The sequence below is a fragment of the Eurosta solidaginis genome, chromosome 3 (genome assembly GCF_040869045.1).
Source record: "Eurosta solidaginis isolate ZX-2024a chromosome 3, ASM4086904v1, whole genome shotgun sequence".
Classification (NCBI taxonomy): domain Eukaryota; kingdom Metazoa; phylum Arthropoda; class Insecta; order Diptera; family Tephritidae; genus Eurosta; species Eurosta solidaginis.
Window position 1 is genome coordinate 166699125 of NC_090321.1, and position 288358 is coordinate 166987482.

The 288358-nt window shown below is 37.6% G+C and overlaps 1 protein-coding gene and 1 pseudogene across 1 annotated transcript; one reads left to right on the plus strand and one right to left on the minus strand.

Moving 5' to 3' along the window:
• Window positions 1–60267: 60267 nt before the first annotated feature.
• Optix (optix) lies at window positions 60268–172305 on the minus strand. Its single transcript, XM_067773781.1, has 4 exons — window positions 171065–172305; window positions 140255–140373; window positions 138897–139146; window positions 60268–65140 (listed from the first exon to the last, which is right to left on the minus strand). The coding sequence occupies exons 1-4, from the start codon at window positions 171346–171348 to the stop codon at window positions 64417–64419; spliced, it is 1377 nt and encodes a 458-aa protein (XP_067629882.1). The 5' UTR covers window positions 171349–172305; the 3' UTR covers window positions 60268–64416.
• Window positions 104852–105903, plus strand: LOC137243470 (tRNA-dihydrouridine(20a/20b) synthase [NAD(P)+]-like; annotated as a pseudogene).
• Window positions 172306–288358: the final 116053 nt, after the last annotated feature.

The window sequence follows — 288358 nt, forward strand, 5'->3', positions numbered from 1 at the left end:
CGAATTTTGTAATTGAAATTTAAGTAACTTCCCGATAAGCTGCGAGCTTGAAACTTGGAATATAGTTCAGAACCCGATGACAATGAAATAATAAGAAAAGAAATCGCCGCTAGGTGGTGCAAGGATCGAGATATTCACAAAAATCGTATTTGTAGTCCGATTTGATTCATATTTGGAACACATAATACATACATGAATAGAAAGCGACCTATGATATCCGATTTGACTCATATTTGAAAAAAATATTACATACAGTCCGGTAGAAGTGACATCAAAATATTTTGGAGTTGGAGAAGGGACAAGCATACGTTGCGCAGAGTCGAGTAAAATCTTTGAAAGGATTATGTATTGAGGACTTAGATTGTAACAAATTGTCAGGAAAGAGTCCTTGTAATAATGAGTCACTAAATGAACTAAATAGAATGAGAAATAATAGGAATTAAATAAAGACGAAAAGCTATTGATAGTCATATATAAGACCAACTGAACCTTAATCAGGTTATGCTACGCCTCACACTCTTTAAACATTTCACGCGCCCAACGCTTTTATTTAATTGTCTGATCAACGCCTTAGATTGATGAGTAGTGTGATGATTAATACCTAGGCCCTACTTAATTATTTTCTAGCTTTTAATATTATTATTACTTCATGTAAGTATTGTTTTCAATAAAACCGTTTCAACTTAAACATTTTTTTTTAAATTATTTTTTTTCTCAACGGAATATCATAGAGAGTAAATGAGAGAGTAAATAGAGAGTAGATGTGCCCCAGACCATTTTTTTTTTGCACGGCTTTTGCAACAATTTTAAAAATAGAAATTTATTTCACAGAAATAAAAAATGTGCTCTTAAAAAGAGTTTTTAATTACAAGCAAATTGGTGTTTGAATTGTCGGTAAAGGTCTAGTTGAGGGGTCGACTGCTAATACGCTACCAAAAATATCGAGAGAGGTGTCAAAAGACGCGCGAGACACCCTTTTGTGTGCAAATTAAAGTGCCAAACTAAATCGCTGCCGAACATACACTGAATATTGACAAAAACACAAACCTATGAAGGTATCAGCTTTTGTCCATAATTTTTTGATCTACAAAATCTTGCGAAGATATGCAAATATTTTAATAACGAATGATAGGTACAAAATTTTCTTGCAAATGAAAACAATGTCAAAAAGTAATGATAACAAAGCGCGGCACTACGTTATTGCGCTAATGCTATTGGTAGTGCCAGTGGTGCTATGTAGGTCCCCCATACATGTTCAATATGTTTTGTATGGCAATTAGAAAAACTTCTTTCCACCTTGACTGGGCATCGAGCCCGCGGGATTCATGTTGCAGTCCATATAATGTTATGCCATCACTGCGATTGTTTATAGGTCGTTTTCCTACATGTTTATATTTGTGTTTCTGGCCAGTTTTCGAGATAGCAATCTTGTATGTAATCTTCCACTCAGATGTCGGAATAGATATTGAACAAATAAACCGAATTTGCTAAATCTATAATTTTTATATTAAAAATTTTTATATTTATTTCAGTTGCAGCTGCCATCATTCTCCTAATGCAGAAAAGGAATTAAGGCTTGCAATTCAAGCAGTAAAAAAACGGCACTTTAGACATGCTTGGAGCAACAAACAAAAAGTTAAGAATATAGATTTAAACGAATAAGCACTATATGTAGATATATGTATATAAAAATAGTTTTAAGTAAATGAAGTTATATTAAATTATCAAATGAATTGCGATACATATTTTTTGTTAACTTCGAAAATGAATTTATGTTTCTGATTTTAAATTTTGACGTTTAACCCAAAGAAAAAAAAAATAAAAAATGAAGAAAAAGAAATGAAATTTAAGGAATAAAAACTTTTTGTGCATATATGTGTATACAAGTAGTTTTAAGTAAATGAAATAATAATTATTTATCAAATGAATTGTGATAGTTACTCTTATTAGCTTCGAAAAAGCATTTATGTATTTTAAAGTTCGTCGTTTTACACAAAGAAAAAACAAAAAATATATATGAAATAAAGAAAAAATTAATTAATTTAGGCATAATTGAAAGTAATTGAAATTATATGAATTTACCAGATGAATTGTGATAATTATTCTTTATTAATTTCGAAAATGCATTTATGTTTTTGTTTTTAAACATCGTCGTTTTACACAAAAAAAAAAAAAAAATGAAATAAATTAAAAAGAATTAAATATAATCAAAAGAAACTTTTTGTGCCTAAATGTTTAAAAATAGTTGTAAGCAAATGAATTTATATTAATTTATTAATTAATTATTATTATATCTTTTTATGAGTATGCCCCAAAAAGTATGCAAAAAGGAAGAATAAATGGAATTATATCTAACTCAATAGGATCTTTATATAAATATATTTATAAAAACATAGTTTTAAGAAAATAGAAGTTTAATGAACTTTCAAATATTTGAACAATGAATATTATGTTTGAATAACTTTGTAAATGCATTTGGGTTTTATAATTCCAAATTTAGGATTTTGACATAATAAAAATATAAAGAGTCGCGTAATTTGTATGCAAAATAAAGGAAACAAATAAAAAAGCTAACATTTAAATGTAATATATGTCCATATGCAATAGAAAAAGCAAAAATAACATATTTATTTGTTTAATTGCCATTCTGAATGAGTTTGTGATATTGTTTTTAGTTTTAATAATTACAAGTCATGAGGAGAAAAACCCAAGCCAAATAAAAGTTATTAGTTAAATTTAGTATTCATATGTCGATAATAAATATTTGTTATTTACAATTTTAAATAACTTTATGACTGAATTTCTGATGTTAATTTTTAATTGAAGCATTTTATACAAATTACTTATAACAATATACACATACATGTAAATGAAGAGGGGCAATACAACTTTTATATTTTATACTACGAATATTCTTGTATTATTTAGCATTTGCGTGAATAAAAAAACTAATATGATTTTTTTTAATAAATTTTATGTTTTATTTTGGGTGGATTCTTCTCTAGCGATGGTTTTAAAAGTACTCTTCCATAACTACTCCAAGGAGTAATGCTTTCAGAGTACTTTCTTAAACATCTCCTGTAGGTACTCCATTAGGTAATCCATCGAGGGTGGTTTTACGAGTACTCTTTTGCTAGTATTCCAAGGAGTAATGTTTTGAGAGCAGTTTCACAAGTAATCTCTTTTAGGTACTCCATGGAGTAATATTTCAGGAGCAGTTTAGGGAATACTATTCCGCAGGTACTCCATAGAGTAGTTTTTCTGGAGTACTTTGGCATATGATCCTCTGTGGGTACTCCATGGAGTACTACAGTGAAAGTAATTTGGAATTTACTCTCACGTATGTACTCTATGGAATACTCACAAACAAAGCGAGAGTGGGATCACCTACTCCTCTCCTAGGACATCGCAATGTTAATTGGATCACATTTTTTGTATGAATACAGATTAGATTTGGAGCAGTTCTATACTCCCAAAGGAGTATTCCTTACAATATTTATAGAGTACTCGCGTTTTTTGAAGGGTAGTTGAAGCATTTTTGACAGATAGCGCTTATAAAATTGTGTCAAAAACGTTTGACTATGCCCCATAGTATTTGATCGGATGCTTATGGTTTTAGTTAAGTGATTTTCAATTTTAAAACAATTTTTTGTAGCCACAAAATATGTATGTATCTATGAAATCCTAGTTAGAGTACTGTTAATACTGCGTGGCCTCGCCGGGCCCCCAAAAACCTTCAGGGCCCCAGGGCAATTGCCCTGGCTGCCCCCCCCCCCCCCCCCTCTTTCCACGGCCGTGAAAGTATTTAAAAACAGAAATCGAAAGCTTACATTTTGGTATTATTAAGCGCTGTACACAGACCAAAACCAAACATTCAAGAAAAATTTTGCATTTTTCTTGAGCATGAAAATAGCAGTAGGCACATAATAAAACAAAATGTATGAAACTTTTTGATACCATCCCCCCTCCCCCCTCTCCACCCCCCAACAGCCAAGCTCACGATCTGCCAATGGCCACCAGTCAGCTACGAGTGGCGAGTAACTCTCTGGACATTTTTGAATTGTCTCCCATTTATCCATGCGGTGTAGGCACCTAATGCAAATGTGATTTTTGGAAAGAGAATTTATTAGTTAATTAAATACAGTCGGAAAAATAAACACAAATACCCCACGAAAATGTCTAGATGACATTTTATGCACATTTCGACCAAGATAAACCAGCGACTACCTCGAAGAAAACATCGAGCAAATGGCTACAAGTAACGAGTGACGCCTCTTATTATATTTATCCTCTTTGACAGTAGGTGATATGTAATATATGAATCAAAGAAAATCTGAAATACAATGACAGGGTAGCGTAGGGCTGGTGGTAAAACATTGCACCATCCCGGGATGTTATGTGGTACAAATATGTATGTACCAACCGTCTGGTAAAAAACACTAGTAGTTAACAACAACATACACAAGAATGTAAATATGACATATAGTTAACAGTATTTTATTGAATTTTGGAAAAAAAAGTTGGTAAAGCAGCAGTAAACCAGACAGGTGAAGTCAATATTACAAAATAGAGTCGCATTTGACATTATTCGCCCTCATAAATTCAAGTGTTGCTTCTTTACTCATCTGCAGCATTGATTTTTTCAGTATCATAATAAAAAATACTACATCAATGCCTTTCTGATATATTTTAAGCAGCTCCGGCTAACCCTGGAAACGTTTAGACAAACCTGAAATACTCCAAGTCGTATGATCAAAGCCATATCATCAAAGCTTATTGACCCTCCCCTCTGTATTTTATAGTTTACCACAATCGGCTCAGTCAATTTCCCTATCCCTTTCATTCTTCCGTAAATCTTCCCGCTTTTCCTCTTACTCTTCCCGCTCTAAGTCTAACTCTAATTATTACTCTTAATCTATTCTTTATTCTTAATCTTCCTATTAAGCCTTTTTACAACTTCGTCTCAACGTTCTTACATCTATTCTCACTCTCCATCTTCCTCTTCTTCTCTTTACTTATCCGACTTCCCTCTAACTTCCACTACTTTTTCTTCATATTTACTCTGTTTTCTCTTCTCTTTTCTATCTGTTTTTCTGCGCATTACATTACTAAGGCAGTAAAAAATAGCAAAATAGTGCCAAAAAATTTCTTTCCATACTATTTTAAAATTTATTACCGGATTATGAGGGCCGTCAAATTTTTGTTCTTGTACTACTGACTCACCTGTTTGGTTTTATTGTGTCATGGGGATAGATAAAATTTACGTATGAAATAGAGCAAAGCATTTTCCACAAAGTAGCACTTGATACACCTTACACTTTATCTTAGTAATAGTTTGAATTTTTGAGAAATGCAGTTGGTACAACGACGTCGTGTAGTACCTTCACCAGGGAGATAAATTGTCTTCCGTGATGAGGTTTGTGTGGTCGTCCAGGTTTAAGTGGTCGTAGAACGGATGTGGTTTCGTGGATCAATGCATCAGCTAAGGTAACTAAAAATAATTCGAATGTCATCTTGTTTTGATTGAAGTTGTTTTCAAACAACCCAAGCATTTACGGCTATCATCATTATCAAACGATAGAAAACCTCTTCCACCATTTATTCGATTTCCTATCGTATTCTTATAATGTCCAGACATTTGATCAGTTAAGCCGGCTCCTCGCATTATCTCCTCGATTATTAATATTTGGTTAGAATCAAATACAATACAAAATGGTTAAGCAACTTATTATTTTGGTACGCATGTGCCACTCCCTTTTAATTTTGCATTGAAGAGCTTGCTTATTTATACTATAATTGGGGCACAAAACAACCGATGCATATTGATCACCGAAATTATGAAATTGAAAATGTAACTTTTACACTTAGCTAAAAATTTTCACATTTGTTTCCATCCTTATAACAATTTAAACTAAAACTTGAAGTCTTGCAACAAAAAAATGTATGTACTATGTATGTATGTAGGTAGTCTTGCATTTACTTTCACACAATACTCGTCGCCACAGTAGCATTCGCTTCCGCGTCTCAACATCATCAACAACATTCGCATCATCGGCATCAATACTTCATCTCGTCATTCGAATGCACCAGCTTCTTGTTTGACCCGGTTTCCTCTTCACATTTTGTTAGCCGTTTTGCTTGTGGATTTAGGCAGATAATTGCTTGTCGGCTCAAGTGGTTGGCCCATCACCAAACATACCACTCGAAAGTGCGACTCACCTTGTAATTTGATTCGAATAATTTTCAGAAAATCATGAAGAAGGAAGCACTTATGTATAAGATGATGCATTGACATGCCTGCTATGTATGTACGTATGTTTGAATAAATGTGTTTGCATATGTTCACTAGGGTGTTCTATTTACTATTTGGCAAGTTGAGACTTTTTCAAATCTCTGATTTTTCGTATTCTGTTAAAATATTGGAAAATTCACTCCATCCTAATTAAGAAATACATCTCCATGATTGCACGAAGTACTTACGGCAGAATATTAATAATAAGTTGTTAAGTTGAATAATTTGAAAGATGGTTTGAGTGAGCAATGAATCGAGTGGAGGCGATATCCATGAAAGACTTGTACTAGAGCTTTTCCAGCGCAAGGGCTTCGCTTGTCATCTTTAAGCTGAGTTGCGTATAGGGTTGTCAAAGCTATGTGTAAGAAAGTGGCTGGAACCAATTGTGAGTGCAAAAGGACGCTAGGAAGTTAGTCATTCTAGCTGACCGTCTCCACCGACGGTGCTCTTTTTGTCGAGGAGACATTAAGTTAGAAAAAGAGGGGCTACTGTCCAGTTAAAGGACAGGTCATTTGGAAATTTTTTATGATGTGTTCCCATTCTATATAGGTAATACTGGCTTGCAATTATTAAGAATGTCACAGATAAAGTAACGATTAAAGGAGGCATCGGTCTGGGATATTTCTCAGGCGATACTTAGATATTTAGAGACTCAGCTGTCAAAAGCATAGATTGAGTAGCCAGCGCAGCCCCAAAGTGTCTATTGGCAGTCACGTTCTTTTGACAAATGCTAGCCAAGTGAAGAATGCTAGCCAGTGAGCTCAATCACTCCTTGACAGCCTTCAACCTCACTGTGGCAGAGGTTAGCGCTTTTGCAACTGCCCGACTATCTGAGCTGATATGTTAAAATCCAATGATGTAAGTAGCGCAACGGGTGACATCGAGATGCCGGTCAGAGTGCTGAAGTGCCCGAGATTCACAAGCTTTGGTCCCACCTCTCAAAGCCTAATAGCCTCTCCATCAACCTAGGCATTGCACGCAAACTCTGCTAGTTCCAAGCAGTGTCAATTTTTTCACCCTCATGGCCATGGTAGAAGTGCCCATTGAGGTCCACCAGACCAGAATTCCATAGAAGAGAATCGGCTTGACCACCATATCTTCCAGGCATTGGGCTTTCAAACCAGCTTCCTGCTAAGAATAATCCCAAGGTGCTTCTCCGTGTTGGACGGCACGAGAGTAAACAGCACGAGAGTAAGTCCACAGTTTCACAATCGATTTAAGCATAATAAAAACAGTTTTGATTAAGAGAAAATTACTCAAGCTAGGAAGTACTAATAAAACAAAGTAAACTTCGGTCATCTTAAATCCCAGTATAAAAGACGCGTACACCTAACCAAATTCGGCATAACGTATCCTATATTCGATTAGATTGATCGTAAATCCCACGACTCGAATATATATCCGGCCAGGAAGTGTCACTATAGCAGGACTGCTTAACTATTCTGGTAACCGTTTTGAAGTCCGAAGGACGTGAGCAAAAATTCCTCTTAGAACCTTTGCGATCACCCTATAACGCAAATACTTTCTACTTACAGAGGTGAACAAATATTTAAACATTCAAGTGATTGTATAGTTGTTGTAGAACTTTTACGCCAATATTCAAATATACAAATTCACGAAAGATCTGTGGCTGCATTTAAATTTCTGCAAATACCAGATGTAGTACAACAACTGTTACCTCCAATGCTTCCAAACGTCAAATATAATATCGCAGCAATCAGTATTGAATGCCTGAATGAATTTTAAGTTCCCAAGCGCAAGCAGCAGTTTTCGAGGCGTAAAAATAGAGGCGAATATCAACCAACTGACAGAGAATCGCCTCATCTCCCTATTTTGATCGCACCACCTCTATATAAATATATTTTACAGAGGTACATGGCTAAATAAATATGTATGTATGTATGTGGGTGAAAATATTAACAGTTTTGTTTGTATGAACATGGCATATTATTGACAATGACGCGTAATTTTTAGTACGCTTCTGAGCAAGCAACAACTGCACCAAGCGGCAACAAAAGTCGTCCGACGAAGATCTGATTCGAAGCGATATAATCGCAGCCAGGTTGTATATTTGAATATACGCACACATATACATACTTACATGTTTTCATACACATTTAAAGTGCATCTGCGCCTTTTTCATGATAGAATCATTCGTTTGCCTCTATTTTCATAAGACAGCTAAGTAAACCACTCAAGTGGGACATCAGTGTCATCATCAATGTTGGTGATGGCTGCCTGGCTGCTTCGGTGCTTATCTGGCTCAGTACTAGCAGATATGTAAGTATGTAGCGCATCGCATTTGTTTCGTGTTATTTAAGTTATCTTCAATTTGGTTTTCTAAATGGCAACCACAACGCCGGACGTGTCATCGTTGGCGCCAGTCACCAAACCCGCCAACCGGCTACAGGCACCTACCCGATTCGAAAGCCACAATTACCAGTCACTGTGCCAATAGCCATCATCGGCCATACCATAAATGCGGTATCTGGGTACTTGCACCATTAATTCTTTTGCGTAGCTCAACAAAATATAATTTCGGGAAAGCGGCACATGTGCTGGATATTGTAAAGTTGTGCGCATACAAACTCAGCTGTATTTGTCCCATCAAAAAATTATGTTAGAACATAGCTTTAAGCCCGGAATATAAAAATGATAATAAAGTTTTAGTATAGGCCTTAAAACTATTGAATAACAATAAATAAGAAACATAAGCGATATTCACACTATTGACGTAGCTAGGGGAAAGGTTATATTTCACTCAGCAACCAATTAATGATATTACACTGAGACTTGAGTCGATACATATCAAAACTGCATAAGTCCACATATGACATTTTTCGAGATTTTTATTGCGGTATATACTGACCGGACCAATCTCTATATTGAAATAAACAAATATGATCCATATTGATTAGACTAAAAAATGCACTCTAGTTTAGCCATTTTTTCAATGCTGACTAAGTCCTACCGTACCTGTAAATCAAAATTACTTAAGTCCATTTCAGCCAATCGTAGTGAGCTCTGTTATTGTATTTTGTGACATAATTTAAGAATTTTTTAGAGCTCAACGGTTAAAATTGAGTGTGTTTAAAGAAAAATGGCTGAAAATAGCGAGTGTATTCAAATTTTGCCATCGAATAAAGCAAAAAAAAATCCGCTATCTTTTAATTAATAATGCGCTTTTCAAAACTGGTTAAGTTTAGATCAATTTTCTTTCTCCAACTACGTCCATACGGTATACTTCGAACGCGCTTAAATCCAACGTTAAAACTGCTTTATTTCAAACATGGCTTAATTTGTCACTGTTTTTATTCGCTAAATGGTTTTAATATTTATCTAGTAAACATTTATACAATTTTGAAATAGATAAATTATATTACGCAGAAAGAAGGAACAGTCGTTTTCCAAAATTGGCTTATGATGGACTTGGTGTATATGGTAACGAATTTTGGGAAATTCCGCTTATTTGCAACCTTCTGCTAACGTTCGAATCACTAAACTGTTGAATAAATAACTCCACTGTTCAATAATATAAAATGGCCTTTATTAAAGTACTGCACAATAACACTTCTACTGCTCAACAGATAGCGTGCTTAAATCAAACCGATTACTGATTCTCAGCTTTAGCTCCTTTTATACTCTGTGATTTCCTCGTTCGCATACTTCTAGGCCTTTCTAGAATTTAAATTAGTTACCAGCTATAACTACAGATGCCAACCAAAACTGCGTAAAAAATTGGATAATGACTGAGTAAAAAAGTGGATAAAAGATGGATAATTTTGTATAGGCAGTGTGCGGATTTTATCCACTGTCCCCTTGAGCGAGTCGTGTACGTGTGATCGCGCATCCTTCTCACACTTATACCAAAGTGCCATAAGGAAAAATGCATAGTTGCTCCTCTCTAACTAAAAATTTCCCATAACACAGGGTTGTATTTTTGTAGGGATGCCATATCGAAAAATGCCCAAACTGTTTATCAAAATACCCAAAAAATACCCAAAAGAAGTCTAAAATACCCAAAAAACCTCCAAACTTTTTTTTATTTTTAATGAAAATGTTTATTTAATAATATAAAATATTCATTTACAATTGTTCTAAAGGCCGCTTTATTATAAAATGTTAAGAATACATCTCTTAAAAGGACTTTTTACATTAAATTTGTCTTCATCGCACATAAATTTTAAGATAAAACGGTCTTAAAGTTATTAAATAGCATAAATAATAATTATTTGTAATCACAATCTTTTTTTAAGTATTTACTAAACTATAAAATTTGTATATAAATTAAAAAAGAAATAAAAATAACATTGAAATAAAATAATATTGAATAACAGTGTAATATTCGGATTTTTAACATTAAAATGACATTTGTTTATTTATCAAAGTAATTAGTTCGATAATTGATAAAATATCAAAGCTGATTAGGTCGAGCTTCTAAAAGGGCAATTCCATTAAAAATCATTCAATCGATAAGCTAAATTCTTCAAATCAATTAAAACTAAGGATTATTGTGATAAGTATCTTTTTAATTCTATTATTTAATAAAAGAATTATTAGCTTTTTCATCACACGATTTAAGAAAATTTGATATTTGTCAGAGAGCCAGTCAGTTATTTTTAATAAAAAGCCAAAATGAATGAATAATGCTTGTATAACTTTGCAAACAAATTACTTACTACAGAGGTGTTTTTCCAAAATATACATAATTTTGGAAAAAACTTTTTGATTCGATTGACAGTACTATCAAAAGTACAATAATTTAATTATATTTCTTTTGGTATATGCTTAAACATGAAACTCATTTGCAAGGAGTAAAAAACATACAATTTTCTTACAACTTTACAAAATTTTACCAAGTTTTCCCTAGCTATATACATGTATCTCTTATTTTCCAAAAAATTTTAAAAATCATCAATCAATAATCAAATTACGTTTCTTTTGATATATACTAGCATTTATTACTCGTTTACAATGAGTGAAAAATAGTCAGTTTTGTTACAACTTTATAAAATTTCTTAACATTATTTCTAGCTATATAAATATAACTAATATGCAAAAAAAAAATATTTTCTCCGTTCCCAGCAGATCCATATCAGCGTGAGCGGTTGTCATGCTGTTCCTTATGCTCCAAAAGATATATTGCTACTGGAAAAATAGAAAAAATAAAAGACAAAATTAGTTATTGATTCAACATAACTTCATAGACGGGCTTTATTTACCTTTTCCAAAGTTCTGCTTACTGAAGCTATGGTTGCATCCTGTGAATAACGCAGGTTGAAGTATTTTATTTCTAAGAAGAAGAAAAGAAAAGTAAAAGTAAAAATTAGAAATCAATTCAACAAAATTGTCTGAAGTCTGAATCTTCCCTTTTTTAGAGTTCGGGTTAACGAAAGACACTAGTGCTGAGGTGAATATTTGCCTTGCTGAAATAAAATTAAAAGCCAAAATTAATTATTGATTCAAAACAATTTAAAAAAAAAATTCATCTTCCCTTTTTTTAGAGCTCGGGTTAAACAATAGCTTTTCGAATTTTGCCAGTCGATTGCTGAGAAAAAAGAAAAAGAAAATTCTAAGTTTGTAATAAAATTCAACATAATTTTTTAAGAAGACTTCATCTTCCCATTTTGAAAAGCAAAAACAAATTAAACAATTAATTTAGAAAATTTTAGTTCCAAAGTAGAACATACATATACATAATTTTACAAATAAATTAGAACTTTTTAAAATAACTATTATGTATATTTTTTTGTGAATTCATATAATATTTATTTTATTAAAAATATATTAATACTAATTCTATACAAAGAAATAAATAATAAAAACAATGCAGGTTATTATGTACAAAATGAAAAAGGAAACGGAAAGACTTAAATAGTAAAAGGAAATGGTGAAATATATCTACAAACTACTATTTACAACGCCAATCTTAACTATATATAACCTATGCAAATTTATAAAATAAATTATGTAATAACGGAATTAAAATAAATCTAGAGCCTACAGATATAGAATAATACTTAATGACTAAATTTTGTTTGTTTATTATATGTATATCCTCATATATAAGTTGAGTTACTAAAATACGTAATCCAGATGAGGACACAAGGGGCTTATAAAAACGTTTCCAACTTTTGTTAAAACTCGAACTACGAAACTATTTTCGTTTTGTTGGTTACTAATCTTTATAGAACCCAATGTTCTACTTAAGAAGAAACTGTCCTCATCCTTCTTAAAATTTATAATAAAATTATCATTTCTTCTATTCTCAAAAACAATTGCTGCAGTATCTTAGATGGATTGTGAATAACCCTACAAGAAACGCTGATAGTTTTACTAATACACTCACACTTGTAATTGACAATGCTGATCCTGCGATGACGTAAACATTGATACTCAAATTTATGTATGTTCCTTTTATCGCTCACGCATGTCCGCATGTTCCCAACGACAGCCTATAATCATGAAAAAGGACTCAAACTGGGAAAGCCTCGGACACCTGGTACAGAACAAAAGAACATACAGCAGATACCATTATGCATGTGAGACAGATACATAATTCTCAACGGAATTTTATGTATGCGAGAATAGTTTATGCGATTTAATCATGTTGCCACTACTGACTGTCATATGACAATCAAATGATTATCACGGTTGTTTTGTTATTTTTTAAATTCCGTCATTTTTAACCGACGAAAACCATATAAAAAATAAGTTTAACAAATGAAAAAGAGAGCATTTCAAAGCTCCATGCTAAAAGAAAAAAATCGAAAATAATATTAAAAAATACCAAAACTGTCGGAATGTATGGGGCGCACTCAAAAAATTTATACGCGAAAAATAATAGTGGTTAGTGGTGATTCATTGTTGAATGTGTTTCCGCATGAGGAAAGCGCTCTTCTGTTGTTTTGGTATTTTCTGAATTTAAATTGAACATTCTGAACTCGAATTCTTATAAAACTATTCATTTTAAACATATAAGAAACACGTATGCTTTTACCACGTACAAAATTAAAAACGTAATGAAATAAAGTAAATAAAAAGCAAAAAGCATTGTTTCATTTTTGGTGGAATATAACAATGGTCATTTATGATAGTATAACAGTCAAACCTGATATCTACAGTAAACTATCATTTATGACACGTTTTGATAGTTAGAGGGTCAGCACTGATCCAGGAAAAGGAATGAGAGTGAGCAGTACGGCTATATACTTAATCAGTAGGCGATGTTGGTGTATAAGAAGGAGACAAAAACTCACACGTACACAGATGTTTACATCACATTTGCGCAAGTCCCCTTAAGTTTGTGATAGAAAGTTTGTATGAGGTGCTGATCGTTAGGTTGACATTGCTGACAATCAGATGATAGTCATATGATAGTCAGTATTCTTGTAGGGAAGTTTTTTAATGTATTGCATATATATATTTTATGGTGACAACATAAAATCTTCCTGAACTTTGTCAGGGGCCTTGCACTGAACCCGTTTTGACATACATTATTATGGATATACATATGTACAGGCGCATGCATATATATATTTTATGATGGCACCATGAAATCTTCCTGAACGTTGTCAGGGTCTTAGCACTTCACTTGGTTTTGGTGTACACCGTAATATATAGGTGCATCAGCGCATATGCATCTCTATATTATGGTGACACCATAATATATTAATATTATTTTGGAATACTTAACAAATCCTGTGATGATGAAAACTTCGATGACCGCTTCCAGCTTTCGTTGTCACACTTCTTCGCAATTTAATTGCAGAACGTTCAATACTTTTTCACGAAAATTTACACTTTCACTTTTTCGCAATTTAATTGCTAAAACTTTAAATGTTTTTCCGAAAATTTATTGAATTTAAAAATTAGCAAACGTGCTCGTCATATAATTTTTCTTTATTTCCCTTGTTTTGGGATATTTGTAAGCAAGACACTCATGCGTATTCATTCGCACTCATTCTATTTATGGGAAATTTTTTCCACCCTGAAAAATAACCCAAAAAATTGAATTTTTTGACAACGAAATTTTTGATGGTGTTGGAATTTCATGGGAAAGTCGTTAAAAGTGGGTAGTCATGGTTGGCAGGGATGTAGCCTACTTTTGTGAGCATCTCAGATAAGATATATGCATGTGTTTATGCGTTTCTCTCCGCTGCGTGTACTTACATATGTGTAGACATAATGATTGATTCGTTTATGTAGATACAAGTGACTACTTGCTTTATTTTTGTTGTGGCTTTATTTACTTAGAACCAGATTAGTGATGTGAGTATCACTTAGTGTCACTAATATTCGTCACAATATGGATCGACTCACTTAATTTGATATGTCCCATAAACCAATTATAATAGGAATTCAAATTTTCCAGAAATTTATTGTTTTGCGGACCATTTAGCGCTCCTTGCGCTCGCAAATTGCTGAAAAATTTTAATTTTTATTATATTTGCTTTTTGTAAAATATCAGATTAAATGTCAGTGTAATATCATAAGTCGGCTATTGAGTGAAATTTCACCCTATTTCGACTGACATTACAAAAACGCCCTAACTCAAAATATTTTTCAAAAATGACCTAACTTACGTTAACATGAATCAAATCTATCAGATAGGGCATTCTTAAAACAATTTCTGAACTAGGGACTTTGTTTAGGCAGGATGCTTAACCTTTTCCGCATCTGTCTGCGATCCCCCCAATGCAACCCTGCGAATCGATACTCGATACTCGAATTAATTTGTAACCACCCACACCCTCACCGCCACATGCATGTGCATGCATGTACATGTACGTGTATGTGTGTTTTTTGTCAGCACTCATGCATATGCATGTCGGGGTTGATGTGTGGGTGCCTTCCCCTCCAAAACGGAGGATTTTGCGGGTCAACGGTTGTAGCTTGCTATACAACCGGCCTCTTTGATTTCAACAGCCGTACCATACGCATCTGCCGCCAGCGATCTCTGCCGTGTTCCAGCATATTCAGGTAATATTGTAACAAGTTTATTATCCCTCTACCCAATAAAGTGCATTTTTATAACGAGGAAACTCCTCCCGTGTTCTTCTTTCTTTTCTATTGAGTGAATCATCCATTGAGCGAGATCGACCCTTGTGCGCCTACCCACTGCCGGTTTACGACGCACTCAGGCCGAACATTTGGTCCATCTTCACCAGGAATTGAAAACAGCACCTAAATTACAGTCCACAACAAAGCATCATAGCTGACCGCACACACTTCAGAATTCCTAACATAAAAAGTTATACGGAAAAATATTTGCCCATCAACAGCTATACCACAAAATTTCGATAGTATATTATTTAATACCAGCGTGCAAAACACTGAGCAAGCGACAGCCAGATTAAGCCATCAGCAACACCACAAGTCATCTTGCCACATCACCACCAAAACATACAAATCACCAAAAAGCTCACAGTAAGTGCAATATTTCTTGCAACATTTTTTTTTGGTTAAAATAATAAATAAAAGTGCGAAAAATCGATCTAAAGTGCCATACGTGATCGTAGTTAACCGCGAAAAGTGTGAAAAAACTGTGTAGTGCCAAAAAGGAAAATAAGTGCAAACGCGTTGCATTAACGTCGTTTAAGATTCCTTGTGACTATCTGGTCTGTCCCCCCACCAGCGGTAAGGCTCTCCGGACACAGCACAAGGAAGAGGTACACATAACCTCACTTTCACATAAAATTTCACGCCATTCGATTTAAATTTTCTTTTTGCATCACATTTTTTTTTCACTAATTTCTCTAATTAATCTTGTTACACAGTTTTTTGTTCTTTGTTGCATAAGATCTATTTCACGGTTTCACACTTTTCGTCGAGTTTATATCAACGCGCGCACTTAGTATACAATACAATTTAACTTGGAAGTGGCGAGTGGCCCCCTTTATTTACACAAAACACGTTGGTGTTGCTTCCCCCTGCTCCCTGTTTTACGGCACAATAATCTGCAAAGTCAGACAAAAATAAACAAATTAAAAGTAATAATCAATTCTGCGTAATTTTAATAGTTGTTGGTTGGGTGTTTCGCTCAGGTTTTTTCAAGTTTATATCCCTTGGTTAATTCGCTCTCCACTTTTCAACCATGAACATGGACTCCTACATTAGATTGGCCGATCGAATAATCGAATTCGAGGCCGATTTTAATGATATCAATGCGGCTCTGCACACTATACACACTCTTGCAATACAGCAAAAAGAGTTGCAAGCTAAGTGGGACAAAGCAGAGAACGCCCTAGAGGAGTTGCTTGGCTCTGACACGCTCGACGCAAAGAAAATTGCAGCGGTCAAGATCAAGCATAAAGCGGCATATGCCGTATTCCTAAGATGCATGTCGAACATGGCTGAAATTCAAACTAAATTGAAGGAGGAAAAAGATAGGGCAGTCAAACCGGAAGGAGAACGCGCGCGCGAACATAGTATCCGCCTGCCAGCCTGTGATACTGAGGTGTTCAAGGGCGACTACCTATCTTGGCCAACGTTTCGTGACCTGTTCACGGCCATATACAAAAACAACAGTCGCCTAAGCCCGGTAGAAAAGTTATTCCACCTTAACCAAAAAACCCAAGGTGAGGCAAAGGACATTGTCAAGAAATGTCCTTTGACAAATGAAGGCTTCGAAACAGCCTGGAAGAACCTATGTGAGAGATACGAGAATAAACGGATTCTCGTAAACTCACAACTACAAATTTTGTTTAATTTAAAAAAGATAGATAGTGAGTGCGGCAGCTCCATCAAAACCTTACAGCGCGACATAAATAATTGTTTAGCATCCTTAAAGACACATCAGATTGACGTCTCAAATTGGGATGCGATTATTACTTATTTATGTTCGACAAAATTACCTGAGAATACGATGGCTCTATGGGAGCAGAGCATTGACCACAAGACGGACATATCCAAGTGGGAGGATATGGACAAATTCTTGTCAAATCGTTTCCAGACACTTGAAACCGTGTCTGGTTTTACAGGGAATGCCACTTCTAAAGTGCAAAAATCAAACACGTCGCGCCAGTCGACGGAAAACCCTACAAAAAGACTTGGTGCTTTTCAAACCAAAGTAACCAAGCAAACAACAAAATCAATATGTAAAATGTGCAAATCTACGGAGCACAGATTACGCAACTGTTCACGTTTTTGCGATTTAAATCCGGTAGAAAGGATTAAATTCGTCAAATCCACAAATGGTTGTCTGAATTGTTTATCCCCAGGACACACAGTGACGAGGTGCACCAGTTCATACAACTGTTCCAAATGCCACTCTCGTCACCACACGCTCCTGCATGCGGACACGCTTCAGCAACCGGTGGTGCGCAACCCGTTCAAAGATGCGGATAATACCCCATCAACTTCGGTACAGGCACGGAAAAGACAGGAATCGGGACAACCACCTTCTTCTACGAACCAGAATGTCAAATCCTGCCATGCCAATTCCAGCACAGGTGTGCTATTAGGAACTGCTCGCGTACACATTCACCATAATGGTACCGACTTCTCCGCGCGAGCATTAATTGATTCTGGGTCTGAATGTTCCTTTATAACTGAAAGACTGAAACGCAGAATCAATTTGCCAGCGAGGAAAATGCATGCCCATGTTTCAGGCATCACAAATGCGGTGTCAGCTCAGGTGAAAGAAGCATCCAACATCGAACTACGTTCACCAGTGGATCCCTGCTTCAGCCTGACTACACCCGTACTAGTTCTAACGAAACTCACTGGGAATCTTCCATCCTGCCATATCAACGCAATGACTATGCAGGCATTCCCAGACTTGGTTTTGGCAGACAAGAGGTTCTACGTCAACGAAGACGTAGACCTCATACTTGGCGGAGACATATATCCCCAAATTATAATGAGCGGTATAAAGAAGAATGTGCTAAACACACTCTTAGCCCAAGAGACAGTGTTCGGTTGGATACTAACCGGTCGTATGGAAGCACCGAATCCAACGAAGAGCATTATGTCTTTCTACAACGAGGTTGCGTTAGACAACCAACTCAAAGCTTTCTGGGAGGTAGAAAATGTACCCAAAAATAAAATATTAAATGAGGATGAAAGGTACTGCGAACAACTATTTAAAGAAACAACGCAGCGAAGTGAGAATGGAAGGTACACCGTGTCACTACCATTCCGGCAGGATTACCCTAACAATATTAACTTAGGACCATCCCTGAAGCGTGCATGCTCTCAATTCTTCCGGAATGAGGGACGGCTAATAAAAAACCCAGATTTAGGAAAAGAATATGTTCGAGTGTTGTCAGAATATGAAACGCTCGGACATATGAGAAAAATTGAAAAGAATATTCCATCCGACGATTCGGATAATTATTTCCTGCCCCACCACGCCGTTGTAAAAGCAGAAAGTACAACCACCAAGGTACGCGTAGTATTTAACGCCTCGAGCCCTACGGCCAACGGCAATAGCTTAAACGATATTCTCCTCCCAGGCCCAGTTCTACAAGCCGATCTACCCATACTTATCTTACGATGGAGACTATACCGCTTCGTATTCAATAGCGACATCGAAAAGATGTATCGACAAATTTGGGTGAACGAAAATCACACCAAATTTCAACGTATTGTGCATCGCACTTCCCCGAATGACCCTATTAGTCTTTACGAATTAAAGACGGTTACCTTCGGAGTGAATTGCGCTCCATATCTCGCGATAAGAACGCTCCTACAACTAGCAGACGACGTCTCAAACTCGCACCCTACAGCGGCTAGCATACTGCGAGAATACATGTATGTAGATGATGTGTTAGCGGGTGGACATACGATCACATCGACTATTAAAGCCAGAGATGAAATTCGTCAAGTCCTACAATCAGCGGGCTTTCCACTTCGCAAATGGACCTCCAACTCAGAGGACATTCTAAGGGACATCCCCAAAGCAGACCTGCTCAATGAAAACTTCCTGGCATTCGAAGATACCAGTTCAGTGAAAGCATTAGGTATTCGATGGAATGCCCTCTCCGACTTATTTTATTTTCAAGCAGGGACGCTGGACAACCCGGAAAATATTACGAAGAGAGCGATACTATCAGCAATCGCCAAACTTTTCGATCCCTTGGGATGGCTGGCACCAATGGTCATTGTGGCAAAAATACTCATGCAAAGTATTTGGTTGGAAGGCACCGCTTGGGACGAACCAGTATCTACCAGTACGCTGGAACGATGGAAAACCTTCACCGACCAGTACCATGAAATCGATAAAATCCGGATACCTAGATGGGTCAACTTTTCACCAGGAACCGACATCGATATCCATGGATTTTGTGACGCATCCGAGAAGGCTTATGCAGCAGCCATTTACATGCGCGTCAAAACGGATGATAATGTCTGCACGAACCTGCTCCTAGCCAAAACCCGAGTAGCCCCAGTGAAAACTCTTTCTCTTCCACGTTTGGAACTTTGCGGAGCCGTGCTGTTAGCGGAAATCACCGAATCAATTTTCAGGAACCTCAAGTTGGGACCAGTGAACGTGCACCTTTGGACGGATTCAACTATCGTCCTCGCATGGATAAGGAAACCGCCGTGTTCCTGGTCCACTTTCGTCGCACATCGGATCACCAAGATCATCGACATGGTCGGAAATAAGGACTGGTTGCATGTAAACTCAGAATCTAACCCAGCAGATTTAGGTAGCAGAGGATTACCTGCGTCTGAATTGGTCAACAATTCGTTGTGGTGGCAGGGACCTTCTTGGCTGCAAGAAGACACTTCCCAATGGCCAGCACAAGAAAGTGACTACATCACCTCCGTAGAGGAAAAGAGGGCGAAGACCTGCGCAACAACAACAGTAAATACTATCGATGTTCTTCAACGCTTTTCAGACCTACCTAGGGCTTTACGGGTGCTCTCATACGTAATGAGGTTCTACCGAAGAACTCACCCCAAAACAAAAAAATCATTTCAGGTCGAGTCACCTTTAATCTCTCCTGATGAGATCAAATCAGTAACCCAAATCTTAATTAAAATCTATCAGAAACAACATTATAGTTCCGAATATAATGATCTAAAGGCCGGAAAACCAATTGGAGGGAAAAGTGTAATACTCTCACTTAATCCCTACTTAGACCAAGATGGCATCATTCGGGTAGGAGGGCGACTCGGGGCGTCAAAGGACTTAGCTTTTACTGAACGCCACCCAATCCTCCTCCCATACAACTGTCGGTTATCCCGGCTGACAGTCCTAATGTTTCATCAACAAAGTTTGCATGGGGAGAACCAACTCATGTTGCGTCTGATACGCACCCAATACTGGATACCTAACATCAAAACTATGATTAGGGCTACAATTCACAATTGCAAAGTTTGCACTGTACACCGAAAGCGTGCTCAGACCCAACTTATGGGTATTCTCCCTCGCGAACGCACGACATTCAGCCGTGCATTCACGAATACTGGAGTCGACTTTGCCGGACCCTTCGACATTAAAAGTTACCGCGGCAGAGGGTGTCGACTATCCAAAGGCTATGTCTGCCTTTTCGTGTGTTTTTCCACACGAGCGATTCATCTGGAGGCCACTACTGACCTCAGCACCCCATCATTTCTTGCGGCTTTTGCCCGTTTTATATCTAGACGCGGATGTCCCAAAAACGTCTACTCCGACAACGGTACAAACTTTGTCGGAGCTTCACGATCCCTACGATCGGAATTCAAAACTTTCATGGCACAAGCCCGAGACAATGCTGTCTCGAAGTACAGCCACCAGTCACTCACTTGGCATTTCATCCCTGCGGGCGCTCCCCACATGGGAGGGCTGTGGGAGGCTGGAGTGAAAAGCTTCAAAAGCCACTTCAAAAAGATAGCCTCACCACACAAATTTACATTCGAGGAATTCCATACACTCTTGTGCCGCATCGAGGCATGCCTGAACTCGCGGCCGCTCAGCCCGGCATCCAATGACCCAACGGACCTTGAGCCGCTTACTCCAGGTCATTTCCTCACTGGCAGCCATCTACTGGCTCCGCCAGAGCCGGATGCTAGTGAGAGCCCTGCCTCGATGATCAATCGGTGGCAGAAACTCAAAGCCCTCCATCACACTTTCTGCAAGCGATGGAAAACCGAATATCTATCCGAACTTCAAAAAAGAGTGAAGTGGAAGCATCCCAAACAAAATATCAAAGTGGGAGATCTCGCTGTCCTCAAAGAGGACCACTTATCTCCCAACGAATGGAGGTTAGGTCGAGTTGTCAACGTACACCCCGGCGAAGATGACCGAGTACGCGTAGTCGACCTCAAAACCGAGAAGGGTCAAGTCAGACGACCTTTGGTCAAACTGATCCTTCTTCCAACGGAAGAGCCGGATTGCGAGAAGGCTAAGTGCTCCTCCTAACAATCCCTCCATTCCTCCATACCCCTCCCTTCACAAAAAAATCAAACCCAGCTCTCGTTCACCCGGAACGAGGCCAACCAACCATCCTAATCAGATCGCCCATCTGCCACAACACTATCTCCCCCGACTACCTACAACTAGAGGCCCACGGTTAGTGATAGCATAGAAAGCAAATTAAGGAACCCGCGTCTTCGTGTCTCTCTACCCCTAAGCCTGCGCTTCTCCCGAGCCATATATTATAATCAACCCCCCGGTCTCGTGATGGTGCGAGTCTACCGGAGGGGAACCCTAAAACGTACTACGCGATGGCAATGGGGAAAGGGAGCGCGGGACATGAAGACGCGTTTCAACCACGCGCCGTGATGCCCCGCTATCCCTAAGCTTGTGGCTATGCCCTAATCAACCCCCCGGTCTCGTGATGGTGCGAGTCTACCGGAGGGCGATCCTACATCTTCTCTTTTTTTTCTCTACCTCCGGTCTCGTTTCGAGTCTGCCGGAGGGACTCCTACACCTGAATACGGAGCGAGACGCACGAAGACACCGGGGGCCCCCTGAACAGAAAACCACCCCAAATTCACTCGCTCACCCAGAGCGAGGACACCAGAAAACACCCAAATTCACTCGCTCACCCAGAGCGAGGACACCAGAAAACACCCAAATTCACTCACTCCCCAGAGCGAGGACACCAGAAAATACACTCACTCCCCGGGGACGAGCCAGAGTGAGGACACCAGAAAACACCCAAATTCACTCACTCCCCAGAGCGAGGAGGCCAACAGGAATTTGTCAAAATTTCCCGGTTCAAGATTTGTCGCAAAACCGCCCCAGATTAGAGTTAGATTGAAGAGCGCTTCATCTCGGAATGTTTTTTTTTCATTAACCCGGTCTTACGACCAAATGCATTGCACTCATACTCATTATGGGAGGTTTGGCGACAGGTTTGAGATCGTGCATTTTGAATAAAATTCTAACGTATAGCATTCTTCAAACAAGTTCTGGAAGAATGACCAACCCGACATGACTTTTATCAATTTATGAAAGATTTAGCAGAAAATGAAGTATTGGCATTTACAAAAAATTCCTCGTTCAACGTCAAAACCCTCGACTAGTCAATGATTCGCGTAAAGCAAAAAGAATACATATCGTTGGTAACTAGTGGGGATACCATAACGAAATGCACTCATTGAGCATATTAAATGATTGTGCTGAACCTTCGTCTCTATTTAAGAATTTGGGGAAAAGGTTATATTTGAAAATTAACGGTTCACCTGGAACCCTCCCATGAAGACTTAAACGGACCTCCTTGTTTTGCAGGATTGCACAAAAGTTGGACTCTTCTGCCCAAGGTAAGGCCGGAATTTAGAGTTCTAAGGCAATAAGCCAATTTCCTTTATTTTTTGTCAGTTTATTGCGGCTGCTGCGTAGAGTATCGCCCTACCACAAAATATTTTTCAAAAAAAATTCCCATTGAATTCTTGTTCGTCCTGATGTCACGTTGTTTAAATTTTTCGCAAATTATTAAATAAATTATAAAATTAAAAAAAAATTGCTTGAAATAAATGTTCATACATTTAAAAGCAATACGGGCAATCCCCGATTAATTCACACTAAGAGACAAAATTTGGTTGATTCGTTGTAGTTCTGTACATAGAACAAAAACCGCAATAACAAACCACGTTTCTATGAAACCGCCTTATAAACAGCATAACTTAAACACATAAATACATACGAATTGTGTGATGGGTTTAGAAAATATATGCGCACAAAGGAAATGGGGAAAAACTTTACAACAACTAAGACATGACGTAGCTGAATGCGTTTACAACCATTGCAACTATCGTAGGGGTGCGGGTTCGACTCCCACTCCCGGGAGAAAAGGCTTTGAAGAGATTTACAAGGTGTAATCGAAACAGCTGTCCAAAGACGTCCTATTTCAGAACTGGGTTGGAGGAACGCCGTGCCTCGGAATGCCTTTCATTAACGCCTCTTACGCCAATATGCATTGAACTTATGCTGAGATAGGAAGTTTTCGAAGCAAATTTTGAGATAGTGTATTTTTGTACAAAATTCTAACGCACGGCGTTCTGCAAACAATTTCTGAAAGACTGACAAAACCAACATGACTTTATCAATTAACGAAATGTTTGGTAGAAAATGAATGCTTTCCTCAAAAACTTTTGGCACTTTCAAATTTATAAGCGGCAACCACTACACACTAATATTTACTCACCGTCATATTGTTCCAAAGTCCCCTCGAGACTTGGAGGGCGCCTCGCGTTTTGCTGGTGATTCTGTTGCCAGTTAACATGTCAACCTTAAGTGCACCCAATGAGCACCATTCAACTGCTTTTCATGACCATTGCCTGTTCGAATTTCTGGAGCCATGTATCACAGTACCTACAACCAGACCAAGTTGATATCAATATCTGTTGGTACATACTTAAATACTCAAAAGACATATGTTTACTTATATGTATATCGTTGCATACGAAAATATATGCGTTAAAAAAAAACGATTTGTTGCTCTATCGAGCGTCTTAACGTATATCATATTGGCATTAACAGTGCATGCATAATTTGACGGTAGTGTTTTGCTACTTCTTAGGGACCTAGTATATTTAAGAGCTTATTAATTTCAAACTCACCCGGTAAATCAAGACAACCCCATCCATTGTGCACAACTGCACCAGTAAAATCATGCGTTTTTCTTCATAACGAAATACACGGTTGTCCCAATCGCACCACTATTTCGCCACTTCCCAACTGATGACATGTATAACCTGAATCCCAATGATAATTAACGTAATCACCATTTAGTAGTGCATTACGAGTACGGCTCACACCGTAAACAACAATGGCGCTCATATCAGTACGTGCCACATTTGATGTTGGCACTACAATGCCGTTAATAACTTTTTGTATTGCAGCAGTATACATAGCGTCCAAGCCAACCACATGAAATACCTTATTAACCGTATTATGCGTGCCCACAAGTTTATATAACGTACTGGACGCGCTGTAAAATACAAAAAAAAAATTGCCACGAACGACAGTAATACTGGGTATAATCAATCACACGATCCCAATTCATAGAATTGGCTGAAATTTCTATAAAGTAGGAGTATGAACGACTACCACGATCCCAAAGCAACAGCTTCTTTAATGTATCCCCATCAGTTTCCGATCGTGTTAAACTGCACGAACGAAAAAAGAAAAAAAAAAAAAATTTGTATTACGCCAGCATAAATGTAATAACCTTTGAAACATTTCTATGTTAATACCTAATATTTCCATTTCTTTTGTTGATTCGCGCAATGGTCCATAGAACTGGACTAGCGGGGGCTACTAATGTGAAAAACGCAATACAGACCTTTGTCAGAACGCAAAGGTTGTTCGAAACGGCGACTAAATTGTGCGGCCATTGTAGCGCTATCCATCTGCCGAGGAGCTAAGTGTACTGATGTCCGGTGTGGCAGCTGGAGTACAGTTAGTTAGTTTTTTGATTTTATTTTTAGACAGTCAACTTCCTATAGCCAAAACTAACCTAGCGATGTAGGTTCAAATAGTGTTTCATTATTGTAACCCGTCCTCCGCGGCTGGTCGTCAAAATGCCATATTTGCGCAGGCCGATGCAAGCATCTTATACTCCGGAGCCAACTGAACACACTGTACGGGTCCGGGATGACCTCCGGTCAAGACGCATACCTCACAGCCTGTGTCAGCACCCCACATGACACCAGCCAGCTTTTCAACTGCTGCGGGAAAATGTTTTGGAAAAGTCCAAAAGTGAACCGAAAAACTCGAAGGGATTCGCGCACGAAAGTACACATTCACAACCGCAAATTATGTCTCACCCCATGCGAATCGTATACGCGGACCATTGGCTTCGAGACACGTATGCGCAAGGCAAACCCGCTGGCACACTGAGTACACCCATGTTTAATACATATGCTAGAGCAGATACGAACCCACTCCCTTTCGAGCGAATCCCACAACAATAAGCAAACAAATAAAAACATACCAGCCGCCTACAGAAATAAGGGTTAAACCATTGCCGCAGCTTAAATATGGCCCACGTTTGGCCGAGACTTCGACTAAACCTCAAAACACGATTTGCATTAGTGGCCTTAAATCTAAGCTCCGACCTCGGTCGGGCGTTCGCGACGGTACACGACAGAATCAGGACTAAACCTGGCTTCAATAGGAATGCCCTAGTGGTTGGGATAACCAGCGAATGTTTGTAAAGGAGCGCCATGAAATGCATCCACCAGTAATAAAATATTATTGGCTCGGCCAAGCAAATTCATCCCCTAATCGTAAAGTTTCATACAAGGATCCGGAGAGACAAGTATCCTCGACAGGCGAAATGCAAGGGATATTACTTTTAGATATGCCCAGGGGAGCATCATAAGTACTTATTAGCGTGAAGACTTAAATACCGCATGGTATCATCGACTTTGGTTGAGCTATGAATTGCAGTATTGCTGGCATGGGTCCATCGTATTAAATCAATGGGATACTTCTTTGAACTAACCGTTCGGACTGTGTCCCTTTCTCGCAATCGTAAATATCAATTGGATCATCCTCGCCGCATGAAATCAAATTGGCTCCATTCGGAGAAAAGTTACTCGCATTGATTTCATCGGTATTTTCACGAAAAACTTTCGCCACCTTAAAACCTTTTACAACCGAGGCAATAAGGTTCATTTTCGTTTTGGTTTATTAATTAATCTCTTGCAGTCAAACCAAAAACTACAATTAATGCCAATCAGGTCCGTTCGTTAGCTGAAAAGAAATAAAAGGGAAAATTATAAAAGCTATACAATCGCTGCAAAAACCGACTTACCCAGAACATACTTTCTTTGTAATGAAAATTCATTCAAAATTGTCTCTACACTCATTTCTATGAATGAATGACATTTTGAATGAACGAATTAAGGTTGCCACTCGATGACATTTGCTTTTGTCTTTTCTTACGCCGTAAACACATTGCGCGCGACCCCCTGGGATCACAAATCGGATCCGCGGGATCCAAAAAAAAAAAAAAAAAAAAAAAAAAAAAAAAAAAAAAAAAAGTAACTCACTTTCCATAGTGAAGCCTTCTTCTAAACTCCAACGTAGCTTAAGACGGTCTCCTAAACTACGAAGAAATAACTTTCGAAGGAGACCTTTCCGTAGAGGAAAAGCGTTGAAGAACATCGATAGTATTTACTGTTGTTGTTGCGCAGGTCTTCGCCCTCTTTTCCTCTACGGAGGTGATGTAGTCACTTTCTTGTGCTGGCCATTGGGAAGTGTCTTCTTGCAGCCAAGAAGGTCCCTGCCACCACAACGAATTGTTGACCAATTCAGACGCAGGTAATCCTCTGCTACCTAAATCTGCTGGGTTAGATTCTGAGTTTACATGCAACCAGTCCTTATTTCCGACCATGTCGATGATCTTGGTGATCCGATGTGCGACGAAAGTGGACCAGGAACACGGCGGTTTCCTTATCCATGCGAGGACGATAGTTGAATCCGTCCAAAGGTGCACGTTCACTGGTCCCAACTTGAGGTTCCTGAAAATTGATTCGGTGATTTCCGCTAACAGCACGGCTCCGCAAAGTTCCAAACGTGGAAGAGAAAGAGTTTTCACTGGGGCTACTCGGGTTTTGGCTAGGAGCAGGTTCGTGCAGACATTATCATCCGTTTTGACGCGCATGTAAATGGCTGCTGCATAAGCCTTCTCGGATGCGTCACAAAATCCATGGATATCGATGTCGGTTCCTGGTGAAAAGTTGACCCATCTAGGTATCCGGATTTTATCGATTTCATGGTACTGGTCGGTGAAGGTTTTCCATCGTTCCAGCGTACTGGTAGATACTGGTTCGTCCCAAGCGGTGCCTTCCAACCAAATACTTTGCATGAGTATTTTTGCCACAATGACCATTGGTGCCAGCCATCCCAAGGGATCGAAAAGTTTGGCGATTGCTGATAGTATCGCTCTCTTCGTAATATTTTCCGGGTTGTCCAGCGTCCCTGCTTGAAAATAAAATAAGTCGGAGAGGGCATTCCATCGAATACCTAATGATTTCACTGAACTGGTATCTTCGAATGCCAGGAAGTTTTCATTGAGCAGGTCTGCTTTGGGGATGTCCCTTAGAATGTCCTCTGAGTTGGAGGTCCATTTGCGAAGTGGAAAGCCCGCTGATTGTAGGACTTGACGAATTTCATCTCTGGCTTTAATAGTCGATGTGATCGTATGTCCACCCGCTAACACATCATCTACATACATGTATTCTCGCAGTATGCTAGCCGCTGTAGGGTGCGAGTTTGAGACGTCGTCTGCTAGTTGTAGGAGCGTTCTTATCGCGAGATATGGAGCGCAATTCACTCCGAAGGTAACCGTCTTTAATTCGTAAAGACTAATAGGGTCATTCGGGGAAGTGCGATGCACAATACGTTGAAATTTGGTGTGATTTTCGTTCACCCAAATTTGTCGATACATCTTTTCGATGTCGCTATTGAATACGAAGCGGTATAGTCTCCATCGTAAGATAAGTATGGGTAGATCGGCTTGTAGAACTGGGCCTGGGAGGAGAATATCGTTTAAGCTATTGCCGTTGGCCGTAGGGCTCGAGGCGTTAAATACTACGCGTACCTTGGTGGTTGTACTTTCTGCTTTTACAACGGCGTGTGGTCCTTCGAGCCGGAAGGAGTGGTGATATTTTTGACCTTGGTATTACGACAATCGTTCATTTCGTTTATAAGGACCACCCTAGGCTACTTATGTTTTAATCAATCAAATATATGCCGAGATCAATATTTCAATGTGCAATATTAAACCACACAGTGCTCCCAAACCTATAAATTGTGAATTCAGTATCGATACTGTGCGTTTAAATGGGGTTACACTTTCATTACATAGGTACATACCTAAAGTATTTACTGCTAGTAATATGTCCCCACATGACACCAACCATCTCTTCAATTGCAATGTGGAATCAACGCCTCTAACTCACTATGGTCCACCCTGAAAGGGAGTCCAACCGTTAGAGGACATTTATGACAATTTGTGATCGGTCGCGCCTATTGGATGGAGGGAAGCACTGCTGCAACAACAACATACTGTGCGTTTCGAGTATTTTTGATTCAATACGATCGTTTACCCGATACACGATGTCTCTAGTCAGAAAAATCAAATTTTTTTATCTACATTTGAAAAACCAAAAATATTTGAGCCTCTGCTGAAAATCTAAAACAAAAAATTTTGTTTAGAAAGAGTGTTGCAAGTCATAGATTCTTCTTCACAATATTTTGTTATACATATAAAGTGCTATGACATGTTTTGTTAGATATACATACGTATTTACAGACGTGATAGCTCTGTGAGTACAGTGCACGACTCTGGTCCAAGTGTAGATGATGTCTCAGTTTTAAAATTGAAACAAGGTTCTGCAGAGTTTTTTGCGCGAAAACCAGTATAATCTAAATTTTAAACCAAATTCGGTTTTTATACGTAGTACAAAAAACCTGTTAGTTCTTTATTGACCGGGCAGTTTAATGTAGGTTCATACTTTTTGTAACTGTGTATCACTTATGGAAAATATTTCTAATTGCTTTGGATAGATTTTATAATCAAAACAGAGTGTCCCGCTATGGAACGCTCGTAGCGTTGAAAATTCGCTATTGTGCACGCAGCTCTTTCGCAGGCTCCTCGCATGTGACCCAATAACGTGAGTTTACTGTCTAACCTCACTCCCAGATATTTCGTTAAAGAGAGTGTTTCTATTGACTGGTCCCCAACCGTCATTTTCCTGGTAGTGGGAATCCGCCTCTTTGTGAGGATGACGATCTCCGTTTTGGAGACCGTGATCAGCACGACCCTTAAAATTTCTAGCAAATATTGCCGTATATTGAAAGTGCTTTCTAGTACCTCAAGCATGTCCTCCCACCTGGATGAGTTAAAAGCATTTTTGACGTCCACCCTGACCAGCAACACTAGAGGCCTTGCTCTGTAGGACGCTTTCTCAGCATTCTTTACTGCTTCTATAAATTTTGCTATGGCATCGATTGTGGAATGCCACCTCGGGAAACCATGCTGTCTGTCTTCCAGTCACTAGTTAAATTCCTTACTACACCTTTTTTAGGTTTAGTTCAGAAAGTTGCAACTGAAGCTCAGAATTTTCCTTTTTAATTCAGAAAATTACAATAGAAGTTCAGAAAATTACAATTGAACTTCGGAAAATAATAATTGAAGTATAATTGAAAATTTTGAACTTCCATTGTAATCTTCTGAACTTCAATTGAACATTCTGAGCTTCAGTTGTAATTTCCTGAATTTCAGTTATATTTCGAGTTTTTTTTTTAAATACTTCTATGTACTTTGTTACTACCAAACCAATAATAATAATAATAATAATAAACCCAACGGATTAATACCCTCCAAAGCCCGCCCAACCGACACGAGGGGCGCATCCGCATGACGCACGGATTTGTTTTTGTTTTTGCCGAGTTGTTGATAGGCGGAGGTTTGTTAAGCGTCGAGATCTAAAACTGCTCAGCTACAGAATAAAAATCATCAGCTGAGTATTATATACATAACAGTAGAAAATTATACATATAGTAAATTGTTAAATAAGTTAAGGATTTAGCATATAAAGATTTTTATTTTTTATTTTTATTTTTATTTTGTTACGAGTTAAGATAGGATAGGACAGTTTTCCTTATAGTAAAAAGTGAATCCGTTATATCAAATGAATTCGAGTGAGAGTTAAAATCATAACACAAACACCGGAAAGGTTCATTTAATTCGAAGTTAGTTCTACACTGCCTCAAAAGAAGAGGTTTGTAATGTCTTGACGCTCGTGATGGGATATTGAAGTTTACTTCGTTCAAAAGAAAGGGGCTAGAAATTAGTCCATTCAGTAGTTTAGCCATAAATAATACTCCTAGCATTTCTCTACGGCTAGCGAGAGTTGGAAGATTGATAAGCCTTAACCGACTAGTATAAGGTGGAAGATTATATGCAGAGTCCCAATGAAAATTCCTTAAAGAAAAAAGTAAAAATTGCTTCTGTATTGACTCAAGCCTATCTGCATGAACTTGATATCGCGGATTCCAGACTACTGATCCGTATTCTAGTATCGGCCTAACCAATGTGGTAAAAAGGGCTTTGGTTACATAAGGGTCACTAAATTCTTTAGACCATCTCTTCACGAATGATAGAACACCTCTAGCCTTATTGGCAGTAGTCATAATATGAAGGTTGAAACTAAGTTTAGCATCCATCGTAACTCCCAAGTCAACAAAATAATTTACTGATGCAAGACAAAAATTATCAATTACGTAAGAGGCTGCTGGCAAAGATCTCCGAGAGAAGCACATGAACTTACATTTATTGATGTTCAGCGGCATTGAATTCGCGTTGCACCAAGCAACTAAGCAGTTTAAATCCGCTTGAAGCAATGGACGTTCTTCAATAGACTCATAAGACCTAAAAAGTTTTACATCATCAGCATACATTAAAATTTTGGAATATTTTATTATGGTACAAATATCATTAATAAATAGCAAGAACAGAATTGGACCGAGATGACTGCCCTGTGGGACGCCAGAAGGAACTTTAATGACCTCTGAAAGAGTATTTTTAAAAATTACTTGTTGCGTTCTACCGCAGAGATAAGAAGATATCCACTGAGTGAGACCTGGTTGGAAACCAAGTCGATCTAGCTTGTGGATAAGCAATGAATGGGAAACTTTGTCAAATGCTTTACTGAAATCAGTGTAAATAACATCGGTGTGAAGATCTCAATCTCAAAATGTTTTCGAAAAAATTTTAAATTCGAGAAAATTTTACGAACATTTTGAATGAACTTGTAGCCCAGTCAAGTAGAGTCTCACAAAGTACAAGTTATAAGTTTCTCAAAATTCGCATTGATTTTTGTCAATTTTTTTCCAAGGATGTTTTAGTTTTCCGTATGAAAAGTGTGAAGCACTTTTTCTATATGGACGAAAGTCTTAAACACCACTCGAAAATTTCAAAAATCAGAGCAAATTTTGAGAAACCTATAACTCTGCGGGACTAAACTTGGTTGGGCTCCAAATTTGTATGCTCAAAAAATACAGAGAACCCCAAATAAAAAAGTATGTACATATTACATATTTTTATAAAATTTTCTCGAATATTGAATTTTTTCGAAAAACGGGTTTGACACTGATTTGCATAGCTTTAGCTGCAAAATTCATGGAATTAGAAGGATTTAATTGACGAATTTTGATAAAATATCTAGTTTTTCTACGTTACTCATAAAGATTAAAATTATTTTAGAATACTGAAAATTGATTACTATTCTTTCAGAAATATATGTCAAAACGGTGTTTCGTTTTTTTAGCCTTAAAATTAAGCTAGGCTGCGACACAGAATCCTTATTATTATGGATTTTGAACGTCCAATGGCCTCATCAGAACGAATTTCTGCAGATGCTGACACTTTTAGTTTAGTTTACCTCCCTCGACTGTTATTTCCGAACCACAATGAACTTTTTTATATAGATGCGTTCAACGCAATCATATGCATGACAGTTACATAACCACAATCACGCAAGATTTCGCGTTTGTAAATATAAAGGAGCTTCAGACTTAGCAATATAAGATTATTTCGTCTTTCCCATTCACATACAAAATTTTGCGAAGCACTGTTAAAAACATTCTCACTATACAATAAAAATACTTGCTAAGACATTTTGTCTCGTATTTTTATACTCAGTTGAGCAGAGCTCACAGAGTATATTAACTTTGATTGGATAACGGTTGGTTGTACAGGTATAAAGGAATCGAGATAGATATAGACTTCCATATATCAAAATCATCAGTATCGAAAAAAAATTCGATTGAGCCATGTCCGTCCGTCCGTCCGTCCGTCTGTCCGTTAACACGATAACTTGAGTAAATTTTGAGGTATCTTGATGAAATTTGGTATGTAGGTTCCTGGGCACTCATTTCAGATCGTTATTTAAAATGAACGATATCGGACAATAACCACGCCCACTTTTTCGATATCGAAAATTTCGAAAAATCGAAAAAGTGCGATAATTCAATACCAAATACGGATTAAGCGATGAAACTTGGTAAGTTAGTTGAGCTTATGACGCAGAATAGAAAAATAGTAAAATTTTGGACAATGGGCGTGGCACCGCCCACTTTTAAAAGAAGGTAATTTAGAAGTTTTGCAAGCTGTTATTTGGCAGTTGTTGAAGATATCATGATGAAATTTGGCAGGAACGTTACCCTTACTACTATATGTCTGATTACTAAAAATTAGCAAAATAGGAGAACGACCATGCCCACTTTTTAAAAAAAAATTTTTTTAATTAAAATTTTAAAAGAAAAGTTAATATCTTTACAGTATATAAGTAAATTATCCCAACATTCAACTCCAGTAATGATATGGTGCCACAAAATACAAAAATAAAAGAAAATTTCAAAATGGGCGTGGCCCCGCCCTTTTTCATTTAATTTGTCTAGGATACTTTTAATGCCATAAATCGAACAAAAATCTACCAATCCTTGTGAAATTTCGTAAGGGCATAGCTTCTATGCCAGTAACTGTTTTCTGTGAAAATGGGCGAAATCGGTTGAAGCCACGCCCAGTTCTTATACACAGTCGACCGTCTGTCCTTCCGCTCGGCCGTTAACACGATAACTTGAGCAAAAATCGATATATCTTTACTAAACTCAGTTCACGTACTTATCTGTACTCACTTTGTATTGGTGTAAAAAATGGCCGAAATCCGAGTATGACCACGCCCACTTTTTCGATATCGAAAATTACGAAAAATGAAAAAAATGCCATAATTATATACCAAATATGAAAAAAGGGATGAAACGTGGTAATTGTATTGGTCTATTGACGCAAAATATAACTTGAGAAAAAAACTTGGTAAAATGGGTGTGACACCTACCATATTAAGTAGAAGAAAATGAAAAAGTTTTGCAGGGCGAAATCAAAAGCCCTTGGAATATTGGAAGGAATACTGTTCGTGGTATTACATATATAAATAAATTAGCGGTACCCGACTGATGAAGTTCTGGATCACCCTGGTCCACATTTTGGTCGATATCTCGAAAACGCCATCACATATACAACTAAGGGTCACTCCCTTTTAAAACCCTCATTAATACCTTTAATTTGATATCCATATCGTACAAACACATCCTAACGTCACCCCTGGTCCACGTTTATGGCGATATCTCGAAAAGGCATCCACATATAGAACTAAGGCCCACTCCTTTTTAAAATACTCATTAACACTTTTCATTTGATACCCATATCGTACAAAAAAATTCTAGATTCATCCCTGGCCCACCTTTATGGCGATATCTCGAAAAGGCATCCACCTATGGAACTAAGGCCCACTCCCTTTTAAAATACTCATTAACAACTTTCATTTGATACCCATATCGTACAAACAAATTCTAGAGTCACCCCTGGTCCACGTTTATGGCGATATCTCGAAAAGGCGTCCACATATAGAACTAGGGCCCACTCCTTTTTAAAATACTCATTAACACCTTTCATTTGATACCCATATTGTACAAAAAAAATTCTAGATTCACCCCTGGCCCATCTTTATGGCGATATCTCGAAAAGGCATCCACCTATGGAACTAAGGCCCACTCCCTTTTAAAATACTCATTAACACCTTTCATTTGATACCCATATCGTACAAACAAATTATAGATTCATCCCTGGCCCACCTTTATGGCGATATCTCGAAAAGACATCCACCTATGGAACTAAGGCCCACTCCCTTTTAAAATACTCATTAACACCTTTCATTTGATACCCATATCGTACAAACAAATTATAGAGTCACCCCTGGTCCACGTTTATGGCGATATCTCGAAAAGGCGTCCACATATAGAACTAGGGTCCACTCCTTTTTAAAATACTCATTAACACCTTTCATTTGATACCCATATTGTACAAAAAAATGCTAGATTCACCCCTGGCCCATCTTTATGGCGATATCTCGAAAAGGCATCGACCTATGGAACTAAGGCCCACTCCCTTTTAAAATACTCATTAACACCTTTCATTTGATACCCATATCGTACAAACAAATTCTAGAGTCACCCCTGGCCCACCTTTATGGCGATGTCTCGAAAAGGCGTCCACCTATAGAACTAAGGCCCTCTTTTAAAATACTCATTAACACCTTTCATTTGAAACCCATATCGTTCAAACGAATTCTAGAGTCACCCCTGGTCCACCTTTATGGCGATATCTCGAAAAGGCGTCCACCTATCGAACTAAGGCCACTCCCTTTTAAAATACCCATTAACACCTTTCATTTGATACCCATATAGTACAAACAAATTCTAGAGTCACCCCCGGTCCACCTTTATGGCGATATCTCCACATATAGAACTAAGGCCCTCGCCCTCTTAAAATACTCATTAATACTTTTCGTTTGACACCCATAGTGTACAAACGCATTCTAGAATCACCCCTGGTCCCCTTTATGGCGATATCACGAAACGGCGTCCACCTATGGAAATAAGGATCACTCCCTTTTAAAATACTCATTAACACCTTTCATTTGATACCCATATCGTACAAAAAAATTCTAGATTCACCCCTGGCCCACCTTTATGGCGATATCTCGAAAAGGCATCCACCTATGGAACTAAGGCCCACTCCCTTTTAAAATACTCATTAACACCTTTCATTTGATACCCATATATTACAAACAAATTCTAGAGTCACCCCTGGCCCACCTTTATGGCGATGTCTCGAAAAGGCGTCCACCTATAGAACTAAGGCACACGCTCTTTTAAAATACTCATTAACACCTTTCATTTGAAACCCATATCGTACAAACGAATTCTAGAGTCAACCCTGATCCACCTTTATGGCGATATCCCTAAATGGCGTCCACCTATATAACTATGGCCCACTCCCTCTTAAAATACCCATTAACACCTTTCATTTGATACCCATATAGTACAAACAAATTCTAGAGTCACCCCCGGTCCACCTTTATGGCGATATCTCCACATATAGAACTAAGGCCCTCGCCCTCTTAAAATACTCATTAATACTTTTCGTTTGACACCCATAGTGTACAAACGAATTCTAGAGTCAACCCTGATCCACCTTTATGGCGATATCCCTAAATGGCGTCCACCTATAGAACTATGGCCCACTCCCTCTTAAAATACTCTTTAATACCTTTCATTTGATACACATGTCATACAAACACATTCCAGGGTTACCCTCGGTTCATTTTCCTACATGGTTATTGTCCCTTATGTTGCCACCATAGCTCTCAACTGAGTATGTAATGTTCGGTTACACCCGAACTTAACCTTCCTTACTTGTTTATGTTAAAATGCAGTTTTTAACAGTGAAGAATGTTAGAAAAGTACCAATGAGAGAGAAAAATAATTTCACTTGCGAAGTGTGACAGCACCCTTAGCCAAAAGAAATGTTGAATTCTTCTTCTTATGCTTTACATATAGCAAAAGTTGAAGATTACAAACTTTTGTATGCCAGATGGCGCTGGCACCGCTCGATCTGCGGTTATTCATAAAAATACCTACAATAATGCTTAAGATTTCGTTAAACGAAAAAGTTGATTGTGACCCGTCCATAACGCAGTGGTGCTCTCGGGAGCTTCGCAGAGCTTCGTGTGAGCGCAGCGACAGAGATTCAGTAACGCAAGCAATCAGGTTTAGCTTGTACTTCAGCCAGTATATATCTCATGAATGAGTTCGATGCTCAAACACTCTCCATGTTATAGCATTTTCAGGTCAAATGAAACTTTTTTCATTTCAAATGAACCTTTTTTCATTTTAAATGAAACTTTTTTCATTTTAAATTAAACTTTTTTCAGGTCAAATGAAACCATACTACTAAGGTAATTGTCAATATATTTATATCGTACTTTATAACGCTAAGTATTTATCAAATTTTTCTTTAAGACAACTATTTCTAATTACCATATTGAAGGCAAAATTTTTGCTTAAATTTTCTTTGTGAATTTAAGCTGCAGTTAAGATCGGCTTAGTTTAACCTTGCCTTTTGATCGTTTCAATTTTTTAATAGATAAAGTAGCAGGGTTATACGCTAAGCAACTTATATACTACAGTTTAACCACCCACTGAAAATAAGCACCTATATTTTTTACTTGTATCTATTCTTATATGTATACCCTGTCCGACCCAAAAACTTCCGCTTAAAACGTCGGTATACATGAAAATTATACAATCAAATGAAAATTGTATAGTGTTCATAGTATTTAATGTGACAAAGTGTACCACAAATCGATGGTACCGATTTTCTATGTAATTAATGGTGCAACTTTTGTAAATTTTGTTTAGTTTTCATTTGTAATTTTGTCAACCGCCACATCTAAAAATATTACGCCCCTGATGATGCCAAGGAAATTTGGCGAAACGTTGGGCCGTAAGGTGGAATAAACTTTGTTTTTATTCGCACTACAACGAAATAGATCAGAATAGTTTAAAGGAAACTTAATCTCCGAAAATTTTTTTAGTAGGTCATGAAAGAAGTCTTAAAAATCAAAGCAAAAAAGTAAAAAAAAATTAAATTTCGCAGGCTCGAAAATTATTTGTTTGGGTATGCGTAGTGAAACTTTTTTTCCTGACCCAAAATCCTATCGAAAAATCGATGGCGCGATATCGGTTAATAAATCGACCTATTCTAATATATATATTCTAAGTATTACATTTAGATACAATATACAATGAAAAATAATGGAATAAAATCAAATATATATGTTTTCAAAGGCCCAAACGAGTGAAGTGAAATGTAACTACGCCATAGAGTAGAAAATATCACTTTTTACCGTTATGTTTTTCAGCATAGTTAAAAAAGATCTCTCCACAGTCCACATGCTCTACTATTTAGTTGGTAAAAGTAATGTTTCTCTCAATACCTTGCTATCGTTCTATGTTGTTTGGTAAGACGTTGGTCAAAGAGAAAAGCATAATACAGAGGATTCAACCGATGTGTAAGTTGGTGTCAGAGAGTGAATAGGAAATACGCTCACATCATGCTCTTTGGTTCCTTCTCTTTGTTCTCTACGTTGCTTTATTCCTACGTTATTAACGAAGTATATGTAAAAGAAGAATGTGCTTTATATATAAGAGGAGTAGATACAAGTAAAAAATATAGGTGCTTATTTTCAGTGGGTGGTTAAACTGTAGAATATAAGTTGCCTAGCGTATAACCCTGCTACTTTATCTATTAAAAATTGAAACGATCAAAAGGCAAGGCTAAACTAAGCCGACCTTGACTGCAGCTTAAATTCACAAAGAAAATTTAAGCAAAAATTTTGCCTTCAATGTGGCTAATTAGAAATAGTTGTCTTAAAGAAAAATTTGATAAATACTTAGCGTTATAAAGTACGATATAAATATATTGACAATTACCTTAGTAGTATGCTTTCATTTGACTTGAAAAAAGTTTCATTTGACCTGAAAATGCTATAATACCATATAATTCTACAAAAAAAAAAATTGCGTTTGTATTCGAAGCTCTGCCGGCGTTGTGCACCACTTGTCTAATGCTATGGTACCTTACAGTCGGGAGAAACAAAACTGTAAAATAGGTGCAAGGAAACTTTTACACAATTTATGTATATGAAAGTGTCAGCTTCTGCAGAAAAGAGTGCTTATAACATTTTTTGCTGGGAGCTATGATCTTCCATACAAATACATATACATATATGGGAGGATGTGAAATCACATTGCACATATCAATCCATATGAAGGAATAGTTTTGAGTGTGGGTTAGCTTCTGTTGTTATTGTTTACACAGAAATTGATATTTTATTTCAAAATAAAATAATACAAAATGGCAAATTACTGCCATACTTAAGTGCATAAAACGCATATGTATGTACATATGTACATATTAATTTATATATGAATGCATATTCTTCTCAATACACATTGACAGCTGAACGCTATTCACATATTTAAAGAGTAATCTGCCTACCAATTGAAATTTCTATTTATTTACGATTATTTGTATAAGAACATAAACCATTTGAGGTTCAGTTATTTAATGCTTTTGGAATCGTATTTCAGGAAAAACATTTTCTATTAGCGAGCCACTGTAACTCAAATTGTTTCACCAGTAAATTTTCATACAAAACCCCCTCGAGTAATCGTGTTACCGTTATTAATAGTTGTATTAGCTTTTTGTGTATTTTATATTTCGTCTTTTTCTGACTTGGGGGTTTTAATCTTTTGTCCAATGTGTCGACCTCTGCATAAAGTTCGTACAGCTCATCATTAAATTTTTTTTTAATTTGGATTTTCTTGACTTCCGAAAAATAGTGAGCAAAAAAATAATTTTGTTTTCTCAAAATTTAGTTAGTGCGTGATTCGATATCTGAAAATGTTACTCTTTCAGGAAAATATCAATTCACACTATAATATCCAACACTTGCTTCATAATATCATCGACATTTATCAAACAAACAAGTGGGTCGTCCCGGCATAAAATATATTTTAATATTTTAATTTTTGCAACACAAACGAAGATATTATAAAGGAAACCGCTATAAAAGTTTGCAACTTTTGACAAACACTTTAAAAACTTTGAGGTTTTTTTTCTCGAAAAAGAGGAGGAAACGATCGTGCCCTGCGTTGGCCAGGGTAAAACTCAAGCTTTGATTCCAGTGATAGAGTTATCAGATCTAGAAGCAGCTAGTAGCATAGGTCCTAGTACCATTGTATAAATTTTTTTGAAAAGCGGAGCAATAGCGTTATAAGTCTGCGCAATGATTTTTAATGCAATTTTTTATGTATATGTACGAGAATAGGCCTTTATCTCTAATCGGTCTGGAAATATCACCCCCATCCAACCAGTGAAAAAAGCAGTTTGGAAAAATGTGTTGGTTATAGCCTTTGCCAATTAAGGTGACCATATCAATGAAAGGTATTGATGAGGGTATCAATATGGGAGGGTTATTATTTCAAAAATTCAACTTAGGCTTGGGTGTATTGACCTAAATTTGGACCCTAGAACGCGTTAATGCAATATCGGTGTCAAACGAAAAGCACTGGCGAGGACATAAATATAGGGTGTTTTACTTTCAGTACCTCATTTTTCTTGGGAGATATATGAAATTGAGTGTGGTTTTCAATCCATTTGCTTACTTTTTGGCACGAATATGTGCAAATGTCACAATAAGTACGCTTACCATTACTAAATAAAATTTCTCTTTAAATTTTAAACGATTGCTATTTTCAATACCAATCTATTCTGGGTTCAAATAAGCCCGTATACCGAATTTGGTGAAGATATCTCAATATTTGCTCAAGTTATCGTGTTAACGGACGGGAAAACGGGCAGACATGGAATCTATCTCGACTCCTTTATACCTGTACAACCAACCGTTATCCAATACAAGTTATAATACGCTGTGTGCAAGTAGTACAAAAGAAATTATTCACGTTCACTATCGAAAAGAAGTGTATGGAGCGCCTTTTACGGCTTAGGCGTATATTCATTGGATTCGCTCAATCCACTACTCCTGAGGCACCTCAACGGGAACAATCGTGAGCCTGCTTGCAAGAAGATAAAACTTAACTTTCCGTGCGATCATTGTACAAACATAAATGTTCCAAATATCCCGTGGTTACTCTCTACCGACGGCGTCACTAGATTACAAAACTGATGTATGTTTATAGACGTGGAGAGAAAGCGCGGGACTGCAAATTGTCAGGGATCATGTGCAAGCCTTAAGATCTTAGGCAAACAAAGTTATAACTGTAAAGAGGGGAAGTTGGCTCATGATAGATATTCTCATTAGCAACTGCCTTCTTGCCTTGCTTGCTTGCAAATAAGGCCTCGTCAGTGATAGCTGTAGGAAGTGAGGACTATAGGAGCAAACCGTCAAGCAGGTTCTATGCACTCGCCAGGTTTAGGTTCCAGTTATTAGCAGTGACACAGCTATCAAGTCTAAAAGTGGCGAGTGGGATAGGTCCCAGAAAGTTTCTGGTGTTCGACAAGGGATGGAGTTATATCAAATACTCGGCACGATTTACCTACGTGGAGCTTAAGCAGACAAAATTTTTGTTCCAATTCGCGTCGTGCTCCTTTTAAATTGTTTCTAGAAATTGGCGGAACAGAGCCTAATATTTTATGCCGATTCCGACATTTGCAAGTTAGATGAATTTCGCTGAGAAGCTTTTCATGGCAGAAATACACTGTTGTTGTTGTAGCAATGCTCGCCCCACCTAATAGCCGCGATCGATCACAAATTGTCATCAATATCCTCTAACGGGAGTCCAAGGAAACTTGCCGTTTCAACAGGGGTGGACCATAAGGAAAGGGGTGTTAGAGGCGTTGGTTCCACATTACAATTGAAGAGATGGTTGGTGTCATGTGGGGACACGTTGCAAGCGGGGCATACATTTTGTATGTCGGGGTTGATTCTGGATAGGTAAGAGTTTAACCTGTTACAGTATCCAGAACGAAGTTGAGCAAGAGTGACACGCGTTTCCCTGGGGAGTATGCGTTCCTCTTCCGCAAGTTTTGGATAATTTTCGTTAAGCACTGGATTCACCGGGCAATTCCCGGCATAAAGGTCCGACGCCTGTTTATCGAGTTCACCAAGGACCTGCTTGTGTTTTTCACTTCATACGGCTGGGTTCTCAGGTGCCGTATTTCCTCAAAATGCTTACGGAGATGACTCCTTAAGCCCCTAGACGGTGCTGGCTCATCAATCAGATGTCTCTTGGGATGCCCAGGTTTCTGGGTATTCAACAGGAACTGTTTGGTCAACATCTCATTTCTCTCCCTGATGGGGAGTATTCTCGCCTCATTATGCAGATGGTGTTCTGGAGACATAAGAAGGCAGCCCGTGGCGATTCTGAGAGCAGTATTTTGGCAGGCCTGTAGTTTCTTCCAGTGGGTGATTTTTAGGCTTGGCGACCATATGGGTGACGCGTAGCACGTAATCGGCTGGTTAATTGCTTTGTATGTAGTCATGAGCGTTTCTTTATCTTTTCCCCAAGTACTGCCAGCGAGGGATTTGAGGATTTTGTTACGGCTCTGAATTCTCGGAACAATTGCGGCTGCGTGCTCACCAAAATTTAGACCCTGATCAAACGTCACACCCAAGATTTTGGGGTGTAGGACAGTCGGTAGCGTAGTGCCATCGACGTGGATGTTCAAAATGGTCGACATTTGGGGCGTCCATGTTGTAAATAAGGTCGCGGAAGATTTAGTCGATGATAATGCCACCTTTTAAGACATGGGGGAAGGATAGACCCTTCCAGGTCCTGCAGTAACGAGCCATGGTTGACCGTATCGAAAGCTTTTGATAGGTCTAGCGCTACGAGTACTGTTCTATGGTGGGGGTATTGATTTAAACCGCAATTTATCTGGGTGCTAATGACATTTAGCGCGCTGGTAGTGCTATGGAGTTCTCTGAAGCCATGCTGATGAGGGGCTAGCTGCAAATTTGCTTGGAAATAAGGGAGCAAAATGGCTTCAAGCGTCTTTGCCACTGGACATAGGAGAGATATCGGACGATACGACTCACCTATGTTAGCTGGTTTCCCAGGCTTTAGTAGCGGGACCACCTTGGCCATTTTCCATTTCTCAGGTATGACAAAGGTGGAAAGAGACAGGTTGCAGACATGCGCTAAATATTTGAAACCCTCTTTCCCTAGGCTTTTAAGCATCGGCATGGCTATGCCGTCTGGGTCCACTGCTTTGGATGGTTTAGCGCGACCAATGGCGTCCTCAACCTCTTTAGCGGTGATGGTGATTGGTGACGCGCTGAATTTGTTTATGTGCGTGTCTATTGGCTCTCTGTCTATCTTGGTCGACCGTAGGATGCATTATATATTGCCGGCAGAAAGCGCTCGCGCATTGTTTCGCATCCGACAGCACTTTGTCGCCAAAGGCGATGGAAACTTTGTCTTTGTGCTTAGTCGGATTCGATAAGGACTTTACGGTGGACCAAAGTTTACCCACACCGGTAGAGAGGTTACAACCTCTTAGGTGCTCCTCCCATTTCGCCCGCTTGTGTTCATCCACAAGCAATCTGATGCGTTGGTTTATATCCCTTATTTGGTGGTCGCCTGGATCAAGCTGTCTTATAAGGTCACGTTCTCTCGCTAAGTTTGCGGCCTCCGCCGGGAAGTGGGGCCGGATTTCGGGAATTCTCCCGGCGGGAATAAAATGTTCCTAGGCGGATTTAATGACCTTATGGAAGCACGCTCCCCTTGGCGGGCATCAGTCGGGATAGGGAGGGCAACAAAGCGGCTGTTTGTAAAGGATTTATATTCTTCCCACTTTCCTTTTTTGAATTTTATGAAAGTGTGTTTTTCAGTGACGATGAAGTCGGCGGTACGCTCAAGCGAAATAAGTATGGGCAGGTGGTCGGATGCCAATGTTACCATCGGCTGCCAGTTGACGCAGTTTACGAGTTCTGCGCTCACGATAGAGATATCTGGCGAGCTGTGACAGCTTCCTACCATACGTGTGGGGGCGTCTCCGTTTATTGTGCAGAACGTCGTTTCTTCTATTTGATCCGCCAACATCTCACCCCTACTGTCCGCCCGCAAGTTTGAATGCCATAGATCATGATGGGCATTGAAATCACCTGGGATAATGCGATTGTTGCCAGTGAGTAAGGCCCTGATATTAGGGCGGTATCCACTGGGGCAACAGGTGGCAGGAGGGATGTAGATGTTGATGATTTCTAGGTTTGCATCGCCTGACCGGACAGATAGGCCTTGACGTTCTAAGACATTGTCCCTGCGGTCGATGCCAGGATCAAATATATAATATTGCACAGAGTGGTGTATGATAAACGCGAGACCGCCTCCATTTCCGCTCTCGCGGTCTTTCCTGTGGACGTTATACCCAAAGCAGGTCTGCAATGCAGATGTTGCTGTGAGTTTAGTCTCTTGAATCGCAGCAATGGGGATGTTGTGCCGCTTCATGAAATTGACTATCTCCGTGATCTTCCCAGTTAGTCCATTACAGTTTAACTGCAGGATTCTGAAGTGCATAAGGGGAGACGTCGCCACTCTGGGGGTAAGTGACGGGTGACTACGCCTGGGTTGTGGAAGGCCAGGACGCAATTGCTGTTGTGGCCCTGGGACTGGGCGTCCTTGGGCAAGCATTGGGGTACCAGGATGATTTGGGTTTGCGACCTGGCAACATGGCGCGATGAAACCCGTCGGGGGGTTGCCGTCGCGGAGACCAGAACATCTGGGAAAGTGGCACCACCCAAGGCAGGAGCTGCATTGCGCGGATGTCGCAAACTTATATATTCTGTGCTGGCAGACGGTGCAGTCTGTTTCCCTGACCTGCACGATTGCTGCCGGAAAAGAGGGGGGGGAGGAGACGGGGGCAGGGGCTGATGCTCAGCATTGCTACCAACTCTACTACGAAGGTAGTAGTTATGAGTGGTATCAGCTGTTTGAGTTGTTGGCGCCGTGAGGCACGAGCAGCAGCGGGTACTTGTTGTGGCTTGCTGAGCAGCGGGGCTGCTGGAAGGTAGTGGGGGGGGGGGGGGGGGGGGGGGGGGGGATAAGGCGTAGACTACGGGACGCCCTTGGGCGTGAACAGCAAGGAGCCACAAAAGATTTATAAAAGTTACGTGGACGTCGGGTTTTGGGATCAAGCCCAGAACAACCTGTCCGATGCAACCATCCCTTGCACGAGACACACTGAACAGAGTATGACCGTCCTAAAAAGATTCTTTTCCGGCAGATGCAGCAAAACCATTTCTCAGGACCGGGGTCAGGAGACGGACCCGGATTGGGTTCGATGCCTTCCCGGAGTAAGAGAATATGGAGCAGTCCTGCTGCAAGGAGCTGCTGGGAGGATGACAATTTATGGGAGGGATGAAACAAATTAGATGGGGTCACACTAAAATGACAGTCCTTGGTCGGGAAAGAACCGACTGCCTTGGGAAGCGCAGAAATACACTCGGGAGTCCTTGCTTAACCACTGGTGAGAGGCGACTCGCTCGGAGAAATGTTTTTTTAATTGAACAATCCCTTTTATAAATTTTCGATACGGTTTCGCCCGAGCACCACGGCGGCCGTCATATTATTTTATAGAATTTTTCAGTTTGGCTGTTAGGAAAAATTTTGGTAACACTATGGGCACGTACGGGGGCTAAGACACTTGGCTTGGGTATCATAAGTGGTTTCAGGCTCTGGATCAGGGACTGATTTCAGTCTTAGACCGGCCATAGTGACGAATGTCACGCGTGATTAGTTTTCACGTCCTGCACGAGGTGCCCCTGCTTCTACTGATAATGGCGGATCTAGAGAGGACAACTCGATAAAACCCGCACCCCCTGAGTCATTGTGCCGAGATCAGGGGAGGGAGGACTCTTTAAGAGTCAAGATCGGTACACAACGGTGACGAACTGGACTGTTTTAGGACTTTGATTTGACATTAAATTTGGACTTGATGACTTTGGGCTGGTAGGTGCGGTATTCCGCCACTTTAGTAGGTCGGGGTGAAACCCTACCAAAATGGCTGGTAGGCTAATGCTGCACATGCCCACGTCCCGTTAAAACCGTGGCGGGCCTCAAAGTACGTTCCGGCTCCGTCGCCGTTAAGTTGGTGGTGTAGGTGCGGTTGAAGATTTTCCCGCTTCGCGTCCGGTCTGGCTCTGAACGCATTACTCATAAGGTAATGCGTCAACCCTCGCGTGGCCTCCCTGCGTAGCATAGATAACCACGAGACCGTTAAAGGGCGACTACACAATCGGCTCAGGATAGCGGCCTTGAGGGGGGACTTTTTTAGAATGGACAAGAATAATACGAATCCGCCAAGGATGGGGTGCGGAAGAAGAGCGCTTTTGATGGAAATCCGTCAAATCAATCTTCAGCACTCTAAGGCGGCTTCCGCAAATTTGTTGCTCTGCCTTGAAAAAGGCGGAGTGGATATAGTCCTTGTCCAGGAGCCGTGGCTGAGTAGTAACGGCAGTAAGATTTCTGGATTAAGGACTGGAAAATTCAACACCTTGGTGCATGGGGAGGCAAGTAGGCCTAGATCCTGTGTGCTTGTTAAAAAAGAGATTAAAGCTTTTATTCTCTCTAATTTCAGCAATGCTAACGTAACCACGGTCTGCCTCGAGCGAGGAAGTAATGAAATGTGGGTGGTCTCAGCGTACATGCCCCACGGGGACGTAGAGGGACCACCACCTGCGATACTGGGTGAAATCACCGCTGAAGTAAGGCGGAGAGGTGTTGGCGTGATCATCGGTGCCGATGATAATGCCCATCATAGCATTTGGGGAAGCTCGGATACCAACACTAGAGGTGATTCTTTATTTACTTTTATTGTAGATGAGGGACTTTGTATATGTAACAGGGGGAATGACCCGACTTTTATTACTGCGGTAAGGGACCTCACCCTGGTTAGTAGAGAACTGGAAGGTCGGATATCTGGATGGATGGTTCTCAACGAGCACTCCTTCTCTGATCACCGATATATTCAGTTCTCAGTGAACGAAGAACGTCCCGGTAAAATATCTTTTAGGAACCCTAAAAGTACTAACTGGGACTTGTATTGTAGGAAGCTGGGAGAGCTACTGCCTGCGGTGCCTATCATTAGTTCGGGCCTGTCCGAATCTGAGATAGACGTTCTGGTGGAAAACTTCACCTCGGCAAGCAATAGCGCCTTTCAGCTGTCCTGCCATTTGAAAACTTACAGGGGGAAGGGCGCGCCGCCCTGGTGGTCGGATTCTCTTGACGACCTAAGAGCGTCCAGTCGGCGGCTCTTCAACAGAGCCAGGAGGAGTAAATTACCCTCGGACTGGGAGCTATATAAGGTGAGTCTGGGGATTTATAAATATGAAATAAGGATAGCCAAGCGAGATGCATGACGAAGCTTCTGCCAAAACGTAGAAGGCTGCAATGAATCCGAGAGATTTAGAAAAATACTCTCTAGGAACCCCGCTCATCTGGGGTATCTAAGAGATGATGGTGGGGACTGGTCGATGAGTAGCGGGGAGTCCCTAAGGCTTTTACTGGACAATCATTTCCCCGATGTCCCAGTTGCGCAGGGATCTTCGCCTACATGGTCGGCGGTCGTTGGCCATGCAGAAGTGCCTGCCATTCCAATACGGGAAAGTCAAATAACCTGGGCTATAGGGTCGTTCAAGCCCTATAAGTCTCCGGGCTCGGATGGAATTATTCCTGCGCAGCTTCAAAGATCTTTGGGGATTTCCTGCCGCTGGTTGGCCATCATATATACTAACTGCCTCAGGCTTAACTATATCCCGAAGTCTTGGCACACGGTTAGGGTTATTTTCATTCCGAAGGCCGGCAGAAGCTCTCATGTATCACCTAAGGATTTCAGGCCAATCAGTCTCTCGTCGTTTCTTCTTAAGACGTTTGAGCGGTTGATTGACCTGTACCTACGGGAAAGGATACCTCGGGGGTTACTGTCGGCTTCACAGCATGCGTACTGCAAGGGCGATCGACGGAAAGGGCTCTCCATTCGATTGTAAAGCAAATAGAGGGGTCCCTAGAACACAAAGAGTATGCTCTGGGTGCCTTTCTAGACATCGAGGGAGCTTTTAACAATGTCTTACCGGGGGCAATCGAAAGAGCTCTGGTGGGTTTAGGAGTCGAGGCGGCTCTGGTTGAATTTATTAGCAAACTTCTAAGCGGTAGAATTGTCGCAGCGGAGTGGGGAGGGGCCATAATTAAGAGGAAGGTGTGCAGGGGCACGCCACAGGGGGGTGTCCTATCTCCTCTCCTCTGGGTTGTGGTAGTCAACGAGCTTCTTATGGAGCTGGAAGCCAATGGTTGTCGGGTGGTTGCCTATGCAGATGACCTCGCTATCCTAGTCAGAGGCAAATTTCTGGGCTAAATTTAAGCCGCAAGTTTAAGTTGGCTGATCACTGCAGTGTATTCCAAGCGGAAATTTATGCGATTAAGGATGCGGTGGATGGAATGCTCTCCAGTGCTACCACGGTTAGGGAATTTAACATCTACTCTGATAGCCAAGCGGCTATCAAGGCCTTGAGCTCAACTACAGTGCGAACGAGGGTGGTCTCGGAGTGTCTGACCTCGCTTGCGATTGCATCGAATTATTTTACAATTAAGATTATCTGGGTCCCGGGCCATAGTGATATCCCGGGTAACTGTCAAGCGGATCTCTTAGCCCGCATCGGTACAACTGAACCGGATGAAGATGGCTGTAGGGATTTCGGGATCCCGCTGGCCACCTGTGGATTGCTCCTCTATAGCTGGGCCTCGAATCAGCTCAGCAAACGTTGGGCGGATACCACGTCTTGCAGGGTAGCTAGATCTTTCTGGCCAAAAGTGGATGGCAGGAGGTCTGCTGAAATAATTGGGTTCACTAAGGCTCACCTATCAATGGTCATTGGGGTTTTGACAGGGCACTGTCCCATGGGTATCCATGCGGTACGTCTCAATATACTGGAAACTCCATCCTGCTGCAGCTGTATGGTGGATGATAAGGTGGAATCACCAAATCACTTTATGCTTGATTGTCCAGCTTTTGCCAGAACTAGGCGAAAGTACTTCGGTCGCGACTCACTTGGATCTCCCGAGAATATATCCAAATTTTAGATCGGTATCATTCGGAGCTTTATCGTTGCTACCCAACGATTCTCTAAGTAGCTAGATCTAAGTCACCGGTATTTTTGGTGTATGTGGTATCACAACGGACCTTCGTGTTGTCCAAGTGAGCTATCCTTATCAGGGCAGCTACCACCTAACCTATCCTATCCTATGGGCACGTACAGTCTATGTGATGGGCCAGCTCGTCCTAACCTAACCTATAGTACATGGTCAGAGGAGCTATATTTTATTAAAGCTGCATTTTTCACTTTCCTAAATATTAGTTATTTGATAGAAATAACATATACATGCCCACGATAAAATTAATGTGAAATCTCGTGCATAAAAAGAGGTTTTGTGAGATTTTTTAGTATAAAAAATACGCAGAACTGTAACTTGTTTGGGAAGAGGAGAGAGGGAGAGAACTACGTTTAGTACAAAGTTACCCTTTTTTATGTATTATGTAAACAATTTTGTTTCAATTCGTTTTGTTTAGTCGCTGTTTACACACAAATATTTTTGTTGCTGGAACTCGTTACTTGCAGAAGAGGGGTGACGGAGAAGTTTATTTGATATTTCTAATATTTCATAATAATATTTAAAACAAAAATATTAATTTGTTGTCTTCAAGGCCGGGTTTGTTATTTTTGTAAAATTTATATATTTACAAGTTTTTTATATTAAATTATTAAACAAAGAAAATGAGTAAATTAGAAAAAAAAACAAATTTCATAGACCGTATAGCCGACTATTTCAAAACCCATTACGGCTTATGATCAGCGAATCACACATTGAAGGCTTGACGTTTAGCGCATCAAGCCACAAATGCGCTTTGAAAGTTTCTTTTACCACCGTCAATTGAATGCGCAAGTCAGATGCTATTATCTCATTAGACGAGGATTTTTGTAACAGTCCATATGAGTTTTCTTTAAGCTCTTGCTTTCTTTATTAGAACACATTTCCGTAGACTGAAATGTGTCGATCGCTGATGACATACCGTCATAGGTTTTGAAATGGTCAGCTATGCGGTCTATGAACTTTGTTTTGTTAATTTTTCTAATTTACTCATTTTCTGTGTATAGTAATTTAATATAAAATAACTTGTGTATTAATGTATTATTTCCTTTTTTGAAAAGTAACAAACCCGGTCTTAAGGACAACGAATTAATATAATAATTAGTTATTTAGACTTATTATTAAGAATTCATGAGCTTAACACCGGCTTATAATAATTGAATGTTCAATTATTAAGTTTTTCTGAGAGAAACTGAAAAGAAAGGAAAAAAACATTTACTGGCATATTGCGATGGTACCATTTCGAAAACCGCCACGCATTTCCCATCAGGCAATTTCGTAATGTTATCAAAGGTTTCACCGAGATTCGAACCGCAAATCACACGGTGAAACTTGGAGTTGTCTTAACCATTAGGCTATCCTGCCTCTATAGAGGCAGAATGACTCAATTGTGTTGTTAGTGTAGAAATGAGATAAACTGAATTAAGCAGATAAACAAATACAAGCAGGATAGCCTAACATAGAGGTCCTTAAATCTTTAAAAGAACAATCCCAGAGTCGCTTTATCTGATGTTGTCATGGTCCATATAGCAGGACGGGTACGACCATATAGCAGGACGGATAAGATAAGTGACTTGTGGAGTATAATTTTCGTTGGCCTACCTAGTCCAAAGTAGCATTTATTGGGTCACACTAAAATGACAGTCCTTGGTCGGGAAAGAACCGACTGCCTTGGGAAGCGCAGAAATACACTCGGGAGTCCTTGCTTAACCACTGGTGAGAGGCGACTCGCTCGGAGAAATGTTTTTTTAATTGAACAATCCCTTTTATAAATTTTCGATACGGTTTCGCCCGAGCACCACGGCGGCCGTCATATTATTTTATAGAATTTTTCAGTTTGGCTGTTAGGAAAAATTTTGGTAACACTATGGGCACGTACGGGGGCTAAGACACTTGGCTTGGGTATCATAAGTGGTTTCAGGCTCTGGATCAGGGACTGATTTCAGTCTTAGACCGGCCATAGTGACGAATGTCACGCGTGATTAGTTTTCACGTCCTGCACGAGGTGCCCCTGCTTCTACTGATAATGGCGGATCTAGAGAGGACAACTCGATAAAACCCGCACCCCCTGAGTCATTGTGCCGAGATCAGGGGAGGGAGGACTCTTTAAGAGTCAAGATCGGTACACAACGGTGACGAACTGGACTGTTTTAGGACTTTGATTTGACATTAAATTTGGACTTGATGACTTTGGGCTGGTAGGTGCGGTATTCCGCCACTTTAGTAGGTCGGGGTGAAACCCTACCAAAATGGCTGGTAGGCTAATGCTGCACATGCCCACGTCCCGTTAAAACCGTGGCGGGCCTCAAAGTACGTTCCGGCTCCGTCGCCGTTAAGTTGGTGGTGTAGGTGCGGTTGAAGATTTTCCCGCTTCGCGTCCGGTCTGGCTCTGAACGCATTACTCATAAGGTAATGCGTCAACCCTCGCGTGGCCTCCCTGCGTAGCATAGATAACCACGAGACCGTTAAAGGGCGACTACACAATCGGCTCAGGATAGCGGCCTTGAGGGGGGACTTTTTTAGAATGGACAAGAATAATACGAATCCGCCAAGGATGGGGTGCGGAAGAAGAGCGCTTTTGATGGAAATCCGTCAAATCAATCTTCAGCACTCTAAGGCGGCTTCCGCAAATTTGTTGCTCTGCCTTGAAAAAGGCGGAGTGGATATAGTCCTTGTCCAGGAGCCGTGGCTGAGTAGTAACGGCAGTAAGATTTCTGGATTAAGGACTGGAAAATTCAACACCTTGGTGCATGGGGAGGCAAGTAGGCCTGGATCCTGTGTGCTTGTTAAAAAAGAGATTAAAGCTTTTATTCTCTCTAATTTCAGCAATGCTAACGTAACCACGGTCTGCCTCGAGCGAGGAAGTAATGAAATGTGGGTGGTCTCAGCGTACATGCCCCACGGGGACGTAGAGGGACCACCACCTGCGATACTGGGTGAAATCACCGCTGAAGCAAGGCGGAGAGGTGTTGGCGTGATCATCGGTGCCGATGATAATGCCCATCATAGCATTTGGGGAAGCTCGGATACCAACACTAGAGGTGATTCTTTATTTACTTTTATTGTAGATGAGGGACTTTGTATATGTAACAGGGGGAATGACCCGACTTTTATTACTGCGGTAAGGGACCTCACCCTGGTTAGTAGAGAACTGGAAGGTCGGATATCTGGATGGATGGTTCTCAACGAGCACTCCTTCTCTGATCACCGATATATTCAGTTCTCAGTGAACGAAGAACGTCCCGGTAAAATATCTTTTAGGAACCCTAAAAGTACTAACTGGGACTTGTATTGTAGGAAGCTGGGAGAGCTACTGCCTGCGGTGCCTATCATTAGTTCGGGCCTGTCCGAATCTGAGATAGACGTTCTGGTGGAAAACTTCACCTCGGCAAGCAATAGCGCCTTTCAGCTGTCCTGCCATTTGAAAACTTACAGGGGGAAGGGCGCGCCGCCCTGGTGGTCGGATTCTCTTGACGACCTAAGAGCGTCCAGTCGGCGGCTCTTCAACAGAGCCAGGAGGAGTAAATTACCCTCGGACTGGGAGCTATATAAGGTGAGTCTGGGGATTTATAAATATGAAATAAGGATAGCCAAGCGAGATGCATGACGAAGCTTCTGCCAAAACGTAGAAGGCTGCAATGAATCCGAGAGATTTAGAAAAATACTCTCTAGGAACCCCGCTCATCTGGGGTATCTAAGAGATGATGGTGGGGACTGGTCGATGAGTAGCGGGGAGTCCCTAAGGCTTTTACTGGACAATCATTTCCCCGATGTCCCAGTTGCGCAGGGATCTTCGCCTACATGGTCGGCGGTCGTTGGCCATGCAGAAGTGCCTGCCATTCCAATACGGGAAAGTCAAATAACCTGGGCTATAGGGTCGTTCAAGCCCTATAAGTCTCCGGGCTCGGATGGAATTATTCCTGCGCAGCTTCAAAGATCTTTGGGGATTTCCTGCCGCTGGTTGGCCATCATATATACTAACTGCCTCAGGCTTAACTATATCCCGAAGTCTTGGCACACGGTTAGGGTTATTTTCATTCCGAAGGCCGGCAGAAGCTCTCATGTATCACCTAAGGATTTCAGGCCAATCAGTCTCTCGTCGTTTCTTCTTAAGACGTTTGAGCGGTTGATTGACCTGTACCTACGGGAAAGGATACCTCGGGGGTTACTGTCGGCTTCACAGCATGCGTACTGCAAGGGCGATCGACGGAAAGGGCTCTCCATTCGATTGTAAAGCAAATAGAGGGGTCCCTAGAACACAAAGAGTATGCTCTGGGTGCCTTTCTAGACATCGAGGGAGCTTTTAACAATGTCTTACCGGGGGCAATCGAAAGAGCTCTGGTGGGTTTAGGAGTCGAGGCGGCTCTGGTTGAATTTATTAGCAAACTTCTAAGCGGTAGAATTGTCGCAGCGGAGTGGGGAGGGGCCATAATTAAGAGGAAGGTGTGCAGGGGCACGCCACAGGGGGGTGTCCTATCTCCTCTCCTCTGGGTTGTGGTAGTCAACGAGCTTCTTATGGAGCTGGAAGCCAATGGTTGTCGGGTGGTTGCCTATGCAGATGACCTCGCTATCCTAGTCAGAGGCAAATTTCTGGGCTAAATTTAAGCCGCAAGTTTAAGTTGGCTGATCACTGCAGTGTATTCCAAGCGGAAATTTATGCGATTAAGGATGCGGTGGATGGAATGCTCTCCAGTGCTACCACGGTTAGGGAATTTAACATCTACTCTGATAGCCAAGCGGCTATCAAGGCCTTGAGCTCAACTACAGTGCGAACGAGGGTGGTCTCGGAGTGTCTGACCTCGCTTGCGATTGCATCGAATTATTTTACAATTAAGATTATCTGGGTCCCGGGCCATAGTGATATCCCGGGTAACTGTCAAGCGGATCTCTTAGCCCGCATCGGTACAACTGAACCGGATGAAGATGGCTGTAGGGATTTCGGGATCCCGCTGGCCACCTGTGGATTGCTCCTCCATAGCTGGGCCTCGAATCAGCTCAGCAAACGTTGGGCGGATACCACGTCTTGCAGGGTAGCTAGATCTTTCTGGCCAAAAGTGGATGGCAGGAGGTCTGCTGAAATAATTGGGTTCACTAAGGCTCACCTATCAATGGTCATTGGGGTTTTGACAGGGCACTGTCCCATGGGTATCCATGCGGTACGTCTCAATATACTGGAAACTCCATCCTGCTGCAGCTGTATGGTGGATGATAAGGTGGAATCACCAAATCACTTTATGCTTGATTGTCCAGCTTTTGCCAGAACTAGGCGAAAGTACTTCGGTCGCGACTCACTTGGATCTCCCGAGAATATATCCAAATTTTAGATCGGTATCATTCGGAGCTTTATCGTTGCTACCCAACGATTCTCTGAGTAGCTAGATCTAAGTCACCGGTATTTTTGGTGTATGTGGTATCACAACGGACCTTCGTGTTGTCCAAGTGAGCTATCCTTATCAGGGCAGCTACCACCTAACCTATCCTATCCTATGGGCACGTACAGTCTATGTGATGGGCCAGCTCGTCCTAACCTAACCTATAGTACATGGTCAGAGGAGCTATATTTTATTAAAGCTGCATTTTTCACTTTCCTAAATATTAGTTATTTGATAGAAATAACATATACATGCCCACGATAAAATTAATGTGAAATCTCGTGCATAAAAAGAGGTTTTGTGAGATTTTTTAGTATAAAAAATACGCAGAACTGTAACTTGTTTGGGAAGAGGAGAGAGGGAGAGAACTACGTTTAGTACAAAGTTACCCTTTTTTATGTATTATGTAAACAATTTTGTTTCAATTCGTTTTGTTTAGTCGCTGTTTACACACAAATATTTTTGTTGCTGGAACTCGTTACTTGCAGAAGAGGGGTGACGGAGAAGTTTATTTGATATTTCTAATATTTCATAATAATATTTAAAACAAAAATATTAATTTGTTGTCTTCAAGGCCGGGTTTGTTATTTTTGTAAAATTTATATATTTACAAGTTTTTTATATTAAATTATTAAACAAAGAAAATGAGTAAATTAGAAAAAAAAACAAATTTCATAGACCGTATAGCCGACTATTTCAAAACCCATTACGGCTTATGATCAGCGAATCACACATTGAAGGCTTGACGTTTAGCGCATCAAGCCACAAATGCGCTTTGAAAGTTTCTTTTACCACCGTCAATTGAATGCGCAAGTCAGATGCTATTATCTCATTAGACGAGGATTTTTGTAACAGTCCATATGAGTTTTCTTTAAGCTCTTGCTTTCTTTATTAGAACACATTTCCGTAGACTGAAATGTGTCGATCGCTGATGACATACCGTCATAGGTTTTGAAATGGTCAGCTATGCGGTCTATGAACTTTGTTTTGTTAATTTTTCTAATTTACTCATTTTCTGTGTATAGTAATTTAATATAAAATAACTTGTGTATTAATGTATTATTTCCTTTTTTGAAAAGTAACAAACCCGGTCTTAAGGACAACGAATTAATATAATAATTAGTTATTTAGACTTATTATTAAGAATTCATGAGCTTAACACCGGCTTATAATAATTGAATGTTCAATTATTAAGTTTTTCTGAGAGAAACTGAAAAGAAAGGAAAAAAACATTTACTGGCATATTGCGATGGTACCATTTCGAAAACCGCCACGCATTTCCCATCAGGCAATTTCGTAATGTTATCAAAGGTTTCACCGAGATTCGAACCGCAAATCACACGGTGAAACTTGGAGTTGTCTTAACCATTAGGCTATCCTGCCTCTATAGAGGCAGAATGACTCAATTGTGTTGTTAGTGTAGAAATGAGATAAACTGAATTAAGCAGATAAACAAATACAAGCAGGATAGCCTAACATAGAGGTCCTTAAATCTTTAAAAGAACAATCCCAGAGTCGCTTTATCTGATGTTGTCATGGTCCATATAGCAGGACGGGTACGACCATATAGCAGGACGGATAAGATAAGTGACTTGTGGAGTATAATTTTCGTTGGCCTACCTAGTCCAAAGTAGCATTTATTGGCTAGAGTGATTCTTTGCTGGATTTCAGAGTTGATGTTGTTGCTACTGTTGATGCTGGTTCTCAAATAAACGAAGGCTTTTACTATTTCGAAATTATGGCTGCCAACAGTAGCGTGGTGGCCAAGGGGCATTTGCGCTGATTCTTTGCTCGATGACAGCAGGTACTTCGTTTTGACTTCATTCACCATCAAACCCATCTTTACTGCTTCTGTTTCCAGTTTGGAGTAAGCAGAACTAACGGCGCGGGTATTTAGGCCCATGATATCATAATAAGCAGGAGTATTAGTCATGGTTGAAAGAACTAGAATGTTGAATTTCATCACAATACATCTCTTTAAATGAAGGTTATAGCAAAAAAACATGTGATGATGACCCCTCGGACAAACAGGCTGACGGATAGACTGAGCAATGCTGACTTAAATTTTTTTCGGTTAACTCAAATATATATAAAAAAAAAAATACCGCTAGACGCCACCACCGATTAAATCGATAGTGTCTACCGAAAAAATCGGATATTTTTTCGTGAAGTTCTCCCTCCAAAGTGTCTCTCTGTAGGGAGCGTGTCATTATTCCGTATTACAAAATTCTGGGTGAGAAAATTCTGTAAATTGCAAAAAAATTCTGCTTGAACAAAATTCTCCTTTTTTAAAATTCTGCTTTTTCAAAATTTTGCATGTTTAATTCTGGAAGTCAAAATTCCGGAATCATGGCATGGCGTAGCCGGTTTTGGATCGACTAAGGGTTATTTTTTTAAAGTGCGGCCGAAGGCCGCCTACGCAGAAGGTTATACTACGCAGAAGGAAATCACGGTGGCGGTAGCCACGGTTATACCACACACCCGGACTTGGCATGGCGTAGCCCAGGGTTATTTTTTAAAAGCGCGGCCAAAGGCCGCCTATGCAGAAAGGTGTTCTACGCAGAATTACTGTGCATGGCGCACTTTTAATACAGAATTTTGTAATACAGAATTTTGAAAGCAGAATTTTAGAAAGCAGAATTTTAAGAAATCAGAATTTTAAAAAGCAGAATTTTGTTTTTAGAATTTTGTATAAACAGAATTTCGACACCAACCCTCTCTGTATCCGCCCCTGACTTCGCTTTATTCCGACCACATACATATGTACTATGAATACTTTTTTTGTGCCCTCCTTTTTTGGACTATAAATATATTGTAGGCGGAAGAGTAATAAAAAAACTCCCTTTTAGAACTTGCCAAGAAGTTTTTAATTTGCATTCCTCCCACGAAGGACAGGAGTATGTGAGGAGTCCCTGGAAAAATGTTCAAGGGAAATGTGACAGCTTTTATCAATACTCCACTTTCCTTTTGAGTGTAATATAAAGATGTTTGTGAAAAGCTTCCCTCATACCTACAAAGCCACTTAGTATATTCCTTCAGAGTAGGCAGACTTAAGGTCTCACCAGGGAGGAAATTTCGTAGGAAAAATATCGCACCAAATTATTATACTCTTATTTAAAATTAGTGGATAAGGTCAACGAACGATACATAAATACGGCTGTTTTGAGTCTTAATTGATTATCATATTTATATATGTAAAGGTATGCTTTTGACCGTGTTAAATTTTTATTGGACTTGTGGTTTTTTGGCTCTATTTTATTTTTTGCAACGCGCCGTTTTTTATAGATTTTTTTTTTTAAGTATTCGTATTTGGAAGGCTGGGTGGGGTATCACTTTATATCGGCTACCAATTCGGAAATGCCCTATCTCTGATAATTTTTCAAAAAGTCGTACCTCTGATTTGTTACAAACGCTCTATCTAACGTCACTTTTTATTGCATTTATACTCCGATAAAACGATTTTGAAACCAATTCTGAGATAGAGCGTTCTGGTTTAGGGCGTTATTAAAAAAAATTTCAAAAGTTCTCATACCACGTTTTCAAATTGACTTATGAGCAGCCGAGATAAATCACCGTACGATTTATAAGAACTAGGGTCGCCTTGCTGTAATAAATATTGTACTGTTTTTTTCTGCCAGGGGCGGGATTAACCCTCAACGGGGCCCTATGCAACCATCAATTTGCGTGCCCTTTTTTTTCACGTCCGTTCCCTTATTTTTCGATTAAAAAATACAAACTAATATCTTTCATAAACATTTTATTGTCACAATGTAATAATATCAATAAAATTACTATCTACATTTTTAACATGTCGTTTTCTACATTTGTTTTCGGCAAATTCATCAATTATATCATCAATATCGATTTTGTTCAATAAATCTGACAAAATGCAAAGTATACCTAACATCTCGAGTCGCTCTTGTCGCGTTGCAGCCCTTTCAGCTATGATTCTTTCTAATTGCGAGAAGGATCGTTCGGCAGAAAAATTTGTGATCATTAATGTTAAAAAAATCCGAAAAGCTTTTTCTGTGTTAGGAAATACAGCGGCTAATTGATCTTCCATTAGAATCTTATACAAATGACTATGGGTTTTTTGTGCATTAATGTATCTGGAGTTCACGTAACTTTGGAATTGTTTCATTTGACTGCAAAATTCTTCCAAATCTCTAGAATAAAAACGAACAAAGTTATTTATAGCTTTGTGGAGGTCTCCATCACTTAGAGAAAAGTTGATGAGAAATGCAAATCTTTCCGAAACTTCCATACACACTTTCGAACGTCGTTTGATTTCACTGTGAAGATTATCGATGATTTCGAGGAAACATTTTGTCCTAAAATCATCGCGAGGCTAAAATTCTACTTCTGGACTTCTGGAACATTTCCGTCATTAGGTTGTTTTTTCTACGACGAATACGTTTTACGATTTTTGTATAACCTACACCAGGTAATAATTGTTTTGTTTTTTCCTGGAAATCAACATGAACTTTTCACGAAATGAAACTGAACTCTCTTCTAACAATCCGTACAAAAAATCACACGTTTGAAAATCTGCTTTTTCACTTTGCAATGACTTACTCACTGAACGCATAGCAGTCAAAATAAACTTCCATAAAATCAACATGAAACCAAATTCGAATTTTTGCAATTTATTCGCGATACACGTCTCCTCATAAGGAGTATCAGTATTTTGTGATTCATCATCAGCAATGATTTCTAGAGCCTCTAATATGACATCAAATGAATCGTAAACTGCATTCGTCGCATTCGAATGTGCTTCCCAGCTTGTAGTTGACAATGCCTTCAAAGTTTTCTCATTTATTTCATTTTTTAATGCGCCCCAAAGATAGGTAGAAGCGGAAAAAAATTATATAATGTCTGCATAATGGCGAAAAAGATCTACTGCATAAAAACAGCACTTCACAGCATGCTCTCCAACCAAATTAAGAGAATGCGCGGAACAGGGAACATGGATCACATTCAAACTTAATATTCTTGCTTGCACACCTTTATACTTTCCGGATATGTTTACTGCGTTGTCATATGATTATCCTTACAATTTTCAATATCTAAACCACAGTCTTCAGTAAGAAACTTTAAAGTTTGATTCGCTAGACTTTCACCAGTATGACCTTCCAACCTAAGAAAAGTTATAAACCTTTCGACTGGTTGAAAATCGTTCGGAGAAACATATCTTAAAATAATAGACAATTGATCAACATGCGATGCATCAGGAGTCGAATCAACAGATAAGCTAAAATACCAAGCCGAAGTAACCTCTTTTAAAATATATGATCTGTTCGATTTAACCACGCTTTTGTGAAGTACGCGATATTGAAATATAATTTTACTAGTCCCAAAGTAGACTAAATAAAGATCATATTACAATACTGAATATTGGAATTATTTATTCGACAGTTCAGCGATACGAACGTTAGCAGAAGGTGCACAATATCAAGAAATCCCCAAATTCGTTACAATACATTCATTTATTTGTCATCCATCATTAAGCATTCACTCATTTATCATTCTAGTTGTAATTTCCGCTTGAGGGCTTCTACACCCTCTGTTCCAAAAAAAACCGAATTTTTTCAAAATAAAAACTACCAGTGTACATTTTGAGATAATTCTCCTTTCACTTCGATACACATTTTTGCATGCCTATACAATTTGTCAAATGAGTCGGAAATGCCCTTTTTAGGAACCTTGTTTATTTCGTCGGTCGTCGCTGTTTGAATGCGGTCTATTGAGTTTTATTTATTTGAGCAAAATTTATTTTTAGTTCTAATTATATTTTTCTTTCACTCTCCAGAATTTTATGTTTGTAAGAAAATCTTGGGAGTCTTTTTCATTTTTCCGGTGCCCCCTAAAATCGGGGGCCCCAGGCAACTGCCTATTCTGCCTACTTGTTAATCCGGCCCTGTCTTTTCCAAATGTTGTAAATTCGGCTCCCGGAACTCGAATCATCATAAACTGAAATGAGTTGATGGCAGTGTTATGGGGAGTGGCTTACTACAGGGCAAGTAATCCCAGTCACTCGATCACGTTTAACGCCGACTCTTTCGTCCTTGTTGATGCACTCTAGCAAACGTGATAAATCGAGGTGCAAAAACCAAGGTGCAAGATGTAGTTATCAAACCATGTGCCTTCTAAAGTCGCTGTGAAAAGAGAACGATCCCCATAAGCTAGTCGGATATTTTCTCGAACTCCTCAACCGGGTGACTGTACAGAATTTGTTATTATTGAGTCAGTCAGGTCTCTTTCAGTCCCATGCGCAGGTTTATGACCAATTTTTGTCAGCTCCTTTTTTAGCACTTAACTGAAGCCCCCTTCTTCTGGGCAAACATTAATTTTCTGAGGGATTAGTACCAACATTACTTACATTATTAATTTTTATATCGTCGAATAATGCTTTTCAGAACCGATTTTCTGCTCTCCATATTCAAATTAAAAAAGGTAAACATTTTTTGTGTCATATTATCTTAACTCATTTATTGCATTCTAATGATAAAATAGCAATACGTATAATATACATACATATTTTTATTTTTTTCTTCTTACAGTCTATTTACACTCATTCAAAATTAACATGCGGTTTTAATAGGTAATATATTTATTAATTTTAGTTGTTTTTTCATTTCAACTTATGGTATTTGCCGGTATTAATTACAAAAACAATTGATATTGTGCAAAATATTTGTAAAATACATTAATTAATTAATCATAGTACATATGTAGTCAAATTATCGAAAAACGAATGCAACATTTTTCAAATGAGTAGTAGCAGGGTATGTTGAAAATTAACTTTAATTATATGTCATTAATTTTTTTTACTGATTTGCGCAATGCTAACACTTCAATGTTTTAAAAATTTATTAAACTAATACGTTTATTAGGCTTCATATGTGATGTAGAATATGCCAGGTATGTGTGAATGTTTAATGGGTATGTGATATACTATATATATTTTGTATACATAAATATATACATACACATACATATCTATACCTTAGAATCATTAGATCATTCAATATAAGGTTCGCCATTTATTTCCACACACATACACCGCGGTTCATTCGGAGAGCTTCTACAATTTCACAGCTTTAAATTTGATTAGAATATATACATACATAATTTATAGGTGCAAATATTTTCGCTTTGGAATTTCTATTTAATTTTAGAGAAGAAACCCTCATAAGTCATCAGAATATAATCAAACGATTTAAATTGTAGTGAAATGCCAAATATTTGAAAATACATACTTGTCTTGAACAGAACCATAAATCTTCCGGAGAACTTTTCTCCTATCCATACATCAGAACAAGTTGGTGGACTTGTAGACCGTGATTTTTATTCGCCTATATGGACTTTGCTTCACAGAATAAGCACTAGTAGCGTCTTTTCATGCGATATCACGAAACTAGTGCGATTCGTTGAAGGGATGCTATAGTATGGCCCAGAGATTATTGCACCGTCTGCACAACATCGACGCGTTTGAATATTTTCAAAACTTTTCAAGAAATCTTAACACATTTGCTTTTGAACATAAATGTTCTAATGGCCATGATTTTCTTCAAGGTGTGGAAAAAAATTACGCACATAGATACAACCTTTGGTTGAATTTAACTAAGGCCCACTAGTTATCTTTTTAAAAAGGAGTTAATTTAAAAAATTTGTCAAAAATGCATGAGTTTAACCCCTCATGTTATATTAACTCTGAGTTAAAAATATAATATATATAAGTGTTTGTCTCAGTTTCGGTACTCAAGCAATCTTTCAAATCAGTAAAAAAAAAAGCTGCGGTAACTCAATATAAATACGTTCTGAACGCGGCAATACCTTTGAACCTATTCATATGAGCGGCAGTGTATATAAATTTTGAAAGCAAAATTTAGAGATTTAACAAACTAAAAAAAAGTTAAGCGTTGCTGTGTAATTGATTGGTTTTCCTCACAAGCTCAGAAAATCCTCACATGAATGTATGTATGTATGCACACATTAGCATATCATTAGTAATGAAATAAGCATTCTACAAATAAAATTATAATGTCATTAGTTTAAATAATTTAATTTTGATATTTATTCCTTTGCACCTGTGTAGGTACAAAAATAGTGATTTACATATTTCAAATTCTCTATTCATCTAAGTCAGCATTCTATATATACTATATTATATCTTTAGATTACGATCTTTGAAGTGCAGGATTTCGCCAGCTTTATTACTGAACATTTATTGATTTTGCACTATTTATTCGCAAAGCTTTTTTTCACTCTTATTACGTTCAAATTCGTTAAGTTTTAAGAAACGATAAGTTTGGCACATGCATTACAAGGAATCACCTAAAACTGTTCTAATCGTAAACATCGCCAAACAAAGAAAAGAGTTGTCAGATCTGACCCCCCACCCTACGCCATCGCTAAATATATCTAAAACAGTATCAAGTACACAGAAAAGTATGCAACATTTAGTACCATACGGTCATAAGGAATAACCGCCTAATTCTTATGTAAGAGTATTAGAGTTAGGGCTGTTATTCTTTGTAATCAAGGATACTAAATGATGACTACTTTTCTGCGCACTTATTATTGTTTTAGCAATTAAACGAACGGGCCGTGATTCGGCGCTAACCTTAAAATCGGAGAACACAAGCGATTGAGTGTATTAAAGCGTAGGGCAGAACCGGGATCCACAACGCCAAACCTCATAAGGGATTCGGACTCAATTCATCAAAATGCATCGGAAAACATGTACTGCATTTTTTTTGTTTTAGGGCGGGGAGTTTTATAGGTCTGGGACGTATACCTTGTAAAACCTTTTTCAATCATTTTCATCCCACACACCAGTTGAGAGAGGATTTCGATCACTCGGAAACCGAAAGTTATTTTTTTAAGAACCTTTTAGCAGCAAAGATTGAACAATAGGAGTATCACAAAATAAATTAAAACAAAAAATTAAAGGGACAACTGAAGTTAACTGTATACTACCGTCTATAGCCGTCTAGGCGCTACGCAGCTCTAAAGTAAACGCTGAAGAAATATTTTAACTTATTTCTTGTGCATGCAAAAGGGAGTAGTCAAGAATTTTTGACACTTGACGACGCATTTTGATTTGCGCACAATACACACAATATATTGAATTTTAATTGAAATTAATAAATGTTAAAACGAATTTCACACAGAAATTTAATGGAATCACAATTTCGTTTAATGAAATAATTATTTTTGCCTTTTCACACGGCGCCACTTGCCTCGTTAACGAACATCTAAATACTACAAATTTGCATTTTTCTGGTGTTTTTTTATTTTTTGTAACTTATTGAAAATAATTTATTTTTGATTGTTATTTGTAACATTGTCAATAAAATCCGAAACGCCAAGCAAAGCCGGCTATATTTTTTACTAATTAGGCATTCAATAAAGCAATAATGAGATAATTAAGAATTTGATTTTGTATGGAAGATTGAGTTCAACAAGGACTTTAATGTAGAAAACTTGACTAATTATTTCATTAGGCCTCTGTATGAAATTGGCATAGCTTTGTTAATTTGTTTGCCGCTAGAAATTTGACTTTTTCTTCAAGAACCAAGCACAATTAATTATTTCTTAGCAAACCCAGTGTGGCCGGATGAACTTGTTCCTGAAAATCTTTAGAAAATGGTAGTAGAAACTTTTCTAAAGTATGATTTTATATAGATTTTTTGGTTATCTTTAGAACTGTATACCGCTCTTAAAAAGTAAAATGGTAGAAAATTTAATTTTTATTTGGGAAATCTAAGATATTTCAAGTAAACATCAAAGTTAAAACTTTGTTTTATCATTTTGAATTTTAAATGAGTACTTGTTTAGTTAATGAGTAAATTGTAGGCGCAGAAACTGCGTTTTTGCTATGAACGACTGTAAAGAACATAGCAAAATTCGGAGCGCGGTATGCAATTTCAGCAGGTTGAATACCTTTGCCACCTCTGATCTTAATTCATTCCGAACTATATAGCGAGTTACAATTATGTATACTATTTCTCAAATTGTTTTAGAAATCTGGCAGAAAGTCCAAGACAAACCCACAAACCAAAAATTTATACAACGCAACTGAATCAATGGAAACAAGAAAGGAAATTCTTAAGAAAATAATAATTTCATAAGGGGGTATTCACTTCAGCTCGGTTTAAACTCATTTGCTGAAAAAATATTTGCTGTCAGTGTATTTTGTTCTTGTAAACTTTGTAAAAAATATTATCACATAAGCCGGTCACGAATACCCCTAAAGTTATTGGCTATAAAAACTGTTTGAAGAAGTTGCAAATATCTTAAAAATAATATTGCAGCTTTGAAATAAGCATTTTTTTCTGATTTACTGTTGTCAAAATTAAGAGCGAAGGAAATACAAATGCAGCGTAAGAACAGGGCAATTCGCGAACATAAAAGTTAATTATCTCGAGTATCAATTAGATGTGCTGGGGACAGCATATCAAATGCTTTAGTGTTCGAAAGTAAGCCTGAGAGTTTGTCGGCACAAGAAACCGTTAACACTTTCGATGGTCGCGAAAAAAAATTTGTAACAACACTTTTTGAATGGAGGCACGTAATAACGGTAAAAATAAACTGAGTTCTCAAATGTGCAACAATCATTTAACAATACGTATGTAAATATCTATACAATAGTAGAATACCCGAAGATACACATCTTTAACTAGCATAGCATATTATCGTTTATAAGGATGTCTACGACTGGCATATCATGTAATTTCCGGTGGTGCAGTATTATGGTTGTTGCGCGGTAATTCTGGTGATGTCGAGAATGGTCTATGTAACAACTGTGCGCTATGATGATGATGATGTTGATACGCTGAAGTATCTTGTAACGCCGCTACCGTACTTAGGGTCGCCGCTATGCTGTTGGCGGTTGAATTGAGCTTTTCTGGAGAATTGACGCGTATTTTTGGTGGTGTACAATCCACCGAGTAAGCAGGTGTCGTATAATTAATGGCGGCATGCAGGTGGCTACCATTCAAGGTGTGCGCCTGTGCAGCCAAATGTGGTTGTGGTCTAATGACGATCGGTTGTATTGGAAATTGTTGGGACATTTCTTTAAGATTACTGAAACTTTGTAAATAACAACCTGCATTAAAAAGGCTCGTGGCTGTATCCAATTTGAATGGTGGCAAGCAGGTGGATAATGGTGAATTGGCATACGTTGATGCTGCCATTAGATTACTGGCCGCTATGGAGGTGGCCAAATCGCGCGGCTTATCACCATCAATGCTGAGACTTTCATCGCGATCATTAGCACCATTCGAAGCGGAGCCGGGACTGTGCTGTAGATGTATACTACTAGGAACAGGTGAGTGGGTGCCCAAAGAAATGTCTGAATCGGATGTGTCTGATGCTATCGGGGAAGGAGCACCTTCCGGTCGACGACTGCGGCAAACAAGACCGGAATTGTTTTGATTATGTTGTATTCTGGAAAGATAAAAATGAAAAAAACTTAAGTAAATTTTTTAAATAACAATAAATAATGTGAAATAATATGACTTTTAATGTATATACCAGTTAATGAACCCCTTAGCTTATTCTGGGTAATATATGTAAATCATTTCCATATATGTATCGAAGATTTCCCTGCAAAAAATGCGACTAGTCTACGATGAATCCGGGGAGTATGCGACTATGGCTAGTTTTGATAATTTTAAATGGGTTGGAGTGGTCCCTTTTTGTTTGAGCACGTCTTATGGAGACACCAAATGTAACTGTTTATGCCTGAACGGGTAGTGCCAAACTGGTCCTTTTTATGCCCCTACGAGTACTGTCGGACTGATCCTTTTTGTAATGTTCGACACTTCCTCTTTGTACCCCTTTGGGTACTGTTCGACGCCCTCTCTTTTTACCCCTACGAGTACTGTCGGATGGATCTTTTCTGTACTGTTCGACACTTCCCCTTCGTATCCCTATGGGAAGTGCCCGACGGGCCCTCTTTGTATCCATACTGGTTGTGTCGGACATATTTTCTTCGTGCCTCTACAGCCAGAGCCACTCAAGTCCCTTTTGTTCACCTATGGGTACTGTCGGACAAGGCCTCTTTCTACCCGTACGGAATTTATTACGGATTTTATAATTTTTTAAACTCTAATACAATATTCTTAATATTTTTTTTCGTATTGTTGTTGTAGAATAATAAAAACAAAACATATATTACGATAATTGAACATATGGTCCTCGTATTTTAGGTTCGGTATAGAGCTCCGCATTTTTCTTAAATAATGCTATTCAATCACATTTAATCTTTTTATTTTATTAATTTCATTGCTATTTGTTTTTTATTGTTTTTTTCAATTGGCTACATAATTTTCAAACCGACTGATGCCAAATTACCCAAAAGGGACTATAGGGGATCAATTATACCTCAATGTGGACAAAAGAGATCAATCGCAGACCGCATGATCGCATGATTTTTTGCAGGGTTGCTTATAAGTTATCTATGTATAAGGAACCTATTGAGCTAACTGCTAAGAAAGATTTTTAAAGGGAAAATGTTTATGGCTATTTTTTATTTCGGTATTTTGTCCGGTGCTCGAGATAAAATTCTTTCGTATTCGTATTAAGCACTAAAATAAATTAAACCAATTCCTGCGGGGGTTACACATGCGTTCTGTCACCCAATAATGTCGTAGTAAGAATGACAATATCTCGGCTAAGAAATAATAAAATGCCGTGGAAATTACCAACTACCGTCCGAGCTGTTCAAACATGCAGGCAAATAATCTAAAAAATAAGAGCGGGCACCAAATCCGATTCAAAGTATGATCAGACGAGCGCATGCCTCCAGATTGTAATTTAAGTATGCTCTGCCCAGTTCACGAAAAAGGAATGAACCTACATAATATCGCATATAAGATTGAATATCTGCAGCCAAAAGTCTACGAACAGATTTGGGGACTATTACTGCGGGGAACACTTGTGATAAGAGAATTGATACGCACCTTACGCAAAGAATTGCTTGCATGCGAATATGTCTGCTACGCACTGGCCAAGAAAGCGCACCTGGTTAAGCTCCATCTAATGATGACCCGACTTGCCGTCAATAGTTAAGCCCCCTTTTTGATGTGTAAACATCTTTGCTCACGGTAGGAGGAATACAGAATGTAGGTGTAAGTGAAGTCACTAAACTGTAGCGTTGTGGAGTTGATATGGGCGAAAAAAGACATCAAATCAAGGAACGTAAAGCAAAGAAAAGGAAAGATAAGAAAACAGATCCGAAAGCGGACAGCGTGTTACCAACTTGTTATCGCGGTGATAACGCTTTGTTATCGATGAGCTATCAATTTCTTATCGACGAGTTATCGGTTTGCTATAGAAATGTAGGAGTGTTACCGACGAGGTATAGACGAATTTTAGATTTGCTACTGAGGTATTATGAATTCGCTATAAAATATATATTATTATAGCAAAGGTTATCGATGAGCTATACATTTTTTATCGTCGGGTTATCAGTTCTTTATCGAAAAGTTATTATTCTATTATTGAAAAGTTAATAATTAATCATGGAAAAATTAAAAAGAAGTTATTGATTATTTATCGATTTTTTCCGAAAATGCGTTTGTTTTCAAAAAGTTGTCGATTTGTTATCGATATTTATTGATTTTTTACCGAAAAGTTATCGATTTGTTATTGAAAAATTATGAATATGTTATCAAAACGTTTTCGATTTGGTATCATAAATTATAGGTTTTTTATGGGTATGTAACCAATCTGCTATAGGTCTGTTTGTTATGGACGAGTCTTCGGTTTCTTATGAGGCAAGTGCCGCTAAAACTTCAATACAAAGTCGATGAACCAATAACAAGACGATAAAAAACCAATAAGAAGCCGATGACAAGGCGATAACAAAACAATAACTCGACGATAATAAAATAACAACTTGTCAGTACCGATTGTTAAAGAAGCGGACACCTCTCAAAAATTCCGAAATTATTTGTTTCTGAAAATACTATCTCTGCTGTTGACGAGTACTTGGTTCTCTTTTTTTGTGTACCGATATAAATTATCACAAATCATTCGTAAGATAAAAAAATATATAAGACGCGATAGCGTAGCACCGCCCCTTTTATGACCAAGAAAATAATGGACGAGGTCGGCTAAGGTATATCATGGTATTTTACTTTCTAAATGAAATTATAACAAAAGGTTAGAAAATATTTAAATTTTTAAAAATGGGCGTGGCTTTGCCTCTTTTTTGGCTAAGCAATTTTCTTTGAAAAAAAGAAAAGAAAAAGTAACATAACGTAATAATTCAAATGGGAATACATTTTTTCTTTATAGCAGGAAATATTTTTAGCAAAAACGGAAGGGATCGGTTAAGGACCACGCCCACTTTTATGTGAAAAATGTTTTAAATGGTGGTAGACTAGAATAATAAGCAATATTTTAGCGAAAAATTGTTTTGTAACAATGATATATCACTTACCAAGTTTTATTGTAAAAGGAAATCGGGATACCTTTTTTTCAAATAGGCGGTGCTACGCCCATATTTCAATAAACATTACACAAGATTTCTAGAGCCCCAACAAAAATAAATCCCTTTTAACAGAATTCGATACAAATCTTTGGCTTATAAAAAGAAATATTTATAGTAAAAATGGCATATATGTAATTTCAATATTCTGGGTGTATTATTAACAGAATATTCAGGCTTTTTGTATTTTCCAAAGCGTTATATATATAAAAAGTGGGCGTGCTCATCATGCGATTTCGCTCATTTTAAATAGACATGGGAGAAGAGTGTCAAGGAACACATATACCAAATTTCAATAACATATCTCGATATTTACTCAAGGTATTGTGATCAAGGGCAGACGGACGGATATGGCCTAGATCAATTCCTTGTTTAATCCTGAGCATTTTGATATACATATATGAAAATTATATTTATCTCGATTCGCTTATGCCATTACGAGCAGCCGTTTTGTTACCAAAGCTCATAATATTGAAACATATCGAAAGCTTCAAGTTCATATTGTTTAAGGTGGAATTCTTAACATGTAGGTTCGAAACTTTGTAGGAAAAACCAAAAGGTAGCACGACGCAAATTGGAATTCCCCATGGGGTTGGGGGGCTTAGAATTTACCGGCGCCAGGTATGCCTGTGGTAAGAGGGAAGTAAAATACCCAAATGATCGAAGTGGTTGTGTAGCGCAACTCTGTCAAGGAGTTGCCAGCGCAATTTATAGCTTATCCAACCCAATTGTAAACGACCCCAAGCTCCTCATGGAACTAGGTGGCGGGATGACCTAGAAGGTTCAATGTGGTTATATTAAATCGTTCTCGAGATGGTCGGCTTGTACCTAAATTGTGCCTGTTACCGGAACGTGCCCTATCTATATCCGACAAAAGACCATCAACATCGATAGCACTCCTCAAAATCTTCGAGGAGTGTCTTTTTAGCTACAACAACAACGACGCAAATCGGAAAACAGCGAATTGAGTGTTCATTGCCAAGCTATTCGTCATCGGTTTTGTTTGCCTTCATTTTGCCACCTTTATTCAAACTTTTATAAGGCTTGATTAGAATATTGACTTCGTTTGATCAAAGTTAAAATGCCCATAAATCGTTTCAATATGGGGATAACATCTAATCAAAAAATAAAATTTGAAATAGGAAGGGAAACCAGTGCTTTTGTTGTCTTTACTAAAGCCCTACAATATAGCCTTGTTGGTTTTGAGGAGTAACCAGAAGTATCAATCTTCCCGAATATGAATTCAGTCATTTCTTTTTAAAAACACTAGCCCCATAGAGCACTAGAGGCGACCAAACTCCACAGATCTAGAGCGTACGGATTCATATCCGGCAAAGGCCTGACCACATTCGTTACACTCCCATACACCTTTGCCGAGTGTTTTCGAGGCAAGACATGCAACATAGCACGGTTTCCACTTTGGTTCATTTGGGCCAAAAATGGTCCCTTCTAACCCCGTTTGGTCAGCTGGTCGTTTTTGCCACTTTGGTCATTTTTAGGCAACTAGCCATGATTTTGATGTATATATTATCAGAGGTAAAAATGCAGAATGCGTCCCAAAACTTTCCTGATTAAGCAGCTTCTTAATTGCAATCGATTTCCCTCAACCCACATATAGTCTCCCATTTACTTAAATTGATTCCTTCCCACAATTTCTAGCTATATACATATGTATGTGTTGCACATATTCAAAAATCGTTCAATCATTATATTGTAGCAGAACAAAGGCAACCCCAGGAGCAAATAATTAAGGCAAACAAACATCAAAGAGTAATGTAGGAATTTTTTGTGAATGATCCGTTTGAAAGAAATTTTGATAGAGATTTTAGGCAGAGCTTCTCTTCCAATTTGCGTTGTGTTTAAGGTCGACCCTGAACGGCATCTGCAAGGCGGATAAGTATACACTGAGAAGCTGAATTTTTAAGGCTGTTTAACTCTGTAATCTTTTCTGTAATTTATTTTGCTTTTGGAAAAATTACCTATTTGAAAAGAGCTGGCTGAAAAATATTGGCATAACAGCTTAAGTTAAATCAAGAATGGAAAATCTTGGAAAATTTAGGCAGATGTGGCAATTTCGCGCGTCCGTTGAACGAAATATTGACAATCTGCTGATCATCGCTAGGAAATTAGCGACATTCCATCAACTAAGCAGCACTTTAGCAATACTACTGTTATTATTTGGCCGCTCAAACACACACATATTAATTGTGCATTAAATCTAAAATATACAAATACACCATAATAATTTACACGGCCAAAGCCATAATAATTTACCCTACTAAAAATTAAAAAAAAATTCATATTTAAATTAAATTTAAGAAAAAGGCTTTTCTAAGAACAAGCTTCTATTACTTGTTAATAAAACGAACTAAAAAGTAAAAAATAAAATTAAAGAAAAAAAAATTTTAAAAATAAGCTTTTATTATTTTGGTTAATAAAATTAACTAAAAAGGAAACAATAAATTGACTCTAAAACTATAACACTTTATAAGTTCATTGTAAGCTTAAACGATAATTAGGCTTTTTCGTCTGCGACAAAAAAATTCTATATTGTACATAATTATATATTTTTAACATTAAAACTTTACACCTAAATTATTAAAGCTTACAGTTTATATCACAGTCCTAATTGTTCTAATAAAAAACGTGTTAAATTTTGATGGTATAATTAAGAACATTTAGGATCTCATGGTCATATCAAGCACGAGGTTCATGCATAAAAAGATACATCGAGTTACATGGCTGTCTCCTGATCGAAATACTCGCAATCAGATCGTTCACGTTGTGATAGACGGACGGCATGCCTCCAGTGTTTTAGATGTGCGAACGATCCGAGGACCTAACATCGATTCGGACCATTATCTCGTTGCAGCCAAAATACGCACCCGCCTCAACGCGGCTAAAAACAAGGAACAAAAAACACAAGGAAAGCTAGACGTCGAAAAGCTTCAATCACAACAGACTGCCAATGATTTCGCAACTCGACTCTCACACCTGCTCTCTGAGGGCACAACTCATCCTGAAGGAATACAGGAGCAGTGGGAGCATATCTCCAAAGCACTTCATACTGCCGCCGAGGAAAAAATTGGTTACCGGCGGCCACGAAAAAACAACTGGTATGATGAAGAATGCCGCGTTGCAACCGAAAGAAAAGACGCTGCCTACAGGGCTACGTTAAAAGCGAGCGCGACAAGAGGAGTGTGTGAACGCTATCGTGAGTTGAAAAGGGAAGCGAGACGCCTTTTCAGGAAGAAAAAAGCAGAAGCAGAAAGGCGTGAGTGCGAGGAGCTTGAGCTGCTAGCCACCAGGAATAACGCCCGAAAATTCTACCAAAAAATACGGCGACAGACGGAAGGTTTTAAGACCGGGGCAAACTCCTGTAGGAATGAAAACGGCGACCTTGTAACTGATGTCCATAGAGTGCTTAGATTATGGAGGGAACACTTCTCTGCTCTCCTAAATGGAGGCAGCAATTCACCGCGCAGAGATGAAGAACCCGATCCCGCAATCGATGATGATGGAATATATGTCCCCCCGCCCGATTATGACGAAGTTAGAATAGCAATAACCAGATTGAAAAACAACAAGGCCGTGGGCGCTGATGGATTGCCTGCGGAGCTATTCAAGTTCGGCGGCGAGGAGTTGGTAAGGCGCATGCAGCAGCTTCTTAGCAAAATATGGGCGGACGAAAGCATGCCCGACGGTTGGAATCTAAGTGTTCTTTGCCCAGTCCACAAGAAGGGGGATACTGCAAAATGCACCAACTATCGTGGAATCAGCCTTCTTAATATCGCATATAAGCTCCTTTCAAGTGTATTGTGCGAAAGATTGAAGCCCACCGTGAACCGGCTGATTGGACCTTATCAGTGCGGCTTCAGACCTGGTAAATCTACCATCGACCAGATTTTCACAATGCGCCAAATCTTGGAAAAAACCCGTGAAAAGAGAATCGACACACATCACCTCTTCGTCGACTTTAAAGCCGCCTTCGACAGCACGAAAAGGAGCTGCCTATATGCCGCTATGTCTGAATTTGGTTTCCCCGCAAAACTTATACGGCTGTGCAAAATGACGTTAAGCAACACCATCAGCTCAGTCAGAATTGGGAAGGACCTCTCCGAGCCGTTCGAAACTAAACGAGGTTTCAGACAGGGTGACCCTCTATCGTGCGATTTCTTTAATTTGATGCTGGAGAAAATTATACTAGCTGCAGAACTTAACCGCACTGGAACAATATACTATAAAAGCGTGCAATTACTGGCATATGCTGATGACATTGATATCATCGGCCTAAACACCCGCGCTGTTAGTTCTGCTTACTCCAAGCTGGAAAAAGAAGCGGTAAAGATGGGTTTGATGGTGAATGAGGACAAAACGAAGTACCTGCTGTCATCGAGCAAAGAGTCAGCGCATATGCGCCTTGGCAACCACGCTAATGTTGGCAGCCATAATTTCGAAATAGTAAAAGACTTCGTTTATTTGGGAACCAGCATCAACATTAGCAACAACATCAGCACTGAAATCCAGCGAAGAATCAATCTTGCCCATAAATGCTACTTTGGACTAGGTAGGCAATTGAAAAGTAAAGTCCTCTCTCGGCGAACGAAAATCATACTCTACAAGTCACTTATCGTACCCGTCCTGCTATATGGGGCAGAAGCATGGACCATGACAACAGCAGATGAAGCGGCTTTGGGAGTGTTCGAGAGAAAAGTTCTTCGAAAGATTTATGGACCTCTACGCGTTGGCGATGGCGAGTACCGAAGAAGATTTAATGATGAGCTGTACGAGCTATACGCAGACATCAACATAGTCCAGCGAATTAAAACGCAGCGGCTGCGCTGGCTAGGCCATGTTATGCGAATGAAAGATGATGCTCCGGCCAAGAAAGTGTTTCTATCGGAACCCGCCTATGGAAGCAGAGGTAGAGGGCGGCCCCCACTCCGTTGGAAGGACCAGGTGGAAAACGATTTAAACTCCCTTGGTGTGACCAATTGGCGCCGGTTGGCGGAGCGAAGGAGCGACTGGCGCGCCTTGTTGGACGGCCATAACCGTTTAGACGGTTAAGCGCCAATTAAGTAAGTAAGTAAGTAAAGTTTTAATGTTAAAAATATATAATTATGTACGATATAGAATTTTTTTGTCGCAGACGAAAAAGCCTAATTATCGTTTAAGCTTACAATGAACTTATAAAGTGTTATAGTTCTTTAGAGTCAATTTATTGTTTACTTTTTAGTTAATTTTATTAACCAAAATAATAAAAGCTTATTTTTAAAAAAGTTTTTTTTCTTTAATTTTTTGATACAATTACTTGTATGCATCGTTATATAATATGCAACTACTTCCGCTTAGAAAATTCCCATGGACTAACCAAGCGATCGTCGCCGTGGGGGTAGCTTTATATGATAACTAAAACATGGTTGAATATATCTATGTAAGTATTATTACACATAACAGCATGTAAGCGTACATTTGTTTGGTTCGTATTTGAAGTGGGAAGAAAATTCAAGTAATTTGAACAATTTCACGGTTTTGAGTGTAGGTAATTTTTAAGACCAATGCCTTTTGGAAATGAAATAATTCTCACATTATTATCGATTATTAATGACGACTACGAATTCAGCTTCTATTTATTTGTTTGAAATCTTTACTAATTCTCTAAGGTGTGAATATTGAGTGCCACATTCTTTATCTCACACGTTGATTTCGGCAATCTTAAAACCTACATAAATTTCCCTAAGAATGCCTACCAAGATCTGAACAAGCAAAGAAAAGACTTTGTGCTATTAAATGATTAACACATTCTGTGCTTTGACATATGAAATGAAACATTTTCTACATCTCAATATGTAGTATATTCTGCTAATGCATTCATTCATTTGATTTTAATACGATTTCATATTTGTTGTCATTTCGTGAAGGTCAAAACGAAGGGGTAGCACAGAGGCAAACAGCAGGGGCACCACTGGAATAAGTTTCATGCTACATCCTTGTACGTGTGTTGGTTGTGAAACGTAGAGTATGTAGAAGAAAAAAATCATAAAACACTGATTTGCTGTTTTGTCGTATGCAAGACTTTCTGTGGTGGTCATGTTACCATTTCGACCTCTTCACTTCACTGACTATTATAAGATTGCTTGACATGAGCCGATTAAGAATTTCCAAGTTTTGAATTTCAACAGTTCGACTTGAAACGGTAAGACGTCAGCCTACCCGGCAGACAACCAGCAAGCCAGCCAACAATTCATCCAGCTATTCGGAGCAGCTCGCTGTGCAAAAAAAAGCCACCAGTCGACATCCGCCCGATTGCAAATTGAGCTGGGCAACCAATGGAATCATAATAATGATGTGTCGCTTAGGTAGGTGCCAGCGTATCGCATTTCACGAAATCCTTATTCTGATATGTCACACATACATCCATGCAAACATATATGTATGTATGTTAAGTCAATTGTGTGGAAAATATTGGTTTTATTCATTCAACTTTAAAATTGGGCTGGTAAATGTTGACGCTATACAACGTCTTAATTTTAATCAGAAGTTAGTATTAACTACGGCCAAATAACCTTGAAGCAACTTCTTTTGTCACTTACAATGCTTAGATTACGCCGATCTCGTGCCCAGAATGAGGCAAGAATTAAAGTTTATGTTTAAGCTTTGAGGACAGGTAGCGCTGGGCGGATGGCATCAAGTTGAATGAGTTTCTTAGCAGAATAAACACAAGAGAACTTAAGATGATTAGAAGGTACGATTCTAAAAACTTATTAATGATGCATTCAACATGGGTGTTTTGATTTAAAGATATTTGCATTAAAGTAGAGCGTTTTACGATGTATCGAGAAAATAAAGCCTCCTCCTATTTCGGCTGTCGATTCAAAGACGACCTTCATATTTATATTATAAATTGTTTGCGTTCTTCGAAGCCCGATCACGGAGTTTCTTTAAAAAATAGCATGTCTCAGAATTTTATCAAATAATGTCTTTTCTCGAAATTTGTTCCAAAAATACTTTAAAGCAGCATACGTTCAATAGATTTTAAACCGAGTTAGGACATTTTGTAAAAAATCTGAGATAGGATTTCCTTCAAATAAGTTCCGAGGTAAGGTGTTGTGGCAGCCGAGGTACGGTGATATTATACAGCGCCATGACATAAGCCCAAGTGGCATAGCCCCAAGTTTTTTACCCCCATTGCAGTGACATTGGCCCAAGTTTTTGCTCAGGGTTATGTCACTGCATATGAGGTTTCATAATTGGAATTAGGACAATGTCACTTATAAGTCTCAAAGAAGAAAATTTCCATAAACAACGCGAAGGCAGTCATCGTGGTCTTGTGAATAGTTTTTTTTTTTTTTTTTTCTCAAATACTTAAGTTGGAGAGTCTCGAGGATCCAGTAAGGCTTTAACGGTCAACAGGTACCTTGTGTAACCCATCATTTGATTTTCTGTCACGACAAATATTTGAAGTTATACTTCTATAGGCGCGTTTAAAAAATTACGAGAGTGAAACTTCAAGATGTAACACAAAAGTAACAGGTTGTAACACAAAAGTAACAGGTTGAAAATGCAGTTCGCATGGTTGGTCGCTGTGAACGGTACGAGAAAACTTGCTCTGAGTGGGTCATTCCCCACATTACATTATGCGTCACATACATACATGTTGAATTAGATAGAATGTTGAAAAAAGCCAGCATTCGCTTTATCTAACTTCTGGAGTACATTTGTAGATGTGTATGGATGTATGTATGTATGTATTTTCATTTCATATCATTTTGAGAATATATACACTCAGAGAAAAAATCGTTCTAAAACGAAAGAAACAAGTTCAAAATTAAGAACATTCGTTGACAAAAGTCTGTTAAGTACGCCTTTTCTTAACTCGTGACCGATGGGCTTGTTTTAAGAACAGTTTTTCCAAGCACACCGTTCGTATTTTATGACCACTTCGGTATTGATGTGTTAACCTTCAGTGCTCTTTTGAAGCACTACTTGGGCTTGATTTAAGAATTTTCGTTCTCACGCTTCGAGAACGATTTGTGGTCAATTTAACATTTTTCGGTCTCAATTCAAGAACGGTTTTTTCTTGATCATTTGGTGGAGGGTGGGGAATGCAGTGGGAAGGTGATTTCTCCAATTAGTACCCATTTATTTATTTATTTTTATTAATAATAATTTTTTTGTAATTAATAAAAAATATTAATAACAAAAAATCTATTATTAAAAAGATGAAAAAAAAACCCATAATATGCATTTTTTCATGTCTTTGTCTTATTGAGAAATTGTTTTTTTATTGATGCAATCTTAATATATACTTGAAACATTTCATAACAAGTTTGAGAATTAGCTGTACATATATGAGTGGAACTGAACGAAAAATAAGAGTTAAAAAAATAGAATATAAAAAAATTGTTTTAAAAAACTTCAGAGTTTGACGGTGATCGAACTCGCGCCACACGATCGCAACCGCAACATCGTAGCCGCGGGGACAACTGCTTGGTAGATGATGCCAAATGTTGTATTTAACATTTTAGTGCACACGAATTATACCGTTTCTTTTTTCTTGAAATTAATTTAATAACATTGTTCTCATTAATAGAACATTTGTTCGAATTTTAAGACCAGCCGTTCTCTTTTCAAGAAAGTCAGTTCAAGAACAAGGTTGTTGTTTTGAGAACAGGTCGTTCGTTTTTCAAGAACAAAAAAGTAAGAACATGAAAAGCTTGAGTTGAGTCCGGTGGTGCTGGATTTTAGAACGGCGTTTTTCTCTGATTGTATATATTTATAAGAGTTAAATTGTTAATATTGAAAAATACTATTTCGTTAAAATTTTTAAACGTGTCGTTAAAGTCCTTAAACAAAAGTTGTATTTTTTGGTTTGTATATTCATATTCATAGAAATAAATAAATAACTAAATCTGCATGTACATGTACTAATATTTGTGCACTAAGATGACTTGATCTATCTATATACATATATAAAGAAAGACATACATATATGTATATGTTGCGGCAAACAGCACTAGGACTATGAATTGAGGGTGTGAAATCAATAGCTGACTTCAAGTCTTCTTCCACCTCCCTCCCTCAACGCTGCTGCGGTGTCGGCTGAAAAGCTTTCTTGGTCGGAGCGTCTTCGTCCATCCGCATAACATGACATAGCCAGTGAAGATTTTCGGTTTTTATTCGCTGCATTATCTTCATATCTGCGTAAAACTCATCATTATACCTCGTATATAGAAACATCCCACGTTCCCTCGACCATGTCCATGATTCTTTCATGAATGGCAGCAAGTACTTCGTCTTGTCCTCATGCCTTTATATAGTTAGATGGACGAAATGCAGCTGAAAATGTGTTATTAAACACAGATTTGTTGTAAAGAGCTTATCAGACACAAAAATACAAAGGTAGAGCTCAATTAGTAAGATAGTAACATATTAAAGTTTATCTAGATTGGAAACTTCGCTGTGAATAAGATATTAAACGTCCATAAATTGGAATACATTTAATATTTCAGCCTTTAAATTGCTAAGAACATACATTAAAATCTCTCGAAAGAATTCAAGTCTGATATGAATTTTTTTTATTTTATTGACCAGTGCGACACCCAGCGGAATTATTTTATCTTTTCGTTTCATTGTCTTGGTCCTCAGAACTATGTGTGCAATTGCAAATTGGTAGCTCAACGGAAAGTTTCTTGAAACTGGATTGTCTCTCGTTTAATGCATTGGGCGCTTTCAGCGAACACAAATTTTATTGATACGTGGCAAACATTTTTTCGTCAATTGAGTGATAGAAATTTTGCTTTATAAACGACGAGCAAACCCAACTGCCAAATGAAGCAATTGATATTATACTTTAAGGAACATGGCTTCTTAAATGATTTTTCACACTTCATAATATTTACAGAAAAAACATGTAATCGTAACCAACACTTTAAAATGTCAAAAAACTGCCGCACAGTGCAATGAATGTAGCGAAAACAATTTTTGATCAAAAATTTGACGTAAAATCGTAACCATTGAGTGCCCAACAGTGCGATTTAATAACAGTTGTGTTTGCTGAAATCGCTCTTTGTCACCGGCTTCCCAACTACGTGTGAGGTTTTCAGTTTTTAACGCAATGGGAAGTGTCTCAAAAATAGTACGCAAGAGTCCATGCGATCCGTACGATTTTCTTTAATATCTACATACATATGTATATATGTATATCTGTGCGACCCCAAGCCAAACTTTTTGTCATGTGCCATGAACCATAATTAAAACTAGATTTCTCGCCGGGAAGTTACTTAAAACCTGAGCAAATGTATTTCATGGTTCCAAGTTTCTAGCTCAATGGAAATTTGGGACGACATCACTTTTCTTCATGTTGCGTTGTCAACGGGATCTGAAGTACCTATGTTCTAAGAAATATGAAATAAATAAATAATCTAGAGAAAGCAAAAACTTGAAGACTGATGTAAATTAGCTGCGTCTTCAACATTCGCCTTTCCTAAATCGTTAGGGATCAACCCAAAAATACAATATCCAAATACGCATGTATGTATGTATGTACACCGGTGCTTTACCAAACAACATCTCACCCATTAACTACCCTGTTCAGCTTAAATGGTTATGTCATAATCTCCCACTGAGCATCGCTTTTTCTATCATTTTGAAATTAATCCTTAGCTTCAATAATTAACACGCTCGTATGTGGCTCACAACTCAATTGCATTCACATTAAGGCGGCATTCCTCACAACGGTATTTACACTTTAGAAGTATGATAAAGAATTCACACTCAGAACTGACAACACAACAATTAGGCTAGAAGCGCCGTCACCGTCTGCAGCTACTCATGAGGATACACAGCAACAACGGAGAAGAAGGAGTCAAATGCGGCACGTTGAGAATTAAACAATTTAAAACTTCATTTGTGTCGGACGTAAATCAGACGTGTGAGACATCGGCGAGCTATAGGCGTATTATGGCAGTAGCTGCATCATAACAATGGTAATGGAGCGACGTTCAGATATGATGCCGAAAGTTTCTCCGTAGTATCTAGTTCGTAGATAGAAAGAATGCTCAAGAGTGAGTTGAAAAGGTGAAATTGTAAAGCCACATACGATTTGTGAAGCTATGAACTGTGGAGCTCAATCGCTCCTCAACCTCTTTCTCCCAGCCCAGCAGGCATCAACCAACAATATAAGTTATGTTATTATCATTAATCACTCAACACGAGCCGCTCATATGAACTTAAGACTACTCACTCTCTACTCACTGATCACACTAGCCAACACTCACACTCACAACTCAGCGCGGCTGAACTGATTATTAATGTTATGTAGGGTCAATGGAATGCGAATAAAATACGACTCTTATATTATAGCAAGCTGAACAGATAATTATGACAGAGCAGGAGAGTCAGCATGATTTTGATGATGAATTTCCAACATTAGGAACGATTTGCCCCTTTGCCACCAATTGTTCCAACGTCCGAACAGGCAGAAGTACTTTTTTACGCAAAAATGTAGCTTTGTATGATTTTTTTCTTTTAATCATATTTACTTCTTCCCATCAGTACAATCATACATGAATATGAAATCATTTTGTTTCAGGAGTGTCGATGTGCCTGTCGGACGCCTGATGACTGATTGGATTCGTGTTGAGTAAGACTCAGATTCATTGTTTCAACGTATTTTGTTCTGTTGCGGCTTCGTCGCATCTTTGCTAATAGAGTAATCTGTGCCCAATGCGCTGCGGGCTGCTGTTGAACATTTGGTGATGTGCACCGCACACCGGTTGTTGCGAGTACATAAATAAGTGGTTTGCCGTGTCTGGTGTATTGATTATTAAGCACCGTGCCGGGTACACAGTAGGCAGGAGATGTGAAAGAGGTATCATGTGTAATGATTGGAGTGAATGAATGTGGCTATTATTTTATTACACCTTTAAAAAGTTCCGACTTAACGATGTGTGAAAGACGTTAAACGATTGACGCAGCAGTGGCTAAAAACTTAACTGATCACAATCGCTATTATATTAGCCTCTAAGAATCGCTTCACATTTATAATTACAAGTGCTTACTATTTAAGTATTTCTCTTAAAATAGAAATGTTGAACGAAGTAAATATGTATATAATGTAGCACTTTATATATCATAAGAGCGTGAATTGAATATAATGAGCTCGAAAACGAACTAAAAATACTAGATAATATTTAGGCAAGCATTTTGGAGTTGGTGCAGCTCACATCAATCTTAAAATTTCTATTATTATTTTGATTGACAGATGTCGCTGAAAAATTAATCCTAGGTTCAACTGTCTAAAAGTTAAAAACTGCTCAGAACGACTGACCGTATTGGACCTAGACGTCTATGGCATTATGCTACCAACTGTCTTACACACAAAAATTCCGGGTGTGAAACTCGATCAGGACCTACATTGCCGCAATTGTACCTTAAATCCAGAGCCATAATAAAATCATCAAATTTCTTGAGGCATCACTTGGCGTAAAGATAAAGAGACGGTCATTACCACTTACAAAGCAATTGACAGGCCGTTTGCATGCCACGCGTCCCCGATATGGTTGCCGAGACTAAAGGCATCATCGCTCTCAGAACTGCTACATGCTGTCTTCTTATGTCCCCAGAGCATCACCACCACAGTGACGGGAGACTACTTCCCACTAATGAGAGAAATGAAATGCTGAAGAAACAGGTTCTGTTGAATACCCAGACACCTCGGCATCCGAACTGTAATCTGATTGAAGAGGATCCCCTTCCCAGGGACTTAAGAAGTGATTTCCACAAGTATTATGATGAAATACGGCACCTGAGATCTCAGCCGTATGTAGCAGAAGAACACACACAGGTCCTCAGTGATATCCACAAAAATGCGTTGGACTTTTATGCCAGGAATAGTTCGGCGAACCCCGCTCTTAAAGTTAAATACCCTGAGCTCGCAGAAGGGGAAAGCCATCTCCTTAGGGAGACGCGCGTCACTCCAGCAAAACTTCGATCTGGGTACTGTAACAGGTTAAACTCTTACCTATACAGAATCAACCCCGACATACATAAGGTATTTACTGCTTGCAACGTGTTTCCACATGACACCAACCATCTTTTCAATTTCAATGTGAAACCAACGCCTCTAACACCCCTTTCTCTCTGGTCCACCCCTGTGGAAGTTGCACGCGTCATTAGAGGATATTGATGACAATCCGAGAGTAGTCGCACCTATTGGATGGGGCGAAGCACTGCTGCAACAACGTCAGAGTATCAATAAAACGTACGGGATTGCTTTAAAGTTAAAAGTTTAGCTTCTGTTAACTTCTACATAAATTCCAAAGTTAATTTATCAAACGCAGAAATTCGTTATATAGACTAAAGTTTATGTTAGGTTGAACAGACAAAGACTGAATGAATCTATGTTATTATTGGAAGTTTGCTCAACGATTAAACTCAAAAACCAAGAATAGAACAAAAGGAAGGCGCAACATTTCAAGTACTTTCTTTATATATGTAAACAAAAAGAAAATGCAGTGGAAAATGTTTATTTAAAGACAGTCAAACTGTTGATTCTGATTATGAAACTTTAAAAATAGTTCTTCAAGGTTAACAGTTGCTCAGAAACAAAACTTTAAATGTAGAGCGCAACTACCGAACTTAGTTCAACAATTACTTAAAGTCCATCTAGACTAGAAACATCGCAATAAAGAAGATATTAAACGTCTATAACTTCAGTTCTTTCTTTATAGATTTCAAGTTTAAAGCTCAATGGCAAGTCGCTTAAAATGGATCGTAAGATAAGGCTCCCCCAGCGCCCCCTCCCCTCTATTGGAAATTGTTATATTTATTGCATTTTTTTGCCTCTGAAATATCCTTAAAATATCAAGTATTTCTACCTTACCGGGAAGCTACTTAAAAGTCTAATGCGGGATTCCAAGTCTGCTATGAATTTCGTCGTGCGCCACCCAGCGGACTAAGTTTATTTTTCCAATTTTTCGACCCTTTTACCACCTAGAATATCTCGATCCCTGTCCCATTTAGAATATTTTTTTTCCTAAATATTGTGTTTTAATGGGGTTCTAAGCGATGTATACTCAAAGCTTTAGGACTCTATCTTATCGGGAAGTTTCTGAAAACTCAACTGCCAAATTACCCAATTCGGGCTTGTTTTTTAAATATCCCGATGCCACCAGCCAACACATTTACCTGATTTACGAACAAAAAACCTTTAGACAGAGAGAATTAATTAACTTCTTTTTTTCTCAATTGTCACAGAATATCTAGTTCTGACTAGTAAGGGATTGGAAGTTAAAGTTTTGAAATTTAACAACAATATTACTAATTTACCATTCATACTTCGATTTTCTTCGTAAAAGGTAAATAAGTTACATTTTTGGACCATGAAGATTTATAAAGGGGAGTAGGAATGTAAGATTTTCAGGTTGGAGAGATATTAAAAATAAAACACCCTAATTGACATGAACTTGATAAGAATCGATTAAGAATGTATTAAACGAATTTTTCTTCTACCATAGGGATAAAAATCTGTTCACACAATCAATCTTATTCAATACCCGCTCTCGACTCAATGCACATACAAAAAGCGATGCCAAACAGCGTGAAAAACGAACAATTTATATGTATTACTTTATATCTTGCTATGTTCTTACTCCATACGCAGCTTATGCAGATTTCATATAAATAAAATAAAATAAATGTAAGGCGCGATAACCTCCGAAGAGATCTTAGGCCGAGCTTCTCTTCCAATCCATGCTCCTTTTAATTTTTCCTACAAATTGGCCGGACGGGACCTACACGTTTTATACCGACTCCGAACGGCATCTGCAAGGCAGATGAGTTTTCACTGAGAGCTTTTCATGGCAGAAATACACTCGGAGTGCTTGCCGAGGGGCGACCCCGCTTAGAAAAATCTTGTTTTAATTGAAAAAAATTGTTTCTAAGATTTTGATGTTGCTTTGCCCGGTGCGTGAACTCAGGATCGTCGGTGTGGTAGGCGGAGGACGCTACCATCACACCACGACGGCCGCCATTTCATATAAAAAATGCTTATAAATGTAGTGTGGTATAGTAGGTTGGTTAAAAATAGGTTATTCTTGGCCAGGTCGTTGCAAAAACTTTAAGTTGAGAGACATTCGAAAATTCAACAAAGCATCAAAGGATATCTCTCGCAACCTCTTAAACGCTCTTCATTTCACATGACGATACCTTTGACTCAAACAGTCGTACAAATCTAACAAGTGTTTAGATACATATCAAAGGTGCGTAAGTCCACATATGAAACTATAGTTCAAAACAAAAAAAATACCTAAATAATCCGATAAGACTAAAATCGCTGCATCAGAATAAACGGCTACCTCCCTGATCTCTCCAGTTTTTTCGCCTCGCGAAACCTGGCATTATCACCGACTAAATCTTCCGCGACCTTATTTACAACATGGACGTCCCAAATGTCGACCATTTTGATCATCCACGTCGATGGCACTACGCTACCGACTGTCCTACACCCCAAAATCTTGGGTGTGATGTTTGATCAGGATCTACATTTTGGTGAGCACGCAGCCGCAATTGTTCCGAAAATCCAGGGCCGTAATAAAATCCTCAAGCCCCTTACTGGCAGTACCTGGGGAAAAGATAAAGAAACGCTCATTACTATATACAAAGCAATTGACCAGCCGTTTACGTGCTACGAGTCACCCATATGGTCGCCAAGCCTAAAAATTACCCACTGGAAGAAGCTACAGGCCTGCCAAAATACTGCTCTCAGAATCGCCACGGGCTGTCTTCTTATGTTCCCAGAACACCATCTACATAATGAGGCGAGAATGCTCCCCATCAGGGAGAGAAATGAGATGCTAACCAAACAGTTCCTGTTGTATACCCAGAAACCTGGGCATCCAAACAGACATCTGATTGATGAGCCAACACCGCCTAGGGGCTTAAGGAGTCATCTCCGTAAGCATTTTGAGGAAATACGGCACCTGAGAACCCAGCCGTATGAAGCAAAAAACACAAGCAGGTCCTTGGTGAACTCCACAAACAGGCGTCGGACCTTTATGCCGGGAATTGCCCGGTGAATCCAGTACTCAAGGAAAAGTACCCAAAACTTGTGGAAGAGGAACGCATTCTCCCCAGGGAAACGCGAGTCACTCTAGCTCAACTTCGTGCTGGATACTGTAACAGGTTAAACTCTTACCTATCCAGAATCAACCCCGGCATACAAAATGTATGCCCCGCTTGCAATGTGTCCCCACATGACACCAACCATCTCTTTAATTGTAATGTGGAACCAATGCCTCTAACACCCCTTTCATTATGGTCCACCCCTGTTGAAACAGCAAGTTTCCTTGGACTCCCGTTAGAGGATATCGATGACAATTTGTGATCGGTCGCGGCTGTTGGGTGGGGCGAAGCACTGCTACAACAACAACAACAACAACTAAAACCGCTGATTACAGCAAATCGGATTGCGCTCTGCTACTGCATATTGTAAAAAGTTTTTTTTTTATAATTTCCAAAGTCGAAATGTCAACTGGAGCGATATTTGGCTGAAAAATCGGATACAATTTATCAAAACTAACTGAGTCCATATGATATCCTTATGATTTCTTTCTTAAGTGCCTAAGTACAGCATACTTTACTTTTCATTATTTAGTCGCTGAATTAGCATTATTATTATATAGAGCTTGCGATTTCTTCTCGAGCACAAGCGAGTACTCCGAGATTCGAGAATCTTGCGAGAAACTGAGTTCTCGAGTTTCAAAACACTCGCTTGTGTTCGCGAAAAATTGTAAGGTCTATTCAGGAGTATTTTATACTGCCCCGGTAAAGGTCATCCGATGTGATGAATTTGTTTTATTAAATTCGTGAAATAAAAAAAAAGTAAAACAAGTAAGGAAGGTTAAGTTCGGGTGTAACCGAACATTACATACTCAGTTGAGAGCTATGGTGACAACATAAGGGAAAATAACTATGTAGGAAAATGAACCTAGGGTAACCCTGGAATGTGTTGTTTGTACGATATGGGTATCAAATGAAAGGTGTTAATGAATATTTTAAAAGGGCGTGGGCCTTAGTTCTATAGGTGGACGCCATTTAGGGATATCGCCATAAAGGTGGACCAGGGGTGACTCTACAATGCGTTTGTACAATATGGGTAACAAAAGAAAGGTGTTAATGAGTATTTTAAAAGGGAGTAATCCTTAGTTCCATAGGTGGACGCCATTTCGAGATATCGCTATAAAGGTGGACCAGGGGTGACCCTAGAATTTGTTTGTACAATATGGGCATCAAACGAAAGGTGTTAATGAGTATTTTAAAAGGGAGTGGGCCTTAGTTCTATAGGTGGACGCCGTTTCGAAATATCGCCATAAAGGTGGACCAGGGGTGACTCTAGAATGTGTTTGTACGATATGGGTATCAAATTAAAGGTATTAATGAGGGTTTTAAAAGGGAGTGGTGGTTGTTGTATAGGTTGTCGCATTATCGAAATATCGCCATAAAGGTGGACCAGGGGTGACCCTAGAATTTGTTTGTACAATATGGGCATCAAACGAAAGGTGTTAATGAGTATTTTAAAAGGGAGTGGGCCTTAGTTCTATAGGTGGACGCCGTTTCGAAATATCGCCATAAAGGTGGACCAGGGGTGACCCTAGAATTTGTTTGTACAATATGGGCATCAAACGAAAGGAGTTAATGAGTATTTTAAAAGGGAGTTGGCCTTAGTTCTATAGGTGGACGCCTTTTCGAGATATCGCTATAAAGATGGACCAGGGGTGACTCTAGAATGAGTTTGTACGATATGGGTATCAAATTAAAGGTAGGTAGGTTGAACTGGCCGGTCCATGAGGACCTCACATAGACTGATTGAGTCCGTAGTGTTACCAGAAGTTTGTTTTAACGACCAAACTGAAAAACCCTATCAAAAACCAGGACCTATGTTATAAAATAACTCCGTCCTCTTGGCAAATACTAGAAGCTTCCTAGGACTTAAGCCACTTGCTGCTTCTAGATCTGACAGCTGTATCACTCCTAATAGCTGGAGTCTTAGCCTGGCAAGTGCAGGGCACGAGCACAGAACGTGCTCGATCGTTTCCTCATCCAACCCGCACTTCCTACACCTGCTATCACTGACCAAGCCTAATTTAAAGGCATGTGACGCCAGAAGGCAGTGTCCAGTCAGAATACCCGTCATGAGTCTACAGTCCTCTCTTTTTAATGATAGAAGCAACTGTGTTAGTCTAAGGTTGTAAGACCTACACATAATCTTCGACACTTTACAGCCCCGCGCTTGAACCCACGCCTTTTCTGCTTGGTCGATCATGTGCACCTCTCGCCTTCGCTTAATCTCGCCCAATCTAATTGGGACGTCTACGGAGCAAGCTTCAAGGGATGCGCCCTTTTTAGCTAATTCGTCCGCTTTTTCATTCCCATCTATTCCCATATGCCCTGGGACCCAATATAGATGTATGCTTCTCCCTGTCCCGATTCTCTCCAGAGACTGCTTACACTCTAACACGCATTTAGATGCTGTGCTATGCGAGATTATTGCCTTAATTGCTGCTTGACTGTCAATATAAAAGTTAACACGGTTGCAGCTTAAGCTATTCTCTTCCAGGGTTTCTACTGCTTTGGTTACGGCTAATATTTCCGCTTGGAAAACGCTACAGTAATCCGGCAGCCTGTAGGATCTGCTTAATTCCGGATCAGCGCAGTATACCGCAGACCCTACTCCTTCCACTATTTTGGAACCATCGGTGTACACATGTATCGCCTCGTCCGCCATTTGCGCACCCTTGCGCCAACCGTCCACCTCTATTGTGGCCTTAAGATCTCCCTCAAAGTGCAGGTAGGGAATCATGTAGTCTGTTCGTCTTGTGACTGAGGACGCTATACTACTATGGCCATATGGTCGGCGCTCAAGCTGCCCCGAAGCACCGAGCCTGGTTGCGGTCGTTAATGCTTTGTTCTTTGCTACCAGGTCTACAGGTGGAATGTGCAGAATGGCATACAGTGCAGCCGTCGGGGTTGTTTTCAGGGCTCCCGTAATGCAAAGCATCGATAGTCTGCATACCCCCTCTAATTTTTTGAGGTATGTTGTTTTTTGTGTGGCTTTCCACCAAACAAGAACTCCATAGTATAGAATAGGGCTTACAATCGCTGTAAAAACCCAATGAGAAAGAGAGGGCGATAGGCCCCACGTACACCCCAGCATTCTTTTACATGCATAGAGTGCCGTTGAGGCCTTCTTGACCCTCTCCTCCACGTTGAGCTTCCATGACAGCTTACTGTCTAGGATGATTCCTAGATATTTTGTGCAAGGTTTCTCCTGTAAGGTCACCGCTCCTAACTTAGGCCTGGTCCAATTTGGGACCTTGTACCTCTTTGTAAACAAGACCATATCCGTCTTCTCCGCATTGACTTTCAGCCCGACATTAGATGCCCAGGTATGAATATCCCGAAGCGCCCGATCCATCAAAGAACTAATCGTTGGAAGGCATTTTCCACTTATGACAATTGCAACGTCATCTGCGTAAGCCGTAAGTTTTACGGGTCCCTCATCGAATTGCCTGAGCAGTTGGTTGATGACCAGTGTCCACAGCAGAGGTGATAGCACCCCTCCCTGCGGCGTGCCCCTGTCCACTGATTTCGTGGCCTCGTACAATCCCCATTGTGATGTAATCTTTCTGCAATTTAACATGCAGCCGATCCATCTGATTAAGGCAGGATGTACTTTAATGTAATTAAGACCATCCATAATCGCCCATTTTGCAACATTATTGAAAGCCCCGGCAATGTCCAAGAAGACTCCTAGAGCATACTCCTTATATTCCAGGGATTTCTCTATGCTTATTACCACCCTATGCAATGCGGTGTCTACCGACTTGCCTTTGGTGTACGCATGCTGTGTTGTGGAGAGCAGCTTTTCATCCACGTTGGACTTTATGTACACATCTATCAGCCTCTCAAAGGTTTTGAGCAGAAATGATGTTAACCTAATGGGTCTATAGTCTTTGGGATACACGTGACCGATCTTCCCCGCCTTTGGTAGAAAAGCTACACGAGCAGTTCTCCAAGAGTGCGGTACATGATTCAGTCTTATGCACCCATCGAATATTATTTTAAGCCATTCCACGACCGCCCTACTTGATACTTGTAGCATGGCCGGGAATATACCATCTGGGCCCGGCGATTTAAACTTAGAAAACGTCTTCACTGCCCACTCGATCTTGGTATCGGTCACCAAGCCCGACACCACTAGCTCCGTGATCGAAGTGTGAGTGATGTCTGCTGGTTCTTCTAAACCGTCTCCCGATGGGAAATGTGTATCGAGAAGCACCTCAAGGGATTCCTCACTATCACGTGACCATTCCCCGTTCTCTTTCTTTATTAGTCCCTGGACTATGTTTCCCTTTGCTAGGACTTTTTTCAACCGTGCTGTTTCACTGGAGCACTCTATGTCCGTACAGAAACTTTTCCATGAGTTTCTCTTCGCCCTGGCAATTTCACGCTTGTAGATCCTCAGTAGATCCCTGTACTCGTCCCGACACGCTTCGATTTCCGCGGTCTTTGCGAGTTTAAACATTTCTTTTACCTGTCTTCTTAGAAGACTCAGCTCATTGCTCCACCATGGCGGCTTTGCTTTTCCTCTGAATCTTCTTAGAGGGCAAGCTTTGTTATACGCAGTCATAAGCGTCCTTGTTAGGAATTCATTCGACTCCTCCAGTTCCTCTACATTAGCAACCTCTTTGGGTTGTCCCAGTTTCGTTTCTACATGTTTCTGGAATTTAGTCCAATTCGTTGCCCTAGGGTTTCTAAAGGTTCCTCCCTTCTCTACCCTCTTTAGTGGGATGCTGAAGCTTATATACGCATGGTCGGAGAAGGATGGTCTATCGAGAACCATCCAATCATACCTTGATATATCACGCTCGGAGCTCAATGTAATATCCAGAACATTGCTGGATGTTGGACCAATGTATGTAGGAACATTTCCCCTATTGGCTATCTGCAAATTGGTTTGCAGGATGTAACAAAATAGAGATTCGCCTCTCTCGTTCGTATCTGCTCCTCCCCACGCATTGTGGTGCGCATTTGCATCTGCGCCTATGACCAACCGCCCTTTGCGCCCTTCCTCCTGTACTAGCCTTTTGCACTCCATCGGTGGAACCTCCGCAGCATGGGCCATGTAGCAGGACGCCAGGATAAATGCCTGCTTATTCTTTTGCTCAACGGCCACCGCTACGAGATCCTCGGTGGTGTAATTAGGCAGCATATATGAATGCAGCTGTTTCCTTACCATTACTACAGCTCGCACCCGTCCTTCCGTTTGTGCGTAGTAAACGCCAAACCCGCGCGCGCTAAGTCCAGAAACCTTTCCTCCCGATGAGAGCCACGGCTCCTGGATCAGCGCCACGTCAAACGAACCCTCCTCAAGGGTTAGGAGGAGTTCGCTCGACGCCACTTTACTGTGTTGGAGGTTTATCTGTAGGACTCGCAGCACCATTGGGCTGTTTGTCCCCCTCCAGCACCTTCGTCTTGACGTCGTCGTCCTCCTCTTGCCCTTTTGGTTTAGAATATTCGAGGCCCCCTTCAGCCCCTCGTGAATGTTGTGCCGTGTGTTCCTCTGTGCGAGTCACAGCACCATTTAGCGGTTGGTCCTCTTCTAGCACGTTCGTGGTGACGTCGGGGACCTCCACCTGTCTTTTTTCCCTTAGGCTTCTGAGGTCCTTTTCGACTTCGCCCACTTCCAGCGTGTTAGGATTTTTATCCTCGGGACTTCTTTTCCTGAGTCGCATGTAAATTTTGCCAGTGCCAAAGGACATTTTGCCAAGCTGCGTGTACAAAATATCCTCCGACTGCTTGTTTATTTGGAAGATGTAGAACTGACCATCCTCGGTAGGCCGAGATACAGTAAGTACCTTCCAATCCTGTGTCGGTATGTTCGGATTCTGATTCTGCAGAAGTCGCAGTGTATCCTCCGACTTCATCACGCATGGTATCCATACCTTAACTTTTGGTACCGTGGGGATTTGCGCTTTATCCACCACCTCAAACCGCGCGTTCGTGCCTTGCCTTTGGAGGTTTGGAACGACTTCCTCCAGCCACCGCAAGCTCGCGATGTTGTCGCACGCTATCATCTTCACACCATTATACCATCCCCCCGAATCAAAGGTTGGAAGGGGCTTACTTGGTTGTTCCCGCATCATCTTAAGCATTAAGCTAATAAGCTCCCTTTCCACAGATCTCCACCTTTCAGTAGTCATTTGTCCGAACGGACTGCTACGATCAACCAGCGCCACAGTCAGTGACTGCTTTGCCACATCACTCATCTTCTCGGGAAAAGCAGGAGTCTTAGTGTTATCTCCCTTTAGAACCTCCGAGAACACCGGAGTCTTCGCGTTAACTCCCTTTAGCGCCTCCGAGAAAGCCGGAGTCTTAGCGTTATCTCCCTTTGGCTTATCTCCTACTTCCGTAGTTGGAACTTCCCTCTGACTGGCAGCTTTCGAGGTAGTTGCTACCTCGCTATTGGAACCCATCTGTCTTACAGCTTTGGGCCTACTTGTCTTGTCTATGCGACTGCCCTGCCTCGCGGCTCTAGGACTGGGTCCTTTCTGCCTCTTGAAAGCAGGCTTGTCGCCTTCTGCCGAACGTTGCCTCTTCATTCTGCCATTCGACGCTTCTTCCTCCTCGTACCGGTTGCAGAACCGAGGGTTTCTCGCAGCAAACCTTTTGAACTGCCTTCGACCTACTTCTACCGCTTCATGGGCCCATTCCAAGCGCTCGATCTCCACTTCTGTTGGGTCGACCACTGCTCCCAAGCGTTGTACAATTCTTAGTGCTGCACGGTACTGCGAGAGAGCTCTTTTACTTCCTCTGCTCCGTACCCTTCTCCACTCTTCTACTCCGTTTTCATTTGTGTGCTTCTCCAACACGGAGTTCATTGAATCAGCACTACTCTCGCTCCCCGAGTCCGACGCATCGCTTAATTCGTATTTGTCGTCCTTGGATTGCGACTCAGTCCTCCTCTTTACATCCTCCTTATTACATTCAGGTAATGAGTTGTTCATCTTGGTCGTACGACCACCTGCCCGACAAGGCGGGCTCAGCGGTCCAGTATTATATACGGGGAAAGAACCGTCCGCCACAGCAGCGCCCCTTACTGCGGTAAGGCCATAAATACTTCCCGAGATGGCCCGGTATCGGGAAGGCTCCGTTCGAATACAGCCGAATTTATCCCCTGGCTGCAAATCGTCCAATAGGCACGGTCCGCATAACACCCTGGATTAGAGGGTTGGCAGTTCTTGGTCACCGACATCCCGCCGCCCTCCTATGAGGCGAAACGGCGTAGATGTCAGTCCTAAACAGCTCCGTCTCATAGTCGAGCGCTATGGAGTTCGGCTAAGCCCTCACACCAACGACAAGGTGCCTACCCTAGTGAGGGCAAATTAAAGGTATTAATGAGAGTTTTAAAAGGGAGTGGTGGTAGTTGTATATGTGAAGGCGTTTTCCAGATATCGACCAAAATGTGGACCAGGGTGACCCAGAACATCATCTGTTGGATACCGCTAATTTATTTATATATGTAATACCTGCCACGATTTTAAGGGTTTTTTATTTCGCCCTGCAGAACTTTTCATTTTCTTCTACTTAATATGGTAGGTGTCACACCCATTTTATAAAGTTTTTTCTAAAATCATATTTCGCTTCAATAAAACAATCCAATTACCTTACCATGTTTCATCCCTTTTTTCGTATTTCGTATAGAATTATGGCATTTTTTTCATTTTTCGTAATTTTCGATATCGAAAAAGTGGGCGTGGTGATAATCGGATTTCGTTCATTTTTCATACCAAGATAAAGTGAGTTCAATTAAGCACGTGAACTAAGTTCATTAAAGATATGTCGATTTTTGCTCAAGTTATCGTGTTAACGGCCATGCGGAAGGACAGACGGACGACTGTGTATAAAAACTGGGTGCGGCATCAACCGATTTCGCCCATTTTCACAGAAAAGAGTTAACGTCATAAAATCTATGTCCCTACCAAATTTCAAAAGGATTGGTTAATTTGAAATTTTCCTTTATTTTTGTATTTTGTTGCACTATATCATTACTGGAGTTGAATGTTGACATAATTAATTATATACTGTAAAGATATTAAATTTTTTGTTAAAATTTTACTTAAAAAAAATTTTTTTTTAAGTGGGCGTGGTCCTTCTCCGATTTTGCTAATTTTTATTAAGCGTACATATAGTAATAGGAGTAACGTTCCTGCCAAATTTCATCATGATATCTTCAACGACTGCCAAATTACAGCTTGCAAAATTTTAAATTACCTTCTTTTAAAAGTGGGCGGTGCCACGCCCATTGTCCAACGCTTTATCCCTCTTTTGTAATGAATTATCGCAATTTTTCGGTTTTTCGAAATTTTCGATATCGAAAAAGTGGGCGTGGTTATAGTCCGATATCGTTCATTTTAAATAGCTATCTAAGATGAGTGATCAGGAATCTACATACCAAATTTCATCAAGATACCTCAAAATTTACTCAAGTTATCGTGTTAACGGACGGACGGACGGACATGGCTCAATCAAATTTTTTTTCGATCCTGATTATTTTGATATATGGAAGTCTATATCTATGTCGATTCCTTTATATATATACAACCAACCGTTATCCAATCAAACTTAATATACTCTCTGAGCTCTGCTCAACTGAGTATAAAAAGCCATTAAGTACCTACCACGAAAATATTTGAAAATACAGAGATTTCTTCCGATGAATGTAAAAACTTCTCCAGTCTCATAAATGTCCATTTGAACAAAGTTACACTGTGCTACTGCTCACATATACCCGTATGTATGTATGTACTTAGTTTTCCTAAATTTCCTACATACACCGAATTAAAAAGTATTATTAGCGCATGTGGCCACCGATTGTCCCCCCAACCTACCTAGCAATGGCCTTCGTCCCGGCGCCATCAAGCGAATGTAAGGGCGTAAGTAGGTATATGTTTCAGTGGGTACTTCACTTATGAATATGTTTGTATTGTGTGTGTATGCATGTGTGTAGGCTGCGTTAATAAATGTGCGTGTTTGGTCAAATAAATTGCAATTCAAATCATTTTGTGTGTATCAAATGAAATGAAATTAAATTAAAGTGAATACAAATATACAAAGCTGCAAACAACAATAACTTTATTAACTTATACTCAATACGAGTGGCATTGAACGACGCAAAGCAATAAGATTTGCGATATAAATAAATCCCCACAAATTATTTATTTTGTATTTACAACAAAAATAACAGCTCTAACTGTACAATTTCTCATGTGGTCATTGTGTGTGTATGCCCGCATGTGTGGGTAATTGATGTAGGCGATCGATCAAAATACACTCTGATGATATAAAGTGGGAAGCTTCAGCGAGATATTAAGAAAAATTAGATAGATGAGTGTTGTCATTACAATGAAATATGCTGGTAATGATAATATAATTTGTAAATAAATTTAGAAAATGACAAATACATATATCGTACATTAATTTTGTGTACTTGTCACCAGTTAAGAGTATTATTAAGCCGTTGTAATGTCACTTTAGAGTTGCGGTTGTCAGTTTTGGTGTTTCCTAACGTGCTTGATTGTTTTAATGCGTTTGTAATTTTCCAACTTGATTTTCTGATGTTTTTTTATATTTGGGGTTTCCGCAAAAGTGTATCGATGTCAATCGAAAGCCGTTCTTTTTTTTGGCCAAGCTTCAAGAAATCGTCCATAATATTGTAATCAAGTTAGTGAAGTAACAAGGTTATCTATGTTCCTATAAACTCATAATAAAAACCGGGTTCAAATATCGCAATTTTTGCAAGATTTCTGACAGATTTTATATTTTACTTTTTACCAAAATCATTCTTAGTCATGGGCTTACGTTTCCAATTTTAAACGCCTAGTTATATATTCAGGCATCTTTTTGGTTCCATAATTTGTTTCTCAAACAGCATTAGCAGTCAAGATTGTGAGGATGCCAAAATTCGAAGCGCCCAAACGCTTGTTAAAATTATCGCTTATTTCCTAATAAATTTATTTGAAACATATTTTCTTATATCTGATAGATGAAGTTGAAAAATTTATTTAAAGAATTAATAAATTGCACTCCTCTACATACATATAATAAAATTATAACAGATAGATGTCTGTACATTGAAGATATTAATTTTTTCCAAACAATTTTTTAGGACGTACTTAATTGGGGCTTAACCGTTTAAACGGACTGTCGCATTACTCACTGTTGTTTTAGCCGAGATCAAACTTACGGTTGGGAATACATTTTTAACTCCCTCTCTTAGGGTCATGAGAACCAGTATATAGAACCGGGTATTTTTCGAATATGTTTGTACAATATGTATACCAAATGAAAGCCCCTTATGAAGGCTTTTACAGAAAAGAAATTTGTTTGCGATATCTCAACGCTTTTATGAGAATTTGGACTATAATATATTTTGAGACTATAGGCATTTAGTGAAAGATCAGGGTACTGGCTTGGTTCGTTCCAAAAGCGATGCCGCTATGTTACGACCGACAAAGAGCGGCCGGTATAATTCCCGTTTTCAGCGGCACCGCTTTGTTGGAAACTACGAACAGTTACGGCAGACATTTTTGCGTGTTCTTTTTATTTTTTTAAATGAACCTACAAGGCAAAAATCTAAGTTCAAAAAGTTTGTTTATTTTATAAATAATTTTAATTATTTAATTTGTAACACATAATACATACAAGAATAGAAAGCGACCTATGAAAAAAATTGCCGCTAGGTGGCGCTTGGATCGAGATATTCACAAAAATCGTATTTGTGGTCCGAGTTGGCTCATATTTGTAACACATAATATATACATGAATAGAAAGGGACCTATGAAAAAATTGCCGCCAGGTGGCCCAAGGATCGAGATATTCACAAAAATTGTATTTGTGGTCCGATTTGGCTCATATTTGGAAATCATATTTGAATTAGAGAAATAGAAACCGCTTTAGTAAAAAAAATTCACGCTAGGTGTCGCAAAAATTGAGATATTCAAAAAACTCGTACTTGTCTGTCCGATTTGGCTATTTGAACAAAATTATACACAGTCCGGTAGAAGTGACGTCAAAATACTTTGGAGCACGTATTTTCATTATTTTCGACTGTGAAAAATTATGAGAGATATTTCGAATTTAAAAATATTTTAACTTCTCTTAAAAATCTTAAAATAAATAAAGTTTTCGGAAAATAAGACCACATCTTCTTGTTTTATGATTTTATTTTTTTCAACAATTGCATCATATACAGAGGAAATATTGACTGCAATGAAATATATCAGGCATGCTTAACCAACGAACCGATATCATTTCGTTACGATAATTAACGTTAATAAACGAAACAAAGTCATTTCTTTTCGTTTATTAACGTTAAGAACGTCAAATTAACGAAATGATTTTATTTCGTTTTCTGCCATATCAAAAAGAAATCGAATCGTTTATGTTGATTATTAATTTCAAACTATGCTGGCAAAGCTGATTGATGGCGGAGTCATTAAAGGTGAAAGCATTAGCCAAGCTGATTGCAACTTTTCTCATGAATTTTGACAGTACGAACATTTCTCACAGTATTTTTGATATTACCACCAACGAATTACACAAACAAATTACATGGCGTTTGTGTGTGTATGTCCGCTCGCTGTTACCACCTTACGGCTTTACCATGGCTATAGCATTGCCAGCACAGTTCAAACATAAAGTATCACGTTTTTGTTAACGTTTTTAACGTTAACGAAGGCTTTTCGTTTCGGTTAAAAATGAGATACAATTTATCTTGATAATTTCTTTATCGATAATATTTCGAAGTGTTTCAACGGAAACGGTGGAAATTCTTTGATAAACGATTAGCTTAACGTTAAGGTGCATCCCTGAAATATATAATACTAATATACATAGTAGTTTCCTATCGCAAAACGGATTTTTACTAATTTTTAATTTTTCTTGCTTGGTCTACTATTTTACGTTATCACTATATATAATTAAAAAAAATGTCCCCCCCTAGAAGTGCTGCTGGAACCGCGCCTGCATAAGTGCAAATTTTGCTATTGATATTTCAGTATAAAAATTCTACTCCCGTTAGAAGAGACGTCAAAATACTTTGAAGCACATAAGTTCAAATTTTGTTAGTCAGTATAATAAAATAAATAAAAAATTTTTTAGTTAAACGGGTTTATTGAAAGCAGTACTTACATTAAGTAATAATAATACTAAAAGATAGAAAATTAAATAATAATTTAAAAAAATTTTATTGAAAACAATAATTACATTAAGTAGTAATAATACTACGGCGTTGATCCGACAATTAAATAAAAGCGTTGGGCGCGTGAAATTTCTAAAAATGTGAGGCGTAGCAAAACCTGATTAAGGTTCAGTTGGTCTTACTTATGACTATCAATAGAAATTTGACGCGTGATCAACGCCCTAGATTGATGAGGAGTGTGATAACTAGTACCTAGGACCTACCTAATTATTTTCTATCTTTTAGTATTATTACTACTTAATGTAAGCATTGTTTTCAATAAAACCGTTTAACTTAAACATTTTTTATATTATTTTATTGAAAAGTTACATTTTAGTTGGCCTCTAAATTTATTTTTGTTTAGCTTACGAACAAAACTTATGCGTCATCGAAAAGAGGATATTTTTGCAATTAAAGCGGTGTACAAAATATTAGTTTGCTTTTAGAAATGTCAGAGAATTCTTACAAAACATATCGAAAATTAAAATGTTTGCACAATTTTTTCAAATTGACATCAGTTGTCTTGACTATCTTCTTTGTTAGCATATACAAGTTGATACTCTGTGATAATCTACTATGACTTCCACTTTCAAAGATATAAATACTTTGAAGATTACTTAAGGTTTGGTATTTGTATTTAAGAATTTAATATGAAGTTACAGAAAAAGCAGTAGAAACTACCCTAATTTTTCTTTTGCTTCTATGAGATTGTGAAATAGTTCATTGCTGTACAAATATTTTTCGACTAGAAATGGTCAAAGTTGAATATCTGAGGCAAATTTCAATGAATTTATTATGTTTGTGAGTTTTTGGACACAAAATTATTAACGGCTTCTAAGTGAATATTCTTTTGTGCATATCGACAAGCAAAATAGTCGAAAAAGCGGTTACTCGAAATAAATGAAAGACTTTTGCGAAAATTCAAGATTACGGTCTATTTTGTACTATTTCTGAAATATTGCCGTTAATGACGGTAGGGTTTGGACATCGTTAAAAACAACAAAATTTGACATTTTCAATGGTTTAAAATTTGATTCCAAGAATAAACAGATGTAAAGTAATATACCAGTGTATGTCTGCGTCAATTAAAGAGGGGTTTTCGGCCTCTAACTTCAAATTTTGTTGGTGTTTTCGCAATTCCAAATATGCAGCTTTTGTATACCCGACTAGACCTACAACTCAAGATATGGCTCGCAAAGGATAAATTTTCAGTGCCACATAGTGTTATTCAGTGAGAAAAAAATTTCACGTCCGTTATATCACGTCCGTATATTGCTTTAACTTAAAATCGAACGTTTTAAAAGGATATTTAAGATTTCGTAAATCTACGAACAAAGAGTCTCCTTTGACCATCAGATTTCCATTAAAGGATTATTAGTTTGCCTCTAAGCTTCGCTAACTTTTGTATCCTTTCACAAGCATTAGAAAATTACTTCTATTACATGTCGCGTCAGAACCACATTATATATGGATATATATCAGAACTTAAATGTTTAATGTCGACAAAATCTTTATGGAATGAAGCATTCTGGTAGTGGTTTGCAAACATCATAATTTGCATTAAGTTCGCTGATTATGTTCCCTTTTATCCAGGTTTAAATTCATGCGAATTTCGCGTCCGTGACACAGGACATGCCCCATATATAGGAATTTTCAATGGTAAGTAAAGAGTCCTACATAATTAAACCAAAATTGAAGGCGTGTTTAAAGCAATCTTGAAAAAAAGTCAAACAAACATCTTTTCAATGGTTATTTAAAAACTACATTTTTAAGCCAACATAGGAAAATTTGCATACTGACTGCTGAAACAAAAACAAAGTCAGATTTGAATCAACTCTATTGCGAAGTTGAATAAAAAATGTGAATTTTTAAATCAACATTAATTTATTTTGAATTGAAAAGAAACAATCTTATAATTACAACACTATTTTTCAAGGTAAAAATTACTCTTCCATAGTTGATTTGACAAATTACAGCTTTGGTTAACTATCATAGCTGTTTAACGTAGAATTAGCCTCGTTATAGTAAGTTTTACCTTTGTTTTTTCCCTCAGTGTATGTGTTTCGGCTCATATATGTATGAACGATTTTCCAATTCTTCTACATTCCTCGATACATTATCATATCTTCTTCAAGAAGTGTGTATATATAAAATATCTTTCTTCTTTATTCAAGTGAGTTCTGAAACGTTAATATTATATGTATCCATCTATTTGTTCATAAGTATTTTGTATAGCTGCTACAAATGATGTTAGCGTAAGCCTTGTAGAACATAAAATAAAATTAATCGCTACCCAATAAACACCAGCACACAAATTCATAAAAGTTGAAGAAACAATGAATACTCAAATGAAGTTGTAGCATTTTGCATCTTATGAGATTAACGCCCGTAATCTGGTACTTGGTGACTGACACTTGTTATAGTTTTGTTTTCATTGAAACTTTACAGATTATAGGAACAGTTGGAGTCTTAAAAGCTCTTCTCAAATATTAATTTTCAACTAGTTTATAAAATTTCTTAATTTGGGTAAGGAACAAAAGCCCAATTCAAAACATTTCCCTTCAGTTTGAGTTTAAGATCGCCTACTATTTGGGATAAGATTGATATCTAACGTTTTAAGATTTGAGAATAAGGTCAGTTCAAAAGCAAATGCAAGTTTATATAGAACAAAAATGCTTATTGGGTGGTAAAGGCCTCGAACAACTTGACGTCAACTCAATCGACGTTGCAACAAGAAAGCCATTGATGAGAACAAAGCTGGCTAGATAAACATATACATACTTACAGAGATGTGAATATTTGTTTGTACGCGTAAAATTATTGAAGCTTCAGAATAACACTCCATCAAAGCTGGCAATAAATAAGTATTTAAGGAAAGGCTCTATATGTTCAATCATGTTTACCAACTACTGTAACGGAGGCTGGGAGTAAACAAAATTGTGAACATACAAAAACACATACCCCACTTACATACATACTTGCATTCATACGCGAATATGTTACACTGTAAATTGAACTAAAGAAAATTCATAGCACCGAAACCGGAAGCTGCACAGTTTCGAAAATGAGAAAGTAAATAAATACAAAGTCATTTCAAAGCTCGAAAACAAGGGAATTAAAGGTGCGCAATTTAGCACAAAATTTAAGGTGAATTCGCATATTTACAACGTTAAGTATATATTGTGAAGAATATTAGCAACGCTAAGAGATACTATCATCTCTAAGCCAATACTAAGCAGTGACTTGTATGAACATCAACAAATCAATCATTATGCCTATACATATGTCCATACAAGCAGCGGAGAGAAATGCACAAACACATGCATATATCTGAGATACTCCCAAAAGTAGGCAATCATCTGTGGAAGTATCACTCACATATACACGCGCATATGGCTATGCGAGAAGCTATAATAATCGTGCGTCTGTAGTTATAGCTGAGAAATTTATATCTGGTAAACGGAGAGTAAATTCTACAAATAGAAACGCCTAGAAGTATGCAAACGAGACATCACAGAGTATAAAAGGAGTTAAAGCTGAGTAAGCAGTTATCAGTTTGATTTAAGCACGCTATCTGTCGAGAAGTAGAAATGTTATTGTGAAAGTAGTCTAATAAAGACCATTTTGCAGTATTGAATTTTGGAGCTATTTATTCAACAGTTTAGCAGAAAATTGCAAAAAAGCGGTATTGCACCAAATTCGTTACAATATATATCCAAGATTTGATATATAAATAGGCAAGTTGAAATTTTCGCGCTCCTGTTGTGGCCAAACTATAATTCTAAAGAATAAACATTGATATACATATGTATCGATAGGTCTTCTCAAGCAGCAGTGCAGGCCCTTAGAATAATTTAAATTTAGTTAAATATAGCGCGAAAATATCAATTTAAAAGTGATACTAATACATAAGCCAACACAGACGCTATACGTGTGACTGCGTATGTAAAGCTGTATATGTACTCTAAAGAAATTGCTTTGTTGTCTATAGAAACAGATCATTTTTTCAGTAAGAAGTTAGTGTTTAGACCTGCAAAAAACACGAAGAGATGTATATATACCCTTACTCTTTTGTTGGAAATACAGAACCAGAGACAAGAAACAAATGCGTTATTTTCATTATTAATAAAAAACAAGTAAGGAAGTCTAAGTTCGGGTGAAACCGAAATTACATACCCAGCTGTACACTTGAAGTGCTGTTGTTGTTTGTTGTGTGTGCTTAATAGGTTACATACAAGGCTACACAATAATACATATGCATATGGTTCTATTCTGAACTAATTTTCGTTTAAAAGAAGCATAAAGGATACAGAGGCTAACACGAATGACCTTGAGCGGGTAATAATGCAGTTTTCCTTCAGATATGGGGATTTCCCTACTGTTTATTTTAAAGCAAAGATATAACAGTACAATAAACATAAACACACAAGTGCCATTGTACTAAAAAGCATTATTACAAAAAAAGGGCAGGGTTATTAACGAAATTTTCCAACCTTTAGTAGAAATAGCTTATTACCTACATCTACGCACTTTTACAAAATCTTTTATATAAAAGAAGGCGATTTAACCGATTTAGTCCATTTTTACTAGAAATATTTCCTGCTATAAGAAAAATATGTTTACCCAATTTTGTTACGATATGTAAATTTTTCTTGGAGTTATCGCTCCCGAAACATTGAAAATTGCTCAGACAAAAAAGGGGCGATGCCACACCCATTTTCAAAAATGTTAGTGTTTACAAAGCTCTTTTTCGCAAAGTACAGGTTATTATTTTCGTCTACGATCTTTTTAAAAATCTTTTATATAAAAGTGGGCGTGGTCCTTTACCGATTTCGTTAATTTTCCTTCAAAGCATTCCTTATAGTAAAGGCAACCCCTCTGCCGAATTTTGTTAGGATAGATTTAACGATTTTTGATTTATGATTAATAATATTTGTAAAATTGATTTTATCACAAATGGGCGGTGCCACGATTTTAAAAATTGTTTTCAAATTTTTATCAAGAGTCTCAATATCAGTTCACACGTCAAATTTCAATATTCTAGGTGTATTATTTACTAAATAATCAGGTTTTTTGAATTTTCCAAAATGTTATATATAAAAAAGTTATCGTGTTAACGGACAGACGGATGGACGGACATGGCTCAATCAAATTTTTTTCGGTACTGATCTGGGTATAGCAAAGCTATGATTAAGTATTTACTTTTATGTATTTAGGCTTTTGTTGGTTGTAACGTTTTTGGGGCATTTTATATAAAAAAATGTTATATTAAAAAGATAACTTAAATAAAATTAAAATAAAAAAATTGAAAAAAGTTAAACAAAATAACATAAAGTTAAAATGAAAGTAAGTACAATGAAATAAATATGTAAATATTTAAGTGAAATAAAAAAAAAAAACAAAATAGAAAAAAGAAAAATTAAATAAAATAAAATAAAATGAAGTAAAATAAAATAAAATGAAGTGAAATAAAATAAAATACGATACATTTGCTTATTGCATCAAAGCTATTTAGTATTTTCCAAAGCCACTTGTCGGAAGCTTTCGGCCGACGACAGAGTGGAAGGGAAAATCGTTGCTGCAATACAAAGATAGAAAGCTATGAAAATTATTTTAATTTTTTTTTTACTAAAAGATGTCAGAGTGCTAGAAACGTTTCAGGCTCCTAAAATATATAAAACTTGTCAGAATAAGGGAAAACGTCAACGGAATGAGAACACCTGAATACTCATTTCATCATGATTTTCATTACCAGCTTTTAAATTTTAGTGAACAAATTTTCAGCTTCACTAACACTACGGGTGAATATTTTTTTAGAAAATGTTTTCCTCATTTTAGGTAAGTGTTTTTTCTAAGGCATGCATTATTCTGAAGGGCTTTATCATACAAAGTAAACTCAACTAGATTATTTTTTTCAATAGATATTTTTGTCTAGTAGAGTATGTTACAAGTTCAATTTTAAATATCTGAAAAACAAAACGTATGTATGTATGCACCCAATACCAAAAAAATTCAAAATATTTGAGCTCAATTATAAAGAAAACCTGTGTAAACAATTTGCTAAATGTAAACCCCAGGGAGGGCGGATTTGTCACACAATGAGTAGTCACAGAGCCACAGCGTATGCTTTGGCGAAAGTTTTCTTTGAAATGAAGGGGCGGGTTGACGTGTGGCACATCCAATTAACACGTGTCGCTATTGCATTTCAAATTCAAATTTCAATTTCATTTGTCAAAATGTGTGTTAACATTGAAATTGTTCGAAAATCATTTACGTAAACAGATCGGCTTTTTGCTGTCACGTTGCGTCATTGATGTGTTAGTAAAATGTCAAAATGATTTTATTACAAATGTAAAAATTCTAAATGTATATTTATGTATGTGTTTGTATATTTGTTGAATGTCTCTTGCATAAGCTTATTAGGTTTCAAGGGACTTACTGATGCCTAAATATTTACATAATTTATAACTTTCGATTGGACAATTATCGCTGATTCCTTCTTAAACAGGCGCATTTTAAATTGAATGCAAATAAACTAAAAGACAGTACATTACTTATATATACAAACTTTTTGTTGTCTTAAAAAAAACGAAAAGGTATTTCAAATAAGCCATTTCTGAGGGTAGTAAAGTTATAAGCCCTTTCAATTCATTAAGCAAATAGCAGCTGTTATTTAAATTTGAATATCGATGCACTTTGTTCATCACTACTGTGCTTATATATATATATGAACATATATTAAAGGGGTGTTTTTTTTTTAATAAAAAAACCAATTTTTTCCAGTCTCATTACTTCAAATATCTCAAATAAGTTTTGGTCCCGCTATGTTAGGGTTAAGAAGTGTGGCACAGACGGGTGTCCAATGTCAGATAACCCCTTGAAAGCTCAACATGGTATGATCTGAACTAATCCACTGTGCGACCGTTTCCGTTAATCGTTTCCCAGATATAGTCTACTATAAGGGCTTTTCACGTCAAGTGTTCCCACTCGAAAATATGTAAAATTAAGTCAACCTATAGTTCTTTGGGCAGCTCTTAGTAGTTGATGGAACATATCTTCCTCCGGTCCGAAATTCGGTTAATGCAGCAGAAATTCTTTGAAAGTCGAGGGCTCGTACTTTATGAACAATGTGGAGAGTTGCTTAAATGTGGATAAACTTTTAGTATTTTTCAGCTAAGATAACTAATAAAAAAAAAAAAAATAGTCGGGAATTAGCCTAATTGACACATTTATAATGTTTCAAAACCTGTATAAGAGCTTTCAACGACCCGAACAAACGGAATAATAAGATATCCTTTCCAACAAGTTGCTCACAATAAGCGTAAATTGTTCATGAAACATAAACTTTTTCATCAAGATCAAAAAAATGAGGGTTTTCCTAAAACAAAGGAATTTAAGCTTGACTTATTGCTTTTGCTGGTTCAAGACTCTGGCGGCGCTGTGGTGTAGTCGTAGCGTACTTCGCCTACAACACTGAGGGTGCTGGGTTCAAGGCCCGCGCTGAAGCAACATCAAAATTTAAGAAAAAAGTTCATGAGCTTAACACCGGCTTATAATAATTGAATATTCAATTATTATGTTTTTCTAAGAGAAACTGAAAAGAAAGAAAGAAACATATACTGGCATATTGCGATGGTACCATTTCGAAAACCGCCACGAATTCATCGTCAGGCAATTTCGTAATGTTATCAAAGGTTTCACCGTGTGACTCGCGGTTCGGATTTGACATTTGTTTACAAGTTGCGCGTCGAAATAAAGAGCATAACCAAAATTGGAAAATGTAAATAAATGTTGTATGATTTTAATAATCGGGGATTGCCCATATTACTTTTTTAAATGTATGAAAACATTTATTTGAAGCATTTTTTTTAATTTTATAATTTATTTAATAATTTGGGAAAAATTTAAACAACGTGACATCAGGACGGACAAGGCGACAGCTGTTTCGATTATACCTTGTAAATCTCTTCAAAGCCTTTTCTCCCGGGAGTGGGAGTCGAACTCGCACTCCTACGATAGTTGAAATGGTTATAAACCCATTCAGCTACGTCATGCCTGTTGTAAAGTTTTTCCCAGTTGCCTTCTTTTTGCATATTTTAATCTTTTACACATTGCATACTTCGTATGCAATTATGTGTTAAAGCTATGCTTGGTACGGCGGTTTTCAAAGAAACTTTGGTTTTGTTGCTGTTTTCGTTCTATTTATAGAACTACAACGAATTAACCAATTTTGTCTGTTTGTATGATTTTAATAATCGGGGATTGCCCATATTAATTTTTTAAATGTATGAAAACATTTTTTTGAAGCAATTTTTTTAATTTTATAATTTTTATTATCTGCGAATTTAACTTGCAATAATATGAACAAAGGCCAAATATAGATATTTTAAATGTTTTTAACACTGAAAAGAATACATCACTTAGATTTACAAAGTCAGTGCGCCAATGGTGCGATATAGAAAATTGGCATTCAGACGGCTTCTTCGTCAACATGGTGTGAAATTGGCATTGACACCAATGATCATAGCTGATTCATTTATAAATAGTAAAAAGGCGCGTGATAATGAATTTACCACAAGTTTAGAGGACATTCCTTGTTAATATATCCGTATGTTGATGGCATGGATTTGAATTGTGGCTGTCCGCAATCATGGGCAATTTCTAAAGCATATGGCTGTGGTCTGCTGAGACATCCAGAACTGGTGAAAGATACTGTAGAAACTACAAGGCGTGTGCTACCAAACTTTAGCATATCGGTAAAATTACGCTGATTAAATGGCAGTGGAGAGCAGTCAGTACTGTCTACAGTGGAACTGCCACGTCAACTAGAAAAATGTGGTGCCACATTTTTGACATTACATGGACGAAACATGTGGCAGAAGGTATCAGATCCTCTTAATATTAACGCTATGTCTGAAGTAAAGAAATCGATCCAAAAACCAACTATTGTTAATGGCAATGTTCGCACCTGGCAAGATGCTAAAAATTTGTATGCACAAACACAGGCTGGTGTTGTAATGGCAGCACAAGGTTTACTTTCAAATCCTACACTTTTTAACGAACACTGCGGGGAAGGCGAAACATCGATGGAATGTGTGCAGCAAAGTTTGGAATTGCTGGTGATCGCATACATATTCAAATTTTCAGTACCATTTTGCATTTATGTGGAGCAGCCATTTGAAAAGAAAGCTGCGCTTGGAGTTCAACAATTTTACGAGCAATCAACAAATATTTAAATTTTTTGAGGAACGTTATGGCTTAAAGCCCCACACAGAATCGTATAGTAGTTCCTTGGAATATACTAAGTGCATATATCCTCAAGTAAAATATGACGGGGTGCAAGTTAATAAATCATCAGATGCGCTCCCTTGGAATGAGAATCGAATGACAAATTTTTCAATGAATTCATAGATAAGGTGTCGGCACCTAATGACGGAAATTATTTTGAATTAGAAGACAGCTTTTTCACACTACTTTACTGATAATTACTTAATGCATTGGGCGAATAAAAATATGTATAAAAGAGGTGCTAAACTTATGTAAATAATAAATATCGAGTAAAATGAGGTTTTTTACAGAACCTGTCTTAAATTTAAAGACTCACCATTAGGTTTGGTTTAGCTGATGGTCTCAATTGTGTTAAAAACGTTTGTTCTAATCTGAAAAATCCCCTTAAAAATTATGACCTATATTATTGACACCTAAAGAGTAGAAGGTTCAATGTGGTTGTTGTTGTTGTTGTAGCAGTACTTCGTGGTGTTCTGGGGATGTAGCGGTTCTGAGGGAAGTATTTTGGCAGGCCTGTATTTTCTTCCAGTGAGTAACCTTTAGGCTTGGCGACCATATCGGGGTCGCGTAGGATGCAATCTGCCTGCCAATTGCTTTGTAAGTGGTAATTAGCATTTCTTTGTCTTCACCCCAAGGGCTGCGGCCAAGAGATTAGAGAATTTTATTACGGCTCTGGATTTTAGGTACAATTGCGAGCTCGCCTAAATGCAGACTCTTATCGAACGTCACATCCAGTATTTTTGGTTGTAAGACAGTTGCGTAATGACATCGACGTGTATTTCCAATATCGTCGACATTTGCCGTGTCCATGTTGTAAATAAGGTCGCCGTTGATTTGGTGGGTGACGATGATAGGTTTCGCGCTGGCTATACAACTGAAGAGATCAGGGAGTTAGTTGATTATTTAATTACATAGCTCATTGATGGGTGAGCCAGGACCGGTGGCTATTATCGTGCAGCCATCGGCGTAGAATATTATGGTGACTCCTTCTGATGGTGAAGACATATAATTTGCGGTCCACCTTTTGAGACATGAAGGAAGGGAGGACCCTTCCAAGCGTTGAAGTAACGTGCCATGTTTGACTATATCAAAAGCTTTTCATAAGTCTAGCGCTATGATTACTGTTCTATTTTGGGGTTTTTGATTCAATCCGCAATTCATCTGCGTGTTGATGGCTTTTAGCGCGGTGTTTGTGATATGTAGTTTTCGAAAACCATGCTGATGATTGGCAAGACCCAAGTTTACAGAGAAATGGGGTTGGGGCAGAATGGCTTCAAGTGCCTCGGCTAATGGCGATACTAGAGATATCGGACGATAAGAATCTCCTATGTTAGGTGGTTTCCCAGGACGTATGCCGTCGGAGCCTACTTCTTTAGATGGTGTAGATGAACGGCATCTTCAACATCTTTCGCTGTGATGGTAATTGGGGACACCCTGGGTTTATGCTTGTGTGCGCGTCTGTTGTCTCGCCGTCTAACTTTGTCAACCATAGAATGCATTACTTATTGTCGTCAGAAAGCTCTCGCGCATTTTTTCGAAACTAACAGCACTTTATCGCCGAATGCGATGGATATTTTGTCATTGTGCTTAGTTGGGTTCAATAGGGGCCTTACGGGAGACCATAGCTCACCCACACCGGCAGAGAGGTTACAATTCTTTAGGTGCTCCTCCCATTTCGCCCGCTTGTGTTTATTCGCAAGCTGTTTGATGCGTTGGTTAATATCCCTTATTTGGGGGCCGCCAGGGTCGTGCTATCTTATAAGCCCACGTTCTCTCATTAGAGTTGCGGCATCCTCTGGATTCTTCCGGCGGGAATAAAACGAGTCAACGCGGATTCGATGACCTTTCGGAATGCACCCTCAGCTTGATGGGCATAAGTCGGGATTGGGAGGGCAGCGAAGCGATTGTCTGTGAAAGGTTTGTAATCTTCCCATTTTCCCCTTTTCCTTTTTGATGAAAGCGTATAATTTATATATAATGATAATATATACATATTAAGCCGGGTCGATTTGTGGGGAGGCAAAAAATCGCCCATTGCTCTGTGAAAATCGTATTCTAGGGATCAAAATAAGAAACTTTGCCGAAGGAACCATACCTCTAGAATGAATTCTGATGCCCCCCCCCCCCTTTGGGTCGTAGGGGCAAATTTTGAAAAATTCCACTTTGAAATGCCTATTTTTTTTCTTTTTGGAGTTTAGTTTTCTCTTTAGAAATTTATTTAGTCAGAACATATGTAAATGAAAAAATGAATTTAACTTAGTAATAGAAAAGAAATTTAAAAAAATTATTAGAAATTAGCGTTTTTACAACCCCCTTTTAAAACCAAGGCATCACTGTAGAATTGAAATTGCCCCTACCCAAAAGTTCGACCCAAAAGGGGGGACATCAGAATTCGTTTTAGAGGTATGGTTCCTTCGGCAAAGTTTCTTATTTTGATCCCTAGAATACGATTTTCGCAGAGCAATGAGCGATTTTTAAATCGACCCGCCCTAATACATATATATGTAAGAAGTATAATACTAAAAAGTAAGAAATTCATTATTTTGCCAAGAGAGATAAAATGAAAAGATTAAGAAAGTTAATTCAAAAATTACTCCATTGCGCGCAAGGGTTGTAAATATATTTTGTTGTATTCTAAAAAGCAGGTAAAGCCTTTACGGAGTATTTCGTTCTTTTGTGAAAATTGTTGCCTGCTCGCAACGCAAAAGCGTTACACTTTTGTAGATAAACAAATTTACACATTTGGCGAAAATAAACATCAGCTGACTTTTGTTTACAAATACGCCATCTTGCATCATTGATTGTGGCGCTGTTACTGTCACGCATAAGCTTGTGTTAAACGCATCTATATGAAAAATGTCATTGTGTCACGGCCTTTAAAATGCTGTGATAATTATTTCTTGGTGCTAAAAAATCTGATAACGTGTGTTAAGTGATCCTATTGCCCTGCTATGAAAAAAGGTTTCTCTACATAAAAATACCCAAAAAACTATGGTCATATTCACAATCAATGTTATGTAGGTAGGCTTTCTAAAACATTTGCTATGGACAATATCTCAAAAAAGCTGTAACCAAATTTGAAGTATAGGTAACTATATTTCGACTTTGAATACGCACCTTTATTTTTAAGTTATGCATCTCTTATAAATTCGAAAGGATATAATTTCTGAATCATATTTCTATAGATACTTCTTAAAATAATCAATTGCATTTTTAATTTTGATGTTTATGACAGGGTAAAATATTGAGCCCCAAAATAGTTCTAAAAATACTTGAAATAGTTTTCAAAGGAGCAAAATGTTCTAAAAAGAATGAAATCTCCGCAAAGCGACACAAGGGCAACACTGTATGTATGTACATATGTATTTCAAGGAATCTCTCTTTGATTGCCCGCAAACGTTCATGCAAAACCCCATCTAAATAGTCTTAAGTGTATATTTGGATTGTTGGTGTTATATATAATAATACATCTTCTATCTATATATATAAAAAGAAGTGTACATTTTGATTGTCACTCCATAACTCGAGAACGGATAGAAAGATTGCCATGCAATTTTTAGGAAAGATACAGGAAGGAGAGATGATGGCTAGTTGATTTTGAAATCCCAAATCAGTTTAGCCATTCTTGAGTTATGATTTTTTTTAGAAAAAATTCAAAATTTGAAAATTTGGTATATAAATTTGCCTATATTAGTATTTACGATGCTTTTTTCCGGGAAGTAGACCAGAGACGGACTGGGACTGGGATTAGAACTAGGACTGGGACTGAGACTGAGACTGAGATTGAGACTGAGACTGAGACTCGGAGTGGGACTGGGACTGAGACTCGGAATGGGACTAGAACAAAATACATACCACCCTCTGGGACTGGCAACAAGCAGTGTTGCCAGGTTAGCACTTTCGAGGCTAGATTTAGCCTTTTTTTTTTTGCCTTTAGTCTCGAAATTTTGTGTTTAGCTTCGTGACTTTTTTCTAGCCTTTTTTACTCCGAAATTATTTTTAAAAATTTCTAAAATAAAATAATTTCAATAGTTCCTGTGAACACCTAATACCTAATAATATGAGTTCTCTACAAAAGATTAATTCTTTTTCTGCTGAAAATTCGTTGAAAATTTCAAAGCCAGATGTATTTTCTTACTTTGAAAAAGAGAAGTATAGTTATTCTTCAAGTCAAATACCATTAATAGAGCTGCAGTGGAGAAAACTTATAACTATACAATGCAAAAATGTACACTCCGCCATGGAATTTTGGTCGGAAGTCCAAGAACATAAAAATGCATTAAACGAACCTCCTTTTTTAGAACTTGTCGAATTCATATTTAGTTTTTTAGTATTTAGTTAGTATTTAGTTTTTAGTAGCATGAAAATTCTGAAAACTAAATTAAGGAACAAACTAAAAATTAAAATGCTTAATGCGCTGCTTAATATTAGATGCTCGTTAAAACGCTTATCTAAATGTAATGACTTTGAAATTACCGATGATCTCATATCTATGGTAAATAGCCAAACTTTATACCCAGACATAAGCTCTTCTGATTCTTCAGACGGGGAATATTTTATATAAATAATTAGTTTGTAATATTTTTTTATGTATATACACACATGCAATCATTTAAAGTAATTCCATGTGCTAGTCAAAGAAAATGTGCCTGATATGTTTTGAAACAGGAAGTTATGCTTAAGTTATGTTTATAAGTTTTTATTTACAAATGTGTAAACTAAAATATAAAAAACATTTAATGAATTAACAAAAAATTTCTGGCCTTTTTTTAGCTTCTTTTTTTCTTAATTTAGCCTTTTCTAATCTTTTTTTTTTGCCAGTATAGCTTCTTTTTTTTGCATCACCTGGCAACACTGGCAACAAGATATGAAGAAGAATGAGAAAAACTTGAGAAAAGAGAAAAGAGAGAAGGAGACTGAGAAAGAGATAGAATGAGACGAAGATGGAGATAGATGAAGCGAAAAATACGGAAGGAGGAGTGAATACAAAGCTTAGGAAAAAGTGTAGAGGGGCGAGGGCAGATTTAGACGGAAAAAGCTTATTAAAATGTATGCAGATAGACCAAATTTAGGGCAGAACAACTTCTGCCGGTTCTGCTAGTATTTTTATAAAAATATCGAATATAACGAAGGTCGAAGCAAAACTTAGTAAAAACTGGAAAAATCTGAGTGATGATGACTTTTGTAGATGAGTGTAGATATGTATGTGTGTTTGTATGAAAAATTTTAAGGTCACATTGTCTTACTTAAAAAGTTGACTTAAATTGCCCCCTCCCAAATCGTGCTGGATCCGCCCCTGTCTGAAAGTTGAGTAATTACAACCCAACTAAGTTGAGTTGTTGTAAACCGTAATAAGCGCAAATGTTTGACACTGTGACACTTTGCGTTGCATTTACTCACGTTCACATTCACCATTCATTATAATATAATACTAAAAATTTCGAAAAGGCACCTTGGTTTCATGACACTCACTGAAATGAAAAATGAGTCATTGCGTTATACAGGATTTGCCTTTCAATCTCACTGCCACTATGGCCGTTAACATGAAATGTTACAGTTCGTCACAGTTAAAGCTGTCAAAGAGCAGGTTTAAGGTCTGGTCACTTTAACTCGCACCGAAAACCCGGGCCTAAGTTTACTTCTTGAACAGGTGTAATTACCCTTTCAGTTTGATTTTGAGATTTTAAGGACCTTATTTTATATCACACCGTGACATTTTGCTTCGCAAACGCTCACAGTCCCATTCCTCACTACAACAAATCAATTGAAAATATGTTGTCGATATTCTGCTCGTTTCGTGTCCTTTACAACCACGTGCACAAATCGCCCCGGTTCCATCAGTATCAAATGGAGTTAGCAGCTTTTACCGCGGCTTCGACGTTCCATTAACGATGAAAAGTGACCCAGTGTTGCATTATGCATAGTTTTTCCTCGAATTTCCACTAAAAATATTATTTCCCGTCCCTGGTTTTAATTTAATTCCATTACTTTTAGACCAGTACTAACGAATGAAGGAGTCACAAATCCATTATAGCATTTTAACCAAAACATACATATATACATATATATGCATACTCGTACAAATGAATACCACTTTTTCACAAAAGGGTTACTTTAACAACCAATTTGCTGACATGCAAGTATTTTTGCAAAAAAAAAAAAAAAGTAATCGGTTTCTCGTAAAACGTTGTTGAGGTCAACAGTATAGCAATGGACTTTTCTACTTCGGCGATGTTCGACAAACGCAAGGGCATTACGCTTCCATGGAAGTGTTGAAGAAGGAAGAACGGACTTCACTCACCGAACGGGCGCCTTCAATGTTCCGTTGAAGAAGCCAAAAGACGACAAGTTAAGCAGCAAACAAAACGTGAACATGTTAAGTGTGATGACCAAGCAAAAATGTAACCTGTGTAAGTGAGTAAGCCAGCAAACATTACTTTACGCACAAAGGTCTTACTTAAGTTTTTTGTAGGTATAGAAATTATTATAAATATGGCTTAGAGCTGCTGGTTTAGACTCTGCATGAATCGACCAAATTGGTCATGTTAAGGCCAATGGAAATAGTGTGATTATTTCGTTTTTGTTGTTGCCGTGTAAAAATGCAATATGCATACTTACATATGAATCTATGTAAAGTTATGAAGTTTGGCATTTAGCAAGAGTCTCATAAAAACTAAGATATATGACACATAAGATACATTCTTATATGCAAAACCAAACTCTATAACATCGGATAATCACAAACTCGATAACAAGGACCAACAACAATTACTTGACAAAAAATATTCTGTTAAGTTTGCGTTAAGAACATACAAATTTACATATTCATTCATTTATCACATATTAGGGTGATCGTCACTTGAACATTTTTTTTTTGTAATCAAGTACGTTAAATTAATATTCACCAAAAAAAGATCACATTTTTATACTCAGCTGAGCACAGCTCACAGAATATATTAATTTTGTTCACATAACGGTACCCTGTAACGGCATAAACTAATCGAGATAGATATATACTTCTATATATCAAAATGATCTGGGCGAAAAAAGAAATTCATTTAGCCTTGTGCGTCCGTCCGTGCGTCAGTCCGTAAACACGATAACTTGAGTAAATTTTGAGGTATCTTGATGAAATTTGGTATGTAAGTTCCTGAGCACTCATCTCAGATCGCTATTTAAAATGAACGAAATCGGACTATAAACAAGCCTATTTTTTCGATATCGAAAGAAACTTTGTAGGTGGGTTAACCTTATGACGCAGAATAGAAAATTAGCAAAATTTTGGACAATGGGCGTGGCAACTTTTAAAAGAATGTAATTTAAAAGTTGTGCAAGCTGTAATTTGGCAGTCGTTGAAGATATCATTATGAAATTTCGCAGGGACGTTACTCCTATTACTATATGTGTTCTAAATAAGAATTAGTAAAATCGGATGACGAACACGCCCACTATTTAAACTAAAGTTTTTAAATTTGTTCGGATTTTTACAGTATTTGTTTTTAATACTTCCGCTGTTACTATTATATCAATATGATCATATGTATTTAATCAGCGAGCTTTGCTCATATTGCTTTATACAATGGTTTTTGTAATTGATATTAGAGAAAAATTGTAAGTTTACAAACGGCGATGTTTACTAGGACATGTTTCTGAATTTCACTTCTTCATCAGCTAGCTTTTCGGGAGCTGAGCGTTGAAGTCGAATCTCCAACATTCATATCAGTGTAAGCCTTTAGCTGCTAAGCCATATGAATGTCCCGTTGTTCGCTGTACAAGCTGAAGAAGTGAAATTCAGAAACATGTCCTAGTAAACATCGCCGTTTGTAAACTTACAATTTTTCTCTAATATCAATTACAAAAACTATTGTATAAAGCAATATGAGCAAAGCTCGCTAATTAAATACATAAAGTTTTTAAAGTCGAATTTTAACAAAAATGTAATATCTTTACAGTATATAAGTAAATTATTACAACATTCAACTCCAGTAATGATATGGTGCAACAAAATACAAAAATAAAAGAAATTTTCAAAATGGGCGTGGCTCCGCCGTTTTTAATTTAATTTGTCTAGAATACTTTTAATGCCATAAGTCGAACACAAATTTACCAACCCTTGTGACCCCTTTACCAACCCTTGAACCCCAGTTTTGAGACACAGTTGACCGTCTGTCCTTCCGCTCGACCGTTAACACGATAACTTGACCAAAAATCGATATATCTTTACTAAATTGCAGGGCGAAATCAAAAGCCCTTGGAATCATGGCAAGAATATTGTTCGTGGTATTACATATTCCGGGTCACCTTGGTCCACATTTTGGTCTATATCTCGAAATGGCCTTCACATATACAACTGAGGGCCACTCCCTTTTAAAACCCTCATTAATACCTTTAATTTGATACCTATATCGTACAAACACATTATAGAGTCACCCTGGTCCACCTTTATGGCGATATCTTTAAAAGGCGTCCATCTATAGAAATAAGGCCCACTCCCTCTTAAAATACTCTTTAATACCTTCCATTTGATACCCATGTCATACAAACACATTTCAGGGATACCCTAGGTTCATTTTCCTAAATGGTGATTTTCCCTTATTATGTCTCCAAAGCTCTCAGCTGAGTATGTAATGTACGGTTACACCCGAACTTAGCCTTCCTTATTTGTTGATATACGTTTCTAAACACTTTTGAAGTGTTTGAATTCCATGATTTCTTTCTCAATCACAGCAAACATTCAGAGTAATAAAGGAATCAAAGAGGAGTATAAAATTGGAGCATTTACGCTCTATATGACCTCATTAAGACGTCCGATATAAATTTTATTCCTTCCTTTGGATGGTCGTCCGATATGAGCATATTTCCATATACGATATGACCCTGAATATGACTCATATATGACATATATTGGCGTTATACACAGCTCACATTCGGCACATATTGGACTCCGAACGGACTCCATTTTGAACTTTTCGGAGCCCTTTATGAGCCTTAAAAGTCTAGTTTATATATTGGCGCTTTTGTTTTTGAATTACATTTACATCCTCTTGACATTTGGATAAGGATATTGAAGGATACTAAAATAGGTAAGCATATTCAAAGCGTTTTTGGGAAAATCGCCTAAGGAGATAGTTTGGATGAAAGTCTTGGAATTAAAATAACGGCATTCATATGAATGGCATACCGAGGTATTGTCTCCTCGGTATGCCGTTCATATGAATGCCGTCATTTTAATATGCATTTTAATTTGCTTTGAAAATCCACCAGAAAATGTCTTGAGTACCTAAACTTCTGGGATCCAATGAATGGAGACGGTCAGCAACAATAAAATTAACCATATCAATGTGCAACAAAAAAAACAAAAAGGTTCAAACAAATGTACATAAATGAAAAACTTTCAATATTCAAATATGAATATTTGTTCAAAGTTGCTTTGTTAACTCTAACATGCCTAGCAAACGGATTATAATATTCATGATAACAGAGCCGTAAAAGATTCTTAAAGATACAACTGAAGCTCATATTTTTCACATTTTTCGGACTCATATCGGATTTCAAAAATATGAACGCTCCCATAATGTTTGAAGGGATCAGAGAAAGGTGCAAAAATACACACGCATACGATATGCATTTGAAAAAGTGTGCCTTATCTTCCTCCATATTCCCTCAACCTTCATCCTACTTTACGTCCTTTTTCCTGGTTCTCACTTCTTTCTCTTCTTCATTTGATTTTTCACTTCGCTTCCTCCTAATCTGCTTTTTCTTCCTCCCTCCTATTTTCCCTCTTAATCTTCTTCTTTTTATTGTTATTCCTCTAGTCCTCTTTTTATTCTTATTGATATTCCTATTGCTATATTCTTATTCCTATTTCATTTCATTTTTCGTTCTTATTCTATTTCCTCTCCTGCAACCTCTCCTGCAACCTCCACATCTTCTTCCACGCTTATATTATACTAGTCTTTACCCGCGGCCCCGTCCGCAAGGAGAAATTTAAATATATGGGCTATTCGCGTTAGCCTGCTTATTATCTGTATAAATTTTGTTTTCTGTCTAATGCATTTTATTTTTGTAATTGAGTAAAAAAAAGAACTAAATGAGCTTATAACCTGATAGGATCCCAAATGATCCCGAAATTATCCAGAAAAAGCTACGAAATGACCCCCACGCTATCGCGGACGGATCCCGAAAACCATCCAGAAATGCCCCGAAAGGGCTCCAAAAGTTCCCGAATAGTCCCAAAAAAACCCGAAACGACAGCGACACGATTCTAGACGTATCCAGAGAACCACATAGAAATGATCCCTGAAGGTATTCCAAAATGATCCCGAAAAGGTTCCGAAATGACCCTGACGGGCTCCCGTGCGGATCTCAAAAACCATCCAGAAAATATCCAGGAAGGGTTCCTAAATTATCCCGACATACTCCAGAAAAAGTTCCGAAATGGCTTCGAGGAGAACCACGACGGATCGCGAAAACCATACAGAAATGATTCCGGAAGGATCCCAAAATGATCCCGAAATAGTCCGGAAATGACTCAGATGGGATCCCGCACAGATCCAGAAATGATCCCGGAAGGGTGCAAAAACTATCCCGGAAAAGTAACAAAAAATCCCGAAATGGCTCCTACGGCATCCCGGACGGATCCAGAAATGATCTCGGAAGGGTCCCCAAATGATCTCAAAATGGTCCCGAAATGACCCTGATGGATCCGACAAACCATCAAGAAATTATGCCGGAAGGGTCCCCAAATGATCCCGAAATAAAACAGAAAAAGTCACGAAACGACCCCTAGAGGATCCCCAACTGATCCCGTATTAGCCCCGAAAAGGTCCCGAAATAACCACGACGGTATCCGGGACAAATCCCGAAAACCATCCAGAAATAATGCCGGAAGGGATCCCAAATGATTCCGAAAAAGTCCCGCAATGATTCCGACGGGATCCCGAACGGATACCGAAAATCATCCAGAAGTGATGCCGGAAAGGTCCTTAAATGATCACCTAATAGTCCCGAAATGACCCTTAAGGGATCCGGGACGGACCTCGTAAACCATCCAAAAATGATCGCGATATAGTCCCGAAGAAGTCCCGAAATGACTCTGACGGAATCTCGAACGAATCCCTAAATGACCCTGACGGGATCCCGGACAGATCCCGAAATCCATCCAGAAATGATCTTGGGAGGGACCCCAAATGATCCCGAAAAAGTCCCGCAATGATTCCGACGGGATCCTGAACGGATACGGAAAACCATCCAGAAGTGATGCCGGAAAGGTCCTCAAATGATCACCTAATAGTCCCAAAATGACCCTGACGGCATCCCGGACTGATCCCGAAATCCATCCAGAAATGCCGGAAAGGTCCTCAAATGATCACCTAATAGTCCCGAAATGACCCTTAAGGGAACCGGGACGGACCTCGTAAACCATCCAGAAATGATCGCGATATAGTCCCGAAATGACTCTGACGGGATCTCGAACGAATCCCTAAATGACCCTGACGGGATCCCGGACAGATCCCGAAATCCCTCCAGAAATTATCTTGGGAAGGTCCCAAAATGATCCCGAAATAGTCTGGGAAAAGTCCAGAAATTACTCTGACGGGTTCCCGGACGAATCCTGAAAGTCATCCTTAAATGATCCCGAAAAAGTCCCGAAATGACCCTGACGTGACCCCGAAAGGATCCCGAAAACTATCCAGAAATAATGCCGGAAAGGTCCTCAAATGATCTCCTAATATTTCCGAAAAGACCCTGACGGGATCTCGAACGGATCCCGACAACTATATAGAAATGATGCCGAAAGGGCCCGCAAATGATCCCGTATTAGTCGAGAAAAAGTCCCGAAATGACCCCGACGGGATGCCAAACGAATCCCAAAAACCATCCAGAAATGATGCCGGAAGGGACCCCAAATGATCCCGAAAAATTCCTGCAATTATTCCGACGGGATCCTGAACGGATACCGAAAACCATGCAGAAGTGATGCCGGAAAGGTCCTCAAATAATCACCTAATAGTCCCAAAATTATTCTGACGGCATCCCGGACAGATCCCGAAATCCATCCAGAAATGATCTTGGGAAGCTCCCAAAATGATCCCGAAATAGTCTCGGAAAAGTCCAGAAATTACCCTGACGGGATCCCGGACGAATCCTGAGAACCAATCTTAAATGTTGCCGAAAAAGTCTCGAAATGACCCTGATGGGACCCCGAAAGGATCCCGAAAACTATCCAGAAATGATGCCGGAAAGGTCCTCAAATGACCCCCTAATAGTTCCGAAAAGACCCTGACGTGATCCCGAACGGATCCCAACAACTATCCAGAAATGATACCGAAAGGGCCCGCAAATTATCCCGTATTATTCGAGAAAAAGTCCCAAAATGGCCCCGACGGGATGCCGGACGAATCCCAAAAAGCATCCAGAAATGATGCCGGAAGGGACCCCAATGATCCCGAAAAAGTCCCGCAATCATTCGGACGGGATCCTGAACGGATACCGAAAACCATCCAGAAGTGATGCCGGAAAGGTCCTCAAATGATCACCTAATAGTCCCAAAATGACCCTGACGGCATCCCGGACAAATCCCGAAATCCATCCAGAAATGATCTTGGGAAGGTCCCAAAATTATCCCGAAATAGTCTCGGAAAAGTCCAGAAATTACCCTGACGGGTTCCCGGACGAATCCTGAAAGCCATCCTTAAATGATCCCGAAAAAGCCCCGAAATGACCCTGACGCGATCCCGAAAGGATTCCAAAAACTATCCAGAAATGAAGCCGAAAAGGTCCTCAAATGATCCCCTAATAGTCCCGAAATTACCCTGATGGGATCCCGGACGGATCCCGAAAACCATCCAGAAATGATGCCGAAAGGGTCCGCAAATGATCCCGTATTAGTCGAGAAAAAGTCCCGAAATTACACCGACGGGATCCCGGACGAATCCCAAAAACCATCCAGAAATGATGCCGGTAGGTCTCCCAAATGATCCCGAAAAAGTCCCGCAATTTTTCCGACGGGATCCTGAACAGATACCGAAAACCATCCAGAAGTGATGCCGGAAAGGTCCTCAAATGATCACCTAATAGTCCCAAAATGACCCTAACGGCATCCCGGACAAATCCCGAAAATGATCCCGAGATAGTCTCGGAAAAGTCCAGAAATTACCCTAACGGGTTCCCGGACAAATCCTGAAAGCCATCCTGAAATTATCCAGAAAAAGTCCCGAAATGACACTGACGGGACCCCGAAAGGATCCCGAAAAATATCCCGAAATGATGTCGGAAAGGTCCTCAAATGATCTCCTAATAGTTCCGAAAAGACCCTGACGGGATCCCAAACGGATCCCGACAACTATCTAGAAATGATGCCGAAAGGGTCCGCAAATGATCCTGTATTAGTCGCGAAAAAGTCCCGAAATGACCCCGACGGGATTTCGGACGAATCCCAAAAACCATCCAGAAATGATGCCGGAAGGGACCCCAAATGATCCCGAAAAAGTCCCGCAATTATTCGGACGGGATCCTGAACGGATACCGAAAACCATGCAGAAGTGATGTCGGAAAGGTCCTCAAATGATCACCTAATAGTCCCAAAATGACCCTGACGGCATCCCGGGCAGATCCCGAAATCCATCCAGAAATGATCTTGGGAGGGTCCCAAAATGATCCCGAAAAAGTTTCGGAAAAGTCCAGAAATTACCCTCACGGGATCCCGGACGAATCCTGAAAGCAGTTCTTAAATTATCCCGAAAAAGTCCCGAAATGACCCTGACGGGATCCCGAAAGGATTCCGAAAACTATCCAGAAATGATCCACTAATAGTCCCGAAATGACCGTGACGGGATCCCGAACGGATCCCGACAACTATCCAGAAATGATGCCGAAAGGGTCCGCAAATGATACCGTATTAGTCGAGAAAAAGTCCCGAAATGACCTCGACGGGATCCCGGACGAATCCTAAAAACCATCCAGAAACGATGCCGGTAGGTATCCCAAATGATCCCGAAATGGTCCCGAAATGACCTCGTCGGCATCCCGGACGGATCCCGAAAATTATCCAGAAATGATGCCGCAAAGGTCCCCAAATGATCCCCTAATAGTCCCGAAATTACCCTGATGGGATCCCAGACGGATCCCGAAAACCATCCAGAAATGATGCCGAAAGGGTTCCCAAATGATCCCGTATTAGTCGCAAAAAAGTCCCGAAATGACCCAGACGGGATCCCGAACGGATACCGAAAACCATCCAGAAATGATGCAGGAAGAGCCCCCAAATGATCCCGAAAAAGTCACCAAATGACCCCGACGAGATCCCGGACGGATCCCGAAAACCATCCAGAAATGATGCCGAAAGGGTTCCCAAATGATCCCGTATTAGTCGCGAAAAAGTCCCGAAATGACCCCGACGGGATCCCGGACGGATCCCGAAAACCATCCAGAAATGATGCCGGAACAGCCCCCAAATGATCCCGAAAAAGTCCCCAAATGACCCCGACGAGATCCGGGACGGATCCCGAAAACCATCCAGAAATGATGCCGAAAGGGTTCCCAAATGATCCCGTATTAGTCGCGAAAAAGTCCCGAAATGACCCCGACGGGATCCCGGACGGATCCCGAAAACCATCCAGAAATGATGCCGGAAGAGCCGACAAATGATCCCAAAAAAGTCCACAAATGACCCCGACGAGATCCCGAACGGATCCCGAAAACCCTCCAGAAATGATGCCGGAAGAGCCCCCAAATGATCCCGAAAAAATCCCCAAATTACCCCGACGAGATTCCGGACGGATCCCGAAAACCATCCAGAAATGATGCCGAAAGGGTCCCCAAATGATCCCGTATTAGTCGCGAAAAAGTCCCGAAATGACCCCCACGGGATGCCGGACGAATCCCGAGGACCATCCAGAAATGATGCCTAAAGGGACCCAAAATAAACCCGAAAAAGTCCCGTAATGATCCCGGAAACCATCAAGAATTTAGCTCTCGAAGGTACGCAAATGATCCCGAAAGTACCCCGACGGGATCCCGGACGGATCCCGAAAACCATCCAGAAATGATGCCGGAAGGGTCCCCAAATGATCGCGAAATAGTCCCGAAATGATTCCGGAATAGTCCCGAAAATGTCCCAAAATAACCCCGACGGGATCCCGGACGGATCCCGAAAACTATACAGAAATTATCCCGGAAGGGTCCCAAAATTACCCCGGCGTAATCCCGGACAGATCCCGAAAACCATCCAGAAATGATCCCGGAAGGGTCTCGATATGACCCTTACGGGATTACAAATAAGGTGAAGCTAATTATAAAACCATGTTATAAGGCAGCAGGCGCATTGGAGCGAATAAAAAGTTACATAGAAACATACAGGTAAAGCTAATAAAAGCGTGCTAATAAAAACAATTGATGTAAGGCGGATGGCGGGAGTAGAGGAGGGGACCGCTGATCGTTCCTCCAAGATTGTCTAGATCTCGTTCTGTATGTACCAGATACCAAAAACTATTGATTTAGGAGAAAATTTATATTGACTTATAACAATTTATAGATTTTACACGAGAGAGGGAGATAAAGGGGGCGGGCGGAGGGTGTCACTGCTTTCTTTGTAAGCCCTCTACTTATTTGACCCCTTGAGTCTGTGATATTGGTGAAGGCCAGTATACGTAAAGTTATAATGTGTAAAAATTATTGAAAAATAATTTCTCGAAGGGGTCGTGGGACCCCCACCCCTCTTTCCATGTTCGAAAAAAATTTCCCTAGTAGACTACTGTCTGTGTCCCAAATTTTATCAAAATCCGTGTAGCCATTCTGGCGTGATTCAGTCGCAAAGACGAAAAAATATAATAATTAAATTATAACTGTTCCTAGGGGGCGGAGACCACGCCCCTTTTGAAAAATATATAGCTAGTAGTTCCTTCTAGACTATTGGCTATATGTGTGCAAAATTTCATCCAAATCGGTCCAGCCGTTCTTGCGTGATTGAGTCACAAAGACAAACGTCTGGACAAACATCCAAACATCCAAACATCTAAACATCCAAACATCCAAACTTTGCCATTTATAATATACTAGCCTTTACCCGCGGCCCCGTCCGCAAGGAAAATTTTAAATATATGGGCTATTCGTGTTAGACTGCTTATTATCTGTTTAAAATTTTGTTTTCTGTCTAATGCATTTTATTATTGTAATTGAGTAAAAAAAAGAACTAAATGAGCTGATAACCTGATAGGATCCCAAATGATCCCGAAATTATCCAGAAAAAGCTACGATATGACCCCAACGCTATCGCGGACGGATCCCGAAAACCATCCAGAAATGCCCCGAAAGGGTCTCCAAAAGTTCCCCGAATAGTCCCAAAAAAACCCGAAATAAGAGCGACACGATTCTAGACGTATCCAGAGTACCACACAGAAATGATCCCTGAAGGTGTTCCAAAATGATCCCGAAAAGGTTCCGAAATGACCCTGACGGGCTCCCGGGCGGATCTCAAAAACCATCCAGAAAATATCCAGGAAGGGTCCCTAAATTATCCCGACTAACTCCAGAAAAAGTTCCGAAATGGCTCCGAGGGGATCCACGATGGATAGCGAAAACCATCCAGAAATGATGCCGGAAGGGACACCAAATGATCCCGAAAAAGTCCCGCAATAATTCCGACGGGATCCTGAGCGGATGCCGAAAACCATCCAGAAGTGATGCCGAAAAGGTCCTCAAATGATCACCTAATAGTCCCAAAATGACCCTGACGGCATCCCGGACAGATCCCGAAATCCATCCAGAAATGATCTTGGGAGGGTCCCAAAATTATCCCGAAATAGTCTGGGAAAAGTCCAGAAATTACCCTGACGGATCCCGGACGAATCCTGAAAACCAATCTTAAATGATGCCGAAAAAGTCCCGAAATGACCCTGATGGGACCCGGAAAGGATCCCGAAAACTAACCAGAAATGATGCCGGAAAGGTCCTCAAATGATCTCCTAATAGTTCCGAAAAGACCCTGACGGGATCCCGAAAGGATCCCGACAACTATCCAGAAATGATACCGAAAGGGCCCGCAAATGATCCCGTATTAGTCGAGAAAAAGTCCCGAAATGACCCCGACGGGATGCCGGACGAATCCCAAAAACCATCCAGAAATGATGTCGGAAGGGACCCCAATGATCCCGAAAAAGTCCCGCAATTATTCCGACGGGAATCTGAACGGATACCGAAAACCATCCAGAAGTGATGCCGGAACGGTCCTCAAATGCTCACCTAATAGTCCCAAAATGACCCTGAGGGCATCCCGGACAAATCCCGAAATCCATCCAGAAATGATCTTGGGAAGGTCCCAAAATGATCCCGAAATAGTCTCGGAAAAGTCCAGAAATTACCCTGACGGGCTCCCGGACGAATCCTGAAAGCCATCCTTAATTGATCCCGAAAAAGCCCCGAAATGACCCTGACGGGATCCCGAAAGGATTCCAAAAACTATCCAGAAATGATGCCGGAAAGGTCCTCAAATGATCTCCTAATAGTTCCGAAAAGACCCTGACGGGATCCCGAAAGGATCCCGACAACTATCCAGAAATGATACCGAAAGGGCCCGCAAATGATCCCGTATTAGTCGAGAAAAAGTCCCGAAATGACCCCGACGGGATGCCGGACGAATCCCAAAAACCATCCAGAAATGATGCCGGTAGGTATCCGAAATGATCCCGAAATAATCCCGAAATGACCTCGTCGGCATCACGGACGGATACCGAAAATTATCCAGAAATGATGCCGGAAAGGTCCACAAATGATCCCCTAATAGTCCCGAAATTACCCTGATGGGATCCCGGACGGATCCCGAAAACCATCCAGAAATTATGCCGGAAGAGCCCCCAAATGATCCCGAAAAAGTCCCCAAATGACCCCGACGATATCCCGGACGGATCCCGAAAACCATCCAGAAATGATGCCGGAAGAGCCCCCAAACGATCCCGAAAAAGTCCCCAAATGACCCCGACGAGATCCCGCACGGATCCCGAAAACCATCCAGAAATGATGCCGGAAGAGCCCCAAATGATCCCGAAAAAGTCCCCAAATGACCCCGACATACTCCAGAAAAGGTTCCGAAATGGCTCCGAGGGAACCAACGACGGATCGCGAAAACCATACAGAAATGATTCCGGAAGGATCCCAAAATGATCCCGAAATAGTCCGGAAATGACCCAGATGGGATCCCGCACAGATCCAGAAATGATCCCGGAAGGGTCCAAAAACTATCCCGGAAAAGTAACAAAAAATCCCGAAATGGCTCCTACGGCATCCCGGACGGATCCAGAAATGATCTCGGAAGGGTCCCAAATGATCCCAAAATGGTCCCGAAATGACCCTGATGGATCCGGCAAACCATCAAGAAATTATGCCGGAAGGGTCCCCAAATGATCCCGAAATAAAACAGAAAAAGTCACGAAACGACCCCTAGAGGATCCCCAAATGATCCCGTATTAGCCCCGAAAAAGTCCCAAAATGACCCTGACGGGATCCCGAAAGGATTTCGAAAACAATACAGAAATGATGCCGGAAAGGTCCTCAAATGATCCCCTAATAGTCCCGAAATGACCGTGACGGGATCCCGACAACTATCCAGAAATGATGCCGAAAGGGTCCGCAAATGATCCCGTATTAGTCGAAAAAAAGTCCCGAGAGGACCACGACGGGATCCCGGACGAATCCCAAAAACCATCCAGAAATGATGCCGGTAGGTATCCCAAATGATCCCGAAATAGTCCCAAAATGACCTCGTCGGCATCCCGGACGGATCCCGAAAATTATCCAGAAATGATGCCGGAAAGGTTCCCAAATGATCCCCTAATAGTCCCGAATTTACCCTAATGGGATCCCGGACGGATCCCGAAAACCATCCAGAAATGATGCCGAAAGGGTTCCCAAATGATCCCGTATTAGTCGCGAAAAAGTCCCGAAATGACCCCGACGGGATCCCGAACGGATCCCGAAAACCATCCAGAAATGATGCCGAAAGGGTTCCCAAATGTTCCCGTATTAGTCGCGAAAAAGTCCCGAAATGACCCCGACGGGATCCCGGACGGATCTCGAAAACCATCCAGAAATGATGCCGGATGAGCCCTAAAATGATCCCGAAAAAGTCCCCAAATGACTCCGACGAGATCCCGGACGGATCCCGAAAACCATCCAGAAATGATGCCGGAAGAGCCCCCAAATGATCCCGAAAAAGTCCCCATATGACCCCGACGAGATCCCGCACGGATCCCGAAAACCATCCAGAAATGATGCCGGAAGGGTCCCCAAATGATCACGAAATAGTCCCGAAATGATTCCGGAATAGTCCCGAAAATGTTCCAAAATAACCCCGACGGGATCCCGGACGGATCCCGTAAACTATACAGAAATGATCCCGGAAGGGTCCCAAAATGATCCCGAAATAGTCCCGAAAAAGTCCCGAAATTACCCGGCATAATCCCGGACCGATCCCGAAAACCATCCAGAAATGATCCCGGAAGGGTCTCGATATGACCCTTACGGGATTACAAATAAGGTGAAGCTAATTATAAAACCATGTTAATAAGGCAGCAGGCGCATTGGAGCGAATAAAAAGTTAGATAGAAACATACAGGTAAAGCTAATAAAAGCGTGCTAATAAAAACAATTGATGGAGGGCGGATGGCGGGAGTAGAGGAGAGGACCACTGATCATTCCTCCAAAATTGTCTAGATCTCGTTCTGTATGTACCAGATACCAAAAACTATTGATTTAGGAGAAAATTTAGATTGAGTTATAACAATTTATGGATTTTACACCAGAGGGGGAGATAAAGGGGGGCGGGCGGAGGGTGTCACTGCTTACTTTGTAAGCCCTCGACTTATTTGACCCCTTGAGTCTGTGATATTGGTGAAGGCCAGTATACGTAAAGTTATAATGTGTAAAAATTATGAAAAATAATTTCTCGAAGGGGTCGTGGGACCCCCACTCCTCTTTCCATGCTCGAAAAAAATTTCGCTAGTAGACTACTGTCTGTGTCCCAAATTTCATCAAAATCCGTGTAGCCATTCTGGCGTGATTCAGTCGCAAAGACGAAAAAATATATTAATTAAATTATAACTGTTCCTAGGGGGCAGGGACAGGGGCGTGGAAAAATATATAGCTAGTAGATCCTTCTAGACTATTGGCTATATGTGTGCAAAATTTCATCCAAATCGGTCCAGCCGTTCTTGCGATATTGAGTCACAAAGACAAACGTCTGGACAAACATCCAAACATCCAAACATCCAAACATCTTAACATCCAAACTTTCCCATTTATAATATATATTAGATATTAGATTAGATCTATATCAATCAATTAACACCCGCATATTAATTTTTTGTTTGTGAGATAGTATATTATAAAACTTTAGCGATCGACTTGAACCTATTTTCTTTCTTTTTGTATCCTTCCTACTTTCTGTATTCAATCCTCTTTCACATGTATATAAAGCCCCGTTTCGTGTCCCTATATTTAGCTCCGTCTATACCTATATATTCATACCTATAGCTAACTATATCTCTTGTCATTATTCCTTTCCTTCGTTCATACCCTATTCCTCTCCGATATACACTCATACATAAAATAATAGGTATAACTACACAGCATTGGTTATCTATCATTACAAGATTTTGCAAATTAAAACAAATTGTGTGATTTCATTTTTTCATACTAAATATATGGAAGTAATTATAATTCACTCATTTACAAGAAAACTGTATCATAATAAACAAGTAAGGAAGGCTAAGTTCGGGTGTAACCGAACATTACATACTCAGCTGAGAGCTTAGCTATGTTGATTTCGTAGGGTTTCGTAGATGGCTTATAAGTGGTTTTTAATTCCATAGCACATATGTTTGGGAATTATCTACCAAATTGTAGACTAAGGGTGAGGTTTTGGAACCATTTTCCTTCATCCTTTGTCAAATAAAGGAAAACGAACCTAGGGTAACCCTGGAATGTGTTTGTATGACATGGGTATCAAATGAAAGGTGTTAATGATTTTCATTTTTCGAAATTTTCGATATCGAAAAAATATGCGTGGTCATAGTCGGATTACGCCCATTTTTAATACCAATATAAAGTGAGTTCAGATAAGTACGTGAACTAAGTTTAGTAAAGATATATCGATTTTTGCTCAAGTTATCGTGTTAACGGCCGAGCGGAAGGACAGACGGTCGACTGTGTATAAGAACTGGGCGTGGCTTCAACCGATTTCGCCCATTTTCACAGAAAACAGTTACTGGCATAGAAGCTATGCCCTTACGAAATTTCACAAGGATTGGTAAATTTTTGTTCGACTTATGGCATTAAAAGTATTCTAGACAAATTAAATGAAAAGGGCGGAGCCACGCCCATTTTGAAAATTTCTTTTATTTTTGTATTTTGTTGCACCATATCATTACTGGAGTTGAATGTTGACATAATTTACTTATATACTGTAAAGATATTCAATTTTTTGTTTATGTTTGTTTGTTTTAATGGTGTGTTCAATTTATACTTATTATTAAGAATTCATGAGCTTAAAACCGGCTTATAATAATTGAATGTTCAATTATTATGTTTTTCTGAAAGAAACTGAAAAGAAAGAAAGAAACATTTACTGGTATATTGCGATGGTATCGCGAATCACACGGTAAAAATTGCAGTTGCCTTAACCACTAGACTATCCTGCTTGTATTTGTTTACTTGCTTATTAATTCAGTTTATCTCATTTCTACACTAACAGCACAATGTGACATTCTGCCTCTATTACATTACTATTTGCTAAAATTTGACTTAAAAATTTTTTTTTAAGTGGGCGTGTTGTCTTTGTCATCCGATGTTGTTAATTTTTATTTAGAACACATATAGTAATAGGAGTAACCTTCCTGCCAAATTTCGTTAAGATACCTCAAAATTTACGCAAGTTATCGTGTTTACGAACGGACATGGCTAAATTAATATCTTTTTTCGTCCAGATTATTTTGATATATAGAAGTCTATATCTATCTCGATTAGTTTATGCCGTTACGGGGTACCTTTACGCGAACAAAATTAATATACTGTGTGAGCTCTGCTCAGCTGAGTATAAAAGTATGCAAAGAAGGCAATCGGGATAAGTTTACAACAACTAAGGCATGCCGTGGGTGAATGCGTTTGTAACACTTCAACCGTAGTAGAAGTACGGGTTCGAATCCCACTCCCGGAAAAAAAGGCTTCGAAGAGATTTACAAGGTATAATCGAAGCAACTGTCGCCTGATGTCATGTTGTTTAAATATTTCCCAAATTATTAAAGACATTGTTTTTATTATGATACAGTTTTCTTTTAAATTGATTAACTTTAATGATTTTCATATATTTCGTATAAGTAATTAAAATTATTAATATTGTGACGAATATTAGTAACACTAAGTGATACTCACATCACTAATCTGATACTAAGTAAATAAAGCTACAACAACAATAAAGCAAGTTGCCACACTTGTATGTACGTAAACAAATTAATCATCATGTATACACATACATACAATCAGCAGAGAGATACGCATATTGTTACACACTACAAATATACGCGCGTATGGCTGGTGATCAGGTAGAGGATTCTGGAAGAAGAAACGTCTAGACATTTGGGCAGAGAGTATAAAAGCCGCAGAAGCTAAGTAGTCCGTATCAGTTTGATTTAAGCACGCTATTGGTTGTGAAGTTAAGTGTTATTGTACTTTCAAAGTAGTCTAATAAAGAATATTGTAACGAATATTAGCAGCACTAAGGGATACTATCATCTCTAAGCCGATTCTAAGCAGTGACTTGATGCACATCAATAATTCAATCATTATGTCTACACATATGTAGGTACACGCAGCGGAGAAGCAACGCACAACCACATGCATATATCTTATCTGAGGTGCTCACAAGAGAGGGCAATAATTTGTGCAAGTATTACTCACGCGCATATGAGAAGCTATAAACGTAGTTGTGGCTGGTGATTTTGTAGCTGATAACTAACTAGTAAGTTATGGAATGGAAAAGCCTAGCAGTATGCAACGAGGAAACCAGACAGTATAAAAGGCGACAACAGTAGAGGCGCGAGAATCAGTTGGATTTAAGACGCTATCTGGCGAGCAATAGCAATATTATTTTGAAAATCAGTTTGATTTAAGCAATCAGTTGCGAAGTATAAGTGTTAATTTTGAAGTACTTTAATAAAGACCATTTTGCATTATTTAATATTGGAGTTATTTATTCAACAGTTTAGCGATACGAACGTTAGTAGAAGGTGTAAAATAAGCGGTGTTTCCGTAAATTAGTTTCAATATTACCACACAAAATTTGTTTTCATTTGCAAAATCTTGTAATGATGGCGAACCAAACTGTGTACACCTATTATTTTTCCATGAGTGTATATATAACAATCGAACATTCCATGGGAAATCTTAAATTTTCACCGATTTACACGTATAAACAATGCCGTACCGACTTCTTGACTCATGCAGTGTCTTCCAGACGGAAGTCTATGCCATTGAGAGGACAAACCGGCTGCTTCAGGATAGTACCGTTCCAGGTATTAATTTTACTATCTTTGTCGACAGTCAGGGCCGCCTTGAACGCATTTTAATCCAACATTATAAAATCGGATATCGTGAGGAGGTGTCGAGCCTCTCTGGCGTCCATAAGGCAACTAAATGTCACCCTTTGCTGGGTCCCGGGGCATAGTGATATTGAAGGAAATGAGTTTGCTGATGGATGGCCCGAAAATGTTCCGAAACAGCTCCGTACGACCACCGCTGGGTTATCTCCTGAGAAAAATCGAGGCATATAAGATAAGGGCAACGAACATTTTGCGGACTAATCGTGATGATTGCGAGTTTATCGAGCTTAACAAATCCGCAGTGAGAGTACTTACCTACGTGTGCTGTCACAGGTCATTGCGCTTTTGTACCAATGCTCCGACGGTGGCGCAACCAATAGCTAACACTGCATAAGCTATCAGGGTGAGGAGGAAAAGGAGTGCAGGACTGTAAACAAGACAGCTCACATTTCTGGGCGCACGGTTTTTCGACAGTCTGGCAGAAGTTGGGGAGGTGGATCCTTCACTCCTTCTTAAGATCAACAGAGAAAGCAACTGGTTCGTTGAGGACCAAGAAATAAGAAATTTCTAGGATTAGAAGTGTCGGAACTCCTACGCACGCCCTCTTATCCCGAGCCTTTTTAAAATGACGAAAGAATAGTCCTTTTTTTGTATTTTTGCTAAAGCCACTAAGATTTATGCTTCATAGCATACCACCATCCCTAATGGTTAGGTTAGGTTAGGCAGTGTGGTAGGCGGAGCACGTTGCCATCACACCACCGGCGGCCACTGACTAATTACAAATTGAAAAAAAAATGTCAACGATTTTCCAACATCAAAATGAATGCAATTATATTTTTATGAATCAAGTCGCTGTCCGATTTTTGTGGTATGCGCGATGCGAGTGGAGCCAAATATTTTAGCTAATGGTTTTATAACATTTGGAAGACGGCTGCGAAACAAAATACTAAAGGTAATCTAGGGGAAGGGTGATATCGAGGAAAGAAAACTTCTTATTCCTAATTTTCACTTAATCAGCCATCTTTATACCCACCATAAAGATCACTATCTTAGTGTCTTTCGGCACCTTACGCGAGAACTTTGCCCAGGTATCGAGAATTTTTCCTGATTGATTATTCTCTAATAAGTACTTTCATAGGTGGGGACAATATCGAGCATTCATAGCAACTATCGCCTTTTCTCTTTTTTGTGAATTTTGCTCTGCTTGCACAAAAAATCCGTCGGAAAAGTCAATGCCCATCTTAACTAATTACACCGGTACAAAAACAAAATTAGTTTGTACCAGACTCACATTTCGCAAAGTATGTCGATGTTCTGAATCCGAGTCTGAGGTCCGCATATGTGATGGGCTTGCCAGACCGCTGAGGTGGGGGTTGTCTCGTTTTAGAAAATTTGTCTAAAGTATTAGGAGGTTGGTTGTCCCCTTACTTGAATCGGACACCAATTGGTTAGTTACCAGCAAAATCGATACCTAATCATTAATTGTAATGTGGAACCAACGCCTCTAACACCCCTCTCCTTATGGTCCACCCCTGTTGAAACGGCAAGTTTCCTTGGACTCCCGTTAGAGGATATTGATGACAATTTGTGATCGGTCGCGTCTATTAGGTGGGGCGAGCATTGCTACAACAACAACAACATACCTAATCATTCGATTTTGTACTTTGTTATCTAGAACATATTTGTTATCGATACCATAATCTAAGTAGCAAACATAGAAAAGAGAAACAATTTAAATGCGTATATAATAAATAATACTAGAACTTAACAAAGTGCCGCACTTATTGGCGGCCAATTTGATGTGGGAACATGAAAAAACGTATAACCGCAAATAAGAAATTGAGAAGCATTTGTGGGCTGGAGGTCATCAGTCTATACGGCAAAGATCAATCGAATTGCGTATGAGTATCACTGAACGTATGTAAGTATCTTCAACGATGTGTCAATTTCCAGTGCTGTAAAGTGGTGGTTGTTAACTTATTCGAAAAGAACGTTACAACAATATTGCAGGCAGTGATTATTTTCCACACTGTTCTCCAACATAAATAGTACATACATGTATATACCCATATATGATGTTACATACAAGTTAAAATCTTGGTATATGCTCCTGCAAAGAGTATCGAATTCCCATTCACCCTCACACAGTTGGCTTGGGGATATACTAAAGTGTGCTTAGAAGTTGTAGGCCAATTGCTCACCGAGATCGTGCTGCACACGTGCAAAATGACACAAAACCAACTGCTTTATTAGTAGGCAAAGGTTAACTTTTTTAGTGGTTTAACAGTAATACTACACTCTGATAATGCGTTGTATCGTAAAATATCCACTAAGAACATGAAACAAGAAGAAATTGCAAAATAATGTTTTGAATAGCATTTTTTTGCAGGCAAAGTAACATGGTATCGAATTAATTGTATAGGTTTGATACTCGTTTCCAGTTCCATATCGGGTACCCAGTAATATCAACGCAAAAAAGCTCGATGCCCAAAATATCGATGTTAATTTATCAACACAAAATACGCCAAAATAATATGTAGGGTACAAGGCGCAACCAATAAGGATGTTATACAAAAGTCGCATTTATTTGTACAGAGTTCTGAGCAGGGATGCACCTTAACGTTAAGCTAATCGTTTATCAAAAAATTTCCACCGTTTCCGTTGAAACGCAATCAGCTTGGCTAATGCTTTCACCTTTAATGACTCCGCCATCAATCAGCTTTGCCAGCATAGTTTGAAATTAATAATCAACATAAACGATTTGATTTCGTTTTGATATGGCAGAAAACGAAACAAAATCATTTCGTTAATTTGACGTTCTTAACGTTAAAAAACGAAACGAAATGACTTTGTTTCGTTTATTAACGTTAATTATCGTAACGAAATGATATCGGTTCGTTGGTTAAGCATGCCTGGTTCTGAGTGGATATGAGTAAGGCCACGTCAACTGAAACAATGGAAAGTGAAGACGATTGTGAGCATCTGTGGACAAATACATATGTAACAAATGTGCACTTCAAAAAGTTTTTCAAAACTCCGCTAAGGTTTTTTAAGCGATACAAAACGATGACCAAAAAGCTTACCAAGTAATTAGCTCGAACTTCTGTAGCTTAAACTTCGAGCTCAAGTTGGAGTCTATCGGAAGCGTGAAGGGCCCAGATTTGTATTTTTCTGAATTAAGACCAAGAATTTAAGCTTAAACATAGGCCTATGGGTAAAGCAGTACCATCTTTAATTTCTTTGCTCATGCACATCAACATTTTTTGGCATGTTGACCGTTTTAAATGGAATGTGGATCTGGTGGAACTTGGTAGCCAGCTATAGCTATTTTAAATTTTAGATGGACTTTTATGCATTAAGGTTAGGTTGAACTCGTCGGCCAACAAAGACTTCACATAGACTGAATATGACAAAAAACAATTACCACAGCCTATATTTTGAATTAGAACGGTTATTTAATGACCACTCTGCAGTTAAGTTCAAAATACCGGTTTGTTAGTGATTGATCCGTAAACAAGAACAATCGATTGCCGAAAATATATAGGTAAATCACGTTCTGTTAAGACGTACATATGTAGGGTTATATTTATATTCAACTTTAAATGTACCTACTTTAAATAAATTGAATTTTTTTTGTTCTTGTTAATTTTTATTTTTCAATTGTAAAATATTGTCTTTCAAAAATTTTCATTCGGTTGAAATATTTAAAAACGTTTTGTAACATACTTTTAGGAGCGGTTAAATAAAAATATTTTATAAAAATAAATAGTGCTTATTATTAAATAGTGATTTATATATTATTTTATTTATTTATTTATTTGAACATATTTGTACAAGTAAGACTATGTCTTTTAGATAGTACATCAATCCGATCTTACAACTACAAATTACATATAAAGAGGAGTTTTCTTGAAGAATAAAAGGTAAAGTAGATAATAACATTTAAAAAAGAAAATCTATTAATTTTTATAAGTACATTGTGTGAAAGGAGCATCCTTGGCCCATTAGTTGAATAATCAATGATAGAATTATATAATTTAAAGTAAGTTGATAGAATTATATAATTAAGATAAGTTATGGATTAAGGAAGGATATTACTGCTAGTTTGAAACATCTGGCTTTTCTGATTGCTTTCGTCTTGGAGGGTAGTGAGTTCCAAAGACGGATTGTACTGACAAAGAACATTCTGGAGGATGTCACGTACTTAAAGTTAGGGATCAATAGATTCAGAGTCCGAGTAGATTGACACAAAGTTAGTTTATTAAATAAGTAAGGCGGATATTGAAAATGTAGTAGTTTGTGTAAGAAACATAAATTTCTAATTTTTAGGAAAGTACAAACGTCGCTTCCGAGAATTTGGGCAGCGTACGAAGATATATGGTCAAATTTCCTCTTAGAAAATACGAAACGAGCAGTATTGTTTATGGCTAGCTGCAATTTATTAAGCGACAGCGAATCAAGGCTACCATAAATAAGTTCTCCATAAGAAATGTGAGGTATTATAAGAGCTTTGACTAACACCACATTGGCGATCTAGCCAGCCAAACATAAAAACCGTCCTTCAAAAACAACGAATCAAATTTTAATTCTTGTATGCTGTATGAAATAATAACGCCACCAGTTGATGTTCAGCAAAAATCGATTTATTCTCTTCCTAGTTATATATTATGCGAGTGGAAACCATATTGACTTCCGAAAACGATACCATAGTTCTGTTTACTATATCCAACTTATTATTTTTATCAGCAAATTCTTAAACAAATTGTTAAAGGTGGTGCACTTGAACAAACTTTAATTGATTTACAAAAGACCAGCGAACAGATTTATTTAAATTCACTTTCAAATAAAGTGCGTAACATCTTGCAACGTCCAGCTCTAACTCGCTAAAAGTTTTGTAATTCGTACCTTTAAACTAGTGTGAGGTGTCCTCACTACTCGAAGAATTATCTTAAAAACAAGTTGAAAATATATACCAAATATATCGTGAACATCACAAGAGCCCTCTCTAACGCGTATTTGACGTAGACGTGGTGGTCCAAAAACTAGATGCACTTCTATAAAATTAGTTTATTTTCAACTGCACGACGTCGTCTTCGTCGTATTTTTGGATTGTCATTATTTCAGACGTTACCGCTGCATCATTAACATCAGCCTTTCAATCAAACATTGCAAGAGCAACAACAACAAAAGCTACAAATACAAAACAATTAAAGCCATTGCACAATACATTGTCTAATTTCATCAATCAATTTTAAAGCCATTGCACAATACATTGTCTAAATTCATCAATCAATTTTAAAACCATTGCGATAAATATTTGGTGAGCTGTATCTAGTATTAATATTATTTATATGTATCTGTATATGTATCAAAATAGATTAATAATTTGAGTTTTGTAAACGCTCCTTTCCGGACATTTTTATTTCTTCCTATAATATAATTTTTGTAGTTATTTCTATTAACAATGTTTCATTCACCATCAAATAATATACGTACATCTACACCACGAAATCAAGTAAACGATTCACTTATTGATTTGCATAATGAAAATTATCAAAATGATTTACCAAATCCATATGTGAATCAAAATAATGAAATTTTTGCTACATCGGTAAAACTTCCCCAATTTTGGACTAATTGCCCTGAAGCATGGTTCATCCATGCTGAAATGCAATTTAGTCGAAAGAACATTACTCAGGAAGGGAGGGTTATATTTATATTCAACTTTAAATGTACCTACTTTAAATAAATTGAATTTTTTTTGTTCTTGTTAATTTTTATTTTTCAATTGTAAAATATTGTCTTTCAAAAATTTTCATTCGGTTGAAATATTTAAAAACGTTTTGTAACATACTTTTAGGATCGGTTAAATAAAAATATTTTATAAAAATAAATGGTGCTTATTATTAAATAGTGATTTATATATTAAATACCACACATACATATATCGCACACATGGATCGAAACAGCGGTCAACTCGAAAAATCGCAATGTTCAGAAAAAGCAAAAAACTGACTGCCTCTCTCATATTGCGAAGTCCGGAGATAATCATAATTTCGAAATTACCGATTTTTGAGTTAGCTCCTTATTGATCTACGTCTGCCATATGTAAACCTACAGAGTTGCTGTACGTAAATAACATACATGCGAATTATTTATATGCTTGATTTTTTAACAAAAGCACTTCGATAACAAATCGATAAAATTCCGATAACAACGAAAAGTTATCAGCCTACTATCGAAATTTTATCGATAAAAATATCACTTCGATATCAAATCGATAATTTTTCGATAGAAAATCGTAATTTTTTTATAACACAGATATTTTTTCGAAAACAAGTTGATAACCTTTTGATTTTAAAACGATAAAAAGTCAACAACAAACAATTAACATGCCAATAAAATGATACCGAAACAATAAATCACACTAAACGCTCTGTGATAGTGAGAGAATGTTTGAAAATAAAAGTTAATCTTTGTGGTAACCCGAAAAAAAAACAAATATACACACTATGGTGGGACGATTTGTATGGACGAAAGTTAACCGATATTGCGCCATCGATTTTTCGATAGGATTTGGGCTCAGGAAAAAAAGTTCCACTATGCATACCCAAAAAAATAATTTTCGAACCTGCGAAATTTCCTTTTTTTTGACTTTTTTTCGACTTTGATTTTTAAGGTTTTTTTCATGACCTATTATAAATATTTTCATATGTATACCGCTAAAAATGTTTTTTTTTTCAAAAACCTGTTATCGCCAACGTTTTTAGCTGACATTTTTGGGTCAAATCAAATAAAATTTTTTAGTAGGTCATGAAAAAAACCTTAAAAATCAAAGTCGAAAAAAGTCAAAAAAATTAAATTTCGCAGGCTCGAAAATTATTTTTGGGTATTCGTAGTGGAACTTTTTTTTCTTGAACCCAAATCTATCGAAAAATCGATGTCTCGATATCGGTTAATAAATCGACCCAGTCTAATACAAACATCTCACAAGGAAACCTCAGTTTTGAGCTTAGAAATCGATTATTATCCATGATAAACAGTACTCCTTTTTTTTTTTAACCGCTAAAATAAATCTCTGGTCCATAGTGTTGCCAGAATTTGTTTGTGAAGTACTTTGACTAGGAATATGAGCTTTCTAGGACTCGGCTTAACTGCTGCCTCGGGGTCAGATACATTTTGCCGCCTAATTGGTGGAGTCTTGACCTCGCAAGAGCAGTCAACAATTTATTATATCGACTCAAGTCAACTTTAAATAAATATAAGACTGCTTTGTCTCTGTTACCAAATCCAAAAGTTGATCAAAAATTTACTTAGATTTTTGGTTTTGATTTCATACGTTTGTATGTATACACTGAAAGAAAAAGACTGGTAAAATCAACCGAAATACGGGTCAATTCAACCGAAATTTCTGTCAATTTTTATCCATCGCAACAAGATGCTGAATCAACTGCGCACAAATCTTTGATTCGTAATTGACCGTTTTAGTAGTCAAATAAACAAAAAAAGTTATTTCATTATACTTTACCCATAGTTTTGTTAAATTAACAATTATTACTGGCGCTCTAAGAATACCAATCAAAACTGTTAATATGAAAGGGATCTCTGTTCTTTTGAAATTACCAGTGCAAACTCTTACATTAACAGATTTAATGTTAAGATGAGACTAACAGCGAAAGCCGCAGAAATTACATAGATTTTTGTTCATTCGAAATAACCAGCGTAAACTTTTAAATGAACAGAGTTTATTGTCGAAATGACACTACCAATGAAATCTATTGAAATAACAGATATTTCTGTTTTTCTAGATTAATAGAGTAAACTTTTACATAAAGAGAGTATTCTGTTCATATGACATTAATACCTGTGGAAAAACTAAAAGCCGGCTAAAAATTTATTTTTACTTACGTAGTTTTTTTTGTATAAATTACATATAAGTACATTTCATTTCTAATGATTTTATTGCTTTATTTAGTAATATTAACTAAAATAATAATAACTTAAATCTGAATTCAAATAAACAAAACTTGTTCCGAATTACCATCGACAGCTTTGTACGAAAGTATGCTGCCATATATATGTATACGTAAATATGTGAATACATAAATACGCATGCTTGCTACATATACTTATATTTGCTACCTACATATTCACATACGCGTTAATACATGCCCTGGCAGAACTTTATTTAAAAAAATTTTTTTTTTAAATTTTCCACCATATTGTTATATTATAATTATATTTATATTTGTGTACGCACATTTGATATAAAATATTTCCATTATCTTTGAATTTAAAACAAAAATTGGACAAATAAGTAGATATGTATGTATGTACTTACTAACCGAACTTCAATTGGGCGTACATCAAATATGCTGGCACACATTAAACATTATGCACTTATTACTTTGTTTTATTAAACTCACTTTCACCAAATTTTATTTTTTATAATTTATTTGATTTATAGTTTTGAACTTCGCCGCGCGTCACTTCACTTTTCAAATAGAAATGAAAATAGTAGTCATGAAATTGATTATCAATACTGTCAGTTGCAGCTCATTCTACATTTCTTCTCTCGCATGTAGGTGCCACACTTGATTGTTTCGAACAAAACTTGCATTATAAATGTTTGACATAACATTTTAAATAGAGAACTTGTAAGTTATAGAAAAGTAAATAATCAAATCACGGGAAGGTAATTCACCACTGGAGTAACTTTAACTGTAATTCGGCAAATTTAATTCTCACACTTTATTTTGAAACGATTCCAGAACAACTCAAACTTTTATGCTGTCCACATTAAAAAAATATGTTTTTTATTATCTTAATAGATTCGTTCGCGTGAATGAAAATTCGTAAAAACTTGAACAAAATTTTACTAACTTTGGAAAAATCTGTTCGTTCAAACGAAACTTTTGCAACAAGAGGGCGCAATTTTGCATTTCGCTTGGAGGAGAAGTTGCAAAATTGTACCCGATAAATAGGTGTCAAGGTACGGCATAATTTGTTGCAGTGTTATGCAAAGTAAATTGAAAAAAGGGTTTTTTTCGTTTTGTATTGATAACTGGAAAACTAGTTTTTTGTTGTTTCCCAATGTGTGTGTTTTTTCGATTTGGTGGGTTCTTATTTTTGTGTTTTTTTTTTAACAAGTGGCACCATCGTCATAAGTACAAAGTAGAGAGCGCAGTGAGCGTAAAATTCTCTTTGAAATTCGCTCATGCATTGACTGTTGTTCGCTGTTGAAATGACCAGTGAGATCAGTTGTGTTAACAGAGAAATCAGTTAGATTGATTAGGAATTTGTCAATTTTACAGAATTTTGTTAACTAAGGAGCGACAATTTCTCTTCTGTTGAAATGAATAAACTAGTTTGTTCGCTTGACAAAAAACTCGGTCGAATTAACCACAATTCCATCAATTTCGCCGAATCTCCGTTAAGCTAAGAATAACAGAACCGATTTGTTATTTTACTAGCACCATTTCTTTCAGTGTATGTAAGTATAAGCATTTAGTAATTAGACTAACTCACCTATTTTTTGCGGCCGCCGCTCGATCTCTTTGCCTACGATTTTTGAACCAGTTCCCCACCTGAGTTGGATTGAGACCCGTTGCTTTCGCTAATTCTCGTTTTTTCGTTGGATTCGGGTATGGATCCTGAAGGTACCACTCACGCAGCAAACTTCTCGTTCGCTCCTTAAAGCAATGTGTCTTTTGTTCACCATCCCATATAGTAGGAGGCAGGGGAAATTTTTTTCGAACGCGATATTTATCCACAGGACCTTGAATAGCAAATAATGTACAAATCAGTGAGTTTGATCTATAAAAATGCAGAGACAAGGAATAATAGACCTTCAAAACTAAACTCCTTAAGCCTTTTTTATAACGTATCGAGCCGAATCGAACTCTGTGCAATTCAAGACGAACCAAAAAATTTCCGTATGCTAAAACAATAGGCAAGCTAAAATTTAATATTTTCGTATTGTTTTTTTTTTTTTAATGTATGAAAACATTTATTTGAAGCAATTTTTAATTTTATAATTTATTTAATAATTTGGGAAAAATTTAAACAACGTGACATCAGGGCGGACAAGGCGACAGCTGTTTCGATTATACCTTGTAAATCTCTTCAAAGCCTTTTCTGCCGGAAGTGGGAGTCGAACCCGCACTCCTACGATAGTTGAAATGGTTACAAACTCAGCTGCGTCATGCCTTAGTTGTTGTAAAGTTTTTCCCAATTGCCTTCTTCTGCATATTTTAATCTTTTACACATTGCGTACTTCGTATGCAATTATGTGTTAAAGCTATGCTTGTTGGGACGGCGGTTTTCAAAGATGTCACGTTGTTTAAATTTTTCCCAAATTATTAAATAAATTATTGAAAATTATTCACTGAGTGTAGATCTTTCAATGCTCGGTTATTCAGTGACGTAACTATACTACCTGGGGCCCGTGGCAAATTCTTTTGATAGGAAACTATCAATAAAAATCGTCATGTTATACTCAGTGCAATGCAATGCATTTTATTATATTTTTTAATGTTATTGAAGTTTAAAACTCACTTTCTTTATTAGACATAAAACTTGATAAATTATCCTGCCTTTTGATACTATACCCCTATGTATTATGGTCTTTAGTTGCCTCACTTTGGATTCTAAGCAGAACTTATAAAAATATACTTTTCAAATAAAATAAAATACTCAGCTACAATATCAAAAAATATTTTTGAGCTCGCGACCTCTTGGCCCTGTGCCCGCTTGGGTCGGTCGGGGGCCCGTGGCATTTTGCCAGCCCTGCCGCCCTATTGATACGCCATAGAAACCCCGGCCGAATGTTCTTTGAATGAATCTATAATTTAGAGAGTCAGCATTATACCTACATACATACATACCCAGTGATCGGCCGCGTAGCTTTTCCGCTTCTATATAGTGAGCCTCGAGCCACATTGCTTGTAATTTGCCGTAAGATGCTTTTGTAAATTTATGATTTTCTATTATTGCATAAAGCTCCCTGCAAAGAAATTATAAAATGAATAGGAAATAAATCAAATAAGCTAACTGTATTATAATTCACTTTTTTTATTCGCACAAATATTCTCTTTACTACATAGCATATCTATCAACATTGAGTGAAATCCCACCCGCTTTCAGTTTTATTGGTGCGAAATCTACCTAAACAAATATTTCAATTATACCCCCAACCTGAATCACTCACGACGGGACATTGTCACATTTATTTATAATACTTTTTATTAGCTTCCGAAGCAATTTATTGTTAATCTGTTTTTGACACTTTCTAGTATCGCCCTTAATTTTTCATCGTACCATTTGTGATATCGATGGAAAGTATATACTCTTACAATACCGCAATATAGAATTGGTAAAATAACTAGTAATTTGATATCGGTCATGATTGAAACATTCAGATATTTTCCCGTGGCATTCTTAAGCGTAGTGGTAATAGTTTGACGGTATTTACCATCAAGTTCCAACGTTTCACTCGCCGAAAGAAATTAAGCTAGTAGAATAGTAGGTTTGCTGTTCTTGAATGAAAAGTTATTCAGTTAAATTGATCGCATTATGGCCAAGGCGAATTCAGTACCAGTTGTTGTTATCCGAACAGCCGATTGCTTCTTCTTGATAATTTATTTATTTATTTATTCTTCTGCACAGCGAATTGGTTGAATTCGCTTTGCCAACACTTTATTTATGAGTTCTTATAAAAATGCGTTTGTCTTTAGCTATCATACATCTTTGGCATGAAATTCGTCAGTTAAAGTATATCATCTTAAGAATTTCTTAAGACAACTGAGGCTATTATCGCTAGTGACCCAGGAATTGTTAGTTAACACGCGAAAGTTGTGCGGTCATCGTGGTGTTATGATAGCATGCTACGGCGACATTGAACTACAACCACGCCCATTTTTCTAAACTAAAAATTTGGTGAAACCTTGGAAAATGGTCGTGGCACTGGCCACTTTTAGAAGAAGAAAATTTAAAGGTCTGTCAAGTCGAAAATCAAAAGCCGTTAGAAATTACATAATTGGCGCTTAACCCTTTAAATGGTTATGACCGTCCAACAAGGCGCGCCAGTCGCTTCTTTCTTTGGTTAACTGGCGCTATTTGGTCACACCAAAGGAATTTCGGTTTCGGCTGCGGTTTCGTTCTTCAAAATTTATTTCGGTTCCGTTCCGGTTTCAGAATAAAAATACAAACATAAGTTTATAGACAAAATAATATTTATTAAAGAATGTTTGTACGTGGGTACATATAAAGAAAACAAGTCTGAATCGTTGATCAGGCTATACCAGATCGAACTTAGCATAGACTCAACTAGTTTGGTCTTATAGGTTCACGCTGAGCTAGTTAACTAAATTTTCATAACACTTTTAATGAAAATTCCGGGTTCGAACTTGAGCTCAAGCAAGGCCTATAATTGAAAAATTATTGATTAATTTGGAATAGAAGATACATAATTTTCAGACACATGCGCTGCGCAGATAGATCGATTTCGAAGGTTGCTTTATCAACATGCCAATAAAAACAAAAACAATTGTTAATAAACCAAGAGCACACCAAAATGTCAAAGAAGTGGATCCACGAGGGGCGAACTGGGGTAGAACTCCCCTACCAAAAGCCATCGAAGCTTTGTAAATCTGTGACACAGATATCAAATCTACACTCAAATAAATGAGAATGATTTTTCGCTATAGGAATACGGAAATTTCTTCCTCAAATCAATAAATTTTTCTCTAAAAACAATAGAAATACCTACATATCTGATATGTATTGCAGTTTTTTTCATTATTATAAAAAATAAAAAAAAATAAATGTAAGGCGCGATAACCTCCGAAGAGATCTAAGGCCGAGCTTCTCTTCCAATTTGCGTCGTGCTCCTCTTGATTTTCCCTACAAATTGGCCGGACGGGACCTACATGTTTTATGCCGACTCCGAACGGGATCTGCAAGGCAGATGAGTTTTCACTGAGAGCTTTTCATGACAGAAATACACCCGGAGCGCTTGCCAAACACTGCCGAGGGCCGACCCCGCTTAGAAAAATGTTCTTCTAATTGAAAAACCTTATTTCTAAAATTTTGATATTGCTTTGCCCGGGGTGCGAACCCAGGGCATACGGTGTGATAGGCGGAGCACGCTACCATCACACCACGGTGGTCATTATTATAGCAATTCATAAATAAATTGAGAAAAAATGTCTTTGCCTATTGTAAAAAACCCTCCTCATTTTGTAGATGGTGTTCTGGGGACATAAGACTTACATCCCGTAGCGGTTCTGAGGGCAGTGTTTTGGCAGGCCTGTATTTTCTTCCAGTGAGTAACCTTTAGGCTTGTCGACCATATCGGGGACGCGTAGCATGCAATCGGCCGGTCAATTGTAAGTGGCGATGAGCGTTTCTTTATCTTTACCCCAAGTGCTGCCAGCAAAAGATTTGAGGATTTTAATACTGCTCTGGATTTTCGGTAGGATTGCGGCTGCATGCTCTCCAAAATGTACATCTGTAGATCCTGATTGAACCTCACACCCAAGATTTTAGGATGTAAAACAGTTGATAGCATGTTGCCATCGACAGGGATGTTCAATATGGTCGATATTTGGCGCGTCCATGTTGTAAATAAGGTCGACGATGATTTGGTCGGTTTGAGACTTGGGGAAGGCGAGACCCTTCCGGGTCTGGCAGTAGAGTGCCGTGGTTGACCGTATCAAAAACTTTTGTCATGTCTAACGCAACGAATACTATGGTGGGGGTTTTGATTTAATCCGCAATTTATCTGGGTACTAATGGCATTAAGCGCGGTGGTTGTGCTATGAAGTTTTCTAAAGCTGATGACAGGCTAGTTGCAAATTTGCTTTGAAATAGGGGAGCAGAATGGCTTCAAATGTCTTGGTTACTGGCGATAGGAGAGATATCGGACGATAAGAATCGCCTATGTAAGCTGGTTTCCCAGGCTTTAATAGCGGAACCACCTTGGCCATTTTCCATTTCTCGGGGTTGACGAAGGTGGATAGGGACAAGTTGAAGACATGCGCTAAATAAATAAATCGGTCTTTGCCTAGGTTTTTAAGCATCGGCATGGCTATGCCGTCTTGGCCCACTGCATTAGATGGTTTATTTATGCTTGTGTGCGCGTCTGTTGGCCCGCCGTCTAGCTTTGTCAACCATAGAATGCATTACATATTGTCGGCAAAAAGCGCTGGCGCATTTTTTCGCATCCGACAGCACTTTATCGCCAAAGGCGAGAGAGATTTTGTTATTGTGCTTAGACGAATAGGGAAAGTCCAAAGCTTACCAAAACAAAGCTTACCCACACTGGAAGAGAGGTTACAATTCTTTAAATGCTCCTCCCATTTAGCCCGCTTGTGTTCATCCACAAGCAATCTGATGCGTTGCTTTATGTTCCTTATTTGGGGTCGTCGGTATCGTGTTGTCTTATAAGGTCACGTTCTCTCGCTAAATTTGCGGCCTCCGCCGGAAAATGGGGCTGAATTTCCGGAATTCTTCCGGCGGGAATAAAACGAGTCGAAGCGGATGCGATGACCTTGCGGAAAGCACGTTGCCATTGGCGGGCATCAATCGGGATAGGGAGGGCAGCAAAGCGATTTTCTGTAAAGGGTTTGTAATCATTCCACTTTCCTTTCTTAAAGTTGATGAAAGTGCTGTCCTTGGTAATGATGAAGTCGGCGGATCGCTCGAGCCAAAGGAGTATAGGCAGCTCTTCAGATGCCCATGTTACCATCGGCTTCTAAGTTTACATCGCCTGACCGGTCAGATATGCCTTGACGTTCCAGCACACTGTCCGTGCGGCCGATGTCGGGATCGAATAGATAATATTGCACTGAGTGGTGTATGATAAACGCGAGACCGCCTCCATTTCCGTTCTCGCGATCTTTTCTGTTGAATCGAAGCAATGCGGATGTTATGCCGCTTCATGAAATCAACTATCTCCGCGATCTTCCCATTTAAACCATTACAGTTTAACTGCAGAATTCTGAAGTGCAACGGGGGAGACCTCGTCACTCTAGGGGTAAGTGACGGGTGACTACGCCTGAGTTGACGGAGACAAAGACTGTTGTGGCCCTAGGACTGGACATCCCTGGGTAAGCATTGGGGTACCCGGTGTAGTTTGGTTTGCGGCCTGGCAGCATGGCGCAATGAAACCAATGGGGGGGGGGGGGGGGGGGGGGGGGGGTTGCTATCGCCGAGACCAGAACATCTAGGAAAGTGGCACCGTCCAAGACAGGAGCTGCATTGGGCAGATGACGCAAACATATATATTCTTGCTGGCAAATGGTGGTAGGCACTAAGGGTCTGTTTCCCTGACCTACTCGAATGCTAGTGCCGGAAAGAGGGGGATTACAAGACGGGGCAGGGACTGATGCTCGGCATTGCCACCGACTCTACTACGGAGATTGTAGTTATGAATAGGAGCGGCCGTATTAGATGGTGGTACCATGGGGCGCGAGTAGAATTGGGCTCGATACCTTCCCGGAGCAGGAGCGTATGGAGCAGTCCCTTTGCAAGGATCTGCTGGGAGGATGACAATTTGTGGGAGGGACGCAACAAATTAAATGGGGTTACACGAAACGACAGCCCTTGGTCGGGAAAAATTCCGAGTCGTTCCGGTACATAGAACCGGCTGCCTTGGGAAGCGAATTTAACAATCGGGTACTATAGTCGCAAAAAATACAGTGCAACATATGTATGTATGTGACGTGGCTGACGTATGTATCTCAAAAGTAGAAAACAGACAAGGTATGACGGGTGCGACGACTGATACGTTGCTTATCTGCCGTTTACCATTTAAATAAACACAGCCAACTCCGCTGTCAGTTTCTTCCTTGTCCGTCAAGTAAGTGACGTATTGTATCTGTTTAAACCATAAGTACCCACATATATGCGAGCACTGCCGTCCTAATAGAGAATGTGGGTATATACATTTTTTTCGAAAATGAGCTATTTGCATAGGCGAAATTGTCTTGAAGATGGGCATTTATTCGTGTATAAATATTTTTAAAATTTCAAATAAACATACAGTTATAGCGGTATTAAATTCACACGGCTTTTATAGAAAGCCGTATCTACAAAAATTTACGTACAAAATCCTGAATTTTGGTTTTGTAACAAATTTTGGGTTAAGGAAGAGCAGTATCTACAGTTTCACGTGTAACGAGTCAAAGTTTTACTTTTTTTTTGCATAAGTCCGAAGATCACATCAAAATTAGTGTATGCCTTTAATTTATAATTGAAAATAACATGTATTGAAAAGTACAAATGCAAACACGTTATGTTCAATATCTCAGTTTCAGTGAAAATGCCGATACCCACGTTCTTTATTAGGACGGTACCATACATACATATGGGGTATTCCATCCCATTTCGACCAATTTTTAACCCGACCCCTTTAGAATTGGCTGAAAGTTTTTCTTCTTTTTCTAGTTTACGAAAGGCGTTTTTCAGAATTGTTTCATCCAACTCAAAAAAAGTTATGAATTTTTAAAAAAACACCGTTTTTGTTTTCAAAATGGTATAACTTTTTCAAAAATTGACCGTTTGGGATCTTTTTTTTTTAAATTTGTTTTTAAATCTACTTTTCGGAAAAAATACAAAAAAAAATTTTAAAGTTTTTTTTTTGTAATTTTTCAGTTTTTCGAGATTTTTCGAATTTCGCCATTATTTTTTTTTTTCTCATAAAAAACTTCAATCAATCCTGCAATCATCCCCACTAATCCCGGAGTGGGCCGATTTTGTTTTTATTTAATTGAAAAAAAAAACTTTAAAAATTTTTTTGTATTTTTTCCGAAAAGTACATTTAAAAACAAATTAAAAAAAAAAAAAAGATCCCAAACGGTCAATTTTTGAAAAAGTTATAGCATTTTGAAGACAAAAACGGTGTCCGGCTCAAAATAAGTTATGAATTTAAAAAAAAAAAAGGTGTTTTTTTCAAAATGCTTTAACTTTTTCAAAAATTGACCGTTCGGGATCTTTTTTTTATTTTTTTTTTTAATGTACTTTTCGGAAAAAATACAAAAAAAAATTTTAAAGTTCCTTTTTTTCAATTAACTGAAAAAAAAATTGGCCCACTCCGGGATTAGTGGGGATGATTGCAGAATTGATTGAAGTTTTTTATGAGAAAAAAAAAATGGCGAAATTCGAAAAATCTCGCAAAACTGAAAAATTACAAAAAAAAAACGTTAAACATTTTTTTGTATTTTTTTCCGAAAAGTACACTTAAAAACAAATTAAAAAAAAAAAAAAGATCCTAAACGGTCAATTTTTGAAAAAGTTATAGCATTTTGAAAACAAAAACGGTGTTTTTTTTAAATTCATAACTTTTTTTGAGTTGGATGAAAAAATTTGAAAAAATTCTGAAAAACGTCTTTCGTAAGCTAGAAAAAGAAGAAAAACTTTCAGCCAATTCTAAAGGGGTCGGGTTCAAAATTGGTCGAAATGGGATGGAATACCCCATATATTGTATGCTTGTAATTAACACAGCTCTTGAAGTTAATTTCCATTATTTTGGGGCAATATTCAATTATTTATTTCAATTGTTGAACAATGAGTCCAAGCCACTTCCGTTTAGTGGCTGGTTTTATTTACTTACTATTCATATACGTACGTAAGTATGATGTACATATTTACATAGGCATGTTTATGTTAATAATCCCAACAGAACATCCTAGGCTATGAGAATATTCATCTACAACAAAAAAAAAAGATTATAATAAAGCATATGATCGGTTATTAGATCCCACTCATCACAATTGTTGTTCTTCATTGTTACGATGCATAATATTGTTGTCGTTATTGTCAACCAAGAAAGCTTAGGTACACGAATTCAGAGATTTCCCTTCACTAAGCAATCCTCTAAAGAATCTTAATTAGTAAATTAATGGGGCATTGTTTATTAATTTAAATCCATTATATTCTTATTATTCGCATTTCGCTCATTTCGTTGTTTATTCGAGTTAAGTTAGTGAATAATGTAGTTTAGCATATTGCACAGCTCCTGCTGATGCTTCTATGTAGGTATCAAATGTCATTCCAGCTGTGTGCAAAAATGTGCCTGCTTACATACAGTCCGATTCCTTTCAATATGGCATTTGAGCAGGGTTTGCCAAATTCAAAAAGACGCATATTTGGAAAACAATATGTTGGTGATTGCTACTAGGATGAGGTTAGGTAATTTAATACTGACATACACGATTATAAACACACATGCTTATACCAAGGATTCCAATGCTTTCGTCTTTCACGATAGCCGGAGATCGGGGGATTAGTCCCGGAATTTAGAGTAAAATTTTGGGACGCATGAAAATTGGGAATTTTGCCGAAAAAATTGGTAATATATACAAATTATCAATTGTTTATTTCGCCAGGACATATGTATTAGAGGTTTATGCCGATCACATTATCGGCGGCGGCGGCGCACAGTGGGGTAATTGATGGCCATTTTGAAGTTTAATTCAAAAATTTCATTTCGCAAGGCATAAATTCTTTTAGTACCGAATAAAAGTAAATAAAATTCTGCATTACGATGTAAATATATATTTGTCCAGAAATGTACCGTTTTCTTGCAATGTGCTCTCAAATTTGACACTTTTTCCTTTTTGTGCGCGCAGTGCGATAAACGTGAAATAAACTTTGCATTTTTCAAAGTGTTTATAGCTTTTGTTTTTAAATAAATCAAAAAGACCAATGGAACCTTCTTGTTCAGGTAAAATAAACCTTCTTGTTCAGGCAATAAAAAGTGATCTTGTAATTTTATTTGTACGTTTCTAAGTATTTTAATTAATTTTTTTCATAAAGTGTAAAAAACGTGTTTTTTGGCTATATATGTATACATATAGTTGTGATGCAACTAGGATCGAGCAAAATTGATTTCATTTAAAAATACCTTGACAATCATAGTTTCATTCTGTAAAAAAAAAGCTGCGCTATTGCTGCGCACTTTTACAGAATATCGATTTATATGATATAACCTCACATAGGTTGAAATATATAGAAATTCTCGATAGGGAATAAAATATTACAAGTGCAAATTATAAACCAAACAAAATAGAAGTCAACATTGTTGTTGTTTTTAATGGTTGCTCGATTAGTGCTTATTCCCTTACATATGGCATAACTATGAGGAATTTACATAAGTATATTTTTAAAAGTGAGCTAAATCCTTTTTTGTTTCAATGACGAAATGTAATAATTTACATATAAATGTATATACATTTGTACGCAGATTTATAAAACTATATCTAAATTTAACAATTTTATTTATAATAGGTTAAAATTTTGTTATTCAGCTGTCAAATAATGTATAGGGTGTATGTGAAACCATAAAGATTGACATTGCATATTTTTGTGTTAATTGTGATTCTTGTTATTGTTTATTGTGTTACCTACTATTTTTTTTTGTAAATTAAAGCTGGACTCGATTCGATTTTCTCTCGATATAATCGATATTTTTTTGAGAAAAGAATAATCGATGCATAAAAACAACCTTGGTGGGTCGGAGCAGACCATCTTCATTGCATAGATCGGTTCTCCAAAATATCGAGTCGAGTCCAGCACTTATAGTAAATTTCATGCGTACTGAATAGAAATAATAACAGTGATAGGCCTAAATATGTTTATTTTTTTTTATAGGAACGAGTTCAAATACTATTTGGGTTACACGTCAAAGCCTCTATAATATAATGAAAAACTCTGGCTGCCAGGGCATTTTTTAAGTAATACGAACGTGGCCAAATGGCCACGTAGTAGTCCGCCGTGGCCACGTAGTAATCATAATCTGGCCACAACTAAATTTCGAAAATGCGTGAACAACACCTAACTGAAATAATGTCAGAAATTTTCTGAACATACATGATTTCCCCAAAATGTCAAAAAATATATAACTTGCTAATTCTAATGAAGTTTTTGGTACTAATCGAAGAAATTTATCAACGAATGAATGATAGTTAGAGATGGGAAAGGGGTAAATACCCAAATGGTAAATACACGGTAAATTGGTTATACATGGTAAAAATGGGTAAAGTCCCAAATATTTACCCAAAATAAATACCCACGACGGCCACCGTGGTGTGATGGTAGCGTGCTCCGCCTACCACACCGGATGCCCTGGGTTCAAACCCGGGCAAAGCAACATCAAACATTTTAGAAATAAGGTTTTTCAATTAGAAGAAATTTTCTCTAAGCGGGGTCGCCCCTCGGCAGTGTTTGGCAAGCGCTCCGGGTGTATTTCTGCCATGAAAAGCTCTCAGTGAAAACTCATCTGCCTTGCAGATGCCGTTCGGGGTCGGCATAAAATCATGTAGGTCCCGTCCGGCCAATTTGTAGGGAAAATCAAGAGGAGCACGACGCAAATTGGAAGAGAAGCTCGGCCTTAGATCTCTTCGGAGGTTATCGCGCCTTACATTTATTTATTTATTTTTAAGGGTAAAAATAATCTTTTGGAAAATATGGGAAACCAACACACAAATTCATTCCAAAATGTATCCAATTTGTCCTATATTGGTGGGTAGTTATCCATTATGCTATCGGTTGAATTAGTTTTAATCTGTAATCCAGCGTTTTTCAAAAATATTTAGCCAATAATGCATGCCGTTGCAAATATTTAAGTTTACCCAGTAAACATTTTGAGTCGAAAAAGAGTCGGAAAAATATCTAAATTGGAGCCTTTACAGCCGGTATGTGCTCATTTGGGAGGCCGAAACCAATGTATTTCCTTCTTGCAATGGTCGTCCTATATGAGCCTATTAACGTAACTCATTTGAGCCTAAAAAAGATGCTTATACAATAGGGAGGGTCGATTTAAAAATCGCTCATTGCTCTGTGAAAATCGTATTCTAGGGATCAAAATAAGGAACTTTGACGAAGGAACCATACCTCTAAAACGAATTCTGATGTCCCCCCCTTTGGGTCGAACTTTTGGGTAGGGGCAATTTTAATTCTACCTGCTGTGTCTTGTGGTGGCTTAAAAACAACAACACAAGTAATTTTACGATCTGCAATTGTGTCACAGTGATACCTTCATTTTTTAAAACGGTTGAATAAAAAACCCACACAACTATGTTTACGACATGCAAATGCATCACAGTGATGCCTTGCTTTTAAAAGGGTTGTAAAAACGCTAATTTCTAATAATTTTTTAATTTCTTTTCTATTACTAAGTGAAATTCATTTTTTCATTTACATATATTCTGACTAAATAAATTTCTAAAGAGAAAAATAAACTCCAAAAAGAAAAAAAAAACATAGGCATTTCAAAGTGGGATTTTTCAAAATTTGCAAGTTCGACCCAAAGGGGGGGCATCAGAATTCGTTTTAGAGGTATGGTTCCTTCGGCAAAGTTTCTTATTTTGATCCCTAGAATATGATTTTCACAGATCAATGGGCGATTTTTTTGCCTCCCCATAAATCGACCCGGCCTATTATACAATAAAAGAATAGGAAGGGTAAAAATAATGTACAAATGTAATTCATTTTGTATTAAAATGAACAGTGATCGTAACAAAGTTTCAAAATTTGTTCCAAACTCGCTGTGACGAACATAAATAGTTGATAAATGATAATTTTTGCATGCAAGATTAGGAGCTTTTAGGCCGTTAAATAAAAGGCAAAAATTAAATTTTCTTTTACCCTCTTACGCGTTTCGACGCTTTTCTGATTCCTATATTGCCCACTTATTTTGGATTCGTTTCGGATTCTTAAATTATGAGCGCCGTGAGCCTGTTTGTTTGGGTAAATATGTGTCCCTTATAAATATTCTCTTACAGTTCTGGAGTTTAATATGGTTCAAAAGCTTCAAAAATGCTATCACCTTAGAGTCTTTTATGACTCCGATTTGATGAAATTATAAACAAACGAAAAATATTAGAATTAGTAAACTAGGCAGCTCCGGAAAAAAACTCTGAAATTTTTCTGCGACAATTTATTCTAAATAAATAATTAACTCAACTAATACTTATTTCATTTCTATCTTATCCTCATGTGAGTTTTATCACATACTCCCCTATGTTTTCCGCTTCGGATATATGTCAAAAATTCTTCCTAAAAGCCCTGAAGTAGTGTCATTAAAAGGCTCAAAATTAGCAGTATATGACGCCAATAAGGCTCATATATGATATCGGAAGAAGGTCTGTATAAGACTTATGTTAGAGGCAAAATATAAGCATATAGCATTCGCTTCAGGTTCCTAAATGAGTTCATAACGAGTGCAAACGATTCAAAGTTTGGACTCCTTTCAGACTAATTGTTGACTCCGAGTGTTTGCTGGGTTGTTTGTTTAAAATAAAAACGAAATTTTTTTAATTTCAAATGGCGTATAAATTTAATTGCTGAATTGTAATTCCAAGCAGCCTCGATTCAAACGATTTTTAAATACGCAAAAAAAGATACAAAAAAGGAATATTCCGGGTATTTTCCCGGTATTTACCCATAAAAATGGTAAATACCCGGTAGAATCCCAACTCTAATGATAGTTCATCAAATATACTATCAATGAGGATTTATATGGAAAAGAACATAGGTACTCACGACTTCCGTGACATATATAAATTCTACAAATTCTGCACGTGCTCGAGGGTTTTTTGTCAGCATATAATAAAAAAATTTTGGCCAAGTATGTAATAAGTTGGATATGAAAAATAACTATTCCTGGGATCACTTGTTTTATTGCAAATGTTTTGGTATGAGTGAGTCACAACCACGGTTGCCACAGCATGTTTTTTTTTTGACCAAAAATGGCAATATTCAAAAGCTGACCGGTATGGTCAGTCATGTCGAGGAGATATTTTTCTTTTGGCCACCTAGTGAAAAATCCTTAAAAAATGCCCTGCTGGCTGCGATCAATTTACAGATAAATTTAACTTTTTATGTGAAAAAGTTAAAGAGCGCGGTGAGGCCATCAGATGAAAATGTAATTGAGTTCAATGATAAGCTAAGACATTTCATCTCTGAGTTCACAATTCGTTGGAACAGGTCCTTTAGACACGAAGATCGTTTTTTGAAAGTAAACAAAAGTTGGCTTGAATCCTCAATAGGTTTTTTGCATTCAAGGCAAAGTAAACGTGGTCGGAAATAAGTCTCATTTGATGAATCGTGTGATAAAACGAAGCAAAGGAGAGTCCGAGTTTTAAGAGACGAAACGCCCTTGTCTGTATTAGCTTATGCTACTCAAATGACCTTAAGATCTGCAGGAAAGATTGATGCATCTAAAGTTGTCAAGGAAATAATTAGCTCACCTTCGAGAGCAACAAAATATCGCCAATTTGCTGCGAAAACAACCACACATTCAACACAAATGTCTAAAGAAGAAGCGCTATCAATTTTAGTTGAAACTAAGTTATCTCGACAACAATACAATATTATAAGTAAATCTTGTCCAGAAAGATATCCTAGCTATACTTATGTGCAGTCTGCAAAACAAAAATGTTATCCTAACAATGAGTGTATTCAAATAAGCGAAACTTCAGCACAAGTGAGCTTGCAAGCACTTTTAGATCATACTGTACAGCGTTTGATTTTGGTAAGCCAAAAAATGATTGAAACATTAAACGAAGAGGAAATGTCGCGACTTTGTCTGTGCTCTAAATGGGGGTTCGATGGAAGCTCTGGCCATGCATCCTATAAGCAAAGGTGCCTCGAGCCAGATGCATGCGATTAATAAGTTTTTATTACCTGTCTTGTTCCACTAAGGCTAACTTGTCGAAGCAAAGTTATCTGGCAAAATCCTAGACCTGCATCTACTAGATTTTGTAGACCATTAAAAATAGAATTTATTAAAGAGTCATCAGATGTTTCTCAAAATGAAAAAGATAGAATTCATAGGGAAATACAAGGTCTTTTTCATTCGGTTGTGTTTCATAATGATAAATATTTAAAAATTAAGCACGATTTGATTTTGACTATGGTTGATGGAAAAGTATGCAACGCCTTAACCGAAACAACAGCCACGCAAAAATGTTACTTATGTGGCGCAACCTATAAAGAATTCAATGAAATCGACAATATGATAAAACGGGCTGTAAAAACAGAAAACCTACAATTTGGTCTTTCCATACTTCACGGTTGGATTCGGTTTTTTGAATGTTTGCTGCATGTTTCTTATAAACTTCCAATAAAAAAATGGCAAGCACGTTCGGATGATGAAAATCTGTTAGTTTCTCAAAGCAAAGCACGCATTCAAAAGGAGTTTAAAGAGAAAATGGGATTAATCGTTGGCCAACCAAAGCCCGTTTTCGGGTCCACCAATGATGGCAATACTGCTAGGCGTTTCTTCCAAAATAGTAAAATGTCAGCAATTATAACAAAACTTGACCTGGGGCTAATGAAAATGATGCATACAATTATTGCAGTTGCTTCTAGTGGTCGTCAAATTAAGGTGGACTAGTTTCGCGATTACGCTCAAAGTACGGCAAGGTATTTTGTTAAGTGTTACCCCTGGTACAAAATGCCTCCCACACTCCACAAATATTTTATTCATGGACGCTTTGTTACCTATCGGTCAATTGTCAGAAGAACCCCTCGAGGCAAGAAACAAAGATTTTAAAAACTATAGAGACAATTTTTCTCGAAAATGTGGCAGAAAAGAGACAAATGAAGATATATTCAAAAGACTTTTGATCTCCATCCATTTATATCAAGTATGCGAAAACTACCTAAAAAAAAATAAAGAAATTGCCGATAGAGGCACAAAATTTGATAATTATGGACAACTACAGCAATGAAGATGGCGACAATAGTTCCGAAAGTGACTCAGACGAAGATGATGACGATCTTTATTAAAAATTAAGATAATTAGTATTTATTATATATTACTTTCTAGACTTAACAATGACTTATATATGTTAAGGAAAAAAATATATACAATGTCGAAACATTACAACTGAGTAAAGTAGTTTCCTATGTTCTCTTCCGGAAGGCTCTATTATATATCGGCGGCGGCGGCGTGAGCGGCGCGCCGGCGTACGCCGGTATTCTTACTTAAAAAACGCTTGATTTTTCTATTTAAAAAAATAATATTTAGGAAAGGTTTTGTCCACCTACAAATCCCGATGTGCGAACAGTAGCAATCCCGACCACCAGTCGCTACCACACCTTCCGACCCACACACCATATGCCAGCACAGAAGCTATAGGACAGCGACTTCGAACTCATATGTACCTTCGTCGATGTCACTTTCCTAGAAGCTCTAGGTGTAGCTCCGGACACTTTCTAACGGATGTTTTTGTCGTGCTATGCTGCCGAGCTACACCAGAGAAAGGCCTTGAAACGTTAGGGAGTGACTATTCGGATGTCATTGCGTAACTCATGGGTGAAAATCGTATAATCCTCGGCGCATCTACATAATTAAAATTTTACAAGGACCCTGGATAAAATTTTTAAAATTCAGACCAAAGTTTGAAGACGTTTGCGTTCACAACATTGATTTAAACGATATTTTAGAATGAAAATCGAAGGATTTTAAGTTGAAAGATGTTAACTGCTGTTTTCCGGCCTTATGATATAAGAGCTCACTATGGATGATCGCTTAGCTTCAGTTTTCAGACTAGTTCGACTGTTCACTACGTTAGGATAGTAGCACACACGGTAATTAGTTCGACTATTTTGAGAAAGCTTTTGCTTCGCCACTTTAAGTGTTCTTGCGAAGGACAGAGCCTCACTTGGTAAATATATGGGCCCCCGTATTCACATTTGTAAAAGGAGCCATAACGTGTCGGTGATATTTAAACTTGGTTGATAGACTATAATCAATGTGAGTCACTCCAAGGGACTGGTTGGGGATAGGGCCGCCAACTTTACGAAATGTCAAACCGGGATACTTGGGTGTTGAAGGATTAAGTGCGAAAATCAAAATTAACATTTCAGACGCTATTGTAGTTTCGCAAATAAACAACAGATCTTTGAATGTAAGCTCAAGTGATTTTTCAAAGCCTTATCATATATCTTCAACTTGAGTATGAGGTAAGAATCATTTCAAAGGAGTGTTTATGCCTCTAGAACCTACTAAAGGATTTTGCATCACTGATCTCGCTATTCTTTCAACCAATGGCAATGTAAATTTTTTTTAAAAATCGGCACTTTTTTCGATAATTTGCTTTTTTTAACAACTTGAGGACAATTTGAGAACATGTTCGCCTAGGGTAATTTTATTTGAATTCATTGATCATTATTAATTTAAAAAAAATATATGCAAAGTGAGCATATAAATTTATTATAAAACTTTTCTTTTAGTGTTTTGTTTTAATAACTTGGTGATTTGGGTGATGCAAAGTCCGTGTTTTTTTACATAACTTTTGAACAGTTAGAAAGAGTTAAATTTCGCAATTACTTTCTTATAACTGGCAGTGATGCGCATCCCCCAGCGGATTAGGGGGTCAGAATATATCCGCGGTAGGTATGCCTGTCGTAAGAGGGGACTAAAATACCAGATTCAAGGGGTTGTGTAGCGCAACAATTTCAGTTTGCCAAGGCAATATATAGCTTCTCCAAACTCAATTGTCAACCTCACCTATCCGTGGCGAATCCTGTTTCATTAACAGCCGAGGCTCTGGCAACCCCGAACTCCTCGTGGATCTAGGGGTAAGGAGGGCGGGATGGCCAAAAAGGTCGCATGTGGTTATATAACAAATCGTTCCCGAGATGGTCGGGCTTGGTACCGGAACGTGCCGGATCTGCATCCGGCAAAGGACCATCAACATCGATAACACTCCCCAAGGCCTTCGGGGAGTGTCCTTATCGCTACAACAACAACAACATGCGCATCCGTTGATACCACTTTTGACCATGTCCGACCAATATTCGACATGAACAATAAATGGCCTAAACAGTCTTAAACGAGTAGAAAATATAGTAACGCGCCGGACGCCGCCGCTGCCGCCGCCGCGCCGATATTTTTGACATTCGGTGGCGGCGGCGGCGTTTGTCGGCGGCGTATATCTCTAATATGTATGTATATTGCGAATAGAGGAAATATATCATCGGGAACCTCCGAAGCATTAGAGCTCGATAAGATGGCCAAGCTTTTGTTGAAACAGCTAGGTATCCAGAAAGCGGATTCTTACCAAAAAGTCAAGTATATCATGGGACACTTGCTAGACTTCTGGCACCCGTGAAACCCTGCTAGCCAAGATGAACTATATTATGACCGACATCTACCCTATCGCCGTAATCAACAACCATCAACACAGTCATTGCCCAGATAGTAGAGGTAAATGGCCTCAATTGCTAGAAGTTCTCAAACCTTTAAAAATATCATTGAGCAAGGTGATTTTATATTTACATCTCGTAACCTTGAACTCAGAAAAAAAGCTAACTTTCCTTTCTGCAGGTAGGCCTTAAAGTCTGCCTACACTGCTCCCCAACACAATCGCCTAGATTTATACTGGTGTCTTCTCATATACCCCGAAGCTAAGTATTGAGGCTTCGTGAAATTGGCATATATCTGGGCCAATATTGTTTGTATCCCGATACGACAGGAACTGTTTTTTATTTAGTTTCGTTCTTCTCTCTAATGATCATAAATATCAACACCGTATTAAGCTTGAAAACTTTATAAATTTATTTAAATAAAAAGTAGAGAATGCAGAATAAATATTTTATTTGCCAATATCCTCTTCTTTAACCCGTACGTTCTAATTTTAAATATATAGATCTCTAAAACTTTTACATAATCAGCTGAGAGCTTTGGAAACAAAATAAGGGAAAATCACCATTTAGCAAAGTGAACCTAGGGTAACCCGGAATGTGTTTGTATGACATGTGTATCAAATGGAAGGTATTAAAGAGTATTTTAAGATGGAGTGGGCCTTATTTCTATAGGTGGACGCCTTTTCGAGATATCGCCATAAAGGTGGACCAGGGGTGAGTCTAGAATGTGTTTGTAATATATGGGTATCAAATAAAGGTATTAATGAGGGTTTTAAAAGGGAGTGGTGGTAGTTGTATATGTGAAGGCGTTTTCGAGATATCGACCAAAAGGTGGACCAGGGTGACCCAGAACATCTTCTGTCGGGTACCGCTAATTTATTTATATATGTAATACCACGAACAGTATTCCTGCCAAGATTCCAAGGGCTTTTGATTTCGCCCTGCAGCTTTTTCATTTTCTTCTACTTAATATGGTAGGTGTCACACCCATTTTACAAAGTTTTTTCTAAAGTTATATTTTGCGTCAATAAATCAATCCAATTACCATGTTTCATCTCTTTTTTCATATTTGGTACAGAATTATGGCATTTTTTTTTTTTTTCATTTTTCGTAATTTTCGATATCGGAAAAGTGGGCGTGGTCATAGTCGGATTTCGGCGATATTTTATACCAAGATAAAATGACTTCAGATAAGTACGTGAACTAAGTTTAGTTAAGATATATCGTTTTTTGCGCAAGTCATCGTGTTAGCGGCCGAGCGGAAGGACAGACGGTCGACTGTGTATAAAAACTGGGCGTGGCTTCGACCAATTTCGTCCATTTACACAGAAAACAGTTACCGGCATAGAAGCTATGCCCTTACGAAATTTCACAAGCATTGGCAAATTTTTGTTCGATTTATGGCATTAAAAGTATTCTAGACGAATTAAATGAAAATGGGCGGAGTTACGCCCATTTTGAAATTTTCTTTTATCTTTGTATTTTGTTGCACCATATCATTACTGGTGTCGAATGTTGACATATTTACTTTTATACTGTAAAGATATTAAATTTTTTGTTAAAATTTGACTTAAAAAAAATTTTGTTTTTAAAAGTGGGCGTGTGCGTCGTTCGATTTCGCTAATTTTTAGCACACATATAGTAATAGGAGTAACGTGCCTACCAAATTTCATCATGAGCACCCAGGAACCTACATACCAAATTTCATCAAGATACCTCAAAATTTACTCAAGTTATCGTGTTTATAGGCGGAAGGACAGACGGACGGACGGACATGGCTAAATGAATTTCTTTTTTCACACAGATCATTTTGATATATAGAAGTCTATATCTATCTCGATTAGTTTATGCCGTTACGGATTACCGTTATGCGAACAAAGTTATTATACTCTGTGAGCTCTGCTCAGCTGAGTATAATTACAACCCCATAATGACAATGGAATTACCTTCATTCTTATACCATGGTAAGCAGGAAATATGAAAAATTTTAAGCTTTCTAATTCTTTATATTTCTTAAATATTTCAAAATTAAAAAAACAAAATTCTTAGCTGTTGCTTTTCTTTGCGATCAAAGTTTTAACAAAATGTGTGTCACGACTTTAGTAGAGGACGGGAAACGCTCTCGGACAAAAGAAAACAAGAAAATGGGTCTCAACCACGACGCAATAAAACTAAACAGGTGAAGTGGGTAGTAAAACAACAAAAACTGTACGGCCCTCATAACCCGGTCATAAATTTTAAAGTAAGTAGTAAAGAGAGAACATTTTTGGTAATATTTTGGTACTTTTTAAACAGTTTTATTTAGGTTGACTTGACAGGCAGTTTGGGCGGCACGAATGTTGTAATTGAAATTTAAGTAACTTCCCGATAAGCTACAAGCTTCAAACTTGGAAAATAGTTCAGAACTCGATGACAATGCAATAATAAGAAAAAAATTCCGATAGGTGGCGCGTGGAACGAAATATTTAAAAAAATCGTATTTGAGGTCCGATTTGGGTCATATTTGGAACACATAATACATACAAGAATAGAAAGCGACCTATGATGTGCGATTTGGCTCATATTTGGAACAAATATTACATACAGTCCGATAGAAGTGACATCAAAATATTTTGGAGTTCGAGGGGCGACAAGCATACGTGGCGCAGTGTCGAGTAAAGTCTTTGGAAGGATTATGTATTGAGGACTTAGATTGTAACAAATTGTCAGAAAAGAGTCCTTGTAATAATGGGTCACTAAATGAACTAAATAGAATGAGAAATAATAGGCAATTAAATAAAAACTAAAAACTTGAAAATAAAATTATTTAAAAAAAATATTTAAGTAAAACGGTTTTATTGAAAAGTCATAAGTAAGCCCAACTGAACCTTAATAAGGTTATGCTACGCCTCACATTTTTAGAAATTTCACGCGCCCAACGCTTTTATTTAATTGTCTGATCAACGCCCTAGATTGATGAAGAGTGTGATGACTAGTACCTAGGACCTACCTAATTATTGTCTAGCTTTTAGTATTATTATTACTTCATGTAAGTATTGTTTACAATAAAACCTTTTAACTTAAACATTTTTTTTAATTATTTTATTTACTACTCTAGTAATGTAACAGAGGAAATGGAAGAAAATGTAGAAGAAGTTAGAGGCAAGCCGAAGAATTAAACAGAACAAGGGGAATGAAACTAAGAATAAGGGTAGAAGATATCTAAGGACAAAGTAGTAAAAAGAGGTTAACAAGAAGATTTAGAATAAAAAGAGATTAAAAGTAATCTTGAGAATTGAATGAGAAAGGCAAATTGAACGAGCCGATTAAAGTAAACTAGTAAATGCAGAGGAGAGAGTAAGAGGGCTATACGGGGAAGAGATAGTTTGATAGATAGAGAAAGTCGAAATATGTCTGTCGGGTTTAATCATACGGCTAGGAGTAATTCATGTTTGTCGAAACGTTTCCAGGGTTCGTCAGAGCTGTTTAAAATAAAGTACTGATGAGCTAAACTGGTTTTCTTTTTGCCATCGTGTAAATCTAAAAGCTCTGATTTGCTGAAGCATCATTGGTGTAAAAGCTCTGCCGCTATATATTTTTACACCAGCCACCTCTTTTTGGTTAATGAGTCTACTTCAACACTTGGTTTACATAGATAAATGACGGGTCTTGAGACCGACCCTTAATTGAGGACATTGTGATACTCTGAAGATCCAGTCAATCACTTCGGTTGATTAAAACTTTTCCTCCCAGGAAAAGGAAATAAACATTCCGACAAAAGTAAATACAGACCGCGGCCGTTATTTTTCTGCACTTTACTTCCTATTTCAGAAAGGGATTAATGTAGCATTTTTTATGATGCTGAAAAAATCAATGCTGCAAATAAGTCAATAAGCAACACTTAATTTATGAGGGCCAGTATTGTCAAATGCGACACCATTTTGTAATTGTGACTTCACCTGTCTGGTTTTTTGCATCATGGTGTCAACATTAAAATGGGGCCCATGCGTCCATTGTAAAGGTCTACAAGTAGGATATGTAGCAGCACGCACATACACAGCCACGCTCACCTGATAAAATGTTTGTTCTTGTTTTTTTTTTTTTTTTGTTGCTATTTGGCACTGTTTTACGAAGTACAGCGAAGTAGCTGCCAACGAAAACTGCGTAAAATTTTTATTGCAAAATTACAAAGAAATATCGTTATTTACTTTCAAACGAGCACTTAATTACATCTGTCTTTAAAATCCATATGTTTTGGACAATTTTATTTTAACAAATTGTGATACTTTATTACCGGGGACGATTGCTAAAACACGACCAAAACCGTCGGGGGAGGTATTAATAGACGCGTTTTTGCTTCGCTTTCAATAATTCGAATACATTTTCGCCATTGGCGGCCACCGTGGTGTGATGGTAGCGTACTCCGCCTACCACACCATATGCCCTGTGTTCACACCCGGGCAAAGCAACATCAAAATTTCAGAAATAAGGTTTTTTAATTAGAAGAAAATTTTTCTAAGCGGAGTAGCTATCGGAAGTGTTTGGTAAGCGCTCCGGCTGTATTTCTGCCATGGAAAGCTCTCAGTGAAAACTCATCTGCCTTGCAGATGCCGTTCGGAGTCGGCGTAAAACATGTAGGTCCCGCCCGGCCAATTTGTAGGGCAAATCAGGAGGAGCACGACGCAAATTGGAAGAGACGCTCGGTCTTTGATCTCTTCGGAGGTTACCGTGCCTTACATTTATTTTTTTTATTTTTATTTTCGTCTTTGGACTATTGATAACAGGACAAACCGCGTCTTTTAATTTCTCTTTCCACATTTTTGGACGGGTTATTGCAGTCGACCTCGATTTCAAACTGTTTTTCGCGGAGAACTTTTGAACGGGTAGAAAAACTTAGCACCCGTGTTTGTATTCTTAATGCTGGAATAACTACGCGTCCTCAGATACCCCAATTCAAGACTTTTGTATAATTTTCCGTAGGACCCATAAAGGTGCATTACATTTTCATACTAAATTCGTTCAAAAAAATTTACCATCACAGCAACCCATATCTGATATTCCGCTCCTTCTTTTTTTCCCCCTGCGTCGCTTTCCACGACAGTAACCCAGGTAATTTTGACACTTCGTTCAGTGTCAAACGCATGCTCCACGCAGGTTCAACTGAGTTCCACACTAGTTTGACACTGTCCGAAGTGTCAAACGGCAGTGTTTTAGAAAGAGAAAGGAATCGTTTTCTTCTCACACATATCATACTTGTAAACCTGTACTATGCATGCGTGTACCATCAAGCTGTCAAATTTCGAACAGAAAAGAAATACGATAAAAATGCCTGTTTCCCTCACAAACTCAACATCAGCATATCCAAATCCAACGAAAGTACGATTAAAGGAGATGGTTTGCAATTTCATACAAGAAGTCGCCAAGTTCTTTGAAAGTTCGCTTCAAGAACAACTCGTTATGAAGCAACATGGATGAAACGTAAAGAGGCCTAGTTCAGTCTGCCGCAAAAATACCATTAATAGTGGACGCTTTGACACAAGTAAAGAGTCCATAAACAGGGAAAATGGCAAAAAATCTAAGGTTTCTGTCAGAGTTCTGTGCAAGTTTTTGTTCGTTGTCGGGATATTGTCGGTCACTAATTAACTGATTGTACTTCTGCAAAAGAGCTTGTCGATATGGCTTCAGATCGAAAATATGCTGCTTAGAGATATACGCCGCCGATAAACGCCGCCGCCGCCGCCGATTATTGTCGTTTTTCGCACGCCACCGCCGAAAGTCAAGTATATCGGCGCGGCGGCGCCTGCGGCGGCGTCCGGCGCGTTACTATATTTTCTATTCGTTTAAGACTGTTTATGCCATTTATTGTTCATGTCGAAAATTGGTCGGATATGGTCGAAAGTGGTATCAACGGATGTGCATCACTGCCAATTATAAGAAACTAATTGCGAAATTTAACTCGTTCTAAATGTTCAAAAGTTATTTAAAAAAACAGGCGTTTTCGATGTCAGCTTAACACGGACTTTGCATCACCCAATTCACCAAGTTATTAAAACAAAACACTAAAAAAAAGTTATATAATAAATCTATGTGCTCACGTTGCATATTTTTTTCAAAAAATTAATAATGAGCAATGAATTCAAATAAAATGACCCAAGGCGTTTCAAATTGTTTTCAAATTGTCCTCAAGTTGTAAAAAAAACAAAAATACCCAAAAAAGGTGCCAATATTTTTTTTAAATATTATATTGCGATTGGCTGAAAGAATAATCGAAATCAGTGATGCAAAATCCTTTAGTAGGTTCTAGGGGCATAAACAGTCCATTGAAATGATTCTTACCTCATACTTAAGTTGAGGATATATGTATGCCTGAGAAGGGTTCGAAAAACCGCTTGGGCTTACATTCAAACATCTGTTGTTTATTTGCGAAATTATACAACAGCGTCTGAAATGTTAATTTTGATTTTCACACTTCATCATTCAACACCCAAGTCTCTCGGTTTGACATTTCCTAAAGTTGGCGGCCCTATCCAAAACTAGTTCCTTGGAGTGAATTACATTGATTATAGCCTATCAACCAAGTTTAAACATCAAATACACGTTACGGCTCCTTTTACAAATATGAATACATAAGCACATATATTTACCAGGTGAGGCTTTGTCCTTCGCAAGAACACTCAGAGTGGTGAAGCAAAAGCTTTCCGAAGACAGTCGAACTAATGACCGTGTGTGCTACTACCCTAACGTAGTGGACATTCGAACAAGTCTGAAAACAGAAGCTACGCGGTCACCCATAATGAGCTCTTATATCATAAGGCCGGAAAACAGCAGTAAACATCTTTCAACTTTAAATCGGTCGACTTGCATTCTAAAATATCTTTTTGATTTAAGGAAGACTAATGAAATCAATGTTGTGAACACAAACGTCTGCAAACTTTGGTCTACATTTTAAAAATTTTATCCAGGGTCCTTGTAAAATTTTAATCATGCAGATGCGCCGAGGATTATACGATTTTCACCCATTACGCAATGACTTCCACTTAGATTGATTGAGATTTCGAAGGCGGCATCCTTGGCCGAATAGTCACTCCCTAACGTTTCATGACGTTTCTCTGGTGTAGCTCGGCAGCATAGCGCGACAAAATCATCCGTTGGAAAGTCTTCGGGGCTACACCTAGAGCTTCTAGGAAAGTGTAGTCGACGAAGGTATGAGTTTGAAGTCGCAGTCCTATAGCTTCTGTACTTTCATATGGTGTGAGGGTCAGGAGGCGCGGTAGCTACTGGTTGTAGGGATTACTATTGTTCGCACATCGGGAATTGTAGCTCTTAAAACAGCCGAAAACACTGGAGGCGCCCTGTGCTACGAGAGTCATGAGTATTAATAGACCATTAATAGCAACCATAAGTCGCCTTTGTGCGTGACCGCCAAGGAGCCACAAATGATTTAAAGAAATTGTGTTCGCGATGATTATTAGGAGTTAACCCTAGGTGAAACTACGCTTTGCACGAGATATACAGACAATAGTGTGGCTATTGGCTATTTTATGTATTTCTATTTCTTTTCAGCAGACGCAGCAGTGCCAATTCCAAAGACCGGGGTTAGGTTCGAAGCCTCTCTGGAGTAAGTGTACGAGGGACAATCCCTCCGCAAGAAGCTACTCCTGAAAATTTTTGAACGGTCTGAGAGATCTTGAGGCAAAAACCCCGAATCTTTCCGAAATGGCCAACACGTTGATTTCCTTAAATACATACAAACAAAACCTTTCCTAAATATTATTTTTTTAATAGAAAAATCAAGCTTTTTAAAGTAAGAACACCGACGTACGCCGGCGCGCCGCCTACGCCGCCGCCGCCGATACAGCGATCGGCGTAAACCTCTAATGCTGCTGCATCGTTTAAAAATAAAAAATGGCAGATGAAAACATCAAGAATAGATATTTGTTGAGATGCAAAAAAAACAATAGGCGGAAGAGCTTAGTGTCGATGAGCGAAAAACAAGAATATTTTACAGACGACCAAGACAATACCATTACAGCATGCCAAATTGTAAGGATTTCTCCATGATCTCGGTGTGTATTCCTTTGTAGGACAGTACTAGTAAAGATCCGAAGACTGGTTTTTGTAAAGAAGTGTTGGATGGATTGCAATTATATTTGCTGCTTCCGGTAATATATAATAGTCGAAAGGAAAAGGAAATTGAAAATCGCTAGTTTTCCACTTTTTGCCGTTTGAAAACATGGCGCACGATTACTATGCTACAAAACGGATCTATCGGTTTGATACCCTTGCATATGCAGCTGGGATATCGTCCTAGAGGCTATATTTTTATTTGGCCAGGTACACTTTTGATAGCCCTCGCATTAAAGTCGTGGTGTTATATATGTACAACTAAAAGTGGTTGTATAGTGGCAGAGGAGCGCTTTTACCTACACCAAATGTAAGCTTATCTACCTCGGTCTGGGGGCAATAGTGTTAGATTACACATTGTAATGCGGTACATCAGAAAACCTTCAAATAGTTTATGACTGAGTGACCTGCCTTGTTTAAGCCTTAAACACATCTTCATACTGATGGTCAGTTTACACGCAGGCTATTCGATGGTGAATGAGGTTTAGAAAGTTTCATAGTTGTGTGCACTCTTTACGGCACATAAACATTCTTTAATTTTTAGCCCGGCAGTTTAGGGGTTGTTGTTTTTGTACCGATAAGAACATTCCCGAAGGCCTTGGGAAGTGTTATCGATATTGATGGTCCTTTGCCGAATGCAGATTCCGTACGTTCCGATAACATGGACCATTAAGGTACTAGCCCGACCATCTCGGGAACGATTTGGTATGAGCTTCTGGGCCGTTCCGCCCTCCCTCCCCCTAGATCCATGAGGAACTTGGGGTCGCCAGAGCCTTGGCTGTTAAAGAAACAGGATTCGCCACGGGTAGGTGAGGTTGGGTTGGAGAAGCTATATATTGCGCTGGCAACCCCTTGAAAGGGTTGCGCTACACAACCTGCCGCGGGTATATTCCAAGCCCCCTAATCGGTGAATGGGGGGGGGGGGGGGGGGGGGGGGGGGTGATTGCTGAGGAGTAAATCTCAAATGGGGCAGTGATACCGTTATCTTTATTCACAAAGGCCCAAACAATTTGTCGAAACTGCATTGATCACATATTTTGCGTGATGTTCGGGTGCCTGATTTTTTGGGTACTCGAGTAATACCCGGGCAGTTGGATCCCCGACACCTGAGTACCCGGGTATCTCATTACTCAGGTAAAATTACCAGACCTACCTCCCATCAGACGCATGGCAAACTATAGCACCCCACTAGTATTTTCATCGTCAGCGCCTGGGTCCCTCACTGCCACTCTTGAAAAGGAGCTCTCTAGAACGTCAGAAAAGTAGCTGTTTATTCTACGACCAGCTAACTCTACTATTTAAATTAACCGACAGCATTAAGGCAGGAGTGTAGTCTTCATTAAGTTGCCCCATACAGTGCGCTGTTTATTCTTCTTGTAATTGATTTAGCCTTTCTGACCACAAACTAAGCGAAGCATCTCTGGTTTTGCTATAAAAAGTTTCTGAGAGAGAACTCAGTAGCCCTAGCAGATACAGTTCGGTGTTTGCATAAAACATGCAAGGCCGGCCACTTAAAGATATATCACTATCCTTCCTTCAGAGGTTTCTTGTACCTAATGTTTTTGAATTAATGTGTCGTATGGCAAACTTGAAGTATATTCGGAGAGACTGCCATAAACTTTTATTAATATTTTCATGAAAAATTTAAAAAAATACACTTAGTGCTTTGATGCAAAAAAGTACTAAATTTAATACTATTTCACAAAAGGGAATCTTCTTTTCTTCCCCTTTCTCTCATCCTTCGTTTAGTATGGGAGTTTTCAAAATGAGCTGTCACTATATAGACCACCACCTGGCTCTATTACATCATGCTGAAGTGTATCAAGATTTTTCGATGGTGACTTTTTGTTTTTTTTTTTAATTATTTGGTTGACGTAAATAAAAAAGATCATATTTGAAAATTTTTCGAAATTTGAGTTATTTTTTCGAAGTTACTGAACTTTTGGTATTGCTTAATGTGTTACACTTTTCTTTATAACTCGCGACAGCGTCGGTTGATTTTGCTCATTTTTGGCACACTTGTTTGTGATCACTTTCTGTTAATTTTTTTTTTTTAAATTAAAGTATTTTTACTGACTTCGTAATTAGTTGCTGTGAAAAAATTAAAAAATTAAAACTTTTTAACGGACACAAGTTGTTTCCACTTTTCTTATAAAGCAAAACAATTTCATAGAGTATTTCAACTGTTCAGAAATCCTAAGCACTCCATTGCATGATTTTATGTTAACATTCATTAACACCAAGCTACACTTTTTAAAGTTTTTTGAAATGTTCTCATCTTCTGGCCAACCGAAACATTTAAAAAAATGTTTAGTTGGAGACAAAATTTTGAAACCATGTGAGTTATTCAACGTGAATATAAAATCATGTACTCGATTGATTTGTATATCCGAACAGTTAACATTCCCTAGAAAACTTTTCGCCTTATAAGAAAAGTGGAAAAACTTGTGCCGGTTAAAAAGTTGTCATATTTTTATTTTCGACAACAATTACGAAACGAGTAAAAATACAAAAAAATCAAAACGACAAAAAGTCATGGAGAAGTTATAAATATATTTGTTTACCCAAAATACTTTCGCCAAAAAAATTTTTTTATTTTAAAAAACATTAACAAAAAGTGAAAGTGATTGCAAAAAGTTGGCTAAAAATGAGCAAAATCGGCCGACGCTATCACCTTTTTAACTAGTTTAACTCGTTCAGCGAAACCGAAAGTGTTATAACTTCGAAAAAAGTTCGAAACCTGGTCATTTTATTTATGTCAACCAAAAAAAAAAAAAAAACAAGCATGGCTGAATTATATGGTTGGTTGGCTCATCTCATCAGCTAATTTTATTTTTGCCATTGCATGGTCTATGAGATTGTCAAAAGAAGATGGGCCATCTCAGATGGCAAACTTAAAATGAAACCAACACATTGGCAACATTTTCCTACTACATACAAAAACTGCTAAGTTTTATGTTTTCATTCCATTCCATTCGCATAACACCAACACGCAGATTTTGACAATCTGAACTAACATGTTTTGTTTTTATACAGATGAGCACACCATATAGTTGAACCATGAAAAAACCCATGATGAAATAATAAAGGTGATGTCAACAACATAACCTCACTTTTTCGGCAGCTCTATTGGCCAGTATTTACTTGTACTAAAAAAGTACAAAATTTTTATTGCTAAATTTTTCCTACAAATTTCCTCAAAAATTAAGTTTTCTGCAAAATTTTGTCTATAATATTTTGGGGAATACAAAGCTATGTTTATGTTTATGTCTAGAAAATTCTGGTAGCGGCTTACATGGTTATTATATTTCTAAACGTATAATAAAATCTACTCCAATCGTAGTATAATTCAAAGGCAGTTATGTATGATAGACAACCCTCTAAATTACGCATGCCGAACTTGTCAGAATAAGGAAAAACGTCAACGGGATGAGAACACCTGAATGTTAATTTTATCATGGAAAAACCAAAACGTATCGAAAAGTCTTGATACTTTAGAAAATTTCACCCATAGAAAAAAATTTAAATCAAATAAGCACCAACCCCAGTTTTCTTAGCAAAAATTTTTTTTTATTCCCTCATACTAATTAACTGAAAAAATGCAGAATGCAGGTACAGTAATGCTTTAGATAACCACTGCATTAATTTTTCTATATGGGCAAGTCCTACATAAAAGGGAACATGAGAAGCGGACTGCCGGATATTATGTTTGGATAGCACTACCAGAATGCTTATTTCTATAAAACTGTTGGATACCTTAAACATTTAAGTACATATTTATATATGACCATATATGTATAATGCGTTTCGGATGCGACAAGAAATAGAAGTAATTTTTTAATGCTTGTGAAAATATGAAAAAACTTAACAAAGCTATTGGGTAATTTTACATTCTTTAACTAAGATACTGAAGGGGAAAATTAGATTTACGAAATCTGAAATATCTTTTTAAAACGCTATTAGCTAAAGCACGGATACGGATGCGACAATTGTTCCTCTATTTTCAACACTATATCACATTGAAAATATATTCTTTGCGAGACATAACTCAAGTTTTAGATCTAGTCGAGTAAACAAAATCTGCATGCCTGAAATTTCGAATACGTCCTCAAAATCCGAGATTTAAGTCGGAAACCCCATTTTTCATAAGCACAGACATATACGGGTATATAATTTTCCATCCGCTTATTCCTTGATCAGTTTTCAGGTCATTCAATATAATAAAATTACTTTCCTACTCCCACTAATGATCAATCACAAATCGTTCTCGAAGCGTGAGAACGACAAATCATAAATCAACCACAAATAGTGCTTGAAATGAGCAGGTTCACACATCAATACCAAACTGGTCATAAAATAACGGTGTGCTTGGAAAAACTGTTCTTAAAACAAGCCCATCGGTTACGAGTTAAGAAAAACGTACTTAACAGACTTTTGTCAACGAATGTTCTTCATTTTTAACTTGTTTCGTTCGTTTTAGAACGATTTTTTCTCCGAGTGAACAAGCCTCGGATAAGAAGACAACCCTTAAATAGCAATAACCGAAATAAAAAACAAGAAGGCAGCGGGCGGTGATGGATTGCCTGCGGGGTATTCAAATACTGCGGAGAAGTTGGTTAGTCCCATGCACCAGCTTCTTTGCAAAATATTGTAGGAATAGTGCATGGCCGACGATTGAAATATAATTGTTCTTCGTCCAGTCCACAAGAAGACGGATCCTGCAAACTATGACTATTATCGCATATAAGGTCCTGTCAAGCGTTTTGTGCGAAAGATTGAAGCCCACCGTGAATCGGCTGTTTGGACTTTATCAGAGCAGCTTAAGACCTGGTAAATCCACCATCTATCAGATTGTCACTATGCTACAAATCTTGGAGAAACGCCGCGAAAAAACAATTGACATACATCAGCTCTTCTTCGATTTTAAAGCCGACTTCGAGAGCACGAAAAGGATAGCTATTTGTCGCTATATCTGATTTCGGTTTACCCGCAAAACTGATAGGGCCGTGCAAAATGACGTCGAGCAACACCATCAGCTCAGTCGAAATTGGGAAGGGTGCCCCCCCCCCCCCTTCTTTAATTTGATGCTGTAGAAAATAATACAAGCTGCAGAATCTAATGGCTCTGGAACAATACTCTGCCCTGAACACCCGCGCCATAACTTCTGCTTACTCCAAACTCAAAAAAGAAGCGGAAAAGATGGATTTCATGGCGAATGCGGACAAAACGAAGTACCTGCTGTCAAGGAGCAAAAAGTCGGCCCATTTGCGCCTTTGCAAACACTGCACTTTTGGCAGCCAAAATTTTGAAATAGTAAAGGACATCGTTTATTTGGAACCAGCATTCACACAAATAACAGCGATAGCGAGGAATCAGTATTGCCAATAAACGCTACTTTGGACCAGGCAGGCAATTGAAAAGTAAACTCCTCTATCAGGAAATGAAAATCATGCTCTACAAGTCACTTATCGTACTCGTCCTTCTATATGGTGAAGAATCATGGACCACGACAACATCAGATAATGTGGGATTGTTCGAGAAAAAAGTTCTTCAAAGGTTTTTGGGCCTGTACGCATCGGCGTCGGCGAGTGCCGAGGAGAATCTAATGATGAGCTGTACGAGCTTTATGCATAGACCAACATAGTCCAGCGAACTAAAACACAGTGGCTACGCTGGCTAGGTCATGTTATGCGAATAAAAGTGATTATCCGGCTTAAAAAAAATTATTCATATCGAAACTTCATGCTCTACAAGTCGCTCATCATAGCTGCTCTAATGTAGAGATGAAATGGCTCTTGGAGTGGTGGAGTGAAAAATTCTCCGTAAGATCTATGGTTCTGTCCGTAATGCCTAACGTGAGTATAATGATTAGATGCGCTTTACGCGGATATGCAGAAAGGTGCAGCGAAAAATAGTCCAAAGGCTTCGCTGACAACTTCATGTTTTGCGAATGGACGACGACGCCAGGAAAGGGTATAAATCGAAGCAGCAGTTTGGAACTAGAAAGGGGGAGACCTTCACTGCATTGGAAGAGGCAGGGGGAGGAAGACTTGACCTCCCTCGGTGCTCCCAATCACCGTCAGCTATCGCGAATGACGTGGCTTGTTACGAAACGGCCAAAAACGCTAAGGTGATTAAGCGCCTTAACCTGTACTGCAAGCCTTCGAGCGAATAGGTGGATAGATTGATGAGCAATGCGAATTTCAGTATGTTTTGCGGTTGAGACTACCGTACCAGCATAACTGAGGGTACATGATTCCGACTTGGAGAAAAAAACTATAAGTAACTCAACTAAATAAATCAAGAAATATTTTCGATCGCGAAGATATCAACCCGCAGAGATGGGCAATTGAGTATTTTATGTTCGGTTTCACCCGAACTAAGATTTTATTAGGTAAATGATGATAGCTGTCACTTAAATATATGTTTCCCACCTGAAATTTCCGACATGATAGGCGACAACCGCTCGCGCCCTGAGTACGGCTTCACAATTCAATATTTCATGCATATTCGGCAAGGCCACCGGCAGACTCCAGAGGAAGCGTGCCAAACGTTCTATGTCCCCAGAATCCTCCAATGTTTTGCAAACGATTTCCACTTGCGCAGCAGAGAAGGCGAGCGTCGGCACAGCCAATATTGGGCTAGGTGCTATAATCTGATGTGTGGGCGAAAATGTTTCTGAGGGAGGTTGTTTACCCTCCGTCGGTCCAACGGCCATTTTATTCGTTGAATCCACTGTGAACAAATTCGCATACTATTCCAACCCACGAATTTTGTTTAATTTTAGCGGCGGCAAATTTAACAAATACAAATTATAATAAAAAGAAAGGTCACACCAATCTCTATGTTTTCAAGTTAAAAACACCACACAAAGGATAATTTCAAAATTCCCACATAGATATGTATGTATTTTTGTACTTTTATGTAAGTAAAAAACAACAATTTGTTGACTCCATACATGCCAAAACCAATGCAATCGGTTTAAGAGATTTTGCACGTTTGAAAAATCATTATCACATTTCTTTTCATGGGTCACTTTTGTTTTTATTCGGATTGAAAATCTTAACAAGAATTTAACTTAAAACACTGCACGAACAAAAACGGTTTTTTGCGAGTTGAACACGATTAAAAATTTGTTTTTAAACTTTTTAGCACATTCGCCATTGGAGTATCCGATTTCAATCTAAATTCATAGTATCAACAGACCCTAAGGCTATGACTACCAATTGTTTCTTAAGACGTTCCTAAATCGCGTATGACTTGCAATTAACATTAATACTCAGCAATGATTTTGCTGGCAAACGGAACCGGATAGGAAGCATTGATTCATCCGCGGTTTATTCAATACGCACACACAAACAAACAGAGCAAATGAATCTGAAACGATCGGTGCCACTTTCGCGACGGGGCTATTGCGACTCTTCCACAATGCGTTTGTAAGCTTTACAAGTAGGCGAATGCCAATTAACTGCCACCGCTTCTAGGTTTGTGATAGCCACTGTCATTCTGGCGGTGCCGATACAGCTATCGTTGTATTGTTGTTGGCTGCCAATGCAATACATATTTTTGTTGCTTCTGTAGCTACGGCGACGCCTGCGTGCAAATTATCGTACCCGTACCACGAAACAAAACTCGTTTTTATACCTACTAAATATTTTATTTTTCTTGTTGGTTTAGCTGGGATCGGTGAACACTGAAATCGTCGTTGTCGCCGCGACCGTCAACAAACAAAATCAAATAATGGCCTGTAACTGAGCTGACTACCAAAACGATAGCAGCGACCCGGATATCTATCGCATTGACGGTGGTGGATGGAGGCGCGAAGTGACGGAAGCAGCGAAGCAGCAACGATATACAATGCTAATAACAACTACAACAATGGCAAGATGCCAGTATCAATGTAAAAGCGGCACTACAGAATAACGAAAACCAACTGGTAACGTATGCTTATTCCTATACCAACTCTCACACGCACACTCAAACAAACGTATTTCTAAAGCAACATCACAAACAGATGCAAGAGGAAAGGCAACAACAACAACCAGTCAAGCATCCAACAACAAACAGAAAAGTAGTGAAACAGGTATGGGTATCATCGTTGACTCGTTGGATCATCGGCTCGAATTCAATGCAACAATGTGTGTTAAGTTGAGCAAAAACAAGTTCAGCCAACAAATTTAGAAGGCGTTACTGTTACGTACGAGTACTATGTGCATACTCTTCTCTCACTCTAACCGACGCCATTTTTCTATGAAATAATATATCATTTACCATCCCTTTCTAATGCATCTCACTCTTACTCATCATTTTTAACGTGATACCTTGATATGGTCGCATAAGTATTTGAGTGTGGGGTTGTGTGAGCATGTATGCGTGTGTATATACGCTTCCGCAACTCGAAGCATTGCAAATATTAGATATTTATTTATGTACATACATGTGTAGGTGCGTGTTTCTAATTCAAAAGCGGCTACCACAGCTGATACGTCTCATCCTACTTGCCATCCTTTGGGTTTTGCAAATAAAATCACAACAACTACCGACAAACTACGATATGCTTTGTGAAAATCTAATATCTTGTTACGCGAAAAGTTTCGCTTCCATTTTTCCTCGATTGGATGGGATCTATTTTCTTAGCGTTGTAAAAATTCATTAATGCATTATGTTGAATGCTAACAAAAGATTCACTTTACAGTGGGACAAAATGAGGGTTACACTAAACATATGTATATGTATAAGTAAATAAGACGCATTTTTTCAGAACTTCAGCTTTTAAATGTCGACGTTTTCCACAGGATAATAATTTGCATTTCTTGCAACGATTTTAGTTTCCAGTTTCGGATTTAGACTGCGGTCTAGTATTACTCGCACGATTATTGCTTCTGATATGTCCTTCCTAGACTCCGGAACCTTTAGTTTTCGAGTTATTCCTTGCAAAATTGCATGCATTTGTGGGTATGTTCTATACACATATTATATGTAAATCAAAGAGGTAGGTAATCTCGCACACTACTGAAGTTTTTGGGCTGTAACTTTCTTTAAAAAATTATAAGAAACTATTTTTGAAATATGTATTAAAAGGCTAACAGTATGAATATTTTATACAATGGAAAATTGTCAGTGTGCCAGCAAATTTCAAAACTTGCGGGATATATGTAAATGCATATGTACCTACATATGTATATATGTATGCATGAAAAATATATCGGCTCAAATCTAACATTGCTTATAAGCACCCTTCCCTCATACCTCATACTAAGAATTTAGGGTAATAGTGCAGTTTACGGTACCCACCGAAATTTGGGCCAAAGACGCGTATTCACGTCTAGATCAAGAAAAGCGGAAGTTAACTTTTTTTACCCGTTCAAAAGTTGTTAACGGAAAACCGAAAAAAACCCGCGGGACCCTCCGAAACCGGGGTTGGGATCCATAGTATTTTTGCGCAGAACACCTTTCTGCGTTGGCGGCCTTCGGCCGCGCCTATAAAAAATAACCCTGGGCTACGCCATGCCAAGTCCGGGTGTGTGGTATAACCGTGGCTACCGCCACGGACGTTTAATATATTTGGATCAAGATAAAAATTATTTTCGAATTTTTATTACCTGAGTCCGATAGAATTAAAAAAAAATTTATTTCGGATAAGCCTTTTCTTTGTTATCAAGCCGGACTTTTATTTTGGCTTTAAAAAATAAAAGTCCGGATTTAACTTTTATTTCCGGACTTTTATTTTTAAAAGTCCGAGTTTAACTAGTTCTATCGGACTCAAAAAATAAAAGTACTGATTTTACTTTATATGTGGACTTTTATGGAAAAAGTTCGAAAAATAAAATGGATGCATGATTCGACATGATATTGCTATAGGGATACCGGAGAACTTAAACATTTTCACCTAGGACAATTTTTTGACCCGGACTTTTTCGACTCCGAAAAAAAATTATTATTATTTTCCGTCCCTGGATTTTACCATACATTGAGCACCTTGCACCTGTTCAAAAAGGTACAAGCTAAGGGCCAGATTATGCATTGCGGCGTGACACTTTGCGTCGCAGTCACTGACATTCACATTCACCACTATATGATACCAAAAATTTCTCAAAGATACTCACTGAAATTAGTGACTGCACTTATACCATACCGATTTTGGTTTACATGACAAAAAATTACTCGTTGCGTTATACATAATCCACCCCTAAATAACAAAATGAACAGGTAAGGGGGTCTGTGTTCGGTCAAAGAGAAATGTCAATAGAAATGTTACGAACATTAAATGACATTTATGAAATATAATACTTATATGTACATATGTACCTATGAAAATGTCGTCTTCTTAAGAAGCTTTAAAACGATTCCAATTTTATGATGAAATCTTGACAAAATTGGTAATTTTTTGTTCAAAATTGATGTTTAAAGTTTTGTGAAGATCTTTACTAAAAGGAGAGGATCAGGACTACTTAAGTTTTTAAAATGCTTTCCGTAGGTTAGGTTAGGTTGAACTGGCCGGTCCATGAGGACCTCACATAGACTGAATGGGTCCGTAGTGTTACCAGAAGTTTATTTTAACAACCAACCTGAAAACCCTTATCAAAAACCAGGACCTATGTTGTATAATAACTCCGTCCTCTTTGCAAATACTAGAAGCTTCCTAGGACTTAAGCCACTTGCTGCTTATAGTTCTGACAGCTGTATCACTCCTAATGACTGGACTCTTAGCCCGGCAAGCGCAGAGCACGAGCTTCATCCTCCAGCCCGCACTTCCTACATCTTTTATCACTGACCAAGACTAATTTAACGGCATATGACGCCAGAAGGCAGTGTCCAGTCAAAATACCCGTCATGAGTCTACAGTCCTCTCTTTTTAATGATAGAAGCAACTTTGTTAGTCTAAGGTTGTGAGACCTACACATAATGTTTTCCTTACATTCTACTAATATATATTTAATGGTGATATAGCTACGTACCATAAATATATTGCCAATTTGGTGATGGTTAAATCTGAAAGCAACTATTTGCTCAGACCTATAAATAATACCAAGAATCATAATTTTTTTAAAATAGCAAAATGATATCAACGACTTTTGAATTACTTTTTAAATTTTCTTCTACTAAATATCTGTGGTGCCATTCTCATTTTCCAAAATTTTTCCAAATTTTCATTTATCATCATAAAGCCTTCCCACTAAAGTACTATCACTTTATCAGTCTTTGATGATGAATTATCGTATCTAGAAATTTATCCATAAAATAAGAACTTTTAAGCTGCGCTAACATTAGCGGAATCTGCTTTCCGCACTGTTAAAAGTTTGAGCTTAAATATGAAACTTTTCATCCTAAATACATTTATGTATGGCCAAACTAAATTTGGTTTCAAATATACATAGTTTACACTGGTCTTCCGAAGAACTGGTGAGACCGCAGAACTGGATTTCAATTTAGTTCAAACTCAGAAGGGACTAAGTTTCTATTTTTAGATTTTTTTAAACTTTTTTGGGGTTGTTTAAAAACAAATATCAATTCATGCCATATTTTCCGCCTATATCATAGTTAATGATGAGTTCAAAAAGTCAAAAAACAACGGTGATCTATTCTATAGGAAAGGAGCTTTTCTTTGTTCTCCCGTGCAATTATAGGGATTTGGAGTTTGCAAGTGTTTTAGTTGTTTGGAAAATTATTTGAAAATTTACAGCAATTACTCCTTTGGTTACAAGGAAGTAACTTGTGAATATGTATGTATATTTAACAGATTTGTCCCTCTGTATCACCACATTGTAGCAAAATGTATCAAAATTGTTTCTGGTTTCCATTTCTCAACTGCTCTCACCGAAACGGGTATCTCTTTCTTTAGCTATCTCATTCCCTCTACCTTTCGTAAATCGTAATATTTTTCCATCCCTATTATTTTTATTGTACAAAAATAACAACATTCATCGTATATTGTACAATGTTGTTTGTTGTTTGAGCGATTGTGGTGTCATTTAAGTAGCGAGCATTATGATTACAGTTGCATGCATAAGAGGGGGGCACCTTTCAACTGGCAAAAGTTTTGAAAGACGCAACGGGGTCGGGTGGTTCCTTATAGACGCCCAAGTGAGGTCTTGTAATTGTTACATCGCATGTCGCGTTTTTATTATTAAATTGCCATTGAAAAAAGAGAGTACAGGAAGGTGGCGGGAATAGTGATTGGGCGTTGCCATGTTGCAAGGGCGTAAGTAAATCTGTGATATGAAATACATAGTAAGTACGTATGTATGTATATATGTAAATTCAGATGTATGTATATATACATGCCTACATACATATATGTATGTACGTATGTATATAAATTTATATGCATATCTTTAAATCTGGCAAATACATTAATCGACCTACGTATGTATGCATGTACATACATACCTATGTTGTATTTATCGCTACCGTATCGAATTGTCAGAGTGTTAACAGATTAGTTGTTTACATGCCACAAGTAAATGAGTTCGCTAAGTTGCAACACGAAAATGGAACCCTGTCATAATGCACGCCAACTAGCCATTGTAACATTCTTTGAAAGCAGAAGGGAATGTGACCGTATAATCAACCATGGTTCGTATATACATATTTTCATAAGGGTGTTTCCTGCGTTCCGGATGCTCAATTCGGAAATGTTTTTTTTTTCTTATTCGAAGAAAACGGTTGCCAATCGATAAATGACATTATTTTTGTAATGTACACACACTATATTCAAACAGAGAAATAAATTGAGACATTTTTTATTGAATTCACTCATTGAGATATGTAGGCAGTCGCGGATCTACGGGGGAAATAGGGGACAAATCCCCCCTCCCCCCCCCCCCCCCCTCCCCAAAAGGTCGAGAACTTTTATTTCTCAAAAACTTTATAGAACAAAAAAGAAATATCCAAAGAAAACAAATATTCAAATTTTCAATACTTAAAGTATTTGAAAAATAAAATTTTGTATGGAAAATTTTCAAGTTCAAGGTGTGGAAATGAAAATATCTAACATCAATACTGCGGGCCATTTTTTTCTCAACGGAATATCATAGAGAGTAAAATTTTGCGTATGTGGTTTTCCTTGCGTGCAAAAATGTGCTCCAGAACAATTTTTTTGCACGGTTTTTGCAACAATTTTAAAAATAGAAATTTATTTCACAGAAACAAAAAATGTGCCCTTAAAGAGTTTTTAATTATCTACAAGCAAATTGGTGTTTGAATTGTCGGTAAAAGTCTAGTTGAGGGGTCTACTGCTAATACGCTACCAAAAATATCGAGAAGTGTCAAAAGACAAACGCAAACATTCAAGAAAAATTTACATTTTTCTTGAGTCTGAAAATAGCAGTAGACACAAAATTTTGGCATTTCACGATGCATGGCAATTTATACATGAATACCGCTTTTATAAAAATAAAACAAAATTTATGAAACTTTTTGATACAATTTTCACGCCACAGCTAAGCTCACGATCCGCCACTGTATGTAGGTGTTCATACCTCTCTTCAACTCTACCTAGCTAACACAATTAATATTTGAATTGATTCAATGAAAAAACATTGAAACGCGTTTTAATATCTAAAACAATGCAATGCAGTTAATATTGGTTGGTATTTTGCGTGAAGGTTGTAAAACAAGCGAGCAAGACGGTTTCCATTATCCTTGCTTAGCATGGTTCCCCAATGTAGATAGAAGCAAATTGAAACATGTGCCAGGCAACTGAATCCCTCGTCCGGACCCTCGCTTTCTCGATTTCATCTTCAATCTCTCAAGTTTATGTTGAAGTGAACCAAGGAATGAATGCAATATTGTCAACAGAAATCATTTACTAATTTCTTCGCGTCCGACAACATTCAACACCAAAGGCAATAGACATTTGGTCACTGTATTTTTATTGGGTTTGAACATAACTTGCCAACACCGGCAGAGGTTACAGTTCTTTAAATTGTCCTCCCATTTTGTCCGCTTGTGTTGATTGGCAAGCTGTCTCATGCGCATGATAATTTGATTTAAGGTTCACCAGGGTCTTGCTGACTCACAAGATTATGTTCTCTCGTTAAGACTTCAGCATCCGCTGGGAAGTTTGGCTGGATTTCCGAAATTACGCAGTGGGAATAAAATGAGCCGCAGCCGAACACTTCCAGGATATGGAGGACAGTGAAGGAATGATCAGTAGGTATACGCTTTATAGTCGTTCCCTTAAGTAAAAGTGCGATGTTAGGATGTGATGAGTTTGCTGATCGTTCCGGCAGGAGGAGTACGGGCTAATGGTGGTATAATTGGGTTAGCATCGGTTGCCAGTTAAAAAAAAAATAAATATAAGGCGCGATAACATCCGAAGAGATTTTAGGCGGAGCTTCTCTTCAAATTTGCGTTGTGCTCTTTTTTAATTTTTCATACAAATAAGCGGGACGGGACCTACATGTTTTATGTCGACTCCGAATGACATCTGCAAGGCAGTAGATTTTTCACTGAGAAGATTTTAATGGCAGAAATACACTCGGAGTGCTTGCCAAATCACTGCCGAGGGACGACTAAGAAAAACTTTCTTCTAATTGAAAAAACGTGTTTCTAAAATTTTGTTGTTGCTTTTCCCGGAGCGTGAACCCAGAATTTTCGATGTGGTAGGCGGAGCACGCTACCAACACACCACGGTTGCCAGTTAACGCGGTTAATAAAAGTGCTCTGACGATGGACATATCTGGCGAGCTTTAACAATTTTCTAAACAGTGACTTCCCACTCACCGTGCACAACCCCGTGTCATTTTTCCCATTAGCCGCGGAATGCCACAGCTCACGGTGCCCCTCAAACCATTCAGTCTTTTTTTATAATTATTATTATTTAATCTTTGCTATTCAAAATTATACTCTATAACCAATTAGTGCCACTTGCAGAACGGTAAGTTATTTTTTAGCTCAGAGTTAGTTAAAAACAAGTAAAGGTGTCTAAGTTCGGGTGTAACCGAACATTATATACTCAGCCTGAGCTTCAGTTGCACATTTCATTTTGGATAAATTACTTTTCTACATAACACGTGGCACCGCCCGTTAAAAAAAATGTCTCCTCATTTCCTCTTACAATTAAATAATTGAAATATCATTGATTCAAAACTATTTTTTGCTAAGTTATAGCTTATTATTCTAGTCTACGACCCTTTTAAACTTGTTTCATATCTAAGTTGTCGTGGTCTTTAACCGATCCCGTCCATTTTTACTAGAAATATTTTCAACTATAGGGAAAATTTGTGTACCCAATTTTATTACGGTCCATTAATTTTTCTTCGACTTATGGCTCCCGAAACATAGAAAATTGCTTAGTCATAAAATGGGTGGTGCCACGCCCATTTTTTAAATTTGAAATTTTTCTTATTTATTGTTATAAATCCACAAACCGGACATAATAGGGAGATGTGTTATCCAGCCGCAACTCACCGAAGATCTCGGCGTAAAATCTTGGATAGGTTGTGAGTATCTACAAATAGTTTGATTTTACAAAAGCCTCAATTTTTTTTGCGAACATATTAAACATATAAAATCGAAACGTCAACAATAGGATCGTATTAATTTGGCATGGCCTCACTTATGGAAGCCAACAACAAATGATGAATTTCTGTAATTAAAACCAGTAAGGGTCCCTCGATCCTCACCTAATAAATTACGTGAAAAAAGTACTAAAAGTAGCATATGTTACTCCTAAAAAATGCAAAAACAACACTTTTTCGGGGACAACATTGGTGAAAAGTTTGAAATAGCCGAATGACAAAACGAAGAAGAATTTATAAATATGAAAAATTGTTGTCTGTTTGTTTGTAATGGTTGACAGGGAGAAGGCTGTCCCGAATGGCCAGAGAATGGAAGAAAGGTTTGTTTTTTGCTCGCCGTTATTAAATTGAAATGCCATGAATCGCCCATTTGTGTTTCAAATCAGCTTTTCTTTTAATTGTGTATACAGAAAATCAGACTACCTACATATTGATTTTAATTTCTAAAATCTAGTTATCAGATAAAATATGAGCAGCCAGTTAAGCAAACATTTGAAAATTTGTAAATATTTCGATACGCCCGGCGTTTACAAGTATGACTGAAAAACACTATTGGCAAATGATTTAAGTAATCGAACAGCGATTGAACAGGTGATCGAGGCCGTTTACTATTGTGAACGTTTTTTTTTTTTCAAACATTCGCCATTTGTATGAATTAACAATGGTTTGTACATACACATTAAAAAGTTTTCCAAACTATTCATGCAATGGCACACAATTTTGTCAACTTATTAGGTACTTGCACTTCGTGGACGTTTTTGAATATCTATATTTCAAAATTTGATCCAGCTGTTTTAATATCCGAGCGATCGCACGAGCCAATATTCGTTTTTATTTACATATAAACATTCATACTTTTTTCCAATAGTAAACTTGCCTGGAAATGCCCATATATAGAAACTCTAATGAACGTTCATGGATATATGGATATACGTACGTACGTATATACTCACATATCTACGTAGGTATTCACATATCTATTTAAATTCACTGCAATATGCGAAATGTGTTTCATATGATTTTGCATAAGCAGGTTCTCGTGAGGGGGTCAGAAAATTCAAGAGCTATATTGTGACTGGTCTGTTATTATACATAGAAGATATTAACTTTATGTATGTATTTTGCAATTATACGTATATCTGGTAGAGTATGTACATATACATATGTATGTAAATACAGAATCATATGAAATGGTGGACCAACTGGGGTGTTTTGGGTGTTCAAATACCCCCTTGAGATCTCGATTTATTATGTTCCTTATAAAAAATTACTTTTGAAAATATACACATATATACAGACCTATATACTTAAAGCATCCAGCGCAGATTTGAGCAGTAGTAAACGTAAAAAGAATATCTCTGTAAAATATTTCCCTAGTAATTTCTGGTTTTTAAAAAACTCTTGCAGAATTTCATCAATGCGAACGCTATGCTATGTCCTAATGTATGCCAAGTGATGCCAACCCATTCAAACGTTCTTCTAAAAACGTGTTTCGTAAGTATGATCTAATCTCTGCGGTCTCAACTGGTATATAAATTCGCCCTCTTAACAATTTGGAATGCTTTCATTAAGTTTCTTGCATTTCAAATTGGCCGTAATCGATTTTAACTTGGCGTAAGTTCAAAACTTTTATAACAAATACTTTATATCGCTTAATATTTTAATAGTACACTAGCAGACCCGGCAGACGTTGTTCTGTCTTAAATTTGGCCTACCTGCATGCATTTTAAAAAGCATTTTCTGTCCAACTATGCCCTCGCCCTCTTCACTTTTTCCTAATCCGTTTATTCACTCCTCCCTCCGTCTTTTTCGCTTAATCTATCTCCATCTTCGTCTTATTCTATCTATCCCAGTCCGTCTCTTCAGGCCCGCAGAGAGAAAATCCGGGCCCGGGGGCAAAAAAAAATACAGGCCCCTAAACTAAAATAAACAAATTCTCAAAATCAAAATTACCGTGTTTTACATATTTATATGCTGTCTCGCTGTTGGTGCTTCAATACAGAGCATGCCAAGTCCTGTAAGGCGTTCTTGAGTTGAACACGATCAATGGAAGTTCTTTATCCTTCCAAGAACACTGAAGGAGCGTTCAACACTAGCTACCGTAACAGGTATCGTGCAAAAAATACGCAGAGCAACGCAAATGTTAAGAAAAATTGTAGCTACATTTAGAGCACAGATAACATTCAACAATTCAAATGGTGACAGATTTTCGTTAAAATTTGCTGAGTAAATGTGCTTCAAGTGGATTATTTCATCTCCTAAACTCTCGGAAACGTCTGAATTGTATTTGCTAACAAATTGAACGGCATTTTCTCGTATTGAAACCTCATCCATGTATCCAAATTGCCATAAAAAAGAAAAAGTGTTCTTCAAATTTATCATAACAGAAAATCGTTCGGTAATACCTGCAATAACCGAATCAACTATCACCAAAAAGGTGTTGTTTTTGGAATCTCTTCACATTCATAAAAATGTATTTTACTATTCCTTTCTCCAACGTCAGGAAACTTTGGTGAGATTGCCAATCCAGTGGCGTTTGTTTTGCATTCGCTTAAAATATTTTCCCATTGATTTCTGATCAGATTTAAATCAGAGATCAAACTTTCTAAGATTATAACTTCGATATCGATCGTAGTATCCCTGGCTTGCAGAATAATGTTTCTTTCATTAGTAACTGTCAAAATCTTGAGCCAAATCGAGGAAAACAAAATACATTCAAACTTGCTGATGTACTGAATAACGCCATTAACATCACCATATGTTTCCGCTGTTAAATTTAGCCCAAGTAACTCGTTTAGTGCCTGTTTCAATCCTTGGCTACGATTTACAAAAGGCTTAACTGATTCAACTTATAATTTATTTATTTTCTGTAAGCAAAAAGCTTGGATAGCATTTTGAGATTCCCGGGTCCCTTCAAGGCCCGGGCCCAGGGTAAATGACCCCCTCAGCCCCGCCCCCCCTCTCGTCGGGCCAGCGTCTCTTGTCTACTTCTCGCAAAAAAGGATCGTAAATACTAATATAGGCAAATTTATATACCAAATTTCAGGCAAATCGAATAGGACATATGTAAATAGTGTTACGAATATTAGCAACACTAAGGGGTACTGCCATCTCTAAGCCGATGCTAAGCATAAATCAATCGTTATGTATGTACATAAACGAATCAATCATTACGTCTACACATATGTACGTACATGCAGCGGAGAAGCAACGCACAACCACATGCATATATCTGAGATACTCCCGAAAGTATGCAATGAGAGAAGCTATAAAATCGTGCATCTGTAGTTACAGCTGAGAAATTTGATAGCTGATGGCCAACTAGTAGATTCTGGAAATGGAAGCGCCTAGAAGATGCGAACAAGGAAATCAGAGAGTATAAAAGGCGATACCGGTAGAGGCGCTACAATCAGTTTCGATTCAGCACGCTATCTGTCGGGCAATAATAGAGTTATTTATTGTGAAGTACTTGAATAAAGGCCATTTTGCATTATTAAATATTGGAGTTATTTATTCAACAGTTTACTGATTCGAACTTAGCAGAAGGTTGCAAATAAGAGGATTTGCAGTAATTATTAATTCATGTATCTATTTCGGCTTCGCATGCATATTTATCAGTTTTGCCAGATTGATGCGACTAAATCGAATATCACAATGAAAATTACTTTAGAGCTCTCAGCAACAGCTTTCATTTGATATTCATATTACCCACACATTCTAGGGGTATCCGGATCCACGTTTTGGCCTATATCTCGAGACCATAGTCACCCAGCGGTATAATATATGTGACCCGGCCTATGAAAAGGTGGCTGATGACTCAACTATCTCCGTCTTCGTCTCAATCTGTCTCTTTCTCAATCTCCTTCTCTCTTTTCTCTTCTCTCAATTTCTTCTCATTCTTCTGCGTCCCTTATTGCCTGTCCCAGAGGTTGGTATGTATTTTACTCCAGTCCCACTCCCAGTCCCAGTCCTAGTCCTAATCCCAGTCCCAGTCCGTCTCTGTATAATATATTACTCTGTATTAAAGCACTCATCAACAGCGTTTTTTTGATATCCATATTCTATAAACACACTCTAGGGGTACCCGGGTCCACGTTTTGGCCTATATCTCGAGACCCTAGTCACCCAGGGGTATGAAAGCACGCATCAACAGCTCTCATTTGATATCCATATTCTATAAACACACTCTAGGGGTACCCGGGTCCACCTTTTGGCCTATATCTCGAGACCCTAGTCACCCGAGGGGATTGAAAATGACCCTCTACTAAAGCACTCATCAACAGCTTTCATTTGATATCCATATTCTATAAGCACACTCTAGGTGTACCCGGGTCCACGTTTTGGCTTATATCTAGAGGCCCTCGAGACCCTAGAGACCTATTCTATATTTCAAGTTAGATCAAACTACATACGGGGTGCAAAACAAATTCAAAATCGGTTCAGTAGTTTAGGAGTCCATTGGCCTCAAACTTGTGACACGTGTTTTTTATATATTAAGATATATATATATATATATATATATATATATATATATATATGTATGTAAAGTTAAATAAGTACGTGCACAAACATATCCATACCAACTGAAAAGAGGTGCATCACTGCGTATACCTAATATTTTATTATTACGTACAAACAAATTAAAAAAATTGCGATAAAATAATATTGCGATTATAAACTGAGATATAACCTATCCTATGTCGCAAGTTAGATCAAACTACACACGGGGTGCAAAACAAATTCAAAATCGTTTCAGTAGTTTAGGAGTCCATCGCGGCCGAAAATCTTGTGACACGTGTTTTTTATATACTAAGATATGTTAACTAAGATAAATTCAAAACTACATATTGGCTTTGAAAGTCATGTCAAAGGTTAACTTTTGTTTTGCAGAAGTTATTGGAAAGTTAGAGGTGAATTTTGACAAGCTTAAAAATATTTTGTTTATATGTGTCTACATATATATTTATAAATCTTGTTAAATAAAGTCGCTAAATGTCGTTGAACCAAAGAGGATAAAATTAATGTTATCCTCTTGGGTTGAACGGCCATCACTTCACATAGAATGCTCCGATTTTAAAACGAATTTGAAGGTATATAGGGGCATGGCAAATTTCCAAAATGTGGTAAAAATCATAGCATTTTTGTTTACACAGCTATAAATCAAAAACATATGAATCGATTGGAATATTTCCTTCTTTGCAATAAAAATTTTAAGTATTTACTTTCGTTCTGCATTAAAAAATTACTTGATTAATTTCTAATAAAGGCAATATTGGAACCAACGCCTCTAACACCCCTTTCTCTCCGGGTCCATCCCTGTTGAAACTGCAGGTTTCCTTGGACACCCTCCCCCATCCTTGGACTGGATGGAGCGACGCACTGCTACAACAACGACAAAACATGAGAAAATATGTTGATGAAAAGGAACATTTTTTTCCAAAAAATGCAGTGCGAGTGTTTCTTCGCTGTGAACTATAGGAGCAAACTTGCTTTGAGTGGGACATTCGCCACATCACATTATGCGTCACATACATACATGTTGAATTATATCGAATGGCGAAAAAAGTCAGCTTTTGCTAGCGTCGTTTCACTTCGGAAGTACATTTATAGGCATGTTTAGATATATAGTTTTATGTATTTTCATTTCCTACGAGCTTGACATACATACATATGTACGAAGGTACATATTTATGCGTGTTGCCAAGTTAATGCAAAAAAATAGTTAGGAATGCATATATCTCTTGACAAATACTTATTCGTTAAAATTCTTGAACAAAATTTTATTTTTGGTATGTTTGAATGTATGTATTTGCAAATGTTAGTGCATTAAGGAGACTTAATCTATCTCGGACTGAGACTGGGATTTGGAATAAGGAATGGAGAAGAATTAGAAGAACTAGACAAAAGAGGAAGAGAAAGAATTGAACGAGATAAAGAAATAGGGATAGATGGAGCGGAAAAGTGGTGATGGTAAAGGCGGCGGGGAGGGGGGGGGGGGGGGGGGGGGTGGAGACACATAAAAGCAGAAATGCAGAGGGAGGAGTGAATAAGAATAAATAAATAAATGTAAGATGCGATAACCTCCGAAGAGATCTAAGTCCGAGCTTCTCTTCCAATTTGCGTCGTGTTCCTCTTGATTTTTCCTACAAACTGGCCGGATGGGACCTACATGATTTTATGCCGACTCCGAACGGCATCTGCAAGGCAGATGAGTTTTCACTGAGAGCTTTTCATGGCAGAAATACACCCGGAGCGCTTGCCAAACACTGCCGAGGGGCGAACCCGCTTAGAAAATTTTTCATCTAATTGAAAAACCTTATTTCAAACATTTTTTTTTGATGTTGCTTTTCCCGGGGTTTGAACCCAGGGAATCCGGTGTGGTAGGCGGAGCACGCCACCATCACACCACGGTGGCCGCCGAGGAGTGAATAAAAGGATAAGGAAAAAAGGAGGAAGGGGGAGAGTAAGATGTAAAACATCATAAAACTTATGTATGTGCTCCGCCAAGTTGACGCGAGTTGAGGCACACTAATAATATCAAATTTTACTCTGCTAATACAACTTTTGCTCGAATTTTGAGAAAGTTCGAGTTTTCACACGAAGATATAGTGAAGTCAGCTTGTATGTGTGGTTCTTCGATCACTGTTGGTGTGGCCTTAAGTGGGTCGACCTACATACATGAATATTGTGCATTTTGGTTTCTAATGACATTTTCATCAAATATGTGTGCCGCCTTTTAGAACTATAACATTGTTTTTTTAATAAAGTATGCAAGCAAAAAAAAAAACTCGATTTCGGCCATTGCACATTGATCGAAACTAGTATATTATTCTTTTTTTTTTTTTTTGTAGTTTTTCGAAGAATGATTTATATTTTACTAAACGACGTTCAATATGACTTATACACGTATCTGTAAAAGGATTACAATACGAGATTTTGAAGGAATCTTTAAAGCTGTTATTGGTTCTGGATTTTCTTTATTTCGATCTTCCTTTTTTTTATGGGAGTGGATACTCGTATTGAATCTCCGGTCGAATTTCTTTTTTTCTAGTAGGTCCGGAAGATTTTTTTGTTTGAGTAGTCGCAGCCAGCAACAATAACAGCCTAACACCATAAGAAAAACAACAAAAACAGAAATAAATATAATACGAAATTAAATTTACCAGACGAAAAAGTATGCAATTAGCAATGAAAGTTTTCCGACGAATAGGACAGCATTTGTTTATGAATACCTCACAATTATTGATTTCCCGGCATTTTTGGAGTGATGTTTTTTGAATAGTTAAACAAAATGCTACTTGACATGAAAAAGAAATGAAAAAAACAGAAAAAATTATTTTGTATGTCATAAAAGAAGCAAGGAAATTGCAAGTATAAAGAAACCTCCCTTCCTTGTCCCAATAACCTGCACCACGCCGATAAGTCAGTCACTTAAAAAGGGTAAGAATCTAGTGAAAATCTCCCTTAGTAAAAATCCTAGATCCGCCACTGAACATATCCATGTTACAGAAAACATGCATGCATACATACAAACATCATGCCACATGCTACATGACTCTTGTTAAATCTGAACGATGACTTTTTGAGTACTTGGCTAAGCATTTGGATAATCGTATTACGTGATGCTTCGACAGTTTTGCTTACATTGGCATAATACTCGTACTTACATTGTATGCATAGTCAAGCATGCTTATGTAATTACATTTTCACATTTTGTAAATAGGGTGGCAATTTCAAATGCAGCAGCAACAATGTTTCAGTTTTTTTTTATCAATTTTTGAAAATTAACGAATGGAAAGACGTAAAAAAATCAAAAAATTGGAATCCAGTTTTGTCTACCCCAACTCATGAATAATGTGTGTATGTAAATGAGCGACTTTTCCTTGAAGTGTGACCGGCATTAGCTCCTCTTTATTTTGCTTGATTGACCATGGCCCGTTTGAACGAGAAACCCACACACACTGGGTACAGTCAAGGTCTAGCTTCGTACGAACCATGATAAAAAAAATGTACTTGGGTCTAATTTTATTTGACGACTCGGGAGTTGAGCAAAATCTTTATGGCTTGTGATCTTGCGCAAATTTAAATGCTAAGATTTATTAAATCCTGACCTATATATCATATCTCCACTTAGAGCTTTATTGGAGATTTAGGCATCTGAAAGGATTGAACGTTAAATTTTTCAAGTTTTATCACACAAAATGAAATCTCAGAACGCAGAAGATTCAAAATTGTAATCATTTGTTCAATCATTACAATATTTCAGGTATGGCCAACCTACAATCAAGGGATCAATCCAGGGGGGGGGGGGGGGGCAATCCAATTTAATGTTTTTTTTACGAGGAGGAAGCATCGAAAGTCTCAAAGTTATCTCCTAAACCTCCTACAGTCTGAGTACCATATACCCCGGTACCACCGTCAAGTATTCCGTCGGGAGGTAGGTTAAGCGCCAAGCTCTACGTCTGTCGGGGTCAGGTTGCGCAATTCCATCCAATTTACTGTCAAGAAACAAGAAGCAGTGAATTATACAAGTGCTAATCGGCGTGGATCTTGTGCAAATCGTTCTAAAACTCTGAGTACCATATCCTTTCCCTTATCCTTGACCATTTTCCCATGTACACTCATCATGCATACTCCTAAAAAAAATGAATCATATTCATCATTACAATCCGATAATAACTTTTGGATTTTCATCACTTTTCTTACCATTCAAACGATTTTCGACCATCGTTGAGCGAAGCCAAGTCTTTACTCTTCTCAACGTGCTAAAGGTCCGTACTATGGAACTTGTCGTACAAGGTAATGCGATAGCAATATACAAAGCAAGCTTCGTCCTCTATAAAACATTTCCGTTTCTTGAACGACATCACACAGGTCTAACTTATGAAGATCTTCAGCTTTTAAGTTTTTGTCCTTCCAATGAAAATACCACAATGCGGCCTCCGCAGCAAAACTTGTAAGACCGTAAAACTGAATAAAATTTTCTGTTGCTTTCTTGAAGTATTGGAAATTCATTTTCAACATATTAGATGGGTGCAAGTGAAACAATGTATACGCTGGCAAGTTCTCTTCAGGAAATCTTTGCTCCAGTGAGGCGACAATGAATCTAAATACGGAATTAAAAGTGATCTCTTCCAAAATTGAGCATCATCAGAAGCAGGATGATTCGAGCCATATTTTTGACGGTCCACGGTCCTGGGTTTTTGTAGTTCTAATCCTAGTTGTTCAGCAATCGACTTTGAATCTGTCAAAAGTTCATAAATTCCAGAATCCGCATTCATTCGATGATCTTTTGCTAATTGAATGATCCGTTGGATTTGTTTTCTGCACGAAAGAAGATCCAACTGCTTTGATTGTAAAATATTAACCACTGGCTCAAGATAAGACGAGTATTTCGAAATAAAAGAAAGACATATGATGAAAGTTGATTGAGTGACAGCTGAGTGCAGCTGAAAGGCAGTTGTTTTTGTTGAAGTGTTTCCTTCGATGGACAGTTCTTTTAATCCATTAACGATGCTGACAAAGTGCTGTAGAAACATAGAAATACTCCTTTATTTATCTGACCATTGTGTTTCGCAAAAAGCAGGAATATGTGGAACATATTTCCTTCTGGCAAGAGAACGACGACAAAAATTGACGACGTCCTTGATAGTGTTACGAATTTCGGGGGCTTCATTTAAATCATTTACTACTAAATTCAATTTGTGACTTGCGCAATGAAAGTATAAAGCTTGAGGATATTTCTCTCTCAAAATAGCTTGCACACCATTTTATTTACCTGACATTGTTGAACAACCGTCGTACCCTTGTCCTTTAAGTTTCATAGGATTAAGTCCTGTTTCAGTGATAAAATTATCTATCGCGGTGGCAATTGTTTTGGCATCCATAGCGTCTAGTTCAACAAAACCTACAAATTCTTCTCGAATAACTTGCTTTTCTTCATCGTAGAGTCTGATACGAATTGATAATTGTTCATTTCCTGCTATGTCACGGCTTTCGTCCCCCATAATACTGAATGCTGTAGCTTTTTTTGCATCGTTTGTAATGTCATCTTGAATAACCTGCCCACAAAAAGTGATGATTTCATTCTGGATGCTGATCACCCGCTTTGATTTGGAGGCCGAGTAGGTCATAAAATACACCTTAAAGCATAAAATAGTTTTCGAAGTTTGCTCCAAATTATGAGATATGAGGATAGAAGTAAAAGTTATGAAACGATAAGCAGTAACAAGGCAAATTAAACAAGGTGGAATTGACAACTGAAAAACTTAATTTTGCATGAATTGTTACTTCAAAAAATTGCAAACAAGCTCATTAACCCTTTGTGGCCTAAGCATATATTTTGAATCCTACACATGATTCAACTACTGCAGGTTTTTCCTCACACGAAACACTCGAAATCAACAATCAGTACGGGTTTCTTTTACTTATCATGGAAAAGGGGGTGAAATTATATCCTTCACAGAATAAATTGTTGTAGTAGTGCTAGCAAATTCGTAAATGCGAGTAGGTTTTCAGAAAATTGGATTTCAAACTAAATATTTCGTCACTTTGGCAACCAGGTTTCGCAAAAAAATATAACCAGCTCGATCGAAAATATGCGAAAACTTCCTTCGTGAGCCCCTTGGAGTCGCTTTTCATCCGAACTAGATGCCTTAAAGAATTCAACAACTGATATTCTGAGTAACTCCGTAAAGAGCACAACTTATGAATGTCTTCCCACACTGATTTATTTCAGGATATCACTTATTACGGATGCGCTTTGTTGTTTTTGTTTTTTCAACAAAAGTATTCAAATTAAAAAAAAATTAAATTTTTCGGAAGACACGGATTAAATATTTTTATACTCAGCTAAGCAGAGCTCACAGAGTATATTAACTTTGTTCGTATAACGGCAATCCGTAATGGCATAAACTAATCGAGATAGATATAGACTTCTATATATCAAAATGATCTGGGTGAAAAAAGAAATTCATTTAGCCATGTCCGTCCGTCCGTCCGTAAACACGATTACTTGAGTAAATTTTGAGGTATCTTGATGAAATTTGGTATGTAGGTTCCTGGGCACTCATCTCAGATCGCTATTTAAAATGGACGAAACCGGACTATAACCACGCCCACTTTTTCGATATCAAAAATCTCGAAAAATTCAAAAAGTGCGATAATTCATTACCAAAGACGGATAAAGCGATGAAACTTGGTAGGTGGGTTGACCTTATGATGTAGAATGGAAAATAAGTAAAGTTTTGGACAATGGGCGTGGCACCACCCACTTTTGAAAGAAGGTAATTTGAAAGTTTTGCAAGCCGTACTTTGACAGTCGTTGAAGATAACATGATGAAATTTGGCAGAAACGTTACTACTATTACTACATATGTGCTAAATAAAAATTAGCTAAATCGGATGAAGAATACGCCCACTTAAAAAAAAATTGTTTAAGTCAAATTTTAACAAAAAATTGATTATCTTTATAATATATAAGTACATTATGTCAAAATTGAACTCCAGTAATTATACGGTGCAACAAAATACAAAAATAAAAGAAAATTTCAAAATGGGCGTGGCTCCGCCCTTTTTCATTTAATTTGTCTAGAATACTTTTAATGCCATAAGTCGAACAAAAATTAATCAGTCCTTGTGAAATTTGGTAGGAGCATAGATTCAATGACGATAATTCTTTTCTGTGAAAATGGGCGAAATCGGTTGAAGATACGCCCAGTTTTTATACACAGTCGACCGTCTGTCCTTCCGCTCGGCCGTTAACACGATAACTTGAGCAAAAATCGATATATCTTTACTAAACTTAGTTCACGTACTTATATGAACTAACTTTATCTTGGCACAAAAAATGGCCGAAATACGACTATGACCACGCCCAGTTTTTCGATATCGAAAATTACGAAAAATGAAAAAAATTCCCTACCCCCAGCGGGTTAGGGGGTAAGAATATACCCGCGGTAGGTATGCCTGTCGTAAGAGGCGACTAAAATACCAGATTCAAGGGGCTGTGTAGCGCAACCCTTCAGGTTGCCAGCGCAATATATAGCTTCTCCAAACCCAATTGTCAACCTCACCTATCCGCGGCGAATCCTGTTTCACTAACAGACGAGGCTCTGGCGACCCCAAGCTCCTCAAGGAACTTGGGGGTGGGGAGGGAGGGATGGCCTGAAGGTTTAACGTGGCCACATAAATCGTTCCCAAGATGGTCGGGCTAGGACTTTAATGATGCTGTGTTACCGGAGCGAACCGGATCTGTATCCGGCAAAGGACCATCACATCGATAACACTCCCCAAAGTCTTCGGGGAGCAACCTTATCGCTACAACAACAACAACAACAAAATTCTCTAATTCTATACCAAATATGAAAAAAGGGATGAAACATTGTAATTCGATTGGTTTATTGACGCAAAATATAACTTTGGAAAAAACTTTGTAAAATGGGTATGACACCTCCCATATTAAGTAGAATAAAATGAAAAAGTTCTGCAGGGCCCTGCAATCTTGGCAGGAATACTGTTCATGGTATTACATATATAAATAAATAAGCGTTACCCGACAGATGATGTTCTGGGTCACCCTAGTCCACATTTTGGTCGATATCTCGAAAACGCCTTCACGCATACAACTAAGGGCCACTCCCTTTTAAAACCCTCATTAATACCTTTAATTTGATGCCCATATCGTACAAACACATTCCAGAGTCACCCCAGGTCCACCTTTATGGCGATATCTCGAAAAGGCGCCCACCTATAGAACTAAGGCCTACTAACTTTTAAAATACTCATTAACGCCTTCCATTTGATACCAACGTCATACAAACACATTCCAAGGTTACCCTAGATTCATTTTCCTACATGATGATTTTCCCTTATTTTGTCTCCAAAGCTCTCAGCTGATTATGTAATGATCGGTTACACCCGAACTTAGCCTTCCTTACTTGTTTTCATTTGAAACAACAATTCGTACAGAGAAGGGAGAACTGTCAAGTTTACTATTACTTTGTTTAATATACTTTGAGCAGTAATATTTAGATTTGTCTTATTTACAACACTTCTATTCTATCATAACTGAAAATGAAAAGTGATATTTAGCTGAAGTGATAAATATACACAATTCTATATAAATCTGTAATTTACGAAGCTTCCTGGATGAGTCTTGATCTCCATAATACAAATGCATTGCAAAGTGCGCATTACTGAACAGGATAATCAAAATGTGCTTAATTTAGAACAACCAAGTCTCAAATGATACTTGTATTTTTATTTGTTTGCGAGAAGCGTGCTTATGTATATTGTCACAATCGAGATTTTAGATATGATTTTAACACTGGTGCTAGTTTAAAAATAAATACTTCTACCTTATACATAAAATTCAAAATTTGAAGGTAATATCATCATTGTTCTTTCCTCTCAGTGGCAGATCATGGACGCCACAGAATATAACAGTTTCTATAATAGACGATATGGATTTTCTATTCTCCTCCACTATTGTTTCGTGCCCAATTTGTAGTGACAGGTTGATTGGTGTTATTTCCAAAGAGTTCTTTGCTTCTCTGACTGCTCCCAGGTGCCATTGATTTGTAGGGTGCTTATTGCAATATTCCTGCATGTTTTTATAACGTTGGAAAGGTTTTTTTATCAATGATCCTAGAACACCTTGAACATTTTTCAGCGGAAAAAGGACACAATATAAACACAATGCTCCCTTCAGTTTTTTCGAATACTGAAGCCAATTAGAATACATTTTCAGGCATTCAAATTTAAATTTTCGGCCTAAGTCTTCGACGTCGTCATTAAAATTGTAATTTTCTGACGGTACCCAACATCTCTTTAGAAATTCCATCTTGTCAGTAGTTGATATCTGTGATGATCGTCCAACACAAAAGCCTAAATCATGTGAGTGATATTCTTCCAAACTTATTTCATTTAAAGATGATGACGCTGAAGTGAAAGAACTTGTTTTAACACGATCGGAGGAATTTGTAGGTTGATGACTAGAGGTCGAAGTTTGGCCTTCATCACACTTGGAAGTGCATTCTTTCGGATCGTTCGATGGAATATCTGTGAAATTTTTTACAAATACGAGCAATTATTTTTTATTGAGAAACTCACAATGAATGTTATCAGCATGAAGTTATAATTTTTACAAATCACAATATTCATTAGCATGTATACGCAGGTAATGTTCTAGGACAGTGGCTGCGTGCTAAAAAATAGCTAAAAATCCGAAAGTGGTACCCAAAACGCGTTTTGCACAGTATTTCTGCGCAGAACACTCTTACCCAGAACTTTTTTTGTGTGTACAACAAAAACACAACAACCACATGAAAACTTCAAATTGGTTTTGCAAATATCTCGAGAATTATCAGTGATATCGGGTTTATGGTTTCGAGATCCTGGGGTCAAAACGCATTTTTGGGTACCACTTTCTGATTTTTAGCAATTTTTTTAGTACTCGGCCACTGTCCTAGAACATTACCTGCGTATACATGCTAATAAATATTGTGATTAGTAAAAACACAAAAAATTTATATCATTCATTCAAACCTTTTGAACATGTAGGTTTCTCTTGCAGACTCAAACAAGAAGCAGCAACTTCTTCAACCCGAGTCGTTGCGGGTTCCACAATCTTACGTTTTTGTGCTGTGAAGACACAAGTATACAATTTGGGTTGAAGCAAGAACAAAACTTTTTGAGGATGATAAGCTTTAAATGCAAATCCCTTCAATTTTAATAGTTTTGTGATTATGTGTGGAAATGCATTGTATACTTTAACTCTTTCAGCCTGGCTTTTACTTTAAAAATTTTAATTGATAAAACTTATTTTGGTAATATTCTAGAACAGGGATCAACTTAAAAAACATTTCCAAAAATATCTGGAAAGTTGTCGAAAGACGCGTTTTGACTTCAGTATTATTACTCCGAAGGCGGTAGTCCAAAATTTTGCTTTGCCAAAAGATACTCACCAAAAAAACACAAAATGACCCCGGATATATATATTTGTATGCGCTAGTGCACATATGTATTATGGTGGATGTCAAACCCGGCTAAGTGCCAGGTCCCTGACAAAGTTCAGGAAGATTTTGTAGTATCGTCGTAATATATATATTTGTATGCATTTGTGCATATATGTGTTCTGGTGGATGTATTTTCTGGCGCCCGATGGTAATTTGCATTTTTCTGGACTCTCCGCCTTGCGCCATTGCGATTTTATGAAATAGAATAGGTTTATTAATTAATACAATATCTCGAAACAAACAATAATACATCACAAAAGTGTGTAAAATGCATTTCAAAAGCGGGCGGCAGAAAATTCGCCATCCAAAGTTTCAGCAAACTCTGCCCGAATAATGTGTTGGCGCCTCTTTTTGGAATTACCAAGTTTAATTGCAGACTGCAATTTTATAGAAATGTGACTAAATTTAACTAAATGGTAGCCACTGTGGTTAAAAGTGCTAAGGTTATCAGTAGTAAACATCTTACCTTTACCAATATCTCTGATAAAGCACAAAAAATAAAAAATTCATCCCACTAAAATTGAAAATGGCAAAAAAATAAAGGTAATTGTATAAATAAAAAAAAAATTATAAGACTTCATGAATTTAGGGGTGAGCACTTGCCCTCCCTGCCAACGCCCAAAAATTTTACCAAAAAATTCGGCGACAGACGGAAGGTTTTAAGACCGGGGCAAACTCCTTTGAGAACGAAAACGGCGACCTTGTAACTGATGTCTAGAAAGTACTTAGATTATGGAGGGCACATTTCTCTGCTCTCCTAAATGGAGACAGCAATTTACCGCACAAGGATGACGAACCCGATCCCGCAATTGATGTTGATGGAATCTACCATCGAGCAGATTTTCACAATACGCCAAATCTTGAAAAAAAAACCGCGAAAAAAGAATCGACACACATCACCTCTTCGTCGATTTTAAAGCCGCCTTCGACAGCACGAAAAGGAGCTACCTATATGCCGCTATGTCTGAATTTGGTTTCCTCGCAAAATTTATACGGCTGTGCAAAATGACGTTGATAAACATCATCAGCTCAGTCAGAATTGGGAAGGACCTCTCCGAGCCGTTCGAAACTAAACGAGGTTTCAGACAGGGTGACCCTCGATCGTGCGATTTCTTTAATTTGATGCTGGAGAAAATTATAATAGCTGCAGAACTTAACCGCATTGGAACAATATACTATAAAAGCCATATTACTGCCATATGCTGATGACATTGATATCATCGGCCTAAACACCCGTGCTGTTAGTTCTGCGGTAAAGATGGGTTTGATGGTGAATGAGGACAAAACGAAGTACCTGCTGGCATCGAGCAAAGAGTCAGCGCATATGCGCCTTGGCAACCACGCTACTGTTGGCAGCCATAATTTCGTAATAGTAAAATACTTCGTTTATTTGGGAACCAGCATCAACACTAGCAACAACATCAGCTCTGAAATCCAGCGAAGAATCAATCTTGCCAATAAATGCTACTTTGGACTAGGTAGGCAATTGAAAAGTATAGTCCTCTCTCGGCAAACGAAAATCGTACTCTACAATGCACTTATCGTTCCCGACCTGCTATATGGTGCAGAAGTATGGACCACGACAACATCAGATAAAACGGCTCTGGGAGTGTTCGAGAGAAAAGTTCTTCGAAAGATTTATGGACCTCTAGGCGTTGGCGATGCCGAGTACCGAAGAAGATTTAACGATGAGCTGTACGAGCTATACGCAGACATCAATATAGTCCAGCGAATTAAAACGCCGCGGCTGCGCTGGTTGGGCCATGTTATGCGAATGAAAGATGACGCTCTGGCCAAAAAAGTGTTTCTATCGGAACCCGCCTATGGAAGCAGAGGTAGAGGGCGGCCCCCACTCCGTTGGAAGGACCAGGTGGAAAACGATTTAAACTCCCTTGGTGTGACCAATTGGCGCCGGGTGGCAGAGAGAAAGAGCGACTGGCGCGCCTTTTCATTTCATTTGCTAACATGTTGGCAATTTATTTTGTGTGCCATCTGGCGTACCATCAATAAATAGCGATACAGCGAGGGAAACAACGGAAAATAATGAAACGGTTTGCGAAATAAATGAACAGAAAGTTTGACAGTGGGTTTTGAGTCAGTAGTTTGGTATAATGGAAACGCTTTTGACCCCAACTGACCAGCGGGTAAGCTTGACGCAGTTTTTGATATCGGTAATTTTTACCTAATGAAAACTTGGCAGTGAGAACTATATGACGCCACAACATCGACTGACAGGGATATGCACAGAGCACGGTATAAGGATACGGTCTTGTTTACTAGGTCCCAAATTATTGAAAGCTTAACGTAGATAGGATAGTGTTAAAGGCCTAGAAGGCACTTTATGCATGTAACAGAATGCTGAAGTTTACGTGGGGTATATCGCCTTCGCTCTCTCATTGGATATTTTCAGCGACTGTAAAGCCTATGCTATACTATAGAGCAGGGCTGCAAACCGGCTCGAACAGAACCACCCGCTTTTGTGGGACTTGGAATGGAACCTTTCTTCTTTCTTTAAAACTTATAAAACTGAACCAAAAATCACCCACCACACGATTCGGTTGGAAATAAAATTTTACCAAAATAATTCAAAATAACATTATTACTTTGTAAAGTAATTATATTTATAAATTTATAAATTCAGTTATAATAATTTGTTAATCTTAGTTTTTCATTCGGGTTTGCTCATATTCTTCCAAAGGAAAATGTGAATGCCCGTTTTTTATTTGTATAAAGTAAAATGCTCAAACTCGGGATATTTAGTGAATTTCGCATACAATAAAGTGTGTTCTGTTACATATTGAGACATGTTTTCCAATATTGGTTTGTTAGAAATTATATGGAGGGATGCGAATGTTTGATGAAGCTATACTACTATGGCCGTATGTTCTTCGCCATTTGCAATTTAACATGCAGCCGCATCATCTTGCCAAGGTAGGAATACTTCTTATATCTGAAAAGAATTTAAATCCAATAGTACCTTAGTAACAGCTTTGACCTGAATGCAAAATTTCAAATGGTTGAAGCACTTGAACCGAACTGGTTCAAAGGTACCCAGGAACCGGTTCGTGCATCTGTTCAAGTTTGCCAAAGTGGTTCACACCACTGAACCGAACCGCTTCGATTTATGAGCCGGTTTGCCACCCTGGTTTTAGCGAACAGCTTAATATCCAAGCGTTCTAGTTATGACCCAATTACATCTTTCGTTATTTCCAAAAGTCAAGGTTGTTCTTTAGTAAAATCTATTTATAACCTAATTTTTTCACGGTCATTTGTTTTATATTCTTCATTTTGAAAAATTGTACGAAATATAAGTTTAAGCCAAAAATCATGGTGGCTGTGTGTGTTATAAAATATTTTAATTGGCTTTTAATTGTTTTCTGCAGCAAAGTACACATGACGCTTTGGGGCAATTTAATTATGAGTTTATTATCTGCGTTCAAAAGTGTGCACCGGCGATGTTGTTACGCCTAAGCCGCACTGTTTGTTGCTTTTATATATGTACATATATATTTACAAACAATTCACCGAACCATCGCCACAATTGTATTTGGCGATACAATTTCTTATTTACTAAATCACTGAGCAGATGATTTGATTTGCTGTGGAATTTGATTTATTCACGTAAGTGACACAGTTGCAGACTTGATTATCCTATCATAAAGGATAATGCAATATGAATTTATAGAATGAAGATAGGCAATTATTTGTTCTTTATTATGTTCATTCTATCGTACGTTGAGTAAAGCGAGTGGTTCAATTACGGTGCTTTAGCTTCAGGGGAAGTGTAAAAAGCCTACATATTTCAACGATTTGAAATGTTAAGCCTTAAACTACTTAGGTAAATTTCATCTTAAGCAGCCTGCGAAAACTTGAAATTTACTTAAGTTCTTAAGTTCGCTGTTCATGACTTCGTTCACCAAAGCGCCCTAGCCGTTCTTTGTGAATGTCAGTAAGAGATAACAGGATATATTGTGATATCCGAATAGAAAATGCGATTTTTTGGATGATTTAGACTACTTTTTGGTTTACTGGCTTACATATGCTGATTGGCTTCCCACTGAACCCTCCATATATTGTAAGTTGTTTAAAAATTCGCGAAGTTCATGGGATACATCGTGTGGTATAGTGGAAGACGGGGGGGGGGGGGGGGGGGGGGGGGGGGGTTGACGCAAGTCAACGGCCATAACGGTATTTGAATTATTGACCCTTCAAATTACCACAAAGTCAATGGTGCAATGAGGTTCCATCTGAGATAAAAAACCTCATTCGAAAGTATCGATGCTCTACACATATTCAGTAAAAGGTATCGAGTATACTCGATCCAAGTAGGTAAGTACTTCGGAACTTTTATCAAAAGCAATGAAACTTTGTATTTTTTTTGGATCGTATATTTTAAATTGAATAGAAAACAGTTAATTATTTTTTTTTTAATTTTAAGTGATTGTGAACAATAAACAAATTATTTGCTTTTACCACCATGCGAAGAATAGTCTCCCGTTCCCCCATTATCTAAAAATCATTTTGAAGGAAAAGTGGATAAAACTTACTTACTTTAATTGGCGCTTAACCTTCTAAACGGTTATGGCCGTCCAACAAGGCGCGCCAGTCGCTCCTTCGATCCGCCAGCCGGCGCCAATTGGTCACACCAAGGGAGTTTAAATCGTTTTCCACCTGGTCCTTCCAACGGAGTGGGGACCGCCCTCTACCTCTGCTTCCATAGGCGGGTTCCGATAGAAACACTCTCTTGGCCGGGGCATCATCTTTCATTCGCATAACATGGCCTAGCCAGCGCAGCCGCTGCGTTTTGGTTCGCTGGACTATGTTGATGTCTGCGTATAGCTCGTACAGCTAATCATTAAATCTTCTTCGGTACTCGCCATCGCCAACGAGTAGAGGTCCATAAATCTTTCGAAGAACTTTTCTCTCGAACACTCCCAAAGCCGCTTCATCTGCTGATGTCATGGTCCATGCTTCTGCCCCATATAGCAGGACGGGTACGATAAGTGACTTGTAGAGTATGATTTTCGTTCGCCGAGAGAGGACTTTACTTTTCAATTGCCTACCTAGTCCAAAGCAGCATTTATTGGCAAGATTTATTCTTCGCTGGATTTCAGTGCTGATGTTGTTGCTAGTGTTGATGCTGGTTCCCAAATAAACGAAGTCTTTTACTATTTCGAAATTATGGCTGCCAACAGTAGCGTGGTTGCCAAGGCGCGTATGCGCTGACTCTTTGCTCGATGACAGCAGGTACTTCGTTTTGTCCTCATTCACCACCAAACCCATCTTTACCGCTTCTTTTTCCAGTTTGGAGTAAGCAGAACTACCAGCGCGGGTGTTTAGGCCGATGATATCAATGTCATCAGCATATGCCAGTAATTACGGATAAAATCTGGCAGTTTTTAGACACGGCTTGTGTTTTTTAAGATTTGGTGAAGATATATCAATTTTTGCTCAAGTTAGCGTATTGATGACTATGGTGATCCGCTTTGTCCTACAAGGTGCCCGGTGTTTTGTTGTTGTGAATTTAAAATCCGTGCAATTCATGCCACATTTTCAAGAAAGAGTGAATCCCCTAAATGTACTTTGTTAAATTTAAAGCTGTAGACACAATGCCAAGCAATGACGATCTTCGACCTGCCGGGCGCTGAAATTTTTCGAATCACGCGCAGATATTTCGCATACTCAAAACACAATACCGGGCGAATTTTCTGACGCTTCTTATTCATAGTTGCCATATACAGAAATAAAATGAAAGCAATTAAACTCAATGGCGGCCGCCGTGGTATGATGGTAGCGTACTCCGCCTACCACACCGAAGATCCTAGGTTCACGCCCCGGAAAACGCAACATCAAAAACTTTAGAAACAAGTTTTTTCAATTAGAAGAAAATTTTTTTAAGCGGGGTCGCCCCTCGACAGTGTTTAGCAAGCACTCCGGGTGTATTTCTGCTATGAAAAGCTCTTAGTGAAAGCTCATCTGTCTTGCAGATGCCGTTCGGAGTCGTCATTAAACGAGTAGGAAGTTGGAAGAGAAGATCGGCCTTAGATCTCATCGGAGGTTATCGCGCCTAACATTTTTTATTTTTTTATTAAAACTCAAACTGTTAAGAGCTGTATCAAAAGATACCTTTGGTTCCTTGGAATCTTAATACGGTCAGCGAACATTAATATTGTGACGAATATTAGTAACACTAAGTGATACTCACATCACTAATCTGATAGAAGGTAAATAAAGGCGCAACAACAATAAAGCAAGCTGCCACACTTGTGTGTACGTAAACAAATCAATCATCATTTACACATGTACACACAAGGCAGCAGAGAGATACTCACCATCAGCCGAAGTAGTACTCACATATATACACACATATGCCTATGCGAGAGACTATAAACTAGGCATCGGCAAATTGGAAATGCAGATGTGTTAGTAAGAGCGCGATAATCGCGCACATCACTTGATGCATCGGTTTGCTTAGTTCATTCGCTTATTAGCAAGCAACAAGACAAGATTGTTTATTATATTTTTAATGCGCACAATGGGAAGGAAAAGGTGTATACAATTAAATACATTGTATTTGCGCAAAAGGATTGGTCAACATTAAATAATTTTCGCTTGTGCGCATTGAAAAAATTAACAAACGATCTTTGCTTGTTGCTTGCTAATAACATTCGTCAACATTGCGAGACGCACACAATCGATGTTACTGCGCCAAATGCTCAGTGACTACTAAACTAAAGAGAATAAGAATACGTGTGAATTGAGTGTGCACAATTCTTCCACTAAATGCCGACCCCTGCTATAAACTACAAATACAAACGCATATAGGTGGTAACCAAGTAGAACATTCTAGAGCAGACGTCGGCAAAATGAAAATGCAGATGTGGTAGTGAGAGCGCGATGATCGCCCACATCACTTGATGCAGCGTTTTGCGTTGTTCATTCGCGTATTAGCAAGCAACAGGACAAAATCGTTTGTTATGATTTTTTTCGATTTTGCCAATTCTATTCAGTAAAATAAAGGTTTATCCTAAGATACAGTTTTTTGCACAATAAACAACCTAATAAATTTTTTGTTTGTTTGTTTGTTTACAAATTATGTACTCCTAATATACATATGGACAACATTCGTCAACCTTGCTAGCGACGCACACAATCGATGTTGCTGCGCCAAATGCTCAGCGACTACTAAACTAACGAGAATAAGAATACGTGTGAATTGAGTGTGCACAATTGTTCCACTAATTGCCGACGTCTGTTCTAGAGGGAGAAACACCTAGACAAGACAACAGAGATATAAAAGAAGGGCAAGCTGAGTAGTCAGTATTCAGTTTGATTTAAGCACGCTATCAGTTGCGAAGTGAAGTTTAATTGCGAAGTACTCTTAAAGACCATTTTGAATACAGAATATTGGAGTGTTTTATTCAACAGTTTAGCGATACTAACGTAAGCAGAATGTTGCAAATAAGCGGAATTTCTCTAAATTCGTTACAATATTATAACGCTTTAATTTAAAAAATACTGTTTACATATATACAGCGTTCGTTTCCATAAGCTTGCATGAGTTTAAATTTTTTATAGAAATAAATCTATCGTATCTATAGGATTTGGTAAAAAGCATCGAGTACTTGAGTATTTTTCGCTAATAAATTCCATTCAGTGCTCGTATCGTTATATAACTACTCACACCTGATTACTGAAAACAATATTCGACTTAATAACGTCATCGAGCAGTGGGAACACATTTCTCCCCCACTACTTACTGTCATTGAAGAGTTCAACCCGAGAAGACAACTGGAACAATGGTGGAAGACGAACCACCTCGGAGAAGAAATACGCAGCGTGCGGGGATGCTCTGCCTACAGATGAAGCAACACGCGTCATGCAAAGAGAGAATAGAGTTCCCGTGTTGGAAGAAAGGAGCGTGAGGCCAAATGGCGTGACTTTGAGGAGGTGAATAGGAATAATGGCCGATAATTTTAACAGAAAATCCCGCGTATGATGGAAGCTTCATTTTACTGCAGGGCGATCTATAAACCGACGTAGGTACATATAACAGAGATCACACTCCTCCTTATTGATTGATAGAGAAGGAGATGATGACGTTGAACTATATAATCAGCTCCTTAATTTCACACCAAACGAAGTTGCAAACAAGACCTGATGCTGGGTAAGATAATACCAGTAGCTGATTTAAACCACACATACTTGATTGCGATATCATTGGCCTTAACAAACGCGTCGTATGTTCTACCTCCTCTGGTCAGAAAAAAGCTCCGCCGTAGAAAGTATTCATACCGGCACCCCATATTTGGAAGGAGAGACCTTCAAAGAAGAGATCAATCTCCAAGGAGTTAGGGAAGACTTCATATCACTTGCTGCTTTCAATTGGTCTCCGTTATTGCAAAGTAGGAATGACTAACGTGATTTCTGACGGCCAAACTCACGTAGGTGGTTAAGCCCCAGTTATTTTGGCATAAAAATACCCATTTAAGCACATCCATTTACATAAGTATGCAATGGAAAGAAAGATAAACAAGAGCCTCAAAATGTTTGCAGAGTTTCCTATTTCCACTGCCAAAATTTTAAGTATTATTCGCTTCATTTTTTATTAAAGTTTATTATTTTGAAATAACTTCATAAACTCCTTAGTCATGAAGCAAAATTGATGCGCCGGCGTTACATCAGTCTTTATGCTTGTCCGTAGGTTCTACTATCCGCTAAGTATGACAGAGAATATTTGCAACAACCGCGCCGCGCCGCACCGATCACATCACATTCCAGCAAATATGGCAAAATGCTGTGAATGCTTTGTTTGGCCGAAATGCTCAAAAACCAACAAAAATTTATTTTGTGATTGCGCCACATTCCATTGTCATAAACAGTCATTGACGCCGGTTGATGATCAGCCAAGAAAGAAGGGTTCAATCGCACAACCAGCCAACAATTAACCGCTTCCTCCCCAACATCCTTTTTGAATATTCGGCCTAATGGTTTCGAGTTGTTTTTTTTTTTCAAAACCGCCGTCACAGCCCAGTCATGGCAGCAAATGCAGCCTTAACATAAGTCCCAAATAATAAAAACAAAAGCATGACCCAAAACAACAACGACAATAATAATAATATTGAAAGCGATTGCAATAATGGCAATGCTGACAAGAGCATTCAGTATAAGTCGCAAATATGCCAGAAATGCGCGTCATATTGAAATGCATTTAATAATTTTGAGTTTCATGTGTCTGTTGCGATATTCGTTTTGGTTGATTTGACTACTTTGACCAAGACCACTTGTCTGATCTTGGAACGGTGTTGTTTTGGTAAATTGGATGGAGATGTTCGCTCTGCACTTGGCATATATGGCGCAGTCAGCGCATACGGGAGCCCCATTAGTGATGGTTACTTGTTAAGTTGTGATTCAGTGACAGCGACGCTGATTGCGACATCTCGTCAAATTCAAAATGCCACTGGTTTTTGTTGCGCTTTTAATGGAAATGTCAGAGCGCCTAAACGCTGTCATATGTTTACTTTGGCCATTTGGCTGCTACCTCACAGGTTCACCGGCTGACTGACTTACTGGACGACTGATTATGTACTCTGCTCATCCCATTGCTTAACATTGAACACTGAATGCTGATATCTGAAGGCGGTGAGAAAACCGTGAAGATGTCAGAACTGTGCCTGTTGCTAAACTTGAACACTTATTCTGCTGGCGGCAATGATATTTTGTGGTGATATACATATGTATGTATGTTTCTAAACGATGAAACTACACTGGGGAATCAACAAAAGTTCGCATAGTCGACGGCAATCTTCTTTATGAAACTTAGAAAGAATTAAGGGCCCATTACTCATACTTAGCATAGACTTGGCTTGACTTGAGAACTGCCACTTACAGTTCTGTTAAATGAACATTGCATGTTACTGATTACTCAAAACTTAGCAACACTTAACTTGACTTAGAAGTCTGTTGAATTTTGATTTTGTAAGTTGTTCTAAGTGACGTTTACATTTTGAGATGCCATTTGTTTGTTTCCAAATTATCGTCCTCCTACTTTAGGAGGGGTTTTTAAAAAAATAATAAGAATTTTGTATGGTTAGTTACAGAATGTAACATTGACACCAAACTCAGAATCCAAACTGCCTTTATTTTCCACAATTGCTCTTATTTATAACTTAATTTAATATTTACAATATAAGCGTTGCATCGGATTTGCCCTTGAAAACCGATGTGTGAGAAATGGAATGTTTATTCAATGAAATGCCAGTGGCTTGAGAAATATAATCTTTGTTTAGTCTGCTTTACTGAAATGCCAGTGGCTTGAGAAATGGAATATTTGTTTATGATTGCCATAAGGGTACTGTGGGAAGTGTACTGTTAACTCCCCCCTTTCTTTAAGAGAATCGCCCCGATTCTGTAATTTTGTTTGTAAGTTGATTAATTTTAACGGTTAATTCATTAAAAATTTCCTCTTGTTTTATTGACTGTCTATTTGTTTTCCATCTCTCAACCACATTGTTGATCTTAAAAAGTATATATATTATAATTATAATACATGTTAATACAATGACAATCCAATATACAGGATGTGATTGTATTTCATTTCTTACATAGTTGATCAAATTAATGTTTTCAAATTTCAAATTATAGTCTTTTGACTCAATGTAATCTACAATTTCAAAATTACTTACTTTACTATTCCTGACATACTGCCATATTTTTGAATCTATATTTTCATATGTAACATTATCAATATTTGTTTGATTTTCAAATGTAACTTAATAAATTCCATCTAATTCCTGATTATTGATAATATGCTTCCCTGAAACTAATATAGCACCCTGTTTTATTTCATCTATTTGTTTATTGCCTTCTTTAATTTTTTTACATTTAGCTTTATTTCCAGTTAAAATATCTGACAAGCAACTATTTGTATTATTAATTTTACAATAGGTATTTGTCAATTCTTTTTTACAATTTTCAACATTAACATATTTCTGGTTACATTTTCAATTTCTTTTGCAATTAATAGCTTACCATCTATTTGGGCAATTGGCCTTACTTCAAACAATTTACAATCAAATATAATTTTTGGATATTTTATATAAATAACTATTACATCTTCATTTTGTAATATTTTAGAAGTAGATACGTCTAATATATCTGATATAGACAGTCGCCCGTGATCATTTTTGGTTATTTTCTCTATTTCATCAAAATGTAAAATTACTGGATTTAAAATTCCTACTTTTGCCATTGCTATAGTATTAACGAGATTTTGTAATTCCGACATTAAAAATTCATTTCTTCGTTTTACAAGCAATTTAACATATTATTAGTCTCCATTTAAGCTTTTTACTGTTTCAGTTAATCTATAAATTTCTTTAAAAATTTCAGAGTTTGTAGTGTACTGTTTATTATTATTATCCGTTAATTCGTTCAATTTGTTATTTACTAACACCAAATCATCATGGTCTGGTGATCCCGCTATCCACTTCCATATTGTCCCTAATTCATTAATACCCCTTTTATTTCTTCCACTCTTTCTTTGTAGTTGCCCCAATAAGGTTTCTATTAAACCGGTTTCAAATTCTATGTCTGAGTTCTCAATATCTGGTGATTCAGACGTTTCCTCTAAATTATTCTATCTGAATTTTTTGTTGTACAATTTTTTATCTGCATTATGAGATTTTCAAAATAAGTCAAATTGGTTATGTGGAAAATTGTTCCAAAGCTGCGGTATAAAGCAACATCACCATCTTCTATCAGTACATAATCCTCCCGTGTATAGTCTACTATGTCTGATATCGCTAGAGCAACTAGTGATACAATTATTACTGGTATCATCTAAAAATGTATGATTAAGATTTTATATTATCTTTATGCACTATTCTATTTCTTTGATTAATCCTAACCCTATTGCCTAAATCCTCCTTTACTATCTGTTTCCTATACCTAGGTCTTAATTTATTCCTCTCTCCTATGATTTTTTCGTATATAATATCACCACATGAATACGTTTTTATTTTCCTGTTTTTATTTTGTCTGTCTAACATCTTTTCTTGCGCCAGTACTAATTTTTGTGGCACAGTATCATGTTTAATCTTATTATACAGTACCTCAAAAGGTTTATTCTCAATCACGGAGTGTATAGTTATGTTATATTGTTGAACCGCTCTAAATACTGATTCAGAAAAACTGATCAAATCATATTCCTGCTTCATACATCTCGCAATCTCAATTATCGTTGAATGAACCCTCTCAACCTGTCCATTTGTAGTACTGTGATTTGGGTTACAAAAATAAATCTCAATATGAAGTCTCTCCATCAAGGTTTTAAATTGAACAGTAGTAAATCCTGGTTCATTATCTAGTGTTATCATCTTTACATTAGGGAAACCCTGTAATATCTCCAATACTTTATCTTCCAACTCAGTCTTATCCTCAATTCGTTTAATAATCAGAAACTTTGAATATGCGTCAATACATGTAATAAATTTCAAAGATTGAGCATAAAATATATCCATATGAATCTGTATTCCTTCCTCATCAGGTATAGGAGCCTCTCCAATCGGTATTTTCTTCGGGTGCCTATCATATTTATTTCCATTACAAATATCGCAGCTTCTAATAACTCTCTGAATTGCTTATGCATTTCAGGCCAATAGTACATCTTACAAATTTGCTTTATATTTTCTTCAAAACTTCTGTGTGCTCTGTTATGTGTTTCTTCGATTATCGCACCTTGGTCCTCCCTGTTTGTTATATCTATAGGAAAATTCCTGGCATACAAAAATTTATTTGTAAACGTTTCCTTTAACTTAGTTTTAGTCTCATAGAGATCTTCTGGTGTACAGTGAATTGCAGTCACAAGACTGGGTTGTATAAATTCCTTTAAAATTGTTATCAAATTTTCCACCGTATCGTATTCAATAAGATGTCTTGTCCTACCAAAGTTTATCACTGACTCATGTATGGTAAAGCGTCCTTTACTCAGCAATCTCTGCTGTTTAAACTGATTCAACGGTTTTTTTGTCTCCGGAATTTCCACATTATCTGAGCTTTCCGCAGAATGCTGCGTAGCACGATCCGATGAGTCATCAGATACCTGATATAAATATTGCCTAGATAACGCATCCGCTACTATATTCACTTTACCTGGCTTATAAATTATTTTTGGAGCATATTCCTCGATTATAGTGTGCCATCTTTTCATTTTAACGTTAGGGTTTCTTGGAGAAACCGAAAAAGATAATGGCTGATGATCTGTGTGAATCTCCAGATCTGATACCCCATAAAGGTAATTTCTTAAAGTTTTTAATGCCCAAACTATGGCATAAAGCTCCTTTTCGTTTGTCGCATAATTTCTTTCCATTGAATTTAATGTTTTCGATATAAAAGTAATGGGCTTTCCTTCCTGACTTAAAACTCCTCCCAATGCGTCATTTGAGGCATCTGTTGCCAATATAAATTTTTTGTAAAATCCGGCTGAGTTAGTTCTACTTGGTTTGCAAGTAATTTCTTTAATCTTTCAAAAGCCATAATTGCGTCTTGTTCTAATCTAACCTCAATTTTTTTAGACATGTGTTGTGACACATGTCCATTTTTCCCTGATAAATGCTTCGTCAATGGTTTCGCTATCGCTGCATATTCTTTAATAAATTTTCTATAATAACCTGTCATCCTCAGAAAACTACGAAGTTGTCTCACTGTTTTAGGTAATAGATACCTCGAAATCGTTTCAATCTTTTCCGGATCGGTTTTAATAATATTGTTAGCTACAATATACCCTAAAAATTCTACTTCCTTTCTGTAAAATTTCGATTTTTCCAATGAAATTTTCATATTTGCTTTCTTCAACGTATCAACAACCGTCTTTAAATGCTCCGTGTGCTCCGTAAATGTTTTGGAAAACACAATGATATCATCTATATATACGTGACAAAATTTGCCAATGTAATCCCTAAGAACGTTATCCATAGCTCTTTGAAAAATACTAGGTGCGTTTTTCAGTCCAAAAGGCATTCTTAGAAATTCATACTTGCCGTTATTAACTGAAAATGCTGTATTTTCCACATCACTATCATTCATCAAAATTTGATGAAATCCCGACTCAAGGTCAATTGTAGAAAAGTATTTATAACCCCCCAAATTAGACAGTATGACATTGCTGTCTGGACTTGGATATTTATTCATTTAATTTTTTGAAGTCCACAACCATCCTCAACTTTTGTGTACCATCTTCATTTATGCCTTTTTTTGGTACAACCCAGATGGGTGAATTGTATGGGCTTTTACTTGGACGAACCACACCATCTTGTAACAAAACCCTGATCTCCTCATTAACAAAGCTATTTGCACCTAGCGGATATTGATACTGCTTACTCCAAACCGGAGTATTAGTCGTAGTACGAATCTCTGCTATAACATCTGTCCTAAACGGTAAATTCATATCTATTCCAGAATGAATTTTCTTAATTTCCGCTATTATTTCCTTTTCCATAACAATAAATTTATTTGACCCTTTCCTACTACTGGGTTTGTAATTATCTTCTGCATTGCCGGAACATACATCGGCTGGTGCTTCAAAGGATTCTTCCTCGAAAGTAATTGTATTCAACGCTCATTTTTCACTATTTATCTTGTCGGATAATTCAACGACTGGCTTTTCAGGATCTTCTCCCGAATTTTTTATATTCAAATTATTTTTATTAACGTGTTTTATTTTAAAACTTGCCGGAATTCTCTTCGGCTGGCGTCTCAAGATTTTTTTGTCCCGAGTGTTTTCCTCTTTTTCTTCCTTTCTTTTGCCGGTATTACCATCGGCTGGCACTTTAGAAGTCCTTGCTCCCAAAGTATTTTCATTTTCTAAATTTTCCTGTCGCTCGGATTCACTTCCCAAGCTAAATATTTCTGCTCCTTTATCGTTATTTATTATCAACCTCCTCTTTTCAAGATTAATTACCGCTTTTATATCTCTCAAGAACTTATATCCGATTAGCAAATCTGCTTCTAAATTTTCAATTTCATAAAAAATTTGCTTTTTACCGAACAAAGTTATAAAATGATAGTAACGTATTATTGAATAGCCGTTAATTGTTTTAACTCTTTTATGTATAGCCAGTTCATTTCTATTCTTGTAAATTGCTGAATATATATAACAGCTAGTTGCTCCTGTGTCAACTAATATTTTAGAATTTTTACCTATTGCCCTGTCATACAAGAAAATGTATGGCAAAGCTAATTTTGTTCTAAAAAATGATCCTCATTTATATTATTGACACGTAATGCCTTATTGGGCGGTTGCACGGTCTGCTGCGTGCTTCCATGTGGTCTTTTTTCTATATTACCACTTTGATTATTACTTTGGTAATTATAAGTAGGTTTTAGCTGCGGCCGATTTTGTACCCTGATGCTGAAATCAACATCCATTGGGGTCGGTCGTGGTTGCACCCTTTCAACTCTTTGCCCGAAATTTCTTTGAGGCTGTTCTTGTGCAAACCTCAGATTATTATTGAAGTTTCTTCTATGGTTATAATTATTTTGCCCATTATTTGCTGAAGGCGAAAAATGGGTCGGCCTACCGAACTGTAAAGCAAAATTTGCTCGCATATTATTAGACTCCAATTCTTGGGCCTTTGCCAAAGCGTTCGGCAGATCACTTGGTGACAATGAAAACAGGATATTTGATAAATTCCCATTCAATCCGGTTATAAATATGCGTAAAGCATCCCGCCTATTCTTGGCATTAAGTTCCCTAGTGACTGAACTGTCAGTACCGTAGGTCATGATCGTTTTATTTATCAACAACGTTAATTTCTCGTTAACCTTATTATAATAATCAATTATTGAATTAGAGCCTTGTCTCAAAATGCTCATCTCCTGTTCAATAATGTGGGCTGGCCTCTTGTCGGCGTATGCGAAATCTAATCGTGCCAAAATGGCATCAAAATTTTGCACTGTCCAGTAAATCATTGGCTTCCTGGGTAATCTTATTTCTTAATATAGTTAGTGCAGCGAAATACCTACGGCTGCCTCTAACGTATAAACTCATTGTGTTATTAGCGGATTCCCTCCAACTAACATATTTATTTTGCTTTCCCGTGAATTCGGACAAATACTTAATTATCTCTAAAGACTCCTCGCACTTTATTTGCTGGTTGATGATCTCAGGCTTGTACTCCGCAATGGTAGCTGCCTGAGTCATCCCCTCGATTTGCCTGCGCAATTCCGCTACCTCTAATTTTAATGAAGCGTTAGTCGCGGCTATTAACCTAGCCACCAGGGCTTCATTTTCACTTTCTAACGACATACTTCTAAATACTTGTATCAACAAATCCACACTTAAATATTTTTAGTAATCGTTTTTTTTTTTTTTTTAAATAGCGTAAGTACAATAATGAATCCCTAGTCACTAAATAGCATAAAAATCAATCTTACTTCACTGCCGTACTGCTGCTCTCACTGGTCCTGTAACATCAAATTTATATACTGCTTCCTTTTTTTCTGCTCCTTTTTGAACTGCTCTTCTCCTCTCATTTACTTCTTCCTCTTATTTAACGTTATGGTTGTATGTTTGTTTTGTTGCTGTTGTGATACGAGCAATTCAAGAATTAGATTTTTAAATTTTTTTTCTTTTTGCACACTTTATTAAATTTATTTCTCCATGGACTTATTTTGCTGTTAGCTGCTCACATGTATTTTTCTTGTCAATTTTCAAATTTCAACCCACGAACTACACATTAAATGATTTAAGTATTCGAACAGCGATTCAACCGATGATTGAAGCTGTTTACTATTGTTAATGTTTTTTTTTCAAACCACTTGTATGAATTCACAATGGTAGTTAGTTAAAGTTTTGAAAACAATTTTTTGCTGTTTTACTTTTGTGTTTTTGGTTCTTTCTCGACCAGTGACGATACTTATTTAAAAAATTTTGTTGTTTAACTTTTGGGTTTTTTTTTGTTCTTTCTCGTCCTTTGACGATACTTTTTTTAAAAAATTTTGTTGTTTATTTTTACAACGCGTGCCCCACACGCCGGGCCCCAATTATCGTCCTCCTACTTTAGGAGGGGTTTTTAAAAAAATAATAAGAATTTTGTATGGTTAGTTACAGAATGTAACATTGACACCAAACTCAGAATCCAAACTGCCTTTATTTTCCACAATTGCTCTTATTTATAACTTAATTTAATATTTACAATATAAGCGTTGCATCGGATTTGCCCTTGAAAACCGATGCGTGAGAAATGGAATGTTTATTCAATGAAATGCCAGTGGCTTGAGAAATATAATCTTTGTTTAGTCTGCTTTACTAAAATACCAGTGGCTTGAGAAATGGAATATTTGTTTATGATTGCCATAAGGGCACTGTGGGAAGTGTACTGTTAACTTCCATTTCATTTTCACATTTTGTCATACAAATTGACATTTATTTTTATTTTATTTATTAATTTTTACACTCATAAATTAATTGTAGTACTCAAAATTAACTTTGTTTAAAAATCACCACTTTTTGTAGCAAATATTTCACAATAAAATGACAGCTGATTATGATTCCAGATTGTATGCGCTAAGTGGAGTATAATCGTGGCTAAATTGCCAAGTTTACGCCAAGTCAAGTTAAGTCTATGCTAAGTATCAGTAATGGGCCGTTTTTACATACATAAGTTCTCTTTTTATTTTTTTTAAATAAAGAAATAGCGATTCCGAGAGCATCGACCTCTATGAGCGATACATCGATGTCGCTCCGATGGTCCTAGTCCATATTTTTTTGTAAAATTTTTATAACACATTCATAAAAAATATGAACTTCTGTTGTTGTTGTAGTAGCAGTTCTGTCGAACACAGTTGTATATCTATTCATTTTCAGATTTCGATTCTAAAAAATCGTTCATGAAAGGACAATCGATGTATCGATGTTCTAGAGGCATAACATTGATGTCATAACATCGTTATGAACTCTACATACATCGATGGCCTCCAAATACCTGACGTCCTCTGGTTGTAACCAGTCTTGCTGGGATATTGAGAGATATGTCCCAGCTGAACTACCTTTCCCCGTACTCGTGGGTACTTATTTATGAATAAAAATAATACTCAAATAACCCAAAATGGAACTGAACAGCTCCCAATAGACCAGGTCGATTGCGACCTTTCGGTGCAAGCCGAATCAGCTGAAGCGACAGACATGCCGGGCAGAGTAGTCCCCTGAATGACGTAGAGATGGCATATGCGGCGAAAACTGATCAGCCTGGCCAAACTGTAGAGCGCGATCGTCTAAGTGATGCCGTTCGTAAGCGCCTTAAGCGACTTCTGGCCAGAGGGAACAAGAAGAAATCGTTATGTCGGGTAACAATAGGGCAAAGAAGGTGGCTACACGTTGCGGCAAAGACCGCAACTAGTGTCTCCCCTCCCAATTAAAGCCCTGTCTCAAATGCCTTCAGGTGAACTTTCACCACGCCAAGGCAGCTTCAGACCTACTTAAAAAAATCACCGAGGAATGGCTGGGGTTAGCCTTCATCCAGCAGCCCTATATTCTACACGATGCCGTAAAACGCCTGAACAATACTGATGGTAAGTTAATCTATTCCACCAGTTCTCGCAACACTAGGCGCACTAAGACTTTAAAATATTTCTGAGTTGAAGCTTGGAAATATGATATGGCAAATGAAAGTAATAAAAAAATGCATATGAAATTCCACATTACAACTGCGTGACGTAATTTCCTCTAAGCTCAGAATCTCACCGAACTTTGAAGCGCCCATTGTGGACAGAACCCACTGGGAAACAGGGAATCCTTATAATGACCCTGACTCAGAGGTCTGATTCACGGATGGATCATATTCGATGACGGAAGAACAGGAACTGGCATCTATGGGCAGAGCTTCAAGAAATCTACAGCAATGGGATGCTACTTTGCGGTAGAGAATATCTACGGAGATGCTCATCCTCGAAGAACATCTACATTATGTCGGACATCCAGGCTGGCCTGCGTGCCTTCCAATCCTACACAGTTACATTTAAGCTAGTGGATGATTGCATTGAAATCCTTAATGACCTAGGAGCCAAAAACAAGGTTTTGTTAGGATGGGTTCTCGGACATCAGGGACATGAAGGTAATGAACATACAGGTAACCTATCAGAGCAGCGTGCTACAGCTTTTGTGGTTCACAGCCCTTTTACGGACTCACAAAAGCACACACCATGGAAACCATAAGTAAATGGTAACAATTCATACGTTTGCCCAGGTCAAAGACATGCCAAGCTACTTATACTTCCGGCACAGAAAGTATCAGCCAAACTCATTAATCTAAGTAGGGAGGACCTACGAACTCTCATGGGGTATTGTGAGCTGGAGGATGAAACGCCGGTTCACATTCTCTGCGAACGCGTCGCTCTGACAAAGCAGAGACCCTCTCATCTACGTGGTGTGACTCTTACTCCCTATGTGATATGGAGTAAGCCTCCACATACAAAATTTGGCTAAAAGGCCATGCACAATAGATCTACACAAAGTTTGCAGTGCTTCCAGGCCTATTAATAATAATAATACATCGATTTTTTCGCAATCATCGATGTATGGTTTACATCCCTACTGCTAAATGGAATGAATATAAAGTTGGCTCCTAAATTTTTAGCTCAAGTTTGAAGGGTTTCGGAAAAAAAAAATTTTTTTTTTGATCTGGAGAGCTGCACATAAGCGTTTATAGTTATTTCGAGCTGGGAAGATGTTCTCACATCATTAGCTCAGGTAATCAAAAAGTTTACTTATGAAACAAGTAAGCGATCTTCGATTATTCCCAAAACCCTATGTCCAAAGAAAATAATGGTAATTATATAATAATCATGAGCAAACAACCTTATACACAACGGAAAAATTTGGCCCCGTCACTCGATAAGTATTTATTGACAATACATTGGAGATCAGCTCAAATATTCCTCTTAATTAATTTTTAAGAATTAATGAGCTTAACTCAGGTTAATAATAACTGTTATTCCATTACTATTTTTTGCTATTGGGGAAAATCTGAAAAGAAAGAAACATTTACTGGCATAGTAGTCCTAATAATAATAATAAAAAAGTACTTATGGCTGAAAAAGCCTCATATTTGAAATATTTAGAAAATTTAAAATTAAAAATTGCAGGGAAAAAACTTGTAACTGAAGGGGTCATAAGAGACTCTATGACTTACACAGGATATTTTTACATTCAAATTGTATACCAAAGACCGTAGATAAAGGGATAGCTCCTAACTTATGGAAAACATTAATTATGGTGTCAAAGGAGGAAGTTAGGAATATTGTAAGAGCTGATGAGATAAGTCCAATCAACAATTTAGCGTACGAAGAAAATAGTCTGGAAATATGAGTTAAAAACCAGCTCGTGAAGTACCTAGAAAAAAATAAAACTATTATGCCGCTTAAATCAAGTTTCCGTAAAAAATTCTTGTGAAAACGCCTTGGTTATACCTAATTGGATAGAACCCATGAGCCGGGATGAGCATGTTGTACATACCTGGTATAGTTCTTTTTATAATTTTTATGATAAGTAAAAAAACATTTGAACCCAGTTATTGACATTTATATTCCCAACATTAAATGCCTCATACTTGCGTCTGACACGATCTCCAATTACAACATTATGATCCATGCCATCGAAACGCAAATTTGGGCCATGTTCATCTTGAGCACTAGAGGCTGTCCTTGCATTCCAGAGCTGGTTCGTATGACGCTATATGAAGAACAATTTCACTCAAATGATAGATATGACTCTGCTAAACTCTTGTTAATAATTATAATAAATTATGGATCTAATGCGTAACCAGAGAACCTATTTAATATATTTCCTAATATTTAAGCAACCAAGGCGGGAATCCATAATATCCACGCCCCCATGATATTTCTTCCTTGTATCTTTTATCCCACCGATGTTTAGTCTGATCTACATGGTTATCGACCATCTACTGTTTTCATAAATTACTTATTGTCATTCACCAGACCATCGCTGTGTGGCAAGTCTTGATATTATCCATTCAAAATTATTTAACTTTACTTTTTGTAAATATTTCTTTTCAATAACATAACAATGTGATTGACAGTTCATTGAAATCGATTATTCATAAATTTCTGTATCTTTTAACGCTGTATGCATCAATTTTGATATCCAACTTCAAGATGTAAAGAATTGTTTCTCACCATCTTGGCACCATGAAAGTAACAAGAACTATTTTTACATAATGTCTTTCATACATCTTAATGCTTTGGAGTCATTGGAAAATATTCTTCTTGATACATACAGGGGAATTGCTCCCACGCACTTTTCCTTGAGTTTGTCGGGGTTAAGCCTCAGTCCGTCCAGGTTTCCTTAAAATAGAATCCCTACTGGTTTCTCCAAATGAATAAAACCTGTTAATTTTTTAAAACGTTATAAATATTTATTAGAATCAATTCAACTTCTACTCCTAGCTTTTTCCCTAGCTTTATGAGAGGTGAGTGAGGTAAAAACCCTCGACCAATCTCTGCAGTCGAATGGAGTCAAAAACATCCAGAAGAATATATTCTAAGCACGAAAGAGGGTCCAAGTTTTTGCTAAAGATCGGAAAACAACCTTTGACAATATTTAAAGGTTGATGTACTTTGACTGATTTTTCTAGAGGTTGAAAGACAATGTGAGAAGGATCTAAAAAGAACAGGTTTTGTAGCATGAAGTTAATAGATATATGTGAGAGACTACGTATTTTAATTTTTTTTAACAGCATATATATTTTAAAAGTCGCAATGAAGGCATGATTGCCCCTGATAGCCCCATATAACTGTGAAAATTAATAGAAAATAATCGAAATATACATGAATGTATAAATAACAACTATTGAATATTTGGGTTTCCCCTCTAAGAAAAATTTATTTGCGACGTCCCTGTATGGAACTTATTTATTTGATCTTAACTCAACTGAGGAGCATACTTTTTCCAGCGAGCTTCTTCAAAATCCGTTGAAGTTATATCACAATATTTTTACTTTAGCAGGCCCTTCTGAAGAAGAGCTTTAAAGCGGTATTGGTGTGGATAAAACTGACTTTTTTTTAAGCGATGGAAGTTCCTTGTGCAATGTGGATAAATCTGTTGGGTTCATTATCCGATGGTATTAGAGGTTTTAAGCATTGACAAATTGATATCGTCATATATTTTTTTTAATAGTCACTGGTTGAATATTAATCTAAAAACGCATAGTAGGTTTCAGATTGATTTCCAACTCGTTGCATAATATCATTTTTATTTGCAAAGGCAGGCGAGGTTTTTGTTTTTGCTGAAAAGCTTTTCAAGGCAGAAATATACTCTAAGGCATTTTAAAGCAATTGCCGATTGGACACCCAGTCACATAAGCCTCGAAACTCTGTAACCACTATCTATACACCAGGACAGCCACCAGACTTAAGGCCAACATATGTAGATAAGAACAAATCGGTTTCGATGACTATTCCATGTTTCACGATTGAAGAAAGTTACTCCTGCCTAGAAGACATTTGTATTATCGTATGGAAGGACCAATCACTATTTCTTATGAATTACTTAACGAACTTTTGCTAGTCTCCTCGTATTTATTCTTGCATTATCTGTTGTTGTGATGATGCCGCATACCATATGCCTTATGCCGTTGGCGGCATGTGGCATGTCTTAGCTCAGTCAGCATGACGGCCACTGATATTGGCAAGAAACATCGGCAAACACGTCAGAGCGGTCATATGTGAATACTTTTTTTACACTTCCACCTCTCCTCTCTACTGAATTCAGTTTTTTACGCTTTTACAACTATGTCCCGATTTGTGGAAGCGGTGTTGATGTTACGCATATTAATCAGATTGAAGACGACAATTGTTGACCGCAATATCTACGGTGACAATGAGTGTTGAGTGTTTAGTGTTATGAGTTCCGTGATTCGGATTTCCCGTAGTTTGTTATTTAGTGCATTGGCAAGCAGGCGGTATGGGATGGTGATCGTACTCGAGCGGCGCAGTGCATTATTCAAAATATTTTCATGCCTTCTCCGAGCTCACAAAATCTACACACCAAGACGAAATGTCTTTAAAATTAAGTCCCACAAAAACTCTTAAATCATTATGCAGTTCATCTTTGGTTGGGCGTGGAACCTGCAGTCGGTGTATTTTTATTTATTTTTTATTTGACAAGTAAGCTCACTTTTTCGGCATTCCCCTTCAAAAGGTGTCCAAAAAAAGGAATTAAACTTAAGACAAGACATGGTTACGCAGCTATAATTAAATCATTAACACCAATTCGAAGTTCCCAGAGTTTATTTTGCTCATTGACTTGCCAACATTGTGTGCACAGCTGCTTAAAGATGTGTTGTAGGTGATGATGGAATATTCAAAGTTATTATTGAGTTTGAATGAAAATGATGAATATCAAAAATATTGACTACTAAGATAGATTTCCAACCGTCGTGCTTCACTATCAACTGGATTTTCAGGAAGTCATGGATAAGACCCATAAAAAGAAAATCGGCACGCATCAGTTCTTTTTCTTTTACTGCTAAGCCTTAAACATATTTAACTAGGAACAATTTTATTAGAAGTTCTATGAGCTTTACATAGGCACAAATGAATTTCAGCGAATAAAAACTCAGCAACTTCACTGGATAAACCATTTTATGAGAATGGAAGAAAATGCTCAGTCCCAGGAGGCATTCTTATCGATAGCGATCCATGAAAGAAGGGAAAGATTGGGACCTCCAATCTGCTGTAAAGGCCAATTGGATAGCGATTTTTGTTCCTCTGGTGTTTCAAACTACCTACAGAAAGATAAGCTTGCTATTAAAAGTACACAGTAAATAGTGGAATGTTACTTTTAATACCAGTTAATACCAGTTGCTATTGAACTTAAACATTTTTGGTATTAAATTTGTGTTTTAATTCTAAAAAGTTTTATTTCAAGACAATGAAATATAAATTTTAATCCAAAATGGTTTTGACACAAAACTTTATTCAATGCTGACTGTCGCGTTTTAATATTTTTCGGTTTTAATATTATACTTTCTGGCATTGTTATATATAAATGTCAAATTGGTATTAAAAGTAAACTAAAATTTTTACTGTGTATCTCAGCGAAAATTCATCTGCTTGCAAATGCCGTTCATAGTCGGTATTGAACATCTAAGTCTAGTCCCGCCAATTTGTAGGAAAAACTAAAAAAGGTATCACAACGAAAGTATGAAAGAGAAGATCAGCTTAAATATCCTCAGAGGGTTAGAGGGCTTAGAATATATCCGCGGCAGGTATGCCTGTCGTAAGAGGCGACTAAAATACCCAAATGATTCAAGGGGATGTGTACCGCAACCCATTCAAAGAGTTGACAGGGCAATTTATAGGCTCTCCAACCACACCTACCCGTGGCAAATCCTGTTTCTTTAGAAGCCCAGGCTATGGCGACCCCAAGCTCCTCGTGGTGGTGGAAAATGAAATCGTTCTCGAGATGGTCGAGCTTGTATCTTAATGGTTACCGGAATGTACCGGATCTATATAAATCCATCAACTTCAATAATACCCCCCAAAATCTTCGTGGAGTGTTTTCATCGCTACAATAACAAAGCCGAAATAAAATGAAATGGTAATCAAATAGAGAAGGTGTTGAAAAGGAAGGGAGTGAGGTAGCGAGAAAGTAGAAGCACAAGGAAGAGGAAAAGCTACCGAGCAGGAGGTAGATGCAGGAAAGATCGAGACGAGGAGAACAAGTGGAGAAAAAGAAAGAAGAAGAAATACGAGAAAACAAAAAAGGAAAGGAGAGAGGTATCATCATACGATTTTAAACGCATTAACTTCCTTTATTAAAAAATACTCAAATGAAAATTTGTTTAAAACTCGCGCTAATCTGCATTAACCGCTTACGCCTACGACGCTTTTTAAAAATTAGTCCACATAAATACTTTAAAGTCGTATCATGATACGAAATGAAAATTTGGAATAAAACATTTTATTTAAGTAAAAGTTTTCACCTGCGGCCCTTTTTTATTTGATATTTTGTCCGATTAAAATGGCGTACTATCGGAAACAAAGTTTTAATCAGAAATCATCACTCGGAAGTATCAACATTACGGAATTTGAAACGAATCAGCCTACACCATAAGTTTGTGTTGACAAACGTAAAATATTATAAGAAAACGTTTGTGAGGCGAATTCGAGAATTGAATAGAGAAAACATAAAATTATAACAAGAAAACATAAGTTTAAGAAGAGCCATTTTTCTTAGAGATTGGGAAGAAACCATCTCATTACTATCTTACGTATTCTCAATAATCATTTGGGTCATATATGTAATACTCCTATATTGTTAATAGAAAATGCTCGCAATGTGTTTTGAATTCGAAATCAAAACAAGACAGCCTATACAATTTTTGTAATTGTACAGCATAAGTGTGACAAGAAAATATTTAAATTTAGGTACATTTGATTATAGAATACAAAAACAAAAACGTTTAAACAGCAATATATCGGCACTGTGTCTAAGAGGAATTGACGCGCACGCACTTTCAACAAATAATAATTTCACTCTGCCTCATATTTTTCACTACTCAACCATGGCGCAACGATACAAGGCGGCAGCATGGTTACATACCTACAAACATATATAAAAATTCTATGTACTTTGTTTTTGTAAATTCGATGGACAAATGTCAAAATCGTACTGCGCCGGAAGTTGATGTATCAAATCAAATAAAACAAGTTTATAATCAGCTGTCCCATGCTGCCACCTTGTATCGTTCCGCCATGCTACTCAACTATTTTCATTATTGTTTTTCTCGCCTACTAATTTTTAGTATGTAAACTTTACAACAAGTGTTTTATGAAACAATGCACATCAATCACTTCATCAAAGTATGTCCCCATACTCTAAACTTATTGACAGATCCGACACATATATGATTTGAGTGAAATTTTCTGAAGTGTAACAATTTTGTTCGATAAATGATTTTTTTTTTTATTTTTTTCTTTTTTCGGTTGACAAAAATAATACATAAAAAATTACACAAACGAGTTAAACTTTTCTTTATAACTCGCTATAGCGTCCGCCGATTTTGATCATTTTTAGCTCACTTGTTTGTGATCATTTTCACTTTGTGTTAATGTTTTTTACGAAATTATATTTATAACTTCTCCATGACTTTATCACGTTTGGAAATTAATGTATTTTTACTAGTTTTGTAATTAGTTCAATGCATTTTTTAAGTTTTTTTTATACTTATGTTCCCAATGCATAGACGTCAGAATTACAAATAGACTGGATCACCTGATTTTAAATTGACTATCGCTGTCACATTCTGTATCTCTTTCTATCACCTGCTGAAGATAACCCGCCCTATGCGCCGCCATATTCGATACCCTGTCAAAACGCTGCCAAAATGCTAAAAAGTAGCCATATTGAACATCCTGTCAGGTAAATGACGGATAAGATATCACACATGTTTTATCCACAATGTTCCCAATTGTTGACTGTGTTTATCACAAATTGAAAACATTTTGAAAAACTTTAAAATTGAAAAAACTAACTTTGAAAAGTAGTCTGTACCACATTTGTTATTCAATGTGAATATAAAATCAGGTCGCTGAGTGCTTGTATTTCCGAACAATCGAAATTCCCTAGAAAACGGTTGCGCTTAATATAAAAAGTGGAAACAACTTGCGTCCCTTAAAAATTTTGCATGTTTTTATTTTTGGCGAAACTGCCTAATTAGGAAACTAATAAAAATACAAAAAGATTAAAACGTCATGAAGTTATGAAGAAGTTGTGCAAGAAACATTTTTTGAATTATAAAACTATTCACAAAGAATGAAAGTAATCACAAACAAGTGTGCCAAAAATAAGCAAAATCGGCCCACACTATCACGAGTTATAAGGAAGAGTTTAACTCCATTCAGCAAAACCAAAAGTGCTATAACTTCAACAAACAATTGGAATTTCAAAAGATTTAAAAATATTTTTTTTTGTTTTTATCTACATATGTCCACCCAAAAATTATAAAAACAAAATACACTACAAAAAGTCGACTATCGAAAAATGTTGCCACACTTCAGAAAATTTCACCCTTTACCCTTGCTCACCAGTGTTTCCATTTTGGTGATTTGGTGCGTTTAGCTCCAAAAATTCCGGTATTTCCCCTAGCTCCTTTTTGGCCCTCTTTAAAATGTCTGCCCCTTTTTGGCTCCAAATCTATTTCGGCAATACGTATTGTGTAATTTGTAATGTGTTTTATGTGTGTCGAAGTTTTATTTATTTTTTTTTATTTCGTTATGTATGATGTGGCAACTCGGTAGTCAACTGATAACAAAACTTTAATCGATAAACTTTGTCATGAGGTTGTATATTTGCTTACCATCTTGTGCAACAGCATAGTGTCACCTTCTAAGATTTTCGATCCTTTAACTTCAGATTATAATTAATTTTTGTATCCCGTACCATATTTTCTTAATACCTTCGAAGAAAATATACGAATTAAAAAATAAGGTAAATGCATAGAGGAATTCATTGAAAGAAAAATACGTAATATATGTCGCGACTTCATAATTAAATTAATAGAGCAATTAATGCAACGCTTGCCGCACAATATAGAAACGCTTAGCAAAATATATTTCTTTTCGGTTGGAAACACATTGAGAATTGTAAAACCTCAAAGGTTTTCATATTTCACAAATGAAAATGAAAAAACAAGTATAGCAACGATGAAATAACGAGATTACAAATGCAGTAGAAAAATATCTATCTCCAAAATTGGAAAAATCTGACTTCAACATTAAGTTTTTGGTTTAATGTTCAACAGTATAATTCCAAACGATTGTCGATTTTGTGCTGCCACTAAGTAATGCAGCTGAAGTTCGAAGAACGTTTTCGAACATGAGTTTGATTAAAAGCAAACATAGAAACAAAACGGCTGAACAAATGCTGTTATGACTTTGAAATAAACAATGATCTCTTAAAATTAACACAAAAAATATCTACGAGTGTAGCAAAAACAATAATTCATCTTATGAGGACGAAATCATAGATTTTGAAGTCTTCAGCCCTTCAAATATATCTCGTCCCAACATAAACTTGAGTATCGCACACGTGTATTTTAATGGTGATTCGTACACACGTAGGACGTTAAAAACTGAATAAAAAAATTGGAAAAATTAAAATTAATTTTCATCGGCCAACATTTTGGCAGTCGTATTTTTGGCGAACCTATAGCCGTGACGTCATTGCAGTAGTGTGAAAAATTCTTCTTACTTTAAAAAAAACGTATTTTTGTTATTAGAAAATATAAAATGAACTATAAAAACAGTACCTCTCTTGTACCTTATTATTAATTTTTTTTGTTAATTTTACTGTGCCTATTTTTTAACTTTATTTAAGTTTGATTTGAAATAAATCTGAAAACTTACAATGAAAAATATACAAATACTTTTAGCTCTTTTTGCAACGGTTTTTGGATGTTATTGAAGAAGTTTAGCTCTTTCTAGCCCTTTTTTCTAGATTCTAGCCCAAAACAAATTTTGTTTTTGACAACACTCTTTCCCACTACTAGTTTATGTTTTCTCAATACAAAACAACATTTTCTTATCACAAACCTACGCTTTCTCTTGAGTCGGCTGAAAAGGTGTAGTTTGCGCTATGCGAAGAAGTATAATACTTCGTCTTATGAAATTATAAGTGTGAAAACGCCATAAGCCCAAATGAGTTAATTTTCATTGACACAATTTGTTATTCGAATGTAATGACTATTTTATTTTGCTTGATTTCTCGTTCAGATAAATAGCGCTAATGTTGCTAAAATTCATTATAATTTTATTTCTTAACACAATTTAAAAACTAAACTGGAATAATGTCAACTAATGACTGCGCCGCGCTAAGGCACTGATGAACTGTCAAAAATGTTAAATGAGCAGGAAGCATAATTGAGTGCCATTTCACCAATTCGTTATATGCCAAGCCACTTTGTTTGAAATATCTACCTTCAACTACATACATACATAGCTTTTGTTGTTATTTTCATTGTTTTCGTCACAACACAACGCATTTGCATCCACCTCCCATTCCTTTGTTTTTATTTATAAAATAAATTCTGAATGCGCAGCTAAATATTAATAGCTATCCCGCCCAAGAAGATATCACATTTACCTTGGCTGCTAATTTCGGCGTTTCGAATACTCACTGACTTTTCTCTCTGATGAGCAATTTATTGTTTTTCCCATAACTCATTTCAAAAATTTGTAGAGCACATCAACGGGAGGGAAGTGGCAAACGATTAAGAGCAAACATAAAACTACTAACTGTTAATGGCAATGGGCACCGCACCTCGCCCCTCTTTAAACGTTTTCATTAAATGAGTGTGGCTGTGTAAGTACAAGTGCAGGTCCGTATGAACATTTGTAGATATGTTTGTATGGGCACTGGCTTGTTTGGGCACATTGAGTTGGTGTCGGCTTTGGCAACAAGAAACTTGACAAGACATAGACCATTAATTAGATAAGTATCTTGAAAAATTGGCCATTTGAAATGGTTTTCGCGTAATTAGATTTACTTTTCACAACATTCGTGTCAATTCTTTTACGTACACCTTATAGAGCAACTAACCAACGACGATACATCGCCAGCCATATATAAATACGTATGTATGTATCTTAGGGTGGCCCTTAATTTCCAAAGTGTTCCGATTCTCGATCCCACCCCCTAGAAATATGCGAATAGCCTAAAAACTAGAATATACAAAGTTTCAGGTCAATCGAAAAAGGGCTAGAGGTGGCGCAAAGAGCTTGAAGTCCTTAAAAATTACGAATTTTTACAATTTCTTAAATTTGGTCAACCCTACTTTGTTATGAGCGAAACGTAATCTATCGTCTTATTAGTAAGTTCTAGAGGTATTTGACTTTCAAATAAAATTGGTCAAATAATAATAAAGCTATAAAATAAATTATGCCTTAAACACGGTATCATTACTTCAAGAATGTGTATATAATGAGTATACGTAAATGAGTTTGTTTCAAATTTTTTTTATTATAAACTTTTTTGAAAATACATTTTTAAAACATATACTACATATAGCTTGTGAAACTTAAGCTGACACGTATATAATATGATATTATTTCCTAGGATCTAATTAATGATGATTTATTAAGTGACTCAAATTGGTTTTTGTAATCAGTTACAACTTGTAATAAATATTGTTTTCCTTGCTCGTCATTTGTAAGTATTCTATTATATTCTTCGATAAGTTTTACTCCCCGTTCTGCTGTGTCGTTAACTTCTTTCATATTTATATCAGCATCCTTGGCTTTTTTATCTGTATCCCCCCAGTATAGTGGATCTACCTCCAGAAATTGAGATGATATCCAAAACCGACCAAAAAAAATCTATTGTAATTCCTGTTACAAAATCGTGTAGTTCTTTTTCTATGAATTTATTGATTTCACTGGGCCTTAACTGTAACCTCTTTAAATTATCTGTTTCCTTGTCGCTGTTGTCTATGCTTTTGTTTTTTCCGCAATCTTTTTCTTCATGGTACAAGAGACGTTATCATCGAACAATGCCAATGCAATACATTCTTCAGTCAGGTACCACAGGTGGTTATAAAACTTTTTTATTGCAATTTCAGATATTTTTTATTAACAGCTCTGTATTTAGATACATATTTATTTAATAAAAGATAAGTCTTGAAGAAGTGCTCTATGAGGATTGGTACAGTTAAACCAAAGCTTAAGTTAGAATTGTGCGCATATACTTGCTATCGAATTCTCTTATACTCCGTTAGTTTAAACCGTTCACGAAATAAATAGATTCTTAAGCAGTACAATGCCTTAGACATCCACCGAGCATGATCAGTGGGCACTGGTACACGAAACTTTATGCCATCACTTGCTCCTAGACATATAGCGTTAATTCTAATAATTCCCTGTAGTCATCTCTTACTATTTTCTTTTTCAACTCTTCCTTAGAGAAATTTAGAATAGTACCTTTGCAATCGCTTAAAAGAAATTTCAATTCGTTATTTTGCAGCAAATCTTTAAAACTATTTTTGCCGATGTTATTTCCAATTTTCTTGAAATCGCCGAAATAACTGGACGTCGTTACTAGTATTTACTAAAAAACTTCATAAATATGAAGACGACAAGGTAGATACAAAAGTTTTCGCTCAAGTTTTTTTTCTAAAAACGTTGCAGCTCGTTTTATAACGTCTGTGTTAACCGATGTCGTATCAAAACAACAGGCCACAATATCATCCTTCAGATCCCATACAAATAACAGTTCATCCAACGACTCAGCTATTTCCGAGCCTGTTGCAGCATATAATTTTGGAGCTCCTATTAACTGTTCGCCATTCCTGTATGTAACAACAACTGGAAGTCGTTCCACCTTTTCACGACTGTTATTTCTGGAAGTAGTTTTCCATCCCAATGCAAAGTGCTGCAGTTTAATATAAATAAATTTAAGGCACGATAACCTCCGAAGAGATTTTAGGCCGAGCTTCTCATCCAATTTGTGTCGTGCTCATTTTTAATTTTTCCTACCAATTGGCCGGACGGGACCTACTTGTTTTATGCCGACTCCGAACGGCATCTGCGAGGCGGATGAGTTTTCACTGAGAGCTTTTCATGGCAGAAGTACACTGGGAGTGCTTGCCAAACACTGCCGAGGGGCGACCCCGCTTAGAAAAATTTTCTTCTAATTGAAAAACCTTATTTCTAAAATTTTGATGTTGCTTTGCCCGGGGTGTGAACCCAGAGTATTCGGTGTGGTAGGCGGAGCATGCTACCATCACACCACGGTGGCCGCCAATTTATCTATTTAAAAAAACCTACTATTCAAAATTTGTTCATTAAAGAGCAGTATAGTTTTAATAAGAAAACGTCGAAGAAATTGTTTGTAGTTGTTTACAATTTGAAAATATTGTCACGGATATTAGCATCACTAAGCTATACCATCACTAAGGCGATGCTAAGGCCATGCTAAGCGATATTTACGTCAATGATCAAATCCTGTATACACATATATAAGGCAGCCGAGAGATGTCACACACAGATGCATTTACTTATACGCCTATGTGTGCGCGAGAGACTGTAAACTACAAACATTCACATCAATAATTCAATCATTATGTATCTACATAAACGAATAAATAATTGCGTCTACACATATGTACCATGTACCAATACGAGCAGCGGAGAGTCAATGCGCAAACACATGCATATATCTGAGATACTCCTATAAGTATGCAATGAGAAAAACTATAAAATTGTGCAATTGTAGTTACAGCTGAGAAGTTTGAGAGCTGCTGGACTAGTAGATACTCGAAGCGACTAGAAGATGCGAATGTTAAAATCAAAGAGTATAAAAGGCGACAGATGTAGAGGCGCTGTAATTCAGTTTGATTTGAGTTGTCAAGCAGTTACGACTAAGACGATATCTAGCGAGCAATAGCAGTATTATTTTGAAAGTCAGTTTCCTTTAAGCTATCAGTTTGGTTATTAAGCTATTCGTTGCACAGTTTAAGTGTTATTGTGAAGTATTTTAATAAAGGTCATTTTTCCATTATTCAATATTGGAGTTATTTATTCAACAGTTTAGTGATTCGAACTTAGCAGAAGGGCAAATAAGAGGATTTGAACTAAATTCGTTACAATTGGTGTCAAAAGAGGAATTGTTGAATAAATTCTAGAGGACAACAAGGACATGGCAAAGTTAAGTGAATTGAAGATCCCGCAACTGAAGAAGGAGTTGGAGAACCGTGGATTGAATACAACCGGCATTAAACTCGAACTTCAGGCACGACTACGAGAGGCAATGGAATTAGAAGGAATTGACGTGGAAGAGTATGTCTTTCATCTTGATGGCGATGAGACAACAAAATTGGAGGAGAAAAATAAAACACCGCAGACAATGGCGAACACAGACTTGAACATGATATTGGCTGCAATATCGGCACAAATGTCCGAAATATCACAAATATCCACCAACATGTCATCTCAACTAGAAGAACAGAAAACGTATATGTCATCACATTTGGAATCGCAGGAGACACGTATAACATCCAAGATGGAAGCACAGGAGACACGTATATCCGAAATGTCGTCGCAAATGTCATCTCAACTGGAAGAGCAGAAGACATATGTATATGGCATCCCAGCTGGAATCACATGAGACACGTATTTCAGAAATGTCGACACAGATTACATCAAAGATAGAAACACAACTGAAAGAGCAAGAGGCACGTACATCATCAAAACTCGAAGCGCGTATGGACGAGAAAATAACGCAGTTTGAAGAAAAATTCGAGGCAGAGGTGGATGCTTTGAGAGGTCGTATACAGGAATTGCAACTAATTCGCCCAGTTGTTTCAGCAAGCAATACGAAGGTAAAAACTCCAACTTTTGACGGCTCTGTTCCTTTCCAGGTGTTTAAGATTCAGTTTGAGAAGACCGCAGCAGTGAACAAATGGACTGCGGAAGATAAAGTTGCTGCACTATTCGTGGCATTGAAAGGATATGCTGCTGAAATCCTACAGACTATTCCCGAGGGAGAGCGGAACAACTACGAAACATTGATGAGCGCTCTAGAGAGGCGACCCGGAAGCGAACACAGGAAGCAGATACACAAAATAGAGTTGCAAAACCGCTACCAAAACGCTAATGAGACTGTGCAGGAGTTTGCGTCAGATGTCGAAAGGCTTGCACATTTGGCGAATGCCGACGCACCCGTGGAATACACCGAAAGAGTAAAAATTCAGAGCTTTATAAATGGCATACGGGACATCGAAATGAAGCGAGCCACATACGCAAACCCAAAGCCAACATTTGCAGAGACGTTATCACATGCATTGACTCAGGAAACCGCCTCACTATTGAGTAAACCAGCATACAAAGCTCATCGTGTGGAAGTGGAGAGACCAGATTGGGTAGACACAATTTTGGAAGCACTGAAGGGATCACAACAGAAAATTGCCGGAGTTATTAAATGTTTCAAGTGCGGCAACCCAGGTCATATTGCATTGCATTGCAACACCAACCCTAACAGTTCCAAAAATGTGGGTGGTCGTAAACGCAGAGCTGAAGGAGATGAGCAAATCTCCAAGTCCACTGAATCGTTAAACTAAAGAGAGTCAGCCGCAAGGGGCGACAGCTGGCTCCCTCAATTGAATGCCCCATAATATCTATCTCGCAAATTGGAAGAAGGTTAAGCAATCTTACTGTCGGAGGACATGTGGATGGAAAGGAACGGTTACTGACTGTAGATACGGGTGCATCCCATTCCATCATTCGATCAGATTTAGTGAACAAAAAGATAAGACCATTGCTTGGACCAAGATTACGTACAGCCACGGGAGAGGACACCCAGGTAATTGGAGGAGTAGCATGTGAAGTCGCAATTGGGAACGTCACGGTAGTACACAATTTTATAGTGGCAGAGATTGTTGATGAAATCATAATTCGAGTGGACCAGGGCATCAAGATCAACATGCAAAGCAAAACGATGCGATATAAGAACAGGATGTACCACTTAATTTCGGCTACGAGAGAGCCTACAGCAGTAAACAAGTGCTGGTGGAGGAGAGTCAGCAAATACCACCAAAATCAGAAGCAATCATCTGGGCAAAGGTTGATGGAGATTGTGGGACAAACAAATTGTGGGTTGTAGAAGCAGCAAACAAATCAGCACCGAACATACTTATAGGAAAAACCCTGGCTATGACAAAACAAGATGGACATATTCCGGTAAGAGCACTCAATGAGTTCAAGTCACCACTGAAACTGACGTAAGGAGCTATTTTGGGAAGATGCCAAGAGCTGCAGTAGTTATTAACTGTGAACAGCTCCAGGAACACGTTTCATCTAGTAATACTGATCTTTTAAATGACATCACGGAATGGACGGAGGGGCTAGAGGAAGATTATCAGAGTAAGGCAAAGCAACTGCTCCTAAAGTACGCAAACATATTTGACCAGAATGGTTCCAAACCAGGCCGCACCAATGTTGTGAAGCATCAAATTGACACTGGAGACGCGAGGCCGATACGTCAAGCTCCACGTAGTGTTCCACTGGCGAAGCGGGAAGTGGTGAGTCAAATTATACAAGAAATGAGCGACAGCGGCGTCATCGAACCATCAGCTAGTCCCTGGAGCTCACCGGTAGTACTTGTAAAGAAGAAGGATGGAAAAATGAGGTTTTGCGTTGACTACCGGAAGTTGAATGACGTTACGAAAAAGGATAGCTACCCATTGCCAAGAATCGACGACACTCTGGACTCGCTCTCTGGTACGAAATGGTTTGCCACACTGGACTTAAAAAGCGGCTACTGGCAAGTGGAGGTGAAGGAGGAAGACAAAGAGAAAACAGCCTTCAGCGTCGGAGATGGTCTTTGGAAATTTACAGTAATGCCCTTTGGACTTTGTAATGCACCAGCTACTTTTGAGAGACTAATGTACCAGGTACTGAAAGGACTACATTGGAAAACATGCTTGGTGTACCTGGACGACATCATCGTATTGGGCAAGAATTTTGATGAACATCTTAGGAACGTGGAGGAAGTTTTCCAGAGAATAGCTGGCGCTGGTCTGAAGTTAAGTCCCAAAAAGTGTGCGCTGTTTAAAAAGGAAGTCAATTATTTGGGTCACAAGGTAACGACAGAGGGCATCTGCACTGCAAACGAAAAAATAGAGGCTGTAAAGGATTGGCCAAGACCACAGAACCTACATGAATTGAGAAGTTTCCTTGGGCTGTGCACATATTACCGCCGATTTGTACCAAATTTTTCCAGCGTAGCCCATAGCCTCCATGAGCTTACAAGAAAAAATAAAGCTTTTGAATGGAAAAAGGAGCAAGAAGTGGCTTTCCAAACATTGAAGGAGCGTTTGTGCACTGCCCCAATGTTAGCATATCCGATTCCAGGAGCCACATTTATTCTAGATACAGATGCGAGTGGATATGCTATAGGAGGCATTTTGTCACAACTGGTCGATGGACAGGAGAAAGTAGTGGCATATTACAGCCGTTCGATTGGAAAACCAGAGAGGAACTACTGTGTTACGCGGAGAGAGCTGTTGGCATTGGTAGAGTGCATTAAACATTTTCACAAATACCTCTACGGCCAGCGATTCCGTGTCAGGACAGATCACAATTGGTATGGTGGATCGAGCGACTACAAAGCTATGACTTTTCCATTGAGCATCGAAAAGGTAGTACCCATGGAAATGCCGATGGAATGTCACGAAGGCCATGTAGTTTGGAATGCAAGCACTGTTCAAAGGCAGAGGCTAAAGAAGACATTATATATGTCCGGCTAATGACTATAACGTGTACGGATGAATGGGACAAGGAACAACTAAGAAAGTGTAAGCTAAAAGATACAGATCTGTCACATATTATGCAAGGGCTCGAACGAAACGAAAGACCAAGCAGAGAGGAGATGTCAGCAGAGAGTCCCATTGCGAAGTCATATTGGGCACAGTGGAACAGTTTAGAATTGATATCCTGTTGCTTGCATCGAGTATGGGAGAGTGAGGATGGTCAATGCAAGAAGAAACTGATAGTTGTTCCCAGAAAGAGGATTCCTGACGTTCTCAGCGAGCTGCACAATGGTCCAAGTGGAGGTCATCTTGGAATCACGAAGACACTCGAGAAAATTAAGCAAATATTCTATTGGGTTGGTTGCCATCAGTCGGTCACCGAGTGGATTGCCAATTGCGAGGTATGCAACAGAGCGAAAGGGCCCAAAACCCGAAGTCATGGCCAGATGAAGCATTATATTTCAGGTGCACCATTTGAAAGGATTGCCATGGATGTCGCAGGTCCATTTCCTACTAGCAACCGCGGAAACAAATTCGTACTGGTGGTTATGGATTATTTCAATAAATGGCCAATCCCAAACCAAGAAGCAGAAACAGTAGCAGAAGTGGTTAAAAACGAATGGGTTGCAAGGTATGGTTTACCAATGAGTTACATTCTGACCAAGGCAGGAATTTTGAATCAGCTGTGTTCTAAGAAATGTGCAAGAAGTTGGGCATTCGAAAAACACGGGCAATTGCATTGCATCCTCAGTCCGATGGTATGGTGGAACGTTTCAATAGAACATTGGAGGAGCATTTAAGGAAAGTAGTAGACAAGTACCATAAGGACTGGGATACACACATATCATTATTCTTGATGGCCTACCGATCGGCAGTACATGACACAACGGGCCAAACTCCCGCAAAGGTAATTTTTGGCAATGACCTTTGATTGCCAGCTGATTTGAAGTATGGGATAGATGCCGATGCGGAGAGGAATGTCAAGAAATCCACTGGTGTCTTGGAAGAAGAGCTGAGAGAGATACACGATCTGGTAAGGCAACGATCAAAGATTATGAGTGACAAGATGAAAGCGAGGTACGATAAAGCAATTAATTCGGAAGGGTTTCAGGAAAGAGATTTGGTGCTGCTATACAACCCACAACGAAAAAAAGGTTTGTCCCCGAAATTGCAGTGTAACTGGGAAGGCCCATACAAAGTTGTAAAACGGATTAACGATGTAGTATACCGCATACAAACCACTACCTAACCACGAACAAAAATGAAGGTGGTTCATTTGGAGAGATTAGCAGCGTTTAGATCGAGAGATTTGTCTGATCGGGACGATCAGACTTAGGTGGAGGGCAGTGTCACGGATATTAGCATCACTAAGCTATACCATCACTAAGGCGATGCTAAGGCCATGCTAAGCGATATTTACGTCAATAATCAAATCATGTATACACATATATAAGGCAGCCGAGAAATGTCACACACAGATGCATTTACTTATACGCCTATGTGTGCGCGAGAGACTGTAAACTACAAACATTCACATCAATAATTCAATCATTATGTATCTACATAAACGAATAAATAATTGCGTCTACACATATGTACCATGTACGAATACGAGCAGCGGAGAGTCAATGCGCAAACACATGCATATATCCGAGATACTCCTATAAGTATGCAATGAGAAAAACTATAAAATTGTGCAATTGTAGTTACAGCTGAGAAGTTTGAGAGCTGCTGGACTAGTAGATTCTCGAAGCGACTAGAAGATGCGAATGTTAAAATCAAAGAGTATAAAAGGCGACAGATGTAGAGGCGCTGTAATTCAGTTTGATTTGAGTTGTCAAGCAGTTACGACTAAAGCCGTGGTTACTCACGAACGTACGTAGAAAAAACGTGTCAGCTGACACGACCTATCTTATGAGTGTGCAATGTAAACGAAAACTTACCGACGTGCAACACCCGTACGTACGTAGCCCGGAACGTAGAAATCAAAACAATTTTGATTTTTTCCGTATGAACGTGTCAGCTGATCGCTCTCTCACTAGACAGAGTTGCCTAGTAAACTTTTGTGCGCTAATTTTTGACCGTTTGCAGTTTTATGCAAAAACACCTATTTAAAGTTTGAAAAGTTGTGAAAATAATTCGAAATAATTATGTAAAAGTGCAGATTATATATATGTAATCTATTTATTTTTATTTAATATTAATTCCAGCCTTTTGCAACATCAAAAATTAAATTGGGAAAAGTTGATGTTTCCATAAGCATGCATGCAAAATGGACAATGGCAACAGTGCTTATCTGTAAACAATACACACACAAATATGTTATGTACATGTACACAGACGCACACATTGATTCCTACGGGCTTGAGAGTTCGGTCAAACGTGCTTCGTACGACAAACGTCCTTACGTACGGCACACGTCGGTGGGTAACTGCCGCATAAGACGATATCTAGCGAGCAATAGCAGTATTGTTTTGAAAGTAAGTTTCCTTTAAGCTATCATTTTGGTTATTAAGCTATTCGTTGCACAGTTTGAGTGTTATTGTGAAGTATTTTAATAAAGGCCATTTTTCCATTATTCAATATTGGAGTTATTTATTCAACAGTTTAGTGATTCGAACTTAGCAGAAGGGCAAATAACAGGATTTGAAGTAAATTCGTTACAATATATATTTTCATTTCTTTATACTTTTTTTTTAATTTCTTTCGACATGCTTGTTGCAGAAACAAGTTGCATTTCGAAAGAAAATTTATAAAAAAATATATGTGTATACTTTTTTAAATAAATAAACTTCAAGTGTGGCTTCAAGGGATATATGTATTTGTGTATAAAAAAGTTTATTTGAGCGTTTTTTTACCCGAATACCACGATTCACTGATCAACACATTTGCACAGACTTAATTTACTTTCATATTTGTTTGTCGAAAGCAATATATTTTTGCCCTGTAACTCTGTTATTGATCGACCGATTTTGAAGGTTGTGGCCATTTTAGAAAAGTAAGAAAATACAGATCTTATTACGGTATAGAAAAGCAGTAAATTTTCGTAGAATTTAGAAATATGGAAGCCTGAAGCACGAAATTGTAAAAATTCGTAACTTTTCACGATTTCAAGCCATTAGTGCCACCTCTAAATCATTTTTGATTGGCCTAAAACTTTGTATATATTCGTTTTTGAGCTATTCGCATATTTTTAGGGGGTGAGATCAAGAATACAAACACCTTTTTTCCCCTCCATACAACGAAGGGCCACCCTAATGTATCTAGGTATGTACGTTAAACAGCAAACTAAAAAGAAAATATACTCGATTATAAAATCCATTTTCTTATAAAAATTATAAGTTGCCTCCAAAGAGATTAAGGCCGAGCTTCTTTCCTAATTTACGTCGGGATACTTTTACATGTTTTATGCCCACTTCGAAAGGCCTCTGCAAGCAGATGAGTTTTCGCTAAGAAGCTTTTCATAGCAGAAATACATTTGGAGTGTTTACCCAACCACTGCCGAGACGTCCGATTAGACCATTTTTTTCTAATTAAAATACATTTTTTATAAAGATTTTGACGTTGTTTTTCCTGGGTCTTGAAACCATGATCTTTGGTGAGGCAGGCGAGCATGCTACCGCCAAACCGCTTATCTTACTAACGCGAAATTAGTCCATTAGATCAAGCTTATACTACAAAGAATTTTGGGGAGTATGGAATGGAATTCGGCCGAATTTCTGCTTTTGGGCGATTTGTGACATGCAATCGATTTCCCCTATTTTCATACCAAACAATTATCGTTATAGAAACTTCTTTATTACCATGACGTATAAAGTATTGTGAGAAATTTGCTAAAGAAGGGCCACGCCCTTTTATTAAATAACTCCGTATTCTTGGTAAATTATTACAAGATTTCTAGAAGCTATAATATTTGCTGTTTTTAGATCTTACAAACGCGGCACTCATAATAGCTGGAGTCTTAGTTTGTCTATGGCAAACCGCATTCCTTACATCTACTTTCATTGACGAGGCCCAGAATGCAGGATCCAGTAATAATGGACATAATGAACCTTCAGTCAACGCGTTTTAGTGATAAGAGTAACTATGTTAGTCTAATGTTGCAAAACCTGCATATTAATCGACATTTCGCAGCCTTGTGCTGGGTCCCACGTCCTTCCTGCTGAGTTGATAATGTACAACTCTAAGCTCAGCCAATATAAATGGCCGCTCTATCATTACATATCATATAATCCTGTATGCCTTCGGACTTAAAATAGATGTACGTGCCTCCCCATCCCGACTCTTAACAGTGATTGTTTACAGTCTAACACTTTTTCGTACTGGACTCTTAAGCGGTGGTTAAACAACTCGATTTCCCGTATATGTTTTTCCCTTCAATAGTAGGAAAATAAGTATGAACAAATTCTTGAGTTGTCTTAATTTTTTTCTAGACCTAGATATGAATGTCGGTTTTAATCCTTGCATGGATGCACGAAATAAAAGACAGACTTAAACAAGTAAAGGTGTATAAGTTCGTGTGTACTTCAATTGTAAAAGTGAGCTTCAATTGTAAAAAAAAGATGTGTCCCCATTTCCTCTTACAATAAAACTTGATAAGTGAAATATCATTGATTCAAAACTATTTTTTGCTAAGTTATAGCTTATGATTCTAGTTTACGACCCTTTTGAACTTGTTTTATATCTAAGTTGCGTGGTCTTTAACCGATCCCGTCCACTTTTACTAGAAATATTTTCTGTATGTTAGTTTAATGGTGTGTTCAGTTTATACTTATATTTAAGAATTCATGAGCTTAACACCGGCTTATAATAATTGAATTTCAATTATTATGTTTTCTAAGAGAAACTGAAAAGAAAGAAACATTTACTGGCATATTGCGATGGACCCATTTCGAAAACCGCCAACGTAATCATCATCAGCATGGTGAAACTGCAGTAGCCTTTAAACACTAGGCCATCCTGCTGGTATTTGTTTTCATGCTTAATTCAGTTTTTCTCATTTCTACACTAACAACACAATTGAGACATTTTGTCTCTATATTGATTTGTGTGCCATGTAGATTTGTTTTTGTAAAGTTCTTCTTAATTGCGATTGAGAAGCTTTGTCAACTCGGGCTCAGTTCAATTATTATAAGCCGGTGTTAAGCTCATGAATTCTTAAATATAAGAAATATTTTCTGCTATAAGGAAAATATGTGTACACAATTTCATTACGATATGTTAATTTTTCTTAGAGTTATGGCTCCCGAAACATAGAAAATTGCTTAGAAGAAAAAGAGGCGGCGCAACATAGTGGCGGATCCAGAAGTGGGTGGCAATCGCCTCCCCCCGCTCTTATCTGGAACTTATGAAAATTATAAAAGTTTGTTTTAATTACATATAAAATTTTAAAATTTTTGGCTTTTATGTATGTATCATCTAATAGACCGAGAAAAATTATTTATATAGGCCTTCGCGAATTTCAGTCTCTACATCGCGTTAATGTGTTACTATTTGGCAGCAGTAATACATTCACGCCAAAAAATCTCCATTATTTTGGGAATTGTGGCACGCTCTGACTTATACTATACATAATTCTCCTTTAAGTAAACTCACAAAATAACGCTATTCACACTACGCCGCTCTTTCGTCTAATAATCAGTTTTAGTGAATTCTGCGTATGTGTAGTACACGGTTGCTACTTTGGTCCATTTTGACCCAAAATAAGCCTTTCCAAACCCGTTTGGTCCGCTGGTCCCTTCTCTCTAATTTTGGTCCTTTTTTCTACGATTTTGATATTTTTCTTTCTTTTTCATTGCGGTCCAAAAATCCAACAGCAAACGCTTTAACATTCAAACCATGTTTTATTGCATTGTATTCGGGAGATTAATTGATTAGTTTCATATCAAAACGCAATAAGTGCACATGGAAAATTTTTCGGGGTTTGATATGATCATATTCTTCTTTTCAATATCTACTCCATAGTTCATTAAAGACTAAGGCTAGTCGGTTTAACTCACTTAAAACCCCCATTAAAAATTTGGGTCTATTGATGTATACCACCGAAGTCTTCGCACATACCTTTGTATAAAAGTTGTTGGCAAAAATACAGTACGGAGCCTCAGAACTTTTAGGACCAATTTCAAATAATTTATTGAAGTAATGATCGGCAATTATCTGTGAAAATTCGGTTTCAGATCACTACGTTTAAACTACATTTAAATACCGAAAATTTTCTATTTATAAATGAGAAAAGTACTCGCGCCCCTGCTTTTTAGCATCAAAGTTAAAAGAAAGAACTTTGGTACAGTTACTCAGAGGTTCAGGGGTTCAATTTATCAACATTCTTTCGGTACATGAAGACTTTACTGGTACATACGTAGGTGCATATTAAAAAAAAAAAAAAATTTTACAGGAGGACGAACCTGTACGCAAAGGCTTAAAAAGGCAAGCTGCTAAAGGTATAGATTCATACTTTGCGAAGCTGCAAAAGTCAAGAAATGAAACCGGTAAGGTAACTGCATCCGAACAAGAAAACGATGCTGAAAAAGGTCTGGAAACTACTATAGATGCCGATGATGATGATACATCAGCTGTTGCAATTGACTGTCAACCATCAACTTCCGGTACTATATCAAATTTAGTTAAGCAACCCTTATAGAATAAATATGATATTGGCGCATACGTGGGCAAAATAAATTTGTTAGACGAGTTTACAAAACACAAGTTGCTCAAAGATCATTGGAATCCGCCAATTGATTACACGTGTCCATACTCCATTCACCAGAAAAAGGGAAAATCTGAAAAACGTTATTTTCAGCGCCATAATTTGGTTGAAAATGAGTGGCTAGTTTTTTCTGATATAAAGAAAGGCGCTGTTTTTATAAAAATATATTCTGAGAGATAAATTCAAAAAATTCTTACTGAAAGCTAAAAATTTGCATGGAAATTCGCGAAATTTTGCCGAATTTTCTAAAAAGTCTTAAGTGTATATTTGGATTGTTGGTGTTATATAATAATACATATTTTTATAAAAATATTGAAAATAATGAAGGTCGAAGTTAGTAAAAACTGAGTGATGATGACTTTTGTAGATGAGTGTAGATATGTATGTGTGTTTGTATGAAAAATGTTAAGGTCAGTTTATTTTACTTAAAAAGTTGACTTAAATCGCGCCCCTCCCAAATAAAGCTCTTTTTCGCTAAGATATAGCTTATTATTTTCGTCTACGATCCTTTTAAAAATCTTTTATATAAAAGTGGGCGTGGTCTTTAACCGATCTCGTAAATTTTTCTAGAAATATTTCCTGCTATAGGGAAAATATGTGTACCCAATTTTATTACGATGCGTTAATTTTTCTTCGAGTTATGGCTCCCGAAACATAGAAAATTGCTTAGTCATAAAAGGGGCGGTGTCACGCCCATTTTTCACAATTTGAAGTTTTTCTTATTTATTGTTATAGATCCACTTAGGAAATGAAATACCATTGATATTAAGCTCTTTTTTGCAAAGATATAACTTATTTTATTCGTCTACAACCCTTTTAAAAACCTTTTATATAAAAGTGGGCGGGGTCCTTAACAGATTTCGTTAATTTTTCTTCAAAGCATTCCCTATAGTAAAGGCAAACCTCTCTGGAGAATTTTTTTACGGTAGGTTTAATGATTTTTGATTTATGATTAATAATATTTGTAAAATTAATTTTATCACAAGTGGACGGTGCCACGCCTATTTTAAAAAATGTTATTAAATTTTTATCAAGAGTCTCAATGTCAGTCCACACGTCAAATTTCAACATTCTAGGTGTATTATTTACTAAATAATCAGGTTTTTTGGTTTTCCAAAATGTTATATATATAAAAAGTGGGCGTGGTTATCATACGATTTCGCTCATTTCCAATACCAATCTATTCTGGGTCTAGATAAACGCGTGTACCAAATTTGGTGAAGATATCTCAATATTTACTCAAGGTATTGTGTTAACGGACGGACGGACGGACGGGCATGGCTCAATCAAATTTTTTTCGGTACTGATGATTTTGATATATGGAAGTCTATACCTATCTCGATTCCTTTATACCTGTAAAACCAACCGTTATCCAATCAAAGTTATAATACCCTGTGTAAAAGTGCAGCTGGGTATAAAAATGTTTCTATGTAATGGACATTTTGGTACTTAATTCTTAGGAAGGGTCGCACTGATGATTTAGATAAATCACGACATTACCTGCCACCCGTGGAACCGGCCATGTAATACGTACATATACATATGTACATGCGTGTAGTAACTGGTCCGATCAGATTAGTTTTAAATCAGAATATAGAGTTTTGCCATAGTTGGTAGCGTATTTTTGATTGATCGCCGCTGCACTACATGTTCCATAGGTTGCCCATAAGCAGCCACTGAATATTTGCGTAGCTTCTCTTTAATATTTATGAACGTTGTACATACTTATATCGCTTAAAACTAACATTCTTTAGAACTTTATGTAAAAGCGCCACACTTAATGACTAAATTAAATTTTTTTAAACATAATTGCCGTTTCCTTGCTTGTCTAATAAAAATGCTGACTTATGTTCCATATATGTACATTAAGCTGGGTCGATTTATTAACCTATATCGCGCCATCGATTTTTCGTTAGGTTTTGGGCTCAGACAAAAAAGTTCTACTACGCATACCCAACAAAATAATTTTCGAGCCTGCAAAATTTGAGTTTTTTGACTTTTTTCTTTGATTTTTAAGGTTTTTTTCATGACCTACTTAAAAAATTTTCATTTGATTTTAAAATTTTCATGTATACCCTGTCCGTCTCAAAATTGTCCGCTAAAAACTTTGGCGATAACAGCTTTTTGGGTTTTGAGGAGTGTCTTCATGAAAAAATTTATTTTTCGCCATTTTTTTTTTAAGGGTTTCTTCAGAAACGTGCAAAAGTGTTGCCGTTGAAAACGAATTTGTCGTATAGTTCCTATACCACTTAAAATTATGCGATAAAAACGTTGCCATTAACAGTTTAAAAAAAAAAAAATTTGTTTGTGGTTTTTGGGACTTGTTTTGGTCGAAATCGATTTTTTTCATTTTCAAGGCTCCAAATCATTTTTTATGTATATGTTTCCGTTTGACCCACCAATAAGTATATCAAAATGATCAAGAGACGAGCTAAGTTGATTTAGCCATATCGTCCGTCCGTCCATCCGTCCGTCCGTCTGTCCGTTTATTTAAACGCGAACTAGTCCCTCAATTTTTGAGATATCTTGATGAAATTTGGTAAGCAGGCATATTTTGATGGGGGATTTGACATTTGTCGGAATCGACCGGATCGGACCACTATGGCATATACATACCTCCCATTCAACCGATTGTTCAATAAGAGGGTTTTCGCCATTTCTGCCTCATTTTAACAGCTAGCAGCATCAAATTTTACCACAAGCTTTCGTATTGGGCATAGATGGGTGCCTGAAAAAATCGTCTAAATCGGACTAAAAATCGATTTCTACAAAAATGATGAAAATCCTCTTACCTGAACAGTCGGTTGTATGGGATATATATTATAAATATGTCCGATCTTGACGATTTTTCAGACAACCATCTATGCCCAATACGTAAGCTTGTGGTAAAATTTGATATTGCTAGCTGTTAAAATGAGGCAGAAATGGCGAAAACCCTCTTATTGAACAATCGGTTGTATGGGAGGTATATGCTATAGTGGTCCGATCCGGTCGAATCCGACAAATGTCAAATCGCCCATCAAAATATGCCTGCTTACCAAATTTCATCAAGATATCTCAAAAATAAACTTCATACTGACCATAGAAGCGTTCATGGACTTGTTATCCAACAATGGGTAATAGTCTAGATCAGGGGTTAGCTGTCGACCCGTACAAAAATATGGATAGTGGTCAAAAGACGCGTATTGACCTTGACAACTATAGTCCGAATACGGAAATTAAAAATGTTAACTCTTTCAAAATATATTAAAGAAAAACAAAAAAATTACCCGGGTTCCTTCTAAACCGGTAGAGGGCTCCATAGAATTTTGCGCCGGACACCTTTTTGCGTTGGCAGCCTTCGGCCGCGCTTATAAAAAATTGCCATGACCGGTCCACCAATGGGGTGGGATCAAATTTAAATGCGTGAAAAATCCTTTTGTACACACAATTTTTTTCAGTGCACAACAACAGTACAACTACCACATGAAAATTGCCAACTTCAACTGCAAATATCTCCGGACAGAGATATAATTTTTCTTTTCCGCCTTCGGATTATTGTTGTCGAACGAAGTGAGTAAGCGTATTAGCAGTCGACCCCTATTCTAGACTTTTACCCAACAATGCACAAGAGCCAAGTCTATTCCAACAATTTTGAAATTGGCAAAAATAATCAGATTTTGCGCTAGTGATTGTCTCAACTCAGGATCGGGAACCAGAATGCACTAGCAATTTTTTGCCACCTGATCTTTGTTCAAGTTCCTTTTGTAATAAACGGATTTTGTCCCATTTTTTAAACCAGTCTTTCAAGCTGTTGTTTTGTATTCACGACGTTCGACCTATATAAGATTAACACAAATAGTTTGAAATTAATATTAGGTAGCAAAAAACTAGAAGATAAACTCAAAAAACTTACACTTAAAACAATTTTCTTCTAATTCAATAGATCGTCGACAACAAACTTCTATTCGATTCAAAATTAGATATGCAACGAAAATTTCGATAAGAATAAGCTGTTAATACGAATTTGAAATTCGAATTTCGATGTTCGGTAGCCAACGAAATTCGAAGATCGAAAGATGCTCAGAATAAGGGCCAACGTTTCACACTGATCTGCCAACATAAATATGTCTTGGACGATACCTCTTTCCTACATCAAAACCAAGGAAACATAAGAGTATAAAAGCAGCACTAGCTGAGGCACGACGAATTAGTTTGATTCAAGCACGCTATCAGTTGCGACGTGAAGTTTAATTGCGAAGTACTCTTAAAATAGTCTAGTAAAGACCATTTTTGTAATACAGAATACTGGAATGTTTTATTCAACAGTTTGGCGATACGAACATAAGCAGAAGGTTGCAAATAAGAGGAATTTCCCTAAATTCGTTACAATTGGTGTCAGAAGAGGATTTGTTGAATAAATCCTGGAGATTTCGAATACAACTTGGACATGACAAAGTTAAGTGGATTAAGGATCCAGCAACTGAAAAAGGAGTTGCAGAACCGTGAATTGAATACAACCGGCAATAAAATCGAACTTCTAGCACGGCTACGAGACGCTATGGAGTCGGAAAGAATTAATGTGGACGATGATGTCTTTCATCCTGATGGGGACGAGACAACAACAAAAATTGCAGAGAAAATCGAAACATCGCAGACAGTTACGAGCATAGACTTGAACACGATTTTGGCTGCAATATCTGCTCAAAAATCGACAGTAACATCCAAGGTTGAAGCACAAGAAACGCGTATAACAGAAATGTCATCACAAATATCCACCAACATGTCATTGCAACTAGAATCACAGGAGACACGTATAACATCCAAGATGGAAGCACAGTAGGTACGCATTTCAGAAATGTCGTCGCAAAGGTCATCTCAACTGGAATCACAGGAGACACGCATAACATCGAAGATTGAAGCACAATTAGGGGAACAGAAGACATATAAGACATCTCAACTGGAAGGCAAGAGGCACGTATATCTGAAATGGCGGCGCAAATTTCGGAACAGGTATCATCGCAGCTCTTTGCGAAACTGGAAAAGCAGGATGCAAAAGTTTTACAACTCGAGGACAAAATTGATGCCGAGATAGAAGCGTTGAAAGGTCGTATGGATCAGTTGCAACTAAATCACCCAGCTCTTCCAGCGAGTAATCCAAAGGTAAAAACACCATCTTTTGACGGTTCTGTTCCTTTCCAGGTATTTAAGATTCAGTTTGAGAAGACCGCAGCAGTGAACAACTGGAGTGCTGAAGTTAAAGTTGCTGCACTGTTCGTGGCATTGAAAGGGCCTGCAGCTGAAATCTTACAGACAGTTCCAGAGTACGAACGGAACAGCTATGAAACATTGATGAGCGCTCTAGAGAGACGATATGGAACCGAGCATAGGAGACAGATATACCAAATGGAGATACTGAACCGTTACCAAAAAGCGAATGAGACATTGCAGGAATTTGTTTCGGATGTTGAAAGGTTGGCTCATTTGGTAAATGCGGACGCACCTGTGGAATACACTGAAAGGGTAAAGATTCAGAGCTTTATAAATGGCATACGGGACGTCGAAACAAAGCGAGCTACATACGCAAACCCAAAACTAACATTTGCTGAAACGGTGTCCCATGCTCTCATTCAGAAAACAGCGTCGCTTCTGTGTAAGCCAGTTTTCAAAGCACGCCGTGTGGAAGTGGAAAGGCCAGACTGGGTGCACAAAATATTGGAGGCGCTGATGGAATCACAACAGAAAAATGACGGAGTTATGAGTGTTTCAAGTGCGGTAACTCAGGTCACATTACTCGTCATTGCAGCACCGGTCCTGGTAGTTCCAGCTTGGCTGGTCGTACACGCAAAGCTGGAGGAGATAAGCAAGAGCGAGTCCGATGTAAATATCGAAAACTTGCCTAGCTTTTGAATGTCCTGTGATATCTATATCGCAAATTGGTAGAAAATCGAGCAGTCTTAACGTCAGAGGAAATGTGGACGGCAAGGAGCGTTTACTGACTGTAGATACGGGCGCATCTCATTCCTTAATCCGATCTGATTTGGTCAACAGGAGAGTAAAGCCATTACCTAGAGCAAGGTTGCGTACGGTCACTGGCGAGTATAACCAAGTCCAAGGAGAAGTGGTATGTGAGGTCTTAATTGGAAAGGTCACGATTCTACACAAATTCATTGTGACAGAGATTGTTGATGAATTCATATTGGAGGTGGACTTCTTAGTTGACCATGACATCAGGATCGATACGCAGTTTGGAGAAAGGGACCACAAAAGTCAAAGAAAGTAAATCGGGCAAAAGTTGATGGAATGAATGGGCCAAACAAATCAAAATACAAGGTACCCGCGAGAAAAACGCTGGCATTGACAAACCCTAATGGATGCACTAAGACAAAGGAGAGAATTTCCCAGAAAGAATGTAAGGGTGGTTTGAAGCCAGCGCACAAAGTCAATCCGTCAAGATCAAGCTCTGCGAAGTAGTTCATTGGCCAAAGAACATAGTGTGAGTGAGCGGTCCAGGATAATGAGTAGTAGAATGAAACACAGGTACGACAAGAACTATAATTCGGAAGGTTTCTTGGAGGGAGATTTGGTACTGCTATACAACCCTCACCAGCGGAAAGGTGCTCCATCCAAATTTTGGTGTAGTTGGGAAGGCCCGTGCAGAGTTGTGAAGAGGATCAGTGATGTCATCTACCGCATACAAACAATTGGAAAACCACGAAATAGAAGGGTGGTTCATTTGGAGAGGCTAGCAGCGTTTAGATCGAGAGATTTGTCTGATCGGGACGATCAGACTTAAGTGGAGTTCAGTGTGACGAGTATTAGCAACACTAAGGGATACCATCATCTCTAAGCCGATACTAAGCAGTGACTTGTATGCACATAAACAAATCAGTCATTATGTCTACACATATGTCCATACAAGCAGCGGAGAGAAACGCACAAACACATGCATATATCTGAGATACTCCCAAAATTAGGCAATGTGGAAGTATCACTCACATATACACGCGCATATGGCTATGCGAGAAGCTATAATCGTGCATCTGTAGTTATTGCTGATAAATTTATAGCTGGTAAACAAGTAGTAAATTCTAGAAATAGAAATGCCTAGAAATATGCCAACGAGGAAACCTAAGAATATAAAAGCAGCACAAGCTGGGGCACGATGAATCAGTTTGATTTAAGCACGCTATCAGTTGCGACGTGAAGTTTAATTGCGAAGTACTCTTAAAATAGTCTAATAACCATTTTTGTAATACAGAATGTTGAAGTGTTTTATTCAACAGTTTAGCGATACGAACATAAGCGGAAGGTTGCAAATAAGAGGAATTTCCCTAAATTCGTTACAATAATTTGCCCACGTTTTTCCTCAGAAAAGGTTATTAAGACAAAAGATAAAGATCTTGTTAGTAAATGCAAATACCTTAGTAAGCGTAGACTCCATGATGAACCGCCGTACTGCCAAGTCACGTACACAAAACACCAGGCACCTTAGCAAAACCCTTCTGGCCCTAGGGCTATGACAGTTCAGGCGTAGGGACACTAGACTTGGTTGGCCCCATACATAAAAAAAAGCCCGCCCCTAAATTTGAAACTTATGTTGAGAGAGTTTCGGAAAAAGGGTTTTAATTTTTTTTATCATTCGAAATATAGCCGAAATTGTTTTTTTGTTGTGTAGTTACACATGTGTCCATATTTAATTGAGTTTCTTCTAATTTTTTGACTCTGATTTAAATAATTTTTACTTTGCGTATGTTTACTCACTGTACATCTTCTTTTATATTTATTTCTGAGAAAATATATTCAACCCTTTCATATTCAAATTTATTTTTTTTAAGTTTTATTAAACTATCGAATGCAACTCTGCGTAAAGTAGTCTTACGTACGAAAAATGCAACTCTAGACCTGAGATTTGCCTCAAGTTAGCGAGGCTGTTTGTAACTTTGACGTTTATCGGTTAGTTTACAAACTTGATATGGTACACTATGCACTGGCTTACATCTATGGGTGCTACGTGCTTTGCTGTTCTTGTGCATTTATTTACTATCAGAATAGTGACGTATACACTGAGAGAGAAAAATAGCAAAATCAAATAATAACAAAATATTTGCGTGTAATAAGATGATATTCAAATCCTATTCAAATACGAAATATTAAATTAAACAACTTTCATGTTTAATTGTTTTTTGAATATTAAGTAGTATATTTCAATTTAAAAATATTTAAACTTGCTTTTGCTGTAATTAAAAAAAACTACCTTCAAAGTTTTATATATACTTATTTTTATTAAATATAGCTCTGGTTGTACATATATAGTTATATTAAGGCACAAAATAAGCTTAAATGCTATTACTATATCTAATAAAAGTTCTGCATAATGGAAATCATCTTGATCATCCTTTTTTTGGAGCTCATCACCAGCACAGACCTACATATTAAATATATTAATATTTAAAACAAGTAAGGAAGGCTAAGTTCGGGTGTAACCGAACATTACATACTCAGTTGAGAGCTATGGAGACCAAATAAGGAAAATCACCATGTAGGAAAATGAACCTAGGGTAACCCTGGAATGTGGTTGTATGACATGTGTATCAAATGGAAGGTATTAAAGAGTATTTTAAGAGAGAGTAGGCCATAGTTCTATGGATGGACGCCATTTAGGAATATCACCATAAAGGTGGACCAGGGCTGACTCTAGAATTTGTTTGTACGATATGGGTATCAAATAAAAGGTGTTACTGAGCATTTTAAGAGGGAGCGGGCCTTAGGTCTATCGGTGGACGCCTTTTCGAGATATCGCCATTAGGGTGGGCCAGGGGTGACTCTAGAATGTGTTTGTACGATATGGGTATCAAATGAAAGGTGGTAATGAGTATTTTAAAAGGGAGTAATCCTTAGTTCTATAGGTGGAAGCCTTTTCGAGATATCGCCATAAAGGTGGACCAAGGGTGACTCTAGAATGTTTGTACGATATGTGTATCAAACGAAAGGTGTTACTGAGCATTTTAAGAGGGAGTGGGCATTAGTTCTATAGGTGGACGCCTTTTCGAGATATCGCCATTAGGGTGGGCCATGATGACTCTAGAATGTGTTTGTACGATATGGGTATCAAATGAAAGGTGGTAATGAGTATTTTAAAAGGGAGTAATCCTTAGTTCTATAGGTGGACGCCTTTTCGAGATATCGCCATTAGGGTGGGCAGGGGTGACTCTAGAATGTGTTTGTACGATATGGGTATCAAATGAAAGGTGGTAATGAGTATTTTAAAAGGGAGTAATCCTTAGTTCTATAGGTGGACGCCTTTTCGAGATATCGCCATAAAGGTGGACCAAGGGTGACTCTAGAATGTTTGTACGATATGGGTATCAAACGAAAGGTGTTACTGAGCATTTTAAGAGGGAGTGGGCATTAGGTCTATAGGTGGACGTCTTTTCGAGATATCGCCATTAGGGTGGGCCAGGGGTGACTCTAGAATGTTTGTACGATATGGGTATCAAACGAAAAGTGTTACTGAGCATTTTAAGAGGGAGTGGGCATTAGGTCTATAGGTGGACGCCTTTTTGAGATATCGCCATTAGGGTGGGCCAGGGGTGACTCTAGAATGTTTGTACGATATGGGTAAATAACGAAAGGTGTTACTGAGCATTTTAATAGGGAGTGGGCATTAGGTCTATAGGTGGGCGCCTTTTCGAGATATCGCCATTAGGGTGGGCCAGGGTGACTCTAGAATGTGTTTGTACGATATGGATATCAAATTAAAGGTATTAATGAGGGTTTTAAAAGCGAGTGGCCCTTAGATGTATATGTGAAGTCGTTTTCGCGATATCGACCAAAATGTGGACCAGGTGATCCAGAAAATGATCTGTCGGGTACTGCTAATTTATTTATATATGCAATACCACTAACAGTATTCCTGCCAAGATTCCAAACGCTGTTGATTTCGCCTTGTAGAACTTTTTCATTTTCTTCTACTTAATATGGTAGGTGTCACACCCATTTTACAAAGTTTTTTCCAAAGTTATATTTTGCGTCAATAAACCAATCCAATTACCATGTTTCATCCCTTTTTTCGTATTTGGTATAGAATTATGGCATTTTTTTCATTTTTCGTAATTTTCGATATCGATAAAGTGGGCGTGGTTATGGTCGGATTTCGGCCATTTTTTATACCAAGATAAAGTGAGTTCAGATAAGTACGTGGACTAAGTTTAGTAAAGATATATCGGTTTTTGCTCAAGTTATTGTGTTAACGGCCGAGCGGAAGGCCAGACGGTGGACTGTGTATAAAAACTGGGCGTGGCTTCCACCGATTTCGCCCTTTTTCACAGAAAATAGTTATCGTCCTAGAAGCTAAGCCTCTACTAAATTTCACAAGGATTGGTAAATTTTTGTTCGACTTATGGCATTAAAAGTATCCTAGACAAACTAAATGAAAATGGGCGGAGCCACGCCCATTTTGAAATTTTCTTTTATTTTTGTATTTTGTTGCATCATATCATTACTGGAGTTGAATTTTGACTTAATTTATTTATATACAGTAAAGATATTAAATTTTTTGTTAAAATTTGAATTTAAAAAAAATTTGTTTAAAAATTGCGCGTGTTCTTCATCCACTTTTGCTAATTTTTATTTAGCACATATATAATAATAGTAGTAACGTTCCTGCCAAATTTCATCATGATATCTTCAACGACTGCCAAATTACAGCTTGCAAAACTTTTAAATTACCTTCTTGTAAAAGTGGGCGGTGCCACGCCCATTGTCCAAAATATTACTAATTTTCTATTCTGCGTCATAACGTCAACCCATCTACCAAGTTTCATCGCTTTATCCGCCTTTGGCAATGAATTATCGCATTTTTTCGGTTTTTCGAAATTTTCGATATCGAAAAAATGGGCGTGGTTATAGTCGTTCATTTTAAATAGCGATCTGAGATGAGTGCCCAGGAATGTACATACGAAATTTCATCAAGATACCTCAAAATTTACTCAAGTTATCGTGTTAACGGACAGACGGACGGACGGACGGACATGGCTCAATCAAATTTTTTTTGATACTGATGATTTTGATATATGGAAGTCTATATCTATCTCGATTCCTTTCTACCTGTACAACCAACCGTTATCCAATCAAAGTTAATATACTCTGTGAGCTCTGCTCAACTGAGTATAATAACCAACATTTTTAACTTCAAGTTTTTATTACGCTAATAATGCACAGAGTCCTCACAAAATGCACCGTGTAGTTATTCAGCCACAGAAAAATTGATCTGCTAAAGCTGCAAGTATGCACCGACGTGTGTCGTACGTACGGACGTTTGTCGTACGAAACACGTTTGACCGAACCCTCAAGCCCGTAGGAATCAATGTGTGCGTCTGTGTACATGTACATAACATATTTGTGTGTGTTTTGTTTACAGCAAAGCACTGTTGCCATTGACCAGTATGCATTTATGATCATGCAAACATCAACTTTTGGAATTACAATTTTTCATGGTGCAAATGGCAGAAACAAATACTGAATAAGAATTTCTAGTTCATTTATTTGTAACCTCCAATTTTATATATTAATTTTAAGATATATCAACAAAATTTTAAACAATCATTAGGCCTTTTTGTATAATAACTGCAATTGGTCCAAACATAGCACACAAAATATTTAATAGGCAACTCCGTCTTGTGAGAGAGCGATCAGCTGACACGTTCTTACGGAAAAAATCAAAATTGTTTTGATTTCTACGTTCCGGGCTATGTACGTACGTGCGTTGAACGTCGGTGAGTTTTCGTTTACATTGCACACTCATAAGATAGGTCGTGTCAGCTGACACGTTTTTTGTACGTGCGTTCGTGAGTAACTGCCCCTTAAGTCCAGTGCTGGTAGCATGAACGACGTTAGCAAACATATGTATGTACATATGCACATGCATATTTGTGCTTACACACAATTTAAAATATAATAGGGGGACTCATGAAAGCATATAAACTTATAAGGTGTAAAATTATATCCATTTACACACGCTGTTATATGAACGCACCTAGAAATACTCTTGATATACTTGATTGTTTATCAGCTGTATTATTGCCAAACAAAATTTTTTGGATTGTTATACAAATTAAAAAATGCCAAGATTAAGTGAAAAATCAAAACTAAAACGTCTTTACTAAGATATTCTTGTAAATGACTTGCTGATGTTGGAGATTTCTGATGAAAATGCTTGCTGCAATGTCTGCAAGGTTGCATTCCTTTGAGTTTACCGCGTTTACACAATGAAATGTGCGCGTAAATTTATACAAATTGTGTAAATGATTTTTCATACAAAATTTGACAGTTCGTTTACGCACTAGACAAATTTATACGTTTACACACTTTATAAGGCATTTATACGGTTACATGAGTCCCCCTAATATCACTTACGTTTTTCTTTCGCCAAGCAAAAAGCATTTCTCGAAATTCAGCTCTTTTCCCACCTTTCTTCACAGCGTCGTCAATATCAGCCTCATTTAAGAAACTTAAATGACGAAATTCAATGCCATCGACTATAACAAACAATACTACATGCTTTTTAATAAATATTTTACACAAATTTGTTTAGTTACCAGTTAATTCTTCTAGGAGTTTATCTAATTGAAAAAGCCGCAACATTTCTTTCAGTTGTTCACACATTTTTCCTTTTACTGGAAGTTGCTACAAAATCATACCGTTATTAAAGAGTTGCCACTTAATTTTATTCATTTTGTAGGTACCGAATTGAATTGAATTGCAGATGATTCTTCAGCAATATAATTTTAATTCACGAAGCGCACAAATTATCGAACTTCGTTCCCTAGAATTAATATAAAATAATAATAATAATAATAATAATTGGACGTTGTGGCAGCGCTACGCTCAAGTGGCCCAATGACACCAGGCTATTCCTTACGTTCGGGGTCATTTGAGGACCCTGCTGTGGTCATTTCTGTATTGTTTTCGGGATCCCGCAGGGTCATTTCGCCACTAAGGATGTAGTTAATAAAAAAACAAAAAAACTCGTTTCATAGCATATCAAACTAAAAAGTGAAAATTAATATAAACTGTATCAAAATAAAATTATAATAAAATTTAAGATATTAACAAACAAATTCAATTCAGAGTAAAAAAGCGTGGAGTGCCTTTTACTACTTTTCATAACTTTCCTCTAATAGAAAGTTCCCAATAGAGGGATTGTTGAATATTATTTAAATACATTAAGCACCCCAATTTTAACTCTGAATTGAATGTTATTTACTTAGATTTTATTTTGATTTGATTAATTATGATTGATTGTTCGATCTTCTACTACTGCAATATTTACTATTTGTACTTAAAAATATTTTTCTATTATTTAATTGGGTTAACTATTAAACCTTGTTTCTTTTTAGTTCTTAAACTGTTAATTAGAAACGTATAATAGCAAAATGAGCCCAAAAGCCTCTTTCCAAAACGGGCTGAAATGTATATCAATTTTGAAGTTTATGAAGCACACCGGCAACTCTGCATAGAATAAACGCTCAATATACATTTGTACATGGGGTATTCCATCCCATTTCGACCAATTTTGAACCCGACCCCTTTAGAATTGGCTGAAAGTTTTTCTTCTTTTTCTAGCTTACGAAAAACGTTTTTAAGAATTTTTTCATATTTTTTTATACAACTCAAAAAAAGTTATGAATTTTAAAAAAAAAACACCGTTTTTGTTTTCAAAATGCTATAACCTTTTCAAAAATTGACCGTTTGGGATCTTTTTTTTTTTTAATTTGTTTTTAAATGTACTTTTCGGAAAAAATTCAAAAAAATTGTTAAAGTTTTTGCTTTGTAATTTTTAAATTTTTCGAGATTTTTCGAATTTCGCCATTTTTTTTTTCTCATAAAAAACTTCAATCAATTCTGCAATCATCCCCACTAATCCCGGAGTGGGCCGATTTTTTTTTTTTTATTTAATTGAAAAAAAGAAAACTTTAAAAACTTTAAGTACATTTAAAAACAAATTTAAAAAGATCCCAAACAGTCAATTTTCGAAAAAGTTATAGCATTTTGAAAAAAACACCGTTTTTTTTTAATTCATAACTTATTTTGAGTTGGACACCGTTTTTGGTTTTCAAAATGCTATAACTTTTCCAAAAATTTACCGTTTGGGATCTTTTTTTTTTTTTGTTTAAATTTGTTTTTAAATGTACTTTTATGTTTAAAGTTTTTTTTTTTTTAAATTAAATAAAAAAAAAAAATCGGCCCACTCCGGGATTAGTGGGGATGATTGCAGAATTGATTGAAGTTTTTTATGAGAAAAAAAAAATGGCGAAATTCGAAAAATCTCGAAAAACTGAAAAATTAAAAAAAAAAACTTTAAAAATTTTTTTGTATTTTTTCCGAAAAGTACATTTAAAAACAAATTTAAAAAAAAAAAAAAGATCCCAAGCGGTCAATTTTTGAAAAAGTTATAGCATTTTGAAAACAAAAACGACGTTTTTTTTTAAAAATTCATAACTTTTTTTGAGTTGGATGAAAAAATTTGAAAAAATTCTGAAAAACGTCTTTCGTAAGCTAGAAAAAGAAGAAAAACTTTCAGCCAATTCTAAAGGGGTCGCTTTCAAAATTGGTCGAAATGGGATGGAATACCCCATATACTTCAGACATCGGCAAATAATGGCACAATTGTGCAGACTCAATTCACACGTATTCTTATTCTCTTTAGTTGTCGCTGAGCATTTGGCCATTGCACAGTGGGCCACGAAGGGGTCAAAAGTGGCCATAATTCAAAATCTTATCGAAATAGCTTACATATTGCTAACTTTAGATTTTTCATTTTTTGGTTTTAATTTTCAAAAATGTTGAAAAAAAAATTTTTTTCGTAATTTTTTTAATAACAATTTTTTAATTTTTAATTTTTTGATTTAAATTTTTTTAAATTTTGAGTAAAAATATTTTATTTGTTTGTAATTTTTTTTAATTATATAATATATTTTTGTGTTCTTTTTTTGTTTTTGCTTTATTTTTTGAAATTTTGAGTAAACAATTTTTTTTTTTTGTAAATTATTTATTTTTTTTTTTTGTTTTTTGCTAACTTAAGATTTTTCATTTTTTCGTTTTAATTTTTTTAAATTGTGAGTAAAAAAAGTTCGTTTGTTTGTATTTTTTTTAATTATATTTTTTTTTTCTAGCTTCAGACTTTTTTTGTAACTTTTTTTAAATTATTTATTTTTTTTTTTTGTTTTTTAAATCTATAATTTTTAATTTTAAGAGAGTTTTATTTAAAGTTTGAGTTAAAAAAAATGTTTTTCCTATAAAAAAAAAGATTATCTGTGATGTTTTATTCGAGTTCATCATCTGACAGTACAACATCATCCAACATGCTTAAAGTTTGAAATAGTCCACTTTCGTCTACTTCTTCCTCATTTTCTTCCACAAACACAGCAGCTGATTTGGATTCAACTTCTGGCATACTGAGCAAATTGCGCACTTCTGTTGGAATTGACAAACATTGCTTATGTTTTAAACGCATTTTGAGACCAATATTTAATATTATTATATCAGATGTGTCCATTGCTCTGTTAAAAACATTCTCAATATTAGATTCTCTGTTATACTTCCTGCTATGAGCTCGTCTGAAATTCTTGTAGTCCTTATTTCGGGCTTCAGAAGCTTCTTCCCCTAAAACACCAACAGGTGTATACATGTACTAATATTATCAGCACCATGCAGAAGCTGTTTATGCAATGTTGATGGCATAGGGTACCAAGGATAGAGATTAACATATTTCTGAGCAGCAGAGTCACAAACGCTTTGAAATTTTATAGGATCTACTGGAAGATGAATTGAAATCGCGAACAAAATTGTCTTTATCTCTTTCAATAACTCAACGTCAATTCCAAGACATTGACTTAGTATATCTATATTTTCAAAAGCTTTCCGGGCAGTGTTACCGTCAATGCTATTGCCAGAACCTTCTGCTTTTGGCTTATCCCTAATTTAGATCTAAACTTTTCCTGGATGTGTTTCTTTCTTTCAGCAAATATTGATTTTTGATCAGAGGTACGTACGAACAATGAGAAATGTATTGAAATTTTCCGATCATCATCCACAGCAGCCTGAAAACTTTCTAACTTGTCGATTTGATCCTCTATATTCAACTTTTGCCTTAGGATGACTTCCGCTGATTCAGAAATATTTTCCAAAGATATAGGTCGACAAAATCTGGCTGATTGTGGTGATCTGTTATTCCACAAAACATTATTATTTACGGTTAACATTCGTTGTGGAAACCAATTGCAAACCAATTTTGATCAGTTGGCTTCGAAAGGTTTTCATCAGGAATTGATTTATAATGTTGTTTATAAGCTAAATGACCAGAACTGTCATCAAATCCCCATGAACATATTAAAACAGCAGTCGATTCCATAGCGCCGTTTGCAATCATATCATGTATAATAACATCCTTCTGCAATTCAACAATTCTCTTTGATGTGTGGTTTAACAAAGCTTGTAGTGACACCTCAATTCTGTTCTCAGAAATAGAGATGTATTCTTTATATGGTTTACATTGAGACTTGATTTCCCTTACATCATTATATGGTGGCCAGATATCGGCACCACTTGATTTGGATTCTAAACGCATATTTGTGGATACGCTCTTAGTAAGATTATTGTTCAACAAAAAGGCTAAAGCTTCTTCAGTGGTTTTTGCTTGGATTGAACTTTCAAACAATTTTCTTGGTTGCTCAATATTTTTTAAAGCAAAACTTATGACTGAATAAAAATATTTCTTTCCACTTGCTGACTGGCGACATACTATTAACAACAATTCTGGGCTATGTTTTTGACGCGAGTTAATTTTTGAAACTTCTCGTCGTTTAGATCGAGAAGATTTGTCATCAAATTTAAGACTCGGACGGCCAGGGCGAGGGCGAGAACCCTGCTCTTGTATTACACAATCTTCAATTTCCAGTTCAGGGATATTAAAATTGGAATCCAACCATTCTGCATGCATTTGTTCGAATAAAGATTTTATTCTACATTCAGCGCTATATTTCACATTCCGCTTACCATTTAGAGAGTTAATTGATAGTTTCAGTCTAGAAAGAAACTTATTGTCCACTTTGGAAATATCTATATTTTTTCATCTAACTGCTGAAGAATTTCCCTTTTAGTAAATTCTGCCATATTTACGTAAATGTACTTAATCGAAAGAAACAAAATCACGAATATTTAAAAAAATATGCTAAAAAAGCTGAGTTCAATGAAATGTATACTTGATATTAATTTAATTATTACTGCAATTCGGTAAACTAAAAGTTACCCATCAATTTTCGACAAACCCACCGCAATAAAGTATTTCAAGGAAATAATGAATGTGAATTTGAATCGACTCGACCAAAATTGCTCAGACGGGAGTAGCGCCAGTTAAAAAAAAAATGAGCAAGATCATCGTAAAGTATATTAAATGTAGAATATATTTTATGTTAAGCGTTTGTGATAGGAGGTGGTACGTAGGAGTACAGGCAAACGATATGGAGCACGCCTCATAAAAAATTAACATTTTAATCAATAAAATACGCTAAAATGTATAAATAAAAAAAAAATAAAAATAAATGTAAGGCGCGATAACCTCCGAAGAGATCTAAGGCCGAGCTTCTCTTCCAATTTGCGTCGTGCTCCTCTTGATTTTTCCCTACAAATTGGCCGGACGGGACCTACATGTTTTATGCCGACTCCGAACGGCATCTGCAAGGCAGATGAGTTTTCACTGAGAGCTTTTCATGGCAGAAATACAATCGGAGCGCTTGCCAGACACTGCCGAGGGGCGACCCCGCTTAGAAAAATTTTCTTCTAATTGAAAAATCTTATTTCTAAAATTTTGATGTTGCTTTGCCCGGGAGTTGAACCCAGGGCATACGGTGTGATAGGCGGAGCACGCTACCATCACACCACGGTGGCCACTCTACTTTATAAATAGGGACTTCTTTAAATCGCTTTTTGCTATTTTTTTATCATAATGAGCAGTTTTAATAAGAAAAAGACGAGAAACGTTAAATATTTACTATTTCAGGCAATGAAAAATTCAGTTTCAATATACACCCCACCTGTAACTTTTAAATCCAACGCTCTTAATCAGATTGAAATTGTGACCTTAATAACTAAGCAATTGCTATAATATTTTACGAACAGTTGCCTTAGTTATTATATATTTTGGCTAATAACACGAAAAATTAAAATTCCAACATGGACTTTTGGCCATTTTGACCCCTTCCTGGCCCACTGTGCATTGTAAAGGTCTGCTATGTAGGACACTCAAAGTATCGATACCGATAAGACAAATGTGCAGATCAATAATGCACCTTGAAATGAGATCTTCAATATATCTTTCGATAAGCAAATACATGTTGCAACAAGGCCGAATTTACTAGAGCTTATACTTTTGACTCTTAACTTTTCGCTCCGTTTCACATTATATCTTTATATGTATTTTATGTAGCAAGATCGCACATAAACCGTACATTTAACTTATCTCTCACAGTGAAGCACTGGGCAACCTTTTCTAAATAACTAACCATTTTTTGACCGCCGGGGTGGCGACTTCTTAACTTAATTATTACGACGAACTGCAATGATCACAGAGATCGCCGATTTTTTAAGGAAAAATAGTCGATTCCTGGGCTACAAGGACAATGCTGACAGCGAAATCTACGTATTTCGTTTCGACGTTTTTATACATCACGACCTCTGGCATCCGCTACTTACTTACTTATTTGGCGCTTAACCGTTTGAACGGTTATAGCCGTCCAACAAGGTGCGCCAGTCGCTCCTTCTCTCTGCCAACCAGCGCCAATTGGTCACACCAAGGGAGTTTAAATCGTTTTCCACCTTGTCCTTCCAACGGAGTGGGGACCGCCCTCTACGCTTCCATAGGCGGGTTCCGATAGAAACACTTTCTTGGCCGGAGCGTCATCTTTCATTTGCACAACATGGCCTAGCCAGCGCAGCCGCTGCGTTTTAATTTGCTGGACTATGTTGATTTCTGCGTATAGCTCGTACAGCTCATCGTTAAATCTTCTTCGGTACTCGCCATCGCCAACGCATAGAGGTCCATAAATATTTCCAAAAACTTTTCTCTCGAACACTCCCAGAGCCGTTTCATCTGATGTTGTCATGGTCCATGATTTTGCACCATATAGCAGGACGGGAACGATAAGTGACTTCAAGAGTATGATTTTCGTTGCCGACAGATGACTTTACTTTTAAACTGCCTACCAAATAGTCCAAAGTAGCATTTATTGGCAAGAGTGATTCTTCGCTGGATTTCAGAGCTTATGTTGTTGCCAGTGTTGATGCTGGTTCCCAAATAAACGAAGTCTTTTACTATTTCCAAATTATGGCTGCCAACAGTAGCGTGGTTGCCAAGGCGCATATGCGCTGACTTACTTAGTTTTGTTCGTTATGAATAGATGCTAGCGAAACAAATAAACGGTTAAAATACGTTGAGTGGCAGCTGAGGCCGACTGTATCATCCGTACACTTGCCCATATTCGTCTCCCAACAATGATCAGAGGATTTCATTACTTCGGAACACCGCACTATCAAGAACTATAAAAAAGCTTAGTAGGATGACTCAAGTATTCGACTTGGGCTTACATTTCGAGGCGATTGGCCTGTCAACGGCTTTTGACATAGTCAACCATCGCAAGCTACTCAAAGTCGTTCAGAAATCAAGTCTTACCCATAGTCAGCATCGCGAATTATCTGTGAGGTCGGTAGGCATCGTTTCAGTTCAGAATGTCTAAATCAAAAAGGATTAAAATAAGGGTGTCACAGGATGGTGTCATATCCCATATTTTCTTTCATTAGGACTATCGAAATTCCCTTTCCTACCAGAAGAATTTACCATACTATTATTTGCGGATCACTGCATAATTATGGCAATAGGCATGGGCCCTTCCGTAGATGAGTTATGCCCTAAAATAAAAGGTTATTACCAATTGTCCATGTACTACCATCTTCAGTATGATGAGGACTCACATATCTAATTTTCTAAATTTTTCATTTGCATAAAGTCGGATTCATTAAAGTCGTCCCTATCTTAGTTGCAAGCGCAAATATGCTATATGCCGCAATACGGGATCCGGGGATTGGAAATTCTAATACAAGCCTAGCCAAACTAAAATCTCCGCTTTTTGGGCAAAATCAGGCTCTAAATAGATTTCCTCATTATTAATCTCCCTCGGTATAGGCAAAGAGTGTGAAAAGAGAGAGGAAGAGCACAAGTGCATCCCAGGCATTAAGTCTCCTTATTTATATTTTGTTTTTATTATTGCTTTCTCGTTTCCTGGATGCAGTTTTTTTCATATTTGCTTAAAAAAAACTTTATAAGGATACATAAACAACGGAAGCAAGATTGAATTCAATAGTTGAACAGTGTGGAAATGCTCTAATAAAACCCATTAGTCACAAATTGTAAATTTGTATTTGCCCTACGTACGGTGGCTAATGATAGATGCCCACATTCCAAATCAATTTTATGGCCAATCTTTGGTTAATTAAAAGGAAACGTGTGAAGAGTTGCCTTTAAAAAAAATGAATCGAAAGAACATAATTTAATATCCGAAAGAAAATAACATATGGACGAATGTTTTTTGTAGAAGTTCTTATATTCATATGCGTTCAAATGTGAAGCGAAGAGTCGTAAGAAAGATACAAGAAAAATAATATAAAACAAAGTATCGTTATTTTTACTAAGCTACATAGTAAGTATATGCATTAGACTGGGCGGATTTATTAACCGATATCGCGCCATCGATTTTTCGATAGGATTTGGGCTCAGGAAAAAAAAGTTCCACTACGCATACCCAAAACAATAATCTTCGATCCTGCAAAAAGAAAAATGGCGAAAGGGTAAATTTTTCGACCAAAACAATCCCCAAAACCCAAAAAATATTTTTTGTTTCAAAAAACTGTTATTGCCAACGTTTTTACACCAGTTTAAAAAAAAAAAAAAACTCGAAGATTATTTTTTTGAGTATGCGTAGTGGAACTTTTTTTCCTGAGACCAAATCCTTCAAAAAATCGATGGCGCGATATCATGTCATGTATAGAAAGAAATAAATAATAACTAAACATAAATTGATATTCATGTACATACAAGAATAACATTTGAAAGTATACATAAGATCAGCCCAGATGGCTTTTGCATAGAAAGCAATTCCGAGTTCCAAATTTTATTTATGTGTATGTATTTAAGATAATACTATCTAAAGAATGAATAAAGGATGTTTTTGTAATTGCTTTGTTAAGACAATTGCGGATAGCCACTGGAATAGAGTTCCACAATATTGTGACGAATATTAGTGACACTAAGTGATACTCACATCACTAATCTGAAACTAATAGCGTTTTCTTTTCTGAAATAAATTGTTGCCTAAGTAAATGGTAAACCCTTAATAGAGTTACTCCCACCCCAGAAAATTTTCAACATTTATAGTGCATACAAAGAACGTAACAACTCACCATATTCACTCGTATTAACAGAGTATATGTGGAACTTAAGAGGGAATTGAGAGCTTCACAGAGTTGCACTGCCACACCGCCATTTTATACAGGGTAAAAGTGTACCGCTTTTGCGTTGCGAGCAGGCAACAATTTTCACAAAAGAACGAAATACCCCGTAAAAGCGTTGCCTGTTTTTTAGAATAGAACAACAACCCTGCGTAGCGTACAAAAAGGGTAACACTTTAGCCAGAAAATAAAACGGTATAAGTAAATAAAGCCACAACAACAATAAAGCAAACTGCCGCACTTGTATGTACGTAAACAAATTAATAATTATGTCTACACATATGTCATGCATGCTTAACCAACGAAACGATATCATTTCGTTACGGTAATCAACGTTAATAAACGAAACGAAATGACTTCGTTTCGTTTATTAACGTTGATTATCGCAACGAAATGATATCGTTCCGTTGGTTAAGCATGCCTGACATATGTCCATACAAGCAGCGGAGAGGAACGCCCAAACACATGTACATATTTTATCTGAGATGCTCACAAATGTAGGCAATCATTTGTGTAAGTATGACTCACATATACACGCGCATATGAGCAGGTATAACGTGCCTCTGTAGTTATAGCTGGTAACTAAGTTAAATTCTAGAAAAGCCTAGAAGTATGCGAACGAGGAAATCACAGAGTATAAAAGGAGGTAAAGCTGAGAATCAGTAATCAGTTTGATTTAAGCACGCTATCTGTTGAGATGTAGAAGTGTTATTGTGAAGTACTTTAATAAAGACCATTTTGCATTATTGAATATTGGAGTTATTTATTCAACAGTTTAGTGATTCGAACGATAGCAGAAGGTTGCAAATAAGCGAAATTGCACTAAATTCGTTACAATATAATAGCATTGACAAAAAATAGTCGCGCTGAAGTAAGAAAATTCTAGCTAGGGACGAACAACTCGGGCAGATCTTGGAAATATAAACTTTTCATAGAGGTACCGAGGCTCCTAACACTGAAAGAAAAATACTGGTAAAATCAACCGAAATTCGGGTCAATTCAACCGAAATTTCTGTCCATATTTATCAATCGCAACAAGATGTTGAATCAACTGCGCACAAATCGTTGATTGCTAATTGACCGTTTTAGTAGTCAAATGAACAAAAAAAGTTGTTGTAACAGCTTTGTACGAAAGTACCTATGTTGCGGCATTTGCAAGGCAGATGAGTTTTCACTGAGATCTTTTCATCGCAGAAATACACTCGGAGTGCTTGCCGAACAGTGCCGAGGGCCAACCCCGCTTAGGAAAATTTTCTTCTATTTGAAAAACCTTATTTCTAAAATTTTTATGTTGCTTTGCACGGGGTGGGAACCCAGGGTCTTCGGTGAGGTAGGCGGAGCACGCTACCATCACACCACGGCGGCCGCCATATACATATGTACGTAAATATGTGCATACATATAATACATAGCTTAAATAGGTACAAAGTAGAGAGCGCAGTGAGCGTAAAATTCTCTTTGAAATTTGCTCATGTATTAACTGTTGATCGCTGTTGAAATGATCAGTGAGATCAGTTGTGTTAGCAAAAAAATCAGTTAGATTGATTAGGAATCTGTCAATTTTACATAATTTTGTTAACTTAAGAGCGACAATTTCTCTTCTGTTGAAATGATTAAACTAATTTGTTCGCTTGACAAAGAACTCGGTCGAATTAACCATAATTCGATCAATATCACCGAATCTCCGTTAAGTCAAGAACAACAGAACCGAGAAGCTACATCAATCTTACGCGCCGATCTGAAGTCAAACTTGCTGTAAACAACTTAAGCGTAGCTAATGATTGGAACTATTAGTCCTTAATAATCCTTAATATACTCTGCTGATAACAGAGTTAATGTGATCGTAACTTGTTAAGCCAGATTTATTATATGCGTGAGTGTGGGTAAGATGTTTGGCCGTATAATTTTTAGAAACTTCATAGGAATTCCATCATCACCAACAGCATTGGATCGTATCTTATATACACATCTTGCTACGTCGAGCTCGGACACTGCACAAAATTCAAACAGCAGGTCATCGGGACAAGGAGGACTTACAAACCCGTCATTGAAAACATCACGTTCTGGGGTTTCACTGTCATGAACACGAAGGATTTTCAAGTTTCTCTACATAACATTGAGTGGCAACTCAGGGTTTAACTTTTCTGAAAAGAACTTATGCTTTTCGCGCCTGCTTATTAGGATTGCATAGTTCCTGCCAGTTTTAAAAGCACACCAGTTTTATTTAGTTATATTTTTCTTCCAAGCAGAGTCAATTTTATTGCTTTCTCTTATAGCACTCTCGACCAAGGGCCAGAGGGATTTTTCCCATTCCCCTTCCTTACTGGAACATGATCTCTAAAGGTATTCAAAATAATACAATTTAAAAAACTAAGCTTATCATTAACCGAGCTCATACCCCAAAAAGATTTCCAGTTTATTTTGGAGAGTTCAGATGTAAAACCCTCAAAATTCCATAGTCAAAATAGGTGTATGAGGTGTTTTCTAAATTGCCATGGTCAAAGTGGAATCAAAAGAACAATACATTTAAATCATCGTCAGAGATAGACGATAGCTGGTCAAATTTTAAAACAATACTTTTATGAGGTACGATGAAATAAACAATAAGAATAGGACAACAGTTTATAGCATAGTGTATCATATGTATAGTGTCATATTTACAAGTGACATGCCATGCCAACATTGAAGACTTTTTATATAAAATTTTGAAAAACACCTGACTCTTCAGTAATTAATACGACCAAACTTCTTATGTAGTTTAAAATAGCGATCTCTAATTAAAAACGTTTGAAGTTTTAAAAAAGGGGCTACTTCTGGAAAATTCAAAAACGGTTTAAGTTGTCAGCACAAAGCATGGTAAGCTTGATATTGTAACGAATTTACTGCAATACCCTTATTTCCAATCTTCTGCTAACTTTCGTATCGCTAAACTGTTGAATAAATAACTCCAATACTGAATAATGGAAAAATGGCCTTTATTAAAGTACTTCACAATAACACTTATACTTTGTAACTACCTTGCTTAATAACCAAACTGACTGATAGCTTAAATGAAACTGATTCCTCGCCTCCACTTTTGTCGCCCTTTTATACTGGCCGACCTCCTCGTTGCATATCTAGGCTTTTCTAATTCCAGAACTTACTAGTTAGTTATAAATTTCTCAGCTACAACTACAGATGTATAATTTGTATAGCTTCTCTCATACCCCATGCGCTTGTGTGTGTGAGCGACACTTCCACAATCACAATTCCATACCTTTAGGAGCATTTCAGATAAGATATCTGCATGGGTTTGTGCACTCTTCTCCGCTGCGTGTACGTACATAGGTGTAGACAAAATGATTAAATTATTGATGTGCATTGACGTCACTGCTTAGCATCGGCATAGAAATGGCAGTACCCCTTAGTGTTGCTAACATTCGTAACAATATATAAGAAATAATTTTCAAAGGTACCTTGGGCGAATAAAAAATACAGTACCTATGCGAAAAATAATTAATGTGAGGGCTATTTTGATTCCTAAATATATTTCTGTAACAGGAAAAAGAATAAATAACCAATTTTTGGGAATAAGCGTAGCACCACACTAATACCTTTGCGAAAAAAAACTTTATATCAATGCTATTTTACTTCCAAAAATATGTACCATTGTAACAAAAATTGGAAAAAAAAAAATGTATGTTAATGAAAGGGGCATCGTCCCATTTTTGTTAATAATTATTTTACGTTTAGGGAACCATACTGGAAGAAGAATTGCCCTATCGTGAAAAAATTCGGTAAACTGATTTTCTTTACAGGAAAAAATGTTTTTTTTTCAGTAAAGTTGGCCCACTTTTAATTATACTTAGAGTCAAAAACTAAAACTTAGCTGAGTATATAATATTCGGTTACACCCGAACTCAGACACCCTTACTTGTTTTTATAAATATATAAAAATACCCAAAAAAAATTTCTTCGACAAATTTTAGAATTTTTCTGAGTATGCAGTTTTTTAGCTCTTAGAATTTTAGTGGAATCAAAAGGCTTCCTGGGGTTTCTGGGAAATCTGTTTTTGGGAAATCTTTTTCCGGGCGCTGCTGATTTTTGTCATACAAATTTAAGAACGGAATTTCTTAATATGGAAGAAACAAATATATTCTTTTTGGCGGATTATACTAAAGAGCTAAAGAACAACACACAGCATTTTATGAAGAATTGAGGACCATCTTAGGCCCGGTTTTTCAGTAGTTGGTTTATCTAAGCTTAAACTAAGTTTGCTTAAACTGTAGTCAAATGTAAACTCCAGTTAAGCTACTGAGCAGTTTTTCAGTCACAGTTCAAGGCCGCCTTTGGGGTAGGATTTTTTTTACTGCAACATTGATTTTTTATTATCTAGATGATTTGTAGATACGAAAACAGCTGGATTTTGCTTACCCTACAAACATTTAAAAGATATTTCTCCAGCGAAATATATATCTAGTTTCGGAGTTGATACCCAACATCATTATCTAGTTATTCTTAAACCAGATAGTTCTCAACTTCATTCTCCAATAACTATCCAACCTTTGAGATTTGAGAAATTTTGTAAAATGTATAGTTCTCGAGTTGATCTCCAACGTCATTAGCATTTTCAAATTATTATCCAACCTTTGCCTATCACAACTCACATGTACAAAAATATCACGACCTCTTCTTCTCTAGTCTCCCAATTATCCAGAACATTCCCGTGAGAATTGAGCGTGATACGGAGCTAGAAAACTCACCGGATGACGGCTATAGGTTAACTAGAGTTTAACCCTGCCAGATCGGCCGCTTAAGCTCAGCTTAAACTTCAGTTAAAGTAGACTGAAAAACTGCAGAATAAGTTTGAGCGCAGTTTAACTGACAAACTGAGTTGAACCTGTACTGAAAAACCGAGCCTTAAACGAACTAATTCGACCATATCAGTGGTCTTAACACCTGGTAAGTTCACTATCGACCAGCTAACCACCGTACGCCAAATCCGAGGGGTGACCCCGTATAAGAGACCGAACTCATAAAATACATATATTCGTCGATTTCGAAGGAGCTTTTCAGATCTAAAAATACAAATGTTATCTCTTATCAGCTATTTTTGAACTTAGTTTTCCTTGCATATTACTGGTTAATAGGTATATTTATATACAGTTATTATTTAAAATATAAGTAAATCAGACCTTTCATATTTTGAAAAATGCTTTAATAGATTTCCACTGAATTTAATCTAAATTAAATGCATTACAATAAAGAGGAGGATTGAAATTTGAGAAACTTTCTAATTCAATGAATATACTACTTATGGAAAATGGTAGGTAAAATATTCATGAATAAAGTTGACATTGTGAATATGTATGCATGAATGTATGCGTGAATGTACTTCATTGTAACTACAGTCGTTTCTGGATACAGCGAACTAATTTTATATGGTTTGTTCATAGCATCCAAGCTGCTCGATATATTAAAGTTAAATTTTGTTTTTTTGCTTGGTAAAAAGTATGTAATGTTTGTGTTTGTAGATCAAGCAGGTTTCCGCAATAATTCATCATCATTGTCATGACTTTTCGAATACTAAAAGGATCATCTTATGTTCCCCCTACACAGCCGCGGTACTTAAGGAGCATGACTTTTGTTTGCCAAGAGAGGACCTTACTTTTCATTTGTCTGATCACGGGCTTGTTTTGTAGTATTTACAGCGACAACACAAATTTGTCGCTTTATTAGAGAAAGTTCAAAAGTTATTTCGAGATCATTTGAGGACTCTTCCGGTAAAATTTCTGGATGATTTTCGGGATGCCGTCGGGGTTATTGCGGGACGTTTCGGGAGTATTCTGGGGTCATTTGGGGATCCTTATGGGATCATTTCTGGATGGTTTTCGGGTTCCCATCAGGGTTATTTCGGGATGATTTGGGGACTCTTCCGGTATAATCTCTGGATGATTTTCGGGGTCCGTTAGGGTAATTTTGGCACTTTTTCGGGACTATTTCGTGCTCATTTTGGGACCCTTACGGGATCATTTCTGGATAGTTTTCGGGATCCCGTCCGGGTCATTACGCTGGGTGCGAATTGACTTAAATTTCTACCTAAATAGGGAAAAAACCTAAATCACTCGAAACTGTCGGTAAGCAGTGCAAAATAAAAATTTAGATTTTTCATGACAATTGTAAATTCAAATGTTAAATTTCAAAAACAAAAATATTCTTGATTTTTCATTTCATTTGCTCTGGACCCAGGAGCACCATTCCGGGCGGAAACTGAAAATTTTATTTCGTTCAAGAGACATTTGCAAAAGAAATTAAAACTTTCATGTGGTTTTTGTAATTTCGATGAATATGAAGTACCAACCAAAAAATGTGTGAAAAGTGTTTTGCGCGGATATAGTTTTGATCTTCAAACCAGTGTTGGACCCTCCCATAGCGGACGAAGGCCACCAAAGCAGAAAGATGTTCTGTACCAAAATACTATAGTTTCGGAGCAGTCCGGGGTAATTTTTTAAAAATAATGTCTGAAGTAAAATTTTGAATTTCCGCTTTCGGATTCATGGCCCTGGGTCGACGAGTTTTAGCAGTTTTGCGCTTAAGTAAAGAATTCCCAAAAGTTTTCGTGTTTGTGGGAGAACATGACGAGTCAGTGAATTTGGATTTTGGTAACTTTCGTATTCCAGCAGAAAGGGATTGTTTAGCTAATTTATGGATAAGTTTATTTATTCGCTTATATAAAGATGTATATCTTCATATTTGAGATGCATGGCTAAATTAATGAAAGCTTAGACCACACTCCACGGTGCGACATGAACGCCAAAGTTATAGTTTGAATTTGGTTATGGATTGCGGAAATAAAATGTTCGCCTACCCGAAATATATCCCTCTGTCCATCTGACCTACCCCTTGCGGGCTAGAGGTCAAGAATAAACCCGCGGTAGGTATACCGATCGTAAAAGGCGATCATAATACTCGTACCAAGTAGCAAATTGACGTCATCGTATTAGTGACGAAATAAAAGGCTAACCAATCCTGGAGTGGTGTTACCTTGAAAGGGAAAAGGGTGGACGTTGTGTCACGGTGGGTTTTAAAAAATTTAAATTTGTCTGCCGACCATCCGGGAAATTTTTCTGTGGGCTTATTCTAGGAGGTGCCTAGTGTCAAAAAAAGCCAACCGCGAAATCGCATATTCGGCGCTTTTTGTTTTTAGGGTCATTTGAACTTTTTAATTTTTGCAATTAAAGCTTTCTACGCGTTATTGTTAGGGAACTCTTTTTTAACGCAATAATAATCATGTCTCTTTGCAAAAAATAATGTAAACATTTATTTTATGTAACGTTACATACAATGCAAGCAGTTATTTTAAACAAAATTTACAAAATAATGCATATTTTCGTTTTAAACCACAAAAGTTCGTTAATCAGCTTCTCCAATTTATTTGAATCACAAATGGCAACTATTGTATTCGCAAACTGCTCTCAATAAACGACTAGAGTATTCTGGATGAGATATTTTAACACTGTCTTTAACCCACGTCTTTTTAAAATCTGCATGCACAGATTCAAAAACTTGCTCTCTCCAAAAAGCGAGCCCTTTTCCATGTTTTCAACAAAAGTAAGGCACGTGTTCAATTACAGCATGAACTTTAGGTGTAATACTAATTTCAAAGTCCTCATAACTTGTTTTAAATTTATTAATATGCACTTTAATTGCTGATCTAGATTATGCGAAAAGCAAGAGTTAACTACCAGACCAAAATCTTGAAAACACTGAACATATTTCATATACTTACGGCCATGTTTTTCTGAAATTCTTCTCAAAATATCTACATTTTTAAGCAATTGTTTGCAGGAATTGCCATTTAATGAAGGCTGTCCGAAGTAAACTTCACGATCTGCATGGCATTCTTTACCTCATTCATTGCTTTATATTTCAAACTCTTTTAACGTGCTTTCATAAAGTTTATTTATAACGCCAAGTAAGAGATGAAGTTCCTCTGTTATTTCAATGTCTTTAAGATTATTATTGCGTTAAAAAAGAGTTCCCTATCAATAACGCGTAGAAAGCTTTAATTGTAAAAATTAAAAAGTTCAAATGACCCTAAAAACGCGCCGAATATGAGATTTTGCGGTTGGCTTTTTTTGAGACTAAACACCCCCTAGAATAAGCCCACAGAAAAATTTCCCGGATGGTCGGCATAAAAATTTAAATTTTTTAAAACCCACCGTGTACCGCCTGCGAGACCCTATCACGGTCTGTAAAAACTGAAGAGGAGTAGGACAGCCCAGTTGTAATCTGATGCAATGTATCGTATGGTGCTTTCATGGTGTATTATGACGTTCTTTTTGGCTTTTTCCTTTTGGCTTTACCTTAATACGTCGAATTCACCTTTGGGGAAGTTGACAATAAAGCATACTTAACGAAGCTATGCCGTCGCTTCTCCGTTGGAGTTGGCAATAAAGTATTCTCTTCGGAGTAATGCGATCGCTTCAGCCTTCGAATCAGAAAATAAAGCATTCTCTTCGGAGTAATGGCGGTCTTCTTCGTTGGAAAGTTGGCATATTGTCTACTCTTGGTCCGCCCACAAGGGTAAACTGCCTTACTATCTTTTCTGGTCTATGTGCAAATATTTCAAAGACTCTTCTACGGAAGGTCAAAGAAAAGGTTGTTCACATCCAAAAATTGTGAATGTTAGGAAATAAAGTAGTATAAAACTTGGATGAATAAACCGGGAAATTTAAAAATTGGCCGAATAAAAAGATGATAAACTGGTGAAATCAAAGAAGCATAAATGTTCTATTGTTGTGGATAATTATTGATAATTGTAAGAGTAGGTTAATGCCCACCCTTCTTTTTGAAATTTCTTGAAACTTCGTTAGATCATGACGACCACATCACCTGATACTTGAACGAATGTGATTAGTACTTGTGATAAATGAAGATGTATTTATGATACATCGTTTTCACAAATAATGGACATATCAATCCTGTGGTATCAATTTACTGAAGTAGTAGTAGATGCTACAGTGATTGAGCATTTCTATCAGATGTGTTGGCCAGGTTGTAACCACATCCCTAAATTGTGATCCAGGAATTTCCTGGTGCTCAGAACGGGTTGTTCACATCCCCTAATACTTGTATTATAATTGCGGAATAGTATCATATATTTGATGAGCCCTAGCATCAGAACATGTTACTGCGAAATACTTGTGCAAATCCTAGTGAAATTCAAGGTGGAATTTGCCTTGTAACCGGATGCCATTGTCCTTAAAATGGCGGGAGCTTGGTAGACTCCATATCATACCCAGGTAAGAACTTGTAATTGAAGCACCCGATTACAACCAATGATTCGAGCACTGAAGTGTTGAGGGAGGCAACATGGAGCCGATAATTGGGCCACTGATCATGTAATTAGATCCGTGTCTGATACCGTGGGGTTGAGTCTTCCACTGACAGGTACTCACGTTAAGCACCTATCATATTTGTACATCTGCCCTATATACATAATTATATATATATGGTCGTGTTCTCAATGTCCGGTTACTCTGACCGTTAGTTTATTTGGCTGAGTACGTTCAGACATTAAGAAAGTGGGCCTTGGTTTTCAAATATATTTTTATTCAAGCTGTTTGAAAATGTACGAGTATACATTAAAATAAATATGAATAAATTTTTCACAGCTGTTTTGAGTTTTGAGGGATAGTGTGAATAAGGGAAGTAAGCTTTGCTCTCAACCAACTTTTCGCTCTCGTTTTGGAACAGCTCGGCCGGTAGTCCGTTTTTAGCTGGCGGTAACCTATTTTTATGGGATCCATAGCGGAGCGTTTATTAAATAAGTTCGAAAAGAGATAATTGCTACTTGTGTTGGGAAATTGATTTTGGATCGTTTTTTGAATATTTCGCTAATCACTATATCTACATATCAAGAGTTTCTCTATAACGATGTTTACTGTATCTCGAAATGACTGTGGTGTATCTATGCAGCAACAAACGTTAAAATATTTTCCTGTATATATTTTGTTGTATACACATAGCATGCACATTAATATATATATTTCTGTAAGACCCATTATGTCGTAACATTGGAATTGTTCGGGTCTGAGTTTGCCCGTAATTTGAACCCATTTTATGGGCTCAGCCAGCAACCAGCAGCCGGCAGCCTGCAGCGGTTTTCTTCTCAACAATTATCCATTGTAAGATAGCATCGTTGCGTTAATGAAATAACTTTCCTCAACTATGTCTCCCTATTCCAATCTGTCACATTAGTAACATGACTACGATGGCGACTCAATTTGCAGTCGCAACAGTTACTGATTTTTTAATTTTATTAAGTGACAAAAGACACGTTTACCTTTGCAAAAGGCAGGAATTTTTATTCATATAGACGTACATATGTATGTATGTATATATGCTGTAAGGACTCTGGCAACAAGGTGGAAATCGGTGGTGGATTTTTGTCACTACTCTGCTTGTGAAACTCCATTATTATACTTCTCAATTTAGCATGAATGGTTCTAGGATGAGGGGAGTGGTTAAATCTGCGTCATAGCAATGTGGTTCTTTTCAATAGAAACGTGTCATATATGAATGAACTTTTACACTTACATAAATGTATGTACAATTCAGTATATATAGTACGAAATATATTTATAGCCGTGTTTTTTAACACGCGCGTATACGTTTCGTTTGCGCGTGTTAAAAAACGCCTATCTTCGCTTAGATAATGCTTAGGAGACCCATCTAGCGGCTGTGGTAAAACAACTAGCTACAGCAACAGGGTGTACCGAAAAGCGGAGACGCAACGCTCTGATGGCCATAGGGTATAACATATAGCTGAATCAGTTGCGATGAATTGTGGACACACATATAATACATAGAATTAGTGTACAGGGTGAAACAAAGACACATATTTCAGTTACATCTGAGTATAATGCGTATTGAAATTTAGTAGGACAAAATTTATGCGCAGCAATTTCAGAGGTGTATTTATAGTTTGTCTCTTAGCAGTCAATATAAAGTTTAAGCGTAAACGGATATACGCGTGTTAAAAAACACGGCTTATGTATATAAAAGCCTAAATATTCGATACAATATGAAATATTACTTAATGCACAATAATCTACCAATGAATATGCGATGTTTTTATACTCAGTTGAGTAGAGCTCACAGAGTATATTAAGTTTGATTGGATAACGGTTGGTTGTACATATATAAAGGAATCGAGATAGATATAGACTTCCATATATCGAAATAATCAGGATCGAAAAAAAATTTGATTGAGCCATGTCCGTCCGTCCGTCCGTCCATTAACACGATAACTTGCGTAAATTTTGAGGTATCTTGATGAAATTTGGTATGTAGGTTCCTGAGCACTCATCTCAGATCTCTATTTAAAATGAACGATATCGGACTATAACCACGCCCACTTTTTCGATATCGAAAATTTCGAAAAACCGAAAAAGTGCGATAATTCATTACCAAAAAAAAGATAAAGCGACGAAACTTGGTAGATAAGTTGAATTTATGACGCGGAATAGAAAATTAGTAAAATTTTGGACAATGGGCGTGGCACCGCCCACTTTTAAAAGAAGGTAATTTAAAATTTTGCAAGCTGTAATTTGTCAGTCGTTGAAGATATCATGATGAAATTTGGCAGGGATGTTACTCCTATTACTATATGTACGTCTAATAAAAAATAGCAAAATAGAAAATTTCAAAATGGGCGTGGCTCCGCTCTTTTTCATTTAATTTGTCTAGGATACTTTTAACGCCATAAGTCGAACAAAAATTAACCAATCCTTTTGAAATTTAGTAGGGGCATAGATTTTATGATGTTAACTGTTTTCCGTGAAAACGGGCAAAATCGGTTGATGCCACACCCAGTTTTTATACACAGTCGTTCGTCTGTCCTTCCGCATGGCCGTTAACACGATAACTTGAGCAAAAATCGACATATCTTTAATGAACTTAGTTCACGTGCTTAATTGAACTCACTTTATCTTGGTATGAAAAATTTATGAAATCCGACAATGACCACGCCCACTTTTTCGATATCGAAAATTACGAAAAATTAAAAAAATGCCATAATTCTATACCAAATACGAAAAAAGGGATGAAAAATGGTGAGGTAATTGGATTGGTTTATTGACGCGAAATATAACTTTAGAAAAAACTTTATAAAATGGTTGTGACACCTACCATATTAAGTAGAAGCAAATGAAAAAGATCTGCAGGGCGAAATAAAAAACCCTTAAAATCTTGGCAGATATTACATATATAAATAAATTAGCGGTATCCAACAGATGATGTTCTGGGTCACCCTGGTCCACATTTTGGTCGATATCTGGAAAACGCCTTCACATATACAACTACCACCACTCCCTTTTAAAACTCTCATTAATACCTTTAATTTGATACCCATATCATACAAACTCATTCTAGAGTCACCCCTGGTCCACCTTTATGGCGATATCTCGAAAAGGCGTCCACCTATAGAACTAAGCCCCACGCCCTTTTAATATACTCATTAACACCTTTCATTTGATACCCATATCGTACAAACATATTCTAAAGTCACCCCTGGTCCACCTTTATGGCGATATCTCGAAAAGGCGAACACCTATAGAACGAAGGCCCACTCCCTTTTAAAAATACTCATTAACACCTTTCATTTGATACCCATATCGTACAAACATATTCTAAAGTCACCCCTGGTCCACCTTTATTGCGATACCTCGAAAAGGCGTCCACCTACAGAACTAAGGCCCCCTCCCTTCTAAAATACTCATTAACACCTTTCGTTTGATACCCATATTGTACAAACGAATTCTAGAGTCAACCCTGATCCACCTTTATGGCGATATCCCTAAATGGTGTCCACCTATAGAACTATGGCCCACTCCTTCATAAAATACTCTTTAATGCCGTTCAATTGATACACATTTCATACAAACACATTCCAGGGTTTCCCTGGGTTCATTTTCCTACATGGTTATTTTCCCTTATGTTGTCACCATAGCTCTCAACTGAGTATGTAATGTTCGGTTACACCCGAACTTAACCTTCCTTACTTGTTCATTTATATAATTCATAGGCTGTTGTAGCTCAAGAATTAATGGATGATGTTATATTGATACAGTCCAGATGGTTGACAAGTAATCAAAAATTTGATATAATAACTAGGAGACCCGGCGGACGTTTTTCTGTCCTAACTTTAGTCTAGCTGCATATCTTTTAACAAGTTTTTACCTGTTACTCTCTATCCCCTTTTCTCCTCCTTTTCATTATCCTTTTATTCATTCCTCTCCTGCATCTCTTTCTCCGTAGTTTCTATCCCTTCTTCCTTTTTTTGTTCCTTCTCCCTCCTTCCCTCCAACTATGCCTACCTCTATATTTTTGTCTAACTCTATCTCGTTTTCAGTCTCTTTCTCCTTCCTTCGTTTTTCTTCTCTCTAGCTCTTTTTATTCTTCTTAGCCCCTTCTTCCCAGTCCAAGGCCCAAAGGGTTGTTTGTATTTTTGTATGCTGTTTTATAAAAGAGCAAAAACCAAAAACTTTGTAAACAAAAAAAATTTAGGTGTGAACCACCGTTGCCATTCCAAAGGCCGAAAGAAGCTCTGATGTATCACCTAAGGATTTCAGGCCAATCAGTCTCTCGTCGTTTCTTCTTAAGACGTTTGAGCGGTTGATTGACCTGTACCTACAAGAAAGGATTCCTCGGTGATTACTGTCGGCTTCGCAGCATGCTTATTGTAAAGACAGGTCGACGGAAACTACTCTCCATTCTATTGTAAAGCAAATAGAGGGGTCCCAGAACACGCCACGGGGGGTGTCCTATCTCCTCTGCTCGGGGTTGTAGTAGTCAATGACCCTCTTGTCGAACTGGAAGCCAATGGCTGTCGGGTGGTTGCCTATACAGATGGCCTCGCTATCCTAGTCAGGGGAAAATTTCTGGGAACTCTGCGCGATATTCTGCAGGACTACCTGGATACTGTGGCAAAGTGGGCTGAATCATATGGACTGGCGGTCAACCCGGCTTTATGAGATGGTGGTTAAACCGATTCTGCTCTATGGGGTGCTGGTTGGTGGAAAGCCCTGGACACTGCGAGCACCACTAAAATGTTAGTGTCAGTGCAACGGACGGCGCTGATAGGTATCAGTGGCCGACTAAAGTGTGCCGTTTAAAGAAAAACGTCAACGTGAACGTACTCAGATAGGCCAATGACCTATTCGGACAAATTGTGGCCTGAGTGAATACTCTAATAACTATTTGTCATTCGTTCAAAAACTTATTTCGCTGTTTTTATAGGATATTGACAATTTTTTTTTTTCAATTTTTAAAATCTCCAAAAAGAAAGGGGGTCAAGTTTTTTACCCGTGCGTTGCTAGTTTGAAATTAATGCAGAACCATCACATTAAGAGGCGGGACTAGTTGTCTAGTAATCCCCACGCAGATTTTTCAACTGACATTTGCGTACTAAATTATACAACGAGTAAAATTGTAGTACTGCCCTGCCTAAATCAGTACGTCAGGCAATCGTAGTCCTTAACAATCATACAAGAATGAATATTGAAAACGCGTCAAATTCGCGATAAGCAAAAGTCATACTGGCATTGAACATCCCCACATGAGTTACCAGTGGCGTAGCGAGCTTATCTTGCGCCCGAGGCTCTGTAGGTACCTGTTTAGCGCTCTATACTAGAATTTGAAATGTATGCATATCATCTAAAATTTGTTCAAAAAATACCTATATGGGAACTTCCACAGAAAAGTCCACCTTAACCGAAAAACTAAACAATGATTTAAAAAAAGAAATTGCTTGAACTATTAAAGAAAAATATTTAAATGTTATAAAATTAAAAAAAATAAAAAAAATTATATTTTCGAAATTTTCCTTACTTGCGATGGTGAGTTATCGGTACACAAATTTCGTGTTCAACAGGTGATCAGTTTTTTTATTCACAAGAGCATTTTCTCTTTGCTGTTTAAATTTCTAAGAGTAACTCTGCAATTCAACTCTAATAGCTCGAATTTGGCAATAACAACAAATAGGCGTAAAATCAATGTAAAAGAGCTGTGACGCTTCAATTAACGGTAAATTTTGGATTTACTTTTAAACAATATTCTATAATAACGTCACGCCATACAAAGGCTACTTAGTCTTATTATATCTGCGCTGGCGATTGCAGATGCAAATAGTTTTGTGTTTTAATAAAAGTTGATAAAGTTTACAAATTAAATTAAAAATCGCGCCATTTAAGCAAGTAATTACTTTCATATTGAGCTGCAAAGTTTCTTAACGTCACGCCATATAGTAAGTAATTTTCTCGATAGGTGATGCTTTATTCTGAATTCCAGTTCTATCATATGCAGATGGATTCTTCGAGTAACGGTAAAAAATACTCAAAGTGCTATAGGGAAAAACTAAAAACCGACCCACTAAGGCAGGAGAGAAGCCGTTTAAAAGCAAAAGAGAGAGCATCAAAGTATAGAAAAAGTTTGGAGTCCAGCAAGCATAAAAATGATGCAATAAGAAAACAAAATTGTAAAAGACAACAAGCATTTCGCTTGAGCAAGAAAAATGAATGTGCTATAAAAGATAACCCAGAAGCCAATCAGCCCTATAAATGCAAGCAAACAATAGGAAAGGCATTAAAAAAGCCAAAACTGCTTTGCCGGCCGACCCATAGAATAGAAGCTATATTGTTGACTTCTTATATAAAAAATATGGTACATTATCATTGAAGGACGACTCTAAATCTGCAATACAAGAAAAAAAAAACAGTTTGTCGTAGACTTTTACTCAAGAGATGAAGAAAGGAGACATTGGTTGTCCATGGGGATATAGTGGCCAAGCGTCTTATGTTGCTTTCTGTTGCTGAGTCGTATGAACTCAACAAATTGGAGAAAAATATTATTGCGACCAAAACACGTGCAACTATCATGTAAAAACCACATAATATGTGTGTATGTAAGCATCATGCCAACTTTGCATTTATTTTGGAAAGCAGTGCGGATGTTATAAAAACGTTTTCATCCAACTTCGAAAATTTTCTCAAACCTGCTTGTTGCAACATTAAAAACGAAAAATGTATGATGAATAAATGCAAAAATTGCGTTCAGGATGTAAGAAATGAATTAGTGCCCCTAAAATATTGGCCATTGATGGATGAAGCTGTTAAATGGAAACATTGGCGCAAAGTTGAAGACCGCATTGCTTTGACATACACCGAAGGTTCTTTATCTGATCTTTTGTACGAACTAGATGCACAGTTACCTTTGTTTAAACACCACTTTTTTATTAAACGTTCCCAACAAAACTATTTCGAAAGCAAAAAAATAACATTAGCCCAGAATATCTAATTCTACAAATTGACTTTGCAGAGAATTATAGGTTAGCTTTTCAAAATGAGGTGCAAAGCGCACATTTTAGCTACCGTCAAGTTACCATTTTCACTTGAGTTGCTGGCCTGGTTGGCGAAGTAAAATCGTATGCTATAATCAGTGACAAACTCACTCACAATAAATTCGATGTGTGCTGTTTTTTAACAAAACTTGTAGACATAATCAAAACAGAACATGGGCAATTTCAAAATATTTATATTTTTTCGGATGGCAGTAGTTCTCAGTTTAAAAATAAGTTTATTGCGCGAAGCCTTCCAGATTTTGTTTTTGAATTTGGCTGCAAAGTTGTAGAGTGGAACTATTTTGCAACTTCTCATGGATAAGGTGCGGTCGATGGGGTAGGAGCAACGATAAAACGAAAAGTTTGGCAGGTGATAAGAACAAAAAATATAATTTTGGATACTGCAGTTTCTTTTTACCAATGTGCTCGAAATCATATCTTTGGAGTGAACTTAACTTACATTCCCACACAGCAAATAGAAGAGTTTTCTGTTTTGCTAATAGAAAAGTGGAATGAGTTGCCGAAAATTTCTGGAATACATAAAATTCATCATTTATCAAGCAGCGAAGACAGGCAAATAAAAGCAGCCGAGACTGTAAATATAAGTGTGTACATAAAAGTGTTGTATAATAAAAAATAAACATTTAAAACGTTATTATTACTTATTTAAAATATTTTTAAATAAAAAAATACATATTTTTAAATAAAATTCATGTTTTATTTTTAAATGTCAAATGTTATGTGCATATTTATTTGGATTATTTTTTCAAAACAACAAAATCACAGGACTAACCCCAATTGAATATCTCCATACATTCATTCAATTTGGAATTTCTACAAAAAAATTTTAAAACTGGTAAATTGGTATATCAACAAAGAAAATTATAATGGATTTAATTTCAGTAACATAACGCCAGGTAACATCACGCCAGATACTTTGTATGGTAAAAAAAAACCGAAAAGATTTTTTTATTATAAGAAATTGGAATATTAACCTTAAATATTTAAACATCATGACAAGAAATTTCACGCGAAAAGTTCGAAGAATTATGCCTTTTTACAATTCAAGCCAAAGAGGACTTCCGTTTTTTGTAACGTCACGCCAGCCCATTTATTACCTTATATAATTTAGTATTTTTAATAAATTTCCGTAAATTTTTTACTAAGATAAAGTTCACTTTATTACAATGCAACTATTTCAAAAAAATTTCCGAAATGTTAAGGAAAGCATTTTTTTTTTTGAACATTTAGTCATACAAATGTCACGTCACGCCAGTTTGGAAATACCCATATATCATTTATTCTAAATATGGCACGTTTTATTATAAACAGATGTAAGTAATCATTTTCATATTTAGAGAGTTCATAAATATAGAATACTCCTGGGAGTAAAATGGCCGGCCATGTTGTCTTTGAGATTCATTTTTGTAATGTGGATGCATGAAATAATAATCACTTTGTTTTATTAAAAACCAGGGGCGTAGCGACGGGGGAGGGGGAGTTTGGGGGTTTAAACACCCCCTTGCCTCCGGATCATTTGGTTTACGTCACGGTGACAAGCTACATATAAACATACATATAAACATTGCTTACGGTTCTGTTTGTTTGCCGAACTAAACGATACTAATTCTCGTGCTTGATTTTATTCTCCACATTTAAATAATGTTAAATTTACAGCATTTTTTTTAAGTACATATTTCCTATTTTGAAATATAATGCAAATTTGACATTATTTTCCATGTGGAAAACACATTATTATAATGTAATATCTGCATTTTTTTTTTTCAAGTCAAAAACAAATTTCAAAAATGTAAAATTCAAATTATTTGATAAATTTTAAAATGTAAAAAACAAATTAGTGTTTTTTCTGTGTAGATATGACTTTTTTAAATTGAATTTTTTTCTTTTCGATCAGTTTCTTTCTTTTGAATTTTATATACGTATACGTTAGATCTCATGCATAGGCTCAAAAAGCATGAATTCTACTTATTCCTGAAGGAGGTACTTCGGTTTTTTTTTTTATCAATTTATCTATGATTAATATTACAGGAATGCGATTATGTGGCTTTTCCTAATGCTCACATGTTGTTGAAAATCTTGTGTACGCTTCCAGTAACAACGGCAACGAACCACGATGAGTGAAAATCGATTGAATGGCTGTGCATCACTGAGCATCAACCGTGATCAAATTGTTACCGTTGATGAAGTTTTAGATGAAATGGCAAAGAAAAGCCGACGCATGCGCTTGAGTTTTTAATGTAACCTTTTTTATATCATATTCTAAATACACGTACTTTAATCTTAAAGCTAAAGACAACATTTTTTTTATTTATTTAACTGAAAAAAAAAAACATATTTTTTACCCCCTCCCCCCCCCCCCCCCCCCCCCCAATGCAATTTTCTGGCTACGCCCCTGTTAAAAACCAATCAATTACACCCGAACATATCAGTATCATATGAAAGGACGGTCACTGGTGCGTATACGAAACATTTTTTTTTTTTTACTTGATGGACACAAAACAATTTAATGCAGTGCTTACACTCTTCGTAGTAATATCAAAACTAATTTCGGTGGACTTTCTAATTTAGCACCAAAATAGGGAAATTTGAAAAAGTTTGGTGTTATTGTACAGTATTACACTTTTCGCGGGGTATTACACTCTGCCGGTTCGGTAAGCTTTGGCCACCGTAAAGTCCCTATCGAACCCGACTAAGCACATTGACAAAATATACATCGCCTTTGGCGATAAAGTGCTGTCGGATCCGAAAGCGCGAGCGCTTTTTGCCGACAATATGTAATGCATTCTAAGGTTGACAAAGTCAGATGGCGGGACAGCGCGTCCCCAATTACCATCACCGCCAAAGAGATTGAAGATGCCATAGTTCATGTTAAACCATCTAAAGCAGTAGGACCAGACGGCATAGCCGCGCCAATGCTTAAAAAACTAGGCAAAGAGGGATTTAATTATCTAGCGCATGTCTTCGACCTGTCCCTGCCCACATTCGTCATCCCCGAAAAAAGGAAAATGAGGTTCCGCTATTAAAGCGTCGGAAACCAGTTAACATAGGAGATTGTTATCGTCCGATATCTTTCCTATCGCCAGTAGCCCAGACACTTGAAGCAATTCTGCTTCCTTACTTCGCTGCAAATTTGCGTCTTGCCAATTATCAGCATGGATTTCGAAAATTACATAGCACTACCACCGCACTGAACGCCATTAACACACAAATAAATTGCGGATTAAACAAAACTCCCACTATAGGGCAGTAATCGTTGCATTAGACCTGTCAAAAGCTTTTGACAGGATCAACCACGGCACCTTACTGCAAGACCTGGAAAGGTCCTCTCTTCCCCCATGTCTCAAAAGGTGGACCGCAAATTATCTGTATGGTCAGCAAGCATCGGTGCAATTCAGGGACATAACATCCAAACCAAGAATAATTAAACAAGGGGTAGCACAGGGTGGTGTCCTATCTCCACTTCTGTTTAACTTCTACATATCAAAGATACTTCACCACCAGAAAGAGTCACTATCGTTTCCTACGCTGTACAATAATGGCCACAGGCCTTGGCCCATACACCGATGAGCTTTGTAACAAAATAAACAGATATCTCCCTGATCTCTCCAGTTTTTTTGCCTCGCGAAACCTGACATTGTCACCGTCCAAATCATCGGCGACTTTATTTACAACATGGATACAGCAAATGTCGACCATATTGGACATCCTCGTCGATGGCATTACGCTACCGACTGTCTTGCACCCAAAAATTTTGGAGAGCATGCAACCGCAATTGTACCTAAAATCCAGTACCGGGGTAAAGACAAAGAAACGCTAATTACTACCTTCAAAGCAATTGACCGGCTGATTGCATCCTACGCGTCCCCGATATGGTCGCCAAGCCTAAAGGTTATTCACTGGAATAAAATACAAGCCTGCGAAAACACTGCCCTCAGAACCGCTACGGGCTGTCATCTTATGTCCCTAGGACACCACCTACACAATGAGGCGAGAGCACTCCCCATTAGTGAGAGAAATTAAATGCTGAACAAACAGGGCATCCCAACAGATACCTGATTGATCAGGCTACACCTCCCATGGGCTTAAGGGGTCATCTTCGTAAGCATTATGAGGAAATACGGCACCTGATAACACAGCCGTACGAAGGAAAAAAACACAAGCAGGTCCTCAGTGATAGTCAACGCTATTTCTTGTTGTATTGTGTAATGGCAAATGTGAGCAGAAGCCGCAGTTATGTGTTGGTATCATGATCCGCCCTATCACACTTAAGGTGCTGAGTTCAAGTCTGAGACAATGAAACATCAAAATATAGAAAGAATATTTCTCAATTAGAGACATGTTTTTCTAAGCAGGGCGAAGGGCGCGGTGGTATGAAACGCTTCTCAGTGAAAATTCAACTGCCTTGTAGCTGCGGTTCGTAGTCGGCATAAAACATTTAGGTCCCGTCCCGTCAATTTTAAGGAATAATTAAAAAGGACCACGACGTAAAATGAAAGAGAAGCTAAATTTCCTCGGAGGTAGGAGGTAAATCGTGGCATGTATATATTTATTTTTTGTGAGTAGCCCCGACCTGACCTTCCTCGCTGCGGCACTGTGAGTTATGTACGAAATTTTGCAAGCTGTCATTGTCCCAACCCATAATTTCATCTGTATGTCGAACTATGGAGTTGCCTGCATACTCATACCTACCAGAACTGAGGACAGACGAAAACTAATAATAATGGCGCAGTAATAACTGATTTATTCTCAATTGAAATGGTTAGTAAAAAATGTGAAAATGTCACATGTGATTATGAGCAATTACGCATGTCTAGATACTGATTGTCGGTGTTGTTGTTTACGCTGAACTTTAATTGATGGATACAATAGCTCCAATGACAATTGTGACCATTTAAAGGGATTTCACTTTTATGAATATTTCCATACATATCCCTAGGTATGCATATCGTCGGAGAAACTGCAAAACCACACATAAATTTTCTATTCTCATTACAGCTAGTTCATACACTCAGAGAAAAAATCGTTCTAAAACGAACGAAACAAGTTCAAAATTAAGAACATTCGTTGACAAAAGTCTGTTAAGTACGTTTTTTCTTAACTTGTGACCGATGGGCTTGTTTTAAGAACAGTTTTTCCAAGCACACCGTTCGTCTTTTGTGACCACTTTGGTATTGATGTGTGAACCTTCTGTGCTCATTTCAAGCACTACTTGGGCTTGATTTAGGATTTTTCGTTCTCACGCTTCGAGAACGATTTGGGGTCGATTTAACATTTTTCGGTCTCAATTTAAGAACGGTTCGTGCTTGATTTTTGGTGGGAGGGGAAAATATTTTTTTAAATATATTTATTTATTTTTTAATAATAATAATTTTTTTGTCATAAATAAAAATATTTATAACAAAAAAAATTGTTATTAAAATTCAAAAGTTTAAGAAAAAATGCATAATAAGCATTTTCTCATAAATTTCTCTTATTGAGAAATTATTCTTATTTGAAGATGTAATCTGCATATATACTTAAAACATTTCATAACAAGTTTGAGAATTACCTGCGCATATGGAACTGAAAGAAAAATAAGAGCTAAAAAATAGAACATAAAAAAATGTTTTAAAAAAATTCAGAGTGTGACGATGATCGAACTCGCGCCACACGATCGCAAGCGCAGCATTATAGCCGCTGGGCCACTACAACTGCTTGATAGCTGGTGCCAAATGTTGTTGTAGTGCACACGAATTGTACCGTTTTTTTTTCTTGGGCTTAGTTTAAGAACATCGTTCTCATTAATAGAACATTTTGTTCATATTTTAAGACCAGCCGTTCTCTTTTCAAGAAAATGGTGTCAGTTCAAGAACAAGGTTGTTGTTTTAAGAACAAGTTGTTCGTTTTTCAAGAACAAAAAAGTAAGAACATGAAGAGCTTGAATTAAGTCCGGTGGTGCTGGATTTTAGAACGGCGTTTTTCTCTGAGTGTAATTTATTGAAATATTTAAAGAATATAACTTGGTGGGGGCGAGTTCAATATAATAAATAATAGCCTCTAAATAAGGCTATTTTTTGTTACAAAAATTATAGGCGGTTTTGCACTTTCCTCGGCGACATGTAGGTACATACATATATACATATTTACATGTGACGGAAGTATTGCAAAATGGCGTATAGGAGGTACAACGATCAAAGCGCGAAAAATAATAGCGGTATTAATACCTGGTTAGAAAATTATTCTGGAAGGTCACCGATTGTGGGTTTTCGCCTGAAATAGAAAGCTATAAGGAAACCCCTTGTACAAACCAAATTTTCACCAAAGTCAACAGTTACCCATGTATGAGGTCGTCACCCGACCCGACTTTGAAAGGGGAACCTCTTTGGAAATAATCTGGATGATAACATTGCTTTCAGTATTAGCGACGTCTCTGTTGACGAGATTAATTCGGAATTGTGAGGGCCTTCGTCTAGCTGGTACTCAACGTCAACAGGTACAAAAATGTGAGCCAAGTAATCCATTTGAGAATCACTCTTGCTAACTAATGGTACTTTGAACTGAGTACGCAATAGCAAAGTAAAGTATTATATCGATAAACAAGAATCACACCATATCAACCCAGTTCTAAGTTCTTCCTCACCTGCACAAAGTTTTTTTTTTGTGAGAATGATAAAAACATAATTTTTTATTTATTTGATACAAAGTAATGGAAACGGCCTAAGGAGCTCGAAAAATAAATAATAGTGGTTGACGGATTTATTGAAAGTTATGCCAAGAAACTATGTTTTTTCATAAGTTTAAGGGTGAATTTTGTTCAGTTAGTTTCTGAAGAGGAAACTAGTAACAGAGGACCAAAGGGGTTTTTCATGTAAATCTTACAGTGTTTTCTTTTCTGAAATAAATTGTTGGATGGTAAAGCCTTAATAAAGTTACTCCTACCCCGGAAAACTTTCAAAATGTATAGTCCATGCAAAGAACATAAATGGCTACCCCGTGCATCAGTTGATTTTGACAAACGCGCTGTCAACGATAATAAAAATTCATTATCAATTATTTCCTTCATTTCAATTTTCTTCGCTAAAATTTGTGAAGTTACGAAAATAAATTGTCACGATCAGCTGATTTAGCAGAGTCGCACTGCTGCACCGGCATTTTATGCAGGGTAAAAGTGCAACGCCTTTGCGTTGTTAGCAGGCAACAATTTTCACAAAAGAACGAAATACCCCGTAAATTTGTTACCTGCGTTTTATAAAAGAACAAAATATATTTACAACCCTTGCGCGGCGTACAAAAAGTGCAACACTTTTGCCAGAAAAGGAACGCTTAAAAGTACAATAACAAAGTCTCTACATATTAATTTTCACTGCTAATATATTGTAATGAATTTACTGTAATACCACTTATTTCAAATCTTCTACTAAGGTTCGAATCACTAAACTGTTGAATAAATAACTCCAATTTTCAATAATGCAAAATGGCCTTTATTAAAATACAATAACACTACTATTGCCCGACAGATAGCGTACTTAATTCAAACTGATTGTAGCGCCTCTACTGTTGCTGCCTTTTATACTCTTTGATTTCCTCGTTGCATCTTCTAGGCGCTTCTGTTCTAGAATCTACTAGTTGGTTATCTGCTATAATTATAACTACAGATGTACGTGTATAGCTCTCATATGCGCGTGTGTTTGTGAGCGAGACTTCCACAATTATAATTGCATATCTCAGATAAGATATCTGCATGTGTTTGTGCGTTGCTTCTCCGCTGCGTGTGCGTACATATGAGTAGACATAATGATTGAATTATTGATTTGCATACAGTCACTGCTTAGCATCGGCATAGAGATGGCAATACCCCTCAGTGTTGCTAATATTCGTAACATTGCCCTCCACCTAAGTCTGGTCGTCCCGATCAGACAAATCTCTCGATCTAACCGCTGCTAGCCTCTCCAAATGAACCACCCTTCTATTTCGTGGTTTCCCAATTGTTTGTATGCGGTAGGTGACATCACTGATCCTCTTCACAACTTTGTACGGGCCTTCCCAACTGCACCGAAATTTGGATGGAACACCTTTTCGACGGTAAGGGTTGTATATCAGTACCAAATCTCCCTCCAAGAAACCTTCCGAATTATTGTTCTTGTCGTACCTGTTTTTCATCCTACTACTCATTATCATGGACCGTTCCCTCACACTCTGTTGTTTGGCCAATGAACTACTTCGTAGGGCTTGATCTTGACGAATTGGCTTTGCATAATCAGTATCGTGTTGACGTTTCACAACATTAGTGCACGCCGACTTGAAACCACCCTTGCATTCTTTCTGGAAAATTCTTTCAGTCGTTTCAATGCGTCCATTAGGGTTTGTCAATGTCAGTGTTTTTCTTGCAGGTACCTTCGGTTTTGATTTGTTTAGCCCATTCGTTCCGTCAACCCTTGCCCGATCTGCTGCCTTTGCCTTTTGTGGTTTTTGTCGAATCTCTTTCGCCAGCACTCGCTTACTGTTGAACTCTTACTCAAAACTGAAGTTAAGTGGCACATCCTTGTTCTTATACTGCATAATCCTTCTCTGCATATCGATCCTGATGTCATGGTCAACTAAGAAATCCACTCCAAATATGATTTCATCAACGATATCTGGCACAACGAATTTGTGTAGAACCATGACCTCCCCAATTAAGACTTCACATACCACTTCTCCCTGGACTTGGTTATACTCATCAGTAATCGTACGCAATCTCGCTGCAGGTAATGGTTTTACTCTCCCATTGACCAAATCGGATCGGATTAAAGAATGAGATGCGCCCATGTCTACAGTCAGTACACGCTCCTTGCCATCCACATTTCCTTTGACGGTAAGACTGCTCGATTTCCTTCCAGTTTGCGAGATAGGTATCACACGACTTTCAATAGCTGGGACAAGTTCTCGATCTTTACCTTTGACTCGCTCTTGCTTATCTCCTCCAGCTTTGGGTTTACGACCAGCCAAGTTGGAACTACCATGGCCGGTGCTGCAACGACGTGCAATGTGACTTGGGTTACCGCACTTGAAACACTTCATAACTCAGGCATTTTTTGTTGTAATCCCTTCAGTGCTTCCAAAATTGTGTCTACCTAATCTGGCCTTTCCACTTCCACGCGATGAGCTTTGTATGCGGGCTTACTCAAAAGTGGCGCTGTTTCCTGAGTCAGTGCATGGGATACCGTTTCAGCAAATGTTGGCTTTGGGTTCGCATATGTAGCTCGTTTCGTTTCGGCATCCCATATTCCATTTATAAAGCTCTGAATTTTAACCCCCTCGGTGTATTCCACGGGTGCGTCTGCATTTGCGAGATGAGCCAATCTTTCAACATCCGACGCAAACTCCTGCAAAGTCTCATTCGCCTTTTGGTAACGATTTTGCAACTCAAGATATATCAATCTCTTCCGTAATGTCTCTCTAGAGCGCTCATCAATGTTTCATAGATGTTCCGTTCGTACTCTGGAATTGTCTGTAAGATTTCAGCTGCAGACCCTTTCAATGCCACGAACAGTGCAACAACTTTATCTTCAGCATTCCAGTTGTTCACTGCTTCACGGTCTTCTCAAATTAAAGCTTGAATACCTCGAAAGGAACAGAGCTGTCAAAAGATGAAGTTTTTACCTTCGGATTGCTCGCTGGAACAACTGGGCGATTTAGTTGTAACTGCTGCATAAGACCTTTCAACGCTTCTATCTCGGCACCAATTTTGTCTCCGAGTTGTAAAATTTTTGCAACCTGCTGTTCCAGTTTCGCAAAGAGCTGCGATGATACCTGTTCCGAAATTTTTGTCGACATTCCAGATATACGTGCCTCTTGCGCTTCCAGTTGAGATGACATATATGTCTTCTGTTCTTCCAATTGCGACGCCATTTCTGAAATGCGTGCCTCCTGTGACTCCAGCTGAGATGCCATTGTCGATGTTTGTGCAGATATTGTGCTCGTCACTGTCTGCGGTGCTTAGTTTTTTTCTTCCATTTTTGTTGTTGTTTTGTCGATATCATAATGAAAGACATACTCCTCAGCATTGATTCCTTCAAATACCATAGCTACACTTCGTCGTCTTTGTAGCTGGGATTTATCGCCAAAAGTAGCCAATCCACGGACTTCCAACTCCTCCTTCAGTTGCTGGATCGTCAATTCACTCAACTTTGCCATGTCCAAGTTGTATTCGAAGTCTTCGGAATTTACTCAACAATTCCTCTTCTGACACCAATTTTAACGAGTTTACTGCAATTCCGCTTATTTCAAATATTTTACTAAGGTTCGAATCACTACACTGTTGAATAAATAACTCCACTTTTCAATAATGCAAAATGGCCTTTATTAAAGTACAATAACACTACTATTCCCCGACATATAGCGTACTTAATTCAAACTGATTGTAGCGCCTCTACTGTTGCTGCCTTTTATACTCTTTGATTTCCTCGTTGTATCTTCTAGGCGCTTCTGTTCTAGAACAGGGCTATTCATTTCATAGCACAATTGTACCCTCTCAATTCACACGTATATGATTCGCTCTGTTGTCGTTAATTGAGTTAGTCGTCGCTTGGCACTTGGCGTAGCAACATCAGTGATGGGTATCGGCAGATCGGTATCAAAATATGTATGAAAAATTATGCGCGATACATATGCCTGCTGTTAGCTAGTTCCTTGCTAGTAAGCGACTAAATTAAAAATCAATTCACCCGCACGATCATCGCGACGATTGCGCTCTTACTAATACAGGCGCAGTTTCAGTTTTGAATTGCCCTGTTCTAGAATCTACTAGTTGGTTATCTGCTATAATTATAACTACAGATGTACGTGTATAGCTCTCATATGCGCGTGTGTTTGTGAGCGACACTTCCACAATTATAATTGCATATCTCAGATAAGATATTTGCATGTGTTTGTGCGTTGCTTCTCCGCTGCGTGTACGTACATATGTGTAGACATAATGATTGAATTATTGATGTGCATACAGTCACTGCTTAGCATCGGCTTAGAGATGGCAATACCCCTTAGTTTTGCTAATATTCGTAACAATATTTTAAATATATGACACCTCAACGTACCAAGTAGGAAGAATTTAAAATTAGCATCGGCTTGAGAAAAAACAAATTAAAACAAGTAAGGAAGGCTAAATTCCGGTGTAACCGAACATTACATACTCAGCTGCCAAATTACAGCTTGCAAAACTTTTAAATTACCTTCTTTTAAAAGTGCGCGGTGCTACGCCCATTGTACAAAATTTTACTAATTTTCTATTCTGCGTCATAAGGTCAATCCACCTACCAAGTTTCATCGCTTTATCCGTCTTTGGTAATGAATTATCGCACTTTTTCAGTTTTTCGAAATTTTCGATATCGTAAACGTGGGCATAGTTATAGTCCGATTTCGTTCATTTTAAATAAAGATCTGAGATGAGTGCCCAGGAACTTACATACCAAATTTCATTAAGATACCTCAAAAGTTACTCATTTTATTGTGTTAACGGATAGACGGACGGACGGACGGGCATGGCTAAATGAATTTCTTTTTTCGCCCAGATCATTTTGATATATAGAAGTCTATATCTATCTCGATTAGTTTATGTCGTTACGGGGTACCGTTATGCGAACAAAAGTAATATAGTCTGTGAGCTCTGCTCAGCTGTGTATAAAAAATGGTATAGAAAATTAAATAATTCTCAAAAATTCCTTAGCAACCATTTTTTTATTCCTTCATATTAATTAGCTTACAAATAATTGTCCAGATGAATTTTCACTGAGAAATTTTCCATGGCAGAAATACACTCGAAATCCCTGCCTAGGGGCGACTCCGCTTAGAAAAGGTTTTCTTATTGAGGAAACTTGTTTCTAAATGTTTGAACTTGATTTGCCCGGGGCGGTAGAGCATGCTACCATATATAATATAGGGGAAATCGATTTTTGAAAAGTGAGTTACACATGTGTCCCGTAAAAACAATTTATTTTATTGAAATATGAAATTAGACCCCGGTTTGAAACCGTCCGTCTTTCGTTGAATGTAATATTTTAAATATTCCCTAACTTTGTGCCGTATTTTTCGATCGGGTGACAGCCATGAAGCTTTATGGATTTTAAATGTTTCAACTTTGAGCTGTATATGAAAATATTTCGGGAAATAGCGAAGTCGATCCTCCTCACTCCATTTATTATTATCTGAAATTGTTGTGTAAATGTATTTTTACGAACAATATTTGTACATTTTTTCATCGCC

Coding starts and splice junctions, on each gene's coding strand:
- Optix (XM_067773781.1), bottom strand. CDS start 171,348: ATGGCCGTTGGACCGACGGAGGGTAAACAACCTCCCTCAGAAACATTT. Junction 139,147..140,254: donor GCTACGCGGCCGATCACTGG/GTATGTATGTAT, acceptor TTGCTATTCAAG/GTCCTGTGGATAAATATCGC. Junction 65,141..138,896: donor GCGGCGGCCGCAAAAAATAG/GTGAGTTAGTCT, acceptor TTATCTTTCCAG/AATACAACATAATCAAAACA.